Source organism: Triturus cristatus, chromosome 9 (assembly GCF_964204655.1).
Source record: "Triturus cristatus chromosome 9, aTriCri1.1, whole genome shotgun sequence".
Classification (NCBI taxonomy): domain Eukaryota; kingdom Metazoa; phylum Chordata; class Amphibia; order Caudata; family Salamandridae; genus Triturus; species Triturus cristatus.
Window position 1 is genome coordinate 309,782,526 of NC_140592.1, and position 288,358 is coordinate 310,070,883.

Sequence of the window (288,358 nt, forward strand, 5' to 3'; positions counted from 1 at the left end):
TTGCAACTATTACATATTAATCAAAGTTTGTGTTGTTTTTTACTTCTAAACATGCTGGGATGTGTAGTTTTATTATGTGGCCCTACCCACAGGAAATGTAAATGAATCCCAAAAAAAGAAAGTACCAAAAGCACCGACTATCAGATAAAGCTGAGTCAGAGCTCATGATAGGTGTCTCAGTTCAGCATTTGACCGTCCGCGTCTGACACAGCCTTATCCTCCCCATTATGCGGAGTCTGCTGCTGCGGTCAGTGTTGCTTTTGTTTTGTATTTACAGGAAGCCACTTTTTTTCCTTTTTGATTTATAGCTGCATTATTGCACGTTCTTCTTTTACTTCATCATCAAAAAAAACTTTATTCTGTCTAAGTTAGACCATAAAATTGAATAATAACATCGTTACATACATCAATCAGTCAGTAAAAACACATCACCGTTATTAAGATAAAATCAATAAAAAAGATCAAATACAGGTAATAGATCACCAATTCCATTCTGGACAATAGATACAAATATAAAATGGAAATAGTAAGAAGATTAGCCAAAAATATAAGCCACCCACACATTTCTGGCTAACACAGTTCATACTTAGTAGATACCCAAAATACTAACATAGAAGCAACAAATCACAATAAACTGCATTACATTCAGAGCCAATTGGCCCAACACGTGTAAGAAGTTCATAAAAAATATCAAACAACAATAAAGTGCATACTGCATGATGGATCAGGCCAGCCCTAGACTCATATCAAGCGTTTTCCTCAACCTCAATAAAGCGGCCAGAAAACATGTAACAACATAGGTTGTTTAAATATCCGGTAGTAACTGAAGGTGCATAAAAGCGGGCTTAACCTGGACCATATTCAAATATTTCAGCAGAGGTAATAAAATTGTTCTACGAGGGACACAATAAAAACCACAAAAACATAAAGTGCACAAGGTCCTGGGCATAAAAATGATCAAATGCCAAGGCCTCAATGGCTCGTTCCAGGTATCAGTCATCAGTCTTAGCAAAAGTCAGCAACAAATGAAATTGATTAAACCAGAATCTGGTAAGAAGAAACCAGTGGAGATTTATGGACATGTTAAGCAGATAGGGTTCAACAACTGGGGATTACTAATGCTACTGGTTTAGAGGGGACAAATAGCATGGATTTAACATCTGCCCTGATCACTGGATAAGCATTCAGGAAGATGCCATCTTCACGCAAGTTCCCCAAACATTGTTAAAATCTTCTACGCTTAGCATTATCAAGGGCTTTTAAAAAGTCCTCTGGAACTACCTTCAACCACCTCAGTCTTCTTCCCTGATCAGCCACTACCCCACCCAAGTAGTTAAAAACATCCCGAGCCGGGGCTTGTACAAACAAATTGGTAATACTAACAGAGATCCAATAATAATCACTAAAACCATAGACTCATATCAAAATGATCTAAGGATTCCTGCAAAGATAAAGAAGTAAAAATAAAATCTATTGTGGAGTACAAACCTCATCCACTAAAGGTAGGGCAAAACGACCATCTGCGCTTTGGAACGTTTTGGTCATGGCACATTCTAAATTAAATTCTAAAAGTATTTATTTAGAAAGTCACCCGCCTGACTGTATTCCAGGTGCAAATATTTCTCATTATGCTTTTTGTTAAATGGGGCGAAGGAGTGTAGACAGGGGTGAATATTAAAATCTCGAACTAAAATAAAACCCGCTATTACATTGCTATACGTATCAATGCCCTACAATTAAACCCTGAAAGTGGTGAGTGTGTTGCAAAAGGTAGGACCAGTAGTTGCTTTATAAATGTTTAACAAAACAAAACCACCAGCCACAGGGAAGGTTATCAAGATTGCTTGCACACTGGCTTGGCTGACTGCCAAGTACTTGGTCCTACAGTTTAGGGAAAGAGACCAAAGTCAACAAACCCCCTTTTGGGTGTCTCCTTGTTGAAGGTATGGCTAGATTGAAATATGATTTATAGTGCTCAGGAAATAAGGAATCCTCCACATCCCACATCTCCTGCAGGCATACTATGGTGAATGAACGAAGAAACCCCAACCAAACAGGGTCTCTTCCTTTAATGTATGCCGCATTCTAGGAGGCTAACTTGAGGGGGCTAACAGTGGTGTCTCCCTTTGTTGTGTCAAATTCTGGGATAACAGTAATCCTGCAGCCATCATTCCCGGCCATGGTGAGATTTACACCATTCTGTGGGTGCCTCCTAGCAGCTATCAACTATACATTCCCAGCAGCAGGTAACCCAGCATGAGCCCCCCTCCTAGTACACCTTGCTGGTTGGCCACCAAGACTGTCCCCTTTATTGAGACAAACACCAGAGTTATTGATAATGAAAACATTGGGGTAACATGCCTCTGGATCTCAAGGTACTTCATTTTGCGGGCCCCTTGTTCAGCTATCTGTGTCAACACCCTACTGACCCCAATCCAAAAACTTTCCATAGTGGAGTGCATCTCGAGTCAGTCGAGTGCATCTGCCCCCAAAACCTCAAATCTGTTAGAGGTGTGTATAACTAAGTCACTAACCCTGGGTGTGCTTGTAGCCCCCAATACACTTGCTGTTAGTTCTATCTCCTACCCATGATTGAGTTTGAACAGCCAGCAGGCAATAATGTAGTGTCCAGTCAATTGTGGAGAAAGGTTCGGTCTTGGAAGAAGATAGAGGCAGACTCCTTTCTTTCCACGCTGCTTTCCACTTCACTTCCTAAGATGAGGGAGACGAACCTAGACTCCGATACTACAGCCCTTATGGTCTAGATCAGTGCTGCTCTGGACAAATTGGCCCCTGAGCGGCTGGAGAAGACCAGAGCAAAAGGAAAGGGAGCACTGTGGTTTGATGCCTCACTCAGGGAAAAGAAACAAGCCCTCCTTAAGGTGGAAAGAAGGTGGAGACTCAGCTACAGCCCAGCGGAGTCAGAAACCTATAAAATGCTTCTCTCAAAATACAAGGCGGATATCCTGGTGAGGAAGTCAGCCTTCTATGAGAATAGAATTAGAGGGGCCACGAACAAACAAAGGGAGACCTTTGCGATCCTAAGGGAATTAACACAGCTGGATGGGAAGATTCCGCCTAGTGACCAACCCGACTGTGACACCTTTCAGAGGTTCTTTCTTCAGAAAGTACAGGACATTATTAGGGACATCACGGAGATCCCAGCTGAACCTCTGCTGTCATCTTGCCCTGCTAGTCAGGAGTCGATATGGATGCTGAACAGTTTCCCATGTATTGACGAGGAGAGCTTGGCTGAGCTTGTCGGCCAAGTCAAGTCAGGTTCCAGCACGGATCCATGCCCCCCGAGAATCTTCCAAATGGCCCTGTCTGGTATTCAAACTCAGCTGTTGAGCCTACTGAACGATTCATTAGAGGCGGGCTATCTCCCAGTCCAGCTGAAGGAGCTAGGGTCTCTCCACTCTTAAAGAAAGCAGGAGCAGACACCAAGGCTTTAAAGAACTATAGGCCTATCTCGCAACTGCCATTCCTGGGCAAAATCCTGGAAAAACATGTTCTGAACACACTGGCTAGCTACCTGGAGGAACATGGTCTACTCCATGCCAGGCAGGCGGGCTTTCGGCCCCAACACAGCACAGAACTAGTAATGGCCACTGTCACTGATGAGCTGAGAATCAGGGCGGACAATAAACAGCCTTGTGCCCTGATTCTATTGGACTTGTCAGCGGCATTCGATACGGTCAGCCATACCATCTTGCTGGACCGTATCGCAAAGCTGGGAATAACAGGACAAGCGCTCAAGTGGCTTGAATCTTTTCTGATGGGTCGAACCCAGAGGGTGCAGCTGAGAGACCAATTATCTGAGGCAAGTGATGTGACCTGGGGCGTACCCCAGGGGTCCGCACTTTCTCCCTTGCTCTTTAACATTTACCTACAACCCTTGGTGGAGGAGTTAATGCATAGGAATTGTCAAACTTTTAACTATGCTGACGATACCCAGCTATTGGTCCAGCTGGAAGATACAAGGGAAGCACAGGAATCGGTAAGGAATCTGCTCCGATTCACTGTAAATTGGATGACCAATAACCTTCTGAAAGTGAATGCTGAAAAAACAGAGGTGTTGGTCATCACAAACCGAGTCAATCCCTGGTGCGATCTGTTCTGGCCCCCAGAACTAGGTACAACACATATTCCTGGTAGGGTGGTCAAAAGCCTGGGGCTAAAGATTGATGTAGACCTTTCCATGGCCCCTCAAGTCTCGGCGGTGGTGGGGTCCTGCACGGGGGTGCTGAGGCAACTGCGAAAGTTAGCACCTATTCTATCAGCCCCCACTCTGCAGTCCATTGTGTCCGCCACAGCCATCTCGAGGCTGGATTATGGAAATGCTTTATATCTTGGCCTGCCGCAGAAGTTGTTGAGGAAACTGCAGGTGGTGCAGAACGATGCGGCCAGGCTGATCTATTCCCTGCCTAGGAACTCGCATGCAACCCCACTTCTCCGAAAGCTGCACTGGCTGCCTGTTAAGTTTAGAGTGCAGTTTAAGTGTCTCCGCATGGCTCACAAGGAAATTTTCGGTAGAGCCCCAGAATATATAAAACAGCGTCTGAGGAAGTACATTCCAGGCCGGACCTTGCGTTCGGGTAAGGCCTCCAATCTGATCCAACACAGATTTAAGTTAAAATCTAAATGGGGCAGGGCTCTTTCTGTACTTCTCCCGCAATTGTGGAATGAGCTACCGGCCAGCCTGAAGGAAGACTCGCAGCTACTGTCCTTCAGGAAGAACTTGAAGACTCATCTGTTTAAAAAGTCAACATCTTCGCCCTAACTGGGGTGGACGGCGGAGTGATCTAGGAGACAGCAGGTTATGTTCCTTTTCTGTGTCAGCGCTTAGAGACCGGCGGTGATATGCGCTATACAAAAACACTATAACATAACATAACATAAAAGTATCCAAGAAGAAAAGCCTGGATGATAGAGGCACAGGTGAATGAATGCATCAGCATTTCTAGAGCGCCTGGCTACCCGGGTGCATCCCAGCGCTGAAAACAGCCCAAATCACGACTCCGAGCAGTGTTTAGGGGAACAAAAAGGTTTTAATGAGTTTTCGAAAGGTCAGATAATTGGTCTCAAGAGGAATATGGAGGGGGAGGCAGTTCCACAACCTAACGATGTTATAGGAAAAGAGACGTCCTCCACTTCGTGATCGTTTCATTTTAGGGACTGCTGCCAGATGTTTACTATCTAACCGCAAGACCTTATTAGAATGGTAGGGCGAGATGATGGGATGAATAATTGGTGGTCCCTTGGCTGACAGTGCCTTGTGTGCAATGCACAGAGCCTTAAACTGGACTCTCTCCTGGATGGGAAGTCAGTGGAGGGTGGCAATGGCGGGCTTTGCTGATTGGCGACTGGGGATATTCAGGAGCAGGCGCGCTGCGCAGTTTTGCACAGTCTGCAATTTTTGGGTGGTGAAGCGTGGGGCTCCCAGATAGAGGGCATTGGCATAGTCAAGCCGGGAGAGAATCAATGCTTGAACCATCAGTCTTCTGGCGGGAAAAGGCAACAGAGGGAGGATTTTCCGTATCATCCTGAGAAACCCAAAGCAGCTAGCTGCAACCTTCCGTGCTTGCTCCCTAAAATCAAGATTACGATCAAGCCAGACGCCCAGGCTCTTAATCTGTTTTTAGGGGAGGGGACTGGACCAAAACAGCTGGGCCAGGGCAGGCCTACATTCAGGTAGGTTACATGACAGGATTTAAAATCATTGAAGAAGCTCTGGGACAGTCAAAAGTAATAACTAGGAAGGGCCCAATTCACAGAACTAACTTAAGACAAAATCCTAAACTTACTACCTTTTTGGTATTCACAGAAGGTACTTACTCATTTCGGTATTCAAACTAACTTTAGGACTCCTAAATGCCTTCTGTGAATACCGAAAGTCTTAAATTTAGGATTTTCTCAGTTTAGGAGTAGTAAAGTTAGGACTCCTAACTTTAGGACTCCTGAATGCCTTCTGTGAATACTGAAAGTCTTAAAGTTAGGATTTTTCTCATTTTAGGAGTAGTAAAGTTAGGAGTCCACCCAATTGGGATAGACAGCAGCTAACTTTATTTCTTAGGTTGGGATAATCTTCCCTAGCCCCATGTTTTAAAATGGAAACTCCAGTAAATACCACAGTGTAGGGGTCTGAGACAGGAGGAAGACTGAGAACAACCCTGGAGGGTCCCAGGCTGTGTTGACTACCTGCAATATTTGACTCCCCCTGAGATAACTTGTTTACTAGGTTGCTCCTGAAACTACACAGACAGGCCAATGTCGTTGTGTACCCTAAACATCTGGCTGCATGGGCTGGGTCGAAAAATGTGCCTGATAGTCAGATACAAGTAAACTGGGTGAAGGCGACTTGGGAAGCAACAGAATCCCATCATTAGATAAACCGGATACACCTGTAGAACCCTGAGCAAGTTCTTCACAATCTTTGACCCTGTCTTCCCCATCCCCCAAGATACATGGCTTACAAAACCAGACAATGTACCTGTCATTGACATGTTGGCTTTACCAAACAAGATTAGGTTATTTAAACTGCCTTCATTGGAAGACAATTTCTCAAGACATTTACCAACTGCTGCGTCTATCACCGACTAGACCTTGGGAGCAAAATCTTCAAAATTAACGTTAACAGTGTGACCACTGATTGATTTATGACCTTTGTCCATTATGGGTGATGAAAATGCAGGTCTGACCTTGGTTTTAGGCCCTATCTGCACCGTGACTGCATCAGGTTGTCTACCATTTTTTCTGTTTAGATACCGGGAGACCACGTCAACCGGAGAATTCCTGATCACTGTCACAGTCTCAGACCCCGATCGATGAACATCTGCAATAACAATAGCATCAGTGGCCCCATCTGACTAATTTGTGCCACTTATCCCAGTGGCGACATTTCTTATGGATTCAAAATGGCTTAAAGGGCAACTACAGACTCCCTAGGGACAGAGCGAATGCCCAGCTTCTCCTCCACTGTGCTGATTTTATCGTTGCTTGCCCCCACAGCTGTTAGGTATGAACCAAAGACTTAAGCACCCTGCTTCATTCCTACGAACTACGAGTTCCCCTACTTAATAGTGAACATTCAGTTAACTCGCAAAAACATTACCTAATCCACTCCATCTCCCCTGATATCCATCGGGCCACAAACACAACTCTAGAGGTATAGTTGTAAACAACCTCATGAGAGTGCCCCTCATACCTGAATCCAACTCTACACACATCAAATCACAACTAAAATGCATACTTCTAAACTGCAGGTCGGCATCAAGACATGCAATGGAGATAGCTGACCTCATCCTTACCAATGAACCAGACATACTAATTTTGACTGAAACATGGTTAAATGAATCGTCTACGCCCATTCTAGACATACTGGTACCACCAAACTATGGCATTACTAGACTAGACAGAACGGACAGGCCAGGTGGTGGTATTGCTTGCATACATCGAAGCAATCTAACAGTGAACCGATTCCACTCCCCATCATTATTATCTTCCTGCGAATACCTATACCTAGGTATCACTAGTAATAACAAGCCTATATGCTCACTACATACATTCTACCACCCTCCAGGAGATAACCTCACCATCATTGAACACCTAATAGATATTCTAGGTACAAATTATGACCTCCAGAATACTCAAATATTCCTGGGTGACTTCATTCTCCATTGGGATGATCTGAATGACCCAGGGGTCAATAGCCTCAAAGCTTTCCTTACAGACCTTAACCTCACCCGAATCTGCACCAGTCCCACACATGATAAAGGCGCAATCCTCGATCTGGTAATCTCCAAAGTTGACTTTACTGTGCTAGAATCTATTCTCCCGTGTGACTGGTCTGACCACCACATCATTACATTCAACATCAATGAAAACAACTAAAGTACCCGCTACACAACCCACAAGAACGAAAATTTGGAAGCGAGATATGAAAAATATCAGTTTCAACGTACTCTCAAGCTCCATCCCTAACAGCTTGCTCCCCCCTGAAGGATCATCCGATGTTCATAGTCTGACCAATCACTACTTCCACTCCATGAACACGTTTCTAGACAAAGTAGCTCCCCTTCAACTAAAAAAATCACCAATAAAGACTCAAAACTGTGGTATGACGGCAGGTTAAATGAAGACAGAAGACCCCTCAGATTAATCGAACGATGGTGGAGATCTATCCCATCCGCTGACCACCTCAAGGCTCTAGGAACCACGAGAAGCGCCTATTTTAGAAAGGTCAGACGATCTAAAGCTGACTTCTTTAGCACTCAATTAAACCTAGATAAGAACCGACCCAAAAAACTATTCGAATTAATCAATGCGCAAACTAAGGATTCACCCCTCCTCCACCAGGATAGTCCAGACATAAGACCCAATTGCGAGGATTTTGCTGCATTCTTTACTAGGAAGACGGAAAGCATAAAGACAGACCTGCTCAACGACTTAATCACCCTCAAGGGCACTCAAACAGTCCCTCCAAGTGCCACACCACTAGCCCCAACCTCCAGTTCTTCAAAATTCGACCTCATCCACAACGCATCGTGGTCCTCCTTCAACTTTTACAGTGAAGAATCCATACAAAAAATTCTGATGGCCTTGAATCCCTCCAACCACTTCACAGACCCTCTCCCTGCAAACTACCTAAAAGACTTAATACCATTTGTACTACCTTTGTGGACCAAGATCATAAACACATCCCTCAGTCAAGGAACCATCCCAGATATCCTTAAAGCAGGACAGGTATCCCCCATCTTAAAGAAGCCATCGGCTGACCCATTGGACTTAAACAACTGTCGCCCAATATCCAACATCCCCACTCTGGCCGAACTCCTAGAAAAATGTGTTTATACACATTTGGGCAACCATATAGTCTATTTCAACCTGCTCAACCAATACCAATCTGGCTTCCGGGCAGGTCACAGTACAGAATCAGCCATGACACTCATAATAGACAACGCAGTAAAAATCCTTGACCAAAACGAAACTTGTTTACTAATCTTGCTTGACCTATCTTCGGCCTTTGACACAGTCAAACACGACAACTTGCTAGACCTCCTGAAACACAGAATGGGTTTATCTGACTCTGTACTTATCTGGTTTACCTCCTTCCTCCAAAACAGATTACAAAGATTCAAGGTCAACAATTCCTAATCTAATCCTGTGCCAGTAACTCTAGGAGTACCGCAAGGATCATGCCTCTCACCCACTCTTTTCAACCTCTATATGGATTCACTCACCGAACTCCTCAGCGCATCTAAGGTCCACTATCACATGTAAAACTCCGATTGGCCGCACTCTGCTAGTCCTACCAGCGTGTTACCCCAAAGAATTGTGGTCCATGAAGTAGCGTCGGCAGGTACGCCTATGCCAAAAGTTTAAAATGAAAATAAGTGTCGCGTTAGCCATCCCTGGACACGTGTTTCGAGGTAGTTGCCTCTCATCAGCAGGGAGTAGGTATGTGTGTAGGGTTGCTGCGTAGGCCGCCAAAAATATTCTCAGGTAAAGTACCACTCAAGGCGCGCAGGTGCGTAGCCATGGGTTCGTCAGCCCCACCGGCTCAAGGGAGCCTGAATGTAAACAAAAATCCGATTGGCCGCACTCTGCTAGTCCTACCAGCGTGTTACCCCAAAGAATTGTGGTCCATGAAGTAGCGTCGGCGGGTACGCCTATGCCAAAAGTTTAAAATGAAAATAAGTGTCGCGTTAGCATCCCTGGACACGTGTTTCGAGGTAGTTGCCTCTCGTCAGCAGGGAGTAGGTATGTGTGTAGGGTTGCTGCGTAGGCTGCCAAAAATATTCTCAGGTAAAGTACCACTCAAGGCGCGCAGGTGCGTAGCCATGGGCTCGTCAGCCCCACCGGCTCAAGGGAGCCTGAATGTAAACAAAAATCTGATTGGCCGCACTCTGCTAGTCCTACCAGCGTGTTACCCCAAAGAATTGTGGTCCATGAAGTAGCGTCGGCGGGTACGCCTATGCCAAAAGTTTAAAATGAAAATAAGTGTCGCGTTAGCCATCCCTGGACACGTGTTTCGAGGTAGTTGCCTCTCGTCAGCAGGGAGTAGGTATGTGTGTAGGGTTGCTGCGTAGGCTGCCAAAAATATTCTCAGGTAAAGTACCACTCAAGGCGCGCAGGTGCGTAGCCATGGGCTCGTCAGCCCCACCGGCTCAAGGGAACCTGAATGTAAACAAAAATCCGATTGGCCGCACTCTGCTAGTCCTACCAGCGTGTTACCCCTAAGAATTGTGGTCCATGAAGTAGCGTCGGCGGGTACGCCTATGCCAAAAGTTTAAAATGAAAATAAGTGTTGCGTTAGCCATCCCTGGACACGTGTTTCGAGGTAGTTGCCTCTCGTCAGCAGGGAGTAGGTATGTGTGTAGGGTTGCTGCGTAGGCTGCCAAAAATATTCTCAGGTAAAGTACCACTCAAGGTGCGCAGGTGCGTAGCCATGGGCTCGTCAGCCCCACCGGCTCAAGGGAGCCTGAATGTAAACAAAAATCCGATTGGCCGCACTCTGCTAGTCCTACCAGCGTGTTACCCCAAAGAATTGTGGTCCATGAAGTAGCGTCGGCGGGTACGCCTATGCCAAAAGTTTAAAATGAAAATAAGTGTTGCGTTAGCCATCCCTGGACACGTGTTTCGAGGTAGTTGCCTCTCGTCAGCAGGGAATAGGTATGTGTGTAGGGTTGCTGCGTAGGCTGCCAAAAAAATTCTCAGGTAAAGTACCACTCAAGGCGCGCAGGTGCGTAGCCATGGGCTCGTCAGCCCCACCGGCTCAAGGGAGCCTGAATGTAAACAAAAATCCGATTGGCCGCACTCTGCTAGTCCTACCAGCGTGTTACCCCAAAGAATTGTGGTCCATGAAGTAGCGTCGACGGGTAACGCTACACTTACTTGCACTCATGACTCGGGCATAGGCCTACCCGCCGACGCTGACTTCAGGGACCACAATTCTTTGGGGCAACACGCTGGTAGGTAGAGCAGTGTGCGACCAATTGGACTTTTGTTAATATTCAGGCTCCTTGAGCCGGTGGAGCTGACGAGCTCATGGTTACGCACCTGCGCGCTACGAGAGGTACTTTACCTGAGAACACTTATTTTAGCAGCCTACACAGCAACCCTACACACTCACCTACTCCCTGCTGACGAGAGGCAACTACCTCGAAACACGTGTCCAGGGATGGCTAACGCTACACTTACGTGCACTCATGACTCGGGCATAGGCGTACCCGCCGATGCTGACTTCAGGGACCACAATTCTTTGGGGCAACACGCTGGTAGGTAGAGCAGTGTGCGACCAATTGGACTTTTGTTAATATTCAGGCTCCTTGAGCCGGTGGAGCTGACGAGCTCATAGTTACGCACCTGTGCGCTACGAGAGGTACTTTACCTGAGAACACTTATTTTAGCAGCCTACACAGCAACCCTACACACTCACCTACTCCCTGCTGATGAGAGGCAACTATCTTGAAACACGTGTCCAGGGATGGCTAACGCTACACTTACTTGCACTCATGACTCGGGCATAGGCGTACCCGCCGACGCTGACTTCAGGGACCACAATTCTTTCGGGCAACACGCTGGTAGGTAGAGCAGTGTGCGACCAATTGGACTTTTGTTGATATTCAGGCTCCTTGAGCCGGTGGAGCTGACGAGCTCATGGTTACGCACCTGCGCGCTACGAGAGGTACTTTACCTGAGAACACTTATTTTAGCAGCCTACACTGCAACCCTACACACCCACCTACTCCCTGCTGACGAGAGGCAACTACCTCGAAACACGTGTCCAGGGATGGCTAACGCTACACTTACTTGCACTCATGACTCGGGCATAGGCGTACCCGCCGACGCTGACTTCAGGGACCACAATTCTTTGGGGCAACACGCTGGTAGGTAGAGCAGTGTGCGACCAATTGGACTTTTGTTAATGCCGGTGGAGCTGACGAGCTCATGGTTACGCACCTGCGCGCTACGAGAGGTACTTTACCTGAGAACACTTATTTTAGCAGCCTACACAGCAACCCTACACACTCACCTACTCCCTGCTGACGAGAGGCAACTACCTCGAAACACGTGTCCAGGGATGGCTAACGCTACACTTACTTGCACTCATGACTCGGGCATAGGCGTACCCGCCGACGCTGACTTCAGGGACCACCATTCTTTGGGGCAACACGCTGGTAGGTAGAGCAGTGTGCGACCAATTGGACTTTTGTTAATATTCAGGCTCCTTGAGCCGGTGGAGCTGACAAGCTCATGGTTACGCACCTGCGCGCTACGAGAGGTACTTTACCTGAGAACACTTATTTTAGCAGCCTACACAGCAACCCTACACATTCACCTACTCCCTGCTGACGAGAGGCAACTACCTCGAAACACGTGTCCAGGGATGGCTAACGCTACACTTACTTGCACTCATGACTCGGGCATAGGCGTACCTGCCGACGCTGACTTTAGGGACCACAATTCTTTGGGGCAACACGCTGGTAGGTAGAGCAGTGTGCGACCAATTGGACTTTTGTTAATATTCAGGCTCCTTGAGCCGGTGGAGCTGACAAGCTCATAGTTACGCACCTGCGCGCTACGAGAGGTACTTTACCTGAGAACACTTATTTTAGCAGCCTACACAGCAACCCTACACACTCACCTACTCCCTGCTGACGAGAGGCAACTACCTCGAAACACGTGTCCAGGGATGGCTAACGCTACACTTACTTGCACTCATGACTCGGGCATAGGCGTACCAGCCGACGCTGACTTCAGGGACCACAATTCTTTGGGCAACACGCTGGTAGGTAGAGCAGTGTGCGACCAATTGGACTTTTGTTAATATGCAGGCTCCTTGAGCCGGTGGAGCTGACAAGCTCATGGTTACGCACCTGCGCGCTACGAGAGGTACTTTACCTGAGAACACTTATTTTAGCAGCCTACACAGCAACCCTACACATTCACCTACTCCCTGCTGACGAGAGGCAACTACCTCGAAACACGTGTCCAGGGATGGCTAATGCTACACTTACTTGCACTCATGACTCGGGCATAGGCGTACCTGCCGACGCTGACTTTAGGGACCACAATTCTTTGGGGCAACACGCTGGTAGGTAGAGCAGTGTGCGACCAATTGGACTTTTGTTAATATTCAGGCTCCTTGAGCCGGTGGATCTGACGAGCTCATGGTTACGCACCTGAGCGCTACGAGAGGTACTTTACCTGAGAACACTTATTTTAGCAGCCTACACAGCAACCCTACACACTCACCTACTCCCTGCTGACGAGAGGCAACTACCTCGAAACACGTGTCCAGGGATGGCTAACGCTACACTTACTTGCACTCATGACTCGGGCATAGGCGTACCCGCCGACGCTGACTTCAGGGACCACCATTCTTTGGGGCAACACGCTGGTAGGTAGAGCAGTGTGCGACCAATTGGACTTTTGTTAATATTCAGGCTCCTTGAGCCGGTGGAGCTGACAAGCTCATGGTTACGCACCTGCGCGCTACGAGAGGTACTTTACCTGAGAACACTTATTTTAGCAGCCTACACAGCAACCCTACACATTCACCTACTCCCTGCTGACGAGAGGCAACTACCTCGAAACACGTGTCCAGGGATGGCTAACGCTACACTTACTTGCACTCATGACTCGGGCATAGGCGTACCCACTGACGCTGACTTCAGGGACCACAATTCTTTGGGGCAACACGCTGGGAGGTAGAGCAGTGTGCGACCAATTATACTTTCACTATCACATGTACGCAAATGATACGCAACTCTACATAAAGATCCATTCACTTGAGGACATCAAATCTCTCAATTCAACGCTGGAAAAAACTCAATCCTGACTTGCCGAAAACCATCTGAAACTAAACACCCTCAAAACTGAATTCCTCCTAATCGCTCCCCCCAACCATTCTTCCATCATTCACGACTGGCTGAATCACCTAACAGCACTCAAAGGTCAACCACTCATTGTCGATTCAGCAAAATCACTGGGAATAACGCTGGACAGAAACTTAAACATGCAGAAACATATCAGTGCCTCTACAAAAGGAGCACATTTTCAAATAAACACCTTAAGAAAACTGAAACCCTTTTTGCTTGCAAATGACTTCAAACAGGCTGAGCAAGCCTTAGTAATCCCAGATCAACGACGGCCCCACTAAGAGCCACAATCAACACAGCGGCTAGACTAATCACAGGCTCCAAAAGAAACTCTTGTATCTCCCTGGACCTTAGAGTTCTCAATTGGCTACCATTTGAGGCGAGAATTCATCTAAAAATCACTTGTATGACGCACAAGGCCCTACACCACAACACCTCAAGTTATCTATCACAAAAACTGTCACTCTCATGTGGTAACAGATCCACCAGGAGCTCCAAGAATCTTCTTTTGAAACCGCAAAGATTAGCCAAGAAAAAAACATATAAACGATCCTTCTCAGAAATGGCCCCGAGGATCTGGAATGCCCTACCCCCAGAAACGAGACAGAACCACTCTACTGCCTTTTTCAAAAAAGAAGTAAAATCGATTCTCATGTCTAAGTTTACGTGAAATATTTTATTTCCAGATTTTTAGTGACTACTTTGTATTGGATTTTTCGCAACAAGATTTGAACTATATTTTCAGGGATATTATGTTTCTAAGAAGTTTGTATATAACCATGTTACGTATATGTTTTTTTTCTAGTGGTAGCTACTTCCATATATTAGACTCAATCATAGATTCTCTACTATATCTGCATCTGCTCCTGACATCTTGCTTGTAAAGCACTCTGATACCCGCAAGGTTCTTGTTCGCGCTATATAAAACTCTCAAAATAAAAAATAAATAAATGACAGAAGTCTTGACTTGGAAAGGCCATTAGGGGCTAGATCCTTTGGGCCTGCATCAGATGTTAGGCCACCGGTGTCTGCTGAGGTATTTTTATGTTTGCCCATCTTGATGCAAAAGAACAACTTCAGGGCCCAGAAAGGGAAGAGGAGACTGACCCTGCCTGCAAAAAGAGGCAAAAAATATGCAGGATGCCCACTACCAAAATCTAATGTTTTGCCTGTGACTTGGAGGCGCAAGATCAGCAACACACTCCAACCCCACCAGACGACAATCAAACAATGCACAGTCCCATTTCTTATATCAAATAGATGTACAGTGGATCACACAAATACCTTCTGGCCGTGCAGATGTCAGACGGGTGGCTCAGGCCAGTCTACTCTGGGCAATGACGGGTGCCCTTGGCCCGGGTTTGATCCTGGATCAGTCTGTGGTGTTCGCACAGCGGGATTGTCGGGAGCGCTTGTTAGGAGGCCCGACCCCTCAGGCACCACAGGACAAACGTGTCTCTTGACACAGGGCCTGTAGGGGGATGGAGCCCCCTTGGTTAGTGATGGTCGTAGGGGGACAAAAAACCCTATTGCAGACTCAGTTAAGTCCTGCATGATGGGATTGCTAGGAGCGCTAAGAGCGCGTTAGGAGGCCCCCCCTTTAAGTACCACTCGACAAGTGCACCTCCTGGCGCAGAGCATGCAGGGGGATGGAGTCCCCTTGGTTAGAGATAGTTGTGTGGGACCAAAAACACCTCGTGCGGCCTCAGTTAAGTCATAAGTGTCACTCTAGGTGTTACACATTTGGCAGCTGAATGTCACTCATAAGTGCATTGAAACCCTGTTTATGTCATACATAAGCAATCTGAAACATTGGCAGCAAATCCTCTAAGCGTCTTACATATTTTGGGTCAATTACTGATTAGTGAAAGTTTGTGTTGTTTTTTTCTTCTAAACATGCTGGCATGTGTAGTTTTTGATGTTGTCCCATCCACATGCAATTTAAATAGGAGCACAAAAAGAAAGTTGCAACAGCGCTGACCAGATAGACATAGCTGAGTCAGAACTTAGTACAGTAGTTACTCAGTTCAGCATTTGACTCTTGGGGTTCGGGACAGACTTAGCACCATTAAGGGGAGTCTGATGCTGTGGTGAGGGTTGATATCGTTTTGTATTTTCAGGAAGCCACATTTTCATCTTTTCTATGTTGATTCATGGTGAATTATTGCACATTCTCCTTTTATGTTTTACAGACCAATGGCAAGTCACGAATGTGGCAATATACAAACAATCAATAATACATATGGGACTGCAATCCTCCAATGGACCGGGCTGTTTTCCTTTAGGTTAGGCTAGATACAGGGAAGTGTTAATCCATTCATCAATGCTTATCCTATTCAACAGGATATAGGAACATATGTAGGTATCCGTCCATCTACAGCTAAGTAACTATTCTCTGCAGCATTACAAATTCAACAGAAATGATCTAACTAACCCCCTACCGTCCCCCCCACCTCAGGCGTGCAATGGCTGATGCTAATGTCCCCGTATGAGAAGCAACATTCTAAAGGTGTGGGAAAGTTACCTATTTTGACTCACTTCTTCTAGTCCAACCAGCTTTCTTCCGGTACCGTATGCTGAGGGCAAACCACGTGGCTGTAAAGCGGAGAGTGCCACAGGAAGTAGTTGAGTGACTTACAACATCAAGCGGTGTATGGCGCCTCCTCACAGGAGGGGGAATCAGGATGCTTCAATAAGGTCACCAGAGCCTCCCATGCCCTGGCAGCTTCCAAGGACCCTCGACCCACTCTGGACACTCTCAGTCGTATAACCCCTTCATAATCCACTCAATGTAGGAGCTCCATTTTCCACCCCTCTGCGGAGGGCCCCCGTGGGGCTTCCAGTGTCTGGCAATCTCTCTTTTGGCCAATAAGAGTACCAAGTCTTGAAATTTACTAGTTACTTTAGTTTTGGAGGTATGTGGGAACCAATGTAATAAACAATGCCTGGTGTACAGTGCTCCTCTCTCTCATTCACTTCGGCTGATGTGTCTGTCATCCTCCCCCAGAAGCTTCCCAGCTTTGGGCAGTTCCAAAATATATGCGAGAATTCGGACCCTACTTCTCTGCAGCGGGGGCATGTGGCTGTTTCTATCAGGAAGTATCTATTTATTCGTGCAGGTGGAAGGTATGCTCCGTGAGTATATAAAAGATCATCAATTGGAACTGGGCATTCCTAGATATTCTAGGGAAGGGCTCGACTAATTCATCCAAGAGTTTCTCTTCGATAGGTACCCCCAGATCTTCCTCCCAGTGCAATCATAAATTATTAAGTGCGGGTAATGCCTCGTTTGCTCACTACATATTGGCACCCACCCGAAAGTGAAGGTTGAGAGAGACCTGCCCCCAGTGTTTGAGTATCACTGCGGTGAGGGCTCTGTACAACAAGAAATTACCCCAGCGATAAAGCATAACGTACTCGCAAGTCTTCAAATGGCAATAGGGAGCCATCTTCAGAGAGCATACCGATAGTGGATGCTCTGTCTATCGTCTATTCCCTCAAACCGCGCCAGTCTCCCCCATGGGACCATTCCATAAGAAATGCCAGTGGGATGTCTGGAGTGTATGGATGTCTTATTTTCGGATTCTGTAGACTTCTAACCCAACATTTGCAAAGTATTCTCAATTCAGGCCTGTCCTCCCCAGCCCCCCCCCCCCCCCACCCAGGCAGGCATACGCAACACAATGCAGGACAATAAGCTTAGGCTTGGTTCAGCGGGGTCCAGGTGGTCCGTTCTGCATATCCTTCCAACCACTGATGTGTGAGCCAATGTAGCTGCGCTGCTAAATAGTAACACTCAAAGTCTGGGAGTGCCAGGCCACTTGCCGCTTTAGGTCTCTGAAGGGTGGCCAGTGCCACTCTACATCTGTCAGTTCCCCATATAAAGGTCGTCATTAGTGATTGCAGGCTGTGGAATATCCCTGCTGAGAACCAGACCAGGATTACTACAAAGAAAATAGCAACCGTGGCAGGGTCACCATTTTCAATAGGGCTACCCTGCCCATCACCAAGAGGGGGTGGGTCACCCAGAAATCCATGTTCAATTTTGCACCCTGGATAGCTTTTCCTATATTGCTTTCCAATAAGTCTGCCGAGTCGCGGTAAATCTTGACCCCAAGTATGGGAGAAACCCATTTTCCCATATTATTTTGTCCACTACGGCCGGTCTCTCTCTACCCGCCTTGTAGGAAACAGACAAGATTTTCTCCAATAAACTAAGACGCCCGTGACCCGTCAAAGATGTGCAAGTAGTTCTCTTGCCCCATCAAAGTCTTCCCTAATAGTCCAGAGGAAAAGTAAGAGGTCGTCGGCGTATATTGCGATATGGTGATGTCTACCCATCACTTCTAGGCCCCGACAGGGAATCCCTGTTCTGGCCCAGCCAGCCAAAGTCTCCATAGCTACGGCAAATATAAGGGGAGATAAGGGACAACCATGTCTATTTCCTCTGCCCACTAGGTATCTGTCCGACATAATTCCCCCAGTCCACACTCTAGCCCTGGAATCTGTGTATAGTAAAGCCGTCCAACCCATGAAGCCCGAGTCCAGCCCGAACCGCTGCATCACCCTGAAGAAATACGGCCATTCCAGGCTGTCAAAGACCTTTTCTATATCTGCTGCGAAGATGGTAGCCTCTTCTTTGCAGTAGGAATCCGCTTCTAAAACTCGTAGCAGCCTCCGAACATTAATTGCCATGTTATGACCTGTTATAAACCATGCTTGATCCTGATGAATGAGGCTTGTCATGTGTGGGAGAAGTCGTGTGTGAGAAGGTGGCTTGGTATATGCTGTCCACTAATTAAAGCGGGCACCTTGTACCAGTCCACATGACCCTCATGATGTATGAGGTCAAAGATACCCTTTAGAAAGCTATCCTAGTGGTAGCTGTGGAGAGCAGCCTTCAGGCTTAATCTTGAAGGAATGTACCAGAATATCACCACCTCAATGACTAAATGAAAGGAGAACCACACAGTAGTTATATAAAAAGATGTATTTATTAATATAACTATCTCTACTAATCTCTACGCGAGATTAGAACATAAAGCACACAATACTGTATCAATAGAACATTCGTAAGTAGCACAATACACAGCGGGCTCCAGGGGGAGACTGAACCATATACTAAGAACATGGTATAACAACCACGACTTCAATAGACACAGGGCCTAGAGCACGTAGAATCGCTGGGACCCCAAGGAACCACCCAAGGCCGTGACACAGGTAGCCCACGGAGGACGGGTGCAGTGAGGAAACACGACTGCATGCTCCGTGCAACTCTATGGGAATGTCGTGGTTCCAAAGTTAAAGTTTAAGGTCACTTCCACGAGGACTTTAAGCAAACCCTTTGGAACATAGGAGGTTCTAGAGCCAGCCCACCAGTGAGTTACGAAGTTCCTGTGTTACCTATCCTAGAGGAGCAGGGTGCATAGGGTTCAGGAGGAGTCGGAAACCTTCGTCGTTTTCAAAGGAGAGCTACAAAGAAGTACTGCTGCCAGAAAGGCGAAGAATGTCCTGTGGAATCCAAGCCTGGATTCTAGGTGAGAGGAACATGAAAGCAGAGGGGACAGAGTCTGGGTCACGTCAGGAGACCAGGGGCTCAGTAGTTGAATGCCCACCGATGTCAGGTGCTTCAGGTGCGAAGAAGGGATGCTTGACTCTGCAGCCACGGGGACCATGAGACATCGAGGATGACCAGGATCCAAAGGTGAGCTATCCCATGAAGGATGACGAGTGCTGAGTGGTCGGTGTCCGGCTGGAGCACCAACAAGCCTTGGCAAATGCAACCCATGCGGGCAGCGTAAACAGCTTACACAGTGGACCGGCAAGGTCCAAGACACTCTCCAAGCAATGGGGAGTCAGGGCGTGCCTGGAGCTACCAGGTATGCCCAAGAACAAACAATGTGACCCTTGCCAGGACCCACAGGCCAATGGACCAGGGATCGAAAGGAGACCTCTAGCGAGTTTGCAAAGCATCAGCCCACAGAGCACTCAGTGAGTGGAGGCTGGATATCTTTAGGGCAAATACTGCTCGGGATCAGGAATACATGGAGTCCAATGCACAAGCTCTGGAATTGCCAACAAGCATATGCACTTGCAAATGTATGTGATGCACTGGGGTTCGGGTTGCACGGTCCCCGCGAGGGATACTGGTCTCAGAATCGCTGAGAGGTCAGATCTACCTCAGGGACCTTCAGGAACCCACCTCCTGTGTTGCTGAAGTCTTCAGAGTCCTCAGGAGCTCTGTAGAAGCAAGCTGGTCAGATGCTCTTAGGTGCCTGCCACTGCAGGGGAGTAACTCCTTTACTCCAAGGGAGATTTTTCAGTGGTGCAATCATTGTGCAGGCAGTCGAAGTACTTGGTTTCTTCTTAGCAGAATCTTGTCCAGGTAAAATCTAAAGTTCTGTAGCCAGGTAACCCACTTTATACCCATGGGAAATAGTTGGAAAGATTCTTGGGACCCTACTAGGGGAGGGGCAGGACAGAGGGGTGTCTACACCCATATCCTTTGTCCAGTTTTGCGCCAGAGGCAATGGCTCCCAGAACTGGTTTGAGCTGGGCTATGCACAGGGACACCAAATGTGCCTCCCAGTGCAGACTTTCTGGCACTCTCGGAGTGCACCCAATACACTAAACTCTGTCTGGGAGATGGTTACACCTCCCTGTGACAGGATGCCTATTGTCATGCCTTCCTCTGTGTGAGCTTGGCCCACAGCAGGAGAGAAGAATCTTGTCTGTGGCTGGCAGCGTCCATGTTGTGCTGCCCGAGTTGAGATAGCTGGTACTGGGTAGACCGGTGACCCACAGTAGTGGTTCTAGAAAAGTGGAAATCATACCTCCCACAACAGTAACTGGTGTGGAGGTATGATTCCAAGGTGTTTGACACCAAATATGGCATGTTTTTAAGCAGCTGTTTTAAAGTTAGCATTTACCACAAGGTTATTATGCACTTAGACCAGTGGTTCCCAAACTTTTTCGACCCGAGCCTCCCTTTATCTATTGCCCGCTGTCCGCGGCTCCCCATTATATCATTTTATTTTACGGGTGGCGGGGATGTAAGCTCGGTCTCTGGAGTACTTCCATTTTTCTCCTCTTTTGTCCGGTGGTTGGTCGCTTGCTTACCAAGACATCCAATGGTTGTTCAAAAAACAAATGGTGTTTCTGCATCACAGACAGACTGTGCTAAAGTGGCATGTACACAAACACCATAAGAGTGACACAGTAACACAGGCGTCGCAGCACACCAGAGAGGCACTCGGCCTCTCTGGTGGGAACCCGATGATGAAGCATGTCACCAACTAGGTTGGTGAGTGAGGGTTCTTTTAACAAATCTTTTTGGTTTTTGCCCGTGCCTTTTTGCTCCCTTATCCCTTGTCACTCTTATGTTGTTTAACTGATCTAACCAGGGGGAACAAGAGTGATAGTCCCTCACCCTCTTTGTGTTTTTGAGATATTTTGCAGCGCACAGCTGCGAGGGTTACTTCCCTTTCTTTTGCCCTGCTTTAGCGACTCTCCACACAGCAGCATGGATAATCTTGGTCTCTCTTACTCCAATGAGGAGGTGGATGCCTTGCTGGCAGACCCCTCACTCTTTTCTGACCCCTCGATCGCTCAAACCATTTCACAAACCACTGAGTGGGATAAATTGAGTGAACAAAAAAGAGGGCGGATACGTACCATTCTCCATGGCACGATCCTCACTGAATACCTCAGAAACAACATAGCACCCAAAGGTCTACTGGTTACCAATGCCCCTCGTATTTTTCTAGATGATGCACAATTTAGAAAAGAATGGGCACAGATCGCCTGGCACTGTACCAGGGATTGGTTGGTGCCTATCATAAAAACAGCGTTAAGGCTCTCGGAGGCTATTATGGTAGAGATCCAGTTAACGGAAACTCACTTCAGGACCACCTTAACCGGCTACAAGAAACGGCTCGACGAACTGAATAAAGAAATGAATGAATATAAGGATTCCCTCACGCAATCTAAAGATCAGAAATTCCAAAAGGATCTGTCAAGATGGTCTTATACTAGGGCATATCCCTATGCCAGCCCTGACTACACCCCGCCTGCGAGGAATGACTACAGTACTGATAGTTCATTTGATGGTTCCACTGCAAGCGATTCCAGTGGCGACAGCTACAAGGCACGCCAACGGGGAAGAGGAAGGAACAGACGGCAATACAACAACCAGACCTGGAATCCTTTCCAACAATCACCTTTCCAACCCCCACCTTTCCACCCTATGATGGGTTGGAACCCCGGTTTTTTACCGCATCCCCAGTACCAACAGAACCAATATCGCCCCCCTTTTTTAGAGAGGGGCAGGAGAGGCCGCGGACGAAGAAGAGGACCCACCCAAGTCCACTGGCAACAGGACGAAACAGTGGGGGACAACACGCGGAGCAAGGCGCAACGAGCAGGCCCCAGCAATCAACGAGTTTGATCACGAACCTTTCTTCAGTGATACTTACATCTGATGAGACCTCAGTCCTGGAAAAGGGGTTAGGTTTTATACCTACAGCCCGTTTTGATCGCTTCAAACTCAAATGCGAACTTTCAAATTTCTTTAGGAAACTGAAGCTCAAGAGTTTCTTTGAAAAGCAGCCTCCAGACAATACTCAGCCGCAATTGAGCGACACAGGGTTTAAGGTAAAATCTACCTTCACCCCGCCTCCTTATGCTATCCCACCTGAGATCACAGCGTTTGAACAGGCAGTTTCCAATGATATTGAAGCCTTTATGGAACCAAATCGCTTTAAGAACATGAAGGTCGGCGAGTTTCAAGCTTTACACTCCTTGCAAGCCAACACGAACATCGTGATAAAATCAGCAGACAAAGGTGGCGGAGTAGTAATACAAGACACCACTGCCTATGACAGGGAATGTAGACGCCTCCTCAATGATCCTATCAGTTACACTCCTGGAACCCCTGTCACGTTACTGTGATTTTTTCTTGAAACCGCTTATCCAGGCTACTAGTACCTACCTCAAGGATACGAAAAGTTTATTGGCTCTTCTCCAGGAGATCACTCTCCCAGATGGAGTCGTTTTCCTGGTGACCATGGACATTGAGAGTCTCTATACCTGCATTCCCCAGGACGACACCATCGATGTAATCGATGTAATCAGGAGCACTCTAGAGTCTAGCTCTTGGAACTATACAACTCCGCGTGAATTTGTGATCGCATGTGCTGCACTTGCATTAAAAAGAAATTTCTTTGAATACAAGGGCGATCTGTTCTTACAGTCAACAGGCACATCGATGGGCAGCACTTTTGCGCCTTCGGTAGCTGGGCTGTATGTGTTCGATTTTGAATGTAAATTCATCTTAGCTCCACATAACCCTTTTTCGTCCAATATTTTCTTTTGGAAAAGATATATTGACGATGTCTTGATCATCTGGCAGGGTTCAGAGGAATCCCTCCTTGATTTTTACAACTGGGTGAACGCATGCGATCCTCACCTCAAGTTCACACATACTCATAACAAGGATGAGATGATTTTCCTGGATGTGGTAATCCCTAGGGTAGGCGACACTCTTCAAACCAAAACTCACCATAAGCCGACGGCAAAAAACAACCTGCTACATTTCACTAGTTACCACCCTCGTCCACTGAGGGAAAACCTCCCTTTTGGCCAATACCTTCGGCTCCGTTGGAATTGCAGTGATGTTTCAACATACAAAAAACAAGCCAATGAACTTACTGTTAAATTGAAAGATCGCGGCTACCCCGATAAAATACTTTCAAGGAGTAACAAACGAGCACGCAACCAAAATAGGGAAGCACTTTTGGAAGTTCATGAGAAAGACGATCAGGACTCCATACCTCTCACTTGCGTCACAACTTACAACGCAGCATCCAATGCAGTAAGCAAGTCCATCAAGAAACATTGGAATATCCTGACAAGTAATAAACATGACTGGGAGAAACCCTTGTTTTCTTATAAAAGAGCAAGGAGCCTTAAGGACTCCTTGGTGCATACCCGTCCGAGAGTTCAGGATAAGAACCAAGACCAGTCCATCGTCAGTGCGTGGGGTCTTCCTCCCATTGTTGGCCACTATCATTGTGGCTCATGTAGTGTCTGCCATCTGACATCCCCCTCGAAATATCTAACACTCGAACAAGATAAACAATGGATGCAGAGAATGCACACTAATTGCAATTCCACCGATGTGGTTTACTTGATCACTTGCCCATGCGGACTGAGATACGTCGGCATGACAAGTAGGAAAATAAAACAGCGCATCTGCGAACATCGCAGCACCATCCGGTGTCGCAAGCTGAGTACAAAACTGACGGAACATTTTTTGCTGTTAAACCATACAACAAATGACATGAAATGGACAATCATTGAAAAACTGAAGCCTGGACCAAATACCCAACAGTTGTTATTTGAAAAAGAACAACGTTGGGTTTACCGTTTATCCACTCATCTTAAGGGTCTGAATGACAATATCCCATGGGGTTCCATATTAAAACATTGATTTGCTGACCCAACCTAGCCAGTTTGGTGAAAATACCTTAATAGCCTCCGTGTAGTTTCTTTTCCTTAACAGCCTTTGACTTTCCAATTTCCTCGTCAATCCCCAACATCAGGGTGACATAGTCTGTCTTTGATTGAGACTCCCCATAGACAGTTTAATTATTTGACATGTGCCAACCCTTACAAACTCCCAACATCAGGGTGACATAGTCTGTCTTTAATTGAGATTCTCCGTAGACGGTTTAATTATTTGGCAGATGTCGTATTTGGCGTGTTTCCATGTAATAAATCTCCTAAACCAACATCATGGTTATCTCGAACATTATAAGCCTGTTCAATAAAGCACGCCAGTTCAAATCTCCCCATTACGACGGGAGAACCAATACGAACACGAATACTAACTTTCTAATCACACCCCTCTTCGGACTGCATCACACGCATATGTGCGTCAATACAATCACGTGACGGGAACCACGGAGTATTTACTTCTGCGTTCCCCATTCACTCACTAATATCCGGGCCGAGGAAGACAGATCGAGGTAGATCGCGGGAGTGTGCGAGCATGGAAGTAAGTTGGCGAACCACTCTTGACACAGCACTAGGTTCCTTTCAACTTAACTTTCTTAAACAGATCAAAACATTTATGGTTTGTCTTTCATTTCGACAGATACTATAGCTCACTACCCCCCTCCCGGACCCATGATGTTAGTAGCACCAAGAACATAAGTAAGAGGACCAACTTGTCTATCCATGCAGCTGTTTTTACAATTATTTTTAAACGTTAGACATGCTCTGGAGCAACGGCGCCTGGCAAACACCTCAGACGCTTGTTTTTAGCATGCCTACCACCTCACGAGTCCGCTATTTCTTCGGCATACACTGCGGCTAAATAGCCACTACGATTGCACTTTGTCAGTAGCCTTGACACCACTTAATGTAATCGAACGCAGGCACAATTAGTGTTTAGGGTCTTATGGAAACATCTTGACATTTCTATAAGTCCGTTTCTTGCGACGAGTAATCACTCGTGTTTGGGCGTTTTTAGCTATAATTGCTATTCGGACACCCACTCCCGCTCCACAGCACGGGTTTATCAAATGATTTGTTCACTCAATCACGTAAAGAAGAATAAATGCAATCAACAATGTTATGTCTCTTTATGTTTTTATATGTGGTCTGTCTGTCTCATTTTCTTTTTCAGACATTCTTAGCCCCGGATTAATAGGATGGCTTTTCGGTAAAACCGTGAGTTTTACCATCTGATCTCCACAGGTTAGGGTGCGCCTTAGCGTGTGCATACCGCCGTGGAGACCCTTGTGGTCCTGATGAAAGCTTAGCCAACTGGGCATAATAAGCAGAAACATGTCGACCTTATTATAAATTGGTTAAGCTCTGGTTAACTTAACAAACCAGATCTTGTCCAACTCACGTTTTTATTGGTCTTTGATTTGCCAAGATTAAATTTGTTGTTGGTTAAAATCATTTACCTTTTAACTTCACTCCCTTTCACAATCAACAACCAGCTCCGCTGTAACACAGGCGCCGCAGCACACCAGAGAAGCACTCGGCCTCTCTGGTGGGAATCCGATGATGAAGCATGTCACCAACTAGGTTGGTGAGTGAGGGTTCTTTTAACAAATCTTTTTGGTTTTTGCCCGTGCCTTTTTGCTCCCTTATCCCTTGTCACTCTTATGTTGTTTAACTGATCTAACCAGGGGGAACAAGAGTGATAGTCCCTCACCCTCTTTGTGTTTTTGAGATGTACACAAACACCCCAACAGTAAATAAACGAGCCGTTAGGGTTGCCACCTGACCGGTTTTCTACCAGCACCACCGGCAATTTCAAGTCCCAAAATAAATAACTCCACCCAAAGCTGGTATTTTTATAGCCCTTATGATCTGTACGTGCTTCAAACAGCAAATCTAATTTGAGATCTCTTTTAAATGTATTCTAGAGCTGTGTTGATAAGTGACTAATAATTGAAGTAAGCACCTTCATGAAAAGTGCTGCTGTCTGTTGAGTCCTGTAGCTGACACTGGAGCAGGCCTTGATCATGACCGTTCCCAGTGTGAAAACAGTGGAACCATCAGTGCTGTGAACTCCCCTTCAAACGGACTCGTGCTGATTCGGGAGTCGCACATGTAACTATATTTTAGTATAGATGAGTAGGTGTTTATGAGCACATGTGTTCTACCACGTTCCAAAAGTTTTACAGAGTGATGAGAATTTGAAAGAGTGGGGAGGGAGCGTAAGAAGGTTGTTGTCCTAATTTTTTAACATAAGCCAACTGATGACGCAGTATTTTGTTTGTATTGGCAGGAAAGTTACAACGCACATAGTTCTCCAGTCATCTCAAACACCCCCATACCTTCACAAACAGCTGAGCGTTATAAAACCCCAATGGTTTTGGTTAGGAAAATATCTCTAAATTCTCAGCCATGCCAGCTCAAGGCTTCCCGAAGCGCCCTTAGCTTCCAAGTGCAAAAGAGAAGCAGATGCAAAGGGCTTGGAAAAGTTACCCAGATATCTCAAATTATAATGGTTTTCGCAAGCAAATAACAAATAATTATAGTGCACATGGGATGTACTTCCCTGTCTGCTACGCACCGCCATCATTTTATTTTATTTTATTGTTGAGCTGATTACTGGATCCAGACGATAGAAAATGGATGCTATTCTCAGGCAGCAGGGGGTTAATTAATATTTAATTGTGTGTTGTTTCTTTCTTGGCATAAACTGGCAGGTCCAGTGCTCGGTTTCAAGGGGGGGACTGCATGCAATGAACCTGAATGAACCACACTGCCCTCAGTGATCTGCAAATCTGCAGCACACATGAATAGGATTTTATTATCATGTGTATTCAGTGGAAGGTTTCATTAGAATTTGCAACTGCGCCCCTCTTTCCTTGCATTCAACATTCTTTGCACACGAGTCACCTTCGCTAACTGGATGTCTTCTGATACACACGAAAGACACGTCGTGGGAGTGAAGGGGCAATAAAGACATAAGCTTTGCTGGTAAATATATAAAAAGTTTTAATCAAACAATCTCACTTTTATGATAGATTACCCGATGTTCCTAGTAGATACCATTACTACAGCCACTGCAGAGCACGAGCAGCAATAACGCTCAGCATCATGTCATGATTGTTTGCACCTGCCCTGAAATACATCATAGGCTGGTCCAAAACATTCCAGAGCTGCCAGGTGCGGCTTCCGCAACTCCCCCGCAAGACATGTTTACTCAGGCAGCATTTGTACATTTCAAATATGCAACTAACCTGTTTTCGAACTGAGGCGTACTTCCAGAAAGCTTGCTACCTTTCGCACGTCCCCCAGAAGTGTGCGGCGCCCCTGGCAAGTTCTTGTGGCGCACCAGGGAGCCACTGCACACAGTTTGGGAACCGCTGACTTAGACCTATATGTTATGTTAATAGGAGCTTGTAAAGCGCACGGTCACCGGAAGGTTTCATGGCGCTGATCATTAAGTGTGTCACAGCGAGACGAGCTACGCGTAGGTTTGCGCAAACAGCCAGGTCTTGAGAGCCTTTCTAAACCCCATCAGGTTATCCTGCATCCTGATTTCAATGGTAAGGAGTTCCAAAATCTAGGGGCAAGGTAGAAGAACCTGCACCCTCCCTGGCATTTGAGTTTGATGACCGGAATAGTTAGTAGTTTAAGATGGGCAGACCGTAGATTACGGCGTGGGACATGCTTTACAAACATATGGCTGATAGATTTGGGGCTCCTGCAGTGCAAAGCCTTAAAAATCAAGCATCCGGTCTTGAAAGCTGCACATTGGGCGATAGGTAGCCAGTGCAGTTTGGCTAGCAGGGGGCTGGCCGATTGCCATTTAGGTTGTTTGAAGATTAATCTTGCTGCCTGGTTCTGTACTATTTGTAAGCGTTTGAGTAGAAACATAGGCAGACCGAGATAGATGGATGTATCACAGACAACCCCAGGGAATGGTCTCCTAAGGCTGCTGAGGGGCCCTACTCATGCAGGGGCACCCTCTCACGTAAAACCCAGCACCCTGCCTTCAGGATTGATAAGGCCTGCCATAGGGTGACTGATAGGTGTTTAAGTGTAGTGATTTAGATAGATATAGTGAACCTATACCTACATAAGTGGTGCAAGCACCAGCTTACACAGGCTGCTGCAGCAGACCTGTTGTGTCATTTGGAATGGCCTCTCATGGGTAGCATAATACATGCTTCAGCCCATGGGAGGCCTCTGGGGTACCAATACCCTGGGTACATGGTGTACCATATACTAGGGACTGATAAGGGTACTCTAGTATCCAATCTGGAGTGCACCTAAGGTACATACATAGCAATTTAAGGGAGAAAGCAGATAGACTGGGGTCCTGGATAGCAGGATCCCAGTCAGACTAGTCCAAAAACAGTGATACATCAGCAAAAAGTGGGGGTAAACACAAGAAGCAGATCCAACTTTCCTTCATCGTGTGGCTAGAATTTTGTTTAGGATTTTATAATCCAGATTGAGCATTGATAGTGGTCTGTAGCCAATTTTATCAAAGGCCGGCTTTCAAGGTTTTAATAACGGGTCAACCAGGGCTTCCCTCGTGGACCCAGGCAGCTTCCCACTTTGTTTCACCAGATAGAGCAGTGGTTCCCAAACTTTTTCGACCCGTGGCTCCCTTTATCTATTGCCCGCTGTCCACGGCTCCCCATTATGTCATTTTATTTTACGGGTGGCGGGGATGTAAGCTCGGTCTCTGGAGTACTTCCATTTTTCTCCTCTTTTGTCCGGTGGTTGGTCGCTTGCTTACCAAGACATCCAATGGTTGTTCAAAAAACAAATGGTTTTTCTACATCACAGACAGACTGTGCTAAAGTGGCATGTACACAAACACCCCAACAGTAAATAAACGAGCCGTTAGGGTTGCCACCTGACCGGTTTTCTACCAGCACCACCCGCAATTTCAAGTCCCAAAATAAATAACTCCACCCAAAGCTGGTATTTTTATAGCCCTTATGATCTGTACGTGCTTCAAACAGCAAATCTAATTTGAGATCTCTTTTAAATGTATTCTAGAGCTGTGTTGATAAGTGACTAATAATTGAAGTAAGCACCTTCATGAAAAGTGCTGCTGTCTGTTGAGTCCTGTAGCTGACACTGGAGCAGGCCTTGATCATGAACGTTCCCAGTGTGAAAACAGTGGAACCATCAGTGCTGTGAACTCCCCTTCAAACGGACTCGTGCTGATTCGGGAGTCGCACATGTAACTATATTTTAGTATAGATGAGTAGGTGTTTATGAGCACATGTGTTCTACCACGTTCCAAAAGTTTTACAGAGTGATGAGAATTTGAAAGAGTGGGGAGGGAGCGTAAGAAGGTTGTTGTCCTAATTTTTTAACATAAGCCAACTGATGACGCAGTATTTTGTTTGTATTGGCAGGAAAGTTACAACGCACATAGTTCTCCAGTCATCTCAAACACCCCCATACCTTCACAAACAGCTGAGCGTCATAAAACCCCAATGGTTTTGGTTAGGAAAATATCTCTAATTTCTCAGCCATGCCAGCTCAAGGCTTCCCGAAGCGCCCTTAGCTTCCAAGTGCAACAGAGAAGCAGCTGCAAGGGCTTGGAAAAGTTACCCAGATATCTCAAATTATAATGGTTTTCGCACGCAAATAACAAATAATTATAGTGCACATGGGATGTACTTCCCTGTCTGCTATGCACCACCATCATTTTATTTTATTTTATTGTTGAGCTGATTACTGGATCCAGACGATAGAAAATGGATGCTATTCTCAGGGAGCAGGGGGTTAATTAATATTTAATTGTGTGTTGTTTCTTTCTTGGCATAAACTGGCAGGTCCAGTGCTCGGTTTCAAGGGGGGGACTGCATGCAATGAACCTGAATGAACCACACTGCCCTCAGTGATCTGCAAATCTGCAGCACACATGAATAGGATATTATTATCATGTGTATTCAGTGGAAGGTTTCATTAGAATTTGCAACTGCGCCCCTCTTTCCTTGCATTCAACATTCTTTGCACACGAGTCACCTTCGCTAACTGGATGTCTTCTGATACACACGAAGGACACGTCGTGGGAGTGAAGGGGCAATAAAGACATTAGCTTTGCTGGTAAATATATAAAAAGTTTTAATCAAACAATCTCACTTTTATGATGGATTACCCGATGTTCCTAGTAGATACCATTACTACAGTCACTGCAGAGCACGAGCAGCAATAACGCTCAGCATCATGTCATGATTGTTTGCACCTGCCCTGAAATACATCATAGGCTGGTCCAAAACATTCCAGAGCTGCCAGGTGCGGCTTCCGCAACTCCCCCGCAAGACATGTTTACTCAGGCAGCATTTGTACATTTCAAATATGCAACTAACCTGTTTTCGAACTGAGGCGTACTTCAAGAAAGCTTGCTACCTTTCGCACGTCTCCCAGAAGTGTGCGGCGCCCCTGGCAATTTCTTGTGGCGCACCAGGGAGCCACGGCGCACAGTTTGGGAACCGCTGAGATAAAGAGTTCTACCAGAAGTGGTCCAAGCACCTTGACATATACAGAAAAAACCTCATCTGGTAGGCGATCGGTTCTAGGCGTTTTATTCCTGGCCAAAGATTTAACAATGGCCCAGACTTCCTGAATCTCTATATCCCTTCCCAGTGACTCTGCTTCCACCTCAGTTATTGTTGGTAATCTTGTGGGCCCCAAAAAGAAGTCAATAGCTGTATCCGTGCCAATCACCTTGTTCCGATATAGCTTAGCGTAATAATAATGGAACGCATTATTAATATACTGCTGTCGAAAGAGTGCTGTGTTGTGGTTGTCCCTGATTTCCAGAATGATCGACCCCCCTCTTTGCTGGATTAGCTAACCATGCTAGAAGCGCCTCAGATCGGTCTCTTTCTGCATGTGCACACATCATATAATTATTGTGATCGAAGCAGCGCAATCTTTCAACATGCTCTGCCACCGTTTCTTTAGCTGCCAGCAACCTCTCCTGCAATTGTCAACATTCGGGTCTAGCTTTCTCAATCTCTCTTAGCTTTTGTTCTGCAGCCAGTGTCTCCCCTAGTAGGGTCCTGTGAATTCCCACTGCCTCAGAGATACATCTACCCCATATCAATACCTTGAAAGCATCCCATACCATAAGGGGGTTCGAAACTGTCCCTTAGTTCTCTGCAAAGTGTTGCACTATGGCTGTTCAGATTGTTGACTGAAACACTGGATCTTCCATGGATTCCGGCTTTAGTCGCCAAGTGGGGCTACACGGCCTAGCTCATGTCCAATTAAATCCTAGCAGTAGAGCGTAGTGGTTTGAAATTGTTCTAGCTAAGTACTCACTAGTCATAATGTGATCATGGATATCAGGTGTGCAAATTATGACATCCAATTGTATGTGTAACTCATGTAAGTGTGAAAAAAATGAGCAGTCCCTTTCCTTTGGGTGCAGTGTTCTCCACAAGTCTTTTAGGCCCCATTAGAGTTGCCAGTCTCTCAGCGCCTCAGCAGTTCTGACAATGGGGAACTCCCGCAAGGGAGGGTGAGAGCGATCTAATACAACATCTGCCACACAATTATAATACCCCCCTAGGATCTCCGATCCTAATAGGAATGGCGCTAATGTTCTGGAAAGGGTTGCTATGAATGAGATTTGGTCGACATTCGGTCCATAGATACTCCCAATTGTCACGTCTCTGATGTCAAATATACCAGTTACCACTGCGTATCATCCTTCAGGGTTCACTAGGTGGATGGTATATTTAAAGGAAACCCCAGCTTTAACCCATACCAATACACCCCTGGCAAAGCTGAGTAGTTTGTGTAGAAGGTCTGACCCCTCCACCTGCGCTGTAGTGTGGCCTCCTCTTTGGCATTTATTTGTGTTTCCTGTAACAGGGCAATGTGTAACCCCCTTCTAGCTAGATAAGCATATACTTTGTGGCGTTTGGTAATGGAGTTCATCCCTTGAATATTCCACGAGACACATTTAAGTTTTACGGTGGGTGCCATGTGTTTAATGGTGTCATCGGTCCCCTGTTTCCAGGGACTCGCCATGGTCTATATCCATATGTTTTGGGTAGTATATCTAGATTGTATTCTGCTTGCCAGGCATGCCCTGACCCCAACAGAAGAACTAACAAACAATAAAAACCCCAACTCCCTCTCCCAGGATAGGAAGAGGTCCAGATCCCATCCAAACCGGATATCAAAGGGTTTGTTCAAGCAGGAGTACCCACAAAACTGTATCTAGGGGTGAAGTAGAGCGGCCAGTGATCGTGCAGAACATTCCAGCCTGGTTCCTCGCCATCCAGAATTGTGTGTAAATAGTGTTGGGTCCCCCCCCTTAGTAATGAGCAGAGCAGATAGAGAGAGATATACATACATAGTGTCCAAGAGGATTTAGATAATAATGCTCACTAATCAGATTCACCCACAACCCACTTTCATATAATCTCATCTGCTGATTTGGGGGTAACCTTAGGTAGTTCAGCATCAGAGTCCTCTGCAGCGCTAGCAACCTAGTAGGTGTCTGAATTACGGTCATCCTGGTCACTGTGCAAAGATCGAGGGCTTGTACCGGCATTGCTGATCTCCGCCACTGCCTTAATTACTTTGTGACGTTCGACTCGGGCCTCTGCCAGTGATTGTGCTCTGGTTATGTCTGTGTCCGCTCTCATGCCTCGAGAAGCAGAGCTCGGGTAACCCCCCTCTTGATACAGCATCTGAATTAGATTTGATCCAAGTCCAAGCATCTTGTGGGGTTTGGAAGAACTGGACACCGGTCGATGTGATCATTCACAGAAGGGCGGGGAATAACATTGCATAGGGCATATTCAGTTGTTGAAGGTGCCTGTTGACCGCTAGGAAGGTGGCCCGTTGCCTCTGCACTTCTCGTGTGAAATCTGGAATACCATGACTCTGCTGTTATCAATCTGAAGATTGCCTCTCTGGTGGGCTCCAGGATGTGATCACTTTCCTTCAAATGGAGGAGTCTAGCTACTATTGGGTGCAAGGGGCATCCGGCTTGGGTAGGTCACAAGTACACTATGTGCTCTTTCCAGGGCATAGAATGAGGCGAGTCCTTCCGGCGCCCCCTCTGTACGCGACCAAGTCTCCAGGTAGTCCACCATATTATCCCTTTCTGTGTGCTCTGGGATCCCAATGATACATACATTATTCCTGCAGGACCTATTTTCACTGTCCTCCACCCTCCTTTCTAGAGTCCAAACTCTGCTTTCCATAGTGTACAGTGATTGTTGCAGCAATGAAATCTCTGGGGGTATGTCTGTCAGCGTACGCTCAGTGGATGTTACCCTTTCGGCAATCCAGCGGTGGTCATCTTTAAGTAGATTCAGATCGGTGCTTATGGCATCTATTTTTGCCTCTAGTACTTCTCGAGATGCGGTAATGGCCTGCATGATGTCGGACCGAGTTGGTTGGCCCTGGGGGGTGCCTCTCGTAGGGGCAGTCCATTCCCCTTTTCCTCATTTGTTTGCACGGCTACCATGTCTGGTTCCGGGGCATCCTGCCCGCGTTTTCTGGATACTTTTCCCATGCTTAAAAAGGAGTAGCAAACCCACAGCGCCTGTCCTCATCCGCCTCATGCACACGATGTGGCCAAGATCTAGCCGATTTCTTCCACATGGCATGGGCTTGCACCCGAGTGGCGCAGTTCTGGGGAGAGATTGAAATGGAGCTGTCCGTGGTCCTGGGGCAGGAGGTTCCGCATGATCCACGTCACTCCATTTTATGGATTACAGACGGCCTTGATGGGTCCAGGAACGAGAAGTTATTTTATAATACAGCCATGGTCGTGGCAAAACGGGACATAGCTGCCTCCTCTAGACCAAGGTAACACACACAACATTTCTCTAGAGCGAGATATATTTTACACATCACTTGCCAGGAGTAGAACTTCCTATAACACAATTACCTGCTAGAAGGGAATTCACCCATCCTTCTACAACAGAATACTTGGCCAAGAAGAGTCCACACCTCCCGCTTCAAGGAAAAGACGAATTCAAACATATGGAATATATAAATTTATTAACACAATACTTCAATCACGGGCAGGCCGAATATATATTGATCATGACAGACTCTCACATATCAAATAACCGATTGAAATACACAATCAAAGCAAATATATATATGTAGAAATATATATGTATGGATATAAGAATCAGAAAATAAGGAAAGGAGAGAATCAGTAAAGAATCAAGAGACAGTTAGTAGCAGAGACACCTCACCTACTGCTCCATCATTTCACCCCACTTCGCTCAAGGGGAGTCCATTGCTTGAACCGGGCGAAAGCTCAGAGGTGACACCAGTCTCCACTCTTCCGTGACAACAAGTCTGCTCCACGGCGTGAACTTCCACCAGGCCAGTGTAGGCTCCCCTTTTTAATACAAATTCAAACACAACAAAGCTTCTAACAAGCCTCGCCCCCTCGTTCTCATGAGAGCCCGTACCAGCCTGCTCCAAGGCCACCGCATCGGTTGATCAGGCCTTTGCTATGGCTCCAAGACAGACCATGTACATTCCTCTGATAAGAACCAGTTCTCTCTAGTCAGTAAAGTATGAAAAACAGGAGAAGAGCAAACATGCCCTTCCCACTTTGCAGCTTCGTGCAGGCACAGAAAATGGCTTCAGCATGTAAATGGAGTTAGTTAAGCCATGCACACAAAGGCCCAAAGCAAGATGGAATCAGAAAAGCAAGGATGACATGAAGCCATGTCAAAGGTCAGCACTGCCATAAAGCAAGGTAAAGTCAGAAATCAGAATGACATTAGACCACGTCAAAGCCAATAGGTCAAAGTCATAATTCACCTAACACAAATAACACTATAGACTTTATCCCTCAGTATACCACATTGAGCACATGTGTGCACCATCACCCACAACACTGCACCTCGACATCCCACACCTCCTATTCTTGGCAAGACTATTCTACTAAAAGACAGCAAGATTACAGGACAGAAGAGAAGCAGGTATATGCAAAACCCATCCTACATTAAGGCTAGGGTAACATAACACACTTAAGTCAGTACCAAATGGTGGTGGTTGAGGGTCATCATCGGGTGTCAGACTACAAAAGTGGCTCATCTCATTCACTACAGGGGTGTCCTAAGAAATACCTGAGGGTGTGAGGCAAATGGTTGGGTGCCGTGGACTAGCTTGTCCCATCCGCACATAATGCTGTTCACCGTAGGAGGGCGGGCCTGAGTGTAATGTATGTGTTCTTCTAGATGTAATGTGTCAATATCGGTATTATGCAACGTTGAAGCATTGGTGGTTGCATTCTCTGGAAACAATAAAATTTGTTTATCAAAACAAAACAAAAAAGGAGTAGCCTGCTACAATTGTCGGTATCTTGATGAGCGGTATCTACTGAGGAAGTATTCCTCTCTCAGGAATAATCCCTAGGGCCTGGTGTCACCCACATGGAGTTCCTCTGCTAACAAGTATTTGCTCACTAAACCACTAATGTCGCAGGATTCCAGTGTATTTCCTTGTGCTGCATCAGGGGTCCAGCAGGGCACTACTGCAGAGTCTTCTTGGGGTCCCCTTTGGGCTCTGGGGGACAGGGCCAATTCTTCTCCAGGGTGTCACTCAGAGGAGTTGAGCATTTCAGTGCTACCGAGTTGGTGTGTCCAGGTTTAATAGCAAAACCCTGATGCAGTTATGTGGTGGCAGTCTCTTTACTTGGGTGGTGCGCTTCTGTACCCAGTTCTAGGTCACCTGTGTAAAATCTCAGGCCTCTAGTCAAGTCACTCACTCTGCCCCACAGACTTCACTCACCGGGCTATGCCACGGAATTCCGGTCTCCACAGGAATCAGGAACCACCGGTGCCTCTAGAATCGGTCCCACAGCAGTGATGCATCACTAAGAGTACCTCGTAGTGCGATGGGCACTCTGCTCCTTCAGTGGGCCGTGTCTGTTCAAGCCCCGAGGTGGATATCCGGAAAGAGTACCTAACTGGTATGGCAAGGCACCTGAGGCACGTTGTCTCTGATACGGAGCAGGTAGGAGGGACCTCTGATGGGTCCTGCTGGGAACTCTCAGTTGCGTGTGTGCCGTCGCAGGGTCACGTTACTCAATGGATCCATGCAGGCACCGCTGTCAGAACCCCGCAAAGTCTCTGCAATCACCGGCATGGGACAGGTCTCTCAAAGTCTCTCAGTCTGGGCAGGTATCTCCTAGGGCTCTCTGCAGTGCGATCCAGTCTGTGTCCGTCTCTCCTTTACCAAACCCATAATCGACTCTTACTCCTTTGTTATGCCCGTCGTCTTCACTTGGGCTCGGCAGCGGCCGCCATCTTGGATGATCCGATGCAAGGTGTTCTTGTTTCGTGCATGCTGCCTCCATCTCACTTTCCAATTCATTTACTTCTCCTGCATGCTCCTAGGGCTTCCCCCAGGACTCCCACAGTCATTGGGGGGTGTTGGGGCACAGGATGTCGGAGGTAGGGGGATCACCGGGCGGGAGCCCTGACAACCGTGTCACTCTAAATCGGCACCTGGTCACGCTCCCCACATTCTCTTTTTAACTTTCTTTTGATAAGTGCACACTGCTTAGTTTATATTAGGCCACAGAAAACTGTGGGCATCGACAGCGTAGTTTCGTTGTACCATAACTCTCCAAAACTGGGAAGACTTGCCAGAAAGCCTTTGACTCCTTCAAACAGGCCATGTACACAGCCCCTGTGTGTAAGGCACCTGCTTTTTGAAAGGAGTTTATAGTTCAAACATATGCCTCAGACCATGGCATTGGGCAGTCTTATCACAGCTCAATGAGGAGACCAACATGTAGCCTTCATCTCTAGCAGGTTACTTTTCAGGGAATAGAAGTGGAGTGCTATTGAAAGAGAAGCCTTTGCTGTGGTCTAGGCATTGAAGATGCTGAGACCATACTTGTTTGGGACTCACTTCCAAGTTCAGACAGAACACATGCCCCTCAGGTGGGTAATACAAATAAGGGGTGAGAATCCAAAATTGATGAGGTGGTTCAACACCCTGCAGAGGATGGACTTTGCGGTGGAACACAGGTCTGTGTAAGGCCACACGACTGCTGATGTTCTATCCAAGATCTTCTGCCTTAGTGATGAGAACTTCCAGGAGGTTGGGTAGGTCTCCCCACTTTCAGTTGGGGAGGACACACATTAGACCTGGCCAGCCTTAGGGAGGTCTTCCTTTAAATGTTTTTCCTACTTACCTCAAATATTTGCTGACATTGGCCTTAGGACTCTGCGCACTTTACCACTGCTAACCGGTGCTAAAGTGCTTGTATTCGCTCCTCTAGACATGGTTTGATTGGCATATGCCAAATTGGCATATTTAGTTTACTTATCAGTTCCTTGTAGAGGGGTATACCATATACCCAGGGCCTGTAAATTAAATGCTATCAGTGGATCTGCAGCACTTTTTGTGCCACCCACTTAAGTAGCCATTAAAGCATTTCTCAGACTTATCGTTGCAGCCTGAATGCAGTTTTAAGCTGCCATGTCCACTTAGCATTACAATCCGCTTGCCAAGCCATAAACTCCCATTTTGTTACATATAAGACACCCCTAAGGTAGGCCCTTGGTAGCCCTTATGGCAGAGTGCTGTGTAATTAAAAGGTTGGACATGTACTTTTCAGTGGCAGCTGCCTCGGACAAGGGGGTGGTGGGGTGGGGGGAAAAGAAAAATTAAATAAACTTACCTTCATTGCCGCCGCATGCCTCTCCTCCATCCTCTTCTCTCTGCACTGGCAGCACTGAAAGCACCCAGGCTTTCGGACTCTCCCAGCCAATGTTGTGATTGGTCTGAGCGTCCTGATTGGCAGTCCCTGGGAGCCTGGGCATGTCCTACATTGTGCTGTGCAACACAGCCAGGTGCAAAACATGCTAAATACACAAGTCTGTTTGGCCGGCCCAAGAGGTTTTTGTGCACTTAGGGAGTGCAAACCACTCCTCACCCTGCTCTGGCAAGCTTAGCCCCACCCCGCCCTGCCCCGACCTGACTCCGAGTCCCACACAGAAAAATAAAATGATAATAGCGTCTTGTTATTATCATTTAATTTTTATTTTTTGCACTACTCCAAAAGCAATGGGGCGATGTCCCTCCACCTTAGCGGAGGAGCCGCCACTGGTACTTCTAGGTTTTACATGACCTGGCAGTGAAAACATCCTAAATCTGTTTTTCACTACTGTGAGACGTACACGTCCCATAGGATAACATTGGGGATTCCTTATTACATTAAATAACCTGTAATTTTCAATTTGGAGCAGGTTTTTGGTCATGTTTGGTATCTATGAAATTGTAATGATAAACCCTCTTTAATGGTAAAGTTAGATTTTTCATTATAATTTTGAAAATGCCACTTTTAGAAAGTGTTTTATATAAACAGTGGTCCCTAACAACAGGAATGGAAGTAGGGATTGGTATAGAAATACAATGAGATCTATATAAGTTTGTCCATCCGGATAAGGAATCTTTAATATATTTATCTTAAGGTAAAATAAAACAACCAAAACCAAAGACTTTGTACCCAAGACTCAATGTTACATCAGAGACAGTATGGACATGATTAAACAGATAGAACACTATCCGTTCAATCCCAAATCAGATATTTTCTGTACTTTAGTAATGGAATCATCATATACTAACATCTCGCAGGCAGATGTACTTACAGTCATTGAGAATATGCTGAATTCTAAACCAACATCTTTCATTCTACAGCTCTTCTAATCATGTCGCACTCAGATTTTGTTCTTATTTGACAACCAATTCTACCAACAGGTCAAAGGTACATCCTTGGGGGCTGCGCTCTCAATTTTGCCATACTCTATATGGATGACCTAGAGATGGCCAGAATGTTGTCCTCCACAGATCGATTTCATGGCAATATATTCACTTGGAAGCGCTACATTGAAGATATTTTCCTGATTTGGCATTGCAGTGACGACACCCTCACACTCTTTCATAACTGGCTCAACAACAACTGTGATGGGCTTAAATTCACTCTCTCACATAGCAAGACAGAGATCACATTTCTTGACCTCACAATTAAACACAGATGGCAAGCTTTTCACAAGCCTCTATAGAAAACCCACAGAGCATAACACGCTTCTACGCTATGAGAGCCATCACCGTCTTCGTGACTCATTACCTTTCTCGCAATTCCTCTGTATTAGGAGGAACTGCTCATTCAAGGAAGATTACTTCCGTGAAGCAAACACCCTGACTAATAAACTTACTGCTAGAGGGTATCAAAACTGGTATGCAGATCACTGAAAAGCGCATGGTATTGTCCACAAGAGCCCCTTTTGATACCAAAATCCAAAGAGAAAACTCAGAATCAACTGGTCTGCATGACTACCTTCTCACCAGTTTCCAACAATGTCAGGATATGCATTCTCAAGAATTGGCCTATTCTAAATGCGGATAACCTCAACCTAGAGCATCCCTTTTTTGCATTTTGCAAAAGTAAGAATATCAAAGACCATCAGAACGGCGTTACCACTTAATGATTATTGGGGCCTTAAACCACTATCAGGACACGCTAAATGTGGGAATTGTGTGGTCTGCCAATTCACAATTGAGTGTAAAGTGTTTGTTTTTGGCAATGGGAAATTTCATCTAAACCAATTCTCTAATTGTAACACCTCGAATGTTATATATGCTGTTCTGTGCCCTTGTAACAGGATCTATATCGGACAAACCACTCATTAAGTGAGAATCTGCCAAACACCAGAGTCGTCTGCGCTCTGCAATGCCCATTGGTGGACCATTTTGCCCTCAAAGGACACACAGAGAACAACATCCGTTGGCTAGTCCTCAGTGTGATAAAACCCCTGCCAAGAGGCACAGACATCAGCCAGATACTGAACAAGGAAGAACTAAAGTGGATTCTGCAAACTGGAAGCCTCCACACAGGCTGCACCAGATGGAGGAAGGGACCACCCTGCTATGATCAGATGCTTTAGACTTTCTCCTATGCAGACACTACTGTATCACTCACACGAGGAGATCTTTCTGAAATGCTTATCCCCCTGATGACATATGACAATACTGGATACATACATTGCATTCTTATGTATAGAATATTGCATGTGAGATAGACATGATGAGATATGTAAGTACCAGGCACACTGATTGCCTCTTATGATCAATGTATTATGTGCCAAACATGCGTTATGCTCAAGTGATTTGCTCCCTCTTTTTTTGTATATACCTGTGTACGTGATGTTATGCACTTGCCTTAATTAGTGGCTGTTTTCCCATTGCTTCCTCTGTATATGATTTCTCTCAATTGCCACAATATTCTGACTCCCCAGGTCAGGGTGATAACATATGTTGGAATGGTCCTATCATTCATTCTGTATAGTTTCCCCTCAATTAACTCCAATCTGATGGCTCCATGCCAATGTGGTTAATTTTGTAATCACTGTAAAGATATTGTGAATCACTGTTCCTAAATAGATTGAAACAGGCTAATTTCACCATATCCTCCACTTAGCCTTCCCTCCTCTCCAACATGGTCACTGCTTTTACCCACATTCATGCTCCAGTCTCATTGCCACGCATATGCGGCGGTGACGTCACCACGCACGCGTCCCTCACGCACCGCTCACTTCAACCTTAACCCGCCAACATTATGCCACATTGCAGCTCCTCAGGGTATTCCGGTGCACATAGACCTCACCGCTGGGCAATTCTCAGCTTTGCAACACAGTCAAGATCCGGATTGACTAGACCCCATAGTTGGGCCTTCCTTTGCGCTACAACGCGGTAAGAACTCTATTAACTCTGCTGGTTTACCCAGCCTCCGTGGTTTCTTCCAATTCTTAATGATGTTACTTAGCCTGTAGGATTGTCAAACATCAATCTGTGGTTCCTGTACCACATGAACTAACCACCACGGACATTGTGCTTCTTACTTTGCATTGCTTTAGGGTCCACCGGACATTCCAAGGGGTAAGCAATTTCCCATGGCGAAATCACAGCACCTTGACTTTTACGAATAACGCACCTCTAATCACAAACTCTGCTCTTTATTCCTCAGGTTGCTTTTAAGGTACCCACCCTTGCGCTTGCCATGTCAGTTCCTCCCAGTCCCATCCAGGACATGGGCTCACTGGCATGATTGGTAAGCATCTGATAGAGCTAGATTTCTCAAGATTAAGCATTGCTCTGCTTTGTGTTTCAGACAGACTGCATTTAAATTTGCACACAGATTTTGGTGCAAGTGAAAACACATGGCACACGAAATATGAAATGAGGCCTAGTCAAATGCATGTTAAAAGGGGCACTTTTAGTGCATGCAAAGTGAAAGACATAAAATGAGGCCTGGTCAAAATACTTTCAGTCTGAAATGCTTGTGCTGAATTAACATGTGGTTGTTCAGTGTAGAGAAACTCGTGATTGCAGTTTTCCTTTTTAGCTTTAAAGATAAAATGTGTTCTCTGGTCCCAGCTCCTTTCCCTTATAATCTACGCTCCCTGTTCCTGTCTCAAGAGATTCTGGCTTTGTTGCATATTTAGACAATGCATATTCAGTTCATAACACATCTTTTTATAATGTGTATTAATTAACCAACCAACACTACACGTGGGGCAAAAGCATTTTGCACGAAAAGCTATCTAAAACATTAGAGCATGTTGATGTATTGACTGTTTGCGCTTTGAAAATTTGCACTGGTGCATGTTTATGCTATGTTGTACATTGCATATTTTTGCATGTTGTGCACAAATAATAGAAAAGCTGCTTTAAATTAAACCTTTTGCTAGGTAATAACTAATACTCACCACTATCTCTATGACTGCATTCTTAAATGGGCGTCCTGTCAGCGCAGTGTGCTTTCTGAACCCTTACCGTGGTCCGACAGCGTGGTCCAGAGTTTTCTGTCTTTGGCGCTCCCTCCCTCCCGCTGCCGCGCTTCTCATCGCGTGGCCGCTGTGCGGAGTAGGAGGGGGACAGGACTACAGTTCCCAGCCTCCCCGGCCCCAACATCCCGGAAGCTGCGCCAGGAGGCGCTTTAAAAATTGAAATCACTCCCCGCGTCGCGGTCTCGCGCGAGGTCTCAGCCGGGCTAAGCCCGGGCAAAGGGCGGGCCCTCTGTGGCCCTCAGAGGCCAGAAGGAGGCCGGGCTGGGCCTACTCTCGTGACTCTGGACTCTTGGCGGTACTGCAGTGATTGCGAGATAGACACTATTTGATGCTGCATTGGTTCAAGTAGGTTTTGTGTGTTTTGCTTAGTTACTGTTAGACACCTACCTTAGGGGGACCGTGAATTAACAGCTATATCATCATGACTAGTAAATCGAATAAGGGTACTCTTGATGGTTACGTATGGAAAGTTAATTCTGGAGCTGATAAAGAAGCGACTTTAGCCGAAATAAGGGCGAGACGACGTAGCTCTATAGAGCATATAAAAAGCTTGTCTCACACTGCCAACGTGTCCCACGAAGTTATTCTATCTGATAATAGTGCCCTTTCTTGTCATGACTCTATACCAAGTTTGGACACTACAATTATGTCATCACCCCCTGGTAATCCAACCATGTACGAACCGTGTAAAGACCTGTTTTCCACTATCATATCTCGTCCCACTGAGGCAACCTGCCACCCAGCTGCATTGAATAACTTACAACTAGTGGCACCCTCGTCTCAAACTACTGTTTCTCCAGGGGTACCCAATCTAGTAGGCCCGTTACCTAAGAAAAGGAGAAAGTTGGATTTAGTAGTTCGCAAGAATAAAGGGAATTATATAGCCTGTAATAAACCCAATCTGGCTCACACTTGTACTGGCCCCGTTCATGATTATACTGACATGCCCCCTCCTGGTACCTCGTTATCTTGCTCTATAAATGACATTACATTAGCGGAATTAATGGGCAATATAGAGAAACTGTTTAAAACTCATTTGCTACCCATTGTCGACAGCCTACAAACTATTGAAATTAGGCTGGCGAAAGTCGAATATTTATTGGGTAACAAAAGAGTTACATCTCCGAGTCCTGCGAAGTTACCAGGACAGTCTTCTACTGTGTCTGTCCCTCAGGTATCATCTCCTATCTTACCCTCACTCCAGACAGTACGACAGGGTGAGAGTAGTGTGATTAACCCGACAAATAATTGTGCAGCGAGAACCACTACTTCTATGTCAACCCAGTTAAAAAAGGACATTTTATGTCAGGAAGGGACTATTCCACCAACTGGGGTTGTTAATTCTGACAGAAAGAGTCGATGCCCGGCTCTAATGGCAAAGATGCACGAATCTCTTTCTGTCAACATTCCACCAGAAGCTTTCCCTCTTGCAGTGGTGCTTGCTGGTGTCCCTATTTTGAAAGGCGAGGTTATAGAGGGATACTCTCAATTAAAAAATAAGGTTATTCACTGGTTAGGACAAAATCGTCCCCTTCCATCCTACATCAATGGAGAAATTTTACATGTCAGGCGTTTACCATGGTTAGGCAACACACCGAAAAACATCAGTGGAGATATCATTTTGGTTAATTTTAGGGATTCCAGGGCTGTTAACTACATTTTAAACTGGCATACTGACTCTGGGAGGTCCGCCATTAGTACTTGGGAACTAACTTATTTTTTTCCTAGACCTAGGTTAGTTTCCACCTTCAATTCTGGGGCCTCAATAAGGGCTCAACCAAATGTATCGATCCCGATGAGAAATCGATTTGAGGTGCTAGCTGACCTCGAAGAGGTAGATTGACTTGATAATAATCAGGTCATGTCAGTAAGAGCTGCTGAGCCTGCTGAGCCACCGTCTGATCCTTTCCCTCTTAGCAATATGACACCAAATTACGAAAAGGAGGTAATTATAGATATTTGTTCTAAACAAACCTATGATCCTCTACCACCTGATACCTGCCCCAATAATGCACAGGGAACCAGGGGGAGTTTATTGTCTTGGAATATTGCTGGCCTGAATTCCAAATTGGAATCAGAAGATTGGATTGGTTTTGTTAATAATCATGACCTTTGTATTTTTCAGGAGACATGGTCATGTGAACCTTGTTTTGTTCAGGGATTTTTGAACTACTCTGTGCCGGCTTCCAAGGGTCTTAGGGGCAGACCCATGGGAGGACTAACAATATGGGTTCGCCAGTGTCTTAAGCAGGTCTTAAAGTTATTGACACTAAGAACCAAGATATCCAACTGATCAGACTGGCAACAGATAAATCAGGCATACTGGACATTTACAATGTTTATGTCCGGAGTAATAAGGGGAGAAGGTCTGATACCTTAGGTGCTTTAAGCAGTTTAATAGATACTAACTCTTCAAATAACAATATCATTATTGCGGGTGACCTTAATAGAACATTCGAACCCCTATTGAATAACGATGACTTATTTGATGATGAAGAGGATCGACAATGGGGTGTTCCTAAATTAGAACTTTCACCAGTTCTGCGATGGACGGTAGATATTATAGCCGTAAACACTTTATGTTATGAAAAGGGCCTCAGAGCTCTAAATGGCAGGACTATTGGCGACAGAAATGGGTCAAGCACATTTGACAATGGCCGGCATAACTCCAGAATTGACTATGTGATCTGTAGTCTAAAATTATGGCCCTCGATCTGTGCTATGGAGGTTGTGAAGAGGATAGAGAGTGATCATAATCCTTTGTGTGTCACTCATAAATGGTGGCTTTATACCACCTTATCGTCTTGCCTCTTTGTGACTGCCCCTCCCCGGGCCGTCCCCACAAATGACATGCGGAGATTAAGGTGGGAAAAGGTAGCTATTAACCACCAGGCCATTGCAGAGATTAATTCTCAGGTGGACACTGTAATATCGGATATAAAACTTTTTAATTCACTTGGGACTGGCTTAGGTGAGGTTGAAGGTTTACACAACTCTCTCTTTTGTAAAATTAAGGAGTATTTCTTCAAACCTGTAAAAAATAAAGTTATTAGAGTTCCTAAGCCAGCCAACTGGTATAACGAACAATGCAGAAAATCACGATTAACCCTGGGCGAAGCTATCAAGGGGGGGCAATCTATTCTAATTCAAGCCGCTAGAAGGAATTATAAAACAAGTATATCAAAGGCTAAAAAAGAATGGGATGAACATCACTGGTCTGAGCTAAAGGCAGCCAGTGACAGTAGGGACTCCCGGTTATTTTGGCATATTGTTAGATGGGGTAAAGCGGGTTTTCCAGGGTCCCCAAATAACAATGTGCCTGAAGAGGAATGGATAAAATTTTTCAAAAACCAGTATGCTGCCCCAAATAATAATAATGATAGCATGGCCGAGGAGCTCAGGTTAGACCTTCCCAAAGTGAATCTCTTCGATATAGATGAAATCATGTCGGCCCTGAACACGGTTGCCCGTGGCCGTGCGCCTGGTCTCGACGGTGTCCCAGCAGACTTATTTGTAAATGATAAGGACCGTTGGTGCCAGTATATTCTTCTCCTTATTAACGCTATTGCCCTGGGTGCTACGGTCCCAAAATCTTGGCAGGGTGCAGTCATTATTCCTATTTTCAAGAAAGGCGATCGATCCCTGCCAGGCAACTATAGGCCAATAAGCCTTATTGATACCATTCAGAAGGTCGTGGGACGTGTGATCGTCAATAGGCTCCTGGAATGGGTGGATGAGACCAATGCTCTCTCACAATTCCAGTATAGGGAAAGGGGTCCCAGAGTATAAGAAATATAGAGCACACTGAATAGAATAAATTTAAAAATTGAATCAACAAAAAGGAAGCGTGAGTGTTGTTTAATCACACTCTGCACTGGTATCAAGTCATTCCAGATACAACAACAATTCCAATTAAGCAAAATAAGGTGCAAGAGAGTGCCCAGGGAGGGAGGGGGGGGGGAAGGGTAACGTGTAGATGGTGATATTTTAGGAAGGAGGGGGTTAAGTGACACAACAATTCAAAACAATATCACAACTTAATTGTTTGGGCAAAATATTTCATGCCACATATTCAGACTGACATAAATTCATTGAGACATGCGATCATTTGAAAACCATGTACATAAAAGAGAACACAGTGTAAAATACACTATTGAGGTACTGGTATGGATGATAAGTCGACGTTTCGACCCCTTAAACCCAAGAGGGTGGATAGGTAATTGGATTCCTTATTGACGGGGTCTTCATCAGGACAGGGTCGCAGGGGTGAAGGGAGTGGGGAAGGGCACCTGTATAATGAAACAATAGTGATTAAAAACGACTCTGGGGTCCTAGAGCAAGCATAAATAGGACTGATGGGAGGAAATCACCATAGTTACCGTTAAATGAATTCTTGGCTGAATCACGAATGACGGGGCAGTAGGGCTCCCAGGGTGGAGAACGAAGACACCTGAAAATAAAGTGTCGGGGTGAGGGGGAGGCTAATCATGTAGCTGAAAAAAGCAGACTAAAAAATTGATGACTCACTGAATGAAGAAGTCTCAGGATAGCAAATTAGGAACTCAGTCTAAGCCGTGGAAGTGGACCATCGGTGAAAGGCGTGGAATAAATCGCATTCGATTATAGCTTCTACAAAAGAACATTTCAATAAAGTATTAAAAGCGCTACTGAGGAAAAGGGTAACAGGTTTAAGGAACCAATTCACAACATCCGTGATGGCTCATAATATAGTAGGGTTAAATAATCATGAGGCTCAGGTCATGTCAGGAGATGGAGAAATAAATTACTGAAGTTAGACCTGTATATCATACAGTTGACAGCCTCCAAAATCAAATCACACACTCTCAACTTGTGGACTAAATGCGTGGAAACATTAATGTGAAAAACGGGATGGTCCTGCATTCAAGAATGTTAACCGAAGGGCAGAAACCAACTCGTAGACAACAGGCGCTGAGGACCAAGGTTACCCAGGGCTAGTTCAACAAAAGAGGGAGGAGGGAGAGCCTTACCGAGCCACACGGAGGAAGCGCTGAATCAACCTGTAGTGGATAGACAGGCGCCGCGTCTGGGGGTGAATATATGACGTGAAAAAGCACGCCGTCCGCCACGTTGCGTACCGGCGCGGGCAGCCGCTAGATGCTGGCAAAAGAGGGTAATAGAAAAAAGACATCCGAGAGGTGTCTCCAGTCCCTGCTGTGGAGTTGAAACGGCGTTGAAAACTAAATAGATATTAAAGAATAAAGGAGTAAGGGGTCGAAGCATCGACACCAAAAACATAATTATTTCTTAGAACAAACAAATAGCCCTCGTAACGTAGAACTGCATACAATTTGAATTTACAGAACCCATCTTCCTGGGCGCTCACGAGTCAGAAAGTGTATATGATACAAAAAGGTGTACTGGATCGAATTTTTACGCCTAAAATCAGATAGAGATACATAAGACATTGCAGCATCATTGGTTAATATTTTAGGTCAAGGTACTTTGAAAAAATAATGAAAAGTCCAAAACGGGCTGTATGAACATTACGAATAAACTAAAATTAAAAAGTTCAAATTAACAAAAGCAATTAACAGTTATAGTTATTAGACCACAGCAGGTGAAGAGAATGAAAGGGGTAGCATCTCGGGAATATGTTCAGAAGAATGTTAAAGTAATATACAGTATAGTAATGAGTCAGCTGGTTAGATCGCCTAACCACCCTATCTACTGAGGCAGGCTAATTGGGCATTACTTGGATCGAGTTCATTTAGGCCATTATTGATTGTATCCAGACGGATCATGAGTTTGGATTCCCTCATAGTAAGGAGTGAGGTAATGTCACCACCTCTCGGACCCAGTTGGATTTTTTCAATGACTAGCCATTGCATTTGGCCAGGACTGTGGCCCAGTAAATCATAGTGTTCAACCAAGGGCGCCCCTACAACACGGCATCTGATCCTGCTCTGATGTTGGAGGACCCTTGCTTTGATTTTTTGCTGTGTTTGGCCGATGTAAAGGAAACCGCAAGGACACGTGATCCCATAGACAACATTCGTAGAATTGCAGTTCGTTTGGGCACGCAGCGTAATAGTGTGGTGTTTGTAAACAAACTCTTTAGTCTGTATGGTTGTTGAACAAGCTTTGCAGGATCCACATTTGTAGTGTCCTATGATGGGAGATAGGTTCCAAAGTGACTGGATGGTCGGCTCAACTGGGTCTTCCATAAAGGAATGTACCACGTAGTCTTTAATGCTCATGGCCTTTTTGAAGGAATGCATGGGCAAGTTGGGTTGTTCAATTTCAGTTGAGACCAGATTCCAATGTTTGTTAATGATTTTCTTAATGGCGTTGCTTCTTGTCGAAAAGGTAGTCACACAGATCATTTTGTTTGAAATAGAGTCATCACGATCCTTCGCCACCAGGAGTGTTTCCCTTGGATTATACCAAGCCCTCTTCTGGGCTCTCTTGACCAAACGTTTAGGATAGCCCCTTGAGATCAATCTAGTGCTTAAATCTTCGGATTCTGAAAGATAGTCTAAACGTTTGGTACAATTCCTCCGAATCCTCAAAAATTGTCCTATTGGAAGGTTGTCACGCAACCCGCGTGGATGGTAGCTGCTATACCTTAAAAGGGAGTTTCGCTCGGCAGGTTTTCTGTATAGGGTAGTGCATAGTTGGTTGTTCTCACTGAAAATCTTTAGATCAAGGAAAGGTATCTCCAGGGCGTCGGATTGGATGGTGAATTGGATGTCCAGATCGCGTTGGTTCAACCACTCATGGAAAAATTCAAGTAGCGCGGCATCACCATTCCAGATGAGCAAAATGTCGTCGATGTATCGTTTCCATAAATCGATATGACAATAGAAGGGGTTGTTATTCAGGACGTGTAGTTGTTCAAAATTGTCCATGTACAGAATGGCTAGATCTGGCGCGAAGGCTGCCCCCATCGCCACTCCCTTTGTCTGGACATAGTAGTTCCCTTGGAAATAGAAAAAATTCTTCGTCATCGCAATTGTCAAGAGCGCCAAGATGAATTCGGTTGGTACTCTCATTGGAGTTGGTCGTTGATTCAAGACATCCCTGATGACACCCAATGCTGGTTCTTGGGGAATACTTGTGTATAAAGACACAATGTCACAAGTTACAAGTAGCTGTTCTTTTGGATCAAAAGGTCTCTGGTCAACCAAGGTAATGACTTGCATTGTGTCCCTCAAATAGGTTTCCGTCTTTTCTGCGATGGGTTTCAGAAAGAAATCTATGTATTTACAGAGTGGTTCTAGAAGTGAACCACAACTGGACACGATGGGGCGACCCGGCGGATGAAGAATGTCTTTGTGGATCTTGGGTAGAGTGTAAATCGTGGGTAATCGTGGGCACTTCTGATTAAGGTAATCAAATTCTAGTTTGCTCAAGTAGCCCAGGTCCAACGCTTCAGTGGTGATTCGATGTATCTCATCTGCCAAGTCTTTTGTGGGATCAGATCTCAATAGGGAATAGCTTACCCCATCTTGGAGTTGTCTCATGATTTCGGATTTATAGGCACTGGTGTCCTGCACCACTATGGCCCCGCCCTTATCGGCGGATTTAATCACAATATCCTTGTTGTTCTTGAGAGTTAACAATGCAGCTTTCTCAGGTTTACTTGTGTTGGGTATGATATGTTTATAGGTTAGTAGCAGAGTATTCACATCATTCAAAACCATATTTTCGTAGGCCAGGATTCTGTTGCTCATTGCATTGGTAGGTGGCACGAACTTAGATGGGACCCGAAGTCCTGTGAAGGATTTGGACGAGTTATTCTCGGAGTTTTTGAAAAAATACCTAAGGCGGATTTTTCGGAAAAAGCCATGTAATTCTGATTTGAGGTTAAATGCATTGGGATGGGCCGTGGGGACAAAAGCCAGACCTTTAGAAAGGATTTGTTGTTCGTCTGCGCTCAAGATATAGGAAGAGATGTTGACTACAGGGCTGTTGTTGGCCACTACCATCTGTAAACCTTCCGTCTCGTTGAGATCTCGCCATGGTTCTCCGGTTGGAACCGGACCTGCTTGGGGATCGTGCCTCTGCCTCTGTCCCAATTCGTCATTGGTGGATTCTGTTGACCTCGCGTTGGTCCTCTTGGCCAGTTGCCCCTGCCACGTGGTGGTCTCCATTGTCCTTCCCCTAAAAAAGGAAAATAACCTTGGGGGGGGTACCAATTATCACGATAATTGTAGTCGTAGCTTGGGCCGTGCGTCTCCTGATCACTATCTGAACTCACTGTGGAGTCGGAAAATGTAGAGTAATTCCTCCTTCCCCTGTAGCCTCCTCTTCCTCGACCCGTGAATCTACCAGAATTATCTTGTTTGTAATAGTCGTCGTTGAGGTAGGGATAGACGTTTTTCTTATCGTAGAATCTGATATCCTTGGAGAGTTTATCAAGCTTCTTATTTTGGGTGGTGGTTTCAAAATCCTTTAGTGATTTGGAAAGATTTTCAAGAGCATTCTTAGCGTTGATCAAAGTAGAATCCCCAGCAATTTCTTGTTTCAGGGCTGTAATCTCTCTCGTCAGTGTGTGAACCTGTTCTGCCGCTGTCTCCACGCCTAAGACCATCCAATATCTCGAGGCGTTATTGGCAATGAAGCTAAACCCTTCCTTGAATTTGGGTACGTCAATGAAGATCGCAGGTTCGTTCCTGATCTGGAGTCCAACTGGTATAATGCCTGCCTGAAGGTACTTGGTGAGCAGATGACCATGAAGTTTGGTGCGTATCAACTTTTTTTCAAGACGTTCGAGTTTGGCTACTTTATCGTTTAGTGTAAAGTCTATGTTGGGTGTATCGGATGAAAGGAAAAGGTTCCTAGGGTCCTGCAGGAGCTGGTTAATGTATTCCTCAGTATACGAAAGAGTTTCACTCTCCACCATTGTAGATGGAAGAATCTCGTAAAATACCTCGCAGGTGGGTACCTGCACTTAGGTCATTAGAAAAAGGGGTATACCCAAAAATCACTGGGACCTGGGTGTCGAACAGTATAGGGAAAGGGGTCCCAGAGTATAAGAAATATAGAGCACACTGAATAGAATAAATTTAAAAATTGAATCAACAAAAAGGAAGCGTGAGTGTTGTTTAATCACACTCTGCACTGGTATCAAGTCATTCCAGATACAACAACAATTCCAATTAAGCAAAATAAGGTGCAAGAGAGTGCCCAGGGAGGGAGGGGGGGGGGGAAGGGTAACGTGTAGATGGTGATATTTTAGGAAGGAGGGGGTTAAGTGACACAACAATTCAAAACAATATCACAACTTAATTGTTTGGGCAAAATATTTCATGCCACATATTCAGACTGACATAAATTCATTGAGACATGCGATCATTTGAAAACCATGTACATACAATTCCAGGCTGGCTTCCGACGGTCCACAAGTACGGTGGACCAGGCATTCCGCTTCACTCTAATACAATGGAAGACGGTGACGCTGGGCAAAGGTAGCTTGTATGCTGCCTTTGTCGATCTACGGGCCGCATTTGACCTCGTTCCCCATTCCAAGCTCTGGCTGGTTTTAAATAAGCAGGGGCTTCCTAGCGACTTATTGTCTTTGATTATGAGATTGCACGAATCTAACTATGCCAGAATCCAGTGGGGAGGACTCGGTTCGGTAACCACGGACTTTCCTGTTGAAAGGGGAGTGCGGCAGGGTTGCTCGATGGCTCCTGTTCTTTTCACCCTATATATTAATGATGTTGTAGCCCGCATGACCTCTGCTCAAGTGGACGCCCCTTTTTTAGCTGGGATTAAAATTCCCATTTTAATGTTTGCTGATGACACGCTCATCCTATCTAAAACTCCGAGTGGACTCCAGCGTGCCTTATCCATCTTTGACCAATTCTGTAGGGAATATGGATTAGAAATTAACACTGCCAAAACAAAGTTAATGACATTCAATCCTCACTGTAGCTTTAAATCAAAAATTATTTTGAATGATCGCCCGCTGGAAGTAGTGAACACCTTCACGTACTTGGGCATGCATATCTCTACCGAGCAAAATTGGCGGCATCACACTGATATAGCTACACTTAGGCATAGACAATTGGCAGATGGTATTTCCTCAGAGCATAGAAAATCATTGACCAAACCTATAAAACCGGTCTTACAGGTGTACGAAGCTAAAGCTATAGGCTCCGCCTTATATGGTGCAGAGCTCTGGGGCTTTGAGAAGGTTGCTGCTCTTCAAATTTCAGAAAATAAATTTTTAAGGGCAATAACAGGCCTACCTAAAAGTACCCCATTGTTGCCTCTTAAATATGACCTGGGCAGAAAAGCAATCTCAGACTTGGTACAACTGCGCCCTATTTTGTATTGGCGCAGGATATGGACAACTCCTGCCCTTTCTCACTATGTAGATGGTTTTCTAGATATTATAAGGTCAGATGCTTTCCATAAAATAGAATGGTTCAAGGCACTTAGGACATCTTTGTGTAAACTTGGTTTGCGCACACTTTGGGATGACCCGGCGGGAGCAAGTTTTCCGTCTAAAATCACCTTAAAGAACATATATTGGGAGTCGGCTGCTAGACGGAACTGGAGCAGCTTGTGTGTTGGTTCCATGACTGCAGACTTTATGGAGGCCAAGATGTATCCCTGTCTGGAACCATATTGGGATATCATAACGAGGCCCCTGGAAAGAAAGCTCCTTTTCCAATTGAGAGTAGGCGCTCTTCCCCTCAAATCTTTGACATCTAAGTGGGCAGGGGGTTCGTGTGATGGATGTCCTGCTTGTGGTGCAGACAGGGAGACTATTGGACACTTTTTATTTGTCTGCAGGTCTTACGCGGCCCCAAGGCGTTACTGGTTGTCTCCGATGTGCAAAAATTTAGGAACAACTAGTGGCACTGTGGCCCTGCGTATAATACGTACTAATACTTTGCCATGGATCACAGTAGCCACTGCAAAATATTTAGGCTGGGCGTGGACAATCAGACAGAGATTGCTAGTCACTTGACTACTCTCGTGATCTAGGAGAGACTGCTAGTCCTTTGATTATTCTCTCTAATGTTTTATCTTTTTAAAACCTTTTTTTAACTTTTTACCGTCGAAGAACGACATGTTACGGTCATGTACAAGATATATGTATGCTTTGTATATACTGATCTCAATTTAATTCCTTTTTACCCATGTATGAATTTTTTATTGTAAAATGTTCTTTCTTTTATGAATAATATTCGAATAAAGCATACTTTGACTGACTAATACAGGGTACTAGTATGGGGGAGGTAAACATAATGGGTTTTATTTTATAAATGTATACTCTTTTGTGTTTGTTTTGTTTTTGAGCTACCATAAAATGGCTGCCTGGGAATCCAGCATGGCTGAGAATTGTACTGAATGAGAGACGCATGCGCAGAACCAGCTTGCCTCAAGTGAAGACACATGGGTCAAGGCCACAGTGAACTGTACATTCTTGTCATTGTGCCAATGTACCAGTGGTTGTGGGAGAGTGTCATTCCTGCATGCGATGTGAAAGCAAGGAGGAAATGGACTGATAACATTTTTCTGCCTTAATGTTGCATATTTGTATAATTATTGATGGTGAAATATATGATTGTATTAAGCATTAACGCTTCCTTTGTTAAAACCGGTTTTGCAATGAGAACAGGATGGTGAAACCCTCATGTCATCTATGCTAACCAATCACAGTGCGAGTTTCTACTGAAACTGCAACAATATTAGTGTAGTCAGCCAAAAGTTAGAGTATAAATAATGACCCTTAGGGGGTGTGTCGGACTAGAAGAGATAGGAGGAGAGAGGAGAGGGAGCAGATAAGACCATACATCATATGGGTTAGGTACGTGAACGTCGCGGGTGCAGCCTGGTAGGAGATTGAGTCCGAGGAGAGAAAGAGGGAGGTGGGGGTTCTTGCTCATATTTGTTTCAGAGAGTCCTTGCATGTCATATTTTTGGCAAAGGCATATCACATTCCTCTGTGGTCTTGTGAAGGGCAGGCTGTCTCTCTCTGTGAAACACAGAGGCAGATTGAACAGACCAGGGCAGAGAGTAGAGCTGATGGAACAAGTTTAGATTTAGATGCTAAAACTCTAAGTTTATGCTTTGACTAATTAACTAGTTTGAAAAAGATGTATTTGTCTAATGCATTTATTTTTCTTTATGGGATATTTTTTCTAATTATTAAATATTGATTAGCCTCGCAAACTCACTCTTGAATTATATTTTTCCTGAAACTCTTTAAAGAGTTCTGACTGACATAGAATTAGGGGTTTTTCCTCCTTTATGGAGTGCTTTGTATGCAACCTATAATATGTTTTGTATTAATTCTATTTTTCCTATTTTCAATTGTGTAACCTGATTGATATTTGACTAATGAATAAAGGGTCAGAGAACCGTAACTTATAACTAGAAAATAAAACCCTTTACAATACTCACAACTCTCTTTATTGACTTAAATATTAATTGCATTTTTGATTTTTGATGTTTATGTAAAGTCTCCTGAAGGTAATACATGGTGGCAAGAGTCCAACACCTTTACAGCGGTAAATTAGAAGTAAATGAGGTTTGGCATTCAGAAATTATCGTGAATTTACCGCTGGATCACATCGTGCGCACTTGCTTCGCAGATCTCACAATTCACATTGCCTATTTTTGTCTTGCCCTTCTAATCGTATCGGGGAATAGCCAGTTTCACAGATCCCACTGCGCCAAACTCATAATTCATGTTGCCAAGTTATGTACTTCGCTCACGTTCAGGAAGAATATTATGGCTGTGAGAAATATCTCACTGTTCAGGCGAATTACACACTTCACAGAACTATTAAACTCCACCATTACACCAATCACCCCACTTGACCATGCTCCTTGTGCATGGTGTGTAAATTATACAGTTCAGATCCTCCGTCGGGCTCCGATTATTCCAATTTTCTTTTAACTCTTATTCTTATTTTCTATTGACCTTTTTCCCCTTTTTTTCTCTTTTCCTTATTTTCCCCTCATAGATCAACAGGCATTAGTCTCTGGCATATATTATGTCCTGATGATGATCCCAGTACCCTGCTCTATGGGATCGAAACATCATCGACTATGCACACCTTGGCACATTCATCATTATTAAATTGTATTGTGCTACAGTGTTTGTTTATGCACTTGCTTGGAATACTGTGTATTCTTACCCAAGCCCATGTAAATGCCTGAGCTTTCCTTCTCCTCTTTTGATTTTTATGGTGTATGTGCTCCCACTTGAATGTTGGTTGTTTTATTTTACCTTAAGATAAATATATTAAAGATTCCTCATCCGGATGGACAAACATATATATATATATATCTCATTGTCTTTCTATACCAATCCCTATTTCCATTTCGGTTGTGAGCGACTGATGTTTATATATTTAATACTTATACCCAAAGGTTCCTGACCAATTAGAATTGGGTTCCCTCGTTTACACTAAACACTTTTAGAAAGTTGTCATTTTCCTGCTCTTTGGTCACATGACTGGGTGTAACTGACAGACTTCGTGAATTCCTCACTGACAGTCACACAATAGATGTATTAACCCCTTGCATGCCCGCCCCTTTCCCCGCCCAGTGCCGCGCTTTGTATTAGCGGGCGGAGTTCATGACGAGCTGGACTCGTCATGGGCACAGCGCCACCGCAGCCCATGACGAGTCCAGCTCGTCATGGACACTGAAGGGGTTAAGTTTGCCTCAATGGGCCATCTGCTGGCAAGATCTGCCTTCAATGACGTCACATTATTACTGCAGTCAGCTTGGAACCAGGGCAGGCACGTCCAGTAATTCCATGAACTTTAAAGAATATTTCTATAAGCTCCTGCCACCTACCAGAGTAATGTCACCATGGTATAAACATAGGATGTTCAGACCCACTCTTCAGTTCACTACTGGAACTGTGGAAGGACTCTCAGAGCACTGCCTGCTGCTGAGATCTGTTGTGCACTCTGCATGACCGCTGCTGCACCTAGAAAGACTGATTTCCTGTCTGAAGCCTTCCTTTAACCCTCAGAGGCCAGTCCTGCTGTTGAGCCATGCATATTCACCCAAACCCAGGACTACCAGGCTTGTTTGCTGACCTCCTGTTCAGAGTCACAGGGACACAAAAGGCTTCCACCATCTTGATCCCATACCTGAACCTAGACTGAGTGAGTGCTGAACTCCCATGAGGTGTCCCACCAGTCCTGGACCCTTACTTGTGTTGCTAAGAGGTGTCCAGATGGTCAAATCCAAAACTGAGGACTTAGAAAAGATTAGGCCAAAAACTGCTGAGAACCCGGAGGGGACTGGGACCAATTTGCTCATCTATCCACCTGAGGTGCATCCCCGGTTGGACTGACTTTTTACAAATTGGCTTAGGATTATTCATGTGTTGTGTATTCACTTTATTCCTGTTTGTGTGCTGCATAAATACTTTGCACATTTCCTCTAAGTGAAGGCTGACTGCTTTTGTGCCACGCTCCGCAAGGTTTAGCACAGGTGAATTTAATGACTTTTTGTGGTTCACTGTGCCAGGGAATTAAGCTGTTGCTTGAACTGGGATCATCCCTCATTCAACCAGCAACCCACTTTCTCACATTCTATCAATATTGTTTCTCACCATCTTTTGCTGTATCTTTATCTTCAGAACAAGCAATATGTAGATCTTTGTTCTTTTGTTCGTTCGTTTGTTGCATCAACGGATCACTATTATATACAGGAATAAACGTTGAGGCTTCCTCCACTCCATAATTCTGACCAATAACATATTCCTCAGGGGAATCATACGCTTCCTCCAAATAGAAGACCAGTTTAATTATTTGTCACTGCAGTTGATATTAAACTTGTTTATACTTGTGAACTTCACTTTCTTTTATAGAAGAGTGCCTTCATTATCCTTAAAAGTTCAGTTAGTTATATGAGTGAAAATTTAGCCTGGTCCATTAGTGACTGGTTTAATTTCCACTTGACTATATCGGGATAAAAAATTCACCTTGGATTTGTTCCCAAAGTTATTTTATTTATTTATAACGTTTTATATAGCGCGAACAAGATCCCAAAGGATATCAGAGCGCTTTACAAAAAGGATGGAAGGAAGGACATAAAAGCAATGTCGACATCCAGCAAGAATACAAAAACTGGAAAAATCACATAATAACAAGGCAAGTTAAACAGGTATATAGCAGCCTACATAAGGGGGCACACTATGCGGTAAGGAAGAGCAGCATCAAGTGTTGGTACAATGGATGTAGGATCAATGGCTTCAAGCAGGTGAACCTAGCCCAATTAAGGTAAGAATGTATTCATTAGGAATCTTTTGGCTTCCAGTTTGAAAGCAGTCAAGTTGATATTGAATTCAGAGGTAAACAATCAGAGTGCACTTTCTATGTTCTCCAGATTCCCTTGTATTACGAGTTGGAAGCTAAAACTGACATGCACTGTTGCGTAGAACTCTAGTATTTAGTGACTTGACTGCAGTCTTTGGAATTGTGCTAAAGCAAGTTTATCAAAAACGTCTCCCCACTTGAATTGTTTTCTGCTGCCAGTACCTTCCAGGAAATCCATAAGGTAGAGACTTGATGGCCTAACAGCATGTTATACAAGCACTAGTCTTTGGTAGTTTATGCAGAGAGATACAACTCAAGTTGGCCAGGTTATGTTGAAGGATGCTATTAGATTATAGCAGAGCTTCACATCGATCATTTTGAGAAGTGACTGCTTGGTAGTCATGTGGATCAATAAAAGATTCCATGCAGATGACACCTTACCTTTAGCTCTGATCATCTAGTGCTACTGTCTGTTACAGAGTTAGCTGCAGTTTTACTAATCACCCTGTGAGGCCTAAGGGTTTACTTCTGTGCTTGCACATGTTTATGTGGATTCTGAAAACTGCCAAATATGGGTTTCCTTATAGCCTTTACATTGGTTGTCAACATTTGGGCTTTCTCTGGTTGAGGTATATATGAGAAACTGCGATATTGAAAAAATGTATGGTATTCTACAGACTAACACTGGTTAAGTGCCTTAATATTACTAACATTATATAAAGCTTCAGTGATGATATTATTCTGCTAATTACTAGGCATCGCTCCTCTGTTCTTATATGTTTACAAATTCTTTTGTTTCTACTAGGTGTATCATCATCCAACTGGTGATGCATTGGTATTTTGAAGAGTTGCTTAGTCACCTTAAGCCTCCAGAATCACTCCTTAATCTTTATTTCATCCTTGTTTTTAAGGTGGTTGTCCCCTGGAGCATCAAGTGACCTGTCCTTTTCTGCAAACCTTCAAACTAATCGTCCAAGTCTTCTGCTTGAATCTGTGGCAGTAAGCAGGTTTCTGGTGGGAGAGCAGGCATTGTGGTTCTTCTCCTCAATCCTGATGTTAAGGGCACCTCCGATACTCTGGGCCTGATTCACAAAGATAAACTTACACTAAGACTATCCTATCCTTTAATGCACACAGTCTCCGTCACTAGTGTGGAGACGCCACAGTCGTAGAGACTCTACTCGTAAAATAGCTTTGTGAATAGGAATGTATTTGCTTTCACCCCCTACTGCCAGAATATCAGTTGGTAAGCCCCTCCCAATCAGCACTTCCCTCTATCCTTAGTTGCAGAAATGTGTTTTGTCCACCCACAGACATTGATGTTTCAGCACAATTTCCCTGCCTGATACTTTGTTTCCTCACTGACACTTCATGAGCCACAGTACTCAAACCATTTTACTTCTCTTCCTACATAAGATGCTTTGTTTCATTCAAATCATTTCTTTCAGCATAAAAATGTCTTCTTTTTTAAAAATCAAAGTATGTTGTTGCTTTGAATAATTTAAAAATATGCAAGCAGGAGAAATATCCACAGAAATCTATAAAGTTCAAGCAGAAAGAAAAATATTTCACCATGAACTACATGAACTTATTACTAACCCAATCAGCTACTCAGGTCAAAGAGTAGTTACAGAGGACATGCAGACTGTAGTAAAGGATATAAGTAAGCCTTTAAAAGAGATTTTGATTCATCAGACAATTCTGGTTGGTGATACCCGGCATACTGCTGGTTTTTACTCAAATGGAGAAGTAATTACTAATTAAACAGTTCTAAAAACCTCTCAAGAAGAGTCTTTTGAAAAATAAATCATATTATTGGTAATGTTTTGCTGATCCTTCGATAGCGTGCTTTTCCAAAATCCTTGGAAACAACCTGAAAAATTATTCTGGCTTGCAGTTTGTTATTAGACCCTCAAGTATGGAGGTAGACAAGTCCTCCCAACACAAACGTATTACACATTGCTCAAATTATTGTACTGATTCAGATACTTATCATGGTTCACAAAAACTCCTGACATTATCTTTGACCTGACAGTGATGACCTAGATTATTTTAGTGCAACTAATAAAAAGCCAGTGCAAATTTGCAAATGGGAATGCACATTTTCAATTTAATGTTGGATACTCAATTTAGCAGTCCAACTCTTCGATCCTTCTCTTATACAACATGCTGTAATCGCTAAATGGACCCCACTTGATAATGCTATAGAGAATGTCTGCAGGCTCAATATCAGACGTCCATCTGAGATATCAATCTGCAAAAATTAAAATCTGAATTCCTGAGACCATCAGTGTCAGACTCTGTGTCTGTCATCCCAACAATTGATCCTAGGATCCACAAAAAAGTCAAGTAGCCAGGATAAAGTACTGGATGCTGTCAGTCCCATAGTACAGAGTTTCGATATGTGTGAGAGTGTCAAAGATACATTTAGGACCAGTATCCAAGCTAAGCTTTCAACCTAGATACAGCGATCTTTTCCTAGTTTAATGACTTATAATTAGGGCTCCCGGTTTTATGGTATTTATTTTTTTGCCATTTCCGTCTGTATTTATCCATATTTATTTTTTGGGCATTTTTTCTGTATTTATCCACATTTATTTTTGTCACAAGCAAAAGACGACGCTACAGCTAGTACTTTTCCACATTTATTTAAATTGACAATGCACACATGCACTCGGTTGTTATTGGTCAACACTATACATTCATCTGAAAACTTTGCCATTTGCAGAATGTCCCAAATATGCTTAAAAGTGCTATCACAAGTTTGTCTCAGAGCCTTGAAGTTTCTGTCATCTGCAGTGTGCCACACCCTCTCCCCCACTTAACACCATACTGCCCCACTGAGAGAAACTCACACTGCCTTCAGCTGCAACCCAATTGTGCCCCACTATAAACACTTGGAAGCAATTCAATTCAAATTGTGCACTAGACTACAGTAATATGCTGCCTGAAAAAAAGTAACAACATGCTGGAAAAAAGCAAACACTCAGGGAATACAACTTAAAGCTTTTACACTCATTATTCAGAAATCAATGAGTGTTTTTGCTTGAAAAGCTAACATGAAAAGAAAAGTAGCACTTCACTGGCAAAATCTGTACGGTGGCGCTAATGTGTTTCAGTGTAAATAAAACCAATCTGGCCACTTTGCGACTGCTCTGTCCTGCTTTATTTAGTTATGTATTTATTGTTTGTATTTTACTTCTCTTCCTACATAAGATGCTGTGTTTCATTCAAATTATTTCTTTCAGCATAAAAATGTCTTCTTTTTTAAAAATCAAAGTATGTTGTAGCTTTGAATAATTTAAAAATATGCAAGCAGGAGAAATATCCACAGAAATCTATAAAGTTCAAGCAGAAAAAAAAATATTTCACCATGAACTACATGAACTTATTGCTAACCCAATCAGCTACTCAGGTCAAAGAGTAGTTACAGAGGACATGCAGACTGTAGTAAAGGATATAAGTAAGCCTTTAAAAGAGATTTTGATTCATCAGACAATTCTGGTTGGTGATACCCGGCATACTGCTGGTTTTTACTCAAATGGAGAAGTAATTACTAATTAAACAGTTCTAAAAACCTCTCTAGAAGAGTCTTTAGAAAAATCAATCATATTATTGGTAATGTTTTGCTGATCCTTCGATATCGTGCTTTTCCAAAATCCTTGGAAACAACCTGAAAAATTATTCTGGCTTGCAGTTTGTTATTAGACCCTCAAGTATGGAGGTAGACAAGTCCTCCCAACACAAACGTATTACACATTGCTCAAATTATTGTACTGATTCAGATACTTATCATGGTTCACAAAAACTCCTGACATTATCTTTGACTTGACAGTGATGACCTAGATTATTTTAGTGCAACTAATAAAAAGCCAGTGCAAATTTACAAATGGGAATGCACATTTTCAATTTAATGTTGGATACTCAATTTAGCAGTCCAACTCTTCGATCCTTCTCTTTTACAACATGCTGTAATCGCTAAATGGACCCCACTTGATAATGCTATAGAGAATGTCTGCAGGCTCAATATCAGACGTCCATCTGAGATATCAATCTGCAAAAATTAAAATCTGAATTCCTGAGACCATCAGTGTCAGACTCTGTGTCTGTCATCCCAACAATTGATCCTAGGATCCACAAAAAAGTCAAGTAGCCAGGATAAAGTACTGGATGCTGTCAGTCCCATAGTACAGAGTTTCGATATGTGTGAGAGTGTCAAAGATACATTTAGGACCAGTATCCAAGCTAAGCTTTCAACCTAGATACAGCAATCTTTTCCTAGTTTAATGACTTATAATTAGGGCTCCCGGTTTTATGGTATTTATTTTTTTGCCATTTCCATCTGTATTTATCCATATTTATTTTTTGGGCATTTTTTCTGTATTTATCCACATTTATTTTTGTCACAAGCAAAAGACGACGCTACAGCTAGTACTTTTCCACATTTATTTAAATTGACAATTCACACATTCACTCAGTTGTTATTGGTCAACACTATACATTCATCTGAAAACTTTGCCATTTGCAGAATGTCCCACATATGCTTAAAAGTGCTATCACAAGTTTGTCTCAGAGCCTTGAAGTTTCTGTCATCTGCAGTGTGCCACATCCTCTCCCCCACTTAACACCATACTGCCCCACTGAGAGAAACTCACACTGCCTTCAGCTGCAACCCAATTGTGCCCCGCTATAAACACTTGGAAGCAATTCAATTCAAATTGTGCACTAGACTACAGTAATATGCTGCCTGAAAAAAAGTAACAACATGCTGGAAAAAAGCAAACACTCAGGGAATACAACTTAAAGCTTTTACACTCATTATTCAGAAATCAAGGAGTGTTTTTGCTTGAAAAGCTAACATGAAAAGAAAAGTAGCACTTCACTGGCAAAATCTGTACGGTGGCGCTAATGTGTTTCAGTGTAAATAAAACCAATCTGGCCACTTTGCGACTACTCTGTCTTGCTTTATTTAGTTATGTATTTATTGTTTGTATTTAAAAAACTTTTTTTTCTCTCCTCCTGAGGCTGCATTTTGGAGTATGAAAATGTCAGACAAAGACATTTACAGCAAAAGTGTTTCTTCTTTTTTTGGATCCATTTCATTGTGGTGCTTAAACCGACTCGCCTCTTGTCTCCTTTCTCAGTCCACGCACAATGAAGCTTTGTTTGTTTCTCATTTTTTTTAAATCTTATCTCGAAAACTTCTCTTAATCCCCCGCATTCCTGGTTGGACTACACTGAGCGTTTGTTTATTCACGGCTTCACCTTCTGCACACAGGCTGTCTTGGTTTTACATGTCATAAATATTTTAAACTGTGAACAACTGTGATTGCATTTAGTGCAAGCAAATCTTTTCATATTCTCGACATTTGTGGGATGGCTGAAGCCTTAAGAATGACCAAACCATAGCCTTTCACGCACGGTGCCGGTGTGGGGATTTGGCCGACCTGGAAAAGGGGGAGTGGGGGGGGGGGGTCCGACCCTTACAGTACCCGTCCGTATATAGCACTCGCCAGGCTAGATGAAGATTTGCTTACTGCTTTTGCTCTGGCTGTAACTGAAGCAGTTTGCAGCGTGGGCGTGGACTGTAAACTGGCTGGTTTAATATACCTCACCAGCCCTTTTTAACCTACCACCTGTATGTGCGCGCATCGCAAGCTGCCCTTGTAAAACCCAGTCTGCGAGGAAAAGACGGGTGCTGATGCAATCGGCAGAGTGAAGAGGCAGGGGCTAAGGGGTGAAAGAACAACAAAGCCTCATTAACAAGTAAACGGGCTTTCAAAGACCTGTGAAGTACTCGGGTGCAGTCGCTGTGTGTATGCAGAGGAAGCTATCTCAGCCCGGGCTGACACCTTTTAACCCTCTAAGGAGGGGGAGACACCAGATGGTTGGGGGTGTGATTCTATTGATGTCAATGACAAAATACACTAGTATTCTCCCGTTTTTATATATAAATACAGATAAAGGAAAACTTGTTTTCCGTCTGTATTTATATGTAAAAATCTGTTTAAACGGAAAACCGGGAGCCCTACTTATAATTTTATTAAAGTCACATAGAGGTGAATATCATATTGCCTCAATTTTATAAATATTTTCTTGTTTGCTCTCCTGTTAAATCTTCTATCACGAGTTTCTTTGGGCCAGATGTACGACCAATTTTAGCATGCGCAAACGTGCTAAAATTGGTACGGCCTTGTACTAAAACAATTTTGCGAGGTACAAATGATTTGCGACTCGCAAAAAAGTGTTTAGAGACTCGCTATTTGGAAGGAGCGTTCCCTTCCAAATAGTGACTCTCTAACCCATGTACTAATGTTTTGCGACTGCAATTGCGGTTGCAAAACACTCGCAACTACCACCTACTTCAAGTAGGTGGTAGGAGGGACCCCTTCCCCTTTGCAAATGTTTGCGAAAATAGTTTAAGGGTAGGCAGTGGTCCCAGAGACCACTGCCTGCCCTTAAAAAATAAAACGAAAAAGTTCCATTTTTATTTTTTCAAATGCATCTCGTTTTCCTTTAAGGAAAATGAGATGCATTTAAAAAACAAAAAGGTGCTTTATTTAAAAGCAGTCCCAGACATGGTGGTCTGCTGTGCCCAGCAGGCCACCATCCCTGGGAGGGCCACCCATTCCCAATGGGGTCGCAAAATGCAAATGCCTCATTAGAATTAATAAGTCTCGCATTTTGCTACCCCATTGGAAATCGCAATCAGCGGCTCTGAGACTGTTGTACATAGTAAATTGCGACTCGCAATTTGCGACTCGCAATCAAGTGCAAATTGTGAGTTGCAATTTACTAGGGTCGTACATCTGACCCTTTGTCTGTTCCACTTACAGCTACACCAATCAAAAATAGTAGAGTTCTGATATACGGTTGTCTTGGGAAGACATGCCGGCAAATCTACACTTGAGCGCCCCTGTTTCCACAGCATTGAACACATAGGGTAAGGTAGTGAAATGACATGAAGTGACAGCCTCCCCTTCACACTTTACCCTAATACATTTTAACACATATTTTCCACTGATATGGCTGACTCAGGCTGAGAGGGAGTTTCATGAATGAAGGAAGGGAGGATGATATCAGACATGTTTGATAAGGGAACAATCAAAACTTCCTCCAATGTAAAGAAAGTATAGCACCCTGGGACCACCCTCGAGGACTTGACAGGGCCCTCACGTAGATCCGGGTGTCGGCATCTGCCCGGTTGTTATTTTGCAGCAAGACCCCACCCCACTGTGGCCGAGCAGCGAGTCTGACTGGCCCCAAGCGATTCTGAGGTGGTGAGCAGCATTCTTCTATGTCCTTGCCTCTCCCGCTTCCAGTGAAGTCCCCTCAGTGTAGGTGTGACAGGTCAGGGTGTCGGGTGATATTTGAGGCTGTTTCCCGGGGGATTTGTTCGTCAGGTGCAACTGGTTTTACTGTTATGGCCTGGTACTACCTATACCCCCTCCTCCCTTGTTCAGACCCACAGAATATCAGGAACAAGAGTTTAGTTGGAAAAGGAGGTCGTAGATAACCCCCGGCCGTATTTATTAACAAAATTAATCAAACATTAAATATTAATTTTTTACAAAACAAATCTTTACGCAGACAATCATATTATTGACATTTGATTACATTTGATATGTACAGATATCAGATGGCTAACCTTAACATCACTCTAATACAAGGTATTCCTATCCGAATCTAAGCATACATCATTCATAATCATAATGGCAATCATTTTCTGCGTATCCATGTTTGAGCCTACGGCAAGGTCAATAACTGGCGTCAGATCCCTAAACCCCGCCCTCCCACCTGAGTGCGCATGCGCAGAGTGCCCGTTCACCGTGAGGGTACTTCCCCCCCCCCCCCAGTTACCCCTGTACGCCCTGTATACTCTCTCCATCGGGGGCTCTTGCAGTTCTGCGCCCTTTACTGGTGCCATTGTGCACATGCAGGATGGCCAACAGCCTAGGAAAAGCATAACTCCCCCCTCCCCCGCACCCATACAGCCACAACGTCTGTAACTGCCCCTGGAGAGTTCTAGGAGGGGACTCCCCCCTTGGGCAACCCCATTCAAGAAATGGCGCCGCCCCCTAAGGACCTTAAATTTACTGCTCACCAATCACGACCTTACCGCTACAGGCCAGCATAGTTGCCCGACTATCTGGCCCCACCCTAACACTAGGAAGCCATGCCCCCCCTTCTCAAGCCCAACAACCATGCCAGCAGATTCTCTGATAGGATTGCATTCCCCACAGTTGATAAATGGACACCGTCTTTTAAGAAGCACGGGTCCCCCCTGATACATCCGTGGGCGATGGTCTGCAGCTGGGGAGACCTAAACAACCTCTCTATCTTGTTGTTGATACGTCTTACTGAGTGATTCAGTGCCTTCACAGACTACCCCCCCAACTCCATTGACATCTAGGTACCATTGTGACCATGTGATGATGCATCCTTGGCATGTTCTTGCTAACCAGCCAATTTCTGTGATTAAGGATTCCACCAAACCCCTTCTCCCTATCTTCACCAGATCATTCCCTCCTATATGTAAGATAATGATATCAGGACGGGGACCCTCCTTCAGCAAATCCCTTATAAAAACCCTGGACTGACTCAAACACAGCCCCCCCCCCTCCCATGGAATGCAACTTCTAGACCAGCCTGCTCTGCCCTGTGCCTGTAATTCCCTGAACATAAAAATGCCTTTAAACGTGTCACATACGAATGGCCAATAATCCACACCACCCAAGTTCCTGATGCCGGGATAGTTGCATATCCTTAGTTTGTTCTTGGATGATCCGACGTGAGTTTCCCCCTGCGTAACAGGCTCGAGAAACTGTAGAGATTCAAACAGAAAAGACCTGCATCAGAAAAACAGATGGGCTACCTACAACATGTGCAGCCGCACATAATGTTTGTAACTATTGGAGGACCACCTCCCAATTCTCTTGACACTGCTGCTATGTAGCCCTCTTGCTGTAGCCTCGGTCGCAGCCCCTATCCTAAACGAATGTGTTCCAAAGTGCGTAGGATCCAAACCTATCCGCAGAATTGCCATGTCCATGACCCTCTTAAACTGGAACCGGGTGAGAGGTGTACCATCTGCATGAGTTAATAGATTCCCACCTCCCATAGCAGATCTCTGACTCAAAAATACTTCCACTTGTGTTACTGGGCAGCATGGGTTGCCCTGTGCTCTGTGTAGAACCAACCCTTCACCTTGGGCCTCCTGATCCGTCTTGGACTGTTTTATGCAGATCAATATGGCATCGCCCTGAATTTTTACATGGTCCACCTGTAAACCCCCATGAGCATCCCGCTTCTTCTGCGCGACCAATTCACTTACACAAAATGCGCCATAAAATGCTAAGGAAAAGGCCGCCCTGAATAATAAAGCTTCCCCTCTTGTCGTGCAGATAGCGTCCAATGCCCCTAGTAAGGCGGCTAATACCTCCATCCCAATCGGACGCCTTTAATCGGGTGTAGTCCCCTGAATGCGCTACCAACCTTTTAAGGCCTTTCTGACTGTGAAGCTATCAGTGGGATCCCCTCTGTCCTTGGCTTGGGCAAAGAAAGATATCGCCGACACGTGTCGCCTAGCTGCCACCACTGTGCGTCCCTCATCGTGCAATGAGCCTAAATAGCGCTGCAATGCCCTCGCGGTGTGCCACTCCTCCGCCCAATCCTTCCCCAAAAAGGTGCAATATGCCCAAAACGCCCCCTCATAGGCTTTCTTGGTCCTGGGGGCTAGGCTAGCTGCCACGAGGTTCGGTATTTGGGGGCACCAATCAGCCAAAGTACTTCTGGGAAGGGTGTTTGGTTCGCGTCTGCAGAAGGGAGGTGTGTCCTGAAAACCTGCATCTTGAAGCGAGAGAGTGCATCAGCAGCATTATTCAACACACCTGGGACATGCTTAGCCCTAAACAGTATATTCTCCTTCATACACAAAAGGACAATCTCTTTTAACAGGCGGAGGATCATCTTACATCTTGCAGCCTGCTGATTGATGCATTCTACCACAGTCATGTTGTCAGACCAAAATATTACCGATTGGTTACGCAACCTGTCCGGCCATACCATTAAGGCGACCCAAATAGGGAACAATTCTAAGAAACCAATGTTAAACGTTAAACCAGTCTGTACCCATGCGTCTGGCCACCTGTGCGCCACCCACTCATTGCCAAGTATGGTGCCAAACCCCACACTTCCCGCAGAGTCAGTCCATAAACCCAGCTCTGCAGAGGTAGTGGGTGGACTGGGCCAGGCCACCCTGCCATTGAAATCTTGCAGGAATGCCATCCAAATCCGCATATCCTGCTTGACCTCAGCCGACAGTCTGGTATGATGTTTATCCTGAAGTCCAGTCATAGCTTGGGCGATAGAGCGAGAGAATGGCCGTGCCATTGGGATCACCCTAAGGGCAAAGTTCAACTGCCCTACAGTTTGCTGCAATTGGTGTAATGTAACCTTCTCCTTAGCCAAGCACTGTTGTAAGGTTTCCTTGAATTTCTTAATCTTATCTGCCAGCAAGCGGAAACACCACTGAACAGAATCTAGCTTGATCCCCAAGAATTCTATCCTAGTTGTTGGTCCAACCGTCTTTCCCGGAGCCAGGGGGACCCCAAAAACCCGCATGAGTGTGCAGAATTCCTGCAATGCCCACGCGCACTTCCTGGAGCCCGCTGACCCTAGGAGAAGAAAGTCGTCTAGATCGTGCATGATAAACTGGTGCCCTGTCACCCGTCTAAGAACCCATTCCAAGAAAGAACTGAACTTCTCAAAAATGGCGCAGGAGATTGAGCAACCCATGGGCATACACTTATCCATGTAAATTTTTTCTTGAAGCTTGAAACCAAGCAAATGAGAATCCTCTGGGTGCACTGGTAAAAGGCAGAATGCCGATTCAATGTCAGACTTTGCCATCAAGGCGCCCGGGCCCAGCTCCCTGAGCATTTCAACAGCCTGATCAAAGGACGCCTTTTTCACACTACAATACTCCTCACTGATGGCATCGTTTAGTGAATTACCTCTGGGTGCAGACAGGTTATGGATCAACCGGAACTCTCCCTTTACTTTTTTGGGAACCCCCAGTGGTGAACAAACAAAGTTATGTACCGGAATGCAATCAAAAGGGCCCATTATTCTGCCCAAGCGTAGCTCTTTCGCAATTTGATTTGCCGCCACTCCAGGGTTAGCCTTCGCCGACAACTGGTTTTTGCAGTCAGGCGTCCCCACAAAACCCAGGGCAGGAATCCTAAACCCTAATGTGAAACCTTCTTGCAGTGCCCTGGCAGTAGCATGACAGGGGTATTTGTTCAGCCAAGGGTTCATGGCCATGACGTCAATGGGGGAATGTGTTACTCGGTGGCCCATGCTCTCAATCCTGCTTTGTCTTACCTTTGTCTCTTGATTTTTTGAGACACTTGGATTCTGGGTGGGAAGGGTTTGCGCAAATAGAGCAGGCATGCTTAAACTTACATGTGCCTGGTGCCCTCGTACATGTTCTTCGTTTAAAATCCCAACATGTGCCCTTTCTCCCACCTCCGCCACCTGAGCTATGTGTAGGGCCTGAGTTATGTGCCGCCCAAAAGGGCTGATAAGGTTGATGAGGGTGAAACGCTTGCCCAACTTGTCCTCTGCTCGCTTGCGCTGTGCTAAACTAAAAGCCGGTCTGAGGTGCACCAAACTGAACTAACCAAGATATCGTGTCCACCATGTTCCAAGATAGAGCAGGGTCTGATGCTTTTGCCCTCCTGAAGTTAATGTCAGAGTTTCCAACCCCATCCCCCGTATTTATCATGTGCCATGATAATGCGGTTCTGGTAACATGCCATTTCTGCCTGAATGTTGGGGAAATGTTCCGCCATAAATACTGAGAAACCTCTGATCCAATTTGACAAGTTCTCCTCGACTCTGAATCGTAACAACTCGCTGGCCCATTCCCTGGGGAGCATCCAGTCTTTGTTTCTTAGCTTCTTCCCTCTCATCTACTAGTAAAGAAAACATGCTCACATAGCACCCTGACCAAATAAGCTCCTTCAATTCGCGTGACACATGCCTAGCCACATACTCCCTCCCGGTACGAGATTCCCCCACCCCCAGCATAGGCAGTGTTTCCTGTTTACCTGCTGCGGTCACGCCCGCGGGCTCGGTCAGCTTCTCTTTCACTTGGCTCACCACCGGTACTTCCTTGTTGGCGCCCCCTGTAGAAACCCCATTAAGCTGGGTGGGGAGAGAAAGAGGCACCTGCCCTGTACCTAATGGCCCTACAAACTGTGCAATCAACTGCCTAGCCTCTGCCTCGGAGTCGTCCTGCAGGACCTTCGCCCCTACAGCTGGTGACAATATCCCTGCCTTCCCCAAACAAGGCAGAACCGCCGCTAAATGTGCTACCAAATCTGTTGGAACCAGATTTATGGTACTATCTGTAAGGACCCCAGGATTTGGCACCCCTGCTCCCGGAGGTGTGATGGCTACAGGAACTGCCCCTACCGGGGCGACCGGCAATGGCTCAGGTATTGGTTCACCTCCGGGTACCCCTCCCAGCGGCAATGACAGGACCCGTGGATGCACAGGGACCCCTCCTTATGGTCCAGGTACCCCGCCCTCCTTAGGCTGCGAAATAGGTGCTGTCGATTTAGGCTTACTCCCCGCTTTCCTTGGCCTGACCCACTTTGGAAGCGGATCCAATTCGCCTCTGGGTTTGGGCGGTACGATGGTGCGCCTGGGTCTTTCTCCGGTCCCTTCCTGACCTTCAACCCTCTCCTTGAGATCCGCCAAATTCTTCCGTAATCTATCCACCTTCTTCCATTTTTTGTCCATGCTAACCATTTTTCGCATCATTGTTTCTATCATCAATTCCATGCGCGAGCGCTTGTCGCCCCGCCTCATTTTTCCTGCCATTGCCACTTAGGAGCGAAAGGCTATGACCCTAGACTAACACCGCATGTACAATGCTAGCTTAGTGCCCACCCCCAGTGATGATCCCACCTGTCTTAAAGTACAATGTAATAACGCTCACTTGGTCACTTAATGGTCCACACTGTGCCCCTGCAACATACAATGAAAAACACTCTTTAATGACCCCGCGTGCTGTCCCTTGACTGAATGCTACATAAACAGTATACTTAGTTTGCGCATCACGTATCTAATGCACTGTCAACCGCCCAATTGCTTGAAAACTCCCAAATCAGTTATATTCCTACGTATACAAGCATGCACATGCGCCTCACAGTATTACTATATGCTGGTATATTTTTTACCCACATTCTTAACACTCACATGAAAAAACCCAGGTTACTTGGTACCTTCAAACTCTTTTGAGCTTCAAATTATCAGCATGTAGAAAACACCCCCCACTCATACTCCCACATCAATACCAGGATCCCTAGATACTTTCAAAATGGTTTGACCTTTAAATATGCAGTATATGTAAAAAACACCTTTATAATTTGGCACTTAGCAACATGCAGAACACTTTTTAAATTAATTGACCAGCATCAATGGGGATTGAACCTGTACCCTTGAGAGTACGAGTCTCCGTTGTTTGTGCCTGTTGATGGGTGCTTTCGCGAGCGCGTTAACACAGTGACTCTGTATTTAATACCTTCAAAACAGATATATGGCATGCAAACCGAAAACTCAACATATATAATGAGGGGAGTTAGCAGAGAGGTCAAACAACGGCTGCCTTTGGTGCGAGGTAAGTGAAAGCTGAGGCGGTAAAGAGAGGCTGGGGGAGACAACACGCTGCGGCGATGCAGCACCCTCACACGGGCTCTTTAGGTGGAACCTGTAACCTTGCGAGGAAGAGCTTTGAACCAAGAGCCCGTGTTCCAAAATCAGCTGCTCTGGTCGCTATTGACCAGCGCGTCCCTGCGCTCTGAAAGCGCGCACTTACCCAACCTTTCAGGTACCTCCGGACCACCAGCACTGCTAACGATGGTCCCACGCAATCGTCCCAACCGGTCTTTGAAGCCGCTTTTCGCTGGTAACGCTCCTCGCCGCCCGATTCGCAAGCGTGGATACCGCCCGAAGTCGCGCTACAGCCTCCGTGTGGATCGTCCACCACCCCTGCTCTTCGCCACGACAAACCTTGCGATGTGGGACACCGACTGCAGCACCTGTAAAACAAAATACAAATATTAGCCAATGACCTCCTAATGAGGTCGCACAACAAGCTGGGGAGCGCGGAAGGCACAAGAGGAATGGGAGAGGATGTGGTCCATCGGCTGCGTTGCCGACTCTGGTGTAGGAAACCAGGGTTCGAGCCTCGAGGTCGCGTCCACATCCTATGATTCTGGGCAAATCACTTAATCTCCCCGTGCCTGAATGTGTAATGTAAATACGGTGCTATGTAAAGCGCTCCAATACTTTGGGTTGAGTTCGCGCTATATAGAATATGCACACAAAAAAAGGAAGATTTCTCGGCTCCCCAGCCTTTTATTAGTGGCGAGTGCTCTCCCCTCAAGAGTGGCGGGCACTGGCAGCTTCCATTACCCGAAAGTTTCACTTCTGGGCCATATCTAATTGTTTACTGAGTGAAGGGCGAGCCTGTCACGTCACGAGGTGCGGGAAAGGCCCGCCTCCAGTGTCGTCGGGGCCGGCAGGACCGCCATATCATCGGCAGGTCCGATGCCGGTCCCGCTTTACTATGATTGCAACACATGTCGGTTCCCATGTCTTGTTTTATGCTGTTGCCCCTCCCTCATTCAATGTACATAAAAGCAAAAGAAAAGAAGCGCCCACAGCACCGACCAGACACAGCGGGACCAGAGCTCAGGCCAGACACAGCTGGATCAGAATTCCGGAGAGGTGTGACTCCGCTCAGCGTCTGACCGTCGGCGTCCCGGACATAAAGTTGAGTCTGCGGCTGCGGTCAGTGCTGCTTTCGTTATGTATTTACAGTAAGCCACGTTTCCACCTTTTCTCCTTTTATTCATAGTTCTTTTATTTCCCTTTCTCCTGGTAGGTTTATATTAAGCCACAGGAAACAGCAGGCGTTGATAGTGAAAACTCGTGGTACCTTTACTCTTCGCAAGTGGGAAGGCTTAACCTGGAACAAGACCCGCGAGATGACTTCCCAAAACTTGTTGAAGAACCCCAACGGTGCCGGTGAGTACCAGGGCTTAGTACGTTTCTCTGCATCAATAGAGTACTTGACAATCATGAAATTCGGAGCCGACTGAAGGGAGAGCGGGATTGCACAGCTGTGCGCATTCTGCAGACATGCGTGTGAACAGACCCACAGTGCGTGCCTTTATGGACGTCAATTCACCGAAATGCCAGGGGTAGAGTAAGTGACATCACACGCCCTCTGACCTCCACTTTCTCTCACACTTACACATACACTCAAATACACACACTCTCTCACACAAACACAATCTCACCCGCAAGCATGCACACAACATACAGTTCAAACATCCTTTACTTACCTCAGCTGCCATCTTATTGTACTCCATTTATATTACACTATCAGTGAATTATATATTTTATATATTCGCTATTAGTGTAATAAAAAATCGACAGAAAATAAAGAGTGGAGCGTCAGCTGCCCCTGTGTTCCTGGCACTGATTTTGCCACCTCTGAGGCCAGGGGTCGCAAAAGCAGTGCCAGGGGTAGCAAATTGAACCTGCGACCCCTGGAGACCCCTAAATGACGTCCAGGCTTGCAGGGGCGTAGGAGACACTAAAATTCTGGGGGGGACAGGGACAGCCTTGTGCACTTTCCAGTGCTCCTATACAAATCACCGCCCGTTAAACAAATACAATCGCATACTTTCGAAGTGAAATATTGAGAAAAGCAGGCATGTAGTCACAGTTTGCATGTATGCTTTATTGTTATTTACATTCATATAGTAATGAGACCAAATGTTTAAAAAAAACATATATATGAATCTTGCATCTTAATGCACAAAGCAAACAAAGGCCGCTGACTTAGGGTGGGGGCGTCGTGTTTGCAAGTGCATTAGGGTTTGAAAAGTACCTGCTGCTGCATTCCTGGTCTCCAGCAATTTTCAGGCAACAATAAAAATGTGAAGATAACTTTGGTGATTAATGTTCTTTTTTTGAGAGAGATCGAAGGCTTGTCTAGTGAAAGTTTTAATTCAGTAGGTCAGTGAGTTACTGCTTTTGTCTGAGATATTCTTTTGGTATTTAAAGTTTATAAGTTAAAATCCTAACATTGAACAGTGAGCTATTAACCGTCATCAAAGAGCTGCATAAAAACTTCAATGTATAGATTAGAACGTTATGATTTTTCCCCAGTCTTTCCCTATCCTAATGTTGGAAAATGGGTTCATTAGGATAGAAATCAATTCTGATTATTGAAGAGAACCCCCCAACCATGGTGTTATGTTTTACATTCTGAGTTTGTGTTTCTCTAGTGTTGCAAAGCCGCCCTGGGCACTCCCCAACTTTTTGCTGACTGGTACTGGTGGCACCTGACTGACTGACCCTGGCCTCTGCCTAAACAGCCAGTGCTATTCTGAAAGAGGCACTTAAAAATACAGTGAAAACACCTACATACACTAGGGTGCACTATGGGTTAGGGTACCCCTATGATTGGCATGACCTCTCCTATAAGGCCCTAGTACATAATAGGGCAGGGGGATTAGAACTACTTTAAGTCCCTAGAATATAATAAGGCATGGCAGTTTAGAGGCCAGCAGCCCTTTCTGCGCTTGCATGTGTGCACTGCTGAAGCCTGAGGTCAGTTTAAAAGTAGCCCTGTGTTATAGGGCTGCTTTTAAAATGCAAATTGTGCCCAAACTCGACTTTTGGGTTTGGGGAACTTACAAATTGATCAACTACAATGTTGGGGCAAAATTAAGTGGAAAAATGTTTTCCACTTAACTATTGCTGTATCATATTTGCCACATAATACATCATCTGCTGCATAATCTAACGATTTCCTCCAAAACAATTTTGCAGCTCAAACGGATCCCAAATTACTAAAAGAAATGTGACTTGTGTTGCTGTGAAGTTTAGGGCCCTTTGCAAAAGTTTGTAAAGAAAACAATTCCTAAGAAAACAATTGGTCCCAGACACTCCTAATGACACTCAAAAATGTATAATGTAAAGGCACATTCAACAGGGAAATCTCATAGATAAGAGGCCAACCAAAGTCAATTAAATTGCAAACATCAATTTATTTCCCGCTGAATCATATTCATAAAATGCAAACTTAGGGGCTGACTACGATGGCAGGCGGACTTCAGTACCACCACCATCGAATCGGGGAATGGGACCGCTGGCCTTCAAGGTGGAGGCCCCACGATAGGCATTACAATGCGACTGCCACTACGGTGTTCGCAGTGCCTATCTTTTACATTGCAGCAGGTGCTGCTGGCTGCATCATCCGCCGCAAAGGTAAAAAAAAAGAAACATGTTAAATATATCGGTGCCTGCCACATGGTGCAGTGATATGTTGTGGGGCATCATAGATGCCCCCCAGGACCCATGTCTGAGGGCCAGGGGTAAAGGGGCCTGCTACGGGCCCCCAATGTCCCTTTCGCCAGCATTTCCATGGCAGGTGAACCGCCATTGATAAGCTGGCGGGTAAGAGATATCGTAACCCCTGCTGCGGTGCATGGTAGGCACCAGAGGCGCAACTAGAGCCAAATTTCGGGGGGGGGAGCTGAGCAAAAATTTCGGGGGGGGGGCTGAACTTTAAGCAATAGGCAGAGTGGAGCTGCAGGGGCTCGTAGAAGGGGTGAAACAACAGCGAGGCCTCATTAACATGCAAATGGTCTTTAAAAGACCTGTGAAGTGCTCGGGTGCGGCTGCTTTTTTGCCCGGGAAGCTGTCTCATCCCGGGCTGCCACACACGACGGGGGGGGGCTGAAGCCCTGCGACTCCAATGGGTGTTGCGCGCCTGGTAGGCACCACCAGCATTGTAGGAACCACGAGTCCCTCCACCACACCGGCGGCCCAAGAAGCCCGTCGGGTGCGTGGTGGTTGGTCTTTCCGACCGCCAGGTAACCACCCGCCATTGTAATATGGCGGGCTGTGATGCAGTCACCAATGGCGGTGGTACCGCCACCGACGGGGTGACGTGGCGGTCCCACTGCCATTTATAATCACCCCCTAAGTTTGGTGTGCATGCAAATCCTACATTGCCAACCCCTGGCAAGTTGCACTGCTAGTGCTGGAAAAAGGCCAATGGAGGTACCAATGGGTGAGGTGGACTGGCCTCAAGGGTCTTGTGACCTCAGTGACAGATTCACTGTCGATCTAGGATGAGCTTCTTCATATGCCTGCCCGTAAGACTGGAAGTGAACTGCAGTATGGATTGTGGTGGACAGGTCCACCTGCGGGTGCTAAGACACCTGGGCTTCTAAGGTCTATCGGGCCTTCTAAGGTGTAGCATCGGAATAAGCTCTGTCAGGAGTGTGGTATGGTGAACTGGTCATGAAGGTCTGAACATGGTTCTCCAGTTCCAAATTCAGCAGCTCTGACCAGAGTGCCACATTCTCTCCCACACTGAACACCATACTGCCCCACTGAGAGAAACTCGCACTGCCTTCAGCACAACTCAATTGTGCTGCGACTAAATTCAAATTATGCACTAGACAACAGTAAAATGCTGCCTGAAAAAAAATGAATAACACCCTGGAAAAAGCAAACACTCATAGGGAATGCAAGAATAAGCAAAGCATGTGAACTGTAATCAGAAAAAAACATGGTTACCTTAACGGTTTTAAACTCATTATTCAGAAATCAGTAAGTGATTTTGCCTGAAAAGTTCAAGACATGGCTACAGGACCAGGAAGGGACCCCTTTCAATGTCCATTGCTTATATCCTTTCAAAACGTATGCAGTTTGGTTTAAAAAAGACCACATCCCCAAACACAGAGCCGCATTTTATAAGCTAAAATAATTAAAAAGTTGAAAACGATCATATTAAACGTTTCCACTCTACCCATCAACCAGGTATTGCAGTCCCTTTAGGAATGGCGCACTTACCCACCCTGGGAAAACAATGTTGTTCAAAGAAAGAAGATAAAAAGAAAGTAGCGCTTTCACTGGCAAACTCTGTAAAGTGGCGCTAATGTGTGTGGGTGTAAATAACAGTCTGGCCTGTCTGCTGTCCACTCTGTATTGCTTTATTTAGGTATTTAACTATTTTTTCTCTCCATTCCGAGGTTTTTCTTTTCAATAGAAAACGTTACAGCCAAAGTGTTCAGCATTTTTTGGATCAATTTCACAGGGGAACAAATAAAGAAAATGAGAGGCAAGAGAAAGTACCTTAAGAGCTGCCTCTTGAAATCAGCACGTAAGCAGGAGCGAGACAGAGACAGAAAGAGATGGAGGCATAAAGAGAGGAGGGCAGCTGCCAGAGGCAGATCAGGAGTAGTGGACACGGTCCTTGCCATGAAGGAAAAGAGACAGTGTTTATTTTTTTTCCGTTCTCTGCCCTTCCCAGAATGGCTGAGCCTTCCTGCAGCATAACAAAAGGCAGAGGGCGGGTGGCCTCTGACTCCAGGCAGGTCAAGTGCAGGGCCATTAGGTAGCGCTTTCGCGTGCTAATGGCCCTGTGATAACAGAGGGGAGAGGGGAAATTCCTTTGTCCCCTCGTCCCCCCCACCCAGGTCCCCGTGTCCCCCCACTCCAAAATCTGGGGGGGATATATCCCCTGCGTCCCCCACACTTCCTACGCCCATGCAGGCTTGCCTTACCCATGAGCAAGGCCACTGGAATTATGCGGTTTTGCGGCTGCTGCTGTGTTTCCACAATTACGGTTTTGCAACCTAATCCAGCATCGGCTTCATAATCTGTAGATTTTAACCCCCAAAAATGTTTCTAGCTCAAATGAATCAAAAGTTATTGAAAGCGCTGCAAGGTGTGTTTGAGGGCAGTGAAGGGGCGGTCGCAAAGGTTAACTGATCATCTTTCAGTTCCTTATTTCTGTATTTCATTGTTAAACCGGTACGAATTAGGTGAAATCTGTGCCCAGCCAATATTACCATGTGTAAAAAATTTAAAATTATGAATACTGTAAAAAAAAAAGTGCTGCATCATTTGCCTTTTCTTGCCGCATAATTTGTCAACCCTGCCACGTTGTTTGGTGCTCCCTGGCCTCATAATTCCAGTGGCCCTACCTATGAGGTTACCTGTCCTTTTAATAGCATATATATAGAGCCTTTTTTACCCAGGATGATTCGTTGAAGCGCTTTACGTTGGGCAGCACGCTGCTCCGGCATACCAAGGTTAGTGATTAATTCATTGGTTATTGGAATAATCTTGTTTTTAAAATAATACCATTCTATGCATGTACGTACTTCAGTTTCGTGTGTGGTGGATTCAATTAATAGGAGTTAGACGTGCTCATTGTGGGGTTGGGGCAAAATGGTGTGGGGGCAGTGGGGTATGTGCAGGGCACGAGTCTTAAAGAACAGAAGTGGGGTGACTAGCCAAGTTAGGCAGTGTGCAAGTCAGATCATGTGCGTGACATCAGGGTGGCATCACAATCAGTAACCCATGCCTCTTAGGAAGTGACATCACAATAAATATCAGGTCTATTATGAGTACATTTGCGCACATACGAGGTTTAACAAATTAGATTTTGCATTGGGGTTGGGCCTACACGTATGCATTTATTTCTTAAAAACTGCTACAAAGAAGTTGGCAACAAGGAGAAACATGGCAGTAAATCTGTTCTGCTTAATTGGTTGCAAAGCCTACATTCTAAAATATCTTGTGGGGTTAAGGCACCTGCTGCGGAGATCTTTGTGTGCCCAATCAGGGAACAATAATAATTGTAAGAGGTTAACACATTTGGTGGAGAGATCTGGGTTTCCTCCAGCTCCAATGTTGAATCAAAGTGTAGCATAGAGGGTTAATGTATTTCCTGAAAAGCAAATCATCTATCATGTAGGTGACAGATTTTTATTTTGATTGGTAAGTGAGTTACTGCTTTTGACACAGAGATCCTTTTGTGACTTGCAGTTCATAATTTGTGATGCTTCTAATATAGCACCGTGAGCTGTGAAGGACTTGTGACTCCTAAACCTTGCAACCCTCACTGTCTTATGTAACACTTCATATAGATTGATTTATACACTTATGATTTACTGTCAATGTATAATGTGTACATGTGTTGTAAAGTGCTCTGACTACCTGCACTGGGATGAGTTGTGTTATGAAATAAATAAAATAGTTATGTTTAAATTGTTATTTGTGTAAATACTGGGACAGGCTAACACATCTGACATTCCTAAAGAGCCTTCGTGTCCAGTGGTGGCTGGCGGGGAATGGGAGTGGTGTGAGCAGTGGGGGGTTGAAAAAAACTAAAGAAAAGAAAAACCACCTACCTCTTTACGTCTGACGTGTTTAGGAAGCACATAGGTTCCCACAAGCCAATCATGATGCTGCTGTCACCATGACAGTAGTGTCATGATTGGTCTAAGCACCATGGTTCAGTGCTCCAATAGGAATTGGGAGCCTGTACATGCTCATCACACAGGCTGGGAATTATAGCGCGGTGGAGGACATGCTAAGTGCATATGACTGTTTTGCCGGCCCAAGAAGGCCAGCCAAAGTGCCATGTGCACTTAAGTGCATGAACCACCCCACCCCCTGTGACACCAGCCCCACCCCGCCCTAACACAGCCCCTTAACTACAAAAAATAAAATGACAATAACATTTTTATTATCAATGTATTTTTCCTTTTCCCACTGTTCCCAGAGCAGTGGGGTGATGCTTCTCCACCTTAGCGCCTTACCAATATCTCCCAGCCAGGATACTCCAACAAAATGAGGCCTGCTGGCCCCTTAACTTCGGCCTTTGTTATGTGTCTGGCTGGAATTTAGTGCTGAACAAATCAAACATTCACTCCCAGTCAAGAGATCTGTGTTAAATCCATCGTTTTGTTGCTCATCATGCCACCCCAGTATGGACCCAGCCACATGCAGATCAGTCTTGACCCATATCTCTTGCCTGGGGTGAATGCTTGATTTGTTCAGCCTTCCGTCTATCATTTGTTTGCACAGCATGGCTGGAATTTAGGGCTACATAGACGACAAACATTTTGTGAGTTCCTAATTGTGACTTACAATTAGGAACTCGCAAAATGCAATGAACAACAGTGTCTCAGACACTGGTTGCGATTCCCAGTGGGATTGCGATTTACCTGCCTCATCAACATTCATGAGGCAGGTCACAATTTGCGACCCATTGGGAAGGGCATGTAATCACAGGGATGGTGGCCTGCTGGGGTCAGCAGACCAGCATGCCTGTGATTGCTTTTCAAATAAAGCAATTTTTGAAATTGAAATACAGCACATTCTAAAATGGGAAAACGTGATGCATTTAGAAAATAAAAATGAAAAGCTACCTTTTCATTTTTTAAGACTGGGCAGTGGTTCGTGGGACTGCCTGCTCTTGAAAAATGTTGGTGCCCACATTCACAAAGGGAAAGAGGACCCTTGAGGACCGCTTCCCGTTTGCGAATGAGTTACCACCTCCTTCACAGAGACGGTAAAATATGAATGTTTTGCAACCGCATTCCGATTGCAAAACATTCATAAATGCCCCTGCGATGCGCTATAAGATGGGGCACCCTTGAAATACCCCTTCCTATACACAGGCACACCCAGTTCAACTCCTCTCACACACACACACACACATATTCAAAGCTCTACCCATCATTGTACTGGAATAATTAAACAGTCACATCTCCTTCGACCGACCTGCTAGACACCTCAGCTTGGATGCAGTTTAATGTTTTTTTTTTAACCATATTTTATTTGCATTTAATTCTCAGTATCACAGACATTGTTTAATGTTGGATAAGTCCAAGACATACATAGCAAATGATCCGTTAACTTTCATGAATTCGTACAATCAGTCTCCCCCCCCCCCCGGGTTGCATACAAACAATATATAAAAGGGCAATTTGTTAGTAGCAGTCTGTGTGTGTGAAACTTATCAGCCGTGCGTGGTGGTGACCTAGTTCGAGTGTGTTAAGTTTGGTTTCTTCTCAGCTCATTGCCTAGGGGCACGTCATCTGCTCTAGGGGAGCCCATCTCTTCAACGTCCTCCTGTCCAGAGGCTATTAGTTCATTCACCAAGGTTTCCCATGCTTTGACCTTGTCCATCTTACCAATCCTCCAGCTAGCTTCCCTAAATAGTAGCCTACTTTCTGCGCCCGCCCACTTTTTTTTAGTTCTTTTCTCCTGGTGGCGACCTGTGGGCCTCTCGGGGCCTTCCAGTTTCTAGCTATCTTCCTCTTGGCTAGGACGTAAGCGAGGTCCTGAAACTTTCCTGTTACTTTGTTCCTGGTTGTGTGCGGAAACCATCCTAAAAGGAAGTGCTCTGGTGTCTGTGGCAGCTCTTTTTCTATCACGTTGCCTACTATCTGCCTACGTCTCCCCAGAAGGTCTGCAGTAGGGGGCATTCCCAGAACATGTGGAGTATGTGTGCATCCCTCTCCCCTCATCTCAGGCAGGCCGCTGATTCCGCTCCGAAGTACCTCCTAATGCTGGCCGGCGTGAGATATGCTCTGTGCAGTACATAATAATTAATTAATTTGAAGCGTGCGTTCCTGGACGCCTTTGGTATACGTTCTAGAATTTTTTCCCAGTCCCTCTCTGGTATTTCTTTACCTATGTTTCAGGAAGTGACCCCCAGGGATGTCATATGTTGCCTGCAAGTCTTTGAAGGTAATAGTGCAGAGTCTCTCTAAAGGTCTCCCATTTCTCACAGTCCCGCTTCTACCGAGTCCTGCAGCCCTGCCCAGTGTTCCCCTTGTGGAAGATACCGCAACATTGTCAGTGGTAAGGCAGGAGAATAGGGAATCGCAGCACCCACTTTCGTCCTTTATCTGGACCAACAGCGCAGTACCACCGTGGTAGCAATTGTGTCTGCTGGCGCGGTGCGGCAGACTCCTAAAATGATTTTTGCTAGGTTGGCAGTGTCTGGTGCGTCTGGGCAGCGTTCTGTCAGGATTGCGGTCTGCCACTAGCCATTGGATCAGCAAGTATAGTTGCGCAGCTAGATAGTAGCTCTCAAGGTCAGGCACTGCTAGCCCGCCCTCTGCTGTAGGGCCTCGCAGTGATGACAGTGCCACTCTCCGCCTGCCTGTGCCCCAAATAAAAGAAGTGACCATCGAGTCCAAGTCTCTAAACATCGCCCACGGTATCCACACTGGCAGTGTCCTGAAATAATATAAAAGGCGTGGCAATGTTATCATCTTTAGGAACGCCACTCTACCAGCTACAGAAAGTGGGAGTGTGCCCCAAAAATCCAATGCTGCTTTTGCCGTCTCACTGCTTTGCCTACATTACCTTCCAAGAGGTCCGATGCATCATGGTAAATTTTTACACCCAGGTATTGCAGACAGCCAGGCTCCCACCGCATGTGAGAAGTTGGCCTGGCATATGCTGGTCACTAGTTCTAGTGGCCACCTTGCACCAGTCCAATTCGACTCTTGGTAGATAGGTTTAAAGACAACCTTTTGAAAGAAAGCTATCCTAGTGGTAGCTGTGGAGAGCAGCCTTCAGGCTAAGTCTCTGAGGAATGTAAAGCAGCTTGTTTTACCTTATAATCTCTTGAATTACCAAATGAAAAGACACCACACAGGTATATATATCAAATATATATGTATTTATTACTAAATATACTCTACTAATCTCTTTATGAAATTAGAGCCAGGTAAACATTCAAAAGATCAACATTTCTCAATAAATTAAGCACGAAGATGGCTGTAGCCCTAGGGGCGTACCAGACCATATACTAAAAAAATGGCATCACAAACTCGACTTGCAATATGAAGAGGCCTAGGGCCTTGGGAATCGCTGGGGCTTCACTGCTGCAGTGTTTACAGGTAGGTAATCAGCCCACAGGAGGCGCGTGCAGTGTCTAAACACGCACGCGGGTTTCTCATTGGATTTTAATGCAAAAATGTCGCGGTTTGTTATTTACAGTTCTAGGGCACTTCGGAGTGGACAACAAGCAAACAACTTACAGGGTAAGTACTTCGATAGCCAATGCATACTTGGGCACCGTAATGCCAGAGTTACCTCACCCAGGGAAGCCGGGTGCACAGGTGTCCTTTGGTGTCGGGTCGCGATGCTGTTTTCAATGGGAATCGAGGTGTTCTTGCTGCTTGTGTCGTCGAGAGAGGTGTCCGTTCGAATCCAACGATGGATTGGAGTTGCAGGGGACCTAGAAATTGAGGGGACAGAGTTCAGAGTCACTTGCCAGTGACCGGTGGCCAGCAGGATAGATGACCACAGCTATCGAGTCGTTTCAGGTCGCTGATGTCGTTTTGTCTCTTCGCTCACGAGGTCCAGGAGGGATCGATGAAGACCAGCAGCTGGGCTCTGAGGGTCCCACAACGTCTGCAGCTGTTGGCGGTGTCGGCACGCGAATCGGAGTCAACAAACCTTGGCAACTGCAAGTCTTGTGTGGATGGAAGATTGTCGATGGATCAGACCAGCAAGGTCTGATGGACTTACCCAGCAACGGTAAGTGAGGGCAGGCCCAGAGCAACCAGGCGAGCCCTTGAAGTTGAAGCAGAAGTTTTCTGGAGGGCTGCTAGCCACCGGGCAAGCAACCGCAAAGACGCCTTTGCAGGAAAAGTTTAACAACAGCCCACGGTCACTCAGGGCGAGGTAGGCCGCTGAAATTCAGTACCAAACCTGCTAGGGACTTGGACATTAAGTGGTCCAAAGCACAAGTTTGTAGTTCGTCGTTCAGGGCTTGTACTCGAAATCAGTGCACGCTTCCCTGGTATTGCAGTTCCTCGTCACTCGTGGGGTCCAGATGCCACAGCTTCGCTGGGGACTCAAAATGGCCAACGAGAGGTCAGGAAATTTGCTGCAGGGGACGCAGGGACTTCGGGCTCCAGCGGGAGCGGTAAAGTTTGCAACCGTTGTTCAGTCCTTTAGGTGCCTGCCAAACAGGGGAGTCACTCCTTGACTCCAAGGGAGATCCTTCAGTCTTCTAGAGGTAGTAGAAAGTCGAGGGCCAGGATTCTTCTTCTTAGAGCGTCGTCCAGGTGTAATCTGAATTGCATTGGCAATACTAGGTATCTTATACTGATAAGATGGGAGGGACTAGCTCTATGGCCACTCCTCTAGGAGGGCCAGGGTAGTGGGTGGTTACACCCACTTCCCTTTGTCCAGTTTCGCGCCAGGACAGGGGCAGGATGCCCCTGAACCGGTTTGAGCTGGCATATGCACAGAGGAGCCTACTGCTCCCCCAGTGCAGGACTTCAAAGGCACTCTAAGAGTGCACCCACCCAGCTCCAATACACTAAATCCTGTCTGGGAGGTTGTGACACCTCCCTGTGACAGGAAACCCTTTGTTGAGCTCCCTCCACTGCGAGTTTCGGTCAGCAGCAGGAGGGCAGCCCGGTGTCTGTGCTGGTGGCATCCATTTTGTGATGCCAGGGCTTTAGAAGATTTCTACAGTTTAGTACAGTGGGTACATGTCATCCCCTCTAGAAGGGTGGGATCATACTCCCACACCAGGGACTGGTGTGGGGGTATGATTCCAAGATGTTTGACACCAAACACAACATGTTTTGATGCAGTAATTCCAAAGTTAGCATTAACCGGGAGGTTATTATGCACTTAAGAGTATATGGTTTAACCGCATCCACAAACAGCAGCAGAGAATAGACTCTGCCAGCTGCAGAGGGGTCCTGCTCAGGCAGAAGCACCCCCTCACATAGTAAACCACGCACCCTGCCCTTGGGATTAATAGGGCCTACCATAGGGGTGACTGATAGGTTTATATATGTGTGTGTATGGTGAGATATAGGAACCTATACCTCAGTGAGGAGTGCTAACACTACCTCACACAGGCTGCAGTAGCAGGCCTGTGGTGTCAGATTGTGAATGCTTCCCAGGGGTGGCATAATGCATGCTGCAGCCCCTGGTAGGCCTGTGAAGTACCAATGCCCTAGGTACCTAAGGTACCATTTACTAGGGGCTCACAAGCTACCACAGTATCCAATCACTAGTGCATCTAGTATGCACACCAAGTTGTTTAGAGAGATCAGTGAGACTGGGGCCCTGATTAGCAGGGACCCAGCCAGATTATAGCCAGAAACCAGTGTATACATCAGAAAAAAAGTGGGGGCAACACAAGTGCAGATCCTACTCTCCTACACAACCCCCCCCCCAAACGCAGGGACATTAAACTAACCTTGACCAGTTGAGTCTTCATGTTCTAAGTGGAAATACCTCGAGAGTCCATCTGCATTGGCATGTTGGGTCCCAGGTCTATGTTCCACAGCATAGTCCATCCCCTGTAGGGACATGGACTACCTGAGCAGTTTAGGATTTTCACCTTTCGTCTGTTTGAGCCATAGGAGGGGCTTATGGTCAGTCTGAACAATGAAGTGAGTGCTAAACAAGTATGGCCTCAGCTTCTTCAGGGCCCAAACCACAGCAAAGGCCTCCCTCTCAATAGCTGACCAACGTTTCTCTCTAGGGGTCAGCCTTCTGCTTATAAAAGCTACTGGCTGGTCTTGACCTTCATCATTAAGTTGAGACAGTACAGCTCCCACACCCAGCTCTGAAGCATCTGTTTGGACAATGAACTTCTTTTTGTAATCTGGACTCTATAAGATGGGGGCAGTGCACATTGCCTGCTTGAGGTCATCAAATGCCTTTTGACAGCTAGCTGTCCACTGAACCTTTTTTGGCATTTTCTTGGAGGTTAGATCATTTAAGGGGGTCACTATAGATCCATATCCCTTAACAAACCTCCTGTAATACCCAGTCAGGCCCAAGAAGGCTCTCACCTGTGTCTGGGTGGTTGGAGCTACCCAGTCCTTTATGGTCTGGATCTTGCTCTGCAATGGTTGAACCTGGCCTCCACCTACAAGTTGGCCCAGGTACACAACCTGACTCTGCCCTATCTGGCACTTAGTGGCCTTGATAGTGAGGCCTGCTTTCTGCAGGGCCTCCAGTACATTCTTGAGGTGGACCAGGTGATCCTGCCAGGTAGAACTAAAGACAGCAATATCATCTAGATATGCTGAGCAATAAGTTTCCATACCAGTCAGAACTTTATTCACCAAACTCTGGAATGTGGCAGGTGCATTCTTCAAACCAAAGGGCATTACCACTAAGTGATAGTGCCCACCAGGGGTCGAAAATGCAGTTTTAGCCTTGGCATCATCAGCTAATTTGATTTGCCAATAGCCAGCTGTAAGGTCAAATGTACTTAGATATTTGGCTGAGGCCAAAGTATCTATCAGTTCATCTGCCCGTGGTATTGGGTAGGCATCAGTCCTTGTGACTGCATTGAGGCCACTGTAGTCAACACAAAACCTCATCTCTTTCTTACCGCCCTGGGTGTGAGGTTTTGGGACAAGGACTACTGGGCTAGCCCAAGGGCTATCTGAGGGCTCAATCACGCCTAGCTCCAACATTTTCTGGACTTCAGTCCTGATACAGTCCCTGACATGGTCAAGTTGCCTGTAGATTTTACTCTTGACAGGCAGACTGTCTCCAGTGTCCACCTCATGGGTGAACCAGGAAGTCTGACTTGGGGTCAGGCTAAACATATGTCTAAACTGTTGTAGCACTTGTCTACATTCCGTTTGCTGATGGTCAGTGAGGCTGCTTGCCAAAGCAACACCATCAACTGACCCATCATCAGGGTTCTGAGAGAGGAGGTCAGGGAGAGGGTCACTCTCCTCCTCCTGGTCCTCATCAGTTGCCATGAGCAAGCTCATGTCAGCCCTGTCCACATATGGTTTAAGTCTGTTGACATGGAGCACTCTAAGAGGGCTCCTGGGAGTACCAAGATCTACCAAGTAGGTGACCTCTCCCTTCTTTTCAACAATTGTATGAGGGCCACTCCATTTGTCCTGGAGAGCTGTTGGGGCCACAGGCTCCAACACCCACCTTTCCTGGCCTGGCTGGTAAACAGTCAGAACAGCCTTTTGGTCATGCCAAGCTTTTTGCAGTTCTTGGCTTGCCTCAAGGTTTTTAGTGGCCTTCTTCATGTACTCAGCCATCCTGGAGCAGAGACCAAGTACATAGTCCACTACATCCTGTTTGGGAGGTTTGAGAGGTAACTCCCATCCCTCCTTCACCAGACATAATGGTCCTCTCACAGGGTGCCCAAACAGAAGTTCAAAGGGGCTGTAGCCAACCCCCTTCTGAGGAACCTCCCTGTATGCAAATAGAAGGCAAGGAAGTAAAAGGTCCCATTTTCGCCTAAGCTTTTCTGGGAGGCCCTTAATCATTCCTTTTAGGGTTTTGTTGAATCTCTCAACTAACCCATTGCATTGTTGTTGATAGGGAGGGGTGAATTTGTAGTTTACACCACACTCCTTCCACATTGCAGTCAAATATCCTGACATAAAGTTTGAACCTCTGTCAGAGATGACCTCCTTAGGAAAGCCCACTCTGGAGAATACTCAAATGAGGGCTCTTGCTACCACAGGGGCTGTGGTAGTCCTGAGGGGAATGGCTTCTGGATACCTGGTGGCATGATCCACTACCACCAGTATAAACCTGTGCCCAGATGCTGTTGGAGGGTCAAGGGGACCAACTATATCAATCCCTACCCTTTCAAAGGGAACCCCCACCACAGGGTGTGGTATCAGGGGGGCCTTTGTAGTGCCACCTGTCTTGCCACTGGCTTGACAAGTGACACAGGAGCGACAAAACTCCTTTGTGTCTTCAGACATGTGTGGCCAATGAAAATGTGGAACAAGCCTGTCCCAGGTCTTGTTTGGGCCCAAGTGACCTGCCAATGGGATATCATATGCTAGGGTGGTTGGAGCTACCCAGTCTGGGTGGTTGGAGCTACCCAGTCCTTTATGGTCTGGATCTTGCTCTGCAATGGTTGAACCTGGCCTCCACCTACAAGGTGGCCCAGGTACACAACCTGACTCTGCCCTATCTGGCACTTAGTGGCCTTGATAGTGAGGCCTGCTTTCTGCAGGGCCTCCAGTACATTCTTGAGGTGGACCAGGTGATCCTGCCAGGTAGAACTAAAGACAGCAATATCATCTAGATATGCTGAGCAATAAGTTTCCATACCAGTCAGAACTTTATTCACCAACCTCTGGAATGTGGCAGGTGCATTCCTCAAACCAAAGGGCATTACCACTAAGTGATAGTGCCCACCAGGGGTCGAAAATGCAGTTTTAGCCTTGGCATCATCAGCTAATTTGATTTGCCAATAGCCAGCTGTAAGGTCAAATGTACTTAGATATTTGGCTGAGGCCAAAGTATCTATCAGTTCATCTGCCCTTGGTATTGGGTAGGCATCAGTCCTTGTGACTGCATTGAGGCCACTGTAGTCAACACAAAACCTCATCTCTTTCTTACCGCCCTGGGTGTGAGGTTTTGGGACAAGGACTACTGGGCTAGCCCAAGGGCTCAATCACGCCTAGCTCCAACATTTTCTGGACTTCAGTCCTGATACAGTCCCTGACATGGTCAAGTTGCCTGTAGATTTTACTCTTGACAGGCAGACTGTCTCCAGTGTCCACCTCATGGGTGCACCAGGAAGTCTGACTTGGGGTCAGGCTAAACATATGTCTAAACTGTTGTAGCACTTGTCTACATTCCGTTTGCTGATGGTCAGTGAGACTGCTTGCCAAAGCAACACCATCAACTGACCCATCATCAGGGTTCTGAGAGAGGAGGTCAGGGAGAGGGTCAATCTCCTCCTCCTGGTCCTCATCAGTTGCCATGAGCAAGCTCATGTCAGCCCTGTCCACATATGGTTTAAGTCTGTTGACATGGAGCACTCTAAGAGGGCTCCTGGGAGTACCAAGATCTACCAAGTAGGTGACCTCTCCCTTCTTTTCAACAATTGTATGGGGGCCACTCCATTTGTCCTGGAGAGCTGCTGGGGCCACAGGCTCCAACACCCACACTTTCTGGCCTGGCTGGTAAACAGTCAGAACAGCCTTTTGGTCATGCCAAGGTTTTTGCAGTTCTTGGCTTGCCTCAAGGTTTTTAGTGGCCTTCTTCATGTACTCAGCCATCCCGGAGTGGAGACCAAGTACATAGTCCTCTACATCCTGTTTGGGAGGTTTGAGAGGTAACTCTCATCCCTCCTTCACTAGACATAATGGTCCTCTCACAGGGTGCCCAAACAGAAGTTCAAAGGGGCTGTAGCCAACCCCCTTCTGAGGAACCTCCCTGTATGCAAATAGAAGGCAAGGAAGTAAAAGGTCCCATTTTCGCCTAAGCTTTTCTGGGAGCCCCATAATCATTCCTTTTAGGGTTTTGTTGAATCTCTCAACTAACCCATTGCATTGTGGGTGATAGGGAGGGGTGAGTTTTTAGTTTACACCACACTCCTTCCACATTGCAGTCAAATATCCTGACATAAAGTTTGAACCTCTGTCAGAGATAACCTCCTTAGGAAAACCCACTCTGGAGAATACTCCAATGAGGGCTCTTGCTACCACAGGGGCTGTGGTAGTCCTGAGGGGAATGGCTTCTGGGTACCTGGTGGCATGATCCACTACCACCAGTATAAACCTGTGCCCAGATGCTGTCGGAGGGTCAAGGGGACCAACTATATCAATCCCTACCCTTTCAAAGGGAATCCCCACCACAGGTAGTGGTATCAGGGGGGCCTTTGTAGTGCCACCTGTCTTGCCACTGGCTTGACAAGTGACACAGGAGCGACAAAACTCCTTTGTGTCTTCAGACATGTGTGGCCAATGAAAATGTGGAACAAGCCTGTCCCAGGTCTTGTTTTGGCCCAAGTGACCTGCCAATGGGATATCATGTGCTAGGGTCAAGAGGAACCCCCTAAACTTCTGAGGAATCACCAACCTCCTGGTGGCGCCAGGAGTAGGTTCCCTTGCCTCAGAGTAAAGGAGCCCCTCATCCCAATAAACCTTGTTGGACCCACTAGCACTCCCAGCAGCCTCAGCAGCAGCTTGCTGTCTGAGGGGTTCAAGAGTGGGGCAGCACTGTTGCTCTTTGCTCAGATCTTCCCTGGAAGGGCCCCCTGCCCCCAAGAACTCAACCTGACCAGGCTCAAGTTCCTCTGGGGCAGTTCCTTCTTCAGGCTCTGCTTCTCCTCCCTCTGGAGGGGAATCTGTGATCTGAGACAGAGGGAAAGGCCCAGCCTTAACCCCACTGCTCCTCCTCTTCGGTAGCAACTGGTCCATAGTTTCAGGATCCAGTGCTGGTTCAGCTCTATGCATTTTGGCTTGTGACCTGGTCACAGCAAATACCTCTGCAGGTATGCCCAACATCTCAGCATGAGTCCATATTTCTACTTCAGACCAGGCTGAAGTCTCTAGATCATTGCCCAACAAACATTCGACAGGGAGGTCTGCACTGACTACTACCTTTTTGAGGCCAGTTACCCTTCCCCAGGAGAAATTCACAACTGCCAGGCTATGGTTGGTCCTGGTGTTGCTAGCATTGGTTACCTGGTACATTTCACCCAGGATGATCTGTGCAGTATCCACTAGGTCCTCTGCCACCATGGTGACACTAGCACCTGTGTCCCTGAATGCCAAAGCTTGTTTGCCATTTATAATAGGCTGCTGTTTGTATTTGCCCAGATTACTGGGGCTCACTAGGAATGCCATATCAAGGTCTCCCTCACAAACAAGCAATGCCTGTGTTGGTACTCTGACTAGGCCAGAGTCCACATCAGAACCCAGGGTCAACCCTACTACACCCTTATTCCGCGCATTACCTCCACCACTGACTGTACTAGGGGGTACAGGTGCCTTAGGGGCTGGAGTGGTGGTGGTTTGGTCTTTGGACTTGGTACAATCAGAAGTCCAGTGCCCTTTCTGTTTACAGTATTTGCACCAGGGCTTCTTTTGGCCTTTTCCCTTTGCAGATTGTGACTCCCCACCAGATGCAGATTTTTGGGGCCCTTGTGAAGACTTCTGGTCTTTAGACTTATCCCCACCTTTCTCTAAGCCTTTAGGATCTTGCTTCTTAGTGTCACCACCCTGGTTCTGGTTTTTCTGCCTCACCCTGGTTCTGACCCATTTGTCTGCCTTCTTTCCCAATTCTTGGGGAGAGGTCAGATCAGAGTCCACCAGGTACTGATGCAACAACTGGTTCTGACAATTATTAAGGATCTGTTCTCTCATTATAAGATTATACAACCCCTTAAAGTCAGTTACTCTACTACCAACCAGCCAACCTTCTAGAGCCTTGGTTGCACAATCAACAAAGTCAGTCCAATCCTGAGTCTGTGCTTTCTGGGTATCCCTGAACTTCAACATGCACTGTTCAGTGGTTAAGCCAAACCCATCTATCAAAGCACTCTTCAGGGCTTCATAATCATTAGCATCCTCTTCTCTAACAGTGAGGAGCTTGTCTCTACCTTTATCTGAAAAGGAGAGCCACAAGATTGCTGCCCACTGTTTCTGGGGGACCTGTTGAACTTTACAGGCCCTCTCCATAGCAGTTATCCATTTGTGGATATCATCCCCACTCTGGTAGGGAGGAACAACCTTGGACAGGTTCCTATGGTCAGGAGTATAATCTCTGTTTCTAGGGACACTGTTGCTGCCACCAGGGGTATCTAACCCCTCCTTCTTTGAAGCTCTTTGGAGCTCGAAGGCTTCCCTATCTAAGGCCAATTGCTTGGTTCTGAGAGCAAGCCTAGCTTCCTCATACTGCAGCAATTTGTACCTTCTTTCAGAGGAGGTCTCCCTGGGAAAGTTGGAGCTCCTTTGTGGAACAGATTCTCTTCCAGAGTGGTATGACCTGTCAGAGTCCCTTGAGAGGGACCTAGGCCTGTCTCCCACTCTTTCAGTTCTCTTAGGGAGAATTCCTCTGTTTCCATCAGACTCTTGTGAGTCTGGCCCATCATCCACAGACTCCAGGTCATCTTGATTTTCATCATCAGACCCAGAGACTATGTTTGACCCACCCCCTGATCCAGACCCACTTGCTCCGAGAGCTTGTTTCAGGTCATCTGCTACTAACAGATCTATCAGGTGTTGTGATGAGGGACTCCTGCCCACCCTCAGTTGTCTTGCAAAGCATAAGGCCTTCAAATCTGTATAGGCAATATCTTTGTACCGAGACGGGATGGACCCACTGGCTCCATCCTGGTGAGGCATACTAGTGTTGTGCGGTGTTGTACTACCTACACTAGTTGTGGCCTACTAAACCTAGCTTGAGCTGTAGCAAGGGTGTGCTTATCCCTTCACAAACAGCTCTAAGTTCAGTTGAACTTATTGATACTAGCTTGACTTTATATGTACCTTGAGTACCTTAAGTGGTTTTCAGTTAGTGTTGGACTCATTTTGCCCCTAAAGCACCTGGAAGCGCTTTTATTTGCCTTTAGCGCTCGGAGCGCTTTAATTCTGAAAGCCGGTGCCCACCTGGCATTTGCCCGTTCTAAACGCATCCTGAAGTCCCCTGGCAGGTGCCCACCCTGCCAGGGACATTGCAGTGGTCGTCGGCGGGTGCCTACCCCGCTTATTTAATTATTTAGTCTGCGGGTGCCCACCCTGCTTATTTGTTCGAATTACGAGGGAGCCTACCCTGTGAAGGAGAATCACCGCTGCGGCCCGGTTCATAACCAGAAGTCAGGCGGCCCGTGTTGGGACGTGGGCGGGACGTGACAAAGCAGGAAGCGGACGGGAGCCTACCCCGCGCTCCTGCACTGAAGCCGGAAATCTGTGTTGACTGACGCGGGGCTCCCGTGAGGTCGAGGGAAGCCCCGCGCCGAGAAGAGGAACGCCGCCGAGAGAAGGTGCAAGCGGGAGCAGGCGGGAGCCTACCCCGCGCTCCCGCGATCCAGAAGAAGCCAGCCAAGTCCAGCGGAGCTCCCCTGAGTGAGGAGAGCCCCGCGCTGAAGGAACCACCCGGAAGAAGCCGCGCAATCCGGTGAGTGGTGTTGGGGGTGTTCCTGAGTCCCAGAGGGGGACTCCAACGTAGCGCAGCCACTGGGTAGTTGGGGGTGTGTCGGGGCACGCTCCTCGGTGCCCGCCCCCCCCCCAGTTGTTTCGGAGCCAGCAAGGCTCAGGGGGCATTCGTTTATCCTGCTGAGTCCCCTGAGCGGGACTCCAACGTCCAAGGGGGCATTGTTTCAAGAGTCCAGAGGGACTCCATCGTGGGGGCATATTATTTTAGAGCGCTCGTGGGGCTCCAACACCCCACATTGTTTTCTCCGAGCGCTGGTGCGCTCCACGTTATTGGGGGCCATATTCGTTTGTCTAGAGCCCAGGGAGGCTCCAACAACTGCCCTATTTTTCCTAAGAAGGCACAGTGGTGCCCACGCTCCTTTCTACAGCTGCCCAGCACTTAGTGGGCAGCTGCAACATTTAGGTTGTACATTGTGCGCCTGGCTTGCGCAGCCTGCGCAGTCGCGCCCTGACAGTTGGATATTGGGTATTTTTGCACCCTGAGAGGCCAGTTGGCCTGGGGCCAGTTATCTTGTGTTGTGCCCTCCCCTAGGGCGCCTGGTGATTTCCATACATGTACTTTTGCGCCTGCGCATTGCCTTCATGATATTTTCTTTCCTAAACTGTGTTTATGCCTTGGAGATTGTTTTACTAGTAGTAGTTATGCTAGTGTGTCCATGATTCCCTGCGTGATATTTTCCTAAGGTGGTTAGGGTTGCGTAGGTGGTACTTACCTGTTACCAGTAGTTACTGGTTGTGTGCTACATGTTCTATTTTTAGTGCTACAGTGATTGTATGGGCTATGTTCTAAAGTATTATTCCTACGTTCTAAGTGTAATTTCTACAAAGTGCTAATTCCTGACAGTGGTCCATGTGGCCCTGTCCCCTGTATATATAATCCCTTGTAAATTCTGCCCGTGCCTGTTGGCACATTGTAAAGTGTGTGTTTTTATCTAATGTGTTTTGATATAATACAAAGGTTATTTTTATAGAATACCTTGTGTGGAGTTTCCTTTGTGGTGGGCCTTGGGTGTTGTTGCTGGGTGCGCGCGCAAACGCTTTACACATCGCCTCAGGGATAAGCCTGTCTGCTCGTGCCAAGCTACCAAGGGGGTGAGCAGGGGTTATCTTTGGCGTGTAACTTCCTTGCCCTGACTAGAGTGGTGGTTTCTGCCTGACTTTGGCGCAAGCCTTAGCCAACCAGAAATCCCATTTCTAACAGTTAGTAATTCAAATAGAGATTTTTTGGTAAAACAATGGCAAGCTGGAATCCCACACACTGCCCACCAATGTGAGAAGTTGGCCTGGCATATGCTGGTCACTAGTTCTAGTGGCCACCTTGCACCAGTCCAATTCGACTCTTGGTAGATAGGTTTAAAGACAACCTTTTGAAAGAAAGCTATCCTAGTGGTAGCTGTGGAGAGCAGCCTTCAGGCTAAGTCTCTGAGGAATGTAAAGCAGCTTGTTTTACCTTATAATCTCTTGAATTACCAAATGAAAAGACACCACACAGGTATATATATCAAATATATATGTATTTATTACTAAATATACTCTACTAATCTCTTTATGAGATTAGAGCCAGGTAAACATTCAAAAGATCAACATTTCTCAATAAATTAAGCACAAAGATGGCTGTAGCCCTAGGGGCGTACCAGACCATATACTAAAACAAGCATTTGCAATGCAATAGGTCTCGCATTTGTTAGAGTTGGAGCTATTGGCATTGTAAATGGCAATTTTGATTTTGTTGCAGTGAAATGATTATTTAAAGCCAAAAAGTGCACACTATATCATATTCTAAGCTTTTATAGCAAATATACAGTAAAGCTCCGGCTATATTAATGTAAAGGGTGTGAATGGATTAATAAAAATACATAAAAAAGAATCTTAAAATGCAAGGTGCAATGTGTAGCAGGTGACAGAGACTACCTATTAGTTAATAAAAATACACATTTAAAAGCAAATAAATAGAATGTGGAACGTGCAAATTTTAGGAAAGTGGCTGGCACCAGCGTGGTGACAGACACATAGGGGTTCATTTTTCAGTATATGTGTGTGCAAATGCACCAGGACATGGTCTCCCCTATGTTTTACTTTACCATTTTAAGATGGTTAGACACCTATCTTGGAGAGCAGCGAGGTAGGACCTGACTTAGCTGCGTGTAAAATAAATAACACATAGGAGGGGCACAGGAAGCAATAAACTTTGGGGAGTCAGGGTGCCACATGTAGAGGGTAGGGGGGTAGATCTGAAATGTGAGTAGCAGACAGGGGAGAGAGTAAGAAGTAACATGCACTCCAAAGGGTTTGGGATTTAAGATAAATTAAAAATCCGGGGTTTATTAGAACATCGCCTTAAAAAAATTAGACAGTGGGGGTTTGTCAAGTACTGTGTTTTTTCCTAATTTGCAGAGGTTTGCAAAGAAGCCTTTTGTGCTCACTTTGCTAACAATCCCGATCAGAATGCCCACATAGTACCGATTCTATCCTTTATAGCCCCTAAATACCCGTCAATTAGGGGGATGCAATATTTCAGAATTTTTGCGCACGCTAGGGAAAGGAACTGCTATAAAAACAAGATTACATTCCAAGTTCATGGGGCGAACAAAGCCGTCAGTAATAAACTGGAATGTCGCATTCCACAGAATAAATAAATAACCCAGCATGCCTGCAAGTGTGCGCTGCCAGGAAGTAAAATAGGCTTAAAATTAATGCGTTGTCCTTATCGGTGAGACAGGATCTCATGCACAAACTTGTTGCCGGCGCTAAAGCCTGGCAAGTTGAACAAGGAAAACAACTTAACCAATGATTCGATTAAACTTGCAGCCTGACAGCTAAGGTCCTTCTAACTACACACATGCACACATGTTTACCAACATGTTATGGAAGGGGAACTGTGAATGTCGCGGGACGGTGGTGGAGGCAACAAAGTGGGACCTGTAAAAGGCTGCAGAACCACAGTGAGTGGAGGGGGCGGAGCAAAGTGCCCATTGCATGTATACAATCAAGCAATGACAAACCCAGCACAGAGAATACATGCAAGTTGGAGGGAGCAGTTAAGTTTCTGTGCTAAAAAAAAAAACATGAAATCAGCTCTGCATTCGCCTTTGTCACACATAATTCCACTGAGCTGTCCAGCCGTGCCTGCAGTAAAAACACAAAAACATGCAGTCAAGCCCTAAAGAAATGTACACAAAGCGCATTTACTGTGTAAAATATTGGGCACGGTCAGCCAGTCCTTCATTTGTAAAATATTAAGTGACAGGGCTCTGACCAGGAGGTCACTGCAGCTTGTACCACCCATCGCCCCTGTCATCGCTGCCAAAACAACTATTAACCATCTCTCTCCCTTGTAAATGCGACAGTTCCAATTATTCCAGGTCCCCAAACCTAAAGGAATGGCTGGGGAGGCAGGTATTAGTAATTTTTTAATGTATATTGTTTTCCTAAATAACTGTTAGACTTCTCATCTCAAAATTACATGAGCACCGCCACCTTGAAGCAGACTGCCCTAAATGTGGTGTTGACAATTAGCTGCCGGTGCCGAGCACCGGAAACCAATTAAGTGCCAGTGCTCAGCACCGGAAAGCTCCGGCTCAAATTAAGCACTGCGGTCAGCCGATTTCAGCCTCATCCACAAAAGCAGTTTCTCTCTCAAAACATGAAAGCATGTTTCACAGTGTAAAGATCAGCATTTCTAGAAAACAATTGTACAAAAGATGTGAGCAGGTTTGCAGAAGCGTCACGATTAGAGAACCCTTGTTTCTGAGATCGTAAAAAGAATTATGGGGGAAATTGTCACAGTCTACCTTTGACCCACAAAATCAGAACTTGATAACAGAACACTGGTACTGCAAATATGTTCTTGCTAGTCTGGGAAGCAGTTATCCGATGGGCATCTGACTACTAAACAGAATAAATATGCAACACAAACACGAATGTTAAATGACAATTTACAAACGGAAGCACGGTGCAGACAAATTATGTATAATGCAGACTGGCTAGTCATGTCTTCCTTCCCCTACATGTCATATGGTCCCCAAAAGCAGGTCGTGGTTGGAATTAGCAATTATTTATCAGTCAGGCTGTGTGCACCTCTGAGCTCCGTGCCTGCTTAGCTGGCCTGGCTGCTGCAGCTCTGCCGCTCCCTGTGTGCCCATGGGCTGTCCCTGCCTCGTGGCAATACACGGCAGGCAGAAATCAGAGGACCGCAAAAGTAAAAGCGGCCCGCGTGCAAATCATTCGGCTAATTGATTAAAAATAAGCACACCGAGACAGGAGGGCACACGCACGGCTCTCTGTCCCCGGAAGTCCCCCTCGTATGGTGCTGCCTCACTGCTGTTGCAGCGGGGAGGAGGGACAGTAACGTTGGCGTGAAGGCAGCGTGATTTTAATAGAGGCCCAATCAGAGAGCCGACTGGAGCGTGTAAACAGTGTGACTGATAAGAAATGTAGTCACGTGCAGAGACGCCGTAGACTTGGTGTCCCAAGAGCATGTCCAAACCAGGCGGGAGTTTATCAGCAGGCTGCAGCAGCTTCATAAACACTGGACAAATAAAATAGCTTGCGGGTACAGTGTGATTAAAGACAAGATGTCAGTCAATTGTCAGAAAGACGAGTGTAAATAAAACATTTATGGTATTGCAGGGGAGGAGCGGAGCGGATGGAGCTTTGTGGGTACACGGGTGGGAAGGCAGGCGCTGTGGGTTTAAAGTGAAGTTGATGGGCATTGCTGAAGCGTGCTGCTGGTGTTGTGTTGCCAGGGGGCCATGGGCGGCGGTTATGACAGAGTTTGCCTTGTGGCCTTGTTTGCGCCATGAAGGAATAAAGCAGCTGTAGCGCGTCTGCTCCTGGCATGGGGGAGTTGTGTGTGTGTGGGAGGGGGGGGGGTTCTGTGCCAGGGCAGCTGCTTTAAGAGGTGTGGGCTTGGTTTCGCTGGAGACGCATGGGGAGTATCGTAGCATGCCTGGAGTGCGGTTGCCATGGTAGGACGTGGCTGGTGTTGAGTTAATGGCCATTTGCGAAGCGTGAAAGGGCATGTTGCAGGAAGGCCACGGGTCACATGATGTTTTCGCTCCACCAGCTGTGGATAAGTCCATTGTGTTCGAGCTGCAATAAAAACAAGAACAAGCGGCGCGAAACTGAAAGTGATCGCAATCGCGATAAAACATCAAAGCGGCCGAGCGGCCGCGAAAGTGAAAGACTACGAGTGCTTTCAGGCTGCCAAATGGTGCGCGCGCCCGGCACACATGCACAGTAGTTGGCGGCCTGAAAGCACTCGTTTGCACTTCCAAAAGTGCTTACTATAAGTCTCGCCAGAGCAACGCTAAAGCGCTGTCTCAGGCGAGACCTAAAAATGGTATCACAAACTCGACTTGCAATATGAAGAGGCCTAGGGCCTTGGGAATCGCTGGGGCTTCACTGCTGCAGTGTTTACAGGTAAGTAATCAGCCCACAGGAGGCGCGTGCAGTGTCTAAACACGCACGCGGGTTTCTCATTGGTTTCAATGCAAAAATGTCGCGGTTTGTTATTTACAGTTCTAGGGCACTCTGGAGTGGACAACAAGCAAACAACTTACAGGGTAAGTACTTCGATAGCCAATGCACACTTGGGCACCGTAACGCCAGAGTTACCTCACCCAGGGAAGCCGGGTGCACAGTTGTCCTTTGGTGTCGGGTCGCGATGCTGTTTTCAATGGGAATCGAGGTGTTCTTGCTGCTTGTGTCGTCGAGAGAGGTGTCCGTTCGAATCCAACGATGGATTGGAGTTGCAGGGGACCTAGAAATTGAGGGGACAGAGTTCAGAGTCACTTGCCAGTGACCGGTGGCCAGCAGGATAGATGACCACAGCTGTCGAGTCGTTTCAGGTCGCTGATGTCGTTTTGTCTCTCCGCTCACGAGGTCCAGGAGGGATCGATGAAGACCAGCAGCTGGGCTCGGAGGGTCCCATAACGTCTGCAGCTGTTGGCGGTGTCAGCACTCGAATCGGAGTCAACAAACCTTGGCAACTGCAAGTCTCATGTGGATGGAAGATTGTCGATGGATCAAACCAGCAAGGTCCGATGGACTTACCCAGCAAGGGTAAGTGAAGGCAGGCCCAGATCAACCAGGCGAGCCCTTGAAGTTGAAGCAGAAGTCTTCTGGAGGGCTGCTAGCCAACGGGCAAGCAACCACAAAGACGCCTTTGCAGGAAAAGTTTAACAACAGCCCACGGTCACTCGGGACGAGGTAGGCCGCTGAAATTCGGTACCAGACCTGCTAGGGACTTGGACATTAAGTGGTCCAAAGCACAAGTTTGTAGTTTGTCGTTCAGGGCTTGCACTTGAAATCAGTGCACGGTTCCCTGGTATCGCAGTTCCTCGTCACTCGTGGGGTCCAGATGCCACAGCTTCACTGGGGACTCAAAATGGCCAACAAGAGGTCAGGAAATCTGCTGCAGGGGACGCAGGGACTTCGGGCTCCAGCGGGAGCGGTAAAGTTTGCAACCGTTGTTCAGTCCTTTAGGTGCCTGCCAAGCAGGGGAGTCACTCCTTGACTCCAAGGGAGATCCTTCAGTCTTCTAGAGGTAGTAGAAAGTCGAAGGGCCAGGATTCTTCTTCTTAGAGTGTCGTCCAGGTGTAATCTGAATTGCATTGGCAATACTAGGTATCTTATACTGATAAGATGGGAGGGACTAGCTCTATGGCCCCTCCTCTAGGAGGGCCAGGGTAGTGGGTGGTTACACCCACTTCCCTTTGTCCAGTTTCGCACCAGGACAGGGGCAGGATGCCCCTGAACCGGTTTGAGCTGGCATATGCACAGAGGAGCCTACTGCTCCCCCAGTGCAGGACTTCAAAGGCACTCTAAGAGTGCCCCCACCCAGCTCCAATACACTAAATCCTGCCTGGGAGGTTGTGACACCTCCCTGTGACAGGAAACCCTTTGTTGAGCTCCCTCCACTGCGAGTTTCGGTCAGCAGCAGGAGGGCAGCCCGGTGTCTGTGCTGGTGGCATCCATTTTGTGATGCCAGGGCTTTAGAAGATTTCTACAGTTTAGTACAGTGGGTACATGTCATCCCCTCTAGAAGGGTGGGATCATACTCCCACACCAGGGACTGGTGTGGGGGTATGATTCCAAGATGTTTGACACCAAACACAAAATGTTTTGATGCAGTCATTCCAAAGTTAGCATTAACCGGGAGGTTATAATGCACTTAAGAGTATATGGTTTAACCGCATCCACAAACAGCAGCAGAGAATAGACTCTGCCAGCTGCAGAGGGGTCCTGCTCAGGCAGAAGCACCCCCTCACATAGTAAACCACGCACCCTGCCCTTGGGATTGATAGGGCCTACCATAGGGGTGACTGATAGGTTTATATGTGTGTGTGTATGGTGAGATATAGGAACCTATACCTCATGTGTAGGTTCACACAGGCTGCAGTAGCAGGCCTGTGGTGTCAGATTGTGAATGCTTCCCAGGGGTGGCATAATACATGCTGCAGCCCCTGGTAGGCCTGTGAAGTACCAATGCCCTAGGTACCTAAGGTACCATTTACTAGGGGCTCACAAGATACCACAGTATCCAATCACTAGTGCATCTAGTATGCACACCAAGTTGTTTAGAGAGATCAGTGAGACTGGGGCCCTGATTAGCAGGGACCCAGCCAGACTATAGCCAGAAACCAGTGTATACATCAGAAAAAAGTGGGGGCAACACAAGTGCAGATCCTACTCTCCTACACCGCAGTCTTACCAAGGTAAGCGGTGGAGGGGTATCCGGGGTTAGTGAAAACAGACTGGATTTTTGCCAGTTAACCCGGAGGCCAGACACAGTGCCGAATCGTGCTAGCATGGTGGGTGCCCCTGAAGTTCGCCCTAAGTGTCGTGCAAAAAGATCAGAAGATCATCCGCATATAATGCTATCAGAAGACGGCCCGTTGAGATCTCTAGCCCTCTGTAATCCTGGCCGCTCCTGGCTCTACCTTCCAGCAGTTCCATGGCCAGAGCAAACAGGAGGGGAGAGAGGGGGCATCCCTGTCTCGTTCCCCTTACCACCCCGGTCTAGGTGAGATGACTCTTCCAGTGCGCACCCGGTCTGTAGGGGCTGTGTACAGGAGTTGCACCCATTTCAGGAATCCCTCCCCCTGGCCCATCCCGACCAGGACTGCATACAAATATTGCCATTCCAGGCTGTCAAATATCTTTTCAATGTCTACTGCAAGCACTGCTGCTTCCTGTTTTGTATCCTTCAGAGTCTATTATCGTTAAAAGGCGTCTGATGTTTGTGGCATTGTTCTACCCTGGGATAAAACCCGCCTGGTCGGGGGTGGACCAGATGAGACATACGTGGCAGTAAACGGGTCGCGGGGATCTTACTCAAGATCTTATAGTCCATGTTCAACATGGACAACAGTCTGTAGGCCGTGTAGTCGTGGCGTTCTTTCCCTGTTTAAGGTATGGGGTAATGAGGGCCTTGCTGGTGCTTTCTTGGGCCTTCTGGTACAGTGCGGCCAGGTGGGGTGTCAATTCTTCCACATACGTTGCAAAAAACTCGGCCGGTAGGCCATCTGTGCCCGGCGATTTATTACGCGCCATTCCCTTGATGGCCACCTGAATCTCCCGTTGCGTGATATCCGCCCCTAACAGTTCTGCAATTTCAGGTGCCAGGAGTGCCAGTGGTAGATCAGTCAGGTAATCCCCCATGTCTGTCAACTCACATGTACATGTTTTGGTATATAGTGAGGTGTAGTAGCGTGCAAAAACCTTGTTGATCTTATCCTGGGCAAAGTGTCTGATCCCCCACTCATCTTCTATTTCCACCGGAGAAGAACCCCGGCTCACCGGATTCGTCAGCCATGCAAGGAGCGATCCAGACTTGTCTCATTCATCATGCATCCGTTCTAAATATTTTTTGTAGTCAAAGCTCCTGAGCCTCTCCGTTTGCTTCGATACCTCCTCTTTGGCGTCCAGGAGCGCTATTTGGAGCTCCGGAGGTCCTGGCCTCGTGCGTTCCACTTCTCGGAGAGCTGACTCTGCCCCCTCTATTTCCTTCATATTAACCCTCCTGACTCCTGTGGCATGCGTAATGCACAAATGCAAAATAACAATTGATGGACAGAATGCAGAACAATGTCATACATTCACCCCAGTACAGAGATCTGGGCCTAAATCCATCGTTTTTTTGCTCACCATGCCATTCCAGTTTGAACCCAGCCATATGCAAATCAGTCTTGACCCTGTGCCCCATGGGAACAGTCCAGCCCGAACTGCAAAGCCAGGTCCTCCCTGGACTGGAAACAAGCATCCTAGGACCGGTTTCGGGCTTTCAGCCCTCATCAGCCAGGAAAGCTTGATTCCAGTGGCATGGAGAGCAAGGGACTCACGTCTGAGCATACCCTTCCCACTCGGGGTGACAAATGCAAAATAACAATTGATGGACAGAATGCAGAACAATGTCATACATTCACCCCAGTACAGAGATCTGGGCCTAAATCCATCGTTTTTTTGCTCACCATGCCATTCCAGTTTGAACCCAGCCATATGCAAATCAGTCTTGACCCTGTGCCCCATGGGAACAGTCCAGCCCGAACTGCAAAGCCAGGTCCTCCCTGGACTGGAAACAAGCATCCTAGGACCGGTTTCGGGCTTTCAGCCCTCATCAGCCAGGAAAGCTTGATTCCAGTGGCATGGAGAGCAAGGGACTCACGTCTGAGCATACCCTTCCCACTCGGGGTGACAAATGCAAAATAACAATTGATGGACAGAATGCAGAACAATGTCATACATTCACCCCAGTACAGAGATCTGGGCCTAAATCCATCGTTTTTTTGCTCACCATGCCATTCCAGTTTGAACCCAGCCATATGCAAATCAGTCTTGACCCTGTGCCCCATGGGAACAGTCCAGCCCGAACTGCAAAGCCAGGTCCTCCCTGGACTGGAAACAAGCATCCTAGGACCGGTTTCGGGCTTTCAGCCCTCATCAGCCAGGAAAGCTTGATTCCAGTGGCATGGAGAGCAAGGGACTCACGTCTGAGCATACCCTTCCCACTCGGGGTGACAAATGCAAAATAACAATTGATGGACAGAATGCAGAACAATGTCATACATTCACCCCAGTACAGAGATCTGGGCCTAAATCCATCGTTTTTTTGCTCACCATGCCATTCCAGTTTGAACCCAGCCATATGCAAATCAGTCTTGACCCTGTGCCCCATGGGAACAGTCCAGCCCGAACTGCAAAGCCAGGTCCTCCCTGGACTGGAAACAAGCATCCTAGGACCGGTTTCGGGCTTTCAGCCCTCATCAGCCAGGAAAGCTTGATTCCAGTGGCATGGAGAGCAAGGGACTCACGTCTGAGCATACCCTTCCCACTCGGGGTGACAAATGCAAAATAACAATTGATGGACAGAATGCAGAACAATGTCATACATTCACCCCAGTACAGAGATCTGGGCCTAAATCCATCGTTTTTTTGCTCACCATGCCATTCCAGTTTGAACCCAGCCATATGCAAATCAGTCTTGACCCTGTGCCCCATGGGAACAGTCCAGCCCGAACTGCAAAGCCAGGTCCTCCCTGGACTGGAAACAAGCATCCTAGGACCGGTTTCGGGCTTTCAGCCCTCATCAGCCAGGAAAGCTTGATTCCAGTGGCATGGAGAGCAAGGGACTCACGTCTGAGCATACCCTTCCCACTCGGGGTGACAAATGCAAAATAACAATTGATGGACAGAATGCAGAACAATGTCATACATTCACCCCAGTACAGAGATCTGGGCCTAAATCCATCGTTTTTTTGCTCACCATGCCATTCCAGTTTGAACCCAGCCATATGCAAATCAGTCTTGACCCTGTGCCCCATGGGAACAGTCCAGCCCGAACTGCAAAGCCAGGTCCTCCCTGGACTGGAAACAAGCATCCTAGGACCGGTTTCGGGCTTTCAGCCCTCATCAGCCAGGAAAGCTTGATTCCAGTGGCATGGAGAGCAAGGGACTCACGTCTGAGCATACCCTTCCCACTCGGGGTGACAAATGCAAAATAACAATTGATGGACAGAATGCAGAACAATGTCATACATTCACCCCAGTACAGAGATCTGGGCCTAAATCCATCGTTTTTTTGCTCACCATGCCATTCCAGTTTGAACCCAGCCATATGCAAATCAGTCTTGACCCTGTGCCCCATGGGAACAGTCCAGCCCGAACTGCAAAGCCAGGTCCTCCCTGGACTGGAAACAAGCATCCTAGGACCGGTTTCGGGCTTTCAGCCCTCATCAGCCAGGAAAGCTTGATTCCAGTGGCATGGAGAGCAAGGGACTCACGTCTGAGCATACCCTTCCCACTCGGGGTGACAAATGCAAAATAACAATTGATGGACAGAATGCAGAACAATGTCATACATTCACCCCAGTACAGAGATCTGGGCCTAAATCCATCGTTTTTTTGCTCACCATGCCATTCCAGTTTGAACCCAGCCATATGCAAATCAGTCTTGACCCTGTGCCCCATGGGAACAGTCCAGCCCGAACTGCAAAGCCAGGTCCTCCCTGGACTGGAAACAAGCATCCTAGGACCGGTTTCGGGCTTTCAGCCCTCATCAGCCAGGAAAGCTTGATTCCAGTGGCATGGAGAGCAAGGGACTCACGTCTGAGCATACCCTTCCCACTCGGGGTGACAAATGCAAAATAACAATTGATGGACAGAGTGCAGAATGCACTGGCACCTTACAACCACCTTAAAAGACCCCATTCTGTGGTTAGGGATGCCGTCGTCCCAGTATTGAGTCGGAAATAATCCGCTATTTCACCCCTGATCTCCTCCCTAAAAACCTGATCCTCCAGTGTGTCTGGGCGAAGGCGCCACATGGGGATCGCCGCTGGCGGGTGTGCCCATCTCAGGGACATAATCAGCGGATTATGATCTGAAATGGTGCGTGCCAGATATTCTGCGGACGTGACCTGTTGCTGAGCATCCACTGAGCACAATGAGGCATCTAGTCGCACGAGCACTTTGTGGACCGCTGAAAAATAAGAGTAGTCTTTGGTTTGCAGCATCAGGGTTCACCATGTGTCCAACAGCCCCCAGCTCTGTCTCCAAGTACTGAACGTATGGGAAGCACGCGCTACTTGGGAGGTTGGTAGCGGAGGGTGGGACCGGTCCAAAAGTACGTCTTCTACACTGTTAAAGTCCGCCCCCACTATCGCAGTACCTGTAAGATATTGTGCTAATTTGTGGGTTAGCGTAGCAAAGAATGCAGGCTGATCTACATTAGGGACGTACACACTTATCATGGTAATGTCTCGGCCTTCCAGCCTTCCCTTGATGGCCACGTATCGTGTGAGAAAGTGCCATCTTTCTTGCATGGTATGCCCCCACTTTTTGCTGATTTGCTGAATGTACTTTGACTGAGTGTGCCCTGGACTCCTGCCAATCAGGTGCCCAGGGCCTATGTTCCTTCCCTAAAATACACAAACCCCAAATTGGCAAACCCTGGCCACATGTCAGCCCCTGGTAAAGGTACCCTAGGTACCCAGGGCCTTGTGACCAGGGAAGGCCTCTAAGGGCTACAGCAATCATTGTGCCACCCTTAGAGGCCCTGTACCCTTACACACACACACTGCCTTTGCAGGCTGGGTGTCTGTGTGCAGGACAAAACAAAGAGTCGACATGGCACACATCTCTGTGTGGCACGCCCAACACCTACACTGCCAAGGCATATATCAGCCACCCCTCTGGCTGGGTGCCTTATGCCAATGGTGTGGGCACAGGAGCCCTGTGCCCCTACAGTGCCCAGGTCCATTCCTGGGCACTGTAAGTGCAGTGCTGCCATTTAAGAGTACATGGTGCTGAGAGCTCGTCAAACACAAACTCCACAGCACCATAATGGCAAAACTGAAGACTGGGAAGTTTGGTATCAAACTTCTCAGCACATTAAACCCACACTGATGCCAGTGTGGAATTTAATGTACCAAGCACCCCAGAGGGCATCTTAGAGATGCCCCCTTACAACTAACCTACAATCCACGTCTGCTCTGAAGCCGCCTAGGCTGCCACACAGCAGACATGTTGCTGGACCCCTGGGTGGGAGAGCCCCTGCTCTCCTGGGCCTGCAACAATGCACATCCTGGGCGAGGTGATAAATCTCCTCCCCCAGGATGAGCAAAGGGAAGCTTCAAAGGCATGCCGCCTCTGTGAGCTTCCCGAGGCCACTGCAACGCCCCACTCTGGCGGGAAGCTTGGCCGGAAACCCCAAACAAGGACAGGGGATGTGCCAGCCTGCCCACCCCACCCCTCAGGTGGGGGAGGCGAGGTGAAGCACATCTCCGGGCTCTCGCCATCTTGAAGATGGGAGGCCCTACCCTATCAGGACTAGGCTACTGCCACCCTCCCACAGGAGAGAGGCAGGATAGGGGGTGTACCCACCCCAGGACAGGGACCCATTGGTCCCTGGCCTTCACCTACCTGTAACGCCCCTAAATCTAGTATTTAGGGGCACCCTGAACCTTCCCTCCCTAGATTCCAGATTGGAAACTACAAAGAGCAAGAAGAAAGCAGATCTGCCCTGCAGCTGCTGAAAAGAGGAAGACAGCAACTGCTTTGGCCCCAGCCCTACCGGCCTGTCGACCCTCGAACCTGCTCCTGCTCCAACCCGGCACCTCTTGTGGCCAGCAACCTCACCAACCCCGGAGGACCTGGCTACCCTTTGGCTCTAAGCCCCTGGGACTCCCATGAGAAGAGGCTCTACTCAAAAACCTATCTCTAACACCTGGCAGCAGCCCGGAACCGCGAACCTAGCACACTCTGCACCACCCAAGCCTGGCCAGTGCCGGAGTGAACTAAGACCCTGAGGACGACCCCACGGCGACTGTGACCCCGAGTCCGGCACCCAAGGACCTCCCTCGACACTCCTGAAGAATCCTGCAGCCTCAGAACAAGGTGCCCCCCCAACCGCGATCAACAGAGGGTAAGATTTCCCGACACCAAAAGGCACCCCTGCACGCAGCGCCCGACAGCCCCCTGTGCCCAATCCCGGGGTACCTACCTATCCTCCAACTACCCAACTTACCTCTCGAAGTGGTGGTGGCACCTGAAGAGTCCTCGTCCCCGAGCTTGCAGTCTTTTTCCAAACCGGAGATTTCCCATTGAAATCAATTGAGCGCCCGAAGGCTCAAAAGCACTCTACACCCAGCCGCCCGAGTGGCCCTGGCAGTGAAAACTCTACACCTACCCACTTCCCCACTTGCCCTGAGTAAGTGACCTGGAGCTCAGCTCCCACAGCCGCGTGGCTTGCCAGTCAGCAGCCACCAACCAAGGCCCCACTATCCCTCATAGGATAACATTGGGCCTAACTCTCTCTGCACCCGGCCGCCCTAGAGCCGCTGAGGGGGAACCAACCTTACCTACCTGACCCTGGGGGATCCCTGAGTCTATGCCCAGAACCTCAACTCTGCCAGTCGAGTACTTACCCTTAAACCGCAAACTCTATTTTCCTCATAGGGTAACATTGACTGGCTTTTTCCTGAAATTTCTTCTAAGTGTGGACTTTTCAAATCTTAAAATATTCACAAAAAATCAGGCGAGTAACGAAAACGAAATTACTCACCTGCCCTTAGGTGAGCTCCCAGTGCTGGATCTTGGTGCCCAGCACTGACTCTGAAAAATACTTACAACTGTACTTACCCTTAACTCGATTTTCTTCCGTATGAATCCATTGACTGTTTTTCTGTGAAATTTCTTCTAAGTGTCGATTTCTGCAATCTTTAAATATTCTTCAAAAATCATATAATATCTGAAAACGTAATTACTTACCTGTTTTGGATAAAGGTCCTGAGTCTAGGCACCCAGTACTGGATTACAAAAGTAACGAGAACCTACTGTACCTGTAACCTGAATTTTCTTCCGTAGGGACTCATTGCATGTTTCCTTCGAAATATTTTCTGTCAACTTTTAAAATAGCTAAATATTGTTTAAAAGTCATTACAGTAATTAAGTCGACTTTCATCACTTGATTCTGAGTACTGACCCAGGACTGAATCTAGGATCCAGTCCTGAAATTCCAAATGTAATCTAAAAAGTAATCTGTTGCAAATAATCTGAATTTACCATTGAGCTCAATGCATTGTTGTGTTTAAAATAGAGTTGCCTATTGCAACCACTTGTAACTGTTTACAAAAGTCAACTGCAATTGCAAAAGTATTTGTATGAAACATCTCGTTCTGAGAAAGTATATTTTAAATCCAAGTGTTGGTTCTAAAATAAAACAAGCATATATTTTTTATATACAAACCATTGGCCTAGAGTTCAGTTATTGAGTGTGTGAGACCATTTGCTGACTGAGTGTGTACAACAAATGCTTTACACTGTCCTCTGATACTGCCTTACTGCTCGACCAAGCTACCACTTTAGAGAGTAAGGTTATATCTAACTTTAACCTATGTCACACCCTGGGGGACTGTGGACTCTGTACACCCTGTACCTATTAAGGAACAGTATATACAGAGCCACTTTCTCACATATCGGCCCTCCGGATCAACCACTGAATGGAGTAACAGGAACGGGACTCCTCCCCCCCCCCCTCCCCCCCCCCCCGGACCCACACCACTGCCCCCGTGCATAAGCCGAGTAGGTAGTGTAGAAGAGCTGCCCTCTCCATCTCCTGTGTAATGCCTGCCCTTCCTTTTGTGTTAGGTGTGTTTCTTGTAAAAGAGTTATCTGGGCTCCCCGCCGTTTAATATATGAGAGGATTTTATGGCGTTTAGACATAGTGTGCGTGCCCCTAATGTTCTAGGTCATGTATTTGTAATGTCTGTTGTCAGCAATTATCGAATATGACCGTGATCCGAGCCCCTCCCAGGCTGATTAGCACCCACCACGCCCACCTCTCATTTGAGCCCACATGAGGTTTAACATTCTGCAACCCAGTGTTTCCCCCCCCGAACCCAACAATAAACTTGCCCTCGAACTCCCACTCCCCAGGATAAGCAGGAAAAAACAACCCCCCCCATCCAAACCAGTGTAAAAAGTCTACAATTGACTGCTTGTAGGGTAGTCAGTCAATCCCAGAGGGTGGCCAGCTGTTGAAGCTCTCCCAGTCCCTGCAGCCGCCATCGCTCTCCGCACCTTCGGTGGTCCACCCCACAGCGCTTCCCCCTTAGTTACCCTCATACCTGTATGCAATAATAGGGGTGTCCCTTTATGTTCATGTTCCGCATGGCCGGGCCCGCTAGGTCTCAACGTAATATGATGCCATCCGCCGTGTGTGGTGTGACACTCGGAAGTGACTCTCTCTGCGCCTCAGTCGCTGGATCCCCCCTTCAGAACCGGTGCCCCCTGCATGGTCGCTGTCTTCGGGAAGGTATTGACTCTGCACCCCTCCACTGATCTGGGCCACTACTTGCATCGCGTTCATTCGCTCAAGCTGTGCCTCTTCCTGCGATGGTGCGAGAGTCGGTTCTAATCCTCTGTGGCCTGGAACGTGGTCCGTGCCGTCCTTTTTTCGCCATGTTCTGCAGTGGTCGAGCTCCGGCATGGCGGTCCAGCCACCTGCGGGGTTTTGAAGAACTCCGTGCCACCTGCTGTTACCACTCGGAGCATAGCTGGGTATTGCGTCACATATTTGTAATCCAGCTGGCGCAGTCTCTGCTTCACGTCTCTGTAGGATCCCCTTCGCCGTTGCATCTCTTGCGAAAAGTCTGGGAAGATGCGCACCGTAGAGTTGTGCACTTGTTTCTCTCCCTTGAGGCATGCCTGGGTAAGGATGTGGTCCCTGTCTTTATAGTGCAGGAGTTTCGCGATCTGCACTCTTGGTGGAGCTCCTGGCAGGGGCGGCTTCGCAGGGACACGATGCGCCCGTTCCAGAGCAAAGAAGTTTGACAATCCCTCAGGCGCTATCTCTTCTTTGAGCCACTTCTCAAGGTAGGCCGTCATGTCGCAGCCTTCAATTTTCTCTGGCAGGCCCACGATCTGCAGGTTGCTTCTACGTGATCTGTTTTTGGCATCCTCCGCCCTGTCCTCCAGTGTCCGCACTTTCATTTCCAATTGAGCCATTCGATGCTGCATGGCAGTGAGTGCCGGTATAGCCTCCGTAAGTACTCCTTCGTTCTGTCCGCCAGCTTCCTATGGTCTTCTCGGAGCAGCCCCATGTCTAAGCTCAACGAGTCAATTTTACTTTCCAAGCGTTCACTAGATGTGGTGATAGCCTGTAGGATGTCCTGTAGTGTTGGGACTACAGGGTGTGCCCCTTGCTGCGTGGCCTGGCCGCTCTCTTCCATGGGTGCAGTCATGGTGGGGTCTTCTCTATCCTTTTTTTGAGGGGTTTCCCCATGGCGTCTTCGTGTCCTGCGGTGCTCCTGGTATTGCGCGCGCTCATGGGATGTCCCAAATCGCCACCTGATATGCGCCGTTCTCCTCCAGCAAGCGCTCGCTCGGGTGTCCCCATCTCTTACCTGTCCTCCAGATCAGTGATAGTGCCAGTTGCTATGAGACACACCCAGAGTCCCAGGCCCTGTCGCTCCAAGTCTCTCTCGCGCTCGTCCGCCCCAGCTGCTGTTGCAGGCAGAGGCCGGGTCACATATTACTGCGCATTGGGCAAGGTCTCCTCCTCAGGAGTTTGTTGTCCCCAATCCCTCTCCCCAGAGTCCTACCGGAGGGAGGGTGATGCAGACCTCAGCACCCAGGTCAGTTGCGCACTCTGGGCGGGGGGAGTTTCAGCTTCTCTTCTTGCTTTGTTCCCGCCTGGGCCCACTGTTGTGCCGCTCCACACGCTATCACATGCCGTCTCTCCCTCCGGGCGTACGCCGCTCCTCTGCCAGTCACGCACTCCACGGGGGCCGTCCCAGGGCCTGCACCCTCAGCGTACTTCTGCGCAGGGAGTCCTCAAGTATGGCGCTCTATCTAGCAGCAGGAGCCTGGTCAGCTGGGCAGGTTAGGGCACACTATCGTTGCGCATAACTCACTTCGCCATCCCAGCGCTGGGCTTCAGTGCGGTCGGCGGAGTTGGCCAGTCAGGTGCGGCTTTTAACAGGAGAGTGTCCGGGCGCCCCCGCCTATTGCGCCGCTCCCCGGCAGTGGGAGGAAGGGAGGGCACTCCGCTGACAGCGTTCTCCTGCGTCAGAGGTGGGAAGCCGAAAGAATGGAGCACCCCAGGCCCTCAGGAAGGCCGCGCCAGCAGGAATGTCCCGGCTACGTCTCTCGCCGCCCTACACTCAGGCCGCCATCTTACCGCAGGGCTTTGTTGCGGTCGGCGATCTCAACACTCCAAGCGTGGCTCTATCCAGGCGCCCCCGGCACGCCGCGTTGTTCCGTGTAGAGGGAGGGAGAGAGAGCACCCCGTTGCTGGAGCTTTACTCCCCGGCGCAGGTAGTCGGTGCTTGTTCTGTCTTCCTCAGCTCCCGTTGGGTGCCGCCATCTTGGGAAGTCACTTGGCCACGCCGCTCCCAAGCATTCCCCACCGATTTTTGGCTGTGTGAGCTGCTTGTTTCGCTTCCAACACTCCAGCTGTGTCCTCAGTGGCGTGGGTGAGCTGTGAGGTATCGTGCCCTATTCAAGGGTTCAGGATGGCCTTCGATGGCGGCTGGGTGACGGGGAGCTCGCGGTTTGAGCTGCTCACTCCATCGGCGCCAAGCCACGCCCCCAGCAATTTTATGATTAATGACAGATATTTTTTTGTTAAGAATTTGCTGTTCAGCTTTTCATAATTGATTTTGTTTTTTCTTGCTCTAAAACCATAATATATCATCACTTTTGCACCACTGTTATCTGAAGAAGAAATGTGAAGGGACCCTAAATTCGATGTATTGTAGTAGCATAGTTACCTTTTTATTGGATTACCAAAATAAAAAGTAATCACCACACAAAATATTTTAATAATTTTATTTAAGGTAGTCATTTTAGTTTCTATAATCTAGTATTTTCTTTCTCTTTACTTTTTGCAGAAGGATTTCGTCACTGGGATCATGAAAATCAGGGAGACGGATGGGAAATTGTTGCTTTGGAAGGCTGTTGTGATCCAGTGGCGTCTCATGCATTTGCTTCTTCATTTGGGTAATTGAACAAAAATCCTACATGCGAGCTATTTTCATGACTTTTGTTCCTATCTTTCATTTTAGGTTTACATCTGTTTTATTTATTTGCAAATGTTGCAAAACACGAACTCTTACTTACGGCCTCTAACCGGTGAGGTGAAACATGGGTGGCGGCGTCAGAAAATGGGGTGGGGGGGTAGGGATGACTAAAATGTGTTTTCAGGTTGAACAATCCTGCGGGGGGGTGAATGAAAGTGGCTGAGCATGAGGGTGAAGTCCGGAGGGGGTTGTACTGGTTGACATTTTCCTGCTGCATTGAGCAAGTCAAGTTCCTGAGGTGGTCTCTCAGAGGATGTAGTCATCCGGGGTCAGTTCACACTAGGCTTGTCAGCACTGCTCTCGGTGCTGTGAGTCAAAGCACTCGTAAGTAGGCCGGGCAAGACAGCTCCCAGATGTCTTTTGTGCAAGGAACTGTATGCATGAACCCTTATCAAATTGGGGTAGCTTGTGCTCTATGGATGCTGTTAATTGTTCTGTGTCAAGTATCTCCCACAGTTTCTGTAGCCAGTCGACATGGGTCAGTGTGTCTGTGACCCACTTTGATAAATTGACTTGTTTGGCCACACTGAGCGATAATGAACTTGCTTTCCCTGTTGCAGAGCGCAATGAGTAAGTCAAAGCTTTAGGTAGCTCTAATAGTATGTAACTAGGGAATTTGGACATGTCTGTCTCATGCATCTCATTAATGACTTTCATCATGTTGTTCCATTACGATTTTAGTTTGGGGCAGTGCCATAGAAGTTGGAGGGTCTGCATTATGTAGAGGATCTTTGGAAGGAGGGTCATTTTGATCACAGCCATCCTACCCAACCAGGAGATGGAGCCACCCCTCCAGATTTGTATATCGGACCCAGCGGACGCTAGCAACTTAGTGTAGTTATGTACTGTTGTTTTCTGAATTGATAAGTGTATTTCGAGGCCCAAGCACTGAACATTTCGAGTGGCCCATGCGAAAGGAAAGAGGCACTCAAGCTGGGTCTTATCACTCTGGAGAATAGCAAGGTTCAGGGCCTGTGAATTCTCTATGTTGACTTTGAAGACAAACACTCTTTCAAAGGCTTCAAGTTCTTGCTGGAGTGACGGTAATGAGGTTTGTGGCTGGGTAAGGGCAATCATAACATCATACACATGAAGGTCAATTTTATGCACCTGACGGGCCATGATGATGCCTTTGACCTGGAGGTTCATGTGTATCCTTTCAGCTAAGGTTTCCATGTAGAGCACAACAAGAGTGGGGACAGGGGGTATCCCTGTCTCGTGCCTCTTGCTGTGTTGAATGGCCACAAGGTCAGCACGTTAACTCTCACCTTAGCCACGGGCTTGGTGTAACTGCAATTCCCGAATTTGGTACTGGCCGTCCCTGTCCAGCACCTGTTAGAGGAAGGGCCAGTGCACATGCTATCAAATGGTTTCTCCGAATCTATGAACAGCAAGATTGCAGATGTCCAGGGGTGGCTTACTGTATCTATAAAGTTCCGGAGTCGTTTGTATTATCACTAGAGCACTTTTAGGTATGAAGACTGCTTGGTCTGGATCTACCAACGTCCTGCATAGAGGGGCCAAGACAGGCCGCTAGACTGCAGGTAAAGATCTTGGCATCGACATTTAGCAAAGAGATGGGCCTATATCATGAAGTTAGAGTGGGATCTCTCCCGGGTTTGGGAATCACTGTGATAGTTTCCTCCCTCATTTTGTTGAAGGATGTGCCCACTTTGCTAAAGGAATTATAGAGGCGGTTAAGGATAGGTGCCAGTTGGGTGGCAAACAGCTTTAAGAAGCAAGAGGTGAATCTGTCTTGCCCTGGTGCCTGGCCTGGCTGAAGTCTTCGAAATAGCCGCAAGGAATTCATCCTCTTGTAGATCCATTTCCAGTTGGAGGGCGTCTCCCTCTGGGATATGCATAGTGATTGCCTGGGACAGGTAACTTGTGGTGCCCATAAAGGTTAACATTTCTGTCGAGTTCAAGTCGGCATAGAAGCGTTCAAATTCCTGTGCTATTGCTATGCCATTGTGTGAGTTTTGCCCCTGTGGTTCCAGAATTTCAGCTATTCTCTGCCTGTGTGTTTGAGCCATCACCCTGTGAGAGAGTAGTTGCCCAGCTTTAATCTTCTCTGTGTATTACTTCTGTATGGTGCAGAGGAGAGCGTATTCCGCTTTGGCCATATACATCGCCCTGAACTGTCTTCTAGGCAGTGTTATTTGACTCCTCACTTTCTGGGTGCCCGATTCTTTGTAGACCTCCTTAAAATCTTTCACCTGTATTTCCAGGGTGGTGCATTTGTCCTTCCTGTCCTTGTTCAGTCTTGCGGAAATGGCTATGAAGGTGCCTCCAAGGACAGATTTTAGGGTGTCCCAGAGCAGGGACAAAAAGGTGCCTGGTGCTTCAGTAGTATAGAAGAAAGTGTGGGGGACCCCTTTGACTGCTTTTAGGTCGAAATGTGCACTAATAGTTTGGGGTTAAGATGCCAAGTCCAATAAGACATGAGTGAACTAAGGATACTCAGAGTGATCGAGAAAGGAGAGTAGCGGCCCTAATTTCTACAGTTACCGCGAAGCGGGAGGACGTCAAAAAATAGTCTATCCTGGCATAGATTTGATGGGATGCTGAGAAAAAGGTATAATCCTTCTTAGTTGGATTTGGCGCTCACTGCATACCCAAGAAGCCCACCTCCTGCAGCCATTGAAGGCCTGCAGTTATGTAGGTACCCGTTTGTCCTGCTCTGTGTGCTGATTTGCCTATAAGTGTATCAGGGACGGTGTTGAAGTCACCTCCTATTAGTATGTCAGTGTCAGGTTAGTCAGTGTATGCTCTAGGGCATTGAGGATGAATTCCTATTGGTGATCATTGGGGGCATAGATGATGGCTAGAGCAAAGCTATGCATGTATATCAAGAGTCTCAATGAAAGAAGTCTGTTTGGTAATTCTGCTGGTGGCTGAAGAACTTGGCCCTGGAATTGTGACTCCTGCCTTTTTCCCTCGTCCGGAAAATAAGTATTGCCGGTCGAGGCTTCCTGTCTCCTATGTGTAAGTCTCCTGTAGAAGTCAAATGTCACATTTGGAGTCTCTAAGCATAGAGTGTTGTGCTAGTCCTTTTGCCTGAGCTTTTGGATCGCAAACATTCAAGCTCACGATTTTGACCAGGTGTAAGGGACAGAGGTGGTTTTGCTGTTGAATTGAAGGGGAAGCGAGCGATCAGCAAACCCAAACTGACAGCCAGGACAGTCCACCTCAGGGCAATGCAATCTGTCAAGCACCCAGGTGCTCCATAAATGCTAAGGAGAGTTATCAGAGAAGCAAGAGCACTCATCCGCTTCCACCATGACATCCAGAAGAACAGTGTGATCGGAGATAATGTAGTTGGCGAGCGATAATTTCAGCGAAAAAAGGAAAAGCGAGTTAACAAGTATATAAGGAAAAGGCAGAAAAAAAGACCAATGAGGAGATTTGCAAAGCATGTTAAAATTTCCAAATTCTCCACCACTGGATAACCAAATAATCGAACGCGACTAATCATTGAAAAATAATTCAAACCACTCTACCACGGAGCAGACCGGCCTACAAGTTAAAGAGATCGCTAACGTCCTAAGTCCCTTGGCAGGGAATTTTCTAACTGGCATAAGTCAAGTTAAACAGGTCCATCCAGTATCCATTCAAACGACAGACCAACCCTATGAACTACAGACCTAATCACGCTTTTTGGAGTTTACTGATCTATTTCCATCTGGAAATGACCCACTCAATTGGGAGCGAATTACGAACCTAATTCAAAAGATACATCCGCTCCAAACCTTCTCAAGCACAGAAATGAAACTGGTAGTTTTTCCGTTAAAATCTGAAACCACAGTGGCTGTAGTGGAATTCTGGTCCCCGGTGATCCCAGGAATTATTCTACATCAAAGAGAAATTTTGTTTAAAAATGGATACGATGTCATAGCAACCACCAATAAGGGTCTTCATAACCGGAATCCCTTTAAAGAGATCATTAACACGAAAAATCATCTACCCGCCCAAGTTTATAAAGGTTTAACTGACTCAATAAGTACTCCCGATTAGGAATTGAGAAAAAAAAATCTGGAATAAATCCATACCTAAGGAGGAGATAACAGATGCAAAGCATTGGTCCTGGATTGCGGAGAACTTAAATGGTAATAAACAGGGAAGGGCGAACATACTCCCTCTTTAGCCAAGGTTTGAGCATTGTCTCCTGGAATATAGCGGGGAAAAGTCAGGAGAAATTCGCAATGATACTGGAAGACGACCCGGGGATCGTGGCACTCCAGGAAACTTGGTCAACCACAACCTTTTATTTAGACAAATACATTGTATATGACATCCCAGCAGAACCAGTTAGCCGGTGTCACGCCAAAGGCGGACTTGCAGTACTTCTTAGCGAAGACTTTCTCTGGGACCAGGAGATCATACCTATGAAGTCACTGAACAGTCAATGTATTAAGATCAAGTGCCAGAAGGAGCAAATGGGCATACCAAATGATTTACTTATCTTTAATCTATATATTCCTCCTGGTCCCAAATTCGATCCTCTTATGTGCGAAATACTCCAGGAAATGGAAGAGGTGGTAGAAAATCAAGGATTCCCGTCAATATTCCTTACAGGTGATTTTAACGGGAAAATCTCCAATGATCTACTGGAGAAATGGGAATATGGACAACAAGAGGAGGTCCCGTCAATATCTACCCATACCTTTCCCGCAGGAATCAAAGCTGATAAACGAGGGAAAGTGATACTTTCCTCGCTCCCAACTATTAATGGAGTCATCTTAAATGGTAACATCGAAGGTGACATACCGGCAGCCCGTACAAGAAAAGGTATTTTTAATTCCTCAATACTAGATTATATGATATGTAGCCAGGATCTGTTCAGGAGAATAATACACTTAAGCATCAACTTCAATCAAGCAGTGATCACGCAAGCTTAAAACTCACCACTGGTTTAATAGTAAAATCTAGCTCTACAGGTTACAATATGTTCTCACAAAGTCCAGCACAGGTGAACCAGGGGCAAGGACGTCTCATTTGGAATATTCGAGTACTCGATAACGATAAAATAAGGAAAACCCTAGTGCAAATACTTGCGAATTCAGACCTCACAGATCCAATAGCAAAGTTTGAAGTTACTCTAAAGAAATTGGAATGTCTGCAAGGATTTTTTTAACCAGCTTATCTCTCACTCAAGAAAACACAAAAAGAAACATATGGATATATATGCAATACAACTCAATAAATTAATTCAGGCACAATTTTTACAGTATTCCGAAAGTAGACAAAAGGAAATTATAATGCTTACAAATCGCCATCGAAGGGCAAAAGATAAGCAAAGAAAAGCGCAACAGGATAAGAAATGGATGGACATCCAGATCGCAGTTGAGCAAAAAACATGCGTGAATACTGGGCCCTCATTGCAAAAGAAACGGGCACAAAAAAATCCTTACAATCGCCACCAGTTCCTCCAAGAGAATGGGAAAGGTATCTAACAAGTAAGTAAGTAAACGTTTATTGTTTAGTTAATTAAAACCGTAACAAATGATTAAAAGAGAAATTGTCCTTTACAATAAAACAGATAAAAAAGCACGTTAACAAGTGTACATCAGTAAATCAATCGTTAATATAAAAAACCTTTTTGTTTTGAGATTTCATATTCCTTTCAAACGCTTTTCAAAAGCTATCAGGAACTTTATCAGCTTGCAATTCATTATGAGGGATGTTGAGTCCAAAGCACCAATAATGGCAGACCTGCAGGTACGTAGTCTCTTGGCCCTAAAAATGTACTTTAAAAAGTACGTACGCTCCTGGTTCAGAGACTTACAGTGGCATACAATGTGGATTAAATTTTCTTTTGTAGTGCCACATAGACGACAGACATCTGAGTCTGGTCGTTTCCAGACCGGTTCGTCTGCCAGAGTTGGTAATTTACCAAATCTCACGGCCATTAGCCTCTTTTTGATGAAAACCGAATATGTTGTTTCTAAGTAGGCAGCCGGGGTAAGTTTTTTATAACTGTTAATCACAGACCAAGAATGGGAGCGGTCTGAAAAGATGGCTTTGTCTGTAATTAATGAATGAAATTTAGCCCCCTTATTTAGTGCCTGTTTAAAGGAAATATATGGCAGATCTTTGTCCCAAAGTTTGGCGGTGCATGTTTGCTCCAAAGCACAAGTCAGATATTTATTAGCAGCTGAGTTTTGTTGGCTTTCTAGTTCCTGCCACAAGAATCGGTTCATAGTATTATTTGTAGAGTTCATTTTAATTCGATACCATACTCTGATGCTTGTGTAAAGTCGTCCCAGTGACTCATTCATTACGCCAAATTCTAGACGCACCTGAGCATGTGAAGCTGAGCTTGGTAGTTTTAAGACCTTCTTATAAATTTTTGTGATGAGGTTATTTAAAATAACTGCGTCCTTGCCATGCATTGCTACACTGGCATACGCTAGGGTAGGAAGAACTTTGGTGGCCATCACTGTCAATAGGGGAGTAAACGAGGGACCTTCCAATTGTTTTGAAAGTATGCTTAAAGCAAATATTAAGGCTCCTGCTCTTTGCGTCATGTATTTTTTTTGAGCGTTTAAGTTCAGTTTGTCGTCGATATAATATCCTAAATATTTGTAATTTGATACTCTTTCCAGGAGTTTTCCTTCAAGCATGATATTAAGATGCGCAGATCTGCGGTTGGTTATTAACATTATCTTTGTCTTGGACAGATTAAGAGCTAGGTTATTTGCCTCCAGGAACTCCGATGTTACTGCTAATAGTCTAGACAGGCCCACTTTGGTTAGGCTCAAAAGCACAATGTCATCAGCATAAGCCATATGAGTGAGTTGGAAGTTGCCAAGTTTCGGTGCATGAGCATTACAGTTGTTTAATTTGCCCGAAAGGTCAGAAATGAATAAGTTAAATAGTTGTGGTGCTAAGACGCAACCCTGTTTTAATCCGATCGATGTATAGACTTTTCTTGATAGATGTGAACATTCACCCAGCTTGATTTGTGTCCAGGTCTCAGAGTAAAAGAGGAGTAGGCCCCTAAGTATCCCTTCCGGTATGGCCCATCTTCTTAACTTCGCCCATAGTAGCTTGCGGTCAACACTGTCAAATGCCGCCTGCAGGTCAATAAAACAGAGGTTAAGATCCTGTTTAGCGTGCAGGCATTTTTCAGCTATCATGGTTATTGACAGTATGTTTGACATTGTTCCGATTCCAGCCCTGAATCCAGTCTGGTTAATTGGGATCATTACTTTGTCTTCTTCCCAAATTACCAGATCTTTTAGAAGGAGTGATGCGAAGTATTTAGCTTCTATATCCTGGAGTGTTATTAGGCGATAATTTAGAGGATTAGCTCTGTCTCCTCCTTTATATATAGGCGTGATGATAGAGCCTTTCCAACTTTCAGGAATTACGATTACGGTTTTGAACATCTGCAAAAAGTTTTTCTAGCGATGGGGCCCAAAATTCTGGTGCTTGTTTAAAGGCAATTTGCGGGATACCATTTGGTCCCGGTGCCCCATTGCTTTTACCCTTTCTAATAATGGTGATTATCTCCTCCACTGAGTAGGCACCAGCTGTGGTCGCGGAGTGTACCGAATTCCTTGGGACCATTGTTGTTGGATAAATACGGCATTGATCTTTGCTATTATTCGTATAGGAATCCCCCAAGATGAATTGCTGCCCAAGTGCCTTCATTGGGTTTTCTGTAAATTTTGACGACAGAAAAGTTGCCCATTCGGATTCTTGGATATTTGATGTTAATACGTTTCGCGGTCTTACTAGCTGGTTTATAATTTTCCAAAATTTATTTGAGTCCTGAGGTTTAGTACTAGCCAATAAATTGATCCAGAATTCATCATTCGACTCCCTTTTATGCTCCCAAATCTTTTTTTTATATAACTTTCTTTGAGCAAGAAAGGTTACCAGATAGCTCCGGTTGTTAATGTTTAGTTGCAGGTTTTTTTGGCTTCTTCGCAACACCCTTCTTAGTTCTTGTAGCTCCAACGGCAAGTTCTTTCTTAGGTTCTCTCTCTTAGCCCTTATTTTAAGTGATTTCATTTTTGTCTGTAGTTTCTCTAAAAAAAGGGACCAGGCTTGAAGTTTGTCCATTGTTGCACTTTCCAACTCTTTCAGTATGACCTCAATTATTGCGATCCAATTCTCGTCGTTCAAGCTATTCCAATATATACGTTTTAGATTGAGTGTACCTAGTTGGCCCTGTAGGGAACAGGCAGGTTGAAGTGTTTCTGCAAAGGAGTTGAGTTTAAGATGTTGCATCCCGTGATCACTCATTGGTGTATATTCTATGTAAAAGGTAAGTAATTGGGGGATCAATTGAAGACTAACAATGGTAAAGTCCAATATTGATTGGGTGTTTGTCCCATAATATGTTTTTTTCGGGGGTCTATCTTCTTCTGTCCTGCCATTCAAAACTCGCATGCCTAAGTACTCCAGTTCCGTTACCAGATGTTTGGCTAAGGTGTCCTTTCGGCTCTTTATTACTCCATTTGACTGCTGTGGAACATTCCAATGCATGTTCTCTTCAGTTAGTATCTCATCTTCCTCTGGAGTGTATATCAGGTTGGAATTAAAATCTCCTGTTAATATAATGTTCCAAGTTGGCTCTGTACTTCGTAGATTTAGTATTTCCTTACATAGCATATCATTTTTTATCTTTTTTGCTTGACGATTTGGTTGAATGTAATAATTGATTAGAATTGTCGTTTTGTGGCCGTATGCGTTTTGGCCAGATCATTTTACAAGCTGAATGCTTGGGTCTGGAGATTTAAGTTGTTCTGAATTGATTTTTAGGGTAGTAGACACATAAACTGAAAGACCGCCAATTGCTCGGCCAAAGGTTTTGCCTTTTTTCGCAGGTACCATGTATTGAATAAATCCAGCCAATGCGATGTCTTCCTGGAGCCAGGTCTCTTGGAGTGCAATTATGTCGGCATTGTCCCATTCATCCGGAGCAAGGCCGTCCTCCAACAATCTTTTTGCTCCAGCTATATTCCATGAGATTATGTGTATATTGTTCTTTACTACTTTATTCATTTCTGAACCGTTCGGTCAATTCCTCTGATTATTCAGCATACCGGGAAGCCATTTCCAATCGTCAGATGGCTCTACCGAGTCCCCCATTCTTTCGATGTCAGATACTTTGCATATGGTTTCTGCCTCACTTCTGCCTTTGGCGTTGTATAAAATAGAATAAACTGTGTTTTTCGGAGCAAGGTCCGCCATGCTCCTTGTAAGTTGTTGGCAACTCTTTGTCTTTAGGGGAAGCGGGTACCTTGGGGTGATTGGCTGTGATAATTGAATACCCCATGATTGGAATATATCCGATTTCCCTAGAATTAATTGTACTATCGCAGCGGTTTTCCAAGTTGTCATCGTTTGTTCATTTGTTAATTCTTTTGTGCTGCTTAAAAATTGTACTCGATCTAGATCGGAAGATTTAATGGCAGTCAGATCCTTAATTTCCTTCATCAGTTTTAAAATATTACTCCTATTTAGAATATCATGACTCCCTTGAGTTACGTACTCCGGGGTAAAAATAATTTGCAAACAAACATCGTCTAAATTCATGCTGTCTGACGCAGGCTTCGTTACCACCTCATGCTTTGACTGCGTATTTTCTTTATTCGTAATGCAGAAGCTTAGTTTTGTCTGGACCTTGTTTCGCTGGGTGACTGATGTTAGGTTATGAGGCGTTGGCCCAAGATTATACAAGGAGAACGAGAGGGCAGAAAGCATGAAACCCCAAGTAGATAAGACCAGAGTAACCACTTTCGACAATCTTGCTCCATCATCCCCCCAAAATCGAACTTATTATAAGAAAAGCAAGATCTGCAGCAATGGGCCCAGATTTGATACCGATAAAGGTGCTCCAAAAGAATTCAAAGGAGTGAAGCTTGTTCCTAGCTCCTCTCTTTTCTTATTGCTTTATCACTGGCGAAATTCCTAGTTCCTGGAAAGGAAGTATATTCATTCCAATTCATAAGAAGGGCTCCGACAATTACAGAGATCGCCCTCCTGGATACTTCAGGAAAGGATTTTGCAGCCAGTGTACTGGAACATCTCAAAGAGTGGGCTTTTTCAACTGGATCCATACCGATCAACCCAGCTGGGTTCCGGAAAAAACATTCTGTAAATTATAATATAGCTATGCTCCAAGCAATAATTGATAAATACGTGGTCTCGAAATCACAGGTTGTCTACTCTGCCTTCATTGACTTCTCAACAGCATTTGACAGGATGGACAGACCAATACTCTGGCGAAAGCTACAAAAATTGGGAATCCCAGAAAATCTAATTCGTATAATTGTTGCACTACATTCAGAAACCTGGTGTCAAGTGTTACTTGGGCAAGAAAAGGGCATTACGTCCCCAATTAATACATCGAATGGACTTCAGCAAGAGTGTCTTTTAGCTCCTCTACTATTTTCTCTGTACCTCAGTGACCTTTCGGGTTGCTTTGTGCAGGTAAACAAGTTTCCTCTGAAAATAGCATTGTCTAAAATATACACCCTGCTGTACGCAGACGATGTGATTATTCTCGACCTTACTCCATTCGGTCTTCAAAGGAATCTGGATGCACTTTCAACATATACTGAAAATAATTATTTCTTAATCCCAAATATAGCAAAAACAAAATTAGTCCCTTTCCGAGGAAAACAAAAACATACCAACTACATCTGGACTTTAGGAGGGAAATTGCTGGAAAAAGTGGAAGAATACACCTATTTGGGGCGTATTTTTACTCAAACTTTAAAAAATCTTTCCCACTTCCAGCACTTGGTCCACAAAGCGGATGTATGACGTTACAACGCATACTATTACAACGCATACCTTTACAACGCATTTTTTACAACGCACAATCCATTACAACGCATGACATTACAACGCAGGACACTACAACGCATTTTTAAAAACTACCTTTACAACGCATATCCATTACAACGCATACTACCTTTACAACGCATACCATTACAACGCATAATATAAAATTGCATTTAAGGTAAGTATTAGATAGTATAGGGTTAAAAATTACTATTCTAACTCCAGGGGGTGCAACAGTAGGGTAAATGTTGGATAGTATAGGGGTAAAAATTACTATTCTAACTCCAGGGGGTGCAACAGTAGGGTAAATGTTGGATAGTATAGGGGTAAAAATTACTATTCTAACTCCAGGGGGTGCAACAGTAGGGTAAGTGTTGGATAGTATAGGGGTAAAAATTACTATTCTAACTCCAGGGGGTGCAACAGTAGGGTAAGTGTTGGATAGTATAGGGGTAAAAATTACTATTCTAACTCCAGGGGGTGCAACAGTAGGGTAAGTGTTGGATAGTATAGGGGTAAAAATTACTATTCTAACTCCAGGGGGTGCAACAGTAGGGTAAGTGTTGGATAGTATAGGGGTAAAAATTACTATTCTAACTCCAGGGGGTGCAACAGTAGGGTAAGTGTTGGATAGTATAGGGGTAAAAATGACTATTCTAACTCCAGGGGGTGCAACAGTAGGGAAAGTGTTGGATAGTATAGGGGTAAAAATTACTATTCTAACTCCAGGGGGTGCAACAGTAGGGTAAGTGTTGGATAGTATAGGGGTAAAAATTACTATTCTAACTCCAGGGGGTGCAACAGTAGGGTAAGTGTTGGATAGTATAGGGGTAAAAATTACTATTCTAACTCCAGGGGGTGCAACAGTAGGGTAAGTGTTGGATAGTATAGGGGTAAAAATTACTATTCTAACTCCAGGGGGTGCAACAGTAGGGTAAGTGTTGGATAGTATAGGGGTAAAAATTACTATTCTAACTCCAGGGGGTGCAACAGTAGGGTAAGTGTTGGATAGTATAGGGGTAAAAATTACTATTCTAACTCCAGGGGGGGGCAACAGTAGGGTAAGTGTTGGATAGTATATTACTATATTATGCGTTGTAATGATATGCGTTGTAATGGTAGTATGCGTTGTAATGGAATGCGTTGTAAAGGTAGTTTTTAAAAATGCGTTGTAGTGTCCTGCGTTGTAATGTCATGCGTTGTAATGGATTGTGCGTTGTAAAAAATGCGTTGTAAGTGTAGTGCGTTGTAAAAGTTGCGTTGTAAAGGTTGTTCCCCCCACAAAGCAGATGTTCACACTGGGGCGCTCCGAAGACTGTACTCCTCTGCCGGGCGCAGGCATTTCTTATCCCTTCTGCAGGTCTTTAGTACAAAGATTCCATCTGTTTTTTATATGCTCTCGAACACATCCCAATAAGTCAATGGCATTCAATACAACTTAAAGAAAGCCAGAGCCTCCGGAAACTAAATTAAAGTGCCCCAAGCTGTGCCCACGCAAGCCCTGCGTCTTGAGTTTTCTCTAACCAGTACATATGCCAGGCGAATTACCAGCATAATACGATGGGCATATAACATCTTGCACGCAGAACCAGGAACCCTAAGGGCACTGCTAAGATCGGAAATCTTTGAACAAGGATCTACAAAATGTTTTTCATCAAATATAACGTTTGCACTGAAGTTAACAGAATGTACAGTGGATCTGTTGAAATCCTGGACCCCGGCACACTTGAAACTTTTTTAAAACACTCAGCTCCAAGAATAAGTTACGATCTTCACATTTTACACTGTTCAAAACTGCTGCTATACAAGGCATATGCAGACTCAATGGAATTTAAGCAAAGGCAACACTATCTTACTTTTACTTTAAGTCACGGCGCCCGGCGATGCATGATTTTACTTCGACTTGGGATTCTCCCTTTTTATATCCCTAACTTGCAACTGGACACAAAATAAAAAAAATTCGGAAGCCTATGCGACCTCTGTCAAGGAGGAGTTCATGACTTGATACATGCACTGTTCATATGCCCTAATCCCACAGTTGTTGCTGCTAGAAAGAGGTTCATAAAGCCAATCCAAACAAAGTGCAACTGTACAAATGTATACAGTTTGATTTCTCTTTTAAAATCACCTCCTAATGAATTTACTTGTTATAACCTGTTCAAATTTTTAAAACTATTTATAAATTTATATTAGGATGAATGTTATAAAGTTTCTTAGTCACAGATGTAATTTTGCTGTTTTTAAACTTATTATTAGTTGTTCTCAGTAGAGAACAAAATCAAATAAAAAATGATTGATTCTTAGTTGGCGAGCGAGTACTGATGGACATGAAGTGAGTGGAGGAAGCCCCATCATCCCTATGCATCTGTAAAGCTGAGTTTATTGGTGGATGTGATCAATCCCTGGGCTTCCAACCCAGTGGTGGGGAGTCAACACTGCAGGCACCACAAGCATCCCAAGCATCCCAAGCATCCATGAGGTGTGACATCTGCACCCAGAGCCACTCTGTGGAGTCCTGGTCTGAAGAAGGACTTTAATGTTAGAGCTTATAAAGCAGGGCCGATCGCTCTCTGTGGTTCTTGGCTGCTGTGCATTTACCTGTTTCCCTCTGAGATGGGTGGTGGGTTCTCCCATTGGTTCCCCGTTTGGCCGGAGAGTCCTGAGACACCCGGGGGCTGTACACCCTTCTCCCACACAGCCTCCAGACCCAGGATCAACAGTTTTTTTTCAATAGTGCAGATCATGTGTGTTTCTTTGTAACAAATGAAGAATGGGCCAAAGGATTGCCCCACATGTATCTGACTCTTTTCTCCTTCTCATGGAAGGCTTAAGCAAGTAGTGACATTGTAGTGTGATGGTAGACAAATTCTGATACAGCCATAATTTTGGCCCTTCGAAGACGATCAAGCTCTGATTCCACACTACAGACATGAGGGTTCCCTTTTGACTGTAGTGGTGTACACTTGGTAAGATGTCCTCTGGGGCACGACCAGTTCTTTTGAAGGTCGGCCCACAGTATGCGTGTGGTCAAGGACAATGCATATCTCACTGAGTTCCAGCAGAATATGATGAAAGAGACGGATGATGTAATTCCCTAATTTCCTAGAGTCAGCTTGGAGGGGAAACTCCTTTAATTCTAATGTTTGAGTGATGGGGTCTATTTTTAAGGTCTTACAGATGAAGCTGTAATTCCTCGTTGTGATCCCGCAGCTCTAGCAATTTCATTGGTGATCATGAAGTTTTTCCTCCCTTGCATCGCTGGCTTCCTACAGGGTGTCCACCAAGTGGCTGATCTCCGCCATATCTGTTTTGATTTCTTTGAGAGCCGCATTCTCTTCTTCATGTATGGTAGCCATATCGCTCCAGAGTGTGCCAAAGAGGGTCTCCCTGAAGGAGCGCATGAGCAGGGCTTCACTCTCCAAGGTGGTCTACATCCAGATGCCAGCAGGACAGGTGAGGTGTCCCAAGGCTGGTTGAGTTTCTTGACAGAGAGTTGGTGAAAATATCTTTCAACATAGTGTCTTTCTTGCATTGGTGTGGTCCCATGTCAGTGCTGGGGTCCTCCTTTAAGACGGCCAGAAACTATAGCATATGGGAACCAGCAGGCCTGCTTAGAGGTTTCGCAAGGATGCTGTCTAAACTGGTGTCAGCAGGGGTATTGCAGTCATGATGGCAGACCGAAGGGCTTCATCCAGCGCCCCCTGACACAGGTCCCTATTGTAAGCTTTCCATTCTACTGCAAAAAACTTAGGGGGACTGCCAAGTGTACCAGCTTTTGCCTCCTTGGTCCCACTGACCTCACACCCCTGGCTCCCCTTGCTTCTGCTCTCACCTTTATCGCATGCACATGGCCCCATCTACTGCCAACCAGGAAGGTGAAAGCAATATCGCTCAGTGGTGTCCCACAGCCAGTGGGGGCTGCCAGCTGATTCAGGCCCCTCCCAGGTGCGAAGGGGGTCTTCTGCTATTGTGGCCATCGGGGTGTGGCCCAGTCAGTTTCAGGGTCCCAGCGTCAACACCAGTGTATTTTGGTGGGGCCTCCAGAGTCTTTGGCTTGTGGGGGCCACCACAAACTGTTAGGAAATTCAGCTGGCAAGCCCAGTGGCTCTGTAGCTTGCAGTCTGCCATGTCAGGGTCTCTGTGTCCCTTGGTGCCAGTCCCTTCATCCTCCTCACATGCGGAGCCTGTGTGGCCGTAGGTGGCTCTAGTGACCTCATAAGGCCACAGGCAAGGAGGCCCCCACAGCTCCTGTATCGAGCTTCAACTGACGTAGCCCAGCAGGCCACTCAGTTTGCGGGCCCCGCAGCAAACTCCATCTTACCTCACGGCTGCCGACGCACATATCCAGCATTCGTCACTTCCAATCAGTTCACTCCAGTGTAGGGGCCAGGGAGTGCACTCTCGCCCAGCCATGTGCCGCCCCTGCTGAAATCCACAGCCAGATCTGCAGGAGACCAGTCGAATCCGCCAGCTACTGATGTAGGAGCTCCACAGAAAGGCTCCTACTTGGGTGCCATCTAGGGCACTCCCCCTTATCTTTCATTTAAAAAATATTTTCTTGAAATAATTGTCTCTTTTCCACTACCAATCCTGCTAGACGGTACTTTTACCACTATTTCCATGCAAACAAGCTATGTTATCCCTGAACCTTCTTTCTCTGGTTCTGTACATGGTGAGGGCACTTTATAGTTGCTTTAAGGCACGATTCATAGTTACTTGAGATAACTGCAATTGATGAATTTCGTTAATTTAGTTAGTTTAAAACGTTATGTTCTAAACTGACATTTTCACCTAACTATAATGTTCCTTTAACCTTTTTGTTTTTTTCAGTGCACATATGTACACATATATTACCCAGTGGTGGTTACCACTTTTTAATTTGCTAATAACTGTGGTCCTGTTTCAGGATCTGCACAAAACTTTCCAAAAAATATCTCATCCACCTCTGCTCCTTCTGGGAAGGTTCTGGGGTGATCGTCAAAGGTGGGCAGGGAAAAAAGGGAGTGGGGGTCTCAAAATGTGTTTTCCGCTTGCAATTGAATTAAGAAAATTCAACATAGCTACAGCGTGCTTTGTGTGATTTGGTGCAAATCCAGTCCTTCGTTTTTGAGAAATTAAGGTTTAAAATGCATTTATATATCCCACCGCAGAGGATCTGTGGAGCCGAAAGGTCTAATGATAAGATCTAATGGGCTGTAACCACATCAATAAAGATGTGGTGGCAGCCATTTTAGAACTCAGGTACTCAGTCTCCTGCCCTAGAAAATGAATAAATACCCCAATGGGGGGGCCAAGACTTTTTCATTTTATTTTTTTTAGTGGTACTGTAGATACCTTTTCAGATTCAAGCCCCCCTGGGTGGGCCATGGCCCAAGGGGGTGGCACAGTTAGTTTGTTAGGAGAGGAAAGGTGTGCAGCAATACCCCCCCCCCCCCAAGAATCAGAGGTCCCAGGGACCCCATCCCCTAGGGACAATTTATTTATGGGAAGGGGGTTTTCCATAAAAAGGCCAGCTAGGGGACCGCCCTCATCGCCCAGGGCCCTATTAAAGCAGTGTCCCAAGGATCCATTTCCCCGGGATACTGCTGTTTCCTGCCTAGGAGAGTGGGCAGGGAATACAAATTTACTTCCCTGCCTGCATTCTCCCGGCCAGGGAACACAACTTTGCTCCCGCCTGGGAGGAGCACAGAGAGAAGCTGCTTCCACCCTGGTGGGAGTAAAGGAATGAAGCATGCTCCTGGTAGCACCCAGGATTGCAGCTGGCTGTAAAGCCAGCAGGGGCCACAGGGCCTTAGGGCTCCCGCCCGAGAAGCCAATGTTAGTACAAAGTTTGGGTGTCCTGGGTGGGACCAGGACACACAAATTATTTAAAATGACACCCTTTATATTGTTACATGTCATAGTCAGTGGTTTCATGCTGTGCATGGCCTTCAGCTGTAAGGGTTGGGCGCCAGGCTCACCGCCCACCCTCACACCGTGCACAACGATGCACATTTTACTTTAAGTGAAAAAAAAAATGGAAATTCATTGGGGAAAAAATCCGAAAATTAAGTTAAAGTTCTAGTTAGGAATTGTAATAATGTCTTACTTTACCTTACCCTAAACCTTAGAAATTCACTGAAAAAAAACAAAGGGAAAAGTGGCATTATAGTTGAGTGAAAATGTCAGTTAAAATATTACATTTTAAGCAACAAATCACAGAAATTCACCAGTTATACCTACCTCAAGTAACTATAGCACGTGCTCCTAAAATAATTATAAATTGCTACCTTGCCATGCACTGGTATTTACCTCACATATTACAACACACAACATTTTATATGGCCTCAGTGATGACATCACTGCAATATCTGTTGACATAATTGATGACCACACTGTGCATGGCCGGGTACACAAGTAATAGTTAAGAGTTAAACCTTGAGGGACCTCTAAGAAATGAGGTTTTACTGGGGAAATTGGTAGTTCCAGGTCTGATATCATAGTAGTAATAAGGCCTGTCAAAATACTAGTAGTCGACTCAGCAGCATAAGTAACTATAGTAATACTGCTAATCTAATACTTCTACCAGGCTTCTTGTAAATGCCTGCATATATTAGGAGCACTACTTGGAGAAGTTTTATTGTTGTTTTCTCTTGTTTTTAAACATGTTTCTATATGCTTTTGAATAACAACATAGAATATCTTGTAAGCATACATAATTTATGATATATTTGTGAACTGTAATCTAACACCATTGTCATTTGCATTTGCATTTAAACAACATCTTAATTACTATAATTGTTGCCGCACAAGAATGTTTTTTTTTAGTCATGTGGGTTTGTTTTAGTGGCTTCACGCTTCTCAGATCGCCAACATTCTTTGTGCAGTTTGCGGTCAGGGTACCCAACCTATTTTGATCGATCAGTTTAGTTTGATGAAAGTAGTTTAACTTGGCATGGAAATACCATAAAACAAAGACAATATTACAGTAAATACATAATCTAAAATTGAGACAGTACTTCCATGAAATAAAGAGCAGAATTGCGCCATTTAAAAAAAATCTAAATGCAAGCAGATCCCAAGCTCAAAGTACATTTTAGGAAATTTCCCACATAAAAAATTACAACTGGAGAAGAAAGCATTTGTGAGTATTAAAAAGTGTCTCTGCAGTAGTTAACATTGAGCTCTTTCAATAATGGTTTCAAATTTTATGACCTAAAGACTGTATAGATCACAAAAAAACACATAAAATGCACCCTTATTTGAACATGAGTTACAAATGCAAGATTCCTTGTAATCAAGGTTAGCCCAACCCCTGGGTTCTGAGAGTAGGAGATGATTAATACCGCCATTAACCCTGGTAGGCAAGTTCTGCACAAAATCATTACTAAGGTGAAATAAAAATGAATTCCTTCCTTATTATCTGTAAGCCATTAAACCGACAGTTTAAATATTTCACTATCTTCTCTCTGTAGTAAACTGCAAGATAAAAAATAATTTCCTGAAGTTCACCTTATCAGACTACCAATTACCATAGGAATTTTTAAAGCATTCAGGCAACTAATTTTAAAACAGACATATTGGATATACCTGAGCTGGGGCAATTTGTCAATAGTGTCAAAACTTAAGCAGCTGCAGATAATCTCCTGAGAATGTCTAGCAGATTTGCTGCTCCAACTCGACGTCCATAAAAGAAGGGGTGACAGATGTTATTCTTGAGGTATTTCTGTCCAAATTTAATATGACAAATAAAAGTAGATGAACTTTTGCATAAACTTATTACCATTGAAGAACGCGATTTTTCATCTACTTTCAAGGAATTTGCAGAGGCCGCCACCAAAGGGGGCCTCGAGGGCCGGTGCCCTGGCCCACGCCGAGCCCTGGAAGTATCCGGCTCTGGGCGCCCTAAAGCGTACAATTTATGACCAAAGTATATGCATGTATTAGTAATAAAACTGTGCTCAACAATGACCACTATAACCACAATGCATGTTGGCTGCTTATTTTAAGGATTTCAATGATAGAGTGCATGTACACTGGAGTGGGCACAGTGCAGGGGTTATCGCTTTACTGGTAACCCAGATGCCAGCACCATAAGAAACAACAAATATATTTGGCCATATGGATAGTTTTTATCCATTCAAGCAATTTGCAATCTTCTTTCGCATAAAATTAATAACTGCTCCCAAAGACCTAATAGCTGAAGTCTTGTGGTATGTGACATATTAGTCCAGTTTTTAGTAGTATCAAAACTAACACATAAGAAAAGCAGGGAACCTCCTTAAAACATGCTCTTTGATGGAAAAAGTTCTCGATTTCACAGCCTTAGAGCCCATAGTTTAGACAAAAGATTTGCTAAGTGGGTAGCTAAATACAAATTATCCTTAAAATTAACACATTAGTATATCAGGGCTCTTAGTCCATTGGCTATCCTGGTCATTAGGATCACATTATCAGGTTAAAAAAAGTACAGGAATACATATACTCTTAACTTTGAGAAGACCCCGTTTCTATTAACTGGTCTCCAGGCCATTGGTGTATATTAGGAACTAGGCAAGTACTCAATATTTACATCCCTCGCCAATATCATGCCCACTATTCTGTTTCATGAATGTGTGTAGGTAGAATGGAGCATCATTGCCAGTCATTATGGAAAGTATGTGGAGGGTGCTTTGTTCCAACTGTACCACTAGAATGAGTCACAACGTTGGTGTTGTGTTCTTCATAGCAGCCTATTGTCCTCTGCTATTTAATTGTATCAAGAACATGTGCTTTTCAGTAGTTTGTCCCTTCCCATTTAGACAGCCGTCTTCTGCACAGTGACAATGGTGGTGAGATGTCACTTTTCTGCTGCATCACTATTTGACGCTTGGCCAGGTTCAATGTTTAATCCACAAATTTGCACACCACTATATTTTGCTTACTTCTTGCCTGCAGTTTCAATAAGCATATCCAAGATTTACATTCTACTCTAAGGCTGGTCATCTCTCCTAAGAGTTCCAGTAACTCTAGCCAATACATTCTGAGGGAGTGTCATGAACAGAACATATACAGAAGGTCCAATAGATACAACCTGTGCACTGAACTGTAGTACTTTCAATTAAACTTTCTAATAATAACTGGAAAAAAAAGAAGTTTTGCAAATTCAGTCTATCTCTTCTGGGTCCGTCGACCACACTACCCTCAGGGATCTTAGTGTTATTTTCATCATGCACATCACAGCAGCATCTTTTTCCAAAAACACAATGTTTTCTCTTACCCCGCATTGGTCCTATGCTGGTCCCCAAAGTCTGTCTTACTCAGTGTTGCATACTTGGACCCACAATTATCTATAGGTGACTCGCTCACATGGGAGGGGGTGTTGGGAAGCTTCTCAATCTGAGGGGTTCCATCTGGAGTACTAGGTATAAACAAGTCTAAATTACTCTTAGACCTAATACATCCCCAAACTTCTTTATCTTTGGCAGCACTTGGACAATGGCTTGGGGCGTACTATACAAATATAGCAGAACATCATCTGTATATAGTAAAAGTATGTTTGTGTGCTGACCTATTTTAATGCCCTATTAGTTTCTGAATGCTGTGTCCAGAGACTCCAATGACAGCACAAACAAAACCAGCATCTGCAATGCAATGGGTCTTGCATTTACACAAATTTGAGCTAGTGGCATTGTAAATGACAATGCCTTTTATTTATGTTTTAGTTTAAAAAAAATAAAATGAAAGGCATTGTCATATACAATGCCAATAACAAACTCTCACAAATGCGAGACCTATTGCATCCCAAATAGTTGAAGGCATCGCTGAGCTGCCCCCTTCTGTCTCCCATGGCCCTTGAAGAGCTCCCCCATTGCTACAAGTTAAATAAACAAGCTGGTGGTCACAACTGCACAAGAGACCCTCCTGCAGTAAGAGAAACACATTAAAGAAAATAGGGGCATATTATCAAGCCAGGCAATAAAATTATCGCCGCTTTAGCGGTAGAAAATTGCCGCTAAAACGGCGATAATTGGCTTGATAATATGCTCTATGGAATTCCAATTGAAGCCCAGGTTAGATGTCCTTCACATCTAACATGGGCTTCAATTGGAATTCCATAGAGCATATTATCAAGCCCATTACCGCCGTTTTTACGGCAGTTTTCTGCCGCTAAAGCGACGAGAATTTTATCGCCTGTCTTGATAATATGCCCCTTAGTGCTTACAGACTAAAGAAGAGGTACCGTGTAAGTAAAAGTGCCAGTCCTCATGGCAGGTTACTAATGAAGCAAAACCAAAGGAAATGATGGACGGAGTGTTGAACATTGCAAGCACTCACCCCCAGTCAACTGATCTGGGTTTAATCCATCACCGTTCTTTAGCCCACTCTGCCACCCCAGTTCAGACATGGCCAAATGCAAATCAGTCTGACCCTGTGCCTCATGGGAACAGTCCAGCCCGAACTGCCAAGCCATGTCTTCCCTGGACCGGAAACAAGCTTCCTAGGACCGGTTTCTGGCATTCCAGCCGTCTTCAGCCAGGCTTGCTTGAATCCAGTGGCAAAGTGAGCAAGGGACTCACGTCTGAGCATACCCTGCCAACTTATGGCGAACAAAGCAAAACCAAAGGAAATGATGGACGGAGTGTTGAACATTACTTCAGGTTACTAATGAAGACAAGGCGTACTAAGGACGTACTAACAAGCCTAATAGCGAATCAGGAGCCAGCAATTACAAGGGACAATGGCACAAGCCAATGACAAATATGGACGGAGAGTGGGCGAGGCTTTAAGTACATACTCCAAAACAGCATGGCTCACAGAACAGCGCATGCGCTGCCCAGGCTCTACCTAATAAAAGGGTAAAGGGCACTGCTGTCTCATCCAACGTTTTATGTAGATTGTCTGTGAGATAATGCTGCTTGTCTTCACTCTCGCTTTCGCATATGCATACAGCAACTTAACCCATCACAGTAATACGTTTCCCATCCCACGTTTCTAAAACTGCAGATAAATAGTCCCACCCTAAAGTGTCACAGCCTTCTTCATATTTATTGACACAGCAGCACGTCTGTATCCGGGGAAATTATTCCCTTACTTGGAAAGCCACCTGATGTTCAATGCTGTGTTCTAGTTGAGATTAAACCCTTTTAACCTGGGTGAAGCAGTGTTGTCATTACTGGGGACAATCTGTTAACCAGCACCTTTTTTTAATAAAAATGTATAATCTAAACTAAGCATCGGCAGTGGAAGGAACGAGGCTGTTTCCAACAGCTCCTGATATGGCTTGATATTGGATTGTTACAATACACCCCTATCATATGCCTCCGTATATGAAGTCTTAGATTTCAGTGCCACTTAAGCATTCTCTGATTAAAATTGTACAGGGTAACTGTTGTTGCCTGGGAGTTTTCCGGGTGGCAGATCCTGTATAACTAGCAGGATTTCCTCTGTTTCTAACGGTAAATTTAATTCTCTTGTTTTGTGTAATTGGGTGTATTAACACAAGTGTCTTGTATATTGTGAGTTATGCATTAATAATCACAAGTCCCAAAGTGGCCACATTCATCTTCCATTGCGTGTTGACAATCTGTCCCTCAAGCATACCAGTGCATCTGTTTATGGTCTGTGCCATTATACAGCAGCCATGCCAATGGGTGTCCTGGTCTGTCGCCCTTCTTATGCTGCCTTGACACATTCTCGAAAGTCTATCTGGGTCAGATGGTCCATTTCCTCTGTTTGGTTCTGATTGGTGTTAGTCCTTCCAGTACTTGTGTACCCCTGGCCACCTCCAGCCCAGCTTTACTTAATTCCGATTTGCCTTGATGATTTCCTTTGAAGCGGTCCACCTAACTTCATGCACTGTAGTGACAGATACCCCTCATATATACCTGCAATGCATCTGACTTCATTGACACATCCCAGGTTGATGCTTCATTTGTTTCGAAATTCTGTAGGTGATTCCCTATCTCTTCATGAAATACCCTACCTAATAGAGCTAGCACCTGTAGCCACCATGCTGGTATCCACAGTCCACATTGCCCCCGGTTTAAGTCTATCAGTATTGGGTCTTGATCTGGTGTGGATCATGCCCAACAATCAGCCTGAGAGAGCTTGATCCTGCATGTGTCTTGAGTGCAGACACAAGTCCAGCTTACATTGTAACTTGAGGACATAAGAGTAGTGCAAATACTCTCTGCCCTTTGGATGAAACGTGTGCCATATATTTCAGTCACCAACTCTACAGCGTGTTGGTAAGTGTGGTCAATGATTTAGCCATGTGCATCTCTGCTAATAGAGGAAATAATCTGTTGCTCTCGCCATCTAGCACACTATTATTGTACCCACCCCAAATCACTTTGGTGCGAATTTGTTCAGCATTTGAGCCCATACTGAGTGCAGGGACACCGGTTGTAATGTGCTTGGTGTATATAATCTTCCTATTTACAATGCTTTGCCATCTAATTGTCCCTCAACAATGATGTATCTGCTCTCTGGATCTACTTCCACTCCATTCTCCACTAAGGAGTGCCCTGGTCTAGCACACACCAGCGGCTTCTCCACCGCTATGGCGGAGGAGCGTTGCCTCGCCTGCTGCCAGAGCAGCAGGTACACACAGAATAATAAAATGGTCATTACCATTTTATTATTTTGTGTGCTGCCAGCCGCGCTAGCGTGAGCGAGATGATGGGGTCAGGGCATACAGAGTCCTACTTATTGCAAGATGACTGCTCAGTGCGCATGACAGCCGGGCCAATCCATCATGCACACTTCAGAGCCTGCAATACCAGTGCTGTAAAACAGCAGAAGGATTGCAGGCACACGTCCCCTGCTTCAAAATAAGTGCTGGGTAAGGGTTAGCCTGCTCAAACCACGATTGGTTGGATTCACCTACAGGAAGTAAACCACCTTCCTTCCTGCTCGTCATTGTCGGGAAGAACATAGCTGTGAGCTTTATGGCGCGCTGCGCCCCACCTATTTTTAATGTTGCTTGTAGCTCCTGGCGCACACCAGCGTACCTCTCCCTCTGCTGAGTAAACAGTATGATACATTTGGAACACGCCAAACATTCAATTTGACAGAACTGTTACAAGGTCAAATAGAAGTCCAGTCTAAAGTGTAATTTGTGGATATAGCAGTCATGCAAGTACCTTCTGTCCTTATTATAGAAGGTGAGTCCTTCCTATATCAGTCAACCACTAATTCTGCAGCCAATTTGTGAGTGTGGTCGATGCCCCAGCCGTGTGTCTGTTTGATAATGAAGGCAAGGATCTGTCACCGTTGCCGTCTAGTGCACTATTAAAATTCACACCCCAAATCATCAGAGTAGTCATTTGTTTCCGTATTTGTGTATGTAGTGAACCCAGGTACTCAGTTTCCAATGTGCTGGGAATACACTGCCTAATTACAATGGTTTGCAGTTGAACTGTCCGTCTTCAAAGGCGTATCTACTCCCAATCTATTTCCGCTTCCTTCATCACAAAAGCGAGCCCTGGTCTAGCCTACAGTAGCATCCTTCTCCCCCTCTACTGAGTCGATAGAATGATAAAGTTGTTTCGCTCTATTTCGTCTGCACTATCAAACCATCAATTACTGTCAAAAGAGTCTCCTGTAAACAGGCTTCATCCCCTTGTGCACAAATATAAATATATTTTGTACATTTTGTCTGGGTCCCCATTCCCCTCACATTCTAGGTCACTCATTTGTGTGTATATATATTAGTAGTTGCTATTGGTCAGTTATGTCTTGTGAGAATAGGTTGTGTTTATGGCCCAAGATCAGTGTTGTGTGTCTAGTTGCAGTCTGCCATGGCTTTACACCCAACAAATGTGTATAGTGCATGTGTTTACCCATTGGTAGTAAACATAGATATAAATAGCAGACTAAGTACATATTTACCAATCATGAACAAGAGTCAAACTCCCTTTCATAGAAAGGTTCAAAATGACCAATGCGCAATAACCTTTTATCAATTTACCAAAGCCAGACTTGTCCACTCATGCATCTGCAAATGCATAAGGGGGCATAGATACACTGCTGATCTGACTTGCATAATAGTCCACCATCCTTCAAGTCCCTCGTAGCAGTAGACACTCTCCATGATGAGTCATCATAAAATAGACAGATGATTAATCCAGCAAGGGGAGGAGAGCGGGAGATACCTCCACCAGCAGGGCCGGACTGGGAACTAAAAGCAGCCCTGGCAAATTTTTCCAGAACAGCCCCCGGCGTGTGGCGAGCGTGCGCAGCAAACGTGCCCAACCGCTACACGGGTGGTTTGGGGGGGGGGGGGTTCTCCCCCCAAGAAAATTTTGGAAAAAGACAGACCAAAATAGTGAATTTTACAGCACATTTTTCATTACATCTTCAATTGTATCAACTTTCAAAGCACAGTAAATAGTAGATGATGACCTTAAAGAGCACCAGGTTACCCACCCAGTCAAATGTACCCATAAACATTCTTTCAGAGAGCACCAACAATAGACACAAGTAGTGAATCAGAGTAAAAGTGAGACTAGCCCCCACATGTTGTGTAGCGAGCAAGCGCAGTGAGCAACCACTACGAGGAGGAGTTTGGGGGGTTGTCCCCCCCCCCCAAGAAAACTTTGGAGACAGAAAGGCCAAAACATAGCATTTTTCAACACATTTTTCATTACATATTAGATTGTATTAACTTTTAAAGCATAGTGTAGGAAGGTGGAATCTGACTATATGGTTGCCCCCAACTTTTTGCCTGGTATTTGAGTGGTTTTTGACTAGTCTGGCTGGGATCCTGCTATCCAGGACCCCAGCCTATCTGCTTTCTCCCTAAAACTAATGTAAGTACCCTAGGTACAAGCCAATTGGATTCTGGGGATACCCTGACAGTCCCTTGTAGATGGGACCCTAGGTACCCAGGGCATGGGTCCCACAGTAGGCCTACCAGGGCTGCAGCACTTATTGTGCCACCCTGGGACAGCCATACAAATTGACACCACCAGACCACTACTGTAGTCTGGGTAAGGTGGTGCTAGCACCCCTTATAGGGATATAGGTACCCTATATCCCACCCCATTACAACATATATACTCTCATAGGACACCCCTATAGCAGGCCTTGGTAATCCTACAAGGCAGGGTGCTGAGCTATGTGTGAGGGGGGACCCCTACCTGAGTAGGGCCCCTCTGCAACCTTCGTAAAACCATTGCTGGGTTGTTTGTAGTGTAGCCATACCATATACTCTTAACCGCATTAGAAGTCTATCGCAATAACGCGATAACTTGAAAATGGCTACACAGAACCATATTGTGTTTGGTGTCAAACATGTAGGAATCATACCCCCAGTCCAGCCATGGGCATGAGGGCACGATTCCCCCCTGCTAGAGGGGCGATATGGGAAAAGCGGCAGAATTTAGACACCCATTTAAAAGTGCACCCGTAGTACAAAATGGATGCTACCAGCCACCCACACGACTCTGGATGCCTGTTGCTGGGGAAAATCCCAGCCTCGGCAGCTGGACAATAGGGATCCTGTTGCAGGGAGGTGCCAGCACCTCCCCAGACAGACTATGTGGATTGGAACTGGGTGGGTGCACCTTAGGATGCCTTTCAGAGTTGCACGTAGGCAGCTACAGCGCCTACATTCTGCATACACCGCCTGGAACCAGTTCAGGGGCATCCTGCCCCTCGCCCAGGCGGGAAACACACAAAGGGGAGAGGGTGTAGCCACCCTTTCCCGCCTCACCTCTCATTGGTGGACACTACTCTGGACACTCCCCTAATCTTGGGGATAAAGGTGAATAACGTGGCCCCAGAGCCTCAGATTAATCTTGGACTTTACAGACTTGACCTTCGACGAGCTGCTGCCCAGCTGACTGAAGAAATCTCCCTTGGGGTAAAGGAGTTACCCCCTGCTTGGCAGGCACCTGAAACACTGCAAGTGACCTGGTTGGAACTTCGCTGCTCCTACGGACGTCGTCGACTCCCAGCGCCCTTGAGGTGGGTTTCCTGAGCATCCCAGAGGCCAGTGAGTGTGCACAGCAAGGCTGAGCACCGTGGACCGCGTGGGTGCCGAGATTCCCAATACCCCAGGACGCCGGTCACCTCTTGCATAGCACACGACCCTGACCAGTGGGGAAGTTGTGCTTTGGCCCAAACTTGAGCCAACCTCTCAGCAGCAATTGTGCCAAAGACCAGTGCCGTAGCTCACTCCGGTGGCCCGTGGGCTCCCTTTTACGCACGCCAAATTGCTGCCTTCTGCGGTCCCTTGTCTCTCGACTTGTGGGCCCTGGCGGAGGACAATCTTAACTTTTAAGAGTTCCCCTGGTTGCTCCAGGCTTGTTCTACAGTCTCCTTGAAGGAGACATCTCACAGACCTCGTGGGTCTGCACCAGTAGCTGATTTGTTCATCTTGCGTGGGTTGCGGTTGCCAAGGCTTAGTGGATTCAATCCGGACACTAACACCGCAGCAACCCTCATCCGACGTGGGTCAGTCGCTCCCCAGAAGCTGGCCTTCCTTGAAGCCTCCCTGAGCCCGTGGCTGCAGATCCAAGCTACACCTCTTTCCACTTGAAGCACCCGACATTGAAGGGCTCTTTCCTTTGAGCTCCCTGGTCACTGTGCTGTGACCCAGACTCTGTCCCCTCTGCTTTCAGGTTCTTCTCTACAAGTTCTACAACTTCAATCTTCACGGCATCATCGACGCTTTTGGCTAGCAGCAGTTTTGTACATTTTCCCATTGAAAATCAGCCCGCAACCCGACATCGAAAACGACCTATGCACCCGGCTTCCCTGGGGCAGGTAACAGTGGTACCTCGGTACTCTCATGGTAGTGGGCTCTCCAAAAGCTTAACTCTAAGTTTTCACCTTTGAACTCCTGCTAGAAGTGTCTTTAATCTGTTTAAATCAAACTGCGACATTCTCCATAGGCTATAATAGAGATCCCTATAGCAGCTATTTCCACTGCACGCGCCTCCCGTGGGTCCCCTTCCTCATAACCTGGGGTGGATTCTTAAGGGGCCAGCGATCCTAAATGCCCTAGGCATTGTCTGTAGAATTGTCGTGGTTCTTATACCACTTTTTTAATATATGGTTTGGTCCCCCCCTGGGGCCCTATGATTCCAGTGCTATTTGTTTGTATCTATCAATGCTTGTTTGAATTGTAACTTTGCCTCAGCCTCATAAAGAGACTTGTTTAGAATAAATACATATATGTTATATATATATATACCTGTGTGGACTACTCTTTCATTTGGTTATTCAAGAGGTTATCTATGGTAAAACAAGCTTAACACTCCTTCAAGACTTAGCCTGAAGGCTGCTCTCCACAGCTACCACTAGGATAGCTTTCTTTAAAGGTTGTCTTTTAAACCTATCACCTTAGGAGTCGAATTGGACTGGTGCAAGGTGTCCCCTATAACTAGAGGACAGCATGTGCCAGGCCAACTTCTGACACATAGTAAATGATTACCTTATGGGTTTTAGGCTTTTTTTTCATTAGACTGTTTCAACTTCACAGCATACAAACTACATTCTGATATTCTTTTTTGTATTCTTAATAAATTGTCACTCTTGTTTTCACACATTAAGCACTGACATGTGATGTCACATAAGTACACAGGCCACTGAGGCCAGAAACTGTGGAAATGTCACACATAAGCAACTAGGCACTGACCCAGGCCTGGTCACACCAGGCCAGTAAGCATGGAAATGTCACACATGAGCCTCCAGGTCACCGAGGCCTGAAACTATGGAAATAACACACATAAGCACCCAGGCCAGGAAGAATGGAAATATCACACATAAGCACCAAGGTAAGAAAGCATGGAAAGATCACACATAAGCACCCAGAAGGCATGGAAATGTCTCACATGGCACCCTAGCCAGAAAGCAAGAAAAATTCACACAAATGCACCCAGGCCAGTGGCACTGGAGTACTTTTCAGCGAGTGGATGCTGCCATCAATGTTGCCTGTACATCACTGAAGTCATGGGATTGTGAAAAATTCTGGAATCACACATAGAACAAGGGTAGCAATTCAGCCATGCCTATTCCGGGACATATAAAACTTAAAAGTATATTCCAAACCATTTAAATACACTGCATCCTGCCTTATGGAAAGGGCTTGCGCTAGTGGTGACATCCTGGTGACATATGTAGTAAAAGGAAATATTTTTAGGCCTGGCAAAAGGTTCCTTTTGTCAGGTCAAATGGCAGTTTTAAAACTACACAGGCAGACTGCAATGACAGGCCTACTTACGTGGGTGGCACAATAAGTGTTGCAGGTCCACTAGCAGCATTTAAATTACAGTCCCTGGGTACATGTTGAACCACATTTCTAGGGACTTACAAGTAAATTAAATTTGCCAATTCGGTGTAAGCCAATTTTACCATGTTTAAAGGAAAGAGCACAAGCACTTTAGCACTGGTTAGCGGTGGTAAAGTGCACTGAGCCCTAAGAGCCAACAAAAATAGCATTTTTGATGTAATAAAGCAGATCAAACTTGAATTTAATTTGGAGGAATCTGAGGCCGACAGGGACTTATCTAACCATGTCTCAGCAGTCAGTATGAACAATATGTATCTAAAAAACTCTTCACGAAGGAAGGACTGTGGAAGACTAGTGCTACAGCTCACCATCCTTGAAGAGCATCTCCCCATGAAGTCCTAGTATCATTTTGAATATTTGACACAGAAGAGAGTTTACGGATGCATATTCTTTAAAGTTCTTTTAAAGTATTCTGAATGTTGTGAAGCAGATTAGCAGATACGTATGTCCATTTACTTTGAGGCAAATGAAATAAAATTGGGTCACTCACGGACACGGACGGTGCATGCAGCACCACCAGCAGCTGCATTTTATGCAGATAGTTGTGCTGCTTGTTTGCTCGGTCACGCCTCAGGGTCCAAATCGGCCCCTGCAACAAAACCTGCCCCCTGTCACAAAACCGGCCCCCACCCCATCCTGCCTACCGGGGGATTGCCCGGTGCAAGGAATTACCCGTCCGGCCCTGTCCACCAGCCCAAGACACCACACACCCTGCATACTTTCATTTGCTAGGAGTGCCATCTAAGATTAATTCATCTGATGTCATCAGTGTGGCCTCTCCGAATTCCTTCAACTACTGCGTCTTCACCTTCCAGTTCTGAGCCTGTTTCTTTTGCTTGGTCAATGACCCAGCCTTCTGATGCGATTGTTCCTCTGCCGTCTTGGATTATTCTTCTCTAGGCTGCTTCAAGGATGTGATGGGATCTGTGACTGGTTCTTGTCATCTGTGTTGCTTTTACTTGTACAAGGCCTCTATGGTGCAGGTCATGGTGATACTTTGTGCTGTGCAACCCAGGTCTCTGTCCATGGCCCTGCTTCTACTGGGTTTATGAAAAACCCTGTCTATTTTCATCAGTGATTTGTAGCTTTGCAGGAAAAAGGAGCATGTATTTCAGGCCAAGCATTCTGAGTGTCCGCTTAACCTTGAGGAATGGATTTCTTAGTTGCTGAACCAATATGGTGTAACCTGGGAAGAACAGCACTTTAGTGTACTTTACTGCTTATGGACTGTTTCACTGCGTTATGTGCAGTATGTTATCGGCATTCATCCATCAGTCGAGGTGATGATATGAGTCTTGGTGATCATGTTGGTACCTTTTGAGTTCTTTCTATCATGAAAAATGTAGATAGTTCTTTGGCTGTTCAGCTGTTTGACAATCCATTCTTCTAGAAGGAGTTCCATGTTGTGCTCTTCTTATTTTTCCAGGGAGATTCACTTTCCTTGCGTTATGCCTTCTTGAATGTCCCGTGGAGTATTCTGCGCTGTACTGAGTTTTATTTTGGCCTCTAGTTCAGATTCTTGTTTCTGGAGGTCTAGCATTGTAGGGCATGTGATGGCTATTGTTGACTTCACGATAATAAATCTGTCCGAGATCTTGCGCTTATTCACTCTGAGAAAATTCAAGTCAATTGACACTCAATTTATCTTGGCTTCCAAGGCCTCTCTAGACTCCACTATGACTGCCAGTGGCTGGTTCATCCACATTACTTCCTCACTCCATGTTTACTGGGATTATTGGGCCTGCCCTGCTTGGACCACAGCTTGGTGTTCTTTGGTTTACACATTTTATTATTGCTTAACCCTCTTGTGCAGTGTGATTGATTGAGAGTTGTCCGGTTTCCTACTGGCCAGTGTGACATTTAACTAGCCCCAACACTGTACCTCCACCCCTGGCCACCTCCGAGCCACCTTGAACATGTCCCTGAGTTCCTTCAGCTTTATTCAGGTGTTATATTGCTTTTTTTAGCAAGTATGCAACTTCACAACACCGGTGTCCATTTTTGGAGAGTCACTCTCATAATATGTATTCTGTTATTCTGGTCCACTACGGTGTAGGCATGGCTCCATGGACTGCCGTTTTCTAGATCCATTATATTAAGTGGGTGGTGCTACCTGCTTTGCCCAGTTTCTGAGATATGTTGATTCAGTGACCATGTAGAGCTATTTCTTGCTTTATCGCTGACCTGTTGGCTGTAGTTCTTTGCCCTTCTTGCTCCCTTGCCTTTAAATGGCGACTTTGCACCTACTTCATTTCATTGCAATCTCTCCACTAGCACAACACAAACTATTCCTATTTCAATGGCCACTTGCAGATGCCCAGTTTGCATTGCATTTGTTGTGTAATGCTGCCCATATTTTATCATACATTTCAGTCTGCTGTACTCTTGTTCCCCTTCTGGGGCCCAGAGGAGTGCTTTCTTCATCAGCTTCTCATTACTTGTATTATGTAACCCGCGCTACCGCCTCTGATGTATTAATAGCCATGTCACTAACTCCACTCCAGCTGCGGACATAAGTTAGCTCAGTCTGAATTTCCACATCCTAAATTCCACTCCTCCTGGATGCCAGAGTGCTGTCATGTTAGGTCTGCTGCACCAGGCGACTCACCCGATGTGTCATATAGCGGTCTTGGTTTTCCACATGCTTCTCACGACTGATACTGGATTGTGAAACAGCTGCATTGTCATGGATGAGTGTGTGTTGCTCTTCGTGGGGCAGCCTGTGCTGTTCCTCAGAACCACTCCACTGCCCTGATCTCTCTGCTGTCCAGCAACTCAGGATGTGAACCACTCCATTAATTCAGCTCTGCCACTCTCCTGTGGACCACATTCTCTCCTGGCATTATTCAAGCTGGTGGCTCCACCTGGCCCGCTGTTCCAAACTCTGTGGTCCGATGACTCCGGACACAGACTGCTCTCTCACATCAACTCTTCCACCACCCCGCGGGCCACACTCTTCCAGCACCATCCAAGATTGTGCCTCTGCTGGGTGTGTGCTCATGTCTGGGGCCTTTTACCTCCAGCCCTCTGTGGGATAGCTCAGTCAAATCAGTGGTGCCTGGGCGTTATCTCGAATGCGATGCTGCCAAACAATGGTTCTGTGCCGCCAGTAGGTATAGGATGCAGCCGGATTACTTGGTGACTGCTGGAGCCTCAGCGATGCACGTCTAGTCGGCCATGTTGTCTTTCTCACACACCCCCTAGGCAGCTCTACAGATATTACCACTTCCAGTAGAGAGCTTACTACTAAAAGTACCTCTACTGTCACTGTTTCCCTTATTATGCTTTCACCATTTCAGCTGATACATTTAAGGTCTTAAAATAGCATTATTGTTAATGCTGCAACTCTGGAACTGTTGCCAGCAGTGCTACTGCTGTTACTTTTAATGCTGCTGTTACTCCAAGTACTACTACCTGCCCTACTCGTACTGTTAATGTTGATAGTGCTACTACTACAAATACTAGTGATGACACTCTCACTACCCTTAGTGCTAAAGTCTCAATAAAACACTTTAGTTAATAATGAGGATCTTGTTTTAAAGTCTGGTTCAGATTCAGATTCCAGAGGGAGCTCAATCCTGCGGTGAATCGTGCCGTGGAATTTCCTGCACCATAGAGGAAAGATATTAGACCAGTGGATTCTCCACTGGACTTTGCATTTCCCCACAAATTGTGAGATTTCCCATTACAACTAACTCTAAATCGTGCCCTGGGTTTTCTGCAGTTTTTGGTGACTTTTTAAATGTATTCTCTTTACGTTAATCCTCTGTATACTTCTTTGGGTTTAGGGTCAAGTCCTCTGGTAAATGATTCTAACAGAGGCAAAAGTGGGCAAGATTACCTTATGTATAACTTTCTGTAACTGGAGGGCAGGTAGGTATTTGAGCTTTTTTGATGGGAAGAAGAGAGCTGCAAATGTTTATTGTTCTTCATTGCTTCTATAATCTTTCCCTCCTCGACGAATGCCTCTTGCTGCTTTGGTGGCCAGGGGAGGCTCAGAAATAGGTGGAATACTTAAGCAAAACCCAAAACAGAGACTGAACACGAGAAAGATGAAAATGTGATTTCGATGGGTACATTTGCCAAAATGCAAAACTATAACAATAAGTAACAATTTGGTTTTATTAAAACAATAAAATGGTACAATTAGAGCACCACTTTAGACGTATCTGCTTAATCATTGTTTAATTAATGCTGGAGTCTAGGATTAGTCATTCAGAATTCACTTTGTGTGTGTTTGAGGCAGTTTCATTGATGCAGACTTACAAATTGTGTAATGCTTAGCTGCTATGATGTTTCAAACACATCCATGGCTGGCTGAAGTCCAATAAACACACACCTCGTATCTACTAAAAATTGGAATGGTGAAAATGTAACAACCTGAAAATGTCTGCAGATTACATTTTTCAATATGTACTTCTTATCCACAGGTGGTGCACCAAGTGGCAAACTATTGACCTCTATAAGGAAGGGTATTCAAAGAAGTATCTGGATGAAAAGCAACCAGAAATCCTCATCTCTGATTGGTAAGGCATAATGCACACACCACACTTCTTCACAATGCAGCAGCCAATTATGTTGTTATGGCTGCAAAAAGACTCAAGTAATCCAGTGACACCGTGTCCCAGAGATCTCCTATCTCTGCTCACAGGTTATTTTTTGCTTGTGGTCGACTCTCGGTAACCAATCAGCATTTTGCTCATTGGTCTGCTATCCCATTCCCCAAAACATTGTATCATAACAGATGTAGGGGCTTATTCAAAGGTAGCCGACCAGCCCCAACATGGTCAGCAGAGATCTTGGCCTCCTGTCCTGGCAAAGAAATGCACGCCTTATCTAGAGAGACGTGTTTGGCAAGGATTTCTGTAATGGCAGCTCATCTGGCAATGCAGGGAATGTACTTTCTTCACTGAAGAATGCTGAGTGTCAGTCAATAAAAAATGCCTATATTTAGTATTTCACAACCATAAAGCACACAAATAATTTAAAAACAGTCAAATTTAAAAGAATGATATTTCCAAAAGTGTAATTAATTGTTAACATTTTCAAACTTTTTATAAAGTTTTCAGTCCTGTATCTACCTCGTTTATTAATTTCATGTCCGCTTTTAGGAGAAGGTAGTCTATCAATGTGAAGAACTTTACCCCACGGCAATTTAAAATGTTTGAGCCCCCCCCCCATCCAGCATGTTACAGCCTGCCTGCAGGTGTGGATGTTTAATTCATTGAAGATCAGTTTTAAGAACTTCCTTCTTTCGTCTTTTACTGTGGGGCAGACGCACATCAGGTGGCATATCGATTCTATGTGGTATTTCGTCTTGATGTTTGCCTTTCCAGGTTGGTAACAAGTCCTTTGAGTTATGATCTCCTAGTCCGTACAGCATAAACCTCTTTTTTAATGTAAGTCGAAAATGTGCTGCTACATAAGCTTGTGGTTTGGGCTTTGTATATGAATTTATTACTGACCAGGCATGTCGACGTTTAATCAATCTTGTTTTGTCTTCCAAAAAAGACAGTTTCCTTGCAGTGGCATTACACACTCTAGTGATTGCTGTTCTTTCCATCTTACTGTCCCAAACCTCTTGAATGCCTAATGCTTTCAGAGCTGCACTCGGGTATTCACCACATGAATGCTGAGTGGTCCACTATATGTTTTCGGCCCGCGCGACATTCTTTTGTACTTTTCAGCCCCCCCCCCCCCCAAAGCGGGCTCTGTTGCCTGTAAAACGAATGAAAAATGTCACTGACATGCATAGGTTTTCTAGTTGCATGTCAGGGACATTTTCACAATACCCTTAAACGGTCTGCCATCCCTTGCATGGTCGTCCTGCAAAACAAAAACCAATGATGCTAGTCCCACCCTTATCAGGATGACCCTATTGTCAGTGTGACCTGCTGGCTTGGCGGTGGATGGGCCGCCTAGTCAAGAGTTTCCACTGGCAATCCAGCCAAGGCTGTGTCACAGGAGGACCTGTGGTTCACCCTTTTTAAAATGAGGCAGGGGAGCCATCAGTTTAGAGGGTAGTCGCACCATAAATTCATGGCTGTGTTCCCATCCAATTTAACCCAAAATGAGCCTCACAGTCTTGAGGTGTCTTTTGGATCCAGGCCACACCTAATCACCATGTCCTGTAACCTACAGACTGCCACATCATGCTCTGCTAATCACTCTGTCCTACACTCCAGGGATGACTCTTACCTTTGTGTACAGTGGCAGAGGACAACTCGTAGAGACTGTCAAGACCACAGAGATGTGTAAACCAGTGTATTCTTTGCATGCAGCTTCTCAAGAGGTGTAGGAAGTCTGTTCTTTTGCCATCTGTTGCGCTTTAACCAGAAATTAGTGGTATGGTGATGTTTAGGGCAGTGCGATGCCTTTTGATGTGCTCCAGTGGGAATTGAATAATTTCTTTACATCCCACTTTGGCCTTGAGACACTGTCCTTAATTCTATTGTTTTTGACCCCTGCTGTAGTAAAGAGATTGCATATCAACTAACCTTTTGACTCTTATTCACTTTCAGTTCCAAGTTCAACAGTGCTATGATCCTGAAAAGTGTTTTTCAACATTGCTAGATTGGCAATTACTTAGCCTGGGTGGTGAACTCTGCTCCGTTTACAGAGTTTCCCACACGCCGTGCTCTGCCGAGTATGCAGAGTTCCAAAAAACTCCACTCCTGCTCTCGCTTGCCAGCTTTAAGTTGGCGAGCCAGGAAAATCCAACACTAGATCACCTCCCAGCGAGGTTTCTCATCGCAGGTGGTCGCGGATGGCCACAACTGCTTGTGTTGTGAAATCATCAGTTCGCGTTGAGGAAGTTGCCGCTTGAGTAGAAAATTTACTTGAGCCGCAGAAAGAAGCAGCACCCTCTTGTGCTGCACATGGTGCAGTTCGCACTGATATTCCAGTGCGGGATAAACACCTGGAGCTAAAAATAAGTGTGAACTGCATGACCTAACACACTCTGCCACTTGCAGAACTCTGCCTAGGCCTAGCAATTACTAAATGATTGATCTGGCCACAAAAAGTGATCCCATCACATTTTATGCTACCCCTCTGCAGCCTCTTTTTTTTTTTTTAAACAGACTTTTATTGAGTTTCACAGGATAACATATCCACAAGAGTGGTCCATTACCATAATGTAACACAATCAAAAGACCCCCCCCCCTCTCCCCGTCATATCTCCCCCAACAGCACCCCCCACCCCAACCTCCCTCCCAAGCATGTCGCCAGTATCTAATGTAGTCAAGTGGACACTGAAGCCTCTTGCGCCGCCTGACAGATTCCCCTCCCACAGGGCACAACAGCGAGTATAGCAAGAGGCCAGGAGGAAGCTGCTTATCCCGGGCCCAGAGTCCTCCCTTCGCCTCGTACTCCCAGGAACATGGAGAAATTCTCAGAGGTCCCCTGCCACATCCCCCTCCCCAGGCTCCCCCTCTCCGTCCTCAACCGGCTGTTTGAACAGTTCCAGGAGTGCCACCCATGCCCGGGCCATTTCTTGCGATTTCTCACTTCCATTCCGCCGAGCCATGCACAGCCTATAGTTCCCCTCGCTTCCCGCCCCCTTCACCATCTCCCTATTCAACACAAGAGATTAGGCCCTTGCCTCGCCTTCCAATGGGAAGTAAGTTCCCGTTTGGCCAGGACCAGCCCCAGGTCAATGAACCGGCTGGTGACCTTAGTCTTAGCAGTGTGCGGGAACCAATGCAACAAGCAGACCCCCGGTACCACCTCCAGTTCCCTCTCAGTCACAACCCGCAGTGCAGTCATCACCTCCCGCCAAAAGTCTCCAAACCGTGGACAGTCCCAGAACATGTGGAGGAAGTTCGCCCCATCTTGGTCACAACGGGGGCAAGCATCCGACCCCCCAAAATACTCAGCTATTTTACTAGGCGTGAGGTATGCCCTATGAAAGACATAGAACTGGATGAGTTGGAACCGCGCATTTCGGGAACATTTCCATGGGCGCTCCATGATTTCGTCCCAGGCTTTTTCCGCAATGGGTTCCCCCAGATCCGCCTCCCACTTGAGTCGCAGTGCAGTCAGGGGTCGATGCATATCACAGGTAATCCGCCAATAGAGACAGGTCACCGCCTTAAAAGTCCCCGCCGCCATCACTACATACTGACAGGCAAGGGATGTGGTCGGCTCCACCAGTCCCTGTCGCCAGTGTTTCCTGATAGCCGCAGTCAAAGCTGTATGCAAGAGGAAGTCCCCCCGCGGGAGATCGTGCCGCTCCCTGAGGTCATCAAAAGGGAGAAGATTACCATCCTCATAGAGGTCACCCAGTGCCATAACTCCCGCCTCTTCTCAGGCCGACAACCGGCTCCAATCGCCCCCGTGAGGCAACGCCCCACACATCCTCAAGGGGATCTCAGGTGCATGGGGAACCGGAATATGCGTCCTCCTAGCTAAGCGCGCCCAGCATTGTCGCACCGCCCTCAAATCCGATGGCCTCGAAGCATCTCTCATCGGGACTCGGAGCAGCACACAAGACAAATGGTGCTAGCTCGGATTCGACCCTCCCCGGTCCTCCGGGCGCCGGATGTGCCGCGCCACCCACTTCGTGAACCACTGGAGCTGCGCAGCATGGTAGTAGGCCTCCAGGTCTGGCAGCGCAAGCCCCTCCTCTCCCCTGGGCTTCTGTAGAGTAAGTAACGCTACTCTCCGTCTCCCAGCGCCCCAGATGAATCCCGTAATCAAAGTGTTCAGTTGTGCGAAGAGTTTACCCGGGATCCAAACTGTGAGGGTCCCAAAGTAATAAAGAAACCTGGGCAATATGACCATTTTCACCAGAGCGACCCTGCCGGCCACTGACAATGGGAGAGTCCCCCAAAAGTCAAAACAGGTTCTCGCCCCGTGCACTGCTCGCCCCACATTGCCCTCCAATAGATCAGCGGGAGCATGATAAATCTGAGTCCCCAAGTAGGACAGACACCGAGGCTCCCACGGGACATCCCCCGGGCGAACCACCCCGTCCGGCTCGGTAGAGAACAGACATGACTTGGTCCAGTTCACCCGAAGACCCGCCACCCTCCCCAAGGTCTCCAGCAGGCTCCGTGCCCCCTGTAGGGCCTCCCCAGCATCCGGCAAGAAAATGAGGTCGTCCGCATACAATGCTATGTGTTGCACTCGTCCCTCTACTAAGAGCCCCGGAAAATACCGTCCTGATCTGGCATGCGCAGCCTTGGGCTCCAGTGCCAGCGCAAACAATAGAGGGGACAACGGGCACCCCTGCCTCGTCCCCCGAGCGACCACGCAGGCAGCAGAAATCAAACCCCCGTCCTCACCCTAGCAGTGGAAGCTCTGTAGAGAAGCGCCGTCCACTGAACGAACCTCTCCCCCAGCCCAAATGCCCGCAATACCTCAAAAAGGTAAGGCCACTCCAGGCTATCAAAGGCCTTTTCAATGTCGACCGCGAAAATGCAGGCCTCCGCCTTGTCATAGGAGTCGGACCCCAAGATCCGCAGCAGTCTGCGAACATTCATCGCAGTTGTACGGGAGGGAATGAACCCAGCTTGGTCCTCATGGATCAGTGTCAGCATATGGGGCATCAATCGACTAGCCAGGATGCGACTCAAGATCTTGTAGTCCAGATTGAGCATCGCCAGGGGTCTATACGAGGAACGATCCCACGCAGGTTTACCCGGCTTAAGAAGGGGGAGTATAAGGGCTTCTCGCGTGGTGGCAGGGAGGGCCTCCTCTCGGCGCGCCGTATTATAAAGCGCCACCAAGCAGGGAACTAAAACATCTGTGTAAGCTGCATAGAATTCAACGGGGAGCCCATCAGTGCCCGGGGTCTTATTCCTGGCCATGTGCTTTATGGCACTACGTACCTCACCCGCTTCAATGTCCCGACCCAGAACCTCAGCGGCCGTGAGCTGCGGGAGCCCTGCCCCCGGCACAAACTCCTCATCCCCCGGGCACCCAGGACCCACTCTGCTCCGGTACAGGCCAGCGTAATACTGTAAGAAGTGATCATTAATGTGCTTTTGGGAACAAAACACCTCAGCACCCTGCCCCCGCAGTTCGACTATCGGGGTCCCCCTGCGTGCCGGGTTGGCCAGCCAGGCTAACAATGTCCCCACCTTATCTCGTTCCACATGTGCCTTATCTATGTAGGCCTTATAGTCATAGCAGCGCAATCTCTCGATTTGAACTGCCGATGCCTCTCGAGCCTCAAGCAGCCCCGCCTGCCTGTCTGGGCGCTCATGACACTCTTTCTCCAGCTCGCGCACCTGCCGTTCTGCCCTCTGAATGTCCTGCAGCAACACTCTGCGCACTCCCACCACCTCGCCGATACAGCGCCCTCAAACTACAGACTTAAAGGCGTCCCATTCCACCACCAGGGATGACGCCGTATTGGCGTTGAGTCGAAAATAATCCTCAATGGCCGACCCAATGTTAGCGCGAAATACTGGGTCCTCTAACGTGTCGGGCCGAAGCCGCCACGTAGGAATGGCAGGGCGATCCCTCATCCAGTGTAGCACTGTCAGCAGTGGATTATGGTCAGATGATGTCCTGGCCAGGTACTCACTGTGTATCAACGCCCCATGAACATCTGGAGAACTAAGGCTAGATTCCAAACGAACATGGAGGGCATGCAATGCCGAGAAATAAGAATAATCCCTCTCGCCCGGATGGTGCGCCCTCCAGGTGTCAGTCAGCCCCCACTGTCGCTGCCAATCTTGCCTCACCATAGCCAGTCGGTGCACAGGGGAATCAGCAAGAGGGGGATGAGAGCGATTCAGGGAAACATCCGCAATGCAATTAAAGTCGCCCCCCAGGAGCACCGAACCAGTCAGCAAGGGGGCCAATGTCCCAGACAAGTGCTCAAAAAAGGAAGCCTGATCCGTATTTGGTGCATAAATACTCCCTAGAACAATGTCCCTGCCATCCAGTCTCCCCTTCACCATAACAAATCTACCATCCGGGTCAATTACCTTTCCAGTACTTTGAAACGGCACCCCCGCCCGAACCCAGACCAGCACACCTCTTGCATATGCTGAATACGTGGTACAGAACACCTGTCCCCGCCACCTCCGCTGCAATGCCAGCGCTTCTTGCTTGTTCAGGTGTGTTTCCTGTAGCAGTGCTATCTGCACCCCACGCCGACGAAGATAAGCATGGATCTTGTGGCGGCGAGTCATACTGTGCATCCCCCTAATGTTCCAAGACAAACACTTAATACCTACGGCGGTATCCATGGCATGGTAAAAATAATACTGTCCATCCTATCTCCCCCTGCGACATGCTTGGTCCCACCCTCTCCTCCCCCTGCCCCAACACCCCAACTCCCCCAACTCCCACACCCCAGGATAGGTTCCCCAAAACTAGCCCCCATCCAAACTAAAAGAACCATCAACCTTGCCAGCATGGAGAGTGAGACATGCGCCGACCCAAAAGAGGACCCAGAGCCCCCCGCCAGCCCTTCCCCACCATATGTGACAGGATCAGCAACAGCCCTTTGGAGGCCCCAATAAGGTCATTCAAAGAGGCCAAGTCCCCTGTGTTCGCTAGGGAAAATCCCCTCCACCCGCCAAACCTGAGCTGCAGTACAAGGACATCCATCCCCGCCATCCGACCCCAGCTCAGCCAAACAAGTCCACCGTCTGCGGGGTTATCACCGGAAGTTCAATCTCGGAATCCCCACTCGTGCTGCCATCCGGAGAGGGCTCTCCCTCACTCGGCCAGGAGAAGCAGAAGCCGGGCCGGTGCCACCCCGACTGATCGCCACCACTGCCCGCACAGCACTATCCCGTTCACGGCGGTGGTCTGGCAATGGAGGAGCCCTCGATGGACTCACAATGTCAGGAGATCGTCTCTCCGCAGCGCTTTCCGGCGACCTCCGATCCAGTCCCGTCTGTCTAGTTTCCAGCCAGCGCCACGCATCCTGTGGGGTGGTGAAGAAGAGAGTGCGAGGGCCATCCACCACTCTCAGCTGCGCCGGGAAGAGCATCGCATATGGAATGCGTACCTGCCGCAGTTTCCGCTTGAGAGCTACAAAGGAGGTACGCTGTTTCTGAACCTCCCGTGTGTAATCCGGGAAAAGCATCACCCTAGAGTTGTCGATTTGTAGTCGCTGTTTCTCTCGAGCTTGCTGCAGAAGGTGGTCTCTGTCTCTGTAGTGCAGCAATCTCACCACCATCGGTCTCGGGGGCGCTCCCGGCTTGGGAGGCCGCGCCTGTACCCTGTGAGCCCTTTCAAGGGCAAAAAACGGGGACAACCCCTCCGGGGCCACCTCCGATCGAAGCCAGTCCTCCAAGTACCGAACTGCGTCAACTCCCTCCGCTCGCTCTGGAACTCCCACTATCCGGAGGTTATTCCTTCGAGAGCGCCCTTCGCTGTCCACTGCGCGCAACTCCAGTGTCCGCACCCTGTGCTCCATCTGCGTCAAGGACTGTTGCAAGGCAGTCACACTATCCGGCACCTCCTCCAGCGTCTTCTCGGTCGCTTTCACCCGCTCTTTCAGTTTCCTGTGATCGTCTTTCAGCAACACCAGGTCCACTCCAATAGTGTCTATCTTTGTTTCAAGGGCCTCCCGAGAAGCCGTGATGGCCTGCACAATATCCACCAAGGACGGGCCGCTCGGAGTCTCCACACCGGGGGTGCGTGTCACGACCTCCTCATCCTCCGACCGATGCTCCCCCTCTGCGTCCTGGAGGGCTGTGACCCCTCCTCCTCGACATTCTCCCCATCCTAGGCGCTCATCCAGGGCCCCAGCAGCCACCACCAGCCTCAAGTCACCGTCCACCCCAGCAGCGCTGGAGCAATGCAGCCAATCCGATCAGCAAGCCAGTTACAGTAGGTCAATCTCCGGACAGCGCTCGGTCAGGCCGGGCAGCTATACCGGCGTCTAGTAATCCAGGTGAGTTCAGGCACCGGCTCCCGCACCCCCGCTGTCAGAATTAGGAGGACGAGAGGGGCCAGCACCCCGCCACCAACCGGACGCCGGGGTCACCCAGCCACCGTGCTGTAGTGCAGAAAGGTGCCGCCAAAATCCAGCCACCCACGGGCAGGGTCTCAGAGCCCCCAGTCCATCCAAGTATCTCCTGCCCACCGGTGGCGAACACGGGGCAACCCGGGCAGGACCCTCCGCTAGTCCTCTAGCGTCCGCCTTCACCTCCGGAACTGGCAGCCCCTGCGCGGGGGCCACGCTCCTGCACCGGCCAGTCAAGGGGCGGTCACCCGAGGGGGCAGCAACGCACCAACCCAACTCGTAGCCGCTCCGGAGGGCTCACAGCCGATCCGCACCTCCCTCGACAGGCACCAGCTGCACCGGGGGCACCAGGCCGCGTAGTCGCTCACCCCAACGGCTACCTCTGCTCCATGGTGACCACCCAACAGCCTCGCTCTGCCTCAGTTAAATCCCAGCATCATTCCGGGCCCCCAGCAGGAGGCAAGGAGCGGCTCCACTCTGCCGTCCATGCAGGAGCCCTGTATCGCCCGCCACTCCGCTCTGCAGGCCGCTCCTCAGCGTCCGCCCCGAGCCGCCATCTTGAGGTCAGGCAGCAGTAGCGGTCAGCCTCAGCCCTCCATTCAGCCCACTCTCCGCGGACACCTCGCTCACCAGCCACCGCTGCAGGGCAAGCTCCAGGGTTCTCCGCCACTCTACCAGGTGATGCGCCGCTTCCAGTCCTCAGCAGGGAACCGCATTCTCATCGGCGGGTCGCGGCCGCCATCTTGAGCCGCTTCAGGCAGAAACGCGGCGTGGAGGAAAGACTGACCCCACTCCTTCACCGGGACACCTCCGCCGTCGCAGGAGCGCTCTCCCGTTCCCCAGGTATGTCCAGTTAGGTTAGGGGAGTAGGGGCCCCCCGTAATGACTCCGGATCTAATCGGGCAGAGGGAGGCCGCGGAGGAGCTCCGGAGTCCCCGTCCGTCTACATCGGCGTAAGGCCACGCCCCCTACCCATCTGCAGCCTCTTCTTGCAGTTTGGAAACTGTTTGCTAATATTGCATACTTCTTGTTTAGTTCTTCATGTGACTCAGCAATAAAATTGAGGAACACTTGCAGAAGTGTTCCCTATGTTTAGTCTTCTTTAACTCAATAATTGTACTTCATACAACATCTCATCTGCTGAGTTATTTAATGCCTGTTTCTATCCTTTTGTAGATGGGGTGGTTGAACATTGAAATTCTGAGTGGGGATTGAGAACTCTTAAATTTTTGATTCCTTTCGTTTCTTTAGCTTTGTCAAAATGATATACAATTACCTCAAGAGACCATGCAGTACATTAGAGATTGCAACGTAAGATATTGTCACTGTAGCAAAATTAAAGAATTCTAATTCAGTATACTACATTTTCATAATCGAGAATTCCAAAATGTGTAAACTCCTCCCCAGAGTGTATCTAAAGTTTTTTTTGTCAGACTTCCTAGAACACGTCATAATAATTTGCTATACACTATGACTGCTTCTTCTACAGTACTTGTCCCAGCTTTCGACTAGATCGACTATTTGACTCACTGTGAACTAATTGTACGTGATGTGGGACAGCTCTGGTGGAGTTTGGACTTCCAGGATTTAGGATTTAGGAATACCTCCCATAGAGTTAACTCAGAGGAAAGTGTGTTTCCGCACCAATATCATTACTTGTTTTCAGATGTAGATTTCACCTTTTTTTAACAGGTGAAATGTTCTGGTGAAAATAAACCAAAATTGAATTTTTACAGCAACACTTGCAAATCAGTTACAGGCCAAATTGGAAATTTGTGGTCCCTCTGTGAGAGGGCCCAACATTTCTGCTGGAACATAATATGCTTATTGCCCTATAATCAAATTGTGCACAAAGGACATAGGTCATACCAGTATGTACAGAACTAAATGGCACCACCCTTTTTGAACGATGAAACATAAACTGACGGTTGATTAGAAACAGATTTGTGTGTATCTTTTTATAATCAAGTAGCATTTAACACATCTTCCAACAAAATTTAATTTGACTGTGGTGTGATTTAGAAATATTTCTGAGATACAGAAAAAGTGTTATTGATCATGCTAGAGTTTAAAACATGACTAATAGTGTCCTGAAAGCAAGGGTGTTAAATATATCAGTAACTGCAACGTTCTTGAAGATAAAAGGCAGATGGCATACTTTAGTCTTGTTTTGTGAGGTTTAAAAAAATGAACCTCAATCAACTAATTAAATTGACCGTCTTACTTAAAAGACTGCAGCCAGAAGCACTTTCATATACAACAAAGAGATGTTAGGACAACTGAACTGAATAATTTTCATTATGAGAATCTGTGAAAAAAGTAAGTATTCATTCAATATATTCCTGCAAGCACGATTTACTACAGACAAAATTGATAGGGCTTCTTATCCTGTCATAGATTTAGGGATATTTTGAATTGTGTTACTAAGAATTTACAGGGTTAATTTAAGTTAAAAACGAAGGGGCGTATTATCAAGCACGGCATTAAAATAATCACCGCTTTAGCGGCAGAAAACTGCTGCTAAAGCGGCGATAATGGGCTTGATAATATACCGTAGAGAATTCCCATAGAAGCCCATGTTGACACCAGAACATGGGCTTCTATGGGAATTCTCTAGGGCATATTGTCAAGCCCATTATCGCCGCTTTAGCAGCAGTTTTCTGCCGCTAAAGCGGCGATAATTTAAACGCCGTTTCTTGATAATATGTCCGAGTGTTTCATGAGGCATGATGATAGTTCCTATTTCGTCGGTGAGACACCTCAGGTAGCACACATGAACCAGCCCCTTGCCCTGTTTAACAGTGACCATGCTTTCTGGCTCAACTTGAACAGTTGAAGGACAAAGTGAGAAGGAGAGCAATAATAATCGGACATTAAGAGTTTATCTGCTTATCTAGGGATGAGATGGCAAGATCATCTTGAAGATCGCAACTCTAGAGTACACTCTAATACTACGTTTTACAGAAGGACACCTGTAGGAAATTTGGTTTATAGTTGAGGGGGCGAAGAACCTTTTAAAGCAACAATCACAAAAGTCAGGTTGAACACAAAAGTCACTAAATTAATCTGTGCCTAATCCTCTGGAAGCTTGGCACAAAAGAAGTCCGCCTTAATTTAGAGGCAATGTATAAAGTATTTATGCAGCACACAAACAGGAATAAAGTGAAAACACAACCGAAGAAAAATTCTACACCAATTTAGAAAAAGAAAGCACATTTTAATAAATTGATACCACAACATTAAAAAATAAGTTAAAAAATGTTAGGTAAGAATAGCACCTAAAAGTACAAAGCACCACTAGAGGTCATCTGGTTGTGTTAGACCCGGGTAAGTCACCAGTTCAGGAAAACCACAAAAGAGCACGGGCCGTGTACATGGACCAGGTTAGTCCTGCTGTAAAAGTTACTGTCACAAAGTCCAATTCAAAGAGTCCAGTTCATGGTGGAGAAGGCTACGTGGGAGCAGGGAGAGTGTCATGGATGGTCCTCCCTGTAGCACGAAGAGCAGGCTGGGAGTCGTGGACTGTGGTCGCTATAGCACAAAGGTTTGGTTGGATTTTACTGGTGGTCATTGATGGATCTTCATGTTGGCGTCACCACCATGGGTTGGTAATGCTTTAGTATGAAGTGCAGATCTCATGTTGCTTACGGTCATTGTAGTGTGGAGAATCGGGTTCACCGGAGCTTCGTGTTGGCAGTCATCGTAGAGTCTTGGCTTGAACAGGCCCGTTCATGGAAGCAAAGAGCCCAAAGCATCAGAATTTTGTCTTTCTTAGCAGAGGAGTGCCGTCTGATGCCAGCCAAGGGCCCAGGACCTGGGGAAGCACTACTCTGGTATCAGGGACCCACTCTAGAAGAGGGAGGCAGGTCAAGTTTCAGCAGGTCAGCTGGGCAGTTTCAGGGACCATTGGCACTTACTGTGTCCCTGTAGCTCTGGACTAGAAGTCAGTAAGCAGCCCTTGGAGTCACTCTGGTTGTCCTGTGTTCAAGGAACAGGTCAAAGCTTCACTCTGCAGGCAGCAGGGCAGGTATTCAGGCAGCATGGCAGTCCTTCTGAGTCTTCCACAGGTCCAGAAGTGATCTGGTGCGTGGTTCAAGAGGTCCAATATTTATACCTCTGTGCCAGCCTTTGAAGTGGGCGACACCTTGTACTATCCACACATTTGGTTCTGGAAAGTTCCTACCTTCCTCTGCCAAGGCTCTAGGCAGTCTGTGCTGACAAAAGACTGGTGTCAACTTTCTTTGTGTGTGCTGGAGACAGCCCTTTGAAATGTAAGTAGGGCAGGGAACAGTCTTGCACCAACCATCCTAGCAGGATGGCCCATCCTGCAAACACTTAGCCCCCTTATGTTTCACTGTCTGGGAGGAATACATAAAGGTCAACTACCCACAGTTATGAGACCCAGTAGACAGGCAGCAGGTACCAAACGGTCAGGACAAGAAAAGGCCAACTTTCTAAAAGTGGCATTTTCAGAATTGTGACTTGAATTCTGACTTTACTATTAAAAAGGGTTTTAAAGTAGAATTAGTTTGAGAGTAAACATAATTTTCCTATCTGCTCCCAAGCATACGTTACAACTTATTAGGTGTAATAAGGTAATCCAATGTTATTCTAATGGAGCGATAGGCCTTGCAATAGTGAAGACCGACTTTAGGTGTTTCTCACTACCATGGCATGTAAAATGTAAACATAGATGTGCTCCTTAGGTCTCGCCTAGCAGCGCGCATGCGCTGCATAGGCAAAAAGACCTTTTGCAATCGATTCTGTTTTTCAGTCAAAAACATGCACGCATTGCATTGCTTTGAGTGCAACACGTGCACGTTTGGCGATTTGCTTGCGGGAGCGAGCTTTAACATATGGTTCCTGCTCGCTCCCACAAGGGAAACAGCCGCAGGCCCCCTCCTCTCTCCCCTCCCCCTGCTGCCTCTTTCAGCGCGAGGCACGCGCTGGTTCTTTTTGGGATCCATTTCACAGGGAAGCAACTAAATGAAAGAAGGTAAGAGATGTTGTGAACAGTTTCTTCGAATCACGGTTTTCAGTAAGTGAGGAGCGAGGGGCGCGCTGGTTGTTCCTTTGTGGTTGCTAGGATGAAGCGCAGTAGGGCATCCATCGTCGTGAATCAGTCCGCCACCGTGTTTCTTTAATTGCATTTGCATATCTATGCTAAAGTAGGCCATTTGTTTGCGGCCGCGTGGCCGTACTTGTTATGAACTGTCTTGAGGAGCTCTTTGTTCCTACGCATGCTGCTGTTTTATTTCCTTATTAAAATACTTAAAGCTGCTGGAATAAATCCTCCCAGTGTCGGCGGAGACGCACAAGGGACCCATTGTCAGTTTCAGCACACCAAACATAAATAGGAGAACAGAAAGAGTCTGCCCATCTGTGGTCACACAGGCCGGCTTCAAGCAGCAGCGGTGTTGCGGGCCTTTCTTGGTTTCTGGAGTCGAGGAATAATGTGTCGCCAGCCGGGGTTCAAATGATCGCTTCCATCGCAGTGAGCTAAATATACTTCATTGCTTTTGAAAACTTAATGCAGTGAAATTGGCGAAAGTGGTAGGATGAGCCACCTTGGATTAACTGCATCACGTAGCCTCGTTGGCGGTGTGTGGCACATATTTACAGCTATGATCACCCGTGCAGTCGACGAGAGTGACTTTTAAAATGATTGTTCCACAGTCGGCAGCAGGCTGTGAATCATGCTTTTAAGTGAATATAAATCCTCATGGTGAAACACGTTAGCTAGGATTTTACGGTCTAGGTTTTGTCAGAATAGCTACATAACAAGCCTATCGCCAACAGGAGCGACCTTTGACCCTGTCACCAGGCAGGTCGCTCCCCCCATCCGCCATGCAGCCCCCTGTGGGTTGAACCTCCGTTGCCGCTTTTGCCGCCTGACTGCTCGCTCCCTTTTTTATTCTGTACCCCTGCGCTTGGCTTTCTGTGCCACTTTGTTTTTTCATTTTGTGCCCCTGTGTTTTGCTTTCTGTACCCCTGTGCGCTGTTGTCCCTCTCCCGCCGTCTTTTCTCGACGTTTTTTCCCCGGGTTTTCCCAGCTGCTGAGCTCCTGCGGCCCCGCCCCCTTCACTCCCATTGGCCGCCCCGCTCCCACCTCCCAGCTGCTCCTCCCTCCCTCTGCCCTCATATGGAGGCCGAAGGCGCTCCTAAGGCAAGCCCGTCTGCACCCGTCCGCACCTGGACCGCACCCAGCGCCAGAACCCCTGGACCCCGCACCTCCCACAACACCAGACTGCACTACAACGCAAGCACCCTCCACGCACTCAACACCAGACGAGACCACCCCTGCTACCGGGCCACCCCGAAATGCACCCAGGGGCCGTTCACCTGCCGGAACTGCAGATTCACCAGCATCCAACCCTCCACACCACCAGCCAGAGAACCCAACCACCTCCGCTGCATCCTCCTCAACACCCGCTCCGCTCGCAAGCACGCCATCGAACTCTGGGACCTCCTAGACTCCACTGTCCCCGACGTCGCCTTTCTGATGGAGACCTGGCTGAACGCCACCTCAGCACCAGACATCGCCATAGCCATCCCACAGGGCTACAAGATCTCCCGCAGAGACCGCACCAACGAAGTGGGAGGAGGAATCGCCATCATCCACAAAGACTCCATCAAAATCTCAACGAACACCGATGACACCCTCACCACCGCCGAGCACATGCGCTTTCAAATCCACACCGGCCCCAACACCACCCTCAGAGGAACTCTCATCTACAGACCTCCCGGACCCCGCCCACAGTTCAGTGACACCATCGCCGACCTCATCAGCACCCACGGCCTCGCTTCCACGGACTACATCCTCCTCGGGGACCTGAACTTCCACCTCGAACAACAACGACGCCAACTCCACCGCCCTGATCGCCAACCTCGGACTCAAACAGCTCGTAACAACACCTACTCATGCCGCTGGACACACGCTCGACCCCATCTTCTCCGCAAGCCCCCACTTCTCCTTCAACCACACTGGACCGACCACAGATGCGTCCACTTCACCTTCAGAAAACCCACCACACACCACCACACCCAACAGCTACCACGCCACTGCTGGGGCAAGGTCACCGAGCACCAACTGACTACCGCCCTCGCCCTGAGACCACCCACCGACCCAGACACCGCCGCGACCAACCTCACACAGTGGATCAACGACTGCGCCAACACCCTCGCCCCTCTCAAGACCTCTACAACCAACCACACCAACAAGAAAGCCGCCTGGTTCACTGAGGACCTCCGGATCTCCAAGCACACCTGTCGGAAGCTGGAGAAGAAATGGCTCCACGACCGAACACCAGACAACCACACAGCCCTCAAGAGCGCCACATGCAGACACCACCAACTCATCAGGACCGCCAAGAAGACCGCCTTCAAGGACCGCCTAGACAACAAAGCACACAACACCAAAGAGCTCTTCAGCATCGTGAAAGAACTCTCCAACCCCAGCTCCAACACCAACGACATCCCGCCATCTCAAGACCTGTGCGACTCCCTGGCCACCTTCTTCCACCGCAAGATCACAGACATCCACGACAGCTTCAACTCCGACCCCCCCGCACCCACCACCGAGTCCACCACCCCTGCGACTACCACTCGCACTAGTCACCTGACCGTCTGGTCCAGCGTCAGCAATGAAGACACCACCAAAACCATGAACTCCATCCACTTCGGATCCCCATCGGACCCCTGCCCTCACCACGTCTTCAACAAAGCCAGCGCAACCATCGCGCCCCACCTCCGGAAAACAATCAACTGTTCCTTCGAGACAGCAACCTTCCCAGAAACCTGGAAGCACGCCGAGATCAACGCCCTTCTGAAGAAGCCCAAGGCGGACCCCCAAGGACCTCAAGAACTTCCGGCCCATCTCCCTGCTCCCTTTCCCGGCAAAAGTGACCGAGAAGATTGTCAACAAACAGCTGACCCGCTACCTCGAAGTTAACAACTTCCTGGACCCTTCCCAATCCGGTTTTCGCAGCAACCACAGCACCGAGACCACCCTCATCGCCGCCACTGACGACATCCGGACCCTGATGGACAAAGGAGAAACAGCCGCCCTCATCCTCCTGGACCTATCAGCAGCCTTTGACACGGTCTGCCACCGCACCCTATCAGCACGCCTCCATGACGCCGGTATCCAAGAGAAGGCCCTGGCCTGGACCACATCCTTCCTCTCTGGCAGAACCCAGAGCATCCGTCTCCCACCCTTCTGCTCCAAAACCACCGAGATCATCTGCGGCGTCCCACATGGATCCTCCCTGCGCCCGACGCTGTTCAATATCTACATGGACCCCTCGCCCACGTCGCACGATAACACAACCTCAACATCATCTCCTACGCCGATGACACCCAGCTGATCATATCCCTCACCGAAGATCCCCACACCGCCAAAGCTAACCTCCACAGAGGAATGAAGGCCGTAGCCGACTGGATGAAGGACAGCAGACTGAGGCTGAACTCAGACAAGAAAGAGGTCCTCATTCTCGGACCCACCCCATCAGCCTGGGATGACTCTTGGTGGCCCACGTCACTAGGCACAGCCCCGTAACCCACGGACCACGCACACAACCTGGGGGTCATCCTCGACTCCACTCTCTCCATGACCAGGCAAGTCAACGCCGTCTCCGCGTCCTGCTTCAACACCCTCCGTATGCTCCGCAGGATCTTCAAATGGATCCCCCTCGACACGAGAAAAACCGTTACCCAGGCCCTCATCACCAACAGACTCGACTACGGGAACGCCCTCTACTCAGGAACTACAAACAAGCTCCTGAGACGACTCCAACGCATCCAGAACGCCTCGGCCCGACTCATCCTCGACGTCCCCCGCCGCAGCCACATCACACTCCACCTGAGAGGCCTGCACTGGCTCCCCGTCAACAAAAGGATCACCTTCAAGCTCCTGATCCACGCACACAAAGCACTGCACAACACCGGACCCACCTACCTCAACAACCGACTCAGCTTCCTCACCCCCACCCGAAGCCTCCGCTCAGCCAACCTCGCCCTCGCCACAGTCCCTCGCATCCGAAAAACCACCGCCGGCGGCAGATCCTTCTCCTACCTCGCCGCCAAGACATGGAACACTCTCCCCACCATCCTACGACAGACCCAGGACCTGCTGGCCTTCAGAAGACTCCTCAAGACCTGGCTCTTCGACCAGTAGCACCCCCCCCCCTCTCGAGCGCCTTGAGACCCTCTCGGGTATGTAGCGCGCCTTACAAATGCAGTGATTGATTGATTGAACAATATAAATTGTGTGGGCTTTTGATCCGACCTTTTCAACCTCTTTTCTTTCTTCGTCCAGTCTCTTTCAGGCATTGACTTGAAACTTTTGTCTATCACGACTTGTCTCAGCGCCGTGGTGTATAATTTTCCCACCTAATCTTAATGGCTGCTGCAGTGTATCCATCAACCTACACTTTAGTCTTTGCTTTGAAGTTCATGCAGCACTACTTTATAATCTTATTTCTCTCTGTTTACACCTGCTGGCTCACTTCTGTATCTTTTTTGGATGCAATAGCATTAGCTCATTAAACCCAACCCTACTGACTTTGCCAGTGCTTATTTGTAGATCTGGCATTGTATGTTTTTTAAAAACGTTTTTACTAAGCGTTTCTGTTGCAAACTTAAGACCGTATCTAAGTAGCATTTGATATATCATACAGAGTAAATAAATGCCAGTTGCAGATACATTATATGCAGATCACTGCACTCATAGAATGTATTGTATTGTAATTGCATTTATATAGCGCTTACTACTCCTGACCCAGCGGCGAAGCGATTTTTCTGCGAGTATCACGCTACTCCGGAACCCAAAAGGGAATGTGAATAATGCTGTGAATTAACCATATGAAAGTTACAAGAATAAAGAATATGAAATAAATAATAAGCCATGCAACAGTTGATGTTGTTGCACCAAGGATATTGTGCTGGATAACTAAACACGTATAAGGTCCCAAAGGCGAGACCTATTGGCTATGCCAATGCTTGTTTTCTTAATGCAGTGCAACCTGCCCAGTGAGCCTTCAGGGCCTACCTTAGGGTGACTTATATGTACTAGAAAAGAAGGTTTAAGCCTGGCAAAGATTTATTTTCTGGATTCAAAATGGCAGTTTTTAACTGCGCCACAGGTTGCAGTGGCAGGCCTGAAAACTGTTTTAAAAGGCTACTTGGTGGGTGGCACAAGAAGTGCTCTAGGCCCACTAGTATCATTTAATTTACAGGCCCTGGGTATGGGGAGTACCATTTACTAAGGACTTGCAATTAATCTAAATGTGCCAATTGGATGTCAGCTACTTGCACCATGTTTAAGACAGAGAGCAAAAGCTCGTTAGCACTGGTTAGCAGTGGTAAAGTGCAGAGTCCTAAAACCAACAAAAAAGTAATTCAGCAAAACATGAGTGGTGAAGTAAAAAAGTTAGAGGGCTACCACCCAAGGATGTCGGGTCTAAGATAACCCCATATAATACACCAATATTGGCTACCCCAAACAAGGCAGAAATGATGCAACATGCTGTTTGCATTCATCTGGATTTCCTGATATTGTACATACAGGAGTATTGTGAATTAGTAGGTACTGTTGAAGAACAAACAACAATAATACTGTTGTAGGTATTGGACTATATTTTGGGGAGACGTTCAACTATTACACTGTTATAAAAATCAAATCTATATACACTGTTTGGAAACAAAGTCCAGTAGAGATCAATAAATAATGAAATGTGAATTTTTAGATGATAATTAGACACCGATGTAGAGCTAAGGAAAGCATCAGCAGTTACAAAAGTGATACAATCTAACATAATGCACAACTTGTATTGCTCACCATCAAAACTGCACATTGTTTATAAGCTAGATCTGAATTTAGTTCACAATGTCAACACAACACCTGAAATCTCAACCATATGTTTTTGATGCCTCAAATGAAATATCTATTGAGATGAAGTAAAAAAAAAACGATATTATAGCTATTTGGGCAGTTACTAGCTCGCAAATTCATTCATGCATTCTCAACAAACTAAATATTAGTACTGTACACAATAGGAGAAGACTTTTTATGTACCAGTCAGATGCATGTGTATTTAATGTTAAACAATATTTTGTTAAGACTAGTTAAATCTGGAACTCCATAATTGAAGGGGATTTTACGCACATTAATTATTCGCGACCTTTAGGAACTGGTAAAAACTTCAAGGAACCTCAGTGAAAAATTAGAAATGCAAAATAGTTGTCATCCTTTTTAGGTTTCACCTGCACAGCGCTTGCGCTCTGCTTGAGAAATCTATTGGTTTTAATACAAACTTAAAAGGGACTTTCATCGCGCCTCCTCTCTTTCCTGGTTTCTCATTGGTTCCTGTGCGTGCATTTTCCTCTGTCTCTATTGGCTGCAGCGTATTTCCTGCATTTACAATGCTTGTTCCTCATCTACTTCTCTTATCAATTTCCTCAGCCGAAATGCTGTTCCCAACTGCTTAGGTGGGTGGAACTTTTTTCTTTCGTTTAAGGCTGCATACAGTTTACATTTTCTTATCTGCTTATAAATTACTTCCTCTTACCTCTACAGCGCTGCCCGAGTGCTGTGGGCTCAGCGTGCTGTTATGATCTCCGTGGAGATCCTCTGTTATACCTTTAGTTCCTTCTCCACAATCCAGAAGCGCGAACCACCTAGTGCCCCCGGGGCACAAGCAGGGACCTACTTGAGCACGTTCCTCATTTGTTTATTTATCTGTAACTGTCTCCTCTCTAGGAAGTTGCTGGTGCCATTTAACGCCTTTGGTGTCGTGGACGTAATGGTTCCGTCCATGGCTGTGGAGTTTAGGTGCTATGGACGTAACCGTTGTGTCCAAGGGCCACCACCGCCTAATCCCTCTGCTGAAAACAGCAGAGGGATTTCCTTTTTTTTTGCCTCAGGAGGTGGGGAAGAGCTGTCAGAAAAGCGGTCAGTCCTGAGCACCGAAACACATGGGAGAAATATCGTTGGAAAGGGGAGAATATCCCCTTTCCAATGGTACCCTTGCTCCTAGCTTGGGGATTGCCGCAGAAGGGCGATCTCAATGCAGAGATCCACCACTAGACATCAGAGAGCGGGGAGTGGCACCTTGGGCAAGGGCCATTACTATATGGCCATATTCAATATCTCTTCCCCCCATTGGAGGCAGAGGGGGACACTAGCCCCCATTCTGCCCCCCACCCAGGGGGGACATAAAGCACACTAGACACCTGTGAGGATCTCTGAATGGTCCACCTGGTCGCAGGTTGGGCTCCTGGCCTCCCTCCCCCAGTTACACAGATCTGCCCCTGCATGCAGCAGCACATGTGATCCAGCGCGGCTGGCCAAGGACCAAGCATAACTTTCAGTCAATCATTCAACAGGCCCGTATACATATTACTCAAATCATTCATTCACCATCCTTGGCCAAGATCCCACTGGGGAGATCAAGTTTTAATATTCACTCAGTTTCGATAAGTTAATTTTTCAACTAGACCGAACCATAAAATTGCAATATTTCTTGACTAATCTTTCACTGATCAACACTCTTCCTCTAGTCAATGGACCATTAGTTGAAAAGTCGACTTAGCTAACTAACTTGCATGTCTCAATGAAATAACCACAGTCTCGGGATAAATTCATAAGTTTTATCTAAAATTTCTCAGTCATAAATTGACCGTTCACAGATACAAATTCTCAGTGCGAACACCTTCATTCAGTTTACAGGAGGAATCAATGTATTTAGCATTCAATTTTAACAGATTCCTGAATAATATTGCATAAGAGTGGATAGTTGAAGAGACAGCAGATTCAACATAAGTCACATTTGCAAATTATTAAGCAAATTCGAAGCAAGCTCATAATTACCTAAAGGCAGAAATCTGGAAAATCGACCCCCTGGCCAAAGGACCGATGGTGGTCTTCTGTTTGGAATCAGGAGACAAATACTATAGGGACAGGATCAGAACAGGACCAATACTTACTAATATTCTTTCTAGAACCTGACGCACCAGGACGCTTCCCTCTCTTACACTCTCTCCCTCCTCAAAGTTCTTCTGGAGTCTTCAAATCTAATCAGAAGTTGATTGTCACTTCTCTGCTCTCCGCTCAGCTCATCAGCTCAGATCAATTCGGCATACAGCTCAGATTCAGAATCCGATCAGCTCTCCTCAGTGCATGTGTGTGTGAGAATATGTAAAAATCTTCTCTCTAAGCTACTCTTAGTTATAGTCTTAATTCTGTGTGCCCCACCCTCAAAAGTTGCAAATTCTAGTGAGTTACTGTATGTGTTTGGTTGGGACTCAGAAAGTCTCATCATGTCATGCTTACGTTTTCATCTTTGTTAGCAGTCTTATTGTCTTACAAAACTCGCCTCCATTAAGTCATTTTAACATCCTTTCTCATACGCATTTTGTAACAATTTTCAATATTGCACAATTCAGTCCTCATAGGAGAGGGTCACACAACGCTGCATTCCCATGTTTTTTCTGTCCTTGACTCTTGGCCGTTGTTCAACTCTTCGGGCATCAGGTCACATCCATATTGAACTGCGCATGTGCGATTCATCCGCCATCTTTACTTTTGTCATTGTCTCTTTAGTCCCAAACGTACACTATTGATAAAAGAATCAAAAACAGCTGTTCTTTTTGTTAAATATATGATCCTCACTGTTCACCACCCACTTCTACTCTGTCCCGTATTAATATTATTTTTCTAAGCAGAAGCATTAATGATAGCAGCCTTTTTTTAATTTCAGGCAAGCAGATGCTAGGCATGTGGTTCCTCAAGACCACAAGTTAGGTTTTCTTGCTCATACGTGAGAAGTTTCCCTCCCAAAGCTAGTTAGTCACATGTTTATTACGAGGTGCAGGTTCACGCATGCACAGAGCATTTTCCGCACATAAAGAGTTCAAATCACGTTTGGTTTTCATTCACATTATTTTAAGCCCACATAAAGCTTTTTCTCCCTGTATTTGATGTCTTGTGCGTATTACTTTCACTCTACTTACAATTTTTAATAGTTAGTGAACATTTAACGAGGATTGCATCCGAGCAAGTTTTGTTTCTTGAATCCTTGCTCCCCTGTCACTCATCTGCACTGTGGGGGCTGGAGGGGACAGAAGCAAGCCAATTACAGCATGCACTGACACAGGCACCTCTTCTACCACGTGCTGGAGGATGATGCTTACCTGACCGGCAGTGGAGTGATGTACACCCCCTCAGCCCCCACAGTGCAGGGGAGCACTCTTCTAAGTATGAAGGGGGGGGGGGGTCCGTTAGCTTGTTTGTGCAGGGGGCTTTTGTAATTTCAATTAAATCTGAATATGTTCTGTAGTGATTTTGAGAGAAGTTCCAGCATTCTTCAAATTGCTGATTTGTTGCTGATCATCACCAAGTGCTCAATCACCAGGCAGCCAGGTATCGAACTGCCACCACTTCTCACAATGGAATCTCCTTTTTATAACATTCTCTGATGGCATTGGTCATTCATCGTTGAGCTTTTGTGTAACATGTTGTAGTCATATATAGGTGTTTCTTTTTTTAAGCATGCTCAGCAGCTCATGCCAGGAATGGTCACGGTTTCAATGGTGTGATGTTCTAGGGATAATCAGTTAGAGACTGGGAGCACACTGGCAGGCTGCTGATGTTGGTGGTGTGTGTACAAGATCTCAATAAGGATCACTTGAAGATCACTGCATGTAGCTCTTAACACTGGTGACGAGTGACACTTGATTGGGGACAAGCTTCACCACAAACTCCGCTGAAAACCCATGTGTGAAGATCGTTGAGTATTATGGATTTACTGAACATGACATGCCTTCAAGCTCTGGATTGAAACAATTAAGGGCTGTCTCTGATCCAACTATCAACGGCCGGTGTGGAATGTCAAAAAGGTAACTTTTAGCTTTTATTTGGCAGCAAACAGACTTTGGCCAATGGACTTCTCGCACTCAGGATCATAGCAGCACACGAGCAGTCATCACTCGGCTATGAGGGGAGCGCGCACAAACAGCCATTGTCTCTGCTGCAAGGAGCACTGGAACATCAGTGAGTATGCACCACTGCGACCTCATTATGACACGGGAAGGCGTGTGACATCACCGCACAGGACGTGAGGCTGCCATATTGGATCGATCTCATATTATGTTTTTTTTATTTCTCACAATCTAATTATAGATCGATCGGCTGTGATACGATCATTGGATTAATGACAGTGCTACTTTGGGAATTTCCTTATGCATACCAAGTTAATGCCTGGTAATGCCAGCAGATCAAGGTACAGTTTTTTATTATTGTGACTCACGTAAGACATCAGTGCAGTCATGTCAGCTACCAGCATGTCTCAACCTCCTGCTTTTCTATTTGAGAAAGGAGAACCAATGCTTCTGTTGAGGCAATGCAGAAAACCTTTTCATTCGTATTTGGTGGCCATTGGATGTGAGAAATTTTAGGCACATAGAAAACAAGCCATTCGTATCCACAACCAATAGGTAGGTGATGGTGATCCCTCGGGTGTTTTTTGATATGTCCATGAAAATGCTGGAATTGTACTTTGGTCAACTCATCAATGTTGTATTGGAGAGGCACAGATTTTTCACAAGAGCACAGGAACCGATTGAAACCGTGGGCAACTACATTGTGTCTTTAAAAACACTGGCTTGGCTTGTGAATTTGGAGAGTTAACTGGTGAGGGATCAGTTAGTAAGGTGCACAAACGGCAGCAGAGAACAAGAGAAACTACTATTGAGGAATCCTTCCATTGTTGAGGGAATGGAAAATACATCTGACCGGGTGAAAGAGATAAAGTCACATGATGGTGCCTGATAACGTCCCTACGCCTAGTAGCATACATGAAGTGGTGGAGAAGAAGGTGCAACAGGATGCAGATGGAAACATTGTAAAGTGACTCACTGGGAGAAGGTTAAAATTCCAAATGAGGTTACTAAATTTAAATGTTATTGTTGTGGAAGTTTTAGTCAGGTTTCCAACAGTCCCAACTGTTATGCAAAAAATTCCACATATCGCAAATGTGGTCTTAAAGGCCAGGGCTTGCAGGTCCAATGGGGGTACGAGCTGTGGAGAATGTGGAAAGTGTAAGGGATGGTCTGAGGACAGTGGTGTTGAATGTGAAAGTGATGGTGAAATTGATGCTGGTTCTATAAGCGTGCCTGAATGTGAGGTTGATACTGGAGGCAAACAATTTGCATTTCTAGCAGACTCAGGTTCCCCATTTACAATGATTGGAAATGAGTTGTGGGCTGCAACATTTCCTAATGTGCAGCTCTGTTCTCCGAATATTAACCCAGTTTGTTATGGTGGTGTACATATTGACGTCTAGGGTTGTGTGGTAATGAGGATTGAATACAAGGGCAGAGAGACCATTGGAAAGCTATATGTGGCCAAGAAGGGGGACAAACTTCTAGGTTGGAGACATCGATTTGGGGTTTACATTAAATACCAATGCACACAATGCACGTGATCAAGTTATGTTATTGGATGATTGTGGGAGTGGAGAAAATCTCTTCAAAGAATTTCTGCAGGTATTTATCAATGAGCTGGGCCTGCTCGTGGACTTTGAGCATCAGATAGTGCAAAAGAAGGATGCTAAACCTTGTATGCACAAAGTGAGAAGAGTACCTAATATGATGCTGGAATCCTTGAAAGAGGAACTGGATAGACTATTGGCTCTGAAAATGATAGAAGAAATTGAATCCTCAGAGTGGGTGGCTCCAGCGGTCTTGGCTCCTAAGGATGGTGGAAAATCCATCAGGATGTGCGTGGATTTGAGAAGTCTAAATAAATATATTTGGGTAGATTGCTAACCGCTCCCTAACAACGCAGAGTCTATAACCATGCTGGAGGGAGCTAAAATGTTTTGCCTATTTTCAGGATGATATCCTAGTGTGTGGTAAATATGTGCTTGAGCATGAGGAGATGCTGAGAAGAGTGCTGGGTAGACTGTTGGGCTAAGGTCTCATAGTAAAGAAACAAAAATGCAAAACTGGAGTGACATTGGTCACATACTTGGGCCATGTTATATCGGGAGAGGGAATTGAGCCTAAATTAGAGTTAGCAGATAGCATTGTGAATGCTTCTACTCCTTGTGAGAAAGAAAAAGTGAGGTCCTTTCTTAGACTTGCTGAGTTCTATTCAAAATTTGTTAGGGGCTTTGCTAGTATAGTAGAAACCATCAGGATGTTATTGAAAAAGGGAACTCAGTATGTCTGGTGTGGTGATTGTGATGCAGCTTTCAAGGCGCTGAAGCATGAGATAAGTAGAATGCCTACTCTTGATCATTTTCACACCAAGAGAAGAACTATCCTTACCACTGATGCCAACCTTAAAGGGTTAAATTCAAAAACAGTTTGCAGCAACACTGTGCTGCAACCCCAATCGCACAGCTTTAATGAGTCAACTTGCAACTTTTTCGTTTTCATCATGTTTATTCCATGTTTTTCCAATTATTCCAATTTAACTTTCTTAATCACAATGACGCTGTCCATTGGCCCATTTGCTTCACATGAGGCAGTTGTGCCAATCCAGGCCTCTAACCACATCACGTATGGACTCTACTACATATTTACAGCTTAAAATCTCATTCCCAATGGATTTCGGGCTATTTGTATGCCCTTCGTCAGGGGAAGCTGTTTGAATCTAAAAATAACATAGAAAGCCATGTTAATCTTCTGTATTTCAACGGTATCGTGTTTTTACTTGAATATATTCAGCCATGGTACAATCAATACTGTAAACTTAACACTACCCAATTCCCACTAAATGGTTTCTAGAATAAAAAGACAAAATAATGTCAAATTAAAAACAAAATAAAATAAAAAATCTCTCAGTGTTTTCATGATATGATAACTTCGTAAGAGTTTACCGCAAGCGGAGACCTCCCCCACTCCATCCTCGATGCTCAACCTGCCATTCTACCCGCATTGCTAAATAAACGCTCAACTTGCCTAGTGTTGTCAACGTTAACCTTGTGCTAAAATGAACTCTAATCCCTGCTACAAAATTTAATTACAAAATAACAACGTGACCTCTCTCAATTCTGTTTCTGGTTAAAAAAGGGGTTACCTGCTTGTGCTTGTCAGTAAAGCTGTGCGATTGGGGTTGCAGCACAGGGTTGCTGCAAACTGTTTTTGAATTTACGCATGTGCAAAGAGGCGAGGCGCGTTACCCGGTCTGCACACAAACCGGAATAAATTGAGAAATATGACAAACGAAAAATCATGGTGTGCAACTACTTCTCTTTTGTGCATTGTCAATGGATTTCTTGCCTCAACAGCAGTGTTGCACCCAACACCAACAATTGACAAACAGGAGCAAGACAAACTGATCACGTAATATCTTGACGAAGAACACTGTCTCAATGATTGGAAATGGAGATAAAAATACGGATCTATGGACTGTTTTCTTGTGTTTCAACAAGCATCGAGTTTAATGGAGACATTATATGAACACTCGTAAAATTGAGCCAAATAAATATGCATAATGTTTTCATTTATTGCATTGGTACAAATGAACGTACTTTAAGATCGGGTGGGTTATACAATGTGCTGACACATCATTATAAAAGACAGAAGGGTTGGCAACATGATTCAGTTTTCACTATTTCAGTTTTTATTGTATGTTTTAATTTTATAATATGGTTGTTTCCGTTGTTAAGACTTGTGGGGGGATGTAGTCATGGAGGTTATGAGGGAGGAACATGGGGTTGAAGTCTAGGGCGAATTAGATCTCGTAATGTTCAGTTGTAAGTAATCCAATTAGATTGAATCAACGCTATTGGTTGAATTAGTAGCGAGGCAATGTTTAAATTGTGCATTCAGTAGAAGTCTTGGTTCAATGGCAGACATCAAAAAAGGAGAGCACTGAGCAGTTAGAACGATTTTTGAACTACAAGCAGGTAACCCCCTTTTTTAACCAGAAACGGAATTGAGAGAGGTCACGTTGTTATTTTGTAATTAAATTTAGTTTGTAGCAGGGGTTAGAGTTCATTTGAGCACAAGGTTAACGTTGAGAACACTAGGCAAGTTGAGCATTTATTTAGCAATGCGGGTAGAATGGCAGGTTGAGCATCGAGGATGGAGTGGGGGAGGTCTCCGCTTGCGGTAAACTCTTGCGCAGTTATCATACCATGAAAACACTGAGGGATTTTTTATTTTATTTTGTTTTTAATTTGACATTATTTTGTCTTTTTATTCTAGAAACCATTTAGTGGAAATTGGGTAGTGTTAAGTTTACAGTATTGATTGTACCATGGCTGAATATATTCAAGTAAAAACATGATACCGTTGAAATACAGAAGATTAACATGGCTTTCTATATTATTTTTAGATTCAAACAGCTCCCCCTGACGAAGGGCATAAAAATAGCCCGAAATGCATTGGGAATGAGATTTTAAGCTGTAAATATGTAGTAGAGTCCATACGTGATGTGGTTAGAGGCCTGGATTGGCACAACTGCCTCATGTGAAGCAAATGGGCCAATTGACAGCGTCATTGTGATTAAGAAAGTTAAATTGGATTAATTGGAAAAACATGGAATAAACATGATGAAAACGAAAAAGTTGCAAGTTGACTCATTAAAGCTGTGCGATTGGGGTTGCAGCACAGTGTTGCTGCAAACTGTTTTTGAATTTACGCACGTGAAAGGAGGCGAGGCGCGTTACCCGGTCTGCACGCAAACAGGAATAAATTGAGAAATATGACAAACGAAAAATCATGGTGTGCAACTGCTTCTCTTTTGTGCATTGTCAACCTTAAAGGGTTAGGCACTGTTCTTACACAATTGGATGGGGGTGAAGAGAAGGTAGTTGTGTTTGCTTCCAGAGCACTAAAGAAAGCAGGATAATTCTATTTGTGTATTGAGAAGGAGGCCTTAGTATTTATTTGTGGGTTATTCCCTTTTTAGTAAGGACAGATCATTTCCCCTTAGTGCACATATTTCCATACAGCCAGAGTGAGAGGTTAGGCCAAGACTCAAGCGTTGGAGTGAAGGTTTGGAAGAATTTAATTTTCAGATGTAGTATCTTCCTGGTGTAGCAAATAAAGCAGCTGACTGTTTATCATGGTTACCAGTGGAAGGCAATGTGATGTTGCTACTGTGTTAGCTGGTGTGAGTGGAGTTCAAGGAGCCTACCACTACAAAAGAGGAGTGGGAGAAAGGAAAAGAGGAAGCTACATTGTTTCCCGTGGTCGTGAATTATGTTTTTAAGGGCTGGCCTGATTACAAAGGTATGGATTCCGATTTGAAGCCATTTTGGTCAATAAGAAAGAGAGTTGTTCCTCCCAGGAGTATGAGCTCGTGTTTGTGAGAGGTATTGGTGAGAAGGCCTGAATCGACCAGTGGAGGAGGTGGTTAAGGAGTGTTATCAGTGTGCCTCGAATGATAAATCTGCATTCTATAATTCTGCCCTCCTTTCACCTATGGTTGTCCCAGGTGAGCAGGGGACCGAGTTAAGTCTGGATATAATGGGCCCATTCGAGTTATTGCAGCAAAATGAGAGATGTGTGTTGTTACTAGTAGACTACACTTCAAAATGGGTATCCACAAGGTGCATTAGCACAGTAAACGCTAAGGTGGTTTTAGAATTTCACAGAGATGAATTTGCAAGTAAGGGTGTACCCAAGTTTTTAGTCACTGACAATGGGGTGCAGTTCACCTCACGAGAAATGCAGGAGTTTTACAGAGATTTTGGGGTCACGCATCATAGGGCAGCTCTATATGTGCCTCAGGCCAGTGGTCTCGCGGAATGTATGAATAGAGTGGTAAAAGCTTGTGTGTAGAGAGCCATAGGAACAAGAACTCCTCTTAAGGAAATCCTCAGAGACAAGTGGTGGGCATATCACACTACCCTCAATTGTGTAACACAAAGATCCCCTTTTGAGCTCTTGAGGGGTAGAGTAGCCACGTCCAAATTGAATCCTGAATGTTTGCCAATGAAAGTGACTCTCAATTTGGACAAAGAGGAGGTGGATGCTAGAATCAAGTCATATCAGCAGAAGTATAAACGCAGATATGAAGAAATCTGTGAAGAATAAAAAATGGTGTGAAGAAGAGTTGGTTTTAGCGAAGAATTCACTGTGTGAGAGAAAAGGAGTGACTGCATTTATAGGTCCTTTTGTCATTACTTCCATTAGAAGGAATGTGGTGACAGTTCACACTGGGGAAAAAAGCGGATCATGTCCCGGTTAGTGAAGTACAGTGGCAACAGGTTGTCAAATGAGATAGAGGATGCAGTTCCATCAGGATTGAGGTTGCATGAGTATAGAACAAGTTTGTCTCATGATTCTCTCAGGAGGAATACTCCTAGTAGACCCAGGAGTACTCCTGAACGCTTCAAGGATTGTCATGAATTGGTGCTATTTTCAGGCATTTTGGAGTCCCTGTGTGAAATCAATTGTTCTTGTGTTGTGTGTCCAGTCTTCTTTTACCATTAAGTGATTATTTAGTGCTGCCTTATAGTGTGTGTAGCAATTTTCTCATTGTATATTTTTATCTTGTTTTAACTTGCTTTCTTCCTTGCATTGTTGGGTAAGGGGGATGTGTTGTAGTCACATGTAGGTGTTTGTTTCTTTAAGTATGCTCAGCAGCTCATGCCAGGAATGCTCACGGTTTCCACAGTGTGATGTTCTAAGGAAAATCAGTTGGAGATTGGGAGGCTGCTGATGTTAGTGGTGTGTGTACAATATCTCAATAAAGACGACTTGAAGATCACCGCGTGTAGCTTCTTAATACATCCAGACTTGCAGCCCACTGTTAATAAGCTACATTACAAGTTCTTTTTACAAAGTTGTTGGCTTCAATGTGAGACTGAAAGTAGGGTCTTTTTTCCTCTGATTGTGGCTGTGTTAAAGTCTCTGTCATGGATGCAACGCACATTAATTAAGGACACGTACTCTAGAGGTGGTTCACATATTAGGAGCAGAGTAAGATGCTTATAGACCTCGCACATCCCCTACAACTAATGGTATTGCTGTTGCTAACATATTGACTCTGAGCCCCATTACCAGTTATTCCTTCCACCACCTGGGAGTTGACACCAATCATGAGAAGGCCGTGACACAGTAATCTTTGCATCTGTATTCCCTCTTGCTCCTGGGAGGAGTTTCCTTTATTTTGGGTAAAATTTCCTTGCACCTGTTGTTTACAGAGATATTGTGCTTACCCATAAATTGAGCTCTACCCCTTTGATTCTAAATTGAAATGGTATGCAGCAGAGGTTTACCTTCCTCAGTGTAGACCATGTCATGCGGACTCGAAGCTCCCTGATTGAGCCTCATGGTTTTGGGGTCTGCCTGAAGTTCCTTCAAGGCTGCCTGCCTACCTCCTGAAAGTCGGAAGGAGTATACCTGGCCCTGCAGGAGGCGAGACTGTCCAAGAGGAGGTGTCCAGCATGTTCCTGACTTAAAAAGCACCTAGAGAAATCTAACTGGCACAAAAAACGAAGACATGAGGGGTCTGTGCTCTCTGTTTACCTGTGTCAGCTGCACTAAGACTTTGTAAGAACAAGTACAACTGGGTAGCCTGGTAGTCTGCCCTGGGCTCTTAAGACAGATGCTGCCACTACTGACATCAGGAAACAAAGATATGTTGCCATCGAAGCAGAAATGACAAAGGCACACTATGGGTGATTCAGGTCCGAGGCTGCAACTGCTGAGTATGAGTACCTGTCTGTAACCAGCTCCTAAGACCACCACTTCTAAAGATGAGTGCTTCCTAGTAGGCCTGACCCACCTACTGCATCCCTTCATCCCTATTGTGGTACAGGACTGTCGCAACGGCCCGCAGAAGCAGAGGCATCACCACAAGGAGGGGAATGCATTCTTCCCCATGACACTACTAGGACTGCCAGCAGGTAAATGCAGGGTGTAGCCTACATCTAGGACAAGACACTAACATGCGAAGGAGATTATTTTACCGAGTAAAAGCAAGGGGTAAAAGATTTGAACTGAGATACGAAGTTAACAAATGAGAGTATTTAATATAATCTGCACCTGCGCCTAATCAGTGCCTCTGCTCTTAGTGCGTTGGGGACCGTAGTCAAGGGAAACAAATCATAGCAGGGCTGAAGGACCAGAAAGGGATTGAAGCAACTCAATGATTTAGGTTACAACAACTGTGGTATTTCGTTTTGCTGTGATTTTAAAAGTTTCTTTTACATAAAATATAAGTGCCTGCCTGGACAATAAGTTAATGAGTTCTGAACTCTTGTGCTCCACACTACTTCCCTGAGAAGCCTGTGATTGCTGACCTTCTCACCCTGAGATTGAAGTGTGGAAAGGTTTGTACTTAGCTGAGTTTGCAAGTACTTGGCTGAGTTTGTATAGCCATCATGTTACAGACCTCAGGACACCAGTGACAAGTTACCTCAACCACCATGGTTGAGGCCTGGGTGGCCCCTATATGTCCAGAGGCCCCCCAATCAGACTCTGAAAAGGAGAGAACATCTATGGGGCTATATGATTGGTCACTTCCTCACCACTGTATGCAGACCTGCTCTTCAAGAATACCTAAATGCCTACTGGTAGGGAGGAGGGCCAAGCATGTTGATAAAATGATTATTCCTCTTTGCACACACATCTGTCTTCCTCATGTCCTGCCCTGACCAGATTATGTTTGATGATTTCTCCAAGTCAGGTTGCTCCCCCAAACCCAACTACCCACAGACCTGCCGTCTCAACCATCCACAGACTTGCTGCCTTTCAATTTGCTTCTCATCTTGGCTTTGCTACGTGCTACTTTTTCAGACCAGTGATGTTCTTTTAGTATACCTCACACAAATTGTTTGTTACAAACAGTATTTGTTTTTCTCCATTAAGGTACGGTGGACGCCCCGATTGTGGATGCGTGTATGAAATTTTAGTGACGCTGCTAGCCTCCGATGGAACAGTGATAATAGCGGAGTATAAAGAGGCACCCAACAGCATTCCTCAACATAATGATGGGAAATTTCACCAGGTACAGATGACCAGGGGGCCATGAGGGGGAGGCATGGTCATAGGGTTACTGATTTCCATTAATATAAAGTAATTGTATTACCTGTGACCTGATTCTCTTACAGGTCCCATTTCCAGTTAATCGGGGAGGGGTCACTGCTGGGAGGAGAATCCAATAACAGCTGTCAGTAAGGCCAGATTAACTGACTGTGCAGTGGAGTGTTTAATATGATTATGACTCGATTCCTTCTAGTTAGCCTATATTAGTATGGAGGTTACAATAGTTATTCCTAGTATTGTCAACTAAGATGTTCAGGTTTAGGGTTGGGATTATAAAGACTGTCAGTATTCCTTTAAAAACGTATTTATGGGTAGGCCCGAGTTACCAAGTAGAGTGATTTCTGGAGATGGGTGGGGATAATGGATTTTTCAGAGGTTAGTTAAAGTGGGGGAAGAGGGAGTGGGAATGGCTGCGATAATTACATGTGGCATCACCAAGACTCTCAGTGTCACCAGCTAAGTTGCTTTTTAGAGGGGCACATCCTTTACCTTGCAGTTACGACAATGATCTGCCTTTACAATACAGTCACTACCCTGACTATGAAGCTACCACGCATTCCTTTACCACACAGGTCGTTACTGCGATTTGCATTAGGGGCGCGTTGTTGGAATGGTGTTGAAATTTAAGTCCAATGCCTTCCCTACTGTTGCATTGACTGCATTTAGAATAGTGAATTAAACTATTCCTAAGTCCAGAGCCCCCTAAGGCAAGTCATTGTAAAGACTTGCGTGGTAATGGAATGCATTATCACGTCGCAGTCGGGGTAGAGACTGCAATATAAAGGCATGCGTGGTAAATGTATGCAGGGCTCCATCATCGAATCTGTTTCGAGGGGCCACTCATTGTGCAATTTCATAAATGGGGTATCATTCTAATATGGGGGCCATAGAGCAGACAGGGGCTACTGCATCACAACTGCAGTGGTTGGTTCGTTTGCATGTGGTCCATCCCTCTAGGGGTCCACAAACTGGGCCAAATACACGCCTTCCACACCTGACTCTAGCTGTACCAAGGGTGAAAATGTAAAGCTTTCTCACAGAGATAATGGGGGTGGCGAATGTCTGACAGAATATCGACGGACAGAAAATCGACCTACAAAAATATCGACACAAAAATATCGATGACAAGAATATCGAGATCCTATCTACAACATGGTAAGTACAAAAATATCGAAAATAAAATATAGAATCTCAAAAATATCGTTATTAAAAATATAAAGTATTTTTTAGTTAAAAAAAAAAAAGTAAAATAAACCAAATAATACTTATAAATAAAATAAACATAATTAAATATATGTTATAATGTTTAAAATTAATAATTAATATATATAATAAAACATTAATTAAACATATACATATAATATATAATATATATACTTACTTAATAATAAATGTTAATAATTGTTTTAATAACTTATAACGTGTTAAAAATTATTATAAATTACAAATACATCATACACATAAAACAATAACATGAATAAAAATTAAATAATTATATATAACACATTTAAAAAATTACATTTAATTTGAATATTGTTAAAATTAATTACATATTACATTAGCTAAAATAATACAAAAAATATTAAATATCAGAGAGAATAAAACTACTACTCCAGCTCCAAAAAAAACAGTAAAGAAAATGTTGGATAGCGTAGAGCTAAAAATTACTATTTCCACTCCAGGGAGTGTAACAATAGGGAAAGTTGTTGGATAGCGTAGTGCTCAAAATTACTATTCCCACTCCAGAGAGTGCAACAGTAGGGAAAGTGTTGAATAGCAGAGGGGTAACAATTACTATTCCAACTCCAGAGAGTGCAACAGTAGGGAAAGTGTTGGATAGCGTAGGGGTAAAAATTACTATTCCCACTCCAGAGAGTGCAACAGTAGGGAAAGTGTTGGATAGCGTAGGGGTAAAAATTACTATTCCCACTCCAGAGAGTGCAACAGTAGGGAAAGTGTTGGATAGCGTAGGGGTAAAAATTACTATTCCAACCCCACAGAGTGCAACAGTAGGGAAAGTGTTGGATAGCGTAGGGGTAAAAATTACTATTCCCACTCCAGAGAGTGCAACAGTAGGGAAAGTGTTGGATAGCATAGGGGTAAAAATTACTATTCCAACTCCACAGAGTGCAACAGTAGGGAAAGTGTTGGATAGCGTAGGGGTAAAAATTACTATTCCCACTCCAGAGAGTGCAACAGTAGGGAAAGTGTTGGATAGCGTAAGGGTAAAAATTACTATTCCAACTCCAGAGAGTGCAACAGTAGGGAAAGTGTTGGATAGCGTAGGGGTAAAAATTACTATTCCCACTCCAGAGAGTGCAACAGTAGGGAAAGTGTTGGATAGCGTAGGGGTAAAAATTACTATTCCAACTCCACAGAGTGCAACAGTAGGGAAAGTGTTGGATAGCGTAGGGGTAAAAATTACTATTCCCACTCCAGAGAGTGCAACAGTAGGGAAAGTGTTGGATAGCATAGGGGTAAAAATTACTATTCGAACTCCACAGAGTGCAATGTAAAATAAACCAAATAATACTTATAAATAAAATAAACATAATTAAATATATGTTATAATGTTTAAAATTAATAATTAATATATATAATGTAATAAAACATTAATTAAACATATACATATAATATATAATATATATACTTACTTAATAATAAATGTTAATAATTGTTTTAATAACTTATAACGTGTTAAAAATTATTATAAATTACAAATACATCATACACATAAAACAATAACATGAATAAAAATTAAATAATTATATATAACACATTTAAAAAATTACATTTAATTTGAATATTGTTAAAATTAATTACATATTACATTAGCTAAAATAATACAAAAAATATTAAATATCAGAGAGAATAAAACTACTACTCCAGCTCCAAAAAAAACAGTAAAGAAAATGTTGGATAGCGTAGAGCTAAAAATTACTATTTCCACTCCAGGGAGTGTAACAATAGGGAAAGTTGTTGGATAGCGTAGAGCTCAAAATTACTATTCCCACTCCAGAGAGTGCAACAGTAGGGAAAGTGTTGAATAGCAGAGGGGTAAAAATTACTATTCCAACTCCAGAGAGTGCAACAGTAGGGAAAGTGTTGGATAGCGTAGCGGTAAAAATTACTATTCCCACTCCAGAGAGTGCAACAGTAGGGAAAGTGTTGGATAGCGTAGGGGTAAAAATTACTATTCCCACTCCAGAGAGTGCAACAGTAGGGAAAGTGTTGGATAGCGTAGGGGTAAAAATTACTATTCCAACTCCACAGAGTGCAACAGTAGGGAAAGTGTTGGATAGCATAGGGGTAAAAATTACTATTCCCACTCCAGAGAGTGCAACAGTAGGGAAAGTGTTGGATAGCATAGGGGTAAAAATTACTATTCCAACTCCACAGAGTGCAACAGTAGGGAAAGTGTTGGATAGCGTAGGGGTAAAAATTACTATTCCCACTCCAGAGAGTGCAACAGTAGGGAAAGTGTTGGATAGCGTAAGGGTAAAAATTACTATTCCAACTCCAGAGAGTGCAACAGTAGGGAAAGTGTTGGATAGCGTAGGGGTAAAAATTACTATTCCCACTCCAGAGAGTGCAACAGTAGGGAAAGTGTTGGATAGCGTAGGGGTACAAATTACTATTCCAACTCCAGAGAGTGCAACAGTAGGGAAAGTGTTGGATAGCGTAGGGGTACAAATTACTATTCCAACTCCAGAGAGTGCAACAGTAGGGAAAGTGTTGGATAGTGTAGGGGTAAAAATTACTATTCCAACGCCACAGAGTGCAACAGTAGGGAAAGTGTTGGATAGCGAAGGGGTAAAAATTACTATTCCAACTCCAAAGAGTGCAACAGAAGGGAAAGTGTTGGATAGCGTAGGGGTAAAAATTACTATTCCCACTCCAGAGAGTGCAACAGTAGGGAAAGTGTTGGATAGCGTAGGGGTAAAAATTACTATTCCAACTCCAGAGAATGCAACAGTACGGAAAGTGTTGGATAGCGTAGGGATAACATTTACTATTCCAACTCCAGAGGGTGCAACAGTAGGGAAAGTGTTGGATAGCGTAGAAGTTAAAAATAACATAGTTATAAATAAAATAATTATTTAAAATAATTAGTGATTTAATTATTAAATAACTTAAAATTATTTACAAATACCAATAAATAATTATTACAAACATAACTACCAAAGAATAATTAATTAACAATACATTAATAATAAATACCAATAAATAATAATTAATAAATATTAATTACCAAATAATAAATATTAAACGATAAAATATTTTTCATAACCAAAAACAGATGAATTATTAAAAAGTAAATACCAATTAAATATAATTAACCATTTAAAAAAATATATACCGCAAAATAATAATTATGAAACATTAATTACCAATTAAAAAATATTGAACTATTAAATATTTTTCATACGCCACACATTACTTACCAATTAATAATTACTTATTAATATATTAATTAGAAATATCAATGCATAATATTTAATTATATTTAATTCACAATTAATGATTAATCAACAATTAATTATTTTTCATAACCAAAATATTATAATTTAAAATATTTAATAATTAATTAATTATTGTCCAATTAATTAATTATCAATACCCAACAACTAATTTAATAATTACTTAATTAGATTTCAATTACTTCCAACACTATTCCCCTATAAACGCACGACACACTCCACTAATAAAATAATACACTTAACATAATTATCAATTAATCAACTAATTAAAACTAATTGCCAATTAATAAAAATTAATTACCAATTAATACTTAATTAACAATAATATAATTATCCATACCAATAAAAGAAAATAAATTATTAATTAATTACAATTAAATTACTTCCCACCCTATTCCCCTATAAACCCACAACCCGCTACGGAACTTAAACGCAAAAATGTATTAAAATCAATTTATAATTCCTAAAAATGTATAATTAATTCCATATAATTAAATTACTTCCCACCCTATTCCCCTATAAACCCACAACCCGCTACAGAACTACAGAACTTAAACGCAAAAAATAATTAAAATTAATTTATAATTCCTAAAAATTTATAATTAATTCCATATAATTAAATTACTTCCCACCCTATTCCCCTATAAACCCACAACCCGCTACGGTACAAAAACAGAAAATTGACTTAAAAAACCATTGTTAACATATAAAAATTGTATACATATATGTTAAAACCAGTAGAACACTTAACTAAAAACATATAACACATACATATTAAATACATAATAAAATACATAACAATAATATAAATATCGATATTAGTAACATCAATATTAGTAAAAACGATATATTTGATTTCGATATTACTAACTACGATATTACTGACATCGATATTAAAATACTTACCTTAGGATCGATATTCTGTCCATAGATATTATTGACATCGATATTCTGTCCCTTCGATATTTAAAACTCGATATTTGTGTAGGTAGATATTTTAGTTTCGATATTTTGGCTGCTCACCGGGGGTGGCAGCATCTCCAAACTCAGCAGTCAACCAAGAGACACAATAATTTGCTGCCAGACCAATGCTTTTGTAAAAAGAGAAATACTTTAACTATATGAAGAAATATACTACACACAGGAATCTGGTTCCAGTACAGGGTCTTTCCAGTGCTCTGGGTTGCAACCAATGGTAGAGCTCCTGCATTCAGACTACACAAGGCGAGCAATGTGCCGCCCGACAACCGGGACCCAGTACTATGGCTTCAGTACCAATCCATTGAAATGTGTGTGTTACTGTGGGGACTCTCAGGAAAGAAGTGATTCAGGTGTGAATACTCTTATTTAGTTATGCAGGTGATTACCCACAATGGGAGACCTGAACGTCAGTTCAAACTGTTATCTTACTAAAGAGTTTTTGGCTGTACTTGTGCCAGATTTCAGTACGCTTTCTAAGGCAAGACACGGTCTCTTAGCCTTTCAAACACAGATGTGTGTTGACTTTGTGTGGAGCGCTGTTTTACATTTCTGCTGCTGTTCTACGCCGTTCGGGGTCACATGGCAGATTTATTCAGCAGTGGGAGACAGGGACGTGACTTCTTTGGTCCGGCTGCGCTTGAGGCAGAACATGCAGAGAAATTCTGGTTGCCTTTTTCTTGGCTTCTGTAGTCTCCAGACCATAAGGGAAGTCCATGACAACAGCGGCATTGAGGTCCGGATGCACAGCACGGCAGCAGGCATGCCCCACCTTTTGCAGTGTAGATGATGGATGGCATTCTGGTATTTAAAGTTGGGGGCATTTGCGAGCAGGGACAGAGAGCTGCACCTACCTACCTGGGCTCCGTGAGTTGCACCTGGGACGCCTACGCTGTTGGTCTCCTCTGCCGCCGACGGAAATCACCGGCCGCAGTTGGGGGAGACTACAGCTCCCAGCGTGCTCAGCGCCATCACCTGACTTCCGCCTACCTTCGCGCCCGGAGGCGCAGAAAAAGGAGAGGCTCCCTCGGTGGAGCGGGGGCATTTGCGAGCAGGGACAGAGAGCTGCACCTACCTACCTGGGCACCGTGAGTTGCACTTGGGACGCCTACGCTGTTGGTCTCCTCTGCCGCCGACGGAAATCACCGGCCGCAGTTGGGGGAGACTACAGCTCCCAGCGTGCTCAGCGCCATCACCTGACTTCCACCTACCTTCGCGCCCGGAGGCGCAGAAAAAGGAGAGGCTCCCTCGGTGGAGCGGGGGCATTTGCGAGCAGGGACAGAGAGCTGCACCTACCTACCTGGGCTCCGTGAGTTGCACCTGCGACGCCTACGCTGTTGGTCTCCTCTGCCGCCGACGGAAATCACCGGCCGCAGTTGGGGGAGACTACAGCTCCCAGCGTGCTCAGCGCCATCACCTGACTTCCGCCTACCTTCGCGCCCGGAGGCGCAGAAAAAGGAGAGGCTCCCTCCGCGTCGCGGGACACGCGTGGGCGGCGCCGGGCTAAGCCCGGGCAAAGGGCGGGCCGTTGTGTGGCCGTTAGGGGGTCGGAAGAGGTCGGGTCGGGCCACCCCCCTAAGCCTTGCGGAGACAATCAAACAGCAAGCCCTTGTATAACGACTTTGGTAGATAAATATTGGTTTTATATATTGGTTGCGTCAACTAAATATCCATGTTGCATACCCTAGTTTAAATTGTGATAATGTTTGTTTATTTTATTGCTTTTAGGAGTATATGTGAGGCTGGTAAATTCTAAATATTCTCTTGTGCTTTACTAGCCGTGTGTTGGGCCACTATTGCTAGCTAGCATCACCAGTTACCCCTACCATTTTCCTGTGGTCGATAAATACGTTACTTCTAGCATAATATGGCAAAAAATAAAGCAACCATGGATAACTACCTGGTTTAAATGGTGAGCAAGATTAATAATGAAAGAAGAAAATCACTAGGAAAGGAGCCTCTCTTAGAAATCTTGCCTTCACCCACAGATGTTGGTAGTGGTCCTATTATGGCGGAACCTCCTAGTATTGAATCCTCCTATTTGGAGAATTCAGTAACTTTACCTTCAGATCATGATGCACCAAGCCAAGCTTTATTGGAGAACCCTAGTAAATCTGTATTACTTCACTCTCCTGTTAAGAGAGCTGTTAGAAAATGTAGGAAAATTCAGAACATATGGGGGACTGCACACCATAAGCCAATGTTGGAACAAGGTCAGAGAAGTACTGCGGTTCACAATGAGACCCTGACTATTAACGATGATGTGAACTCTATTCTCTTGGGTCATATTGCCAAGCTGTTTGAGGCAAATTTAGAACTTATGATCAAACCACTTGTAGATAAAATTAATTTGTTATCTGTTGAGGTATCCAGGTTGGGTGGTCTTTTAGCCAAGATTAATAAGGAACAGATTATAAAATCGCCAGAGATACTGGTACAACCTGGTCACCCTGCACAGTCGGCCGTAATAGAGGGGGTAAGTTCCCCTAAATTCAGGGAGATATCGCGAAAAGTTGGCAGTACATTCCAGACCAAAGCAGCCCCACCTAGTAGCGCGAGGTCTACTGCCCTTGCGAGAAAACCATATCATACTAATCTTCCGCCAGACTGTGAACCTTATGTCATTGTCCTTTCAAATGTTTCACCCTTAGACCCCGTAGCACCTAATTTCCGAGAGGAACCACATGACTCACTCAAACGGAAATCAGTCGCTTGGCCAAATAAAAACTGTGGATTCCCTACAAATTTTCTGATCAAATACTGTCTACCAGACGGGTCTCTTGGATTGGCAATGCAAAGAAAACATGTAAGGGGGACTGTGTGATTATACATTTTAGACACCCCCAACATGTTGCAACCGTCCTACTTAGAGCAGCATCACTGGTCTTGGGGGAGAACGATGTGGGTGTGCACCCCTTGGGTTATTTTTATAGCCATTTAGATAGGACATCCCAATTTACCAACAAAAGTAGGCCCATGAGTACCAGCAGAAGCACAACTTTTCATATCCCAATTGAAAATAGATATTCGGCATTGAGTTCACTGGACCAAAATGATTGACTTCCTCAGGTTGGGAAAAACATTACAGAGATATCAGCAGATACCCAGGTGTGGGGGCCTAACCAGAGCACTGAAGTCGTATAGACGTGTTGCCAAATGAGTTGCCAATTAGCGACGAATTTGCTTATGCTTGGTTGCGCGAGGTAGCCAGATTGGACGTGGTTGTTCAGTGTCACTTAGAGAGTCTGGAGGTAAAGGAAAATAATAAAGATGTCAATCAAGTGGAAGAGGTAAATTCTTTATTTACACTTGAGGATGACATAGATAGTGACGATATATTAATAGGTACATCTCCATCATGCGTAGAGGAAAACTCAAGCATTAGACTGATATCCTGGAATATAGCTGGATTATCCAGGAACTTAAAGGATGCGGTATGGTGTTCTTATATTGAGAACTACGATATCATACTTTTACAGGAAACTTGGTCGGTAGAAACCCCCCATAGGCTAGGGTACAAAACATTTAGCTCTGATGCAACTCCGTCAATTAGAGGAAGAGCATCAGGGGGGCTGGTTATCTGGGTTAAAGTCACTCTGGAAATAGATGTCATCCAGTTATCTATTCCTTCTCCTGATCTATTAGGCCTCAAAATAGTGGCAAGAGGAAAAGAAATTATATATTTAATAAATATATACAATAGACCGTATCCATCAAACAAGGAATCAAAGGTGGTAGAACTCTTGGATTCCATTCTAGATGCATTAGGACAAAATGTACAGGTGGTAGTCGGCGGGGATTTTAACTGTAAATATGAACCAGTCTTGGGCATGGAAACATTATTTGATGAGCAAGACGCTGCCAATGATATCTTGCCCTTAGATTCCATAGGATCAGTTAAAAGTACTATAGCCGCCACACAGATTTTACAGTTGACTGTGTCGCATGACTTAAGAGCATGCAATGCCGCTTTCGATCTGATAGACCACCAGCTCCAACTTTTTCTAAGGGAAATTGCAGGTCACACATAGATTTTGTAATGGTCTCCCGAAACCTATGGGATCTAATAATTGATTTCAAGATAGACCCCAGGACGGAGAGTGACCACTTCCCTCTTCAATTATGGCTAGACCCCCAACCTTTCATTACTAGATCAGATGGAGAGGCCTTAATAAATAATTCGGTTGGGGAGATACAGATAACAAATAATAGGCGTGCTCTAAGATGGCCATATATCTTGGGAACAGAAAAGGCGTTGATAAATATCTATAATACATTTACTGAGACTGTTGGAGCATCCCAGTTGCCCCTATTGGGTACACAGGGCGTCCTTGATCTACATTCCAAGTTGGTAGATGCACTAACACCCCTTTTGAGTAAAACATATAAAAAAGATGGAAATCGGAAAGGGAACTACCTCGAGTTAGCGAACCCATGGTACAACAAAGAATGTCGAATAGCAAAGTCCAGTCTGATTCAGGCAGTAAAATCCAAGAACCAACTGGACATAAAAAATGGTAGACAGGCTTATAATAATACTATGGCCCAAGCAAAAAAAGCTTGGGATGAAACTATATGGGAGGACCTCCTGAGTGCGGCCAAGTTACGTGATCAGTGCACGTTCTGGAACTTAATCTCTAAGGGAAATAAGAAGGGTAGATCGCCAAAGGATATCTTCCTAGATGAAAACACATGGTGCGATCACTTTTCTAAGCTTTACGCCAATAACAAGGCGGGTTTGATCCCTGAGGACAATGAGACTAATTTAGAATTGAGAATCGTTCCCCTACATTTCAGCCTAGAAGAATCCATCCAGGCACTGCAAGCTGTTAAAATGGGTAAAGCTCCAGGCCCTGACAAAATTCCCGGCGATTTACTAAAACATGACGTGGAAGTGTGGGGGCCATATATAAACTTCCTGAGTAATTCGATTGTGGCAGGTACACCGGTCCCCGAATCATGGAAAGGGGCAGAAATCATAACAATTTTTAAAAAAGGTGATCGCTATGATCCGAGTAATTACCGCCCAATAAGTTTAATGGACATTTTACAAAAGGTTTTTGCCAGACACATTTTAAATAGGCTTTTAGATTGGATTGAGGAGACTAAGATACTAACCAAATACCAAGCAGGATTTAGATCAAAAATTAGTACGGTCGATCAGGTGTTTAGGTTTATGTGCATCTGTTGGAAGTAAATTAACATAAGGAAGGGTAGCCTTTATGTGGCGTTTGTGGATTTGAGGGCCGCCTTCGACCTTGTTCTGCGCAGCTCGTTGTGGATTACATTAAGGAACATGGCGGTCCTAGGCGAGCTACTTAAAGAACTTATCAAGTTACACACAGGGAAATATGCTAAAATTAGATGGGGTAAGGGAGGAGAAATTTCAAGGGCCATACCTGTGGACCGTGGTGTGCGCCAAGGTTGCGTGTTAGCACCCACACTCTTCTCACTATATGTTAATGATATCCCGAGCTATATAAAGAACTGTGTACATGACTCCCCGAAGTTAGGCGGTGAGACGATCACGGCATTACTTTTTGCTGATGATACCATTCTCATTTCTCAGACTCCGAGGGGTTTACAAAATTTGGTTGACTCCTTCCAAAAGTATTGTGTAGGGAAGGGGTTAGAAATAAATCCAACCAAAACTAAATATATGCCTAAAAACCCCAAGAAACCCTTTAGGAAAAATCTGTTTTTAGAGAACCAAAAACTGGAACATGTAGAGAGTTTCAACTATTTAGGATTAATGTTGGATAACAATCTTACTTGGAAAGGGCAGCTGGAAAAAAGCATTTTATCCCTTAAACAAAACTCAATGCCTATTTTAAAAGTGCACGGTGCAAGCTATTCTAAAGCAATCTCGCCGGCACTTGAGGTATTTAAAGCAAAGGCTCAATCAGCAGCCCTTTATGGTGCTGAGGTTTGGGGTTATTGCTGTAAAAGCAACTTTGGAAAGGTGGAAAACCACTTTGTACGTAGGCTGCTCAAAATACCGACTAGAACTCCTCTAGTCCCAGTATTTCTTGATATTAACCTTAAAAGAACAGATTACCAAGTCACACTAAGACCACTGTTGTACTGGGTTAGGTTATGGACAACCCCGGAGTTGAGCGATTATAAGAGTGGATTGACTGAAATAATCCAGATTGACGGGCACATAAAAACCCCATGGTTAAAGTACATATTTAAGTGGTATGAGAGACTAGGGCTTTCTCATTTATGGGAGGTTCCTCAGAACATGACATTGTCTTCTAAAAAACTTGTAAAGGATACCTTCTGGTCCTATGTCAACGGTGAGCTAGTGCATCGTTCTACGATTGGCATATTGACCCAGAAATTCCTGAATTTAAAAGACATACCCAACTTTGAACAATTCATGGATGAGATTGGTCCACCACTAGCAAAAACACTATATTTGCAATTCAGGTACGGGGTCTTACAGATTAGTGCATACACGTGTAGGTGGGGGGGGAAAATGGTACTGATTTGTGCACTCTCTGCTCTCTAGGGGCAAAGGAAGACGATGTTCATCTACTCTTCTTTTGCCCGGCATATAAGAAACCGAGGGTTCAGTGGATCAAACCCCTATGCAAACACATGGGGGCCAGATCCTACAAAGAAGCAGAACGCATAATCAAGTCTAATACCTCACAACTAGTGGTGTTCGGCACAAGTAGATTCTTATTTAATGTGTACCTCATCAGGAAACGGTCTGGTTATGAACTGTAATGTACAGATGGGAGCCCTTTCTTTCTTTTGTATAGCAACATGATGCACTGTCCTCCTTAATCCTAACTGTTTTTAGTTTCTGGCTTTTAATTAATTTAAAATTGTTATTTATATTTTTATAAGCGGTATTGCTCAATCATGGAGATAACTAAAATTATATCCTGCCCAATTGCATGTATTAATTTTAGAATTGATAATTATGGTCATGTGTATATATATGTGTTTTGTCTTATTCTCTTGTACTTGGATTTTAAGGCTACATTGGCCGAAATAAAGTTTAAACAAAAATTTAAAGTTGATGTTGCTTCACGAAGGTTGCCAGCGTAGGGAGGTGGGGTGACCTTACTCAGCTGGGGCCAGCATCGGATACACTCGAATACAAGTCAGCATCTTAAGGGTGTTTCATGCACAAGGAACATTTTTGGGCTTCTTCGCATGAACAGTCTCCCATCCTGCAGGCCCAGGCACTCTCCATCCCTCTTTGAGCAGACAGACAGACTTCTAGGCTATAGACCACCCGCATCTTCACCAACAAGTTCTGCAGACTTCAGGTGACGTCTCCTTACCTCTGGGAGACTGGCTGTCTTGCAGACAAAAGCTCTTGGCGGTTCTTCAAGTACTCTGCAGAGCAATTCCGTCCTTAGTCAAAACAAACTTGGAGCTGGAACCATGCGCAGTAGTTTGGATCCCACCTTTCTACTCTGTTTCTAACAGGGGATGTGGACCGACTGTCTGTCTAAGGCCCTGGAACCAGTTTGAAGTGAGTCATTTTTAGCTGAAGATGTCTGTGACAGTGCTGGCTCCAGGAATGTGTAGACAAAGCATTGCACAATGAAGTGTGAAGTCACTCAACCAGTGCTAATTTGTAAAAAATGAGGTGCCAGGGCCCAAGCAAATTCACATGAGTCCACTGCAGCTGGCACCACCCACATGTCACCTGACTGTAGAGATAGCGTGGATGTCCTTGGTTCATAATTTGTAATTTATTTTAAATAGTGAAATGGGCCATCAACTAACTCTACTAATATATAGACACAGAGCACCACCATGCGGTGGACTCACTATCATTAATGCATACCACTTATTTAAAAAACGTGCCAGTTCCGAGCAATGGCAAACACCCACCAGGGGCGTAACTCAGCCCCCCCCCCGTGCTGAGGGGGGCCCTGCGCTCCAGGGGCCCCCTCAATCTCAGCGGCAGCCAGCAAGCCTAAATGGTGCTCACGGCCTGAAATGGTGCACGCACGACATGCCACGGCATCTTCTTCATTAATTAAGGTGAGCACGTCCGGACTCTTAATTAATTATTGGTGCACAGGCACGGGCCTCGCCGCCTCGACCGACAGGCCCTCTGGGCTCTTCATTAATTAAAGTTGGGTGCGCGGCGCGCAGTTGTCTCTGTGTCACTCTTCAGGGTGGGGAGTAGAGGGGCTGGTGACCAATGCCATTTTCATGCGCATAGCAATTTAAAGTGCGCATGACCAGTGAGGTGAGAGGCATCCTAGGACTCAGGCCAGCCGGAGACTAGTGAGAACTTGGAAGGACCGTGCTGGTGCCGGGCATTATTTAATTATTACTAGCCCCTGCCTGGCTAGCCTTGCCCTCTTATGCTGCCCGCTCGCGCCTGCCTGCTCTGAAGCTGCAGGCCAGGCCTCAGGTAAGTCTGTCCGAGGCAGGAGTGATGCGAGGGTGGTGGTGGCGAGGAGTCTCAGTGGGTGGGGGCTGACATCTTTGCGCAAAACAGATTTACTGGTTTCTTGCACCAGCTTTGTTTTCCAATTGCTTTCAATCCGTAAAATCATGCCAACAGGGGGTGCCGGCGGCTTGTGTAACTGCCAGACCTCTATCGTATAGTGGACGGGAAGTCGTTTTAACGCTGACAGAGAGATTGAGAAAGTTGTGATTGTCAGAATGCAGTGGAGAGCAGACAGCTATTGGTGTGTGTTATGCTGCTGGAACTTTTCGGGCCTTGTTTTCCAGTGGTGCCACTAAATAACAGCCCTGCCTTCATTAAATTATTGACGAACGCAACAAATACCTTCGCAAGTCACTCCGACAGTGGCCGATATGCTTTACGTGGTGGGCAACCCTCAGTGATCGTTTACATTGATTCTCATAGTGACCACACTGTCATCCGCTCCACTCAACACGTATGCACAGACATCACCCAATGATTACACTGACACATTAGTTATGGGTGAAGAACTGCTGCAGGTTTATTTCATACAACATAAGTATGACGGTAGAGTGGGTTGTCTTACGGGCGATCCAGGGCAAGCAGCCCCTCGCTGCTCCGCCCGCCTTGCGAGCCAGCACGCACGGTGGGTCGATGCCCGGCAGTGCGGCACATTTTTCAGATCCTCCTTTGGATCGTCTAATACTCCCGCCCCTTTTAACGGGGGCGGAGCGTGTTATGGCACACCCCCGGTTGGTTAGGCCCCCCAACCGCCCGAAGGACTAACGGGGCGCCGTTGCGGTCTTCCCAGAACCTCCTTCGGCTCCCGGACCTTGGCTCGGGCACCCTTACTGTGCCGGACAGGGGTACCCTTACTGTACCGATTGTCGCAGAGGTACCCTTACTGTACCCTTCTGCCTCCAGATCGCCCTGTAACTCCGCCTGCAACACAAGAAAAAACATTATAACATTCCAGTTGCGCGCTGCTTACGCCGCGCAGGGTAAGCGGAAAGGGTGGGAACTCGCGCGGCACAGGAGTGTACCCCAGGAAGCAGAGGGCGATCTGCGGGGGCGGCGGGCTTAAGTAGGGCCTAGCCCCGCCCCGCCCAGCACCAGTGGCCCGCCTCCCCCAGCATATGCCTATTGAGGCCTCCCCTCCCCAAGGCGCGGCCTCTCGGGAAAGGTGGAACAGGGGGGGGGAGGAGGCTCCGACGGGTGGCCACTAGAGAGCTGCCCTGCTGATGTCCCTCTGCGTGGGACGCGGGCAGCGGCATAGTGACCACACCGTCATCCGCTCCACTCAACACGTATGCACAGACATCACCCAATGATTACACTGACACATTAGTTATGGGTGAAGAACTGCTGCAGGTTTATTTCATACAACATAAGTATGACGGTAGAGTGGGTTATCTTACGGGCGATCCAGGGCAAGCAGCCCCTCGCTGCTCCGCCCGCCTTGCGAGCCAGCACGCACGGTGGGTCGATGCCCGGCAGTGCGGCACATTTTTCAGATCCTCCTTTGGATCGTCTAATACTCCCGCCCCTTTTAACAGGGGCGGAGCGTGTTATGGCACCCCCCCCGGTTGGTTAGGCCCCCCAACCGCCCGAAGGACTAACGGGGCGCCGTCGCGGTCTTCCCAGAACCTCCTTCGGCTCCCGGACCTTGGCTCGGGCAACCTTACTGTGCCGGACAGGGGTACCCTTACTGTACCGACTGTCGCAGAGGTACCCTTACTGTACCCTTCTGCCTCCAGATCGCCCTGTAACTCCGCCACAGCTCTGGGGAGGCTCCCGTCGCTGCCAGAGCCCCCCCTTCCTCCCTTCGCTGTTATAGGTGCCCTGCCCCTGCGAGTTAGCTTTAGTGGGCTAAATTATGGGTCCTGTTCTCTAACCCGTAAATCACAGCAATAATTTGCAACTTTACTCAGAAGCCCAGGCAGACTAACAAAAGAGATTTCTACAAGGAGCGAATTGACGCAAGGATGTCTTTTGGCCCCACTGCTGTACAGCTTAGACGTGAATGGTGTTCCTAACTTTCTTTGCGATGCGACTGCAGATCTTCTAAACGTAATTATGTGAAGATCTAAAACCTACATATGGAGCCAGAACTGAAACATAGCTTTTTTTTTTTTTTTTTTTAAATTCTTCAATCCATCATACCCTTCATATCCTAGCACGAAGCAGGTTTTTAATTTCCACTTTGTCTACAAAGGTGATGTGTTGATAGTGTTGTGGTTCCCGGATTGCTGCTGCTTCAAGGATTGCATGATTTCTAGGCAGGGTAAAATATTTAACGCTGACTGCTATATGGACGCCTTTTATCATGACTCCGGATAAAGCCAATATGCTGACTGACTAAAAGATGAGAATATGCTTCAGAAGAATACATATCTTTCAGCTCGAGGACCAAAATTTGTGAACGTTTCAAACTCCCTAGGCTCCAAGGAAAGACTGAGCGAAGGAAAGCAACACCTAAATCTGTTTCTCAGGCTGGAAAATATGGCATGGGTAACAAGGCATGGTGAGATAGGTGCTTATGGACATGAAATCCTATTTTGATTTTTCAAATGGCCAAATTAGGGTCCTTTCTGGCTTAGAAGTGTGTTTCCAACAGCTACAGCACAATAAAGCAAGATGAAGGTAACGTGTGAGTTAACTGCCTTCCCTACGTTTATAAACACAAGCTGACATCACTGGTATCTAATGATGGGATGGGCACTTAACTGTGAACATCAGACAGTATGGGGGCAACAGCCTCTGTCTTTGTACTCTCACCCAGCACACGGCAAACATATGCTCACTGTCCCTGGCTGCTTCATGTCACTGTCTCTGAATGGTTAATGCCACAACCTTAGCTAGTGACAGCATTATTGGCAAATGATTCGTTGAGACAGTCTCCCCTTCTTACGGCATGCTAATACAAATCAATGAAAAAAATCGATAAAACTGCTAACTCTGCCGTATTTACCTTTTCGGCCATTAACTCCCTACTTTTGCTTCCTTTCACATTGTCTTATTATCCTATTGTTTACTTCAAATCGACCAATGTCTCATCAACATCTCCTTGTGTTAGCCTTTCTACTGCCAATAATGACCTAGCATTCAGGGGATCTATCTTAACTAACCAGGTAATACAGGCTTTATTGAATATTTTTGCAAATTTAGTTACAGTAAATTAGATGACGGGGTCTTATTCTAGCCTTGTTGTTCAATAGTTCATATAAACTCAAACTAAGATAAATATTATTGAATATGTCGGTTCATTCCTACTGTTTAATTTACTTAAAATTAAAGTTTATTACCTGAAGACGACACGTAATTAGAACTAATATTTATAGAAATCAAATCAGTTTCAATAATTAAATTGGCTCAGCCCCCCGTTCCCCAATTCAAAACCTAATGCTAACCACAACAATTATGAACCTATGTGCAAGTGCCTTTTTTTTTTTCCAAAACAAAATTACTTTCGAGATTTTCCACCATAACCACTTGGTATACCATTGGCTTGGCTTTTTGGCAATGTCCTTTTCGAAGGAGTACAGCTCTCAGATATCATTCACCCAACACCGGGCATCTATGAGCGACACCAAATATTTACAGCTCCTTGTGCTTACTAAAATAGACCCGATCCTTAGTTTCCAGGACACACTGCACTTTAATGTCATCTGGCCCTGGTGCCTCTCAAACAACTGTGATAGCATCTGTCACCGTCATAAAATACATAAACGAACTTCAAAAGGTCGCAGGAGAGGCAAGCCGGGCTAAGTCTCGGCAGACCATGTCACTCTGGGCTTTACCTTGCCTCCCTGTGGAACAGGGAGAATAACTTTAAAGATGTTATGTTTGACACACAAACCCCAGGCCTTACGCTTGTCTCATCACAGCTCAGGCTGCTGACTTTCCTGTATAGACTAGGCTGCCACTATGACTGTGAGTTGAAGAAAACATTACCCCAGCTGTTTCGGAATGGCAAGGCTAAAGATGAAGGCAGCAGCATCTCTTGTCTTAAGCGTCGAACTCACAATAACAAATCAGTATTCTGAATCCAAACCTTTAACCAATATTTGATCTCATGTGACTATCTTAATCCCCATCAGCCTAGGCCTACTTCCTTATTCAAATCGCGAGTGGCTGGCAAAGAGTAAGTTTGAAATATCAAAGCCAAGCATATTCAACATGAAGCCAGGAATCGAAGGAAAGCTTGGGGACGATAGTGTGAATAGCGATGGTGGCATCTGGTTCTGGGCTTCCAGGAATGAAACATCCTTCAAGTTAAGAGAGACCACTAACTCAACTCGAGCTTGGGAACTGCCCCATAGGTTGCTTGCATGGATTGTAGTTCCAACAGTAGGTGGGCTGCAATAAGAATTACAGTATAGGGGCCACTATGAGCATGGTGTTTGGACAACAATCGGAGAGGTAACCCGCAGCAGCTGGTCCGCATGCCACCCCCGCACGGCGCCGCCACCCGGAGCATCCACCCCGCAAGGGGGGGAATGACCCAATTCCCACAGCGCTCAAAGGCCACGCGATCGCCACACACCCAAAACCAACGCAAAGAAATGTACGGTCAACAGTGCATGCAGCTGAGCCGGTGGCAGCACAGGCGCCCACCGCCTGCCCCGAGGGAACCAAGGGAAACCGAATGCCACAAACCCTGAATTCCAGGAGCTATCCCGAAAATGTAAAACAGAAATTCAATTCTCGTGGTATCCACAGGAGGCGGCTGGCAGTCAATGAATTTAAGCCTCGTGGCTCAGGACGCGAGCCTGCCCAGGGTGACACACTGGGATCGAGAAATATTCTGAGTAAATAAATGAGCCTACGCGAGTAACATCCACTAACATGTAACAACCTGTGATGAAGCGAGAGTGAAACTCCAGAGTGTGGCACGGAACCTGAGGACATTGTAACATCTATAGCCCCTTCACAACAAACTGAACTACCGTAGCAAGACCTGAGCAGAGGCTCCTATAGACCCCACCGAATCGAAAAGGTAACATTTGTTTACGGAAAGCAACTCACTCCTGGTGGACGACACAATCAACTAAAGTTTCATAGAAGGGATGCATCATTAGACAATCGTGGCATGTTTTCGAAAACAGTAAAGCACCACTTCACTTCCACCTCTATCTCATACAAGCTGCTCATGTGAAGGTGGAAAAACACTGGCGGCGGCCCACCCCATCGAGCACGCGAGCGAGCTTCCCGAGCAGGAGCAGGCCCCCAAATCTGCGGCCATGCAAACAGTGCACAGGAAATCAGTGCGCCATGGGCCCGAAGGCATAGGAGCGCTTTACATATCGCCGCATTTGCACTTACACTCATTGGCGAGGAGAGGAATATAATTGCCCCTAACAATCGTGCGCCCAACATAGTTACAACATAACCGCATCAAACACGCTCCGCTGCGCATTGTGCTTGCTGTGTGTGGAATGACTCAAGTGTTGTAGAACTCACGCACTCTCGCGGTAAACGGCGATGCCGGCCTGGTGATGTTGGCGCCCTGTGCAACAATGTTTGTTGGCCCCCCCCCAAAGCCGCCTCCACCACAGATTCTCTCACTATCCCCCTCTAACAGTGACCAAGTCTTCATAACCACACTCTCAGATGCATTGAATTAGTTATATAGTGCCACTCCTACCAGTGTAGCGTGTCCGAGCACTTTGCATCTTACACATAATCCGCCGAGCCAATCAATCATATGCATGTGAATCAGTGTATAGGAATGTTACCTGAGCCAAAGGACTCAACGTGTAGGAGACACATGTCATCCCTACTGGCAGGCAGTGTATTTTGAGGTTGCTAGGTGTGGAGAAGCGCAAGCTCAGTCGATTTCTAGCAAAATTAACCCGTTGTGCAACATTAATCAATGTTCTAATAATGTATGCTTAGCAGCGTGTATGCAGCTCTAGGATGAACGTTTGTAGCTCACTGTTGACTATTAGGGCTTTAAGATATACATTGCAAGTCACAAAAGGATGCCTCTTCTGAACACAGTAACCTGCTGACCTATTTACATCATACGCACTCTGCAATCTACTTGGTACACGTTCTTTGCAGCAGGCCCATTAACCCTCTGCACTAGCTGCACCGGAGCCAAAACCTCAACTATCCAAAATCCTGATCTCTCTCCAGGAAAATAATGAATCACACAAGTTATCTTGACATTTATTAAGGCCTGGTACTTGCCGAGGAAAGAAACGCAGCATCCGGCGCTTCAAAGTATAATAGACTTCCAAACCCGGCGCCCCCTAGAAGCCCGCACTCGGTGCGATGGCCCCGGTCGCACCGCCCATATTCACCGCGCGACTCGACCCGAAGGCATTGGAGCGCGGTACATGAGCTCCGTATTTACACAGATATCCAGGCACGGGGCAGATTAAGTGATTTGCCCAGAGTGCAGTACATAGCGAACTCGGGATTTGATAGATTTACACACATATCCCGGCACGGGGCAGATTAAGTGATTTGCCCAGGGTGCAGTACATAGCGAACTCGGGATTTAATAGATTAGCCCCTGGTCACGGCGCGACTCTCCCGAAGGTATTGGACCGCAGTACACAGAGAATGGCAGCCCTCTCTGTTCGCCGCCAGCTATTGACCTTGCCCCCCCTCCGCCCATGACAATCCGTGCCACAGGGGCCCGCATCAGCAACCCCCACTTTGACCCAACTCGGGGCGGAGGCGATTAATTTTCCAGGATCACGCGACGCGGGGATACTAAATGGCTAGCCACAGGGTGGGTGGGCGGCTTCGAAGCCAACCTCACCCAAGGGATTACCTGCTTGCAAAACGTGGGGTGCGGGCATCGATCCCTTTTAGCACGCCATCGGGAGCTTTACCAATCGGGGCTATGTCCCTCACTACACCGATAAATTCGGCCGGCGGACCGCATCACTGCCCTTTAGCGTCGGTGCGAACTCGACCCGAATGTATTGGAGCGCTTTTCACGAGCACCGTATTTACATTACGCATTCAGGCATGGGGAGCTTAAATGATTTAGCCGGAATCACAGGATGTGGACGCGGCCCGAGGTGGTTAAACCCTGGTTACCAGCACCAAAATCGGCAGTCCATCCGAGGCTCATCCCTCCGGCTTTCTACCTGACCTGCTCGTTCAAATCCCATGCTAACTGCACTCCCAAAACAATGGACTCTCCATTGGACGATAGGTGCACCCATTTGAAAGGCTGCAAAATTTGCTGCAAATTTATATAGCGCAAGCTTCGACCCGACGGTATTGGAGCGCTATACACGCGCACCGTATTTAACATACGCATTCGGCCATGGAGAGCTTAAATGGGCCGGATTCGCAGGATGTGGACGCGACCCGAGCTGATTGAACCCTGGGTTCCAGCACTAAAGCCGGCAGTCTAGCCTAGGCCCACCATCCCTTCAACTCTCAATCGGTGCGAGTTCGCCCGAGGGTGTGGAACCGTATTTATGAGCACCGTATGAGCACCGTATTTATCTATACGTCCCGGCACTAAGGCGCCCCTACCATAAGACTGTGGGGCGGTGCCGGCAACAGTGGCCTGCGAGCGCTGAGGCGCACACACGCATCCCCGCACATCGGCTGTATACCGGACCAAGCGGCCCGCACCGCACGCTCGGCGGCACCCGTTGCCCAGGACCACGCGGTCCGCTGAGTGCCCCCCCCTGCCTGCCGCCCCCCTGCTTGCGGATTGTCCGCCGGACCTTAGTGAAAAGTAAGGGAATGCCTGTCACGCTCTACCTAGCACCAGTTGCCATACAGCAGACACAGTATTCGTTAAGCGCGAACTTATCACGCCTAGGGGTTTCTACGCGCTGGGGGCCGTCGGGGACATCAAGCGAGCAATTGCCCAAATTCGCACGGTGCTGGGCTGTGCAGCCCGCCTGTGCTGGAGATCGAACCCCGATCCCCGCGCTCGGGAGTCGGCCGCTACAAATGGGGCACAGCAAAGCCACTGTGAGAGCCTTTGACTCACATGCTTCTGAGTTTTCGCGCCCCTCGCAGTCTCAGCGGGGCGTGGGCTTTATGGCTTTCTAGGGCCTGGGGGGGCTACGCTCACCGGGTGAATACATTAGTCAGTGTCAGCGGAGGCCCGGTAGTGATACAAATCACGGCGCCTACCGAAAACGAGCTTTGAAACCGTGGCTTTGACGCTGACGAAGCGTCCTACCGAGCCACGACGGCCCAACTTGCGCCCCCCCCCGCCCGTGGCCATCCGAACCACAGGGCCCCGTCGACCTGGCACTGCCCAGGGACGGGAACCGTTGTTCAAGATGGTGGAAGGGCCGGGATCGCAGCGACGAGGCGAGGACGACGACCGGAGACTGCGACCGATAAAAAAGGCGAGGTGGGCGAACTCGCGGGGCACAGGAGTGTACCCCAGGAAGCAGAGGGCGATCTGCGGGGGCGGCGGGGTTAAGTAGGGCCTAGCCCCGCCCCGCCCAGCACCAGTGGCCCGCCTCCCCGAGCATATGCCTATTGAGGCCTCCCCTCCCCAAGGCGCGGCCTCTCGGGAGAGGTGGAACAGGGGGGGGGGGGAGGAGGCTCCGACGGGTGGCCGCTAGAGAGCTGCCCTGCTGATGTCCCTCTGCGTGGGACGCGGGCAGCGGCATTCAGCTTTGTTCTGTGTGATTTTTTTTTTTAAAGACACAGTCGGTACACAACCGGAAGTACATTCCACAACGGGTTTTCACAGTCTGTATTTCATACCATGTTTTAGATCAGTCTTTGGCCAGACCTTTTGTTTTAAAAGAAAATACATCTGTACAATATGCTTATTTAAAGGGGCTCTTGGCCAGCTTTCATCTATTGGGCCGTTGGTGTAATTCACATTTTGCTACAGCATACAGTATGGGGGAGGGGACCATATCTGCCAGGTTTTCACTTCGCATATGTGTGACATTTACAGGTCTTCAGTAATTTATGAGTGACATTTCACTGCCTTATGTGTGCACTTTAAGCGACACTGCATAGCGAGGTCAAGAAAGCAGTTGTTTACATTAAATATTTGTAAGCAGCCATTTTTTGTAAAATGTGACGAACTTGAATCGCATTATAACAGATGCTACGCTCATGACGTATTGCAATACCTAGCAATCCCTATCCTTACTGGGCACAGGGCACTTGACTCCTATGCTACACAATGTTCTTTCCACTGTGTAATTCTGGGCCTGGTGCTGATGAAGGATTTATTAAACCACAACTGACGATTAGTGAAACTATGTCAACAATAAAATCACATAGCAGCAGTTAGTGACAGCCTGCAGAAACAGACCTCAACGTTTACAGATGTGAATCATTCTGCACATACATTTAATGCCTTGTTATTTTGTATTTCAAGCACCTTCGGTATCTCTTCCTTGCAGAAGTGAGCCAAAGAAGTGAAGGGGCCTTTTCTGTTTGTGGCTGTGACATACCTAGGGCTTCATTTCAAATTGTGTGTTAATAGACATCATGGGGGAAAAACAATTTCATGCAAGTTTCTTATTTCCATAACACTTCTTGTAGTAATTATTTTGACAAAGGACAAAGAATATACCTCAAAACAAAGACACAGCACTCCTCTTTGGCACATGATTAATTTCTACAGACCTTTTTATTATTGCTGCTCCAAGGACTTGGAGTTTCTCGTTGTTCTAATAGGTGTAAGTTCTGATATTTATATGTTTACCTCGTCTTCATTCCTTAATTTTGCTTGCGAGAAAGTGTCACTCATCATCGTTGAATGTCACTCATAATTGCACTGGAATTATGAAAATGTCACACATAAGCAATCTGAAACCTATGTAGAGGTATGTAGAGGTCCTCTTCCCTTACCAAATAATCCATTGGCCCTCATACACACACGGTGAGTCAGAAACACACTTACTCATACATACATGCACAGGTCAGCGTCAATCAGCCCTAGCCCTGCTGCAGTGGTGTAACAAAGGCACCCGCAGCCCCCGCAGAGTGGGTGGGCCCGAGCTCCATGTGGCCCCTTCAGAACAGCACCCAGGCTTGAGCGCTCCTGAGTGAGTCCGAAGGGGGCCCCCTCCATGTACTTTGCTGGGGGACCCCCTCAAGTTTCGTTACGCCACTGGACACTCAAAGGGGTAGGCCCTCCCTAGAAACGTCCTCATCTTTAACAACAGAATCTGATGCCCCTCTTTGACCTGCCATCCACCAAATGGCAGTGCTCCAGAAGTACTGTAGCAATCCGTTGCTAAAAGGGCCGCATAGAATTTCTAAACGTAGCCCGGTCTCCATCCTACCTCATTTAAGTTTCTGGGTCTCCATCCTTCAGCCACAAAAAATGCAGGCATTATCCTTCCACTGCCTGAGGAAGCTGTATCCACCTTCCATCTTGTACCATCATAAACCAGTGGTAAAACATACTGATCCCAACAATCATACTGTTGCAACACACTGATTCTTGGTACCAACCATGTACAATACATCACTTTGCATACACACATTCAGCATGCACACAAAGTTAGCACAAAGATCTGGGTGTTACATCTCCATAGAACTTTACACAAGTCGGGCCACTCCCCCTGGAATATTAAAAAGGTCTGATTAGATGTATGAATCTCCAAACTCAGTAAACATCACAGTATGTCAACAACGCCAGAGATGGATGCTAGCCCCACTTTGCAGCAGAGGGCATGCTTGATTTTCCCCTCCATGTCACAGAACAGGTTCTAGGCCTTAGCTTAACCATCGACAGGCCTAGGCCTCTGTGGGCGCAGACTTGAGTTACTATGCTAACAGGGCCTGAAGTGTTTTTTCATGTAGTCTCAATCACAGCAAGAGTGTATGCCTGTGAATCATGCAGGGCACTTTCCTGTGTCAATAGACATTCCTAGAAGATCGGACTAGCCAAAACCTTACTCAACCATTGGAGTAATCAGGCCTTCAGATTGCCAAAACCAACAAGAAAGTTATTCACTCCAATGCTGCAATCCAGCTTTGTGTTCTACAGTGAAATCTAGGCCTTGAGATGGACCTTCTCAGCAACTTGTGATTCTCATCCTTTAATACTATTAACCATTTAAGTGGTTTGTTAACTGTGTGGACCACAACCTTGGTGCCAAACAAGTTAGGTGGAACCTCCTCAGGGTCAAACTATAGCAAAGCATTTCTTTTCAATGGCAGCCCAGTTCTGTTCCCAAGGAAGCAGTCTGTGACAGATCAGTGCCACTGGGCACTCTCTACCCATTTCATTGAGTTGAGACAGTACTGCTCCAACTCACTTGTCTGAAGCACCATTCTGTTCAATGAAGGGACTGATTGTTGGCTTGTGCCTTTAACACAGGAGCATTGCATAGCGATGTCTTCAGGTTCTAGAAGGCCTTTCTTGTCAATGCAGACACTTTCATATGCTGTTTTAGATATCTGGGTTATTAAGGGCACAGCTATGGATTCATAGTTGGCCACATAATTCCTTGAAATATCAACGAGTCATAGAAAGGCTCTCACCTGGGTCTAGGTAGTAGATACCAACCACTCTTAACTTAGACTGGATCTTAGAATCCAACGGGTGGATCTTACTGTTGCCCCCCTGACATCCAAGATAGATTTCAGAGGACTGCTGCTATACCTGGCACATAGTTGCCTTGATGGTCAGGTTTGCTCCCTGTATCCTGGCAAGTTCCTGTTCTAGGTGGCTCAGGGGATCCTCCCTCAAATTGCAAAAAATTGCAGTATTGTCATTCTAGGCCCCACAGAACTTCCACAGGCCTGATAGAACATGGTTTACCAGATGCTGAAAAACTACAGGAGCTGAAAAACCACAGGAAAATGTGTAAGCCCAAAAGGCGTGATCTTATACTAGTACAAGCTCTCTGGTGTGGAGAATGGAGAATGCAGTTGTCTTGGCACAAGGCACCAAAGTAAGTTGCCAATAACCACTAGTCTGATCAAAGGTGCTCAAGAAGCGAGCAGTACCCAGATTGTTCATCGAGGAAGTAGATGTGCAGCATTCTGGTTTACGTCTAGGGGCGTAGCTTGGTCAGTAAGATTGGGATGGTGTAAGTTTCTGATTTCCCAAAAATCACGCTGGCATGTCTTGTTAAAATACATTATAAGAAGCAGGACACCAGGGAAGCTTAAGAGGCAGTGGAAAGAGAGAGGAGTGTGGATTGGTAGGGGTACTTAAAACTCAGTGGTTTTTAAACTAACCAAGTTTTAAGGAAGAGACGAGAGAGAGAGAAAGTGTGTGTGTGTGTGTGTGTGTGTTTGTCAGTGTAGGGATGTAAAATCCAGAGTGAAATCTAACAGACACTTTACTATACATAACTGAAAGTACTTGTACCCAACTATTTACTACAGAATATGTTTTTAGGGGGGTGTAACACTGCAAACCCCCCCCCCCCTTTGAAACTACACCCCTGTTCATACCGTTGAGGACCCACTATTCAATACAAAGTGCATGTCTGGGGACTCTTGTTTTTGGGCCAACAAAAATAGACTGGCCCTAAGATCATTGGAATATTCAACCAGTCCTGAATCCAAAGTCTTAGCAGTCTTCTTGCAGCTGAGAAATCATTTAGGGGCAAGCTGTAGCCCTTCTACAGAATGATCCTTATTATTGTGCAAGAGGTCAAGAGTGACTTACTGCCCTTCTCGTCCTTTTTCCGTAATTTCCAGGATGTTTGGGTTAGTCTCCCCGAAGGTATGGCTTCAGCCAATTCATGTAGAACATCCTTTTTGGTTCTTCTGTGGCACCTCTGTCCACCAAGTAGTGAATCTCAGAAGAACTTCTGAACTAAGTTGTATGGTCCACTGCAGTATCCTGAAGCCAATCCCATAGTCAGCCACGTCTTTCTGGGTGGCTCAGAAGTTTCTTCCTAACAATCTCAGTTTAAGATGAGTGAGCTAAGCGCTGGGGGCCCAACCAGATGTTTTAAAGGACGGAACCCAACTCCTTTAAGTGGAATGTGTCTGTCAGTAGGTAAGAGGTATTGCAGGAGAAGATCCCACTTTCACCTGAGTTTCTCTGGCATGATCTTATCAACTTAACCAACCCGTTGGTCTGCGTGTTTTATGCCGTGGAGAAGTGGTAGGTTACACCAGCTTTCTCCCACATCTCACACATTAAAAGGACCTGAAGTTTGATTCCCAGATGGAAATGAGTCATAGGAAATCAAATCCTTGACATGGTTACTAAAAGTACCCCATTTAATACCCTAGCAGAGGTACCACCTTTAGATACTTGACGGCATGACCCATCTGAGCTAAGATATACTTGTTGCCTGATGTTGGGGGTGGGAGACAAATGGACTAACAATGTCAGTGCCTTCTCTCCCTCTCAAAACTAGCCCTGTAAGCGCTCCCATTCCTCAGGACAAGAATATTTCTCCCATTGACACATGGTATTCAGATAGATGTGGTTTAGTGGTTTGGGGCATCTGGGTCCTTTTCGCAGTGTCTATTGACGGTAGGTGGAGTGCCACTGAGCACACCAGGGTCCCTTCACCAATAGTCAGTACATTTAATATAAAAGATAGAGCTGTTACAGGGTGTTTTACATAACAGTTTCTTTTGTAATGCCCTGACTTGTGATATGTATAACAAATAATCACTTTATGCATGAAGGAATCGTTCTTTCATCCTTTGTCGCTCTGCATCTGACTTGGAACCCAATTCCCTTTCTGCTTGTGGCCTCACTTGCCCTGGCTCTTTTCCTCTGTATTGGAACCATTTTATTGAGTGTTTCTCTCTCCCTTTGGCTTAGAGTCAAGCTGCTTCAACTTTTTGTTAATCCTGTTAGCTAACCACGAGACGGCTTACCACTTATCAGCCAACACTTCTAGTTTCTCTCGATCTTGCCATGCCATGTCAAGACAGACTGGTATTGCCTATGTGAAGAAGAGTACTCTTCTTGCAATCTGTCTTTATGATGGATATTTCTAACCACAGAATCCTCACTATTAGAATATCCCCAGGCGCAAAACTGCATTGGGAAGATTTTTCAACATAGCCCCAATCACCAGTAGGTGGTGTTGTGCAGCTTCACGTCAACTCCGCTTTGGCCCAGAAGTGACAGCTGGAGCTACATATAAGTGCCATCCATGTGTTCTGACATCAGTTCACTTCTTTTTGAGCCTTTTTACACAAATCCAGAGCTAGCTCCTACTTTTTCTTATCAGTTGATGAGCCTTATTCTCCTAAATTATTTTCCAGTGTGCAAGGGAATATGTCCATCCTAATACTACAGGTTTGTGAAGACAAACAAATGTCTATGAGAGAGCCCCACAAAGCCTGCCTTTAGATGTTTGGGATTGGGCTATGACTACAAGTAATGCGTGGAATGTGCCCTAATGCGACCAGGGCCTGCAAAGTCAAGCTATGTGTCACAGCGCACTGAAAAAAGCTGTGTAAAGGCAGTTCCTACTCGGCATCAGTTGCACAAACCAGTTTCCATTCTCTGACCCAGTCCCATGACAGATCTTCATCGTGTTCCAGGTAGGGTGAGGTAAAAAAAGAAACACAAGAAGTCCAACTGGGTCTCGTCCCAGCCTCGCCACTCTGTTTGAGAAGTTGCAATGATGTCGGAGTGTCCCACGGGCTCGATGTCGCTCCCCCATTGAGGGCCCAGTTCTACAGCTGATCCCGATGCTCACCAAATTTCTGGGTCCATTGTTGATGCCACAACAGGTTGAGACATTTTAGGAGGCCATGTTCTGCATCTTCAGCACCCTACCAGACTCATCTGCCCCCTATCAGTCTTCATGGATCCACGGAGATTGCCAGTTGGGTTACTCTCTGTTTGAGAAGTTGCAATGATGTCGGAGTGTCCCACGGGATCGATGTCGCTCCCCCATTGAGGGCCCAGTTCTACAGCTGATCCCGATGCTCACTAAATTTCTGGGTCCATTGGTGATGCCACAACAGGTTGAGACATTTAAGGAGGTCATGTTCTGCATCTTCAGCACCCTACCAGACCCATCTGCCTCCCTATCAATCTTCATGGATCGATGGAGATTGCTAATTGGGTTACTGCCAATGGGTAAGCCCTGGGCACCGTCTGTGCCTCCCCAACCTACCCTGGGTTTAGTTCCAATTTGAGAGCCAACTCCACTCCCTCAATCACTGTCCTTGGTGGTTCCTCCTGCCATCAACACTGGCACCAATGCCGTTAGAGTACACTGAGTACATAGTCCTATCAGACACTGAACCAAATCTGTCTGCTTCGACCTCAGCAAAAGCTGCGCTCAAGTTCAGGTTTCACACGCCAAGCCCCCATACAATTTGACTCCTTCGCCTAGGAGCCACTCTCCAGTGCACCAACAACTATCCAGATCGGACTGTGACCAGAGTCTTTCAGAGATAATGGTGACAGACTGTGGGGAGATTTCATCTCCACTAACAATGAAAAATGTTATATGGACCTGCAAGAGGCCAGGGGTCTAGACACTTCCCCTAAAACAAGACTGGCCTCGTCCTCGGATCTTCCATGGAAGAGTGCTTCTTTCGCCATGATTATCAGACTGGCAGTCAGCCCTGCTCTTGTTTACCTGTAACCAGGCAAGTGGAACATCACAACAGACCTGCTGTTTCTGGTGACTCTGCCTTCTTCACGCAGCACCGTACTAATGAGATCCTGATAGTACAAGCCTCCACTAGCTGTGTAACACCAATTATTTTCTTACTACCCCACTCTATATAGTAAAAGCAACTGAGGTATTTGGGAAGAGGATGTTTTCTTCGGCTATCCTCTCCCTGTCAGTCAGTATAAGCTGTTTGATGGGAAGGTACTCTCACATTATGAGACCTGGTAGCTAAGGTCTTTCCATTAGCCCCAGAAGAATTTCATGCCAACTTGACACAGACCATTCAAGATATCCAGGATGCGACCAAGTACGTCATATGGTCAGACCTGGACATGACCAACTGTTTATGCAGTATGGTTCTCCAACTCCGCTCATGGATGAGATCCACAGGCTTTTCAGATGACGTTCAAGCATTGCATATGGATATGGCTTTTATCAGGTCTTGCATGTTTTACTAGAAGGCTGACTGTACCCTTGAGTGCTTCAAAGAGGAGAGTCACTGCAGCATATGTTGGTCCTTCCACACCGAAATCAGTATCCCTGACAATTTCACCCCTGTCAAGGGATCTCATGGGGGTTCACTTTCAGCAGTTTCAAGGTCCAGCTCCCCAACAACAGACACCCCAGCCTTTAGAGGTCTGGATAGAGGATCCAGCAGACAACGTCCAGCCTTACGGGGACAACAAACATTCTGGTCTACATCCACTCCAGCAGTCTCAAAGCTTCTTTAGTGTGTCCTTAGCAGCACACAGCCTCCTTGTGGGAGGCAGGGTCAGACATTTTCTCTATGGGTGGCAAGCCATAACATTTGACAGGTGGCTCCAATGGGCCTATGCCCTGTCACCTTCCTGTCCCACCATATATTCCACCCACATCAGAGCGGCTTACAGAAGATCATTTGTATATTTTGATGCAAGAAGATCTGGCTCTTCTCGAGAATAGATACATAGAGAGGGTCTCAGAGATAAAAAAACCGGCTGTAACTCCCATTTTTAGGTGTCACCTGACCCAGCGCATGCGCTGGTCTGGCGAGACTTATTGAGAGGGCTCCAAAAAGTGCTACCAGGCCAGCCTAGAGCTACAGTGCATGTGCGTGGGCGCGCACGCCACTTTTACCGCGATTACTTTCACTTTAGCGGCCGCACGACTGCTTTGATGTTTGATCGCGATCACTTTCACTTTTGCGGCCAATAGGTCTCGCTTTTGGGACCTTATAAGTGTTTAGTTATGCAACTGTTGCATGGCTAAACACTTATAAGGTCCCAAAGGTGAGACCTATTGGCTATGCCAATGCTTGTTGTTCCTGGTGCTGAAAAAGGGCAGAGGCCTTTGTCCTATTTTAGACCTTTGACTCTCGATTTCTTCTTGCAGAAACGTAAATACAAGATGGTCATGTTGGGCTGTCTGTCTGCCCTTCATCTATGAGACTGGATGTTGGCGTTAGTCCTGTGGGACACCTAATTTTTATATCACTGTCTTGCAGGCCCACAGGCATTATCTGTGGTTCAAAGTGGGCCACAAGTATTTTCAGTTTGCCATGCTCCCTTTTTGCCTCAACAGTGTGTCATGGGTGTCTATGCAGATAATGGCGATGGTCACATTGTACTGTTAGAGGTACCAGTTTTCCCCTACCTTAACGACTTGCTGTTGAAGGGGAGCTCACCACAGCTGTAGACCACCTCTAGATGATGGCAAACCTCCTTACATCAATGGAGTTCACTGTCTACATGCCGAAATTATACCCGACTCCTTCGCAGAGGTTCCCTTTCTTCTCTGCCATCCTGGATACAGAGCAGTTTTGGGCCATCCTTCCGGATCAATGAGTCACAGGAATTCGGGCTATGATACCGATGTTTCAGCCTCACTCTTGGGACTCAGTGGGGATGGCTCTGAGGATTCCTGTTGTACTGACCTCCTGCATCCAGCTTACCAACTAAGCTAGATGGCACATGCGGTCTCTGCAGTGGGATTTGAAGTCTCCATATAGGCCCAGTACTTGAGAAATTTGTCAGATTCCATCCAGGTTTCTGAGGAGGCTGCAAACTGTCAACAGTGGTGACTGCTCGACTGCAAGAGGACCAATGGCAGACCCGTCTCCCTTCCCAACCCATAGCAAATGGTGGTGACAGACATATCACTGCTGGGTTGGGGAGTTCATCTGGCAGAGGTGAAGATCCATATCAACTTGCTAGAATGACAGAACATTTGATTAACGTTGAAAGCCTGCCTACCATCCATTAAGCGGAAGCGGGTTCAGGTCCTAATGGACAAGACCACCACCATGTCGTATTACAACAAGCAGGGCACAGTGGAGTCCTGGGTACTGTGCCAAGTACTCCTGCACCTCTGGACATAGTTGAATTGTAAGACCCTGTCCCTGATGGTACACCACCAGGTGGGATCTTTAAACGTCAGGTTGTATAAACTCAGCGAATGTTTAGTGGCTGGACTAATTTGCCACCGCCAAAAGTGTGCAGTCACAACACTTTTGCTTATTGGAGTTGCAAAGAAAGCTCTATTTCTGAGACGTAATCCACCTAGAGTGGACCCAGGGACTTCTGTATGACTTACCCCAGCTCGCTCTCCTGCCACAGGTTCTGAACAAGATCAGGAGTGACCAGGCCCAAGTTATGTTAGTGGCTCCAAATTGGGTCAGGAGAGTATGGTACCTGGAACTTCTGGGTATAAACATCTATCCTCCAATCAGGCTGTTGCCTTTGGAAGTTATAGTTCAGCAGCAGGGAACGGTCCTGTGTCCCTGCATGCACAATCTGCACCTCCATGCTCAGAGATTGAGTGGTAGCAGCTGACTGTGTTCAATCTCCCTCCTGAAGCAGTAGATGTTGTCATGTTGGCTGTGTGGCATTCTACAAAATCTGTTTATGCAGGATGCTGGGACAAGGTTGTGGCTTTGTTTGGCACCCATGGCGAATACTTGTTCCGGACTAAACTGTTGGATGTGTTACTGTTTGTTTTGTCTTTGGCCCAGCAAGGTTTCACAGTGGGCACTGTTAAAGATTCTCTGTCAGCCCTTTTGGCTCATTTTGAGATTACCGGACCAATCATGCATGTTCAAATCACCTGTTGTATGCATTTTACCAAATGTTTGGCCCACATGTATACTTCTAAAACTTTTGTAAGGCCACAGTGATCCTTACTTTCCTTATGCGTACCCTTTTGAGCCATAAAGCAGGCCTCTTTAATAAAGTATGGAGTGCATGGTTAAGTCTTAGGCCATGGCTTCAGTTTACATCTAGAGAATGCACATCTGCTGCCTTCATTGACCAGAATGAGTTGTCTAAATAAAGTTGAAGTTTGAAATCAGCCCTCATAAAGAGCTTTGGTTCTGTTATGTGACTGGATAACCTTTTATCTCAAAATCCATGTTGAGCTGAAGTGGACAGGCATTTAGCTATGGATGCTGATGGAGGTTGCTGCTTTTGATTAGTCAGTCTTGGAGGAGAGTACCCAAGGAAGGAGAGGGAGGACAACCAGATAGAATAGGATTAAATATGACAGAGTTAAAGTGGTTTACTAGAGAGTGAAGGATCTACCTGAGAAGTGTGTCACTGTGTGGAGACAAGTATATGAAAGAGATGTGCTGGAGTAAAAATGGAATGAAGAAATTAACTGTCAAGTGCTAGGGGCCTAGGGGGAAATGTGTGCACCTTGATTGTGTTTTCCACCTTCTTACTGCACATAAGCTATAATATACAAGTTGAGTTGATTGTGTCTGTTTGTGATGTAGTTATTGTCCTATTTGTTCATTACAAAAATGGTGAATAATAATTTTAATATAATATGACAGAGTGGTGGCATACAGTGGTGAGGCTAGGTGAAGTGCACATAAGAGGGCAACGGAACTGAGGAAAGAGAGGAAAAGGAGGGAGGAGTTTGGAAATGTATAGTGACAGGAGAGCAATCCTGCTTTATATGAAGTGAGAGAGAGAAATGAAGATGGTGTTATTGGCAGGGCAAATATGGGTGAGGCTAGGTGTTCTCAGATGCAAAGCTCTGATTATCTGAGCTTGACGTCTGGCCTTTAACCGATCTTGAGCTCGAGTGAGCCTGGATCACATTAGCAGAAGAGCTCTACATCTGTCTAGTATTATCATAAGCAAAGATCTGGGTATAAAGAACGTTGATGCAGTGGAGTTTACCAGCTCTATACACACACATACACACAACTCTCCCTTTGGGCCCAAACACATTCATACATTCAATGAGCTAGCAAATATCCGCTGGTCATCAATTTTGATTTACCTTAGAGACCTGCTACACCAGTATCATTACCATTCCCTGTCTCCTTATGTAAATGTACTTTGTCGAGAAATCTAGTTGTATATTAGAATAGGAAGGAAATAATAACACATTTAACCTTTATTTTAAGAACCACAGACACTGTAGGAGTTTTAAAGATTTATCTGAATTAATAATTTTGTGAGTCAAATCAGAATACACGTAGATACACCAAATTCTCCATCAGGAAAAATAGTACCGTTAGCTTATAAACAATTCACACTAATTAAATTCTTGTAATGACAGTACCTGAGGAGAGAAAGAACAGAGAGCAAATAGGGAGCATAACCCCACAGAACTATATTTACCTAGAATGGTGTGAGGCCCTAGACATCAGAGTATCAAGGTTTCAGGACAGGTTCAGGACCGGGAAGGTGATCTCTTCTAGTTGCTGCGCCAGCGTTGCACCCCTCTCTGGTGCTACTCTCTCCGGCTCGGGCTCGTCCCGACCCCTTCCTAGATGCGCCTCCTCGGTTGGATTCTTCTGTCAGATTACAGCAAAATCGGGCAGCATCTCAGCATAGCATCAGCATCAAGTGGGTCAAGTGTGTCTAACTAACTAAAACGTACCTCTGTTATACCAATTCGAATGTATGATCCACCCCCAAATGTTTCAATTCTATGTACACCCCTCAATTTGATTGGGCCAGGCAGTGGGGTGAGGACATCACACCATACTAAGTGCAATAACCTTCTTTAGTTCTATTGTCTAATTCCGCGCCCCTTAATTTTAATACCCACAAGCATTTTATATGTGGATTGATAATTCTGTAGTACAATGTTTCAGCTTCTTCCTTTCGTAGGTTCAAGAGTTGAGCTTCCCATGTCCTTGCTGGGCACATGTTTTGGCAGCCATTCAATGACCTCATTGGTCTCAGGACAAGGGTGTGGTACGCATGCGTAGTTGTCACAAAGGGATAGGGACATCGGTCACCCTCCAAGGCCCAAATACGAGCTATTAATAAAGTCAAAGAAAAACATGTTAGAATATGAAATTAAATGAATTCACTGTATACCACTTACTTCTACTCAATCCCCATTTACTTAATATATCTTTTGCATTAATGGCTTAGTAAAACTTGCACAGGTTAGTTTCAGCATGGCATGTGCGTTAATGCAAGGGTTTCGAGCAGCCATATTAAAAGCTATTGCGCAGCTGCAAAGATTTCCCACCAAGCGACAGGAAACGTCATACTACGTAGATGGAGTAGACGCATGCGCAGAAGAGTTCCCGCGTTTTTGGCAGCCATTTTAGGGACACTCGGGTTACTGGTTAGTAAAATACATAGAAAAGCTTCCCCTAGATACAATATGTAAAATGTGGTGCAACGTTAGTACTCACAAACATGTTGGTTATAGTATTACCGGTTATCTGAGAGGATTGCATACGAGCATTTTTCTTTTATACAAAACCTTGCTCCATCAACGTCAGAGCGCTGAGTAAGTCTGAGCAGCACCCCACTCCCAGCTCTCAATGCGTCTGATTATTACCTAATGCAGAGGTCTCAGTGAATGTGCATTTTGTGTATTTAGGAGCAGGGTTGTGAAAAGTCAAATGATAGCTTTAATTTCTGTTTTCGAACCTTGAAAACATCACATCTCTTTGGTCAAATCAGGGGCCACTCCTCCATTATAGCGGAGGAGCGTCACCCCAATGAAATGCCTCCAGAGACAAAAAATAAAATGGTAACGAATACCATTCAAGTTTGTGTCACCTCGTCCCGAACTGAGTGTCAGGACAGGGTGGGGCCTGCTGAGTGGCAGCATGGAGGAGTGGTGGGCAGAGGGCTGCCTTTGCACTGTTTAAAGTCCCTTTGGGCAGCCGTCTTGCGACGGCCAGCTAGACATGCGTACTTTAAACCTCTCAACTGAGCTGTCTTAAGGCAGCTGGATTGGGAGCAAGTGCAGGCCTCCAGTGCCCTCTGGAGTGCCAACAGAGGCCTATCCCTCCAATCCTGGCACTTCTCTCATTCCGGTTAACAGCATGAGAGGAGCACCAGAATTGGTTAAGGGAGTTGGCTGGGGCCATGACGTCACAGAGAGGAAGAGGACTGGAGCGAGGATGATAGCTACTGCACGGTAAGTAACTTTTTATTTTATTTATTTACTGTAAAAGGAAGAGCAACTGTTTACGTTTGTTTTATTTGGCTGCTTCATCAGGAGGCCCATTAAAGAATAACACTGTCTAAAAACAAAGCAATTGACTGTGCAAAAATATTTTAGTTGCAAAAAATCGCATTTCTTGCAGCCACTAAGTGGCATGTCTAATTTTACTTTGTCCTCTGCAGGTCTCACATGTGTTCCGTAACTATGGTCCCAATGTACGCTACGTGAAGTTTTTTCACAAAGGGAAGGACACCCAGTATTGGGCTGGGCACTATGGGGCTCGCGTCACCAACTCCTCCGTCACTGTGAAGAATCAGTAACAAACATGCAAAAGAGGTACAACCAGTTCAGCTCGAAGCTGCCTCTGCTTTTCATCATTCGACACTGCCCTTAAATCGGATGTTCTCAACTATCAATCCCTAAGCAATGCTCCAAAAACTACCTGCTCCTAACACTCCTGTGCATCTGCCAGCGTTATGCACAGTTTACTCTCGCCTACTTCTTGCATCCTGAACAACCCACAGAAACATAGCTGCAAGTGTTTCCTACATATTTGGTGCTGTTACTGTTTCCCATGAATCCGTCAATCTTGAACATATGATACATGTGAATGTCTGGTTGCTATATAAAACATTTCTGTTTCAATGCTCCCACTGTATCATACAATAAATACAGATATTGTAAAGACTGTGTGGTTGTGCTGATATCCATACACACCAGTACAACAGTACTTTGTGGCAAATGCTCTTTGTGTAGTAGATTTTAGGATCTTCTTTGATTGCTTTCTATCGTGGTAGCTGGAATGCAAAAACCTGCTCTACTATCATCTCCAGATTCCAGCTTTCTGTCATTGACCATAATCCTGTAGTAATTCACCTATCAGTGGCGTAACTAAACTTCAGGGGGCCCCCCACGCTCCGGACCTAGTGAGGGGCTCTCAGGCCAATAACGTGCCACCCATGCACAGTGCTGGAGGGAGCCCCCTGGAGCTCTGGGGCCTCCCGCACCACGGGGGCTGCGGGGGCTATCGTTACCCCACTGTCACCTACAGATAACTGTGCCTTTGTGTTTCTCCACCCAGCCATTTGAAATCAAGATAAACCTGAGAAACAAGCAACTAATCATCTATCAGCTTAAGGCTTGGCTTTTTGATTAGTCCTACTATGGCCGAGGTTTGGCTATACTCACACCTGCTCAGCACCACGATACTCTCCAGGGTGATAGTGCACTCTACAAATCTGCATAACATGTAATTGAAGAGAGGGTGGGAAACCATTGGGGCTAGAGCAAGGGAACATTTAGTTGATTACCTACTGGCTCCGGACGTTGGCTCGGATACATCTGACAGCTCCCAGCTTATGCTGAAGGATTCAGAAGGTGGAAGTCATTTATTTTTACTGGGGACGCTTTGGGTGGCATTTGGAACTACAGTGGAGACCTCAGCTTGGCAGGGATTATGGAACTCTATATACGACAGCTTGGTAAGGGGTAACTAAAGGTGGGAGTGTTGGGTGAAATGGCATGTTTTAATAAGGTATGCACTCGTACTGCACGAGTTTGAAAGATGTGCACATTTTTAACCTGTTTTACTCTGTACTACTACGCATACTCACCTGCTAGTTGCAACTTGCACCCAGAGTGACATAGCTACTGATGACCATGGCGCTATCAGCATAAAAAATGCACAGAATTTAAGAATTTGCTGTATTTTTGGTTAACAGCGTTCACATATGAAGGATCTAACTCACAATTTTTTATTGGAAATACCAGGACCTCCTATCCTGAAGAAGTTGTGAGATGCTCTGTAGGCATTTCATGAGTGCTGAAACATGTTGGCAAATGTATGTGAAGGGTTTGATGTTTGACTCTTTTGCTTGTAGTCTTTTGGTAGGGGACACTGGTAAAAATGTTATTATCTCACCCACACAATTTTAATTACAGGTATATTAAGAATACAAAGGGAAATAAATAGGCAAGTGAAATGTCATTATTTTCAGAAAATTTTCTGAAAATACCACGAAAATTAAGTGAAATTATGCGAATATCAAGAAATATTGATTGCCAATATTTTGCATGAAATTTTCACTCAAATGCCTTGCATAAAAAAAATAATCTGATATATCGACAGGAGACCGGTTCAAGTAGAAAATCTCCCCTCTGAAGACATTTTCTGCTGAAAACCAGTGTCTCATGAGGAAACAAATGACATAAAATTGTGTAATGCAAAATTTTGCACGTGAAAATAAAATGTAGACCGGCCAATGCATTACATTATTTCATAAACAGATCACAACCTCACGTTAAGTAGGCGACTTCCATCATGGCGGATGACTATAGGTGAGCACCCACCCACACACACACGCACAGGAACCAAGGGATGAAGAATGCCACGCTAAGTAGGTGGTGGTTCAACAACGGCGAATACACCGAATGTAGACACGATCATGTTATACTTTTTGAATGTTCAAATTAAGTCAGGATTTATATACAACAGCCTACCAATTCTTCACCTCCCCTTTAAGTTGTATATCATCCCTAGGTTCCCGTGAAGCCTAGAGTGTAAAGGGTCACAGATCACTTTAGATTAGATTTTTCCACCATTGAGTCTATAGCTGTAAACTTTAAAACACAAAAGAAAATGTTGATTATGAACCAGATGATGGAATGTGTGGCAAATCCTTAATTACGCAGAAAAAAACAACAGCTGCATAATCCAACGTTTCAGTGTCCTTGCCTATAGGTATCACACTGACTGCCATCCTTTTCGCTTTGTCAGTGCTTGTTTTGCTTTCCCCCAATCAATCTGTAGCGAGAGCCTTAATCTATAGACCCCAGGTCCAGCTGGATCCTTCCTTATTTCTCTGTATAATACTTTTCCACCCTTAGCCATTAGATGGTCCCATTTCATCCTTCTTGGTGACTTTAACCTTCACATGGAATTGGATGAAGAAAAGGAAATATTAACATTGCAGGAGAGTATCTCGCTATGTCTCTGACCCAGACAGTATTTATGCCCACACATTAGGCTGGACATACCCTCAATCAGAACTTTTCTAACCTACACCTAGATGTGGATACTCCTATCCCTCTAATCTGGTCAGATCATTATATGATTAGGTTCAGGTGGGCTAGGGTAGGGAGATCTGTATCCCAAATAGGCTTTATAGCTGGAGCGGTAAGAGCCTTTCATAAAGTCCAACCTGATCCTTTCTGCAGGGCCTTGGAAGAGAAAGCCCTGTCTTTCAAGCAACGAGGACCAGGATGTTGATCTTATAGATAACTGGATTGGAGCCACTACTCGCGTCTTAGCCCCTGAGCAGATACAACAGTCACGTCGTACTAAGTCTTCCAACCAATTGTATACTAACTCTCTTAAAGAGGCTAAATTAGAGTGTAACCACTAAGAAAGACCGTGGAGGAGGTCATACTGTCCTATTGCCAAAACCAACTACAGTGTATCCTTAAAAAAGTATCAAAAATAAATTAAAATAGCAAAAAAAACTTAACTTTGAGGCCAGAATTCTAAAGGCTGGTAATACATCAAGAGAAGTCTTTAAAATAGTGAAGTCGGTTACCTCCCCAAAAGCTTGTACAGGTCAGCAGATGCCTTCCACAGAATAATGCGAACAATTGGCTCACTACTTTCAGGATAAGATCTAAAATATCCAAGCCAGTCTCCCTCACCAGGACGGAGAGAAGAGAGAGTGGACGTTAGTCAGCAAGACAATCACACTCCCAATCCTACTTCTTCTTTGGAGATACTTGAACCTATCTCCCTTGAAGATTCCCTTTCTGCTATTGGGAGTCTTAAATCAGGCTCTCCATCTGATCCTTGCCTGACAAATCTTTTTGTACTGGGAGCAGAGGCCATCAATCCTCTCGCTAAACATCTTCTTAATAATTCACTCGCTATGGCTAGTGTTCCTAAAGCATGGAAACAGCCTAAATTGTGCCGCTACAAGAAAATGTGGTGGATGTTGCAGATCCGGCTAACTATAGGCCTATCTCTCTACTTCCGGCCCTTTCAAAAGTTCTCAAACATGTGAATACGAAGCTATCCCAATACTTGGAAAGCAAGGATCTGCTGCACCCAGGCCAATCTGGGTTTCGCCTCAGTTGTAGTACTGAAACAGCGCAGGTGGAGATGGTTGATTTCATCAAGTGTATCCTTGATGCTGATGGCAAAGCTGCGCTAATTAGGCTGGACTTGTCAGCAGCATTTGATACGATCCCCCACCACACTCTTCTGGGTCGCCTCCAGTCTGTCGGGATTAAAGGATAGGCATGGAAATGGCTTGCCTCTTTCCTTGAAGATGGAGGTCAAGGTGTGTGGTGTCTTCCTTTCTCTGCAGGACCACAGGATCTTAAGGGAGGAGTCCTACATTATGTAACCTATATCTGCTCCCCTTGGCATGCTTAGCTGAGGCCTTGGGTGCTAAAGTAGTTTCTTATGCAGATGACACCCAGTTGTTCTACTCATGGGGGAAAAATGAAAAACACTTTCGGTTGAAAAGATTAGTAGTTGTTCAACTAAAGTTATCCAATGGCTTTCCTTCCTTCAATTGAAATGTTACATGGAGCTCTTCTTTTTCGGTTTGAGATCAGAAGAACTTTGGCAGACCATTTGGCCTAAGGATGCTCCCCCTCCACTTACTTCACTTACTCCTGTCAAAAATCTAGGCATCAAGTTAAATGGGGAACTCTCTTTTCTCTCACAAGTCAATGCAGTGGTGGGGACTTTGATTTGGCATATTACGTATGCTGAGGAAGTTTCTTCACTTTCTGTTTTTGGTGTCTAGGAAACTGGTGATCCAGGCACTGATTACATCAAGTCTGGACTATGGCAATCCATAATATCTGGGCCTGCCGAATTATTTGATAAATAGGCTACAGGTGGTTCAGAACCCAGCTGCTCATTCAATACTTAGCCTACCTCTGAGAACTCATGTATCTTTATTTCTCAGAGACCTGAACTCACTTCCCGTTAGGAAGAGAATTACCTTTAAGATCCTATTGCTAATCCATAGAGCATTGCATGGGACAGGCCCAGGGATTTTAAAAAGAGAATTGGTTTCTATACTCCTCTCAGAAGTCTATGCTCAGTTAATCTCTGTCTGGCCCAAATCCCTGGAACCCACAAATCCAGGAGATGGGACGATCTTTTTCCTCCGTGGGACCGTCTTCATGGAATAAACTCCCCTTGGAATTAAGATGCATCACAGCCACCCCTCTGTTCGGAAAGAAGTTAAAAACCTACCTCTTTTCGAATAACTGATACTACTTCTTTGGTCCTTTCCACGGTCTGTGCAGAGCACCAGGACACTCTTTAGAGTAACAGTTGCGCTATAGAAATACCATTTACATTACATTGGTTCTGTTAAACTTAATTGTTAGGGAGCTGCTGTATCTTCGCCAATGTAAAAAAAAAACACAAACAAAATGCTTAAAATAAAAAATATTTTTCGGTCACAAAATGCACACATTTCCATAGTAGTCTGACAACTGGATATGGACCTGCAACAGAACTCTCATTAGAGCAGGAAAGAGATGGTGTGGTCTATCAGAAACCTGACCAGTATCAAAGGCAGAAAAGCAAAGTCAGGATGTTATATGCACCATGCAAACTTTGACCAGTCTTGTAGAAACAGTCTCAACGGTGGCAATGTCATGTCACATATAGCACAGGACAAGTTGCACTTCTATTGTATATAGCTGCAGTTTCAGGGGTTTTGCAAAGAACTGCTATGGACTCAGCTTTACATGGCAGAGTCCGTCACATCCAAATGAATCATTTATAGTTCCTCTCCTGACCATGATCCATAAGGGCACCCCACGCACTCTGCGATCCCTGATGCAAAATGTTACACGTCCAGGATGCGATAGTTCCCTGGTAGCAAAACATGGGTTGTATGTAACGCCCTGACTCTCCATCATGTTGGGACATTGTCAGTTTGTGTCTAATGTACACAGTACTGACACAAGTATTGTAATTTACCAATATGTGGATTACACCCGCGACAGTAAAGTTGGATCAAATGGAAAGGAATATAACATTTTGGTCACATCAGGTGCATTCAAGCTCTATTACCTGGCCTAGATGGTTCAGAAATACCAAGTGACCCAGCAATTGACAGTTCAAATGCATCTTTCAGGTGAACTGGCAGCAGAGCTGGAATAAGAGAAAGAACAGTCATCCAAGAACCATGTTTCACCAGCCTCACATACAGTCCGGAAATGAGATCCAGTTTAACCTACCATTACAGCTTCCACTCCTCCAGTTGCTCAAGCTATCATCGCTATCACTCCTTCAGTTCCTGTACCCAACAACATCACTCCTGCAGTTGCTATAGACATCACCATTACTCCTGCACTTGTTATAGCTGCTACAATCACCTCCACCACTCCCACACCAGTTGCCATGGACTCCATTTGCAATGCTTCTGCCTATGCCACCGCTGCAACATTTGTGTCCACAGGAAGCTTGTCAAAGGAAGCCCAACCAGATCCCATGGACATCAGACAGGATTCTGGGGAAAGGCTGATTATCTGCTGCTGAAAACCTCTGGTGGGCATGTCATGGGACTATGAAACCCAGGCAGATGTACATCTAGGTCTTACTCTTGACACTGCCGAAGCAGGGCAACAACCTGCAGCTGACACACAAGCAGGGGACATGAGCCACCCTTTGGCAGACACAAGGCAAAGGCTGAATTCCATGGAGGCTGCATACGTCACTGTTCGGCACCAATCCAATGAGAACGTTACCATGCTGACAGGGATGAGGAACTCCCTAAGGGAACTGAGTGCAGTCCAAAGGCAGGAGGCAGGATTTGCAATGTATCATAGGATACAGCAGCGTTGTGACTGTAGGGCAGTTAAACAACGTTGCATGATAAGGCTAGAGGGTGAGCGAGATAACCACTGGGTGATGCAGAAGATGACCACCACCATCGGCCTCTCAACCATCCCAGGGACAATTGGCCCTGATCCATGATAGTACAGGACTCTCAGCACATGGATTAGAAGAGAATCCTTGCCAGACAAATACATGGCCAGTTTATGTTAATAAAGCATTTATCCGTAGTATAAATAGATAGACAAATTGAATGATTTCAGGTATATGTGTACCAGATGCGAGATATACAGTTTGCATAATGTGTACTATTCACCACAGCCACACAATGCTATATCTCCACTAAGAGGTATAACAATGTACTCATGGGAATGTGTTAATACCTTGTACTGGAAGTCAATGAAAAACGAATAAAATATGTTTTAAAAAAAATAGCCTGTACCAGATGTGCCTCTTGCTCATCTAATGAGGCTTCATAGGCCTCACCACCTTTCACTGGAAGAGGCACACATAAACTAAGCGCAGTATTATGTAGCATGCAACACAGAAGTATGTTACACGCCTTATCTTGTGCATAGGCCAGAGCCACACCAGTCTAATGGCATTATAAATGCCCCTTTAAGAATTTTAACATATTTTCAGTGTTGTGACAATGTGGACTATTAGTTGGGGTGGTCAAGAGGCTTCATCAAGTAACAATGTCACTATTCTGTATCAGGTCTAGTTAGGTTTCTTAAAATCAAACCTTCCTTCAGTCCTGGGTAACTGTGGCACACACCAGTGAGGCTTAACTGAAAGGAAAACAAGTGTACATTATTTTTCAGTACCAGAGTCAATCAGTAAGAAACACAAAACAATAGAAATCCAAAACCAATTTATAGAAATAGTATATATTTTTCTCTTTAAATAGACACCAAAACACCAAACAACTGATGGTGGGAAGAAGAGTTATGATGTTTTCAAGATTTTAGTAAATCACTGCTTTTTGCTTTAAAAGTTTGTAAAAAACCTTTGTAAATCACTACTTTTTTACTCTTAGCGATGGAATGCAATGGAAGTCATGGTCTGATGCGACCTGGTCACGATTTTACCTTAGCACTTTAAATTTTTTCTGGTTCTTTTTCTCATTGACAGTGAGGACCTCGGTGTCTTTTGCAGCCTGAAACCATTTCTGGATTCGATGAAAGCCTTTGGTCTTGGCTGGCGTTTGAGGCTACCCACAAACCGAGAAGTAGTGGTAGTGTATGAGCCTTGGACTCTGGGCTCCAAAAGCAGCTTTAAATTGGCAAGAAACAGTTTAGGGGAGAAAGAGTACAGTCTAGCACTCACCAAGGGTCCAGGCACCTCTTTGAGGATAGGACTGAGGGCCAGATGTATCAAGCTAAATTGCGATCGCAAACCCTGAAATTTGCAGAATTTCATCGTTTGCGATCGCAATTTAGCTGTGTGCAAGGTAGGTAGGCAAAAACCTACTTGCAAAATAAGGAATCACAAAAATTGCGTTTCCCTATTTTGCCCATGCATTTAGAGAATCGCAATTTGCGATTCCCTAAATGCTATACTAGTAGGCATGGCAAATTGTGATATTGCCTTAAGGAATCGCAAAATACCACCAACTTCAAGTTGGTGGTAATTTGCGATATCGTAGAAAAAACACTTTTTTGCTTTTTTCCAAGTGCCACGTGGCACACATACTTGCCCTTAGGGCATGCATGTGCACCACATGTGCACACATGCACATTTCAGGGGTGCAACAGGGTGTCCTTTTGGAACCCTTGCACCCTTGAAATTGTGTGCGCAATTAGCGAGTACCTATTGGGTACTCACTAATTGCGCACGCAATTCCTATTCATGCCCATGGGCCTATTGGCCCATAGAAATGAATGGGAAGCCATTCCTTATTTGCGACTTGCAATTTGCGAGTCGCAAATAAGGAATGTGTAGGAATCGCTATTTTAAATGCGAATCCTACCTACATAGCAATTTGCAAGTCCTTAATAGCGATTCGCAAAAAATTGCTTTTAAGGACTTGTAAAACTGTACCTTGATACAGGTGCCCCTGAATCTCATAGGCTACAGCAGGGAAATCCAGCACAAGTCCTTTATGAACCAGTCAGCTGGGCACTGTGCAGGCTTCATTAGCCTTTGTGTGCCTGAAGCTTAACTCTTATAAGGCCTGCCATAGTGGTGACCTATGAATATTAAAAAAGAAGGTTTGGACTTGGCAAAAGGGTTACTTTGCCATGTTGAGTTGGCAGTTTAAAAGCTGCCTGTCAAGGCTGCAATAGCAGGCCTGGAGCCATGTTGCAATTTGTTACAACAGCGGTGGCACAATCAGTGCTGTAGTTCATTGGTGACATTTAACTTACCAGTCCTAGGTACCCAGTGTACCATATACTAGGAAGTTATAAGCAAGTTACATATGCCAATATAGATATTAACCAATTGCCACTCCAAAACCTTTTTTCTTGGTATCAGGCTGCTAGACCCCTAAGATCCTCCTCGGCGTTCCTGATAAAAGTTCCTAAATATTGTCAGAGTGAGGATGGGCGGCCGTGCTTTTGGCTTCGCAGCAGCTAAGTTGTGGAATACCCTTCCGCTGTCGCCAAGGAGCAAGCAAGATCTAACTTCCTTTAAAAAAGAGTTGAAGACCTTTCTCTTTCCAAGAGCAATGTAGTGTATTAGATCTGATGATCCGTTGAAGGTCAAGCGCCAGGATACCCTTGGGGTGGCAGTCGCGCTCAACAAGAATATAATAATAATAATAATAGCATACACTTTGCGAGTCAGAGCACATGAACTGAGGCCTGCTCAGCAGGGTTCAGTACACTTCAGAGTGGGAAAACCAGCAGTATCAGTGCATCAGTCTACAAATCTGGGAGGGTGTGATCATGCAAAAAGATCCCCTTTCGTAACATGGCCCCTCTCCAGATGAAAGGTGATAAGCGGTACACTCTGGTAATTCTCATTATCTAAGTGGAAAAACATGTAAAGGCCATCTGCACTGTCATTTTCAGTCTCTGGCATGTGTTCCATGTAAAGTCCATACTCTATAGGGTAATAGACCACCTCAATAGTTTGTGATTTTTCCCTCTTCTCTGCATTAGCCACCCGAGAGGTCTGTGATCAGTTGAACTCTGAAATGCATCCTAAACAGGTGGGGTCTCAGCTTCTTCTGGGACTAAACCCCAGCAAAAGCTTCCCTTTCAATGGCACTCCAACGCTGCTCTCTGGGTAGGAGCTGCCAACTAACAAAAGCTATCGGTTTTTCCTGGCCCTAATCATTAAACTGTGCCAACACTGCCTCAATCCCATGTTTAGAAGCATCTATGTGGGCCATGAACTTTGTTATTGTCAGATGCTTTCAGGTCAGGTGCTGAGCACATTGCTTCGTTCCAGGTGTAAAAATCCTTCTGACACTCTGAAGTCCAAATAACTTTCTTTGGCTGTTTCTTTAAAAAGAGTCAAGTCAAGTCAAACTATTAAGAAATTAAGAAAAAAGAAGAAAATACCATAGTTTTACTGGTATGGCATTGATCTGTGGTACCAGCTTGAAGTCAGGTCCACACTCAATTTGAGACTCTGATTCTCCTGTCTCCTGACGTGTTTCTGCTAAAAGACCTTCAGCCTGTAGCAGAAACGCTGCAGGAGGCAGGAGAATAAGAGTCCTGAGACCTGCTATCTAAAGGATCTATGAAGGTGGATGTAGACCAGTAGTCTCAAATTGAGGGTGGACCTGACTTCAAGCTGGTACCTCATACCAATGCAATACCAGTAAAAGTATGGTACTTTCTTCTTTTTTCTTAATTTCTTTATAATTTACTCACATTTATCGAGCAGATTGACAAAGCGTACGGTCCTGAGGAATGTCAAGAACCCTTTTGGCTCTAACTAGGCAGAAACATGTTGATCAGATCCTAATAGGGAACATCCATATCCCTATTCTCAGTTAGCTGTTTTTAATTTATCCATTAGAGAGACTAATAAAGGATTGACTTCGTCATCCAGGAGATAGTTTTAAACTCACATTTAGATTTTTGCACTCTGCCCCTCACTTGACCTTACATTGGATGACATAAAATACCTCACGCTCCTCTCCTGTGGGAGAGTTGTAGCCCTCACTGGGTATCTTGTGGTCCCAGTGTGCATGAGGGAACCCAATGATGAAGAATGTCATTTTGGGGTGAGTGAGGGTTCTTGTCGTAACGCATGTGTGCGTCTGTCTCTCAACCCTCACAGTAAATGCTTGGTGAGTATTGTAGACACACCATCTGGTTACCTTTTTGTGAGTTCTAATTCAATAGACCACACAGGGCACGTAGGAGGGCAGTGACAGCACAATGCCTCATGGAGGGCAAGAGCGAGGGGGTGGGGCAGGGGCATGCACACTGACAAGAACGAGCAGGTGGAGCAAGCCAACCATGCAGTACTATCAGGAGGGGTGGTGGTGGCATAACAAACCATGGAAGACAGTAGGAAGGGGCAATGGCAGAACAGCAGACAATGTGGGATGGAGAAAGGGCACAGGCTCGGACAATGGAGGCCAGGAAGGAGATGGCAGGGGCAGGCTGACTACATAGGGAAGGCAGCAGGAGTAGTGGCCACACAATATGTTTCACAGGGCAGGCAGGCAGACAGAAGGGCAGTGGCAGCACAACCGACCATGGAGGGCAGGAGGGAATCAATTTGGGCATAGACTTGGCAAGCGGAGGGCAAGGTAGCAGGGGCAGCACAACAGCCCATGCAGGACAAGTAGTAGAGGGAGTGGCAGCTCAATACACAGTTGGAGGCAGGAGGGAGCGGCAGTGGTAACACAACAGATCATGGAGGGCTGGAGTGAGAGAGGAAGGGCATGGACTCAGACAATGGAGGCTTGGGGGGGACAGGTCAGGGGATAACCAACCACACAAGGCAGGCGGGAGGGGCAGTGGCAGCACAACAACAAACCCAGATGCAGCTCAATGGAGGGAGGGGGCAGAGGCACTTATAGGGTACAGGAGAGCAGGAAGGAGAAAGCAGGAGCAGCAAGCTGATTATGCAGGGCAGCTAGGAGGTGCAGTTGCAGCACAATTCACCATGGAGGGCAGAAGGGAGTAGACAGAGGAATGCACACGGGCAATGAAGGGGAGGTCATCAGGAGCAGCAAGTTGACCAAGCAGGGCAGGTGGCAGAGGCAGTGGTAGCACAATGGACCATGTGTGGGAGTCAGGAAGGTTAGTCGCAGCACAATAAACCATGGTGGGTAAGAAAGCAAGGGTTGAGGTATTCATAAAGGACCATGGAGGCCAGAAGGGAGGGAGTAGTGGCTAAGCTCAGAAAATAGAGGGCAAGGATGCAGGGGCAAGAAGATGCCAAGCGGGCAGTGACAGCACAACAAACCATGCCAGGTAGGAGGGGCAGTTGTTGCACAATGGACTACAGAGGGCGTGCAGGAGAGTATAAGGGCATGGACTAAGGTAGGCAGTGGGTAAGGGGAAGGGAAAGGGGCAGCAAGCTGACATGCTGGGCAGGTGGAGGGGCAGGCAAATGGAGGCAAGGAGAGTGGCAACACAATGGACCATGGAGAGCAGGAGGGAGAGTGTAAGGGCACGGACTCAGACATCAGAGTGCAGGGGGGATGGGACAGCACAAATGACCACATAGGGCAGGTAGGAGGGGCAGAGGCTGCTTAATGGACAATGAAGGGCAGGAGGGAGGAGGCATAGGCACGTACAGGTACAAAGGAGGGCAGGAAGGAGAAGACAGGACCAGTAATCTGATCATGCAAAGGCAGCTAGAAGGTGCATTTGAAATACAATGCACCATGGAAGGCAGAAGTGGAATGCAGTGGAGGTCATCAGGGGCAGCAGGTTGACCATGCTGGGTGGGGGGCAGCATTGGCAGGCCAATGGACCACAGAGGCCAAGCAGGAGACTCAGTTGCAGCTTAATGGACTTTGGAGCTCAGGAGAGAGGGGGCAAGCACATGGACAACAGAGGGCAGGGATAGCAGGGCAGGGGCAGCAGGCTAACGACCCAAGGCAGGCAGGATGGGTATTGGCAGCACTCGGACAACAGAGACTAGAGGGAAGGGGACAGGGACAACAATCTAACCACAGAGGGCAAGCAGGAAGGGAAATGGCAGCACATCAAACCATGCAGGGCAGGAGAGAGTGTGTAGGGGAATGGTTTTAGACAACAGAGTACACATAGCAGGTGGGTAGGAGCTACAAGCTAAGCACTAAGAGCAAGCGGGAGAAGTAATGGCAGCACAAAATACCAGACTGGGCAGGAGGGAGTATGCAGGAACAGCTCGTCAACAGAGAACATGGAGGGGGAGCAAGAAAGTGACCATGGGGGAAAGGCCTACAGGGGAAGCACAAGGAACCGTGGAGGGCTGAAGGTAGGGGCAGAGGACCACACACAGTGAACAATGAGCAGGGAGGAGAGGGGAAGGTGCAGAATTCGAAGCTGACAATGTAGGGTTGGCTTGCAGGTACAGTAAGTTGCCCATAGAGGGCTGACGGGATGGGACACCACTGCACTACCCTAAACCCTAAAACACTATCCCCAGCATGACCCCCTACACTACCCAAACAGCACTGCACTGAACTGCCCTAAACCCGAAAACACTACTCCCAGCACGACCCCCTACACTACTCAAAGACCACTGCACTACCCTAAACCCTAAAACACTACCCCCAGCAAGACCCCCTACATTACACAAACACCACTGCACTACCCTAAACACTACCCCCAGCACGACCTCCTTCACTCCCCAAACACCACTGTACTACCATACACCCTAAAACACTACCCCAGCATGAACCCCTACACTACACCAACACCACTGCACTACCCTGAACCCTAAAACACTACCCCCAGCATGACCCCCTACACAAAACAAACACCACTGCACTACCCTTAACCCCTAAAACACTACCCCAGCACGACCCCCTACACTACACAAACACCACTGCACTACCCTAAACCCCAAAACACTACCCCCAGCACGACCCCCTACACTTCCCAAACACCACTGCACTACCACAAACCCTAAAAGACGACCCCCTACACTACACAAACACCACTGCACTACCCTAAACCCTAAAACACTACCCCAGCACGACCCCCTACACTACTCAAACACCATTGCACTACCCTAAGCCCTAAAACACCACCCTCTACACTACAAAAACACCACTGCACTACCCTAAACCCTAAAACACTACCCTCAGTAGAACCCCCTACACTACCCAAACACCACGGCACTACCCTAAAACCCTAAGGCCGCTGCAGCTCCAGCTGCTGGGGGCTCGGCCTTTCCTGGCGTTCGAGGACGAGCGGAAGAGAAGTAACAGGACTCTGTCTTTTCTTTCTTGCTCAGAGAAGAAAAAAATACAGTATCCACTTCTGCTCTGCTGCTTCAGCTGCCCCCCCACACTCTTTCATTCTTCCCTCTCTTTCTGTCTAGCAGTTCTTCTCTTACTGAAAATGTGACTTCAAGATGGGGTTCTCACTCTCTTTCCTCTCCTTTCTTTTATTTGCTCCCCTGTGAAATGGATCCAAAAAAGAAAATCATTTTTGCTGCAAATGTCGTATTTTAATTCCAAAGTGCAGCATCTGGAATAAAAGGTTAAAAATATGAAAAATAACTAAATAAAGAAAGACAGAGTGGTAGCAAACTGGCCAGATTGATTTTATTCACACCCAAGCACATTAGCGCCACTTTTACAGAGTTTGCCAGTGAAGTGCTATTTTTGTTTTCTTGTCTTTGTTTTCCCTGGGCTTGCAACTAGTGCACCAATCCTGGAGGTACTGCAAAGTGTGGATTGGTAAACAAAATGTGTACTGCGGCTCTGCGTCCAGGGATGTGGTCTTTTTACCATACTGCTTACGTTTTGTAAGGATATAAGCATTGGACATTGAAATGGGTCCATTCAGGGCCCTGTAGTCTTGTCTTTAACTTTTGAGGCAAAATAACTCACTGATTTCTGAATAGTGAGTGTAAAAGCGTTAAGGTAACAATGTTGTTCCTGCTTGCATTTCACATGGTTTGCTAAATTTTGCATTCCCTACGAGTGTTTGCTTTTTCCAGGATGTTACTTTTTTTGTAGGCCGCATATTACTCTTGTCTATTGCGTCATTTAAATTGAGCCTCATCCAGGTGTTTATAGCCGGCAGCTATTGGGTTGTAGTTGAAGGCTGTGCGAGTTTTCCTCAGTGGGGCAGTATGGTGTTCAGTGGGGGAGAGGATGTGGCACTATGGCTAGAGCTGCTGAATTTGGAACTGGGGAACCAGGTTCAGCCTTAATAACCAGTCCACCAGACAACTCTCCTGAGAGAGCACAATCCCAGGCTAGAACTTAGAAGGCTTCACAAGACCCTAGAAGCGCTGGTGTCTTAGCACCAGCAAGTGGACCCTAGCACTGGCAAGTCTGGGTTAACCTTCAAGGTTTGTCCACCACAATCCATACTGAAGTTCACCTCCAGTCTTGCGGGCAGGCCTATGAAGCAGCACAGCCAAGAACAACAGTGACTGTCACTGAGAAGGGTCAGCTCTAGGGCAGTGCAACCGGTGTGACCGGGCGCTGACTTTGGGTGGAGGCATTATGTTTGCAAGTATATTAAGGTTTTAAAAGTGCTTGCTGCCTCCTTCCTGGCCTCCAGCAATTTTCGGCAACAATAAAAATGTCATGATGACTCTGGTGTTTAATGTTCTTCCTAGAGAGAGATCAGAGTTTTGTCTAGTGGAAGTTTTGACTCATGGATAGGTAGAACAGAGGGTTAATGTGCCTGCTGCACAGAACATGTACCATGCAGATCACAAAGTGCACATAATGTAAATAGGTCAGTGGGCTACTGCTTTTGTGAAGTATGCCTACTATCTGTCCTCGCTTCTTTCATAGACCAAATTTAAATGTTTTCTTGTGCAGTTGTTTCTGAAGCTTTGGAAGGCGATCTTCTTTATAAGCCAACTATGCTAACAAATTGACTCTTGGTGCTGCTAGAGAATAAAGATGTATATATCCTTTTGAATCACTTATATCACGTGTATGATGTAAATGTCCCCTAGGCCTTCTTGGAAAACTGTGGCTGGGCTCCTACTGGCACGGCAACACCTGGCCATACTCCACATATTCATGGATTTTTAATTGTGTCAGAAAGCATGTTTTGTGGAACTTCTTTTTGTGATATCTTGTTAAGGGGCAATGATGTGGCACAACAGCCAGAGCTGATGACTCTAGAGCTGGGAAACCAGGTTCAATTCTTGATGTCTGCTCAACTTCCTGAGATTCTGGGCAAATCACAAAATCTCCCTGTGCTTACAAAAAATGAATGTGTGCTTGTGTAATGTAAAAGATGCTCCTGCAAAGCGCCCCAGAACCTTTGGGTCATGTTTGCGCTATATAAAACTGCAAAAAATATATTACAACATTTTGTGAGCACTCCCGTTTCCAGGCACTGCTCAAGACTGGAAGTGGAGCACAACCTAAGGATGGCAGAAGCAAGAATCCATCCACACATTGTCTCTGTGGAAAAAAATATGCACTCCCACACCTGAGTTTTGGGAGTGTTTTTGCTAATCTATCCTAAATTTTGTGTTTTATGTGAAGAATAAAGCACCAATGAAATTCTTTGTGCTAATGGTTTTCTTTTTATTTGAACTTTAGAATAAGCACATGCACTACAAAGACTTCAGTTTACTAAATACTCTTACTTTATTTAATATTATTTGCCCTATACAAACTGGGCTCTGCAGGAGGGAATGGCCATGAATGAGGCAGAGTACCAGCTTCCAGAACTTTATCAGGCGGTGGTGGGGGGGCTCGACGTGTAAAAAGGTTTAGATGGGAGGGCTCGGCCAACAAAAGTATGAAGACCTTTGGCCTACACTATACAATCACCACTGCACTACCCCAAACCCTAAAACACTACCCTCAGCACAACTCCCTACACTACCCAAACACCACTGCACTAGCCTAAACCCTAAAACACGACCCCCTACACTACAGAAACACCACTGCACTACACTAAACCCTAAATCTACCCCCAGCACGACGACATACACTACACAAACACCACTTCACTACCCTAAACTCTCTAACACTACCCCCAGCACGACCCCCTACACTACCCAAATACCACTGCACTATCCTAAACCCTAAATCTACCCCCAGTACGACCCCCTACACTACACAAACACCACTGCACTACCCAAAATCCTAAAACACTACCCCAGCACGCCCCCCTACACTACAAAAACACCACTGCACTACCCTAAACCCTAAAACACTACCCCCAGCATTACCCCCTACACTTCACAAACACCACTGCACTACCCTAAACCCTAAAACACTACCCTCAGCGTGACCCCCTACACTACCCAAACACCACTGCACTACCCTAAACCCTAAAACACTACCCCCAGCGCGACCCCCTACAATACACAAACACCACTGCACTACCATAAACCCTAAATCTACCCCCAGTGTGATCCCCTACACTACCCCCACACACTCTGCACTACATTAAACACTAAAATACTACCCCCAGCACAACCCCCTACACTACCCAAACACCACTGCATTGCCCTAAACCCTAAAACACTACCCCCAGCATGACCCCATACACTACACAAACACTGCACTGCAATAAACCCTACAACACTACCTGCAGCACGACCCCCTACACTACCCAAACACCACTGCACTACCATAAACCCTAAATCTACCCCCAGGATGACCCCCTACACTACACAAACACCACTGCACTACCCTAAACCCTAAAACACTACCCCCAGCTTGACCCCCTACACTACACAAACACCACTGCACTACCCCAAACACTAAAACACTACCCCCAGCCGGACCCTCTACACTACCAAAACACCACTGCACTACCCTACACCCTAAAACACTACCCCAGCAAAAACCCCTATACTACACAAACACCACTGCACTACCCTAAACCCTAAAACACTACCCCCAGCACGAACCCCTACACTACACACACCACTGCACTACCCTAAACCCTAAAACACTACCCCCAGCACGACCCCCTACACAACCCACACACCACTGCACTACCCTAAACCCTAAAACACGACCCCCTACACTACACAAGCATCACTGCACTACCCTAAACCCTAAAACACTACCCCCAGCACGAACCCCTACACTACCCAAACACCACTGCACTAGCCTAAACCCTAAAACACGACCCCCTACACTACAGAAACACCACTGCACTACACTAAACCCTAAATCTACCCCCAGCACGACGATATACACTACACAAACACCACTTCACTACCCTAAACTCTCTAACACTACCCCCAGCACGACCCCCTACACTACCCAAATACCCCTGCACTATCCTAAACCCTAAATCTACCCCCAGTACGACCCCCTACACTACACAAACACCACTGCACTACCCAAAATCCTAAAACACTACCCCAGCACGCCCCCCTACACTACAAAAACACCACTGCACTACCCTAAACCCTAAAACACTACCCCCAGCATTACCCCCTACACTTCACAAACACCACTGCACTACCCTAAACCCTAAAACACTACCCTCAGCGTGACCCCCTACACTACCCCAACACCACTGCACTACCCTAAACCCTAAAACACTACCCCCAGCGCGACCCCCTACAATACACAAACACCACTGCACTACCATAAACCCTAAATCTACCCCCAGTGTGACCCCCTACACTACCCCCACACACTCTGCACTATATTAAACACTAAAATACTACCCCCAGCACAACCCCCTACACTACCCAAACACCACTGCATTGCCCTAAACCCTAAAACACTACCCCCAGCATGACCCCATACACTACACAAACACTGCACTGCAATAAACCCTACAACACTACCTGCAGCACGACCCCCTACACTACCCAAACACCACTGCACTACCCTAAACCCTAAATCTACCCCCAGGATGACCCCCTACACTACACAAACACCACTGCACTACCCTAAACCCTAAAACACTACCCCCAGCTTGACCCCCTACACTACACAAACACCACTGCACTACCCCAAACCCTAAAACACTACCCCCAGCCGGACCCCCTACACTACCAAAACACCACTGCACTACCCTACACCCTAAAACACTACCCCAGCACAAACCCCTATACTACACAAACACCACTGCACTACCCTAAACCCTAAAACACTACCCCCAGCACGAACCCCTACACTACACACACCACTGCACTACCCTAAACCCTAAAACACTACCCCCAGCACGAACCCCTACACAACCCAAACACCACTGCACTACCCTAAACCCTAAAACACGACCCCCTACACTACACAAGCATCACTGCACTACCCTAAACCCTAAAACACTACCCCCAGCACGAAACCCCTACACTACACAAACACCACTGCACTATCCTAAACCCTTAAACACTACCCCCAGCACAACCCCTACACTACCCAAACATCACTGCACTACCCTAAACCCTAGAACACTACCCGCAGCACTACCCCCTACACTACTCAAATACCACTGCACTACCCTAAACCCTAAAACACTACCCCCACCATGACCCCCTACACTACACCAACACCACTGCACTACCCTAAAACATTACCCCTAGCACGACCCCTACACTATCCAAACACCACTGCACTACCCTAAACCCACTCCCAGCACAACCCCCTACACCTCACAAACACCACGGCACTACCCTAAACCCTAAAACACTACCCCCAGCACGACCCCCTACACTACACAAACACCACTCCATTACCCTAAACCCTAAAACACTACCCCTAGCATGACCCCCTACACTACCCAAACACCACTACACTACCCTAAACCCTAAAACACTGACCCCAGCATGACCCCCTACACCACACAAACACCACTGCACTACCCTAAACCCTAAAACACTACCCCCAGCACGACCCCTATACTACACAAACACCACTGCACTACCCTAAACCCTACAAAACTACCCCAGCACGACCCCCTACACTACCCAAACACCACTGCACTACCCTAAACCCTAAAACAATTCCCCCAGCACGACCCCTACACTGCCCAAACACCACTGCACTACCCTAAACCCTAAAACACTACCCCCAGAACTACCCCCTATACTACCCAAACACCACTGCACTACCCTCAACCCTAAAATACCCCCCCAGCACTACACCCTACACTACGCAATCATCACTGCACTACCCTAAACCCTAAAACACTATCCCCAGCAGTACCCCCTACACTACTCAAACACCACCTCACTACCCTAAACCCTAAAACACTACCCCCAGCAGTACCTCCTACACTACCCAAACACAACTGCACTACCCTAAACCCTAAAACACTACCCCCAGCATGACCACCTACACTACGCAAACACCACTGCACTACCCTACTGCACTACCCTAAACCCTAAAACACTACCCCCTGCATGACCCCCTAAACTCCCAAACACCACTGCACTACCCTAAACCCTAAAACTCTACCCCCAGCACAACCCCCTGTAGAAATCAAAAACCTTTTAAGGGGTTCACTGATGCACCTGGTCCTTAAACCAACAAAGAAGAGATTGGCACGGAAGCTGGAATAATAAAACACAAGTTTATTAACCTCAAATGAGGGAGACTGACCTCACATGAGGGAGACTGCGTCAATACGGTACCCTCAGGCCACTGTAATAAGACAGTCTAAGGAATACAGAGAACATGGGTCTTATATATACATTTGTTGCATAGTCAGCATGAGACCAAGGGGAGGTACTGGCACATACAAGACTAGTTATTGACTAATATGGGTATACAAAAATTGCTTGCTCAACAAAGTGGGAGGGGAGACATTTCTCCTTAAATCAGTAAAAATAGCCTGACAGTTATACACTAAGAGCAGGTGCATTCTGGCAGCTATAGGTCTTTCTGAGCATGTGCAAGGCTCTGGCTCAGTGCTGAAGGAGTTAACTTTATCACATGACACAAGCAGAATACAAGGGCAGTCAACAGTGAAGAGGGAGAAAGCACATGACGAGCACATGTCTAACTAAAATGGTTGCCACAAACAAAATGGCTTCAGCTGATGCTAACAGCCATGGCAGCTAGTTTTCCACAGATGGCCGTTTTAGCATTAGCTGAAGACATCCGCTATGATCTAGAAGGAATATAGGAAATATTTTGCACCTTAATTCTCATAAATTAATATCTTGCTCCATTGCTAAGTGGGTATTTACATTCTAAACTTTGTTAAGCGGGCATATATATATATATATAAGACAGGAGCACAAAGGGAACAGAGCATTGGGTCATAATGAACACACAGATAGCAGGAGAAAATAATGGCTATTATTACAAACAGAACTATCAATATTTTCCAACCCCAAGCAGAAAGCAAATCCCCAAACCATCCAGTTCTATTCTATATTTCAGGGCTCCTATGTATTTTTAATAGACCTTTTGAATGTTCTTTTCATGAGGGCTAGAGTATTAATTAATATACTTCAAGAGGAGGGACCAAAGGGGTATATTACGAACAAAAAATCCTTGAGGTATTGAAGCCGCTGTACAACCAGCCAGAGGGGAGTCTTCTCCCTGTGTCCGTCTGAGCCTCACAGGCATGCTCCTATTGTTCATCCAACGGTGGAGCTGCACAACTTGCAACTCAAGAAAACAATCATGGCCCAGTTTTAAGGGAAAAGTTTCTTCTTTCAGGATAGGGCAATCACCCTCCGGGGTAAATTCCCTCAACGATACTGTCCAGTGTCTCAGGCAGTGTACCAGTTTTCTTCACTTTAATCTAACAGGCACCAAAGGCACAACACCTGTACCCTGAACTCAAGTCCTTCCATAATTCCTGTGTTGCTCCGCTGACGCACTGCTCTTTTGTTGGGGCCACAGATTGTACCCAGTATGCCCAGGTTTCTCTTGATCAACAAACAGAGGTGTACACTTGCATTCACTTGGAAACCAGGACTCAAAGGCTTGATACTAGGATATCTGAAGCAACCCTTGTTTCAAAGGGGGTCACCTCAAGCAATAGCCTCCTTGCCGTCCTTGTCAGTCTGTGACTCTCTCTGCTGGGCACCAAAAACTGCATTCACAACTTCTTCATTCTGATTTGTGACCCCGTCTTTCAGCCAAGACAGTGGCAGGGGTACACACTTCACGTCCCAGTGCTTCCGGCCTTCTACCTTCACTGCGGTCCTAGTTGCCAGCAATGCCTGTGCTGGTTCCCTTCACCTTGGTTTCAAACTGGACTGGCGCTGACTCCTCAGGCTGGATCTGATGTCCGGGCCCCTCTGGCAATCTTTGTAGGGCAGTAGATATCTATTGGTGGACAGAACAAAAAATCTTTAGACAAGGCATACAATTAATCTATCAACAGAGAATAGTCACCGAATACTCTCTTAGTCTTGGGGCACCCCATACATTAGAAAGGCACCCAAGAACCACTTCATCTATCTGAGAGTAAAAAAACACCATGGACCTATTAGCAAGTATAAAAGGAACTTTTTGGTGAACTGGCAAGAGTAAAACATTACACTATTTGAAGCATCCAAGGAAGTCTATGTTTATTTACTAAATTCTGAGGGGAAAAAAGAAAAACAATACAGATATATTCTAAATCCTTACATCTGTGTATTCCTATATTATTCATCTGAAGAACCCCAAGAAAGGGAAGTTTTAGAACAAGCATTCTTTTGTGCTTCTTGTCTTAACAAGCTTGTGTTTCATGAGTCATAACCTTTCACTACTTGTACAGGAGTGCAGACACTTCTAAAATGATTTTTCTTACATAAAAGCACCTACATTTTATGCTTAGGACCATGCTCTCATGTTATAGATGCAGTGGGAAAATCTAAAACTGCTAATTTAACAGGGATTCTTATTACATAAGTAACTAAAAAAAAAACTCAACATAGTGGTAACATACATTTCTCCAACAGAACATGTAACAAACAAACTCCTATAAAACAATATTTTCTTTCAAAAATGTTTGCTGAGGATCACATGGGCGTCTTTCCTGACATTATGAACCTCGTGCATTCTACTTTTCATGATCTGGACTATGCAACATCATTTCCAAGGAAAAAAAAAATCATTCACCAACTCTAGTAAGGGCTGTCAGCTTATTTACACAGACTAACTAATAAGAGACTAGCAATTCTCTTACACAACTGTATATAGCATGAGAATACCTATAGTTCCCCTTAAAGGTCAAATAAGGGAACAGCAACCTAGACTACTCATCCATTCATAATTTCATCAGACAGGATGGGCAGTAACATGACGTATTTATTTATTCATTTTATTATTGCTAACAATAATTTTAAAACAGTTTTATTGAATAGCCAATTAAATGTCTCATGGCCGTTCTTAGACAGCTTAGACAGGCTCAAAAGAGAGTGAGAAAAAGAGAGAGAAAACAGAAATTTGCTTACTCTTAATTTGCCCAGGAGCTATCCTCCTTTCCCCCATTTCGACAGTAGGAAACCTATACAGGTGACCCGCTGTCGAAAGACTTATAGGAGGTAAATAGCTATGGGAATCCATATCAAGGAGGCCATATCCAATATTTTGAAATGCACCACTTTATAAATTTTGGTGTACAAACTGTTGGAAACAGCCCTTTTTTCAGTGTTATTCCCAAACTCTTTTGCGTCTTCTACCCTTTATTTCAATTAATTATCTATGATTGACTTATTTGTCTTACCAGTATGTTCCTAGTAAAGTGCACAGAGTATATCAGGGCTGGTGATTCAAATGCTACTAGTGGGCCTGCAGCACTGATTTTGCCACCCACATAAGTAGTCCTAAAATGGTGTCTCAGGCCTGCCACCACAGTGCCCCTACGCAGTCTGTGAACTGTCATGTTGTCCTGCTCAGTGTACACACGTGCCAGGCCTTACCCTTCCCTTTTCTCACACATTGGACACTCCCATGGTAGGCCCCAAGTACCCCTCTGGGCAGGGTGCAATGTATGTAAAAGGTAGGACATGTACTAGTGTGGGTAACATGTCCTGATAGTTAAATACGGTCAATTTCGTTTTTCACTATTGAAAGGCTGTCTTGGCCACAGAATAACTTGGGACTGATGTGTAACATGTTTACCTGCATATCTCCCCATAACGGCAAGATGGACATATAGAGTCTGATATCCCTGAACTCAAAATGTAATAACCCATCTGTCAGGAAGGATTGTTCCAAAATTCTGTGTTTGAAAATAGCACTTTAGAAAGTGGCTATTTTCTTATTCAGCCTAACACAAGCACATTGAGTTAACTTAGAAAGCATTAATAACCAATTACCAATTCCCTTAGCAATTGTACTATTTTAACATGAGGGTGCATGAATGCAAACTAAATCCCATTGCCTCCTTATCTTAGCCCTTGCACAGTAATCTTTAAGCTAAAACCATTATTTTTATATACATGGCAGAGCTGTGCTCTACACAGGGCCCACATACGTTACTGCCTTTCCTTCTCTTCCTATGAATGTGCAAAACCTGCTTGGTCTTTTGTCAAAAATAATAAGCAAAGCTTATCTTTCTCTCTCTGCGCTGTCATCTCTTCTTTCAGAATCTTTTCAGAGGTCGAAGTGCCAAAGCAAACCTTGCCCTTAGCCCTGCTAGGCTGCTAAATGCAGAACTCGACCCCTTGACCCTTAAACCAGCTGTAACATCTCTGTGCAAGGGCTTTTCCCACCTGGCTATCACAACTCAAAGTAACGCTCGCTCGAGAAGCATGGCTGAAAAACATTCCTGCTCTGAGCCTGTGTGCTGACATTTTAGAACGTAGGATATAACTTATATTCCATATTATTATTTATTTCTTGTGCACTGTGCGTTCTAGCACCTAAAGAACTAAAGTTTTCATAATGCCATAATGTGCTCAGAATTCTTGTACAAGAAAGATTGTATAAAGGCATGCAATGTAATTCACATGTCTGTGTACTCTTTGGATATCTTTGTAAATGTATTTTGGACTGCAGCCAACAGGCCAAACTAGGAATCATTAAGTTTGAAAAACTAATAGTCACCTTTTAAATTCTGATGCACAGTATTTAACCATCTAAACATTGAAATGTAAACACACAACGTGCACAGAGTAATTTTCTGCAGTACTAAATATTATTGAATTTTCACAATAGTGGTATTAGACATTAGAACAATCCTGTTAGTGTATAAACGATTTTAATGCAATGGCTTTTACCAATTTTTATCATGTAGTCATCTTTCCTGAATAATGATCACTAACCCCTTTTGATCGTTCCACATACGAAAAGCAAGCCTTATTCCTTTCCTTTCGCCTTTAAATGCATTTATTTATAACACTAAGCACAGAAGCTTTACTGAAACATGAAATAGCCTGCGCCACTTTCAAAGGGCACTAAATATTTTACCATCAGATCCACAGATGTACTTATGTAAAACGCAACAAGAAAGAAAGTCCTACACTTTTAATCCTTTCTATTTTATCCAAAATAATAAAACTGTAATTCTAACTTTTCAAAATCAGTAGCCTTGAATGCACGTGCCTTCAGACAATGTTGCACTAACTTAAGATCCAGTTTACCCAGCATTTTCCTCTGTTGCTTGTGGCCAGGAATAGCCATGTGTTATTTACTCAGCTGTGCTTTTTACGACCAGCAGGCGTCAACTTCTTAAGCTTTTTCAGGAGAAAACCCCTTTTACTGTATTGTAATGTCCTGAAAAAGTTTGCAAACCATTTCTAACCTCTGCTGTTCAGACAGCTTCCTTTCGTACAGACAGCTTTGAACAGCTGCAAAAAGAAAGGCTTTCTTTCTGGTGCTGAAATGTGAGCACGGTTTAATCTATTTAAAACTCAGGCATTTCAAGCCAGTCAAAATCGTTTTGTAATGTGGTACAAAAGAGGCGCTTTTATTTTACAGCAACTAATTACTCAAATAATGTTAATGCCTTTTAGTATCTAATACAATGTATCTAAGGAAAATGCTGTAACATTTTGTATTGAGTCTTAGGTGTGTAAAGCACACAATTTCGTTTTTTCTTCCTTTCTATGATGCCTATTTTATTCCTATTGAGTGTGAATTCTAATTTATCTTTACCATTGTTGCAATTGTCACACATCTATAGTTTCTTACTTTTTCACTTTAATGGTAGCGTGCAGCTATTTAGCATATGTTACATAATTAATTTCTTGAATTTTAAAATGTAATTCTTTCAATGACATTTGCATAACAGAATGACAACAACAAACCAAATTGAGTTGATTCCAGACATTTTCAAGAAGGGGGTCATACACTCAGAACACACCACACTGCTTGTTACAGCAAGCCATTTTCACACAAAAAACATAGTTTACTTACTGAAACAAGTACTTCACAAGTATGTCAGTCCATAACCACATACAACAAAAAAAAACAATTAACCCACAAATCAACACTTAGGACAAAGCAAGAGACATCCCACAGACTGTACTGAAACCAAACCATTTGTAAATACCAATTGTAAGTCATATTTACAAACGAAAGGACTCTAAAAGAAAAGGTACAAAGATTACACCAAGACAAATAGACAGCCAAAAGACTGCCATGTTCAAAAAGACAGGCTCGCGCCTCAGACCTTTTCCAATAATACACCAAATTACCAGTTGGGCTGACAGAACACTCAAAAGCGCTCCATGTCACCACTTATGAATTTTACTAAGTGTGCAGATCCAGATCCGTTTTATATATATATATATATATTTTGTTCCATGTTGTACTAGTCAGCATGGAAGAAATACAATTTTTTTAATATACCTAAACCTATTTAGTTATCCCCTAGGGGAATCAGCTGAGTACTTCCTACATCCATATTGGTACCTCTAAGACAGCAACACTTTCTGCGAAGTGTGCTAAAAACAGGTATGCCAAGAATATTGTAGCATATACAATATTATTCACCAAAGGGCACTTAACTCAATGTGTGCTGTTCAAGTTTTCAAAATTTAGAGAAAAATCTCCTCATTACCTGCCTTCATTTGCTGCAGCAAACAAACAAACAAGCCAAAAGCTTGGCCAAGTCATTCCAAAAAGTGTTGCTACAGCAACCTTACCAAACCAAAGTCTCCAGCTTCCTCTGCCAAGTTCTGAGTGACCTAACGGTCTTTTTAAAATGCTCACGCCAAAGAAGTTCTCAGTTGGGAGCGGCAAACACTTAGAGGGTCAGATCAGGAAAACCAGAAACACATTGGGCTGCAAGGACAAAGAATCTCCGTACACAGGGTACCTCCTCAGTAGATTCCTGTCTTTTGTAAAGACCACTCCCTTGAATAGCCACTTCTCCGATGAGGTCCACGTCGGGCACCAATTTGTAGAAATCAAAAACCTTTTAAGGGCTTCACTGATGGACCTGGTCCTTAAACCAACAAAGAAGAGATTGGCACGGAAGCTGGAATAGTAAAACACAAGTTTATTAACCTCACCTGAGGGAGACTGACCTCACATGAGGGAGTCTGCGTCAATACGGTACCCTCAGGCCACAGTAATGAGACAGTCTAAGGAATACAGAGAACATGGGTCTTATATATACATTTGTTGCATAGTCAGCATGAGACCAAGGGGAGGTACTAGCACATACAAGAATAGTTATTGACTAATATAGGTATACAAAAATTGCTTGCTCAACAAAGTGGGAGGGGAGACATTTCTCCTTACATCAGTAAAAACAGCCTGACAGTTATACACTAAGAGCAGGTGCATTCTGGCAGCTACAGGTCTTTCTGAGCATGTGCAAGGCTCTGGCTCAGTGCTGAAGGAGTTAACTTTATCACATGACACAAGCAGAATACAAGGGCAGTCAACAGTGAAGAGGGCGAAAGCACATGGCGAGCACATGTCTAACTAAAATGGTTGCCACAAACAAAATGGCTTCAGCTGATGCTAAGAGCCATGGCAGCTAATTTTCCACAGATGGCCGTTTTAGCATTAGCTGAAGACATCCGCTATGATCTAGAAGGAATATAGGAAATATTTTGCACATTAATTCTCATAAATTAATATCTTGATCCATTGCTAAGTGAGTATTTGCATTCTAAACTTTGTTAAGCGGGCATATATAAGGTATAGACAGGAGCACAAAGGGAACAGAGCATTGGGTCATAATGAACACACAGATAGCAGGAGAAAATAATGGCTATTATTACAAACAGAACTATCAATATTTTCCAACCCCAAGCAGAAAGCAAATCCCCAAACCATCCAGCCCAATTCTATATTTCAGGGCTCCTATGTATTTTTAATAGACCTTTCGAATGTTCTTTTCATGAGGGCTAGAGTATTAATTAATATACTTTAAGAGGAGGGACCAAAGGGGTACATTACGAACAAAAAATCCTTGAGGAATTGAAGCCGCTGTACAACCAGCCAGAGGGGAGTCTTCTCCCTGTATCCATCTGAGCCTCACAGGCATGCTCCTATTGTTCATCAAAAGGTGGCGCTGCACAACTTGCAACTCAAGAAAACAATCATGGCCCAGTTTTAAGGGAAACGTTTCTTCTTTCAGGATAGGGCAATCACCCTCCGGGGCAAATTCCCTCAACGATCCTGTCCAGTGTCTCAGGCAGTGTACCAGTTTTCTTCACTTTAATCTAAGAGGCACCAAAGGCACAGCACCTGTACCCTGAACTCAAGTCCATCCCTAACTCCTGTGTTACTCCGCTGACACACTGCTCTTTTGTTGGGGCCACAGATTGTACCCAGTATGCCCAGGTATCTCTTGATCAACAAACAGAGGTGTACACTTGCATTCACTTGGAGACCAGGACTCAAAGACTTGATACTGGGATATCTGAAGCAACCCTTGTTTCAAAGGGGGTCACCTCAAGCAATAGCCTCCTTGCCGTCCTTGTCGGTCCGTGACTCTCTCCGCTGGGTCTCAAAAACTGCATTCACAATTTCTCCATTCTGATTTGTGACCCTGTCTTTCGCCCAAGACAGTGGCAGGGGTATACACTTCACGTCCCAGTGCTTCCGGCCTTCTCCCTTCACTGCGGTCCTAGTTGCCAGCAATGCCTGGGCTGGTTCCCTTCACATTGGTTTCAAGCTGAACTGGCGCTGACTCCTCAGGCTGGATCTGATGTCCGGGCCCCTCTGGCAATGGTTGTAGGGCAGCAGATATCTATTGGTGGACAGAACAAAAAATCTTTAGACAAGGCATACAATTAATCTATCAACAGAGAGGATAGTCTCAGAATACTCTCTTATTCTTGGGGCACCCCATACATTAGCAAGGCACTCAAGAACCACTTCCTCTATCTGAGAATAAAAAAACACCCTAGACCTATTAGCAAGTATAAAAGGAACTTTTTGGTGACTGGCAAGAGTAAAATGTTACACTATTTGAAGCAGCCAAAGAAGTCTATGTTTATTTACTAAATTCTGAGGGAAAAAAAGAAAAACAATACAGATATATTCAAAATCCTTACATTTGTGTATTCCCATATTATTCATTAGAGAACCCAAGAAAGGGAAGTTTAAGAACAAACATTCTTTTGTGCTTTTTGTCTTAACAAGCTTGTGATTCATAAGTCATAACCTTTCACTACTTGCACAGAACTGCAGACACTTCTAAAATGATTTTTCTTACATAAAAGCACCTACATTTTATGCTTAGGACCATGCTCTCATGTTATAGGCGTAGCGGGAAAATCTAAAACTGCTAATTTAACAGGGGTTCTTATTACATAATTAACTAAAAAAAATACTCAACATAGTGGGTACATCTCCAAGAGAACATGTTGTAACAAACAAACTCCTATAAAACAATATTTTCCTTCAAAAATGTTTGCTGAGGATCACATGGGCGTCTTTCCTGACATTATGAACCTCGTGCATTCTACTTTTCCTGATCTGGACTATGCAACATCATTTTCAAAGAAAAAAAAAACATTCACCAGCTCTAATAAGGGCTGTCAGCTTATTTACACAGACTAACTAATAAGAGACTAGCAATGCCATTACACAACTGTATATAGCATGAGAATAATATATAGTTCCCCTTAAAGGTCAAATAAGGGAACAGCAACCTAGACTACTCATCCATTCATAATTTCATCAGACAGGATGGGCAGTAACAGGACGTATTTATTTATTCATTTTATTAATGCTAACAATAATTTTAAAACTGTTTTATTGAATAGCCAATTTAATGTCTCATGGCCGTTCCTAGACAGCTTAGACAGGCTAAAAAGAGAGTGAGAAAAAGAGAGAGAAAACAGAAATTTGCTTTCCCTTAATATGCCCAGGAGCTAACCTCCTTTCCCCCATTTCGCCAGTAGGAAACCTATACAGGTGACCCTCTGTCGAAAGACTTTTAGGAGGTAAATAGCTATGGGAATCCATATCAAGGAGGCCATATCCAATATGTTGAAATGTACCACTTTATACATTTTGGTGTACAAACTGTTGGAAATGGCCCTTTTTTCAGTGTTATCCCTAAACTCTTTTGCGTCTTCTACCCTTTATTTTAATTAATTATCTATGATTGACTTATTTGTCTTACCAGTATGTTCCTAGTAAAGTGCACAGAGTATATCAGGGCTGGTGATTCAAATGCTACTAGTGGGCCTGCAGCACTGATTGTGCCACCCACATAAGTAGTCCTAAAATGGTGTCTCAGGCCTGCCACCACAGTGCCCCTACGCAGTCTGTGAACTGTCATGTTGTCCTGCCCACTGTACACACAAGGTAATTCTGTTTATGTTCCTCATTGGATTGGGGGATGCTGGGTAAATAGATTCACAATCTGCACCCCTTTTCTTTTGCTGGGTTGTGAGACCGTGCTACAAATACAGTTGTACAGGCAGACGTGTGTAAGGTAATTGTTTGGTAGAGTTAAACTGTGGTGCATCTTGTACATTGTAGTATAACAACATACCTTATCCATTTTTTCTTCTGTTGTAGGTTTCGCAGACAGTACCCCACACATTTGAACAGGCATACGTGAGTACAAGCAGAGCAGGTAATTGTTTGGTAGAGTTAAACTGTGGCGCATCTTGTACATTGTAGTATAACAACATACCTTAACTGTGTTTTCTTATGTTGCAGGTTTCGCAGACCGTACCCCACACATTTGAACAGGCATACGCGAGTACAAGCAGAGCAGGTAATTGTTTGGTGGAATTCCATTATGGTGCACATGGTATATTGCTGTAACACAAATTCACAATGTGCTGTAACAATCTTTCCTTCTATTGTAGGCTCTACGGACAGTGCTACATTTAAGTTTGAAAGGGCAGGACAGTGAACAGAACAATCCAGGTAATTACACTTGTTTTGGCGGTGATGCCTCAGTACTATGTGACAGATTGCAACCATGAGCATAGGCATCAACTTTATCCATGTTCCTTTATTTTGCAGGCTTTGTGGCATAGCAGGCTAAACCCAGTTATCACAAATATGTTCAAGCGCAAAGCTGTACCTTCTGCAGAGTGCGATGCTTCACCACAAAGGAAGAAATGTTGCCTTGTATTCAAGGAAGAGTGGATGAAAGAAATTGTGGAGGCTGAGGGTTGATGATGCCTGGAAGAGGGTTCCAATGATTAAAGAGATGGAGACATTATTGAGGACTGTCTACACTGTGTTCTCCAGATCTCCTGCGAGGAAGTCCAAGCTGGATGAAATGGCATCGGTCACTGATTGTGAAGTGGTCTCTTTTCGACCACTGAATGAAGTCCGGTGGCTTTCAAGGCATTTTGCAGTTGGTGCACTAATTCGGAATTACGAGGCTGTTCTTAAGTACTTTGAGCATGAGAATGTTGAGGAGAATGATCCAGTTGCTAAATATTGTTACAAAAAGCTATCTGACTCAAACTACCATATTTCACTTGCAGTACTTAATGACATTCTGAGTGAATTTGCATCTTTGTGCAAACTGTTCCAAAAAAGTTCTTTGACCACTGTTGAAGCTGTACAGTATGCAAGAGCAAAGATTGGCCAAATTGAGGAACAGTATTTGTGGGACACTGTCTTTTTGAGCAGCAATGTAAGAGATCTGATGGTGTTGTACAAGGGAAGGCAAGAGTTTGACACTGGGCCTATTTTGTCTTTTGTTTCCTTTCTTTGTGAGCACATGCAAAAAAGGTTCCCTGAAGATGAACTGAAAGAATGGGCAAGTTTTGAAATCCAGGCAATTACAACACAATCACATTTTGATTTTGGGACTGAGAATATACAAAGACTTGTTGAAAAGTATAAAAATGTCTTGGTCCTGGGTGATTGTGAAACACCAGAAGATGTTGTTCGACAATACAGAGACTATTAATATGTGGTGGAAGAACATGTAAAGGGTGGGTTGTTTACCACCTTTCAAGACATGGTAAATTTCACTATACGCAATGCTGCCCAGTATAGTGTGGTGTCTCAGCTTGTTGATGTCTGCGCAACATTTCAAGCATCTAGTGCAGATTGTGAACGAGGATTCAGCCTCATGAATACTATCAAGAGTAAATTGAGGAAAAGACTAGAGCAGAAGCAAATTGGATATGCTGATGAGGACAAAGGCCTACCTCCTGAATGGGAAAGTTGACCTTGATAGAGTTTATTAGGACTGGAAAAATAGCAAGGATCGCCTTGAGAAGCAACCCGGTCACGCCTCTAGTGATGCCACTTGATATGTCTGAACGGCCCTCTCCCACAGTCCATGTTTGCCTGGATGTCAGAGTTTTACAAACTATCTCTGGTGGGATAGCCCAACATTACTCAGTAGCTTTCACATCAAATTGTAAATATGTTATGTAATTTTGTAACTTATTGTGTTTATGTGATATTGTATAGGCTCTCAACATTTCCCCACCCAATGAACAGTGCTCCAGTTAAGAATATTTAGTAAAATCTTATGATGGTACCACCGTTGGAGTCTTGTGCTTTTCTAAACCTGAAGTGTACTTGCCTGTGTAACCAATTCAAGTCATGGCGTGTTTATCCAATTTGCAAACCGACTTTAAGACCCTTAACGTGGAGATGTCTGTGTGAAAATGCACCATCTTTTCACTTTTTTAAGTAAATGTTTGGAGTGACATTTGGTGCTGCACAAGCGCGCGGTCTGGTTCCTGGCACACATAGCCATGGTTGCAGCGCACAGAGACCCTCCACTGCCGCACACAGAGGAAATAAATTAGAGGGAACATTGGTACTAAATATTATTGAATTTTCACAATAGTGGTATTAGACATTAGAACAAACCTGTTAGTGTAAACACGATTTTAATGCAATGGCTTTTAACAATTTTTTTCATGTAGTCATCTTTCCTGAATAATGATCACTAACCCCTTTTGATCGTTCCACATATGAAAAGCAAGCCTTATTCCTTTCCTTTCGCCTTTAAATGCATTCATTTATAACACTAAGCACAGAAGCTTTACTGAAACATGAAATAGCCCGCGCCACTTTTTAAAGGGCACTAATTATTTTACCATCAGATCCACAGATGTACTTATGTAAAAAGCAACAAGAAAGAAAGTCCTACACTTTTAATCCTTTCTATTTTATCCAAAATAATAAAACCGTAATTCTAACTTTTCAAAATCAGTAGCCTTTAATGCACGTGCCTTCATACAATGTTGCACTAACTTAAGATCCAGTTTACCCAGCATTTTCCTCTGTGGCTTGTGGCCAGGAATAGCCATGTGTTATTTACTCAGCTGTGCTTTTTACGACCAGCAGGCGTCAACTTCTTAAGCTTTTTCAAGAGAAAACCCCTTTTACTGTATTGTAATGTCCTGAAAAAGTTTGCAAACCATTTCTAACCTCTGCTGTTCAGACAGCTTCCTTCGGTACAGACAGCTTTGAACAGCTGCAAAAAGAAAGGCTCTCTTTCTGGTGCTGAAATGTGAGCACGGTTTAATCTATTTAAAACTCAGGCATTTCAAGCCAGTCAAAATCTATCATTTATGCAAAAGTTGGTCGCATACTGCTCGTCACACCAGCAAGTTGCCCCATCTATCATTTTGTAATGTGGTACAAAAGAGGCGCTTTAATTTTACAGCAACTAATTACCCAAATAATGTTAATGCCTTTTAGTATCTAATACAATGTATCTAAGGAGAATGCTGTAACATTTTGTATTGAGTCCTAGGTGTGTAAAGCACACAATTTCGTTTTTTCTTCCTTTCTATGATGGCTATTTTATTCCTAATGAGTGTGAATTCTAATTTATCTTTACCATTGTTGCAATTGTCACACATCTATAGTTACTTACTTTTTCACTTTAATGGTAGCGTGCAGCTATTTAGCATATGTTACATAATTCATTTCTTGAATTTTAAAATGTAATTCTTTCAATGACGTATGCATGGGGTTGAGAGCCGTGTATCCAGTCCTGGTTTTACCGCAGACACGCGCGAATCTCAGAGGAGAGGAGAGGTTGCTGCTGCAAGCTGCTGCTGCCGAGGCCGAGGCCGGTAACTAACGACCGCGGCATCTGAGGGCATCTGAGGGCAACCGGCAACCGGCAGCAACCAAGTACAGCCGGCATTTGCGTTCTACACGGACTCCTGTGGCCCTTTCACATTTCTTACAGCCTGCCCGCCGCCAGCCTACCCAGTGCTGTCAACATCGCCGCCGCCCCCCGCCGCCCCCTGCTCCTATTGAGCAGGAGCCTGCTCCAGCTGGGATACGGTTGGTGCGTGTTTGGTGCACAGTGCATAGTGGGTGGACTTGCGGGGGCAAGGTCAAGGGCAACGGAGCACAGAGGCGCTCCTCTAGCCCCCGTGCGGCGCTCTCTGCAGTCCAAGCCGGAGCTGGAGCACCAGGAGTGCCAGGAGTGTCGGCTGGCGACCGGCCGGCCAGAGCCTTGCTGAAAACCACCAGATTCAGGCAGAGCCGTGCCAGAAGCGGCAGGCAGTGTGCAACGAGCACGCAGAGGCGCTGGTGTCCAGCAGGGAGCTGCAACGAGCAGCAGTAGCAGCAGCAAGTGGAGCCTAGCCGCCACTCTCCACGCCTGCGAGCAGTCAGCAATCAGCAATCAGCAGCAGCGAGCGAGGAGCAGGCGAGCTGATTACCCGGAGCCCGTGTCCGGAGCATTACAACCAGTGCCCACGTTATCCGGCAGCCGGTAGCCTGCTCCCTGGTTTCCAGTCTGCGGGGCGTTCGTGGAAAAGCCTGCTGGGGGGGTGCTGCCGTGCAAGGCACACGGGAACAGAGTCTGAGCAAGGGGGAGAGGCAGGCAGCCACCCCGGGAGGGACCGAACACACACAAGGACAAGGACAAACCGGTGAGTGGTGTATTGGTGTGTTGGTGCGAGGGGAGCTAAAGGACTAGAGTGCTCCTACTGAGACAACCACATCACGGTCAGGGGGCACCCCAACCCCTACCCAGCTTCCGCCTGCTACCTTCCACCGGTTGTCGGTCCTCACAACCCAGGCTCAATAATCTAACATGAGATCTGGTAAGGTCCGAGGGAGCCAAACGCATAAGGGAGGTCTAAATAAGCGGAAACAAAGGACAAAATCATCTAAAGGGGAGTTTGAGGCACAGTCAGATATGTCCAAACCTTCAGAGGAGTCCCCCCCTCCAGAAATAATTGACCTAACAGCTTCAAGCGAGTCAGTGGAGCCAGTTCAGGCCCATATTGTTACAACTACACCTAAACAAATAAGACCTATGACGAGCAAAGAAGGGGGAAAAAAAACGAACACAACCTTGGCTCAGCCTAAAATCTATACAAAATTTTGCTTTTTAAAGAATCCAGGTGACATTATATTTTCTAAGATCAACAAAGTATCAGGCCTTCAGTCACCTCTCGAACCGCTCCAACCAACTTTAAATCACCATCCCAGCGACAGTCAGGGCCGACTGGACGACAGCTACAGCAACAGCAACAGCATCGGCAATAGCAGAGAAGACAAAAGCTTAATATCTATAATAATACCCCAAAAAACTTCAACACCTCAGCGCAATAATCTCCAAACGGGGCAAAAGCTTGTGATGGCAGACATCCCGGTAAGACGGGAGATGACCATAGATGCCAACTTAATACAAATACATCGGCCAAAGGAAGCCACGGCTTTGTTACCATTAAAATGGGAAAAGAATATTGCTAACATTAACACTAACACCGAAAAAGTCAGCATGAGCAATGAATTAGGCCAGGAGGGTCACGAGGGTATAAGCAATGATGAAGAGGGCAGGAGGAAAGAGGAACCTGAAACCGCTCCAGCAAGGTCATCGGGGATGGAACCCTCATTAGTAGTCCTTGATATAAAAAACAACACAGCAACACCAGTACCTAAGGCGTTAGAAGTGACGGGAAAAAAAGATGGAAGCCAGAAGATTTGCACTCCAGAAGTGATCGAAATCTCCTCTTATCTAAAGAAAGAGGAGTGGGAGGATCTCATGGCGGCATATCCCATAGACCTAAGCACAAGTAGGCTGACCAGTGAGTTACCAAAATGTGGAACGGTCCTCCAGCAGACAAATACAACAGGAACGGAGGGGCCAGAAACAGCGCAACTCTTCAAAGTGTCACCCGTGCTCCAAGAAGCGGGGCCCAAAGAGTGTGATGGGAACCAGGATGCATTTTCAGCTCAGGCCAGACAAGAAAGCGCATGGCCCAGTCTCCTCAACACAGTACAACTCCTGGTGGATGCAGCACAATATCAATCGGAGAAGATGGATGCCCAACTAACGCTGTTAGATACGCTGGCAGTATTTGTAGTTGCAATAGACGGGAAGCTGGGCACACTAACCTCGCTTCTTTAGAGCAAACTGAACCAACATGTGGATACCAAAAGGAGAAACAACATTGATTGTGAATGTGGCCCAATCATTGACAAACTGGCCACTCTGCCAACAGTAATGTCAGACTTATGCGGACATCTAAAACAATCTACAGAACTTAGCCAGAAGATCAGCAGTGGTGCACCGGGCTGCAACAATCCAAAAGGACCCGGAAAAGAGCCTACTGCACGAATAGGGGTGGCTGAGGATGACGCCACCGCCGGCAAAGATACTGCCGCCATACGGCGCGATGAAACAACAATGATCGACGGGCATGACCATCAAAAAACGGTAGTGAAAATCCTGGACACAGGGGAAAATAGGACTGAGAATATAACACCTCTATCTGCAGGTGTCGAAGACGACGCGGACACAAACCAGAAATCAAATGCCAAACAGAGGAGAGCGAAAAAACGCAAAGGGAGGAAACAGAAGCTCTGCTCCAAACGTGAAGGCTTTAGGCAACTTTTCGGGCAAATTAAAACTGCTGAACAAAGCTCGAGCAATCTGGTTGAAGCAATATCACCGAATCACGAACAAGAAGAAAGAGTCGGCATTATCGATGACACCGCCCAACCAGCAAATAAAACCTTAGTGAAGATAGCAGCTGATCCACAAAGCAATCAAGCAGTGGCGCCCTTACACTCCGGGTCCAAAACCACATTGGTTGACTCCGGGTCTTGGAACCGACTAATACCTAACATCTGGCCTTGCACAAAACCCATGGAAAGCCCAAAAGCCCCTACAAGTCCAAGGGAAGACAAAACAGGAAGACAGGATCTAGGACTAACCGAAAATCAAATATCAGCCATTACCAAAGAAACGGTGTCAAAATATCTACAGGTGGACCAAACAACGTCAACAATTGCCCCTGTAATCCTGACTTTAAACGAACAGCTTCCACGCCGCGTAATCTCTGATCCGCCAAATGATGCAAGTGATCTAATTTCAGTATGGGAACACAACCGAGAGGGCTATCGGGTACCAGCAAATACAGCTAGCAACACGAAGCGGCCAGCAACACCAAACAAGGACAACGTATTTGGAGGTGCTATCGATCAAGGGGAAGCCTCGGATGCAACATGGTTCATCCCGGATTTTACCTCCAAAGGAAGCCACGACATCCTCAATAGAGGCAATATCTTGCGATTATTGGCCCATATTCCTCCATTGTCATCTGTGGTAAGCTCGGACCTGAAGGCTATCGAATTCATAGTTATGGATGGTATAGGAAAAGAAGCAACGAAGGCGACCTGGACCTCGGCAGACATGGCACGAAAGATCCTTCTGGAATCTGAGACCTTTAAAAACTGGGGCATCACGCTGAAGCCCTTTACAAAGCCACGATACCCGGATGTACTGTGCTCTGAGAGAAACCCGAATCCGAGGGTGCATACAAAAGGTAGCAAAATCTCGGTTCTCAGGGGTGCTGTCGGGCCAAGCCGTACTGGCAGCAACAGGTCGAGCGAACTCACTCTCGGAGTACGACAGGAAAGACAAGCTCCTAATGGGTGGCAGGAACAAAGACGGTTTGTGAGAACCATAACAAACAGCAATTGACAAGTGCAGGGGCCAATAACGGAGAACTTGCAGGACCAATTGCGCTTATGTTCCTGGAACATAAATGGCCAAGCATCCAAAATGCTTGACCCAGACTTCATAGCTTACATTCGATCCTTTGATCTAATAGCGCTACAAGAAACCTGGCTTGCCGAGCCTCCACATCTGCAAGGATACCTACGTTTCTTCTCTGGCGCAAAGAGCTTAGCTAAGTACGGTCATCTAAGAGGAGGTTTGGTAACATATGTAGCTACAACCAGCTTTGCGATGGCCAAAGAAACCGGGCGCACGGCGACAGCTGCACTCGCAGTTAACCTGACTTTGACAACAGGACAAGGCAAAACAACTAATAGCTGCATTTTGGTTAATGCTTATATTCACCCCAAAGGAAAGAAAAAAGCAGCGAGGGAGTTATATGCATATATTGAAGAGTGCATTACGGGGGAAAAAACAGGGAATTTAGTACTCACGGGGGATTTCAACCTCAATCTTATGGGAACAACACAAGAGGAAGGTACTACGGCACAAAATACTTTCTGGGCTCTACCACAACAAAGCAAGCCACTAATAGCCACTCAATCAAAATTGGGAAAGAAGGTACTGTGGGCACTAGAAAACTTCAACATAAGGGCATTAAACGGCAGGTTTGCAGGGGACAACCCGCCAGCTTCAACTTTTCACTCAAAAAAAGCGAACAGCACGCTAGATTATACCTTCATGTCACTCCCACTTTTCCAATTCGTAATATCCTATCAGATTGGGACCCAAACAGATAGCGATCACTGCCCTCAGGAAATCATTATGGACCTTGCTAAGCCAACTTACGAGCGCTCGACAGCCCCCAAAGAGTCCATTTATACCGAAAATTTTAAAAAGATCAAGTATTCGACCGCAATGGGCGAATTTTTGACTGGACTGGCAAAACAACACCATTTAGAGCGCACGGGCCCTAATGAAGTAGTGAAATGGGTGCAGTTCACTACCACCTTGGGACAATATGCAACAAAATCTAAACCGCGCACAAGGACAAATAAGTTAGGCACCCTCCCTCAAACACACAGAGTGAAAATTAAAGAAATAAAATATTCAATCTCCAAGCTAAGGAGAATAGTACAGCAGGATCACAACAACAAAAGGATGCTGTATCAACTCTATGAACTAAAAGCCTCATTAAAAAAACTTAAGTGGGAAGCAAATAGAACCTTTGAGGAACAACTCTGGGCAACCCTTCATGAGGACATAAAAAAGAATGATGGTGCAAGGTTTTGGAAAACAATAAATTCTTTAACGCACCCTGCAAAAACGGAGATATCATCAAACATCACAGAGGCAAGTTGGGCAGCATATCTCGAAAACCATTTTAACCGAGATCTGTTGGCCAATCAGAACATGAACAATCCTTTCCTTGTGCGAGCCCAGGACGACGGCAATAGGTTACAATGGTGCCCAATTGACCAGGACACGGCGGGAGACGCGGATTATATTTCCTTGGTACCCATAATAAAGCGGCAAATAAAGAAAGGTAGAAGGGAAGGCGCTCCGGGTCCAAATGGGATCCCGCCCGTCCTCTTCAAACAAGATATGGATTACTGGGCAGCGGCACTTGAACCTCTCTTTCGGGAGATCAGACACACAAACATCTTGCCAGATACTTGGAAGGGCTCCATTATTGCCCCCATATACAAAGCAGGGGATAGGGGCCTTCCTCAAAATTACCGGTTAGTTGCCCTAATCGATAACGATGCGAAGTATTTCGCAGGTCTAATTTTGGAAGAACTAAAAGAATGGGCTACGAGGAAATCTCTCATACCTGTCAATCAAACAGGCTTTGTTAAATCAGTGGGGACGACAACAAACATACTGACGATGGGTATGCTTATTGATAAGGCAGAGACAAAAAAACTGCCTCTGCACCTCTGCTATATAGACTACAAAGCAGCATTCGATAACATTAATCGTAACCTACTATGGACAAAACTCAATGATTGGGGTATCCCAAAAGGCTTGTTGGAGTTGTTAATTAATTTACATACAGACACTTGGATTCAGATCAAGGTGGGGGACGGCTCAATGTTGTCAAGGCGGATACAAACTAATAATGGCCTCAAGCAGGGCTGCGTGCTGGCCCCCACATTGTTCAACCTGTTCCTGGGGGACTTGGTGCCCCTACTAAACAACTGCAATTCACACTCGCCAAAATTAGGAGGCCTCAATTTACCATGCCTCTTATATGCAGACGACCTGGTGTTAATAAGCCACACAAGAGTTGGGCTTCAAAATCTTCTGAATATGACCCAGAAATATTCTGAGTTAAATGATTTAACAGTGAACCTCGAGAAAACGCAAACAATGACAATCAATAACAACAAAAAGAAGAAAGTTTTCTTGTGGTTCTGGAACAACACCCGAATTAAAGACACCTCGTCGTATAAATATCTAGGCGTGAAGATTGACAGTGGCGGCCAATTCAGCGAACAAAGGGCTAGCATAAGAGGCAAAGGCACTGTTCTGGCAATTGCCTTAAAAACATTAAATAACAACCTCTCCGGCCCTTCTCTGTCCCCCTTACTACATGTGATACGTGCCAAACTGTTACCAACACTAACATATGGGAGTGAGGTCCATCGAGGCAGAGATGCCGTTATACTTGACAGCACAATCGTGTCGGCATATAGAATCATCTTCAGCCTTCCAAGGCGATCCTCCCCAGCACAGATCAGACTGGAGTTTGGAATTCGGTCACAGCTATTGGCACGACAGGGGGCATATATCTGCTCCTGGGATAAAATAAGAAAAACGACCGAAGGGACGCTGAACGAATATCTATGGAAAGAGCTAGAACAGACCCAAAATTCACCAGCTGCAAAACACCTTGAAAAAAGCATAAGGAACACCGGGTTGGCAGGGCTCTGGGCGTCCCCTGTAGATCATAAAACATTCAACAAACTGGTGAAAAAATCGATCAAGCTACAGTCATGGGTTCAGGATAAAGCCATCCTATCAAAAAGATCTCATGCTTGGATGGTATTAAATACATACCTGACACAAGCCTCCCAGCCTTACCTTGCCTTAGGTTACACAAAAAGAATCAAACTGTGCTTTTTAAGATATAGATTGGGCTTGTTACCATGCATCCTCCATCTTCCTCACTGGCTGAGACCGAAAGCAGGCACATTATGCAGGTTATGCGGCAAAGGGGCAGAAGACATGCTGCACCTGCTATGCTCGTGTGAGGAACTGCACGAAGAAAGGAAGCTCCTGCTGAAACGCCATTTCATTCTACAGGGGGTACGCACACGAAGGAATGCAGTGCTAACCTGCTTTTCAGGACAGGACCCTCAGCTGAGCTGTAGATTTGTGAAATTTTTAAAAGTAGTAGAAAAAAAACTACCAAAAACTGATCCATGATTAACTCAGCAAAACAGGACATTTGATTTAACTTACACAGATGAATTATTTATGCTGTAGATTTGTAACAAATTTTATTATGTGTTATTGTATCGCATTGGTTTTAATTAACTGTGCAATAAATTATAAACCGTAACCGTATGCATAACAGAATGACAACAATAAACCAAATTGAGTTCATTCCAGACATTTTCAAGAAGGGGGTCATACACTCAGAACACACCACACTCCACACTGCTTGTTACAGCAAGCCATTCTCACACAAAAAAACATAGTTTACTTACTGAAACAAGTACTTCACAAGTATTTCAGTTCACAACCACATACAACAAACAAAACAATTAACCCACAAATCAACACTTAGGACAAAGCAAGAGACAGCCCACAGACTGTACTCAAACCAAACCATTTGTAAATACCAATTGTAGGTCATATTTACAAACGAAAGGACTCTAAAAAAAATGGTACAAAGATTACACCAAGACAAATAGACAGCCAAAAGACTGCCATGTTCAAAAAGACAGGTTCGCGCCTCAGATCTTTTCCAATAATACACCAAATTACCAGTTGGGCTGACAGAACACTCAAAAGCGCTCCATGTCACCACTTATGAATTTTACTAAGTGCCCTGATCCGGATCCGTTTTATATATATATATATTTTGTTCCATGTTGTACTAGTCAGCATGAAAGAAATAAAAAAAATGTAATATACCTAAACCTATTTAGGTATCCCCTCTAGGGGAATCAGCTGAGTAATTCCTAAATCCATATTGGTACCTCTAAGACAGAAACACTTTCTACGAAGTGTGCTAAAAACAGGCATGCCAAGAATATTGTAGCATATACAATATTATTCACCAATGGGCACTTAACTCAATGTGTGCCATTCAAGTTTTCAAAATTTTGAGAAAAATCTCCTCATTACCTGCCTTCATTTGCTGCAGCAAACAAACAAACAAGCCAAAAGCTTGGCCAAGTCATTCCAAAAAGTGTTGCTACAGCAACCTTACCAAACCAAAGTCTCCAGCTTACTCTGCCAAGTTCTGAGTGACCTAATGGTCGTTTTAAAATACTCACGCCAAAGAAGTTCTCAGTTGGGAGCGGCAAACACTTGGAGGGTCAAATCAGGAAAACCAGAAACACATTGGGCTGCAAGGACCAAGAATCTCCGTGCGCAGGGTACATCCTCAGTAGATTCCTCTCTTCTGTCAAGACCACTCCCTTGAATAGCCGCTTCTCCGATGAGGTCCACGTCGGGTGCTAATTTGTAGAAATCAAAAACCTTTAAAGAGCTTCACTGATGCACCTGGTCCTTAAACCAACAAAGAAGAGATTGGCACGGAAGCTGGAATAGTAAAACACAAGTTTATTAACCTCACATGAGGGAGACTGACCTCACATGAGGGAGACTGCGTCAATACGGTACCCTCAGGCCACTGTAATGAGACAGTCTAAGGAGTACAGAGAACATGGGTCTTATATATACATTTGTTGCATAGTCAGCATGAGACCAAGGGAAGGTACTGGCACATACAAGAATATTTATTGACTAATATGGGTATACAAAAATTGCTTGCTCAACAAAGTGGGAGGAGAGACATTTCTCCTTACATCAGTAAAAACAGCCTGACAGTTATACACTAAGAGCAGGTGTATTCTGGCAGCTACAGGTATTTCTGAACATGTGCAAGGCTCTGGCTCAGTGCTGAAGGAATTAACTATATCACATGACACAAGCAGAATACAAGGGCAGTCAACAGTGAAGAGGGAGAAAGCACATTGCTAGCACATGGCTAACTAAAATGGCTGCCACAAACAAAATGGCTTCAGCTGATGCTATCAGCCATGGCAGCTAGTTTTCCACACCCCTGCACTATCCAAACACCACTGCACTACCCAAAACCCTTAAACACTACCCCCAGGACAACCCCCTACACTACACAAACACCACTGCGCTACCCTAAACCCTAAATCTACCCCCAGCACGACCCCCTACACAACCCAAACACCACTGCACTACCCTAAACCCTAAATCTACCCCCATCATGACCCCCTACACTACACAAACACCACTGCACTACCTTATACCCTAAAATACTACCCCCAGCATGACCCCTTATACTACTCGAACACCACTGCGCTATCCTAAACCCTAAGACACTTCCGCCAGCATGACCCCATACACTACACAAACAGCAGTGCACTACCCTAAACCCTAAAACACTACCCCCAGCATGACCCCCTACACTACCCGAACACCACTGCACTACCCAAAAGCCTAAATCTACCCCCAGCACAAACCCCTACACTACGCAAAGACCACTGCACTACCCTGAACCCTAAAAACACTACCTCCAGCAAGACCCCCTACACTGCACAAACACCACTGCACTACCCTAAACCCTAAAACACTACCCCCAGCACAACCCCCTACACTACCCAAACACCACTGCACTACCCTACACCCTAAAACACTACCCGCAGCACGACTCCTACACTACACAAACACCACTGCACTACCCTAAACCCTAAAACACTACCCCCAGCACAACCCCCTACACTACCCAAACACCACTGCACCACCCTACACCCTAAAACACTACCCGCAGCACGACCCCTGAACTACACAAACACCACTGCACTACCCTAAACCGTAAAACACCACCCCCAGCACGACCCCCTTCACTACCCAAACACAACGGCACTACACTAAACTCAAAAACACTACCCCAGCTCGACCCCCTACACTACCCAAACACCACTGTACTACCCTAAACCCTAATACATGAACCCCTACCCTACACAAACACCACTGCACTACCCTAAACCCTAAAACACTACCCCCAGCACGACCCCCTACACTACTCAAACACCACTGCCCTACCCTAAACACTAAAACACTACCCCTACGCTACACAAACACCACTGCACTACCCTAAACCCTAAAACACTATCCCCAGAACGACCCCCTACACTACCCAAACACCACTGCAACACCCTAAACCCTAACAAAACTATCCCCAGTACGACCCCCTACACTACACAAACACCACTGCACTACCCTAAACCCTATAACACTACCCCCAGCAGTACCCCCTACACTACCCAAACACAACTGCACTACCCTAAAACCCTAAAACACTACCCCCAGCATGACCTCCTACACTACACAAACACCACGGCACTACCCTAAACCCTAAAACACTAACCCCAGCAGTACCCCTACACTACCCAAACACAACTGCAATACCCTAAACCCTAAAAAATAACCCCCAGCATGACCCCCTACACTACAAAAACACCACTGCACTACCCTACTGCACTACCCTAAACCCTAAAACACTACCCCTACACTACACAAACACCACTGCACTACCCTAAACCCTAAAACACTACCCCCAGCACGACCCCCTGCACTACCCAAACACCAATGCAATACCCTAAACCCTAAAACACTACCACCAGCACGACCCCCTACACTACACAAACACCACTGCACTACCCTAAACCCTAAAACACTACCCCCAGCAGTACCCCCTACACTACCCAAACACAACTGCACTACCCTAAAACCCTAAAACATTACCCCCAGCATGACCCCCTACACTACACAAACACCACGGCACTACCCTAAACCCTAAAACACTACCCCCAGCAGTACCCCCTACACTACCCAAACACAACTGCACTACCCTAAAACCCTAAAACACTACCCCCAGCATGATCCCTACACTGCACAAACACCACAGCACTACCCTAAACCCTAAAACACTAACCCCAGCAGTACCCCCTACACTACCCAAACACAACTGCATTACACTAAACCCTAAAACACAACCCCCAGCATGACCCCCTACACTACACAAACACCACTGCACTACCCTACTGCACTAACCTAAACCCTAAAACACTACCCCCAGGATGACCCCCTAAACTACCTAAACACCACTGCACTACCCTAAACCCTAAAACACTACCCCCAACATGACCCCTTGCACTACCCAATCACCAATGCAATACCCTAAACCCTAATACACCACCCCCAGCACGACCCCCTACACTGCACAAACACCACTGCGCTACCCTAATCCCTAAATCTACCCCCAGCACGACCCCCTACACTACACAAACACCACTGCACTACCCTAATCCCTAAATCTACCCCCAGCATGACCCCCTACACTACACAAACACCACTGCACTACCCTAAACCCTAAAACACTTCCCCCAGCATGACCCCCTACACTACACAAACACCACTGCACTACCCTAATCCCTAAAACACTACCCCAAGAATGACCCCGTACACTACCAGAACACAACTGCGCTACCCTAGACCCTGAGACTCTTCCCCCAGCATGACCCCCTACACTACACAAACACCACTGCACTACCCTAAACCCTAAAACACTACCCCCAGCACGACACCCTACACTACTCAAACATAACTGCACTACCCTTAACCCTAAAACACTACCACCAGCATGACTCCCTACACTACCCAAACACCACTGCACTACCCGAAACCCTAAATCTACCTCCAGCACAACCCCCTACACTACACAAACACCACTGCACTACCCTAAACCCTAAAACACTACCCAAACACCACTGCACTGCCTTAATCCACAAAACACTACCCCCAGCACGACCCCCTACACTACACAAACACCACTGCACTACCCTAAACCCTAAAACACTATCCCAGCACTACCCCCTACACTACCCAAACACCACTGCACTACCCTAAACCCTAACACACTACCCCAGCACGACACACTACACTGCCCAAACACCACTGCACTACCCTAAACCCTAAAACCCTATCCCCAGCACGACTCCCTACACTACACAAACACCACTGCACTATCCTAAACCCTAAAACACTATCCCCAGCACGACTCTCTACACTACCCAAACACCACTGCACTACACTAAACCCTAATCTACCCCCAGCATATCCTTCCACACTGCACAAACACCACTGCACTACCCTAAACCCTAAAACACTACCCTAATATGAACTCCTACACTACCCAAACACCACTGCACTACCCTAAACCATAAAACACTAACCCCAGCATAACCCCCTACACTACCCAAACACCACTGCACTACCCTAAACCGTAAAACACTACACCCAGCACAACCCCCTACACTACCCATACACCACTGCACTACCCTAAACCCTAAAACACTACCCCCAGCACAACCCCCTACACTACTGCACTACCCTAAACTCTAAAACACTACCCCCAGCACGACCCCTACACTACCCAAACACCACTGCACTACCCTAAACCCTAGAAAAGAAACCCCCACCCCATGCCCAATCCCCCTTACCTCTCACTCCTCGTGGTTCCTCTCTCCTCGTGGTTCCTGCTTCACGTCGTCTCTGAGGGGCGGTGCACGTCGTTGTGAGGAAACGGAACAGACTCTGTTTCCTTACAACGATGTGGATCATCTACATGTTTTTTAGAACGCATGGTCATTTACCATACATACCTTTACAACGAAATTCATTGTAAAGGCATGCGTGGTAAATGACCATGAGTTCTAAACAAATGCGTAGTAGTGACTTCGCGATGTACAACACATGCGTGATAATGCATGCGTTGTAATGGTATCGCGAAGTAAAAAAGTAGTTGTAACGGCTGTTTACCGATCGAAGCTAGCCCCTGTTCTTCAGTGAGTCGTTTATTTGATAAATTAGGAGGAAGGAATGTGTTTTTTTAACCGAAAAGTGCATTCCCGGCTGTTGTATTGTGAAAGTGTCTGCGTGGCCTGGTTTTACTTCCGGTGAGAGAGTGGAAGAGTCTGTTTGGATCTGAAGGAGTTCTGTTGATGTACGGGGGCGGCGCAACACGTCATCAGCAAACACAGCTAATGGAAAGCGTCCTCCCTGAAGTGTGGAGCAGTACCATGAGAGGTCAACGAATCTGCGTCCCACCGCAGTATGACCGTACCACGTGACCCATGTGCCGCCTCCAGGGTACAGGAGGCAGAAGCAGCATCGCAGGTCCTCTTGAAGACCGTTGTAGCACTAATTCTACATTTTGGAACTAGGACATTTTAACCTCGTTGTTCCTGCCAGATACAAAGAGAAGATCCTGTGTTATTCAGTGCCCTTGTTACCTTTTTTGTGGGTTGTGGTGCTTGTCAATTCGCTGCACCGCCGGTGCACACGACTGGGCAACCCACCTCGTGTGCCATCTGCAAGGCCTCTGCTCTCGGATCACTGGTTTCGGTTTCTGGAGTGGCAACATAAACAGTTGCTCCCAAAGGACTAGCCTGAACACTTAGATGAATATCCCCTGCACCAGCATTCCACGGAAATTCTTTCCTAGCTCTCCCACATCGACGAGGACGTCATAATAGCACGGCTCCGCTCGCGACACCGTATGACGTCATCGGAGCCATAAGAGGACCTCGTCGGCGTGCTGATGTCAGTTCCACCCATTTTTTCCGTGCCACCGAGGAAAACAGGCGGACCGAGACATTTTCACATGTATACATAGTATATATACATATATATATACAAATGCATAACCAATAAAGGCATAAAGAAATAGCAACAGATCAATAATTTCTCACTATTAAAACATATGCATGATTGAGACATATTTAAAACATTCATGCCAAACAGTAAAAGCATCTTTTTGGTAGAAACAGGTGGACAACGGGGAGGCGGGTGGGACAGTGAGGAACCCACAGGCAGATACTGTATCCACCAGAAAAAGCGTTACCGAAGGTAAGTAACTTGTTTTTCTGATGGCTACTTCTGCCTGTGGATTCCTCACCTTTTGAATAGAATCCCCAAGCCGCACCTCACCTGGAGGAGGGTGCCCACCTCACTAGACCAAAAAAACTTGCAAAACAGATCAAGCAAAAAGGCCATCCCTCCTAACCTCCGAATCCAATAATAATCAAATAATTTTTTGTCGAAATTATAATGAAAATAATACTTTAAAAATACTTTTATTAACATATGTAGACAAACACTTAAAGGAAAAGTTTTATTTATAATTAATTTAAAGATATTTCATACTTTACAAATCACGCCGAAGTTGCGACTCCATAGCGACTTTTCAAAATGGCTACCAGAATGCGCGCAGCCATCGTGTAGGTTGCATATGATAGTGTTATATTGTTGAGGGACTGCATGTATGAGTAATTGTATGGGTGAATGAGTGGATGTGTGTGTAGACCTAGGAATCAGTCAGTGCGTATTTAGTACCTGGTAATGGTGTGTCTATTTTTTCGAAAATGGTAGCCTGTATTTTAGAGTGGGTGTATCAAAGGTTATATTAAGGTGTGAGGAGGTGCATCAGATTTTCACATGGATAATGTCATCAGTGATGTCATTTGACATGTCAACAGTGATGTCATCAGTGATGTCACTGACCATGTCATGAATGATGTAATATGTGACGTCATCAGCAGTGCATTGCTGGGGCACGAGTTATAGTTCGCTGAACTAACTATAACGCCGGAATTTTTATGTTTTTATACAAGTGAAATGTCCAACTAACTATTACGTTCCTGAAACCTATGGTTTTTTTCAGTGAATATATATATATATGACTCCGGAAATGGGCCTCTGTGTTTTGTGTCACGGCAGTGAATTGATGGGCTTCTTCGTGCCCGTTGTTTAAAGAGGCCGCCCTGAAGGGTTGGAGGCTCCGATGCTCGAAGGATGTTTGATGGATTAAATACAGGAGCATGACCCACTCGCTGCTGACTTGCCTTCAAGGAGATGCTAAAATAGCGAAAATAGCAGCAGCCTGGAAGGGATTTGGTGAGAATGACTTTCTGTACGAATCGTTCCGGAGGAAAAACATTTATCAAGGGAACCGGAATAAATATGCATTAAGCTGAAAGTAAGAACTTTCATGACTGTGTTCCATTTGGATTTTATTAACATGAATGCATTTCAAAGTAAGAAAGTATAATATGATTTATGCAAACTAAACGAGAACTTTCATAATACTTGCACTAATTTGAACTTTAAAATGCATTATGGGAGATGTATTGCGCATAAGTCATGTGACCCAGGACTTTTAAATACATGCACGTATGCACTTGGCCAATCGTTTCCTCCCGTGATCAAGGCATAACGCTGAAACGCGTAGGGTGAAAGGAAGCATATGGTGCTGTTTAAACCTTGATTAAAATGAGCTGACTCCGGAAATGGGCCTCTGTGTTTTGTGTCACGGCAGTGAATTGATGGGCTTCTTCGTGCCCGTTGTTTCAAGAGGCCGCCCTGAAGGGTTGGAGGCTCCGATGCTCGAAGGATGTTTGATGGATATATATATATATATATATATATATATATATATATATATATATATATATATATATATATATATTATCTACTGGCGGTCGCAAGTAGATAGTTATAGAGTTATAGTTAGGACCGTGTTTCCATAGGAAATCCGCAACATACTATTTGGAATAACTTTGGCGCCGGTTGACGAATCTTCGCGAAATTTTCAAAATAGGTGGGGCTCTCCGCTCAGCTCCTACCCTGAAAGTCTCGGGGGGATTCGTTAAAGGGGGCTGAGAAAAAAGGGGGTCCCAAAACACGTTTTCGCCATGCAATTTTCCATAGGGACCTTTAGTTGAAGGTACAGCCCGAACAGCTGAACAGAATTACTTGAAATTTGGCAAAGAGGTAGTCCTCAGGTCAGGGATGTGCCTTTTGCATATGTGGAGTCAATCTGTTCAGTAGTTCCTGAGAAAATTGCAGTTAAAAGTACATAAATATCTATAGGCGTGCACCGTGCGTGCACGCTAACGTGCGCGAGCGTAATTCTGATTGGTGGTTACATGGCAGTCAACGTTCGTATCGGTCGAAATCAGGAAGTGTCGCCCGCCATTTTGTTTGTTTTCAGTGCGAGAGTGAAAAAAGGAAGGTGGCAAACGTGAAAAGGGGGCAGGGTAGAGAGTTCCTGACCCCCTAGCCTTTGTCAGGGGGTCCCTGAAGGACCCCGAAGGCAGAAAAAAACATTTACATTTTTTTTTTTTAAATCGCGGAGTGCGCGCACGGTGCGCGCATGGTGCGCGCACGGTGAAAAACCATTAATATATAAAAAATATAATAATACATACATAACTTAGCATTTAAAAAAACGTACAAATTCACTGAAAAAACCATAGGTTTCACACACGTTATAGTTAGGAATTAGCATTTAAAAAACCTTGCAAATTCACTTAAAAAACCATAGGTTTCACACATGTTATAGTTAGCTGGACATTTCACTCGTAAAAAACCAATGAAATTCCCACGTTATAGTTAGTTCAGGTAACTATAACTCGCGCGACCGCAATCCACAATGTGTCATTTCAGATGTCATCATTGATGTCATCAGTGATGTCACTGAGCATGTCATGAGTGATGTAATATGTGACGTCATCAGCAGTGCATTGTGGGCGCGCGAGTTATAGTTACCTGAACTAACTATAACGTGGGAATTTCATTGGTTTTTTACGAGTGAAATGTCCAGCTAACTATAACATGTGTGAAACCTATGGTTTTTTAACGAATATATATATGTATTGATATATATATATGTATATTACCTACTGGCGGTCGCCAGTAGGTAGTTATAGTTAGGACCCCTTTTCCATAGGAAATCCGCAACATTCTATTTTGAATAACTTTGGCGCCGGTCGATGAATCCTCGCGAATTTCTCAAAATAGGTGGGGCGCTACGCTCCGCTCCTACCCTGAAAGTCTCGGGGGGATCCGTCAAGCGGGGGCTGAGATAAAAGGGGGGTCCCAAAACGCGTTTTTCCCATGCATTTTTCCATAGGACCTTTAGAACGAGCTACAGCCCGAACGGCTGAACAGAATTACTCGAAATTTGGCAGAGAGGTAGTCCCTAGGTCAAGGAAGTGCCTTTTGTAGGTTTGGTGTAAATCTGTTCAGTAGATTCTGAGAAAATAGCCTTTAAATCAATATATATATATGAGCCCGCTTACGGTACGCTTACCGTACGCTTACCGTAAGCGTACGGTGGCGTGCGCGAGCGCGATTCTGATTGGCTCTTAGATCTTAGTAAACATTCGAATCGGCCGAAACCAGGAAGCGGCGGCCGCCATTTTGTGTATTTCACTCTGAAAAAAAAGAGTGAAAACAAGAAAAGGGGGCAATGAGGAGAGTTACAGACCCCCTAACATTTGTAAGGGGGTCAAAGAAGGACAGAAAAGTACAAAAAAAACATTTATTGATTTTTAAAAAAATCACGGGGTACGCGTACGGTAAGCTTACGGTAAGCGTACGGTAAAAAAAATAAAAAAAAATAAATGAAAAGCAGATTTAAGAGTTTAGATATTAGGGAGCTCTAAAAAGAGCTGTTGTGTTTATGAAGTCATTTTTTTAGTGGTACCTACAAGTAAGTACCGATGCAGAGTCTAAGGTTCAAAAGGAAGACTCTGTTCCCTTCATCATTGAAGTGCACACCATCTCCTCTATAAATGTCTTGCATGTCATAACGCAAGTTGTTGTGGTAAATGGCACCCATACCATAGTCACGGAGGAAAGCAGAAACAGATTTGTTGACGTGCTTTCTTGCTTTGTCAATCTGTGGACAGAAATGATTGGACCAGTTCCATTTTTGCCTTTGGCATATGTTGGAAAACACAAAGGCAGTTTTAGGGAAAAGTGAAAACAGTTGTGCAAAGGTGTCCTTCATAAGCATTTCCAGACCTACCCCAGTCAAAGTGCCTAGGTCATTGCCACCACAGTGCACTATTATGAGGTCAGGGTGTTGGATTTGCATGAAGGATTTCACCAATGGCATCAATTGGTGCCACTTTAACCCTCTCTGACCAATCCATTTAATGTCTACATTTGGCAAAGCAAGGTCTCTCACCATATCTGTTTTCTCTGCAAACTTTTCACTCCAGAAGACATAGCTGTGCCCTACAATCCACACTGTGAACATCTTCAAAGGAGATCTGGATGCACTCAGGAGGTGTCTTTCAGTAGAATGGCAATATGAAAAGAAAGACAGTTTGGAAATGGAGGCATACATATTTTTTTCAAAACAAAAAGAACTGATTGGCTGTTTCATACCATTCTAGAATAAAAACTAGGCTGTATGTGTAAATTAATAGAAGCATGTTTTGTATTGGTACAAAAAAATGTGTAACCAAAGAACAGTACTATGGATTTGCTGTTAGGTTTGAAAAGTCAAGCACTCTTGCTCTGTGGAATTGAAACATTGTTTGGCGAACTTCTGACCTAACTCAACACAGCAGTGTTCCATGAGCTGTTGCTATGGTAGCAGGCAGAAGTCAAGTTGGGGGAAGGGTACTAGGCAGAAGTCAAGTTGGGGGAAGGGTACTTTTGGAAAAGGGTTGGTTTTCAACCAATAGAAATGTGTGATTACATTTGAAAAAAAGGGGGAAGCACTGAGATTTGAAACTTACATGTATATGTGTGGAAAAATAGAGGGAAAGTTTGCCATTATCTGGTTCTGCTGAGAGGAGAGAGGTGAACACAACAGAGATCCTGGCTCTGATAATCTGCTGTTTGAGTGTCACATTTCTTTCACAACTAACTAATTTTAAAGGTGAGTTTACAGTTTGAGAGGGGATGTATGTGGTAACTTAAGAAATGAATAATAGAAATGGAAATTGTTTTTGTTGTAGTTGCGTTTATCATTTTCTGTTTTGGGAGAAATTTAAATGTGAGGAACATGTAAAATAATATGGAGTATGTTTTCACAATAAATTAAGGTGTACTGGAAAAAAAAAGAATAGTTTAAGGGTTTGAGGTTGGACTCAGTAATGCAAATACATTCAGCATCACTAAGGCTGGTTGCCCTTGCTGGAGTGTAGGCAGTCACCGAGAATACACATGGTGGTGGTCTGAAAAAACAGTTTGGACATGTGCATTTAAAAAAATCAAAAAAAGTGGTTTCATAATGTGTCAGTCTGTAAAAGTGATTTTCACTTGCCCCGAAAAAAAAAGAGCAGTAAGTGTGCTTTCAAATTGGCAAAGAAATTTCGTTTTGGGACTAATGTGAAAACATGACTCTGTGTGCAGAGAGGAATTATAGGCAGAGATTTATTGCGTATTGCTCTGGTGATTTCACAGTTGCATTAGATGGAAAGGGGGAGTGAATTTTTGGGGGAAGAAGCAGACTCTTAGCACACACCCATGTGCTTGCCATGTATAATCATGCACAGTATTTACAAGCGAGTGGGGTTTTCAGGTTTCAGTCTGTAATGCAAATACATTCAGCATCACTAAGGCTGGTTGCCCTTGCTGGAGTGTAGGCAGTCACCGAGAATACACATGGTGGTGGTCTGAAAAAACAGTTTGGACATGTGCATTTAAATAAATCAAAAAAAGTGGTTTCATAATGTGTCAGTCTGTAAAAGTGATTTTCACTTGCCCCGAAAAAAAAAAGAGCAGTAAGTGTGCTTTCAAATTGGCAAAGAAATTTCGTTTTGGGACTAATGTGAAAACATGACTCTGTGTGCAGAGAGGATTTATAGGCAGAGATTTATTGCGTATTGCTCTGGTGATTTCACAGTTGCATTAGATGGAAAGGGGGAGCCATTTTTTGGTGCAGAAGCAGACTCTTAGCACACACCCATGTGCTTGCCATGTATAATCATGCACAGTATTTTCAAGCGAGTGGGGTTTTCAGGTTTCAGTCTGTAATGCAAATACATTCAGCATCACAGAGTCATGTTTTCACATTAGTCCCAAAACGAAATAGTTAGGAATTAGCATTTAAAAAACCTTTGAAATTCACTGAAAAAACCATGGGTTTCACACACGTTATAGTTAGGAATTAGCATTTAAAAAACCTTAGAAATTCAATGAAAAAACCAAAGGTTTCACACATGTTATAGTTAGCTGGACATTTCACTCGTAAAAAACCATTGAAATTCCCCCGTTATAGTTAGTTCAGCTAACTATAACTCGCGCGCCCGCAATGCACTGCTGATGACGTCACATATTACATCACTCATGACATGGTCAGTGACATCACTCATGACATCACTGATGACATCTCAAATGACATCACTGATGACATCATCCTTGTGATAGAGTGGCAGACCTCCTCTCACCCTAATATCACCTTTGATACACACATTCAAAAATAGAAACTAAAATTTTCAAAACAATGGACATACCAATACCAGTTACAACAACCTATTCAGTAATTCTAAGATCCACATACACATCCACTCATTCACCAACAGTCCTATACAGTCACTCATACATGTACTCACTCATCATATGTACTCATACACCTATACATCCTGTTACACAACGCCACTCATCCATAGAGTTACTCACACACATAGTCACTCATGCTAATAAAGAATCAAACATCCATTTACTTGCATATACAGTTATACACACACCACCACACTTACTTCTACAGAAACTTACACATACTTAGTCTTTTAAACAATCACTTATAGAAACACATACTTATTCATACAGGAACTCTTCCAATCTCTCACTCTCACCTATACTCACTTATATTCACCAATAGTCACATATACTAGTTTAAAACATATGTAGTTACTCATAAAGACACTATTGAGACAGTCATTCACTCACTAGCACACCCATGCACACACTCATCCACCCATACAGTCCTGCACACATGCTGTCTTCAACACATACAAACAGTGAGTCACTCATTCATGCACCTATGCACTACATAATAACCCCCACCGAACCATGAAGACACTCAGACACTCATACTGATACTCAAAAAACCAACTAATAACCTATATAGACACTCATGTAGCTACTCACCAACCCATGCAGTCACTTATACACAAAGTGAGAGACTGATACAGATATTTACATATTTAAACATTACTCACTAAGCCATGTATTCACTATGATACACTTAATCAGTCAGTTACACAATCAATTTTTCAAAAACAAATCATCCATTTAGACACTTATATACCCATTTATTCTTCCATCGACCTTGAGATATACATATATAAAACATATTTAATTTTCAGAAAAACCCACATTCACTGGATGATGTCATCAGTGATGTCATTTGAGATGTCATCAGTGATGTCATGAGTGATGTCACTGACCATGTCATGAGTGATGTAATATGTGACGTCATCAGCAGTGCATTGCGGGCGCGCGAGTTATAGTTAGCTGAACTAACTATAACGGGGGAATTTCAATGGTTTTTTACGAGTGAAATGTCCAGCTAACTATAACATGTGTGAAACCTTTGGTTTTTTCATTGAATATATATATATATAAATCCTACAGCAGATCATCAAATAAGCCCCCTAGTTTCTAAAGGAAAAGCATATATTGACTTGCCTATAACTTTGGCATTGTTTGACGAATCTGCAAGAAATGTTTCCCAAAAAGTGTCAAAGTAGGTTCTGTGTGTCATGGAAAGTTTGAGGGTGATCCATGCAGTGGGGACAGAGAAATAGGGGCACAAAATAAGGGTGCCTTTGTTACACATCACAGATATTGCTGATTATTTTGACATACTACTGCATGGTACAAAGGTCTTACATTCGTTGACATGTTATAGCCTATGTGATACATTTTCTATGGCACTCTCCCAGGTGCTGCTTCCTACTTAGTACATTATATCCGAGTTACACTTTGTTTACCCCTACTTCCCGCCTCCTCACTCATGTTGCTGTGTGTTTACCTTCCCAGCCTGTCTGGAGAGTCCCGACTATTCAGACGCTATGTGGAAGGGCTATTTTATGTGTTCAGTCCTCGTTTTGTGCAGACCTAAGGTGTTGTACAAGGGGTTCCCAGAAATCCCTGGGTCTAGAGGCCTGTGGTAACTCCTCTGTATATTTCTCCAGTGACTCTTTGCAATAGGTCATATCCGCAATCCAGTCCTTGTGTCGTGGCGGGCGCCTGCTACCCCATCTTAGGGCTATGCGTCTCTGCCAGCAATAGTGCCACAGCTAGAAGCTTTCGTCTCTTAGCCAGCCGAATCTTATAGATACCCAGCAGGCACACCAGCGGAGTGTCAGGTACATGCCCTGCCAGCATTAGCGTGAGGACACTAGTGATGTCTTGCCAATATTGTCGGAGTTGGGGGCATGCCCATGCCCATGCCATATGCAGAAAATTCTCTCCAGAAGCGCCACATCTGTGGCACTTGTCTTCCAGTCGCAGTCCATATTTGTGCAATTTCGCCGGAGTGTAATATCATGGTGTTTGAATTTAAAATGTATGATGCGCAGGTTGCAGTTTGATGTAAGCAACTGCAACTGTGCACAACTGTAGTCCCAGTCTCCTTCAGTTATAGAGCCCCCTACTGCTTCTTCCGATCTTTGTAATGATTTATTTAGAGCTTGACTCTGTTCTCCCTGGCTGCCGTTATACAATCGTGTCACCATGCGTTCTCGTGTGGTTGATGTTAGCATGATTTGCAATGCATTCAGTTGTGGTGGTTCATCTGGGAATGTGGCATATAATTCAGTAACTGCCATACGCAGGCGCAAATATGCAAATATTTTTAGTGGCGTGCGATGCACACTGAGGGTCGTCTTGTGGTATAAATTGGCTGTGTGGAAATATGTTACCCATAGTTCTTAGACCCATGTCTCTCAGTAAAGTTTGTAAGTCCTCAAGGTTCCTATTTTTTATTTTTTCCAAAATTTTACCATAGTATAGTTATATTTCCCTTCTCTTTCCTCAGTCCCCAGAAATACAGTCCTGATGAGACCCGGTATTTAAAAGTGGGTCGAAACGCCGTTGACAACAAAATAAGAGACAGCCTTGACTGAATTACTGTATATTGTATATAAACTGTCCTTATAATCCTTTTTTCCAATAACCTTCTATACTTTCGTTTTTTCTTGTTTGGTCACATTATAAAAGGTTATGGTTTTTTCACTGGGGCTCACTTTGCACTGCGAATGTAAGAAAGAGAGGTATTGTGTATATATAAAGTGTTTTTAAATGTGATTTAAAAAGTGTATATTAAATAAAGACCTCGGCTGAGGCTTGGTAGATTTCAAAAAGAAAATAGGTCGTGTGTGGGCTTACTGTGATTATTATTGATTTGGTCTTATTTTATTTTTCATTCCTTATTGTTCTTGACTTACACGTGCGAGATTAACTCAAAAACAACCATTGATGTTGTATGTAACAGATGAATATCTTTAAATGAGTTCCTTGTGAATGTTGTTTGTAGTACATCATACACCTACAAGGGCGTGGCCAAGTAGCATGGCCGGCAGGACGTGAGCTTCTTCAGCTCCGGCCGATCAGCCGCTAAAATCCTGATTCCACCTTCTACTGAACGCCTGCAAGAACGCTCGGAGAGCGACTGAGGTCCCCCACACGTCGTGGGTGACTGGAGGCTTTGTGGGCTTCGTTAGTGGTCTCCTGCTGCCTGGAGAGGCTCCGGACCCGCCTGCCTGGTGGGGCGCGATCACGCGAGCTCGGGGATGAGGCCTGCGTCTCCCTGAGCGCCACTCGGAAGCGGTGTAACCCGATCTGCTCGCCTCTGTATGCCTGGCTGTGGTGGTGGGGGTGCCCGACGCGATCTGGGGTCCCTCGGAGCTGGTCAGAAGCGCTGATGACCGTGTAGGACTGGAGCGGCTGAGGAGACACGAGGACCGCGAAGCGGCGCCCCTCCCCCCCCCCGACTGCGGTGGAGCTGAAAGCGGTGACGGCATTCGACAGTGCTGGTGCTCTTAAGCCGTGTGGGCGCGGTGCCTGATCCCGCTGGGGACTGCCTGGGGACCTGCCTGGATAAGCAAAATCGTTCGCCCCTGTCTCCCTCCTGGGCGGTGGTGACCGGAGGCGGATTGAGCTGTGAGGAGATTGCAGGAGAGGTCGGCCGGGAGCTGGGGTTCGCCGGCGGCTGCCCGGGAGAGAGGGAGGTTCGTGATAACTCTATCCCTGAAATGCTGCGGTGAGTTGGGCTGGAACGGGGCGCGTGTGCCGACAGTGGCTCTGAGGGCCTATTAGACGGGTCGTGGCTGCTGTGTGACGGGGCTGAAGATCTGCGCTGTGTTGAGGGACGACCACAGATTGGGCCTGCGGCTGCGGACCTGCCTGTGTACGGAGCACCGGCTGCTGATCCCTGGGTACGAAGAAGGAGGCTTGCAGCTTGGTGGGCGGCCTGTGGGCTCGGGGGGACTGAATGACGTGGGGGTGCTGCCGCCCCGGATGCCCTCCCCTGGTACCTCTGGTGTAGTTGTTCTCCCTGGGCCCAGCTGCGGTTTGAGGAGTGGAGCGGATTAGCTGAGGACTGGGGGCAGTGACGGGGTCCCCCCTCTGGGCCAGGAAGACGCGGTGTACAGGTTGGAAGTAGGTGTGGGAACCTGTGGTCACCTGCTACTGGGGCCCCTGTGCTGACGCTGAGCCACGAGAGGGGAGGGGTGTGGTGGAGACCTGCGGAATCGGCCCTCTGGACAGTGGGTACCTCCGATAGAGCTGAGACCACTGATTTGTCGATATGGGCAAGCCTAGGCCCAAAACTACGGACACAGGACATGACTCGGAGGATGCAGCGACAGACTTGCCGCAGAAGGCGGCTGGAGACCCTATACAGAAGCAGCTCCAAGAGATCTTAGCAGCCATTACGGACACTAAAGCCACCCTTCACCAGGACATTACTACGGTGGCGGTTGGGCTGGGCCTCTTACGTGATGAGCACAAAAAGCTGGCGGGGAGGGTCAAGGAAGCCGAAACTAGCCTTGCGAAGCTGCTCCCGGCCACCAAATATACGGCCCAGCAGCTGCACGCTCTCACAGCAAGGGTGAACTCACTAGAACGGAGAGCGGCTGATGCGGAAGGCAGGAATCGGAGGAACAACGTCCGAGTGGTAGGCCTGCCGGAGGGAGTGGAAGGGGCCGACATGGTAGCTTACCTAGAGTCATGGCTTAAAACGGTGGTGGCTCCTGAGGGGTTATCTAGCTTTTATACGCTGGAGAGGGCCCATAGGGTCCCGACAAGGCCGCTCGAGCCGGGCAGGCCGCCGAGGCCGGTGATTGCTCGCCTACTGCACTACCGTGACCGGGACTTCCTGCTACAGAGGGCGAGAACGGTGGGCCCCTTTACAGTGGATAATAGTAGAGTCACACTTTTCCCAGATTATACCCTGGAGGTGCAGCGCCGACGGGCCTCGTACTCGGAGGTTAAGAAGGCAATGAGGAAGGAGAACTTGCAGTATTCTCTCCTGTTTCCAGCGCGGTTGCGAGTAACTCTTAAGGACACGTCTCACTTCTTTGACACTCCTGAGGAGGCTTGGGAGTGGCTGGAGAAGTACACAGGTGGCTTGGTGGCCGAGGATAGACGTGTGAGGTCAGCGCCTCGCGGTGGAGTGACCGGCAGGCGTGGGTTGCGGCGGCTGAGACGGGGATCCCGGACAGGGCCCTCTGTTGTGCAGGCGGGACTAGAGAGGGTGGCTGCTCTGCGGGCAGTGGAGTCTGTATCGGGCTCTACTAGCCCGCCTTTGAACACTGGGGAGGAGGGATCTGATGAGGACTCTGCAGAAAGTGGAACGGACTTCTCTACTGTTAGTTGCACAAAACCCCCGGTGATTACACCCCAAAGTGTAGAAGAGATAATTTGACCCTGGGGTGGTGCGGTTGGGACGGAGCGGGTGCCTAGTTGACAGTTGCTGACTGTGAGCGGGATGGGGCGAGCTTGAGAAGGTAGCCTGGTTATACGCGGCTGGCGCCATCTGATTGGTTGCAGAGCCGGCTCTGCGATGGCTGCGAACACCCTTACCTCTGAAGTAGTCTGGGGATTTTGCTTAGTTGTTCACGTTTGTATTTTTGTTTGGATGGGCACTAGTTTTAAAGTAACTGTCCTTGGGAGGGGGGTTGAGTTGGGGTATGTTCACCAAGGTTTCTGGCATGACACTTGTGATTTATTGATGAGGCGCCGGATATATCAGGTTCCATGGGGTCACTGAATGACTTGAGGTGTATAACATGGAATGTTAGAGGGCTGCACACCATGAGCCGACGACATAAGGTTCATGCCTATCTGGTACGGAGGGGAGTACAGATAGCATTCCTACAGGAGACGCATATAACGGGCTCGGAGGGACTAGGGCTGAGGCGTAGATGGAGAGGTCAGGTTTACCATACTTCATACTCTGCATTTGCGCGTGTAGTGTTGGTGTGGATAAGAGCTGGGGTCCCTTTTCAGATGACGCAGCAACTTGTAGACCCGTAAGGGCGATATGTTGTAGTGCAGGGTCGCCTGGACGGGAGGGATGTTACGTTGGCCAGTATTTATGCCCCGAACACTGAACAGCAGGCCTTTTTTACTTTATTGTCCCATAGGTTGGCTTCTTGTTTGGCTGGTCCAATCATGCTCAGGGGCGACTTCAACTCAGTGACAGATGTTGCCCTGGATAGATCTCATCACCCGCTCTTGACAGCGTCATCTGTAGCGATAGCTAGGGCCCGAGGGACATGGCAATCGCGTTGGGGGTTGGTGGACACATGGAGGGAGCATCACCCAGGCGAGAGGGACTATTCCCTTTTCTCCCCGCTACATGAGTTGCATGTTCGGATAGATGCGATGCTGTGCTCCCCTGATTTATATGTGGCGGTTCAACATAGTGAATACTTGACCAGAACGATTTCAGATCATAACCCTCTGTTGCTGAGATTATGTTGGGTCCAACAGCGTTCAGCGATTCCGACGTGGCGCCTGAACCCGGATTTGCTGGAGGATCCGGTCTTTCAAGTGGCGACTGGGGAAGGGGTGGCCCAGTACTTCCGAGAGAATGCTGGTTCCGCTTCCTCACTGGCTGTAGAATGGGACGCGTTTAAAGTGGTAGTGAGGGGACTCTGCATAGCTCAAAAGATAGGGGTCCGAAAAGTTCTTCTTCGGGATATAGAGACTGCGGATCAACGACTGCGTGACTTAGAGCGTGCTCGCTCGTAACACCCAGAGGGGCAGGGAGAGGTGCTGGATACTCGGGCGGCAGTGGCGGTGGGGGTTGAGAAGTTAAGGTGTTATGATTATAGGAAGCATTTGGTGCGCGCCCACGCAGAGCGTGACAAATCGGGTACGTTGTTGGCCTGGCTTGCAAATCCCTTACGACAGGCGACCCCTATATTGGCGATAGACGATCCGATCGAGGGGGTGTGTTACACCCAACAGGGCATTAATCGTCTTTTTGCCGGATATTATGAGGAACTGTACTCCAGTAGAGTGGACTTAGACGAGGGCTGATTGGGGGAATTCTTAGCTGGGGAGGACCTGCCGAGCCTTGACAGAGCGGAAGCGGATGTGTTGGGCCACGAGATCACGCTGGGGGAAGTGCGGGGCGCAATCAAACACATGGCGCGGAGGAAGACGCCAGGGGTGGATGGTTTACCGATCGAGTTCTATGCGTCGTACGTCGAGATGCTGGCCCCTCGCTTGGTGACTCTCTACAATGAAGCATGGAGGATGGGTCGGCTCCCTGCCACGACGCGTGAGGCGCTCATAATCCCGTTATTGAAGCCTGGGAAGGCCCCCTCTGATGTAGCTGCCTATCGGCCGTTATCTATGCTTACCACCGATTATAAGATATTGAGCCGAATTTTGGCCTCTCGTCTCTTGCCGTATATGACCCGACTGGTTCATGCGGACCAGGCGGAGTTTATCCCCAAGCGTACTACGGCGGGTAATGTTCGCCGCCTGATACGTGTATTGGAGGCCGATATGTATACATCGCGTGATGCTGCCATATTTTCGGTTGATATAAAAAAGGCCTGTGATAGCCTGGAGTGGCCCCATCTATTCCAGGTCCTGCGTGCTTTTGGGCTGGGGGAGCAGTTTGTGGCTTGGACGGCGTTGTTGTATAAGGATACTACGGCCAGAACCAAATCAGGGGGTTTAATATCGCCTCCCTGTGCGGTGGGTAGGGGGACGAGACAGGGGTGTCCTCTATCCCCGCTATTGTTTGCCCGCTGGAGGCCCAGGCCCGAACGGGGAGTTGGTTTAGGGGACTTCAGGTGCATGATGAAACCCATTATTTAGCTCTGTACGCGGATGATCTCCTCCTGTTCTTAGCTGATACTAAGGGGGAGTTGAAGGGAGCCAAGCGCCTGCTTCAATGTGTAGAAGAATTGGCGGGACTGAAAGTGAATTGGGCAAAATCAGGGCTTTTCCCCACTTCCAGGACAGCTGGGGGGCCTCGCAGTGCGGAGGGAGTGCAGTGGGACTACGCCTGTATGACATATCTGGGGACACGTATTTACCATGACCAAAAAGACTTGGTAGAGGGGAACATCGGTAGGGCGATACGGGGTCTCCAGGGCAGTATGGATTTTTGGAAGACGTTGCCGTTGTCCCTGATGGGGAGAATGGCGCTCCTCAAGAGGGTGGCACTCCCCCGGTTGCTATATTATTTCCGGACGCTCCCGGTGTGGATCCCTGCGGCGACGTATAAGAGACTTCAGTAGATGATAACGGGGTTCTTATGGCTTGCTGGCAGACGTAGGGTAGCCTTGCACACGTTGATGAGACCGCGGGGGGAAGAGGGGTTGGCAGTTCCGGACTTGGAGACCTACTATTTAGCTGCTCAGTTACAGTGGTTGACCCAGGCGGTGGCTAGAGAGTTTCGGGGGGTAGGGGAAATTCCGAGGGGGCGGATTTCAGCATGCCTCCTGTCCGGGATTATCTTGCAACAGCCGATGCGTCTCGGGGGTCTCCCTAGTGAGGTACGGACCTTCAGGTTATCTTGGAATAGGAGTCAACAGAGGGCGCGGATTACGCGCCCGTATGCGCCAGAGAACCTGTTGTTGATGTGTCAGCAGTTGCCCCATGGGGGCAACTGGTCGGCACTTGCACGGTGGAATGATTCTGGACTGACGACTGTGGGGGATCTATATGAAGACAATGCACTGTTGCCCTATGAGACACTCCGCAACCGGTTCGATCTCCCTCGTGGGGATTACCTACTGCACGCGGCGCTGGTGTCGGCTATTCAGCGTCGGTGGAAGTGGGGGTTGTCTGAGCCTGGAACATCCATGGCCTGCCAATATGTGGTACTGGCGGCTGGCACCATTAAAGCGGTCACATGTTTATATCGACGGATGTCCTGCGAAAGGTTAGGCCCCCTCGTTAGGTTGAAGCAGCATTGGGAGGAGGATATTGAGGGCGAAATACCTGAAAAAATATGGGCCGAGTTGTTGGGGAGGCCCTGGAAATGTTTTAGAAACGCCAGATTCCAGCAGATCCAACTTTTCATATTGCACAGGGCTTACCTTACTCCTGTTAAAATTCAACAGTATTTTCACACACTTACGGCGAATTGTCCTAGGTGTCATGCAGAGGGGGCTGACTTTCGCCACATGCTGTGGAGCTGCCCTCGGATAGGGGCCTATTGGCAGGAGGTCTGGTCCTTACTATGCGAAGTCACGGATAGGGAGATTGAATTTGGTATCGCTCCTTGCCTGCTGCATTGGTTTCCCCACACCTCGAAGACTAAAATAACTAGTAAATTTATGGATCTGGGGTTGGTACTAGCCAAGCGGGAGATTACAGCTAATTGGAAGGCGCAGCGAGGTCCGCGATTGCAGAAGTGGAAGGCAGAATTCATTAGGTGGGGCGGAATGTGAAACGGCTCTTAGATTACAGGCGGCTACTCGCGCTCATAGCGATAAGGCAATGGACTCGGCCCGAGCCTGGAGAGCGTTAGCAGAACTCCTGAAATCCATAGACTCTGATATTGAGGAAGGATCGGAGATTACCGACCCGCAAAACATACCCTCCTCTGGGCCTGGTTTGAATGATTCTGGGAGAATGGATGGTTGTTCTAGTCAGCTTGTCAGTAGTCCTGAACTGGGAAAGTTTGCAGTGTACCTTACAATTGTAACAGGTGTAAGTATGAGCAAAACCGAAGACCTTATTCTGTATCCCCTCAACAAGTCATGCCAGGAGAGTTGCGGGAATGGGGGGTAGGAGGGAGGAGGGGAGATAACATGGGGTAGGTTTTAGGATTCTATGTACTTTTATCTTATTGAGATATGGAACTTCCGAGTGCGCTCACTGTTATTAGCATTGTTACGTTGCATCTTGCTATGGAAAGAAGATGGTACAGTTAGTGGGTGGTGTATCACAGGATGTTACAATGTGTACGGACAACGTTGACTGTAACCCATAGATCACGAAAAGTCTTGAGTGTACAAGGAGTATTGTGTATTAGGGTACTGGTATGTGAGCGGAAGCTCCTGATTGAAGTGCTCCTGAAGTATTGTGCAAGGTTAATCAATAAACATATTTTACAAAAAAAAAATTAAAAAAATTGACCATACACCTACACTGCTGGGCACACATGAAAGCAAGAACACACATACATGATGACCCTGGCCAGCCTGCCTGTAATCCTGTGGATAGAATCCCACTATGTGTTGGCAGTGCCCCCAAACCAGACATGTGTACAATATAGCCAACATGAACAAAGAATGAATATGAAAACGGTATGTCATCTAAAAACAACATCATTGCACCCACAAGTATCAGAGACAGGAAGAATTGAAGTCCCTGTAACCCCTGTAAATATAGAATAAGTGAGACAAGCCATTAGCACAGTTGAAGTGGCACACAGAGCATGTGGCACAGTAAACCATATACACACAGAAACAACTTTATTTAGTAAGGACACTGACAAAACTGACAACAGGAGCAACTATCTTTATTCACATATTGCACAGATAGGCACCAATATTAGACAAGAGCAAGGCACAAAATGCATAGCCTGTCCATGAGAAGCTGCACAGGCAGGGGGCACACAACAGTGAACGACAAGGTCAGTGGGCAGGACAAAGTGCAGGCTGAGTTCATGAGAAGCTGCACAGGCAGGGGGGCAAACAGCAGTGAACAGCAAGGCCAGTGGGAAGGACAAAGTGCAGACTGAGTCCATGAGAAGCTGCACAGGCAGGGGGCAAACAGCAGTGAACAGCAAGGCCAGTGGCCAGTCCAAGGTGCAGAGTGAGTCCATGAGAAGCTGCACAGGCAAGGGGCAAACAGCAGTGAACAGCAAGGCAAGTCCAAGGTGCAGACTGTGTCCATGAGAAGCTGCACAGGCAGGGGGCAAACAGCAGTGAACAGCAAGGCCAGTGGCCAGTCCAAGGTGCAGACTGAGTCCATGAGAAGCTGCACAGGCAGGGGGACAAAGCAGTGAACAGCAAGGCCAGTGGGCAGGACAAAGTGCAGACTGAGTCCATGAGAAGCTGCACAGGGAATGTGTGTGACTGTACCCTGCCATGGTCAGCAACACAGTCTGGAGTGTCACGATGGGCTGAACTCGGACAAGACGGAGGTCCTCATCCTCGGACCCAACCCCTCGGCCTGGGATGACTCCTGGTGGCCGACCACTCTTGGGACAGCACCGACACCCACCGACCACGCACGCATGCAATTTAGGGTTCATCTTCGACTCCTCCCTCTCCATGTCCAAACAGGTCAACGTTGTCTCCTCCTCCTGCTACAACACCCTCCGCACGCTTCGCAGGATCTACAATTGGATCCCGACCGAAACAAGAAGGACGGTGAGACAGGCCCTCGTCAGCAGCAGGCTGGACTACGGCAACGCACTCTATGCCGGAATCCCAGCCAAACACCTACGATGACTACAGCGCATCCAAAATGCCTCCGCCCGACTGATTGTCAACATCCCCCACCGCAGCCACATCACCCCCCACTTGACAAACCTTCACTGGCTGCCCGTCAACAAGAGGATCACCTTCAAACTTCTCACCCACGCACACAAAGCACTCCACAACACCGGACCAGCCTACCTGAACAGCAGACTCAGCTTCCACACCCCCACCCGCCAGCTCCACTCCGCCAGCCTCGCCCTTGCCGCTGTCCCCCGCATCCAACGAACATCCTCCGGCAGCAGATCCTTCTCCTACCTCGCCGCCAAGACCTGCAACACCCTACCTACCCACCTACGGCAGACCGAAGACCTACTCGCCTTCAGAAGACTCCTCAAGACCTGGCTCTTCGAGCAGTAGCGAAACTCCCCCCCCCCCGCCCCCTCAGCGCCTTGAGACCCTCATGGGTGAGTAGCGCGCTTTAAAAATACCATGATTGATTGATTGATGGGCAGTACAGGCACCGCTGTGGGAGAGACAGGTGTGTGAGGTTGACCAACATTCAGACTTGGCTGTCAGTCGGACTGGGAGCTGGCTGTGTGTCGGGCACAGTTGGAGCACTTGACTGGGGAGAGAGAGGCCCAGTTGAGGTAGAGATATCAGTGGCTTGGCAAGCTGGAGGGCTGCTTGGACCAGGTGGTGTAGTGGCACGTGGAGGTTGAGTCATGCTGACGTGAGACACAGTGTGGGTGGGAGATTGTGGAGGGGTGCCTTTCCACTTCTTGGGGATTCTAAATTGCTTGCCTGACTTTGGATCAATGGGAAGTGGTGTGGACACAACAGGCAAACGCAACACCAAGGCTGCAGCAGGTTCAGACGCTGGCCCTTCCTCTGGGGACGTGCTGGATCCAGCGGGACGCTTTGCCTGGCCTTGCCTCTGCCCCTCCATCCCCTGTTTACCAGGTGTTCCCCCTACAGTGCCCTCCTTTCCCTGCTTCACTGGGCTTGAAATGGGAGTCGAGGTAGTGGGTGAATCTGCCTTGGAGACCTTTTTATGTATAGCCTTGTCAGGCACTACCTTCACAGTGGGCACGGAAACTGTCTGCTTGTCTTTGCGAGACACTTTTGGGACAGGAGATTGCTCTAAGGCATGTGACCCTGAGGTCTGCTTCTTCGGTTTTGGGCCTTGGTGTTGCCTGACAGGCTTTTCTCTTTGCGCTCTGGGGTGGCTTTGGTTTTCTGTGGGGATGGTGTCTGTGACCTGGACCGCTTGGGCTGCTGCTGCTGTGTGCTACGTGTGCTGTATTGTGACCTAGAGGTGTGTGGAGCGTGTTCACTATCGTCAGACATGGCCACTGGCATGAGGGTGGACAAAGGGACTGGAGCTGGACTACGAGATTGTGCTAGTTGAAGTGCTGCCGTCACTGCGAAGGACATTGACTGGACAGTCCGGTGCAGCCCACCCACGTTCGAATGTATGCCCTCCATGGAAGCAACCACCTGTGCCAATTTCTTGTCGTGGTCTATAAATGCATTAAGGAGAGCTGTCTGGCCTACACACAGCTGGCGCAAAAGGTCCATAGACTCAGCACTGATGGCAGCTGGGGGGACAGGGGCAGGGGCAGCGGTGCCTGGGGTGAAGGACACTCTTTCCCTCTTGCTGGTGCGAACACGGGCAGCACCAGAGGAAGTTGCTGGGAGGGTGGGCACTGGACGCCGTGTGGTGGAAGATGATGCAGAGTCACCGTTCCTGTGCCCCCAACATGGCTGCGTCACCGCCGGCATCAAATGACATAGAACTTTGCGTCACGGCCTGTGATTCCTCCAGCAGACTCCTGTCCCCCTCCGAGGCGCTGGTCACATCTGTATCACTGGGCTCCTGTGCAGCTGTTGTGTTTGTTTCCCCACCACTGGTGTCTGTCCCCTGTCCCTCCGTGACCACGGGAGATGCTGCATGAGAGAGAGAGATGTAGGGTCAGTTCAGTGGCAGCAACAGAACAAACATATGCAAGCAAAGCAACACTGAGGATGATTAAGTCTACATGTTGAAGCCCACCCTTTGCAATAACACTGTGCAAACACACTTTTGTAACTCAAACAGTGCGGGTAAATGTTAGAAGGTGACCTCAGAGGGGCCCGGAGGGGGCCCTGACTGGCCTGAGACCAACCCTCGAGGTATCGTAGCCGGGCACTGGCGGGAGACTCCTCAGGGGAGGAATCTCGTATCTAGGATCGTACACTCGGCACCACACGACAAAGAGACACAACACCGAGAGTTCTTAAGAGCAAATCTTTATCAGATCGGAGTGGTAAGATCTTTATGATCCGCAAGGCAATATATATACAAGTGGAGCGCGGGCTCACAAAGTCTTGGAGGGGGGGTTAGGAGGTAGCGGGACAGTCTTTGGGGGGAATGGATCAAATGCAGGAGCGTATCCGGCGCACAGCTCACAATCCTCGAGCTGGGGGATACGCTTGTCGTCGTGGGGTCCGGCGGGACCAAGGGAGTCTGTGGGCACTGCGAGATACTCAGCAGGCTCGACTACAAGTTCGGAGGTCTTACGATCTTCAGGGAGCCGCGAGTCACTCAGCAGGGCTCAAGCACAAGTTCAGAGGTCTTACGATCTTCAGGGAGCCGCGAGTCACTCAGCACGGCTCAAGCACAAGTTCGGAGGTCTTACGATCTTCAGGGAGCCGCGAGTCACTCAGCAGGGCTCAAGCACGAGTTCGGAGGTCTTACGATCTTCAGGGAGCCGCGAGTCACTCAGCAGGGCTCAAGCACAAGTTCGGAGGTCTTACGATCTTCAGGGAGCCGCGAGTCACTCAGCAGGGCTCAAGCACAAGTTCGGAGGTCTTACGATCTTTCAGGGAGCCGCGAGTCACTCAGCAGGGCTCAGGTGGATCCAAGGCGAATCTGCCGGACAGTCCCAGAGCACCCCTTGTTATAGGGTGACTCCCCTTTGATGTCCGGAGTCTGTGCAGGCAGGGGTCTTGTCACCTGGGGGTCGCTTGTTGGGGGTTTCCTGCCATTGTCCTTTGATCCTTTCAGGGCCGGGTCGGGAGGAGCCCCAGACACCCAGCAGGCGTGGCGCCAGCCCTCAGGGAGGCTGGCAGGTCGATCGAAACCCACCGTCCCAGGGAAGCGCAGAGGTGTGATGGAAACTGCTCCTCCCTCTCTCATCCCAAGGGGGGCGCGATGTCCTCCAGCCGGAGTGGCGCCTGTAGGCTAGGGTCGCGCTGGGGCCGGGCGGCCATCTTGGTGCATGCAGTGGGCACGCGGGCCCGGGGTGGTCGAAGGAGGAAGGCCTATGGACGGGGGAAGTCCGGGTCGGGTGCGTGTGTTCTGGTGGGAAGGATCGGCTAGGCCAGGGGCTCGGGGCTGGTGTGAGGTGCAGGGGTCAGGTCTGACTATGTTACGAGGGCCGGGTCCAACAAGCGTCCCCCCCAGCTGAAAGCCGGAGAGAACTACCCATCTTCTTGGGGGTTCTCTTCGCTGAGGCGGAAGAATCGGGAGAGGCCATCGGCGTTGGCGTGGTCCGTACCAGGGCGATGTTCCACGGTGAAATCCATCCCCTGGAGGGAGATTGACCACCGCAGAAGCTTGGGGTTTTCTCCTCGCATCTGCATGAGCCATCGCAAGGGGCGATGGTCGGTCTGGACCCTGAAATGGGTGCCGAACAGGTAAGGGCGTAGCTTCTTGAGGGCCCAGACTACTGCGAACGCCTCGCGCTCGATGGTACTCCATCTCTGTTCCCGGGGCAACAGCCTTCGGCTGAGGAAGGCCACGGGCTGGTCCAGACCCTGGTCATTTACTTGGGAGAGGACGGCCCCGATGCCATGCTCGGAGGCATCAGTTTGTACCACAAACTCTTTGGAGTAGTCGGGGGCCTGGAGGACGGGGGCCGTACACATGGCCGTTTTCAGGGCATTGAACGCCTCTTGGCAGGCAGGGGACCACTGTATCTTCTTGGGCTGCTTCTTGGACGTGAGTCCCGTGAGGGGACCGACCAGGCTGCCGTAATTCCGGATGAATCTCCGATAGTAGCCCGTGAGGCCCAGAAAGGCTCGGACCTCTGTTTGTGTGGTGGGGGGTTCCCAGGCTAGGATGGCGTCGATTTTGGGCTGTAGAGGGGCGACCTGCCCGCTTCCGACCTGGTGCCCCAGGAAGGTTACCGAACCTTGCCCAATCTGGCATTTGCTGGCTTTCACGGTGAGGCCCGCCTGGCGTAGGGCGGTTAGCACCCTCCGGAGGTGTTGGAGGTGCTCACTCCATTCGGAACTAAAAACTGCGATATCGTCGAGATATGCAGCGCTGAATTTTTCCAGCCCGGCCAGGACTCTATTTACCAGTCGCTGGAAGGTGGCCGGGGCATTTTTCATCCCGAAGGGCATTACGCGAAAGCGATAGTGCCCATCTGGGGTGGAGAAGGCGGACCGCTCCTTGGCTCCCTCTGTGAGCGCAATTTGCCAGTAGCCGCAGGTGAGATCGAAGGTGCTGAGGAACCGAGCAGCCCCAAGCCGGTCAATGAGCTCGTCGGCTCGGGGAATGGGGTGGGCATCGGCTCGGGTGACCTCATTGAGTCCCCGGTAGTCCACGCAAAAGCGGAGTTCCGGGGCGACCCCGGGGGCGGCTGCTTTTGGGACCAGGACCACGGGGCTGGCCCAGGGGCTGTCTGAGGGTTCGATCACGCCTAGGGTCAACATTTTCGAGACCTCGGCTTGGATACAGGACCGGACCCGATCGGGGACTCGGTAGGCTCGGTGTCTCACTGGTAGGCTGTCTCCGGTATCCACGTCATGGACACACCAGTCGGTGACCTTGGGGACCAGGGAGAAAAGGTCCGGAAACTGCCCTAGGAGCTGGCGGCAATCCTCACGTTGCTGGGGCGTGAGAGACGGGGAGAGGTTCACTCCTTCTACGGAGCCGTCCCTCTCCTTGGTGCATAGAAGATCCGGGAGAGGATCCGACTCTTCTTCGGACCCGTCGTCAGTGGCCAGTAGGAGGCTCAGCTCTGTCCGCACAAAGTGGGGCTTGAGGCGGTTCACGTGGAGGACCCGGAGGGGGTCCCGGGGTGACTGGACGTCTACCAAGTACGTGACCGGGCTCTTTCGCTCAACTACCTTGAAGGGCCCGGTCCATTTATCCTGGAGAGCGCAGGGTTTCACGGGGGCCATGACCCACACCAGCTGGCCCGGCTGAAACTCGACTAGCGCGGCGTTCTGGTCGTACCAGCGCTTCATCTCCTCCTGACTCGCCTCCAGATTGGCCTCTGCCAATTCCCGGAACCTCCTAGTCTGATTGCGGAGGGTCAGGACGTAACGGAACACGTCTCGGGGGGTGCCTCGGGGCGCCGCCTCCCACTCTTCTTTGACCAGGCTGAGGGGCCCCCTGACGGGGTGCCCGTAGAGTAACTCGAAGGGGCTGAAACCCAAGGATTTCTGGGGAACTTCTCGGTATGCGAATAGGAGGCAGGGGAGCAGGAGGTCCCACTTACGCCGGAGGGGCTCTTCCAGGCCCGCGATCATCCCCTTCAGAGTCCGGTTAAACCGCTCTACCAGGCCGTTTCCTTGGGGGTGGTACGGGGTGGTGAACTTGTAGGACACCCCGCACTGTTGCCATAAGGACTTCATGTATCGGGAGATAAAGTTGGTACCGCGATCGCTCACGACCTCGCGGGGAAAACCCATGCGGGAGAAGATCCCCATCAGCGCCCGGCCCACCACGGGGGCCGTGACGGTGCGCAGGAGAATGGCCTCAGGGTAACGAGTGGCATGGTCCACCAGGACGAGGATGAACCGGTGCCCCTGGGAAGTTGGGGGGTCCAGAGGTCCCACAATGTCGATCCCGACCCGCTCAAAAGGGGTACTGACGACAGGGAAGGGCTGGAGGGGAGCCTTGCGCTTCCCTCCACTCTTCCCACTGGCCTGGCACGTGGGACAGGACTTGCAGTGGGCTTCTACGTCTGCTTTCATTCTAGGCCAGTAGAAGTGAGTCACGAGGCGACTGTATGTCTTGTCCTGACCCAAGTGGCCTGCGAGGGGGACGTCGTGGGCCAAGCCCAGGAGGAGGTTTCGGAAGCGTAGTGGTACCACCAGCACCCGGCCGGACCCTAGCTCCACCGACTTCTGTTCGCTGTACAGAAGGTCATTCTCCCAATAGACCCGGTGCGTCCCCGTCTGGTCGCCTGCGGCCTGGGCCTCTGCCTGTTGCCGGGGCCCGACCAGGGAGGGACAGGTAGCCTGCTCTCGGCAGAACTCCTCTCGGGAGGGGCCCCCTTCGTGGCGCCACTGTGCTAATTCGGGCAGATCGCCTAACTCGGTGTCTGGGGTGGAGTTGGAAGGCGGCGGGTCGTTACTGGCGAGCGACTCTTCCGGTGGGGGGATGTGGGGGCCCTCGGCTGGGACCATCCCATCTTCAGGGGTCGGGGCGTCGTCGACGTCCCTCAGGGGGGTCAGTCGAGCCGCCATGGATCGAGTGGTGGCGCACACCCACTCAGGGAGGCCCATCATCCCTAGGTGGGTCTTGCGCTCAACTTGCCCCCAGGGGGAACTTTCCAGGTCGTTCCCCAGGAGACAATCGACGGGCTGGGATGTTCTCACTGCGACCTTCAGTTTACCGACCACCCCTCCCCACTCAAAGGGCACCAGGGCTACCTTACATAGGCTTTCTGTGTTGTCGGCTGAAATGACAGGGCAAAATACGTTGGGGAGGACCTGGTCCTCGTGGACTAAATGGCTGAGGACACCAGTGATGCTGGCCCCGGTGTCGCGGAGGGCTTCTACTTGGTGGCCATTGATCGTGACGAGCTGGCCATATTTCTTTGTGTTAGAGGGCAGGAGGCTCCCAGGGACCATCTCCCTATCCCCTAAGGACACTAGGGCCATAGCGGCTGGTTCCCACTCCTCGGCCTCCTCAACCTCCTCCCCCAGGGCTACATTGGCTATCTGTCTAGCGGGGGGTGCTGCCTGGTTGGTGCGTGGGGCCATGGGGCATTCAGGGTCGTTGGCGTAATGCCCGGGCTTCTGGCAACAGAAACAAGTGATGGTTACCCGGTGCCCCCATCTCAGGGGGGGGGCCGGATACAGCTGGTGGGGGTGCCGGGAAAGGCGGAGGTTGGGACTTCGGGGGACTAGTCTGGGGCTCTCTCTGCCCTCCCTGGTTTCCCCCCCCCTCTCTGACGGGGTGGTCCCTGACTGGCTCGGGGGTACTCTCCTACAGGGCCCCGGGAGACCCGGGTGTTGGTCCAGCGATCCGCCTCGACAGCCAGCTTTCTCGGGTCCGTGAGCTTGCTGTCGAGCAGATGCTGGCGTAGTTCCACAAAGCAGTTGGCAGCCAGGTGTTCCCATAACATAAGGTCAGTTAGTTCTTCCAGGGTGGTTACCTTGCTGCCCTTGATCCACCCATCGAAGGCACGGCTGAAGAAATTCACATATTCCACCCAGGTGGTACCCGGGATCTTCCTGCAGTCCCGGAACCGCTGGCGGTACATCTCCGGGGTGAGGCCGTACCTTGTGAGGAGGGCCGCTTTCATGTGTTCATAGGAGGTCTGCATGGAGGTGGGTAGGTCGAGCAGGGTGTCTCTCCCTTCGCTCAGGAACCGTCCCCATAGCCCAGCCCCCCCATCCTTCTGCGGGACCCGATGGGAGGTCATGGCGACCTCGTAGGCCCGAAACCACTGCTGAATGTCATCATTCTTGTAATATTCCTTGACCACATCCTTGGGGATGTGGACCTTCTGTTCCTTCGGGGCGGCCGCCTCCCGGTTCCCCGGGGGCCGCGCTTCTTCGCTTCTTGCTTTCAGTTCTATCTCCTTCAAGCTGCGTTCATGTTCTAGTTGAAGTCTCCTTCCCTCGTGTTCTCGTTGGAGTTTCTTCTCCTCCAGTTCTCCTTGCACTCGCAACTGTTCTACTGCTAGCTTTTTCTCGGCTAATTTCAATTCGCCCTCAATTTTGAGTTTGGCTAATTCGAGCTCGTGATGGCGACTTTTTTCTCTGTCTGCGAGTTCCTCCGGGGATAGGCCCATCTCAGGGGGGGGGCCGGATACAGCTGGTGGGGGTGCCGGGAAAGGCGGAGGTTGGGACTTCGGGGGACTAGTCTGGGGCTCTCTCTGCCCTCCCTGGTTTCCCCCCCCCTCTGACGGGGTGGTCCCTGACTGGCTCGGGGGTACTCTCCTACAGGGCCCCGGGAGACCCGGGTGTTGGTCCAGCGATCCGCCTCGACAGCCAGCTTTCTCGGGTCCGTGAGCTTGCTGTCGAGCAGATGCTGGCGTAGTTCCACAAAGCAGTTGGCAGCCAGGTGTTCCCATAACATAAGGTCAGTTAGTTCTTCCAGGGTGGTTACCTTGCTGCCCTTGATCCACCCATCGAAGGCACGGCTGAAGAAATTCACATATTCCACCCAGGTGGTACCCGGGATCTTCCTGCAGTCCCGGAACCGCTGGCGGTACATCTCCGGGGTGAGGCCGTACCTTGTGAGGAGGGCCGCTTTCATGTGTTCATAGGAGGTCTGCATGGAGGTGGGTAGGTCGAGCAGGGTGTCTCTCCCTTCGCTCAGGAACCGTCCCCATTGCCCAGCCCCCCCATCCTTCTGCGGGACCTGATGGGAGGTCATGGCGACCTCGTAGGCCCGAAACCACTGCTGAATGTCATCATTCTTGTAATATTCCTTGACCACATCCTTGGGGATGTGGACCTTCTGTTCCGTCGGGGCGGCCGCCTCCCGGTTCCCCGGGAGCCGCGCTTCTTCGCTTCTTGCTTTCAGTTCTATCTCCTTCAAGCTGCGTTCATGTTCTAGTTGAAGTCTCCTTCCCTCGTGTTCTCGTTGGAGTTTCTTCTCCTCCAGTTCTCCTTGCACTCGCAACTGTTCTACTGCTATCTTTTTCTCGGCTAATTTCAATTCGCCCTCAATTTTGAGTTTGGCTAATTCGAGCTCGTGATGGCGACTTTTTTCTCTGTCTGCGAGTTCCTCCGGGG

At 46.2% G+C, this 288,358-nt stretch overlaps 1 protein-coding gene across 3 annotated transcripts; it reads left to right on the plus strand.

Annotated features, from left to right (window-relative positions):
* Positions 1–72,117: 72,117 nt before the first annotated feature.
* On the plus strand, positions 72,118–213,966 carry LOC146797807 (F-box only protein 2-like). Of its 3 annotated transcripts, XM_085627660.1 has the most exons (7): positions 72,140–72,399; positions 72,494–72,636; positions 111,269–111,377; positions 144,953–145,048; positions 177,292–177,430; positions 177,534–177,592; positions 213,461–213,595. In XM_085627660.1, exons 1-6 carry the CDS (start codon positions 72,176–72,178, stop codon positions 177,585–177,587), a joined length of 765 nt encoding a protein of 254 aa, XP_085483786.1. In that variant the 5' UTR covers positions 72,140–72,175; the 3' UTR covers positions 177,588–177,592; positions 213,461–213,595. The 3 variants fall into 3 exon arrangements, with proteins under 3 accessions (XP_085483783.1, XP_085483786.1, XP_085483785.1); XM_085627657.1 differs by lacking the exon at positions 177,534–177,592 and having other exon boundaries at positions 72,118–72,399; positions 213,461–213,966; XM_085627659.1 differs by lacking the exon at positions 177,534–177,592 and having other exon boundaries at positions 72,197–72,381; positions 213,461–213,966.
* Positions 213,967–288,358: the final 74,392 nt, after the last annotated feature.

What these genes read in the sequence shown, in the direction of transcription:
- LOC146797807 (XM_085627657.1), top strand. Translation starts at nt 72,176, where the DNA reads ATGATTGCAACACATGTCGGTTCCCATGTCTTGTTTTATGCTGTTGCC. An exon ending in GAAGAACCCCAACGGTGCCG is followed by an intron (nt 72,637 to 111,268) that starts GTGAGTACCAGG and finishes TACTTTTTGCAG; the next exon opens with AAGGATTTCGTCACTGGGAT. An exon ending in GAAATCCTCATCTCTGATTG is followed by an intron (nt 145,049 to 177,291) that starts GTAAGGCATAAT and finishes TTCTCCATTAAG; the next exon opens with GTACGGTGGACGCCCCGATT.